Below are 256,601 nucleotides of genomic sequence, written 5' to 3'. Positions count from 1 at the left end.
AAGCAAATATTTCTTGTCAGAATTTTGCCCTGAGCTTTGTACTATCAGAGATCAGGTACTTTTACTATCTCTGTGCCCATTCAAAGAGTACCATGTGCAAGTTGATGTTCAGTAGCTGCAGAGAGACAATAAGCAATTTTAGCATGTGTTCTAAAAGCTCTTAAAATTGCCTGCATTGATTCACAATTTGGAAGAGAAGGAATTTGACTGAAAACATAACTAAAGCTGTGGTCCTGACTTGTATATTGGAGAATATCCATACAACTTACAGGAAGATTTAGTTGGTGTGGGATGGACTTGAAGTCCCATTTGAAGGCTGAAACACATACAGTTCTCTGGGTGTAGCCTGTGCATGTGTTGTGCGCTCAAACTTTTTCTCCTGATAAATCCGTAGTGCGGACCATCAGAGCCACAAGGCTCTTGAATGATTCTCCCTGGTAATAGTCATTCTTTGGGTCCCTGAGTGCAGAACTGTGGGAAAGGGTAGAAGGAGCATCGTGAAGGTACATTTCTGCAAGTAAGATTGAAGAGGACAGTAAGAGGAAGGAAATAATATTTCCTAAATTAATGCCTAAAAGAAAACTATTAGGAGATAAGATGTCTTAGCAGCTGCATATCTGATGTTTATCAATATTAAACATATTAGCAGACAATATTGCAGTATGTAGAAATTCAAAGATCACAAAAGAATAAACTATCATATCATAAAATATTTCTTACACATAACACAACTTTACGAAATGTATCTTGTTGCACCTTGCCTCTTTTGTTATGTGGTACGGTTTTGCTATGTGTTACCTCTCTTTGCAGGATGCCTCTTTGCATCTTGCTGTTGAGATGTACAGCAAAGGAAGGCTTTATGGTGGTGTGCAAAGATTAGGCATGGGACGTCCCAGCATCCTCAGCCACACATTTTGTATGTAAAGACTGCAACACACTGAGTAAACTACAGAGACAGCTCTGTGTTTCAAATGAAAGTTTAATCATGGCATTTCTAGAATTCTAAGCATAACTTTACAAATGTAATATTTTTTCAATCTGTTCTTTGCTAGGGAATTTCAAAAGAATAAGCATCAAAGCTAATTCTATTGTCATTTATATTCATAAAACATCAAACTCTGTTTGACTTTTAGGACATATACTTATGATTGTATGTACTTCTCTGTTTGTTTGCAAACCCTCAGAGCAAGGAGAGCGCTTTCGGACAGCTTTCGTATAAAGGTTTATATACTTTCGTAATAGTTGAGAGAGTAGTTAATGGAAAGACTACAAGATAGACGTTGAGGTCCTGGAACGTGTCCAGAGAAGGGCAGCGAAACTGGTGAGGGGTCTGGAGCACAAGTTTTATGAGGAGTGGCTGAGGGAGCTGGGATTGTTCAGTCTGGAGAAGAGGAGGCTCAGGGGAGACCTCATTGCACTCTACAACTTCCTGAAGGGAGGTTGTGGTGAAGAGGGATTTGGCCTCTTCTCTCAGGCAACAAGCAGGACATGGGATAATGGCCGCAAGTTGTATCAGAGGAAGTTTAGGTTGGACATAAGGAAGAACTTTTTCTCTCAGAGAGTGGTCAGGCACTGGAATGGCTGCCCAGAGAGGTGGTGGAGTCGCCGTCCCTGGCAGTGTTCAAGAGGTGTCTGGATGACGTGCTGCATGATATGGGTTAGTGCTTGTGGTGGCAATGGTGATGAGGAGATGGTTGGACTAGATCATCTTACAGGTCGTTTCCAACCTTGTGATTCTATGATTCTATGAAATATTTAGGTATAGGATTCTTGAACATAAGTACTGTAAAAAATACATGTTAATGTTGGTATGTGTTTTCTTAAAAATATAGTTTTGTGTTTACAGCAATAGAAACTTTACAAGTTTTCATAAAATGTTTTCATTGCAATTAGTTTGCATTTTTTCCCTTTCTCCCTTTTGGAGAGGTCTGTGTGTCAGTTCCTTAGAGATCTCAGGATTATTCCTCTTCAGCTACTTTCAGCTGAAAATAATTTTTTTTACATTTACTATTTTAATACATGATGCAAAATCACTGTTATTCTATTGGATTCTTCACTCAATTTATATTGCATTTTCCTTGTCAAGGTTCAAGTAGATTTAATAAAAATATAAAAAGTAATATCACTGGTGTTGGCCCTCTTGATTAAGTCTCCAGGCTTAGTTTACTTAGCACCATCATTAATTTCAAAGTATTATTTTTTCACTGCACACCAAATAAAATTTCACGTTATACTAATAATTACTGTACAACCCTACCTGAAAATTGACTATATAATATGATACCTTTTTTATTAGACAAGGACTCTATGTGTACAGACAATATAAAGATATGGGGTGAACTCTGGAAATCTCATAAGTGGTATGGAGATGGGGAAAGAACTAAATTAGATGTAAGGAAAAACTAGCCTTCACAGTTTTGTTTAAGCAGTGTAGAAGTTCTGGTTCTTTTACTAAAAGAAGAGCCTAGAAATTGCTTCTCCTAAAGATAAAAGAGTTTAAGGCAGAGTCTGAGGTTCTAGCGTTTGCTTGCTTCTTTTTCTGCTTCAGGAGGAAGCAAGTGCTTTGGGGCCAGAACAAGTGCAGTTGCCCATTATAGAAGGTAGCCTACCAGGCACTGAATTTCTCCAGTGCTCCCTGGCCTTATTGGCACATGTTTACACTTCCTTTGAAAATATTTTGACAAGGGCCACCAAAGCATGAGTGGTAGCAAGGCAGAGGCTGAGCAGCATTAAGAGCAATAATGAATAAATACAACCAGAGGAAAATGTCTGGAAGCTACTCTAGGGCTGGTCAGTTACATGGTCAGTGTGGGATCAGCTGTATACTAGTTTAGGGAAGGTACTGTTCTTTTAGCATCCTCCACTGCTCAACTAAATCTACCTTGCAGTGTCTAAGATCCAAGATGTACAGAAGTTTTGAATGCATAATATGTCAGCCTGAATATTCTAAGGTACATTTGTGTGAATAAATCTGTACAGAAGTGTCTGTACAGCTACCCAGCAGTCATATTCTAATTTCTAGTTGTTGAAACAATAAAGGGAGAACAATGGAGCCAGCTCAGAAGTGTCACAGAGCCTCCCCATGAGACTTCTAATAAAGCTGTTCTGACATTTACAAGTGGATCTTCAAATATGAGAAAACTGGATTTCTTATATCAGTCCAAAGCAAAATAAACATAAAATTGTCAAGCCTTCAGAATGAAACTTCCATAGCATGTACTGCTTTCACCAAGGAAAACAATCCCTAAGGACTAAGGAGGTCTGTCACCAGAAGCATAGAAGAAAAATATTCAATATCTGTTTTATATTGGACAAAATAATACTGCCACAGTATCCAGGATAAGCACCTGTCTGTCAAATATCAGAGTAGGGAACCCATTAAAGAAGTAAATTGATAGTGACTGTCAGCCTTGGAAATCTGATATACAGCTTCCATTCTTCTCCTCACCAAGATAAACTAGGAGAAACTGAGTCCTGCTCCTTTCTGTTTGGCAAGAGGCCAGTAGCCGTGACACTCCAGCTATGTTTGTGTAGCACACCAGACTTCTTTTTACCCTCGTAGCAGCATTCATGGGAGCCGATGTGAAAAAAAAAGAAAAGCACCAGTTTAGTAAAGTGAAAATAACTAGTGGCAGAGGGTATATGAGACTTCCAGAAACACAAGGTAGGAAACTTCATTACTCTTGGTGCTGCTAGAAAATCTTTATCCTTTTTTTACCTTTGAAAAGCTAATGTAGGAAGAAACAGTTAGCAACATGACAGTGCATCGTCATGTTTTTCTTGATACGTTAACCAGCCAGAATGTACCTGCAATAGGAGAATATTAATTTAGCATTAATATCTCCTCTTTCACATGAGTAGCAGAATGTCACAAACTGCAGAGAAGATGTGAGATGAAAGAAACAGATGACTTCTTTTGAACACTAGTTTTTATTATGATGGATTTCATAGAGTCAGAGAATCATTTAGGTTAGAAAATGCTTTCAAAACCAAGTCCAATTGCAGCACTGGTGCTGATTTCAACCAGCCTAGCCAAGTGAAAATAACTAGTCTGCTTCCACACAAAGGCTATGCTTGTGAAATTTCAGTGTACTTTTGCAGATATTGTCTGTGAGCCATATGATCCCAAAAGTAATGTAACTTTTAGAGGCCAAATTTCAGCATTTAAATACATGTAAAGTATTTCCTATTGTTATTCAAAGACAGTTGTATTAATTTCCAGTCATTTCAAGATAAGGCTCTGCTTTTGCATTCTCTTTAATGCCATTGGCCTTTTGCAACATTTTTGTGGTCTTGCCTCTTTTACTGTTCCAGTCTTTTTTGTGTTTCTGTATCCCACTTACACAACTTCTGCTTTTGAACTAGACTCACAGCGTACATTTTCCAGTGTCTCTTCTGTTCCTCACATTTTTTAACCTGTAAGAGTATTTGACAGTGTCCATGTTTATACCTCCTGTTTTTCCCCATAAATAGAATGACAGCCAGTACTGGTAATCTAGTGGGTGGCAATCCTAGCAGGGGGTTCTAAGTAAGTGATTATTAAGATCTCTTGCAACCCAAGCCATCCTATGAGGCTATAATTAATGTTGCTGAGCTAATGTTGTAACTGGAGTTGGGATAGTTTTAACTTGTCCATCCAATTGACTTCAATCCTACTGAGAGTAATGGGAGTGAGTGGACATTTGACAGAAAAACAAAAAACAAAAAACAAAAAAAAACAAAAAAAACCAAAAAAAAAAAAAAGAAAAAAACAATAATGTTGCCTGTGGCATTCTAAAATGAGCATACTAGTGTTTCTCAGTAGGGTTTAAACAAACTAACTAGCTAACAAATGGAGGCTAAAATCTAGAATGTAGTGGAAAAAGTCTAGGCGCAAACTTTGTGCATTATAATAATAATAAAATGACTTTAAATTCAAACCAAGGTGGAAATCAGAAAACATTTAGCTGTTTGTCTTTAGAGGATCATATAAATCGCTTGAGGCTAGTGGTAGCATTTATGTAGGCTTTAGGAATGCAGTGAGACAGTTCAGAACAGAAAAAAAACAAAGTTTTTTTTTTATATATACTGAAAGACCACATAAATTTAAGTTGGAGGAAGCCCTACTACAGCTTATTAGGATTTAAGTGATTATCTCAGCATCTGATTTATGTCATCCATTATCAGTTGTGATGTGTAATGGGAATGGGTCATCAGCTGAGCTAAACTTGTAGCCCAATAGGCTACTTTGCAGCCACTGCCTATTCCTAATCAGTTCAAATGCCAGTAGCTCTCACAAAATGAATCAGACTTTTTTGAGTCACTGGAAAAAAACCTGCTATGGTTATTGCTACTGAAGTAGCAGTGGATGCCTGTTCTTTCACAGGAGGCTTTTTTATGCCATATAAAATGCCAAATTATGACCAAAAGAGAGGTAGACAAAGCAAAATCAGGTAATATTAGGAATATTGTCATTTTAATATCCCTCAAATAAGGATATGATTTGTTTCCCATACATATTAGTTTTATTTATGAGTTGCTCTTTTTCTTTCTCATACAGTAAAGAAGAGATTGATTGGAACAACTGAAACAGTGAAGAAATGAGAAGAGAGGTAGGAGAAGTCTTAGTATGGCCAACAAAATCTCAGTGTGTCTGAATTAGGTAAACAATAGGGTTCACATGAGTCTTTCCATTTTTCATAGCATGGAAGAGTGGCAGAGGCCTCCGAGGCCAGGAAGAAGGAGGCTCATGAAGCTGTAATTTGCAGCCTGTGTGGTAAGTCTGCACTGGTCCTGGCTTCACAGAAGGAGCTGAGAACTTTCCAGGGTTCAACTAAATGCAGTATTTCAGCCTTCTCCTGCTGTTTCCCCTGCAACATGAATTTGATCTTTTTCCAATTACTCCTCCGTTACATTTTAATATTGTGTTTATTGTACCAGGAAACTGTTCGGCCACAGATGTGAAATCAGTAATAAAACAATTAGAAGAGGCATGCTTTCATTTCCTTCACAGTATTGAAGTGAATGGTAGTCTTGTATTTGAGGGTAAAGGCCATGATTTGATATTAAAATGAGGAGAGGCAAAGTAGTTAAATTAAGCACTAGCAGTCACCAGGGAGCCTGACCTCTGCAGTGTTAGATGGAGATCTGTGAGCTAGCTGGCATTACACTTGGTGGGCTCATGCCGCAGAAGAACGTCACAACAAAACTGTAATCAACCCTACTAAGACTGAGAAATGTGTATTTTAAAGCACAAGTGTAGTTCAGCATAGTAGAATAATTATTGTTTTTCAAGTGAAAATAAAATCACAGCTGCAGAACTAAGCCTTCAAATCTTTTTGATTGTACAAATTATTCTTTTTTTTTTTTTTTTTTTTTTTTTGGATGAAAATTGGAAAAATCCTTAGTTAAGACTGATCTAAAAATATTTGGCTTTCCTTCCACATTTAAATAAAGGAATTTATCCTTAAATCCTTTTCTAATGCTCTTTTTTTGGCCTGACAGCACTTTTGACTTCCCTCAGGCTTGTTACTTATTTGTAGCAGAGCAAAATCTATCCCTTCCATGTAAAAACATAACATTAGATTGTATTTTTATTGCAGTCAGGAAATACATCTAGTAAGAATGCTTTCATTTTTAAATGTCTGTAATTCTAGAATTATGCTTAAAGAATTTATAATGATCTTCAACTCTAAATGTATAGTATCACACTTATCAGAAGTGTTTATAGCACACTGCTGTTAGCCAGCCTTACACAATCATTCACAAACAAGGCTAAATATAGAAAAAAACTTCTGTTGTGAAGCCTGATAAAAGCAGAGGTAATAAATTAAGCTTCTATATGAATGCAGTTAACTTTGCCAATTAAAATTGAAACTTAGGGAACCATCACCCTTTGCTCATTCTGCTCATTCTAGCTGCTACAAAATATCTGTTACCGGCAAATCAGGTTGGCCTTGTGTGGAGCCAGATGTTGGACTCCGTAATCCTCGTGGGTTTCTTCCAACCTGGGATGTTCTGTAATTCTATAGTTAGATTTATCCAAATTTTTCAGGTATTACTATGTACTGATTTTGATCTGCTAGTATTTGTAAAACTCTGAAAAAAGGAAGGTGAATAAAACAGAATTTTAAGAGAATACTGCCCTAGTTTCGGATATTTATCATTATCACTCTGAATAATTTAATTTACAAATTTTAAATTGACTTTTTTCAAGACAGCAGTCCTACAAAGGAAACTTGGCTTTTGAACAATGATGAATAAAGGGCTCCACACATTTCCCCATCTGCTTTTGCAATTGTTGAAATAAAAATAACAAGAGAAAGAAAATGCTATTTTGTGTAACACTGGCCCTTATAACAAAGGTTTTTGGAGTTAATAAGTTTGATTTCCTTAAACAAAAATCTTCCTCATTGCTGATTACATTCTGCTAGGTCTCTGCTTTTGAGATTGGTCCTAAATAATTGAGAAGATACTTAACATATGCTTAAATAAGGCCTGTGCCTTTGTATTATGAGTGTTATAGAATTGGCTGGGCCACGTCCCCCAAAGTCAACTGCTGTCAGCTGGTGTCCTGTGGTGTCAGCCCTAGCATCTTGCTGGTTGAAGAAGAAATGGAGAGACGTGCAGAAAATGTTCTCTGTCTTTGTCCTGCCCCTGTTTGGATTAATAGCTATAAAGATATCAATGTAGGGTTTGTGATTCACAGGGATACATTTAACAAATAGCTACACAACTTCTGAAATAGAAGAGAAATCACATGCTGGCTGTGTAAGCTAAATAACCAGCTAAACAAACTGAACATGGTAAATCAGTGGCCTCAAAAGTGGCTTTGAGCTGTCATCTTGTCCTTCTGACGCTTTCAGTAATTGCTAGTTGGGTTGAGGTTAGATGATAAGTTTCTTCTCAGAAGTGAGCAACTCTTGGAGTGTACTCCAAAACAAAAATAAAGTTATGTCTTCTGGGCTGAAAGGAACCATCTGTGGTACAGCTAGTAATCTTTGTGATGTTTAGTGAAATTTGTTTTGGCTGGAAACTGCTGAAAGAAGCTGATGCCCCTGGTTCTGAAGGATTCATAAGAAGATGATTCATGATGGCCCTGGTTCATAAGGATTCATAACTCCAAAACTTATTATGATTGAAAGAGATGGCAAAGAAACAGTGTTCACTGGCTGCGATAGAGCTGTTGCTCTGGAGTGTCATTTTTCCTTTTAAAGAAGATAGCTATAAGAAAAATAATAGCAAAGCTATGTAGTTCTCATTGCTTGTGATCTCAGCTGGGTTAGGCCTTGGATAAGTGATATTGTATTGCTCTTACAGTCATTTATTGGTCTTACAGTCATGCATAGGTACCTTATAAACCCTGTCCTGTGCGGAATGCTGCACGTTAGCATTCAGCAAAACAAATAGGAGTCTTACCATGTTTCCCACGCCTAAGCAGATGAATAACACTCTGAAGTTGGTATGGTCAATCCTGCACCTTTGCAGTCTTCTGAGTGCTGATCTAACTGCTCAAAGCTGCTTTCAAGCACCATCTGTTGTCACATGATTCTGCATGCCAGATGCTCATAAAAATGTCTTTCTTGGTTGTTTTAGAAACTAAAGAGAGAAAAAGGTATTAGAAGATTTCAAACCAAAAGAACTGAGCATGTAACAAGCACAATGAAATAAAGAAGCATCCTATGCATATTTCTGCTTTTCATAGCCATAGATTGAACACTCCTCTGCATTAAAGTAAGAATTTTTCTCTTTCCATGGAACAATAAAGAAATCTTCAATGACTGATTGATTGGCTTTTAAAATTTGTAATGTGTTGTGTTTTCCAGCAGTGCTTTCCAATGGTTTCTGCACTTGCAATCATGTAATGACTTGAAAGTTCTGGCTTTTGTTGAAATGATATGTTTTAAAGTTTGATTATGTGAAAGGCTGGAAGGTATAATTCTGCTTTACCTAAAGAAAAGGCACACACAAAAAAAATCTCAAGAATTTGGGCCCCTGAATGTCTGAGAAATTCAGTCGGCCATACAGCATGTAATCTATGAAAGATGAATGTATACGTGATAATCAGCCTCCCTGGGCTTTTTGATACATTGGAGAAAAACGTAGAAATTGGGTTGCTGGGAAAGGCATCAGGATATGGATAGTGTCAGAAGACAACTTATGTTCTGGTTGCCTACTAAACATTCAGCAGAGCTGATTTTACAGTGTTTGTCACTCATAGGGTCTGCTGAAACTGTTCACTTGAATATTAAAGGTTTGGTCTGGGGCCTACAATGTGGGAGAAATAAAGCAGAACTACAGTCACTCAGCCAGAGTCGAATGTTTTGGTGGCAAGTTAGAGAATCTTGAGAGAAGTTTCTTTGAAATACTTATTCAAAACACTAAGAAAAAAGAACAACACAGTAGTCATGACATAGCTCATAGGAAGTAAATTGCAGTTCAGGCATGTGTTGTAAATTCTTCTTGTAATAATTCTTCAACTTACATGAGTGGTTCTCACATTTATTTATAGCATGTGCACTCTTTTCTTTCATCATATTCATGAATTTCTTTTCTAAAATAATGAAGACAATAGATTGATCACAGCCTTCTTATATATCCTCTATAACTTCAAGTTGAGAGACAAAGCTTAAGTACTCTTTAGCACATCACTTAAATAGATAATCTGCATATTTATTTCACCAGAACAATGATGAAAGAAAAAAACTGTCAGCCTGATTGTCATCTGCAAAGATGTACTTCAGATATCTCAGCGCGGAAGATGATGGAAATAGACATATTTACATTAGCACCACCTTCAGTCCAAGCGTGAATAATAGGATGCTTTACTGTTGCATACACAATTCTCTGGAGCTAAGTGTATTACTTCAGAATGATACCATTCCTCACAACTGAAAGGAAAAAAAAAAAAGAAGAAACAAACAGCTTGTGCTGACAAACACTGTCAGTTCTGTGTTCTTTCTTCTTCTACCTTGAGCACTTTGGTACCATATAAAAGCCACATTCTTGCATGTTCATGTTTTGTGCAGGAACCATCTGCCAGGGACTCTTAAGAGCTGAGTGCCTACAAACACACCTTTCTGCAGAAAACCTTCTCTCTCAGCTGTGAAAAAGTCATCTCCACCTACTGACGTTTCTGTCTGTCTGCTCTTCAAAGACCTTTGAAGGAATTACTCAAAAGTGGCATCTTGCTCCACTTCCCAGTGGAAATGTGAATCCTAGAAACACTGAGAAGGTATTTCTAAGCTTAGAACTATAGATCAAATCATCCTGTAGGGTTTTTGTAGGGTTTGGGTTGGGGAAGGAGAGAGAGAAATGTATATTTTGTTTTTTAGGATTTCTCAGTCATTCTATAGATTCACAGTTCCTTAAAACAAGACTTACATCAGAAGGCCTGCCATCAGGAAGTCTACAATCAGAACGTCTACTAAAAATTTTACCTTTAATTACACTTAGAGTGAGTTATTAATTTGACTCTGGCCTTTCTCAGTTCTAAAGTCTTGTGTCTGTTCACTTCTTATCATCGTGTTTTCTATGTTGCAGATACTCAAATATTTTGATATGTCATGTAGAGTGTAAATTGTTTTCCAAACCATTTTTCGAGAAATGTCACAAAATTTGTAAAGTTACTTCACAACACAACATTAAAGTACTTCTTTCTGATTCAATACCTGATGTGTGCTCAACCTCATTCAAGTGGTGCACTTGACTTGGATAGAATCAAGGTTTGTGAATGATTCTCAAATTCTGAGCAAAACTTGATTTGCAACCTCACAAGAATTGCTTCTGGTTGCTGTAAAGCAAGTCAATTTTTGAACAGTTTCATAGAAGCAAAGCTGATGTTCAGAATAATTTCAGCATGGGTGAAGTCAAGAAACAAGGGATTAAGTGCAAGTGGAAGATAGAGCTAGATGACAGGCAGATTTTGCAAAAAGATAAATTAATAGAGCTATTTTAAAAAAGAAATGTTACTTGTCCATATGTAGGATTCATCTGTGTTAAGTCCACTATTACCACTGATCAACAAAATAGGATTTTTGCATATCTTAATGCTTTTCATGAATGTGTACAAAATTCTGTATCTGGCTTCTGATCAAACCAGAAAACTCACCTATGGATCTCTGAAGATTTCTTCTTACATGAATAAAGCATATAGACCTTAACAAATGCTTTCTAAGCTGCAGTGATTTTGGAAAAATTAGTAATTAATGTCCACATAATTCTGTTAGCCTATATATTTTACAGTTTTTTACCCCATTCCTCTGTTGTTGAATATTACAATCTCCTGTCATCTGAGTGAGAACATTAACAATTCGAATTTTGTTATTTATATTCTGCTATTATTAAATCACAGCACTGAATAAGTTACTGTAGGTACACTGATCCACAGAAGATAGTGCTTCAGAAGAAGATACCGCTGCAGAAGGTTCTGCTCCTTTGCAGTGCAGACTGTGGTAAAAATGGACAGCAGTCTATTCTCCACATAAATGTATTTCAGCAGCTTCAGAAAGTTTCAGAAAGCACAGCATTATATCACTAACTGAAGAAGAATTGAAGTTGGGGGGAATTTGGGGAAGAAAAATAATGAAGACTTAAACTCTGAGTACATTTATCTTTTACATGTCAGAAACAGAGTGGGCAAAAATCATTTCTGCATAAGCTTGTACAAATCTTTTCCTGTTCTCTCTTCCTTTCACCCCCCCCCTTCCCCCCCCCCCCCAAAAAAAAAAAAAAAAACCATACATTTAATTAGTTAAATATTTATTCTGTAATTCTGCTTTGCCAGGTCTCTGTTTCTTGAGCATCTTCAAACTACAAACATGAAAATATTTTGAAGTGCATGACAAAGAATAACTCTCCAAAGTTTGTATTTAATCATTATTTAAAATCTCATTTGATTTTCAATTTTGTTTCCATGGTTTTTTTTTTTTTTCCATTTTTTGCACAGAAGATTGTTGGTGGTTGCCATGGAAATTCTAATTGATTCCTTTCTACAGTTTTTCCAGCCTTTGAGAGGGAAACCCTTCTTTATACCATTTTAATTACAGTTGAGTAAATGATGATACTGCTTTTCAGCACTGTAATGTGGCATCATCTTCAACTCAGTCTTTTTCTTTAAATGACCAAATTTTTGTTAGGACTAATTCTTACATGTTCCTCCTGACTAACATCTGTGAGGTATGGCCTGTCTTAGCTGTTCACACAGGTAAAGATTGTTTGTTGGTATCTGAGATATCATCATTTTCATCTGTATGTCAACAGTTTCTTCTCCCTGAGCAAAGCAAATATTACTTCTGTTAATCTCTCTTCAGTGTGCTGATGCAAATCAACTTTTACTAACTTGTAGTGTTAATCACCTACCTGTGATGTGCAGCCCTCTGGAAACTCCTGTCTCTCTCAAGACAGCTCTGCAAACTCAAAACTAAACCAGTGCAAGTGTGCATTGTCACTTCAGATATTTCCTGCCCTGTTCTTGCACCACCATTTGAGGGCCCTTTCCTTCCTTGGTCCCTAAGAAATTGGTATCTGACTCTCCACTGACCAGCTGTCCATGTCTTGACTAAGTTACACATGCTTTGATTGCCTCTAAACTATCAATTCAAATCTATGTTTACTTTTCTTCATCTCCCCATCACACTGTGCAGTTCCATTTCACAGAACTGTATGCTCAACTTGCATGTTCTCAATGCTTGAGTCAAATTAGTGTTACTGTTCTAGTGCTACAGCAGCAAAATGGTAGTTTGTGAGCAGACTGTGCAAGGAATCGCATGCATGTTAACTGATGAAGAAAAATTAGGAGTGCATTGTCACTTTCCACGTTGAAAGCAGAAAGCATGAAAAATCTATTATTGTTGTGTACTGAGATTTTGTTGAACTGTCACTCCTTTAGTCTCCTTTTTGTGCTGCTGAAATACATCATGGCCATCAATTTTATGGACTGTTTTATAACAGGGTCTGTTGAAATTTTACCATCATTAGTCACATTATCAATATGTGAAGATAAATCTTTTTAGATTCACAAAAGTTACCAAAGAGCTTTTCCAAATAGAACTTGAACATCTTAAAAATAAATGCTCTGTAATTATCTTGTCTGCTAACTCATCTGTTTTATTTGTAATGTTTTCTCTTGAACTTTTAACAATATGGGGAGGTTGCTGTTTGTTTAAAAACATATTTCTTCAGTGAAATTCTGAGTGGTTTTGAAGGCTTTTTTCCTCTTCTGAATATTCACTTGGAGTACGTTCATTTTGAATAGCCAGAGAGCACTGGCTATTTTAAACTTGAAAGCAGTTCTTAGTTGTGTTATTGCATAACAGTTCACGAATTAAGGAAAAAAGTATTTTTCAGCTTCTCTAAAAAACAAAATGACAATTGTGTTACTTTTCTGTATTAAAATTGTATGCATAATTTTTTTTTGCCAAGGTATAGCACTGACTCAGAAATTTACCCTTCTGGAAGTGACTTTCTGAAGAGGGAAGTTATGAAGTTGCACTGGATCCTACAAAATTTGGTGCACTGGTCCAGCAGCATAGTCTTAGAGGCAGTGCATCATCCAAGAAATGTCATTTGACTTCACTCTAGGTTTTAGTGCATTTACCAATAGATCTTATAATCAGCAATCTGTAATCAAGAATCATTTCATCGAGACTTCTTTTCAGGGTGTGTCTCATTTGTTTGTTTCTAGCTTTTCTTCATGGAGTAAGTCTCATTCTTTGTACTTAATGAGGTGGTAGAAGAAGATTACATTTCTTAATCACACTGAAGGACAAAAATATGAATGATTGTATAGACAGTTTATTCTGCTTGTTCACAGTCTAATAAGAGAAGTGACAGGGTGTAGCAGGCAAATATGGTGAAATCACAGAACCACAGATGTGCTGAGCTTTCTTGTTACTTCTGGAGAGCACCCATCATCACACCAATCCTTATAGAGTGAGCTACAAAAGCTTCCATGAAGCTGTGTCAAGTCAAGTTTGAACATATCAAACATATCAGTCAAGTTTGAACATATCCCACTGAGAGGAGTCCAGATCTCTCATTTTTATTCACTCCATCTTTTACTTATAATGCATAGTCTGAAATCTCCCTGAGTCGTGATGGACAGTCCTAAACTCTCTTTTTATATGGATAAATTTGATATGGAGCAAAGTTTTGTGCTAGTTTGAAAAATAGATTTAGACATGTACTAACTCTTCTAGTACATGTTTTGATATTTAAGCTTCATGAAAGCAAACTGGAATGATAGCAAATGAGAGATAAAGAAATGAGACTTTTAAAAGTATTTTAAATGCATTGGAATATTTATGCAGGCTTGCAGCTGAAGCCAGATCCTTTACTAAATAGTAAAATTGTGTCTGAAAAAGTTATCTGCATCTCTAGAATGCTCTTGTTTCAGAAAAAAATCCCTTCAAAATTCAAAGTTGATTTTTGAAAAGGAGTTAGATAATCTGGAATCTTGTCTTAGAATTTTACATGCAACACATAAAAACATTTGTTTGATTATCTCTCTGTGAGGATGTATTGCAACGAGGCAAGAACCAACAAGCAGAGAGAGAACCAGCATGGCTTCACCAGTGGTAAATTCTGGTTGGCCTTTTATGATCAACAGACAAGGGAAGAGCTCCTGACATTATCTATCTGAATTTCAGCAAGGCCTTTTATATGGTACCCCACAACATCTTTTTCTCTAAATTGGAAAGATATGGATTTGGGGGGTGGAATGTTCAGTGGCTGGAGAACTGGCTGCAGGGTCAAGTCCAGAGAGTGGTGGTCAGAGGCTCAATGTCTGGATGAAGATTAGTGATGAATGTTAGTGCTGGGACCAATACTCTTCAATGTCTTCAACAGTGATATTGACAGTGGGGTTGAGTGCACCCTCAGCAAGTTTGCTGATGACACCAAGCTGTGGGATGCGGTCAACACACCAGAGGGGTGGGATGCCATCAAGAGGATCTAGACCAGATTGAGCAGTGGACTCAGGTGAACATCATGAAGTTCAGCGAAGTTAAGTGCAAAGTCTTGCACCTTGGTCGAGGCAACATCCACTACCAATACAAGCTGGGGAATTAAAGTATTGAGTTCAACCCTACCAAAAAGGACCTGGGGGAACTGATGGATCAGAAGATGGATGAACCAGCAATGTGTCCTTGCAGCCCAGAAAGCCACGTGTATCTTGGGCTGCATCAAAATAAGTATACCTAGCTGGTTGAGGGAGTGATCCTGACCCTCTATTCTGCACTGGTGAGACCTCACTTGGAAGTATTGTGTCCAGATACAGAGTCCTCAGTACAGGAGAGACACGGACCTGTTGGAGCACGTCCAGAGGAGGCCACAGTAATGATCCAAAGAATGGAGCATCTCTCCTATGAGGACAGGCTGAAAGAGCTGAAGCTGTTAAATCTGGAGAAGAGTTGACCATAGGAGCTATTCAATATCTAAAGGGGAGCTACAGGAAAGAATGGTACAGACTCTTTATCAGAGTCTGTTCTAATAGAACAAGGCAAAATGGTTTCAAATTTAAAAAGAGTAGGTTTAGATTAGGTATAACGAAAAAGTCTTTGACTGTGAGAGTGGTGAGGCACTGGAACAGGTTGCCCAGAGAGGTGGTGAATATTCTGTCTTTGGAGACTCTCAAGACAAGGCTGGATTGGGCCCTGGGCAACCTGATTTAGCATTGGCTGTCCTGTTCATTGCAGGGAAGTTGGACTTCTTCAGGTTTCTTTAGCTCTAAGGATTCTATGATTTTGTGGTGTTCCAGACTGTTACAAGACTCTGTATTAGCTGTATTCAAAGAACATTTTGTGTGAGTAATAGAGTTCCTTCTGTAAAAGTAATAGACTTGTAGTCATTACTTTCAACATGAAATGCATTCCATCACTTTCAAGTGACTTACAGATGACTTCTCATTTTGTCCTGGAACTGCAAGCAAAATGCAGCAGATGACAATAAAAATTTATCATCAATTTATCATAGTACCTCAAAATTGACTAAATTGCCTCAATTGTCTCACTTGTTAAAAATTTTCATCATTTCAGTGGTATGCAAAAATATTCTAAATATATTAGGAGATACATGGGAAAGAGCTTTAAGAAGAGAAAAGAGGGGAAAGGAAAATGAAGAAGTACTTAGCGTACTACAAGCAGTTACTGAGACACACTGCTAATTCTTGTAGCTCTGCAATGATGATTTTATGTCTTTTTACAATTCTTTTCTTCTCTGTACAATTTGAAATCAATAAAGAGGGAAAGAAGGTGAAAAAGTAGGATAAAATATCTCATACTAGTGAAAATGCTCTCTCACTTCATTAGTTAAAAGGCTTTTCAATGACACTTGCAACAAAAATGCATTAAAACTTGGAGAGAGGGAATTAATCTATACTTAGAGTTTAAGAATGTTTGAAAAACAGTTTGTAAAAGTGGAATATATTGAAAGTAAACATATTCCTGCAGGAGCTCACATGCCACAATATTGTATTACCATATGTGAGACCTCATGTTAAAATGAAAACACAATAAACTGAAGCTGCTTTTCAGCTTTTTTAGTGAAAATTAAAGAAAAAAAAAAGAGAACTTGTAAAAGTGATGCAATTATAAGGTATTTTGATTATTCAGGTATTAACAACAGCAACAACAACAACAACAACAAAGCCCAACAATTTTTAGTCCAACAATGTTCTTTTCAGTTTGTGAAATCAGGCAAAGAAACTTTCACACCTACACATCCTTGTATCAGCATAAATTGCACTGTCCTGAAGAATGGTAAACCAGATAATAAGTAGACTTCCATTTGCATCAGGAATTGTGGTTGTTTTTTTTTTTCTCCACTTTTGATGCTGTAGAACCTTCTGAGAGGGAGATTGCCTATATGACTGAAATATTATGTTTTACTTTTCTTCACTAAGTAGAGCCTACTATAAAATAATTGAATAAAAACCATTGTTCTTTTCGCAGTGAACTATAAAGACCAAAACTGGAAAAAAACTGATCTACAAAAGTCATATGAAAGTAATACAAAAAGTTTGCATTTTACCTATTAGGAGTGTGTCCAGAGGGGGGCCACAAAAATGGTCCAAGGGATGGAACGCCTCTACTACAAGGACAGGCTGAGAGAGCTGGGGCTGTTCAGCCTGGAAAAGAAGAGGTACCGTGGTGACCTGGTAGCGGCCTTCCAGTACCTAAAGGGGAGCTACAGGAAAGAGGGGGACAGACTCTTTAGTAGGTTCTGTGGTGATAGTACAAGAGAAATGATTTCAAACTTAAAGAGGGTTAAATTTGGTTTGGGCGTAAGAAAAATGTCTATTACAGTGAGGGTGATGAGGCACTGGAAAAAGTTGCCCAGAGAAATGGTGGATGTCCCATCCCCAGAGACATTCAAATCCAGGCTGTACAGGGCTCTGAGCAATCTGATCTAGCTGTTGATATCTCTGTTCATTGCAGTGGAGCTGGCCTTTAAAATCTCTTTCAACTCTGAGGATCCTATGCTTCTATTCTAATTCAGTGTTATGCCTAATTCAACAAATCTTCTATCAAATTAGAATAACAAAAAAAACCAAAAAAAACAAAAAAAAAACCAACCACTTTCTAGCCTAGCATCTATTAGGGAATGGCTGCCTCATATAGCAAAAAGACTGCATTAATTCCTGTTGCTAGAGGCCTCAAATTGTTTCTCAAATTGAAAACATGGAGTGTTTGATAAACATGGAATGTTCATAAACATCAAACAGTGTGTATAATTAAAAAATTATAGTGATTTTAATACATTAAAGAATGTGTGTGGGTAGATAAAATAAAATAAAAAATGTTGTTGAACATTAGCCAGTCCTTGGGGCCTTATTTCAAGGGTTCTACCATGATGCTTTGCTACTTTGAGTGTCTCTTTGAGGCCATCAGCTCCACTGCAGGTGCATTCTGTAGCAGAGCAGGAGAGCATAATGTGCCAGAGAGGAGTCCTGAAATCCAGGAGTGCCTTGGGTGAGGAGCCCTTGTGAAAGCAGGTGAAGAGGTAAGCAGATGAAGAGGGGCCCTCCCCAAAAGCTCCAGAGAACTCAAGCATCCAGGAAGAGAGTGGGCAAAAAGGACATGATGAGGCAGCTGCCATGGCAGTTGGCACAGGAGAATCGTCAGGGAAGGTGGAAGGTGTCCAGCTTTCACCTCACCTGGGATCAGAAGTGATCAGGCTATGGTGACCACCTACTGAAATGGCCTGGCTGAGGTAGAAACCCAGATTGGTGGATTCACAATGTTTCTAGCCAGGTAAGTGTGCCCAAAGACTTCTATAGAGGAGAAAAAGAGCCACCAGACCTTTGATTGTGGATAATTCCAGAATATGGAAGTCCCTCTAGGTTCTGAGGGCAAAGGTGGGTATCACAGCTGCAAATGTGTTATGTTCATTGAACTTTCTGAGCAAGAAGCAAGGTTGTGTGAGGAAATCACCAAGCAGCATACTGTCTGGGAATCTGAGTGAGAAACTGTAGTGTGATATTGTGAACTGACATGAGTTGTCCAACAGCTCTGTCTTAAGTCCTTGTAAGGGGAAGAAGCTAAGCTAGCTTTCAACTCTGAAGAGACAGACTACAAGATAACACCTGTCTCCCTTGCCCCCAAATTGCCCCTAAGCAACTGCAAAGAGGGTCAGGTTGGAAAAGGAGAGGGTGTGAATAACAGTCAAGATCCCAGAAGGGACAACTGCATCCCTTTAGTACTCATACTAAAAGCATTGCCACCAATTAAAGATGGAGAGTGTTAGTAATTGGGGACCTCTCACTGAGAGTCACTGAAGGACTCATTTTGTGCCCAGGCAGTCTCTCTAGAGGGGTTTGCTACCTACTTGCTACCCACATTTGTGACATCACCAAGTGTCTGGTAAAGCTGGAAGAATACTATCTACATCTGTTCTTTAAAATCAGATGACAGGAGGCTGCAATGAAGAGACTACAAAATATAAAACAAAATTTTACATCTTGGAAAGATGTTGATGAAACCAGGAACACAGGTAGTGCACTCTACTGTCCTCTTGTTTGGAGACTGAGATCTGGGAAGGAGTGAACAGATCAGGGGAATGAATGGATGATGTCACACAGGATTTAGGTTCTGTAATCTCAGTTGTGCCTTTCAGAAGCCATGTATGTTTATGTCACATGAGATGCAATCATCCTGAAGGAGCGAGAGTGTTCTGGGCAGCAAGCAGACTGTACTGAATAGCAGTTTTAAATAAGATTCTGAAGGGGAAAGGTACGTACTTCTGAGTGACAGAGAAGAGGTAAGGAACACTTCAGGAAGCAGCAGGGAAAATCCTCAGATGTGTTACAAGGAAATGAGGAAGGGCTACAGCAATAAGGTAATGCAGTTGATAGCCCAGCTGAAGTGCCTCTACACCAGTGCATGCACCACTGAATAGAAGCAGAAGCTCGAAACCACACTGCAATTAGAAAACTACAATCTAATTGCTATCATGGAAACGTGGTAGAAAAAATTTTACAACCAGAATGCTGCACTAAAGGGTTAGACATTTTTTATAGTCAGGATAGGCAGGGAAGGAAGAGTAGGGATGTTACCTTCTGTGTTAAAAATACGAGAACCTGACCAGATCTCTTTCCTTACTCCATTAAAATTTCTCATAGAATCGAAGAATAGCTGGAAAAGATGATAAAGATCATTTCTGTCCAACTGCCTGACATGGGATCAAGAATGAGATCTGCTTCAGATCCCTTTGTTTTCTCTTATTTATATACCTGGCAGCAGTACTTTCCATGCTTTTCATAGTGTTACCTGGAGCTGCCATTGAACTCTCCCCTTTCCTATTCCCTGCCTTCCTGATCAGATTAATTAATGCCATAGATTGTTGCTTAGATCTCTTCCAGATTTCTGAAAGACGTAGATCTAGCCAGAACTGCATTTACCTGAGTTGGATATTCAAGATTTTTGACTGGAGTCTAAAAGAAAGAAGATAGAGAGGGGGAATTTAAAACTATATGTAAAATTCACATTGTCTGGAAAGATACTACTGAGACATTAAAAAGCGCCTCAGTTCCTGTACTGATTTTAATGTTTAATTATGCGACTGGTGAATAGAATCTTTATGACTAAACTCTAGTGATTCAGTGCTCCTCCATTCATTCTGGTGCAAAAATAGTCCTTCACATCAGCTTAAAGTCAGCAGTAAATCTCGTGTCTTCTACGTATGAGCTTCATGGTTGGAAAATCTCTATGACCAGCCTGTATTGTGCATTAGAGAATTGAATTTGGGATTTTTCAGAAGTCAGATATATTGCTTCAATCTAACAAATTAGTAAACTTAGATACAAGGCAGAAATAATTTTGACTTTTATAGGTTGATCAAAGTTCAATGCTTTCAATGTTTTGTGCATTTAAAAATGTGATAAAATTATGGTTGTGCATGACTAATCTTCACATCTTCTTTCTGAAGAAGAGAGATTCGTTGAACTTTTCTTTCATGGTGTAAAAAAAGTCCAGAGGGGTGTGCCTTAGTTTTCCACAGCCAATGCAGTATGGTTTGTGAGTCAAGAACCTCTGTGAAATCACAGCATCATAGAATCACAGAATATTTTAGGTTGGAAGGGATCTTAAAAACTTGTTAGTTGCAACTTACCTGCCTTCAGAGGAAAAGACATACAAGTCTGCAGAATTCCATTGGAAGCTAAATCAAGTTTGTGACAGAGAATGGCACCATTATGTTCTCAATGTTGAATTTCTTGCGGTAACACTTTAAGTAGATAGTGTTTCATGTGATTCATTCCCAGTGAATGGAGATTATCCGCTTCATCCTTCAAAAATAGAAACTCAGGTAGTAGTTGGAGCATGCTGGCAAGGTGATGAACTCCACATGGCTCAGTTCTTCCAAGGCAATCTGGCAGGTTTGATTATTTATTCTGGTAAACTGGAAAACAAGAAAGTGATAGATTGCCTGTATACCTGCAAGGAGGGACTGGATTTGCAAATTGCTGATGGCTTTGGCAAAGGTGTGATTATCCACATGAACCCTAATCAGTCAGCAGTGAGCATAGAAGGGGATGATTTTGACAGAGTTGATAAGTCCATGCAGCACATACCCTATAACTGAATTCTTGCCAATTCCCCACACCTGGAGGCTTAAAATCACCAGTACTGTCAAGTGTTTCAATGAAGAGGCCTGTGTCTCTATTCCTTCTGTGGAGGGATATGTAATGGTCTTGTAACCAGAGGAACCGAAAATCAGCCTGAGTGGCATCAACCATTTTGCCTGGTTTGCTTCAGAGTTTGAGAGTTCTGAGGGCATTTCCCTCTTCCTTGAGCTTTGCATATTAAGCACCATTACACAGGAGGTGGAGCCAGATGGAGAGAGGGATGAAGATCCTGCAGTACAAGAGTCTTTGATTTCTGAAGAAATCATGCATAACCTGGATACGTGTGAGGTGACGGTGGTGGGAGAAGAACTAAATCAAGATCCCTGAATCAGGGGCCCCTTCCACTAGATCAGGTAGCCCAAAGCCCCAAAGTATTTGGCCTTGAACACTTCTAGGGATGGAGAAACATTTGTAAGGATGGGGCATCTACACCCTCTTTGAGCAATCAGTTCCAGTCTCTAACCATGCTTGTTGTAAAATAATTATTTCTAGCATCTAATATAACTTCTTTAAGTCTGAAACCACTTCCCCTTATTCTATCACTACATGCTTTGGAGAATAGCCTTACACCATGTTTTGAATAAATTTCGTTTAAGAACTGAAAGGCTGCAGCAAGGTCTTCCTGTACCCAGCTCTTCTCTTGGCTATGCAAGTCCATCTCTCTCAGCCTCTTTTCAGTGCTCCACAACTCAGACCATTTTCCTGGCTCTGCCCTGGATACACTCTAGTAAGTCGATGTCTTTATTGTACCTGGAGCCCCAGAGCTGCATTAAGTACTTCATATGGGGCCCCATGAAAGTGGAGGACAGGGGAATAACCATCTGCTTTCACTGCCTCTGGAGTTTCTTCTTTTTCATTTCATCATAGAGATAGTTAAAGAATCTTGGTGGTTTCCTGAGTTCATTGACTGGTTTCTTGCTGCTGATGTCCCCCAGCAGAACCAGGGTCCATAAGTGTCATGCTTGCTGTAGTTGATGAAGAAAGAGATACTCATCATCAGCATTCTCATCTTGACCTGTACTACAGGAGGCCTGTAGTGGACACTTACCCATACATAAGCTCTCAATCTTCCCATTTTTATTTTTCAGTGACAGCACAATGCAAGGCATATTCACCACTTCTCTTTCCTCACGTATCCTTTCTGAACAGTTTATAGCCATCCACTGCAGTACTCAAGCACTCTGAGCCATCCCACAATTTCTGCATAACAGCAATTATATCACAGTTTTCCAGTTCCACAACAATATTCTGCATGATGCTTTTCTTTTAAAAGAAGAGTATATTCTGTGTTATTTTAGTCACTGGTTTATTTAAGAAGTTGGAAGTAAATAATCAGGTCTATTATTGCATTCCACTTAGATGCAAAGATACTCTTCTGTAAACCACTACACAGTTTTATTTACAGTCATGGAGTCTAGTGAGAGTTTTTGACTAGTGATGACTAGTCAAAAAGGAATAATTTAAGACAAAATGTATACAGAAGAATGTTTACACAAATGGGGAGGGACAGTGGGAGATACAAGAAGCATCTGTATTCGCAATGCTCCTTGTGACTGCCATATGATTTAAAGCTTACCATTCTGTGGGCAATAAATAAAACATAGTATTTTCAGTGTAAGATCATACTCTATATGATACGTTGACCCTTTTTTTTTTAAAAAAAAGGTACAGAAATGTAAAAGTTCGTTACCGTCAGATCTGCATAAAACAGCCTAAAATCCTGCGCTGCTCTTAGGTTTGGTGATATTCCTCCTGCAGTAAAACTGTTTTCCTTGTCATTACATAAAAGAGCTTTGTCTTTTTTTCTCCTGCGTTTTGCAGGAATTGCTGTTCTTTTTTAGGTATTTATATTTTATTATGGTGAGAATCGACTGGGCTGTTCTTCCAAGCACATCTTTGGTTACCATTTCAATGCAGTGCTTAGTTTATTCACCAGGGGTCATCAAAGGTCTGGATTTTCTTTGCTCAGTGAGAGGTACTGAATGATGAAATTTCAGTTTTCTTCAGGATGGCATTTGGAAATGTTCCTGTACCCCTCCTACAGCCCTATTACTCAGCTTCAGAATACAAAGCTCTCTAAAGGCTTACTTCAAACATTTAACGCCATTCTGAAATTGTTTCAGCTGTCAGCATAGGAAGAGAATTGCTTTTTTTATGCGCTATTCTTTTCCTGAATTTAAACATCCTTTTTATTCTATTTAAAAAAATCTCTCAGCAAATACAGGGGCAGCCAGAGCTATTTGTTTCCTGCAGACTTTTGTAAAAGCACACATGGGGCTAAATAGCAAAACTTGTATGCATTCCAAATCTGGATTTCCTTTGCATTCTGGAGTTTAAAGCAGAAATCAGAATTTTTGGCCCTGTCTACATTGCAGCCTTTGGAAAGGCCAGAACAATGAAGAATACATCCTTACGAAGCACTTCCAGTACCTATATTTCAGTGCTGGTTAACAATAAAATACAATAAAATAAAATACAATACAATAAAATTGCTGCTGCAGATAAAATACAATACAATAAAATTTGAACGCATCTTGCTGTCTCTAGACTTAGGTCACTGGTAGTGTGTCAAACATACAGTGTTGACAGACTTGTCGACACCGAAATATCAAGTAAATAGTACTCTCCTCTTATCTTCAAAGACTTTTGGATGTGAACTGAAAATCATTTTCTTCTCGATGCCATGCACCTCAGCATCAACTTCCCTAAACCTTGAACCTGCTTGTAGTATATTACAAGTTCATTTAGTGACCACCACTCTTCTATTAGACAGAACACTAAACCTGTGTCACATAGATTAACCTCTTCCCACATAACCTCTAAATTATCTGTAAATTATACCTTCATAACAAGACATCAGCCACTTCCAAGATTGTCTCATTTCTAGAGCATCCAGTTGCATGAGTAGCAAGTAATCATTTTCTGTGGCTATTTATGTTATTACGTATCTAAAGAGGTGCACTTATATTAAAACTTTTCCTGTAAGGAGAATTTATATATCTTTTGGTGTCTGAAGACAAATTGAGTTCATGATGCGATGTGTCACTGGGTCATGGGAAAACTGATTCATTCTCCCCCTTGCCATATTTTCAGACCAAACATTTGTACATATATAATAATCATTTGAAATTGCCCAGTAGAGCTCAAAAATGTCTCAGGGGAGACCTGACCAACACATTTACAGACATCTAAGTCAGAAAAGTAAAATTGTGTTGCCATTACTGGAAGCTTCCAAAACGAGACAACTGGTGCACTTCAAAACTGCATCTAGGAAAAAAAATCCAGTAGTTTCTTACTTGATTTTGTCTCACAATTCTGAGAATATTTACTTGGTAACACTAGGGAGAAAGCTTCAAGTGGTGTTGATACTCCTCTACTTGTGAAGTTATTTACTCTCTTCAAGACTAATAGTCTTGAGATTAGTCTCTGCAAGTATCAATTTTGCAAGCAGGCCTTGCTCTCAGATCAGATAAAAAGCCACTACATACAAATCTTAATTTTTTTTCAATTTTGACTTTTCTGTGAGTGGTGCGATCATCTCATGCCACGATGTCTGTGCTTTTCTGTGTTAAAACAAATATATCACAACAAGCCTTGTAGACACAAATTTATTGTGGATGGTGATGGGGTAGGAAAGAAGTAACAAGCTATTGGCTGTTTTACACTAAGCTCAGATCTTAACTCTCCTCTGTATACAAGAAGTTCTTCTAAAGATAGCAAAGAGGTTATAGTTGCCCCACCTGCTGAAGTCTTCAGGGCCAAGTTGAAGAGGTGCTTTGCATAACATTATCTAATGGAAGGTGTTCCTGCCCATCACAGAGGGATTAGAACTAAATGATCTCTAAGGGCCCTTGCAACCCAAGCCAATCTGTGACTCTATGATTCTAAGTAGACTAAATCAAGATTTGGAGGGTTTTCTTTGGACAAATGTTAAAGAGAGTTTGATTGTAAGGATAAATATAATATTTTTTAAAATAACAAATTCAGTAGACAATTATTCCTGTAAATTGATGGATTATATGGGGAACAGTAGACAACATGGCTAAACAATTGAAGTTTCTCAAAGAACAAGTGAGGTTAAAAAAAGAAAAAAGAAAAAAGAAAAAAAACACTATAGAAAGTAAAATCGTACAGTGCAGTGAGTAGTCAAAACGCAACTTCCAATTCACGATCCCTACTGATTCTCATAGAAAAACCCTCTAATGTTTTTATTTCTCTGTTTGTTTGTTTTTTAAATTTGTCTGTGTCTTACATGCTTGCTATATGTTTCTCTGTTTCAAATTGCGTTTATTTCTAAACAAGTTGAAACGGTGACATCCATTCACATAACTTCTAACTAAGTTGAAAAATTGATGTCTACTCATGTTATGCAATGAGGATCCTTAACTTTGGGTTGAATGTTTCTTCTTGCTTATTAAAGGAAGAAGAATACTTTTTGTGTACATTTTTCACATCCTTTACTTAACTTGCTATGTATTTCCCCTCAGTAAATACTACACAGTATTGGAATTCTTTCAGCTGGTTGTCAATACCTTACAAACATGGAACAACGTGTTTTCATAGGCATCATATGTCTTCTTCCTTTCCAGGCAACTTTGGATGTAAGATAGTGTTGAATCTTGACAAATCTTGGGTTTTCCTAATGTGTTTAAAAAGCATCTTCTCTGAAAACCAAAAAACATCTAGGCACCTGTCCACTGCTTGAGTTTACTTCCAAGATCTGTCTTGGAATGCATATAGAATTAAAGATCAACTTATTATTTTTTTTAATAAGCTGGAATTTAAGATGGCCAATGTACCTTGTACCTGATTTTGTGCCATTCTCTCCCAAATCTCCTCTGCTATTTATAGTGTACTGCAAAGACATGCAAGTAGTATTTCCTTGCTCCTAAATAGTGCTTCTGTTAGAATCTACTGGAGTTTCCATTAGATAATTTTTTAAATAAACGATTAACTCTGCTGTCTGCAGCATTCCAATGTCTTTTCTTATTTGCATGATAGATGATTGAGTCTAAATTTAAAAAAAAAAAAAACTGCTCATTGGGAAATTCAAAATATCTTTCCTAATATGCTGATGTTACACTATATACTGTCTGTATTAATTCAGTGAATCCAGCTACAAATCTGAGAAAATAAAATCTGGAAGTTCAATACAAACTCACATGTAAGCTCATTCTGTTTATATTTAAAGAGAACCTGCTGGATCTGAATGTGAAGTCTTGACTTTTTTTGAAATGTGATAACATTTCAAAATGTTCTGGGGTAGGACTTTTAGAAATGTGATAGAGTCTCTCAAATGCTTTCTTCAAATCCAAATGTCAAGGGTGAATGATATTTTGCTTACCACTTCACATTCTGTTATCAGTATTGCCAGAATGAAGATCTGGATCAAAAATCAAGATTTCTCTTCATGTCAGCAGCTACCTTTGCTCTGCTGTAAAAAGTTTTCAAGGCCCTACACTTGTGAGAAATTAATGATATTCACGTTCTTCTTGTTGAGCAAGTCTCTTAACTCTTCACTATTCTTAATCTTCACTGTTAGATTTCCTATTTTTTTAACATTTTATTTCTAAGTTTAATTCCTTGTTAATTCAGATAATGAAATAATATACTCCAGTGTCAAAGTTCTTTTATGAGGAAACCACTGGTAGATTTTTTTGTTTGTTTATTTGACATTGGACATATGTAGTTTATACATGTTCATTCTTTTCTTGATTAAGGTCTGTCAAGATTTCCCTGCTATGGTTATGAGAGTACGAGCTCACTAATTAAAATTTTCCTGACCAGTATTTTACGACTTCACAGTCAAAACTTCAGGCTTCCAGAAATATCAGTGATTTGTCACCGATACACAAACATGCTCAGTGTTTGGATTTGGCTTTGAGTTCTATGATCTCAGTCGCACCTTTGAGAAACCAGGCATGTTGATGTCAGCTGAGATGCAACTGACAGGCGGAACAAGAATGTTCTGTGCAGCAAACTGACTGGAGTGAACAGCAGAGCTTTAAGTCAGATTCTACAGGGGGACGGGGTATACTTCTAAGTGAAGAAAATGCAGGGAACACCAACACAGCAGCAAGGAAATTTTTCAGAAGTTTCTCAGAGGGATAGGGAGGGCTCTCCCGAGGAGGTAACTCAGTCAATAGCCCAGCTGAATTGCCTCTACATCACTGCATGCACCATGGGATATAAACAGCAGGAGATGAAAACCACAGGGCAATTATAAACCCTTGACCTACAAATTGTACAACTGGAACACTGTACTCAAGGGCATGGGCACTTTTTGCAGCCAAGAAGACCAAGGGTATCCTGGGGTGCTCTAAAGAGAGTTTGGCCGGTAGGTTGTAGGTGATCCTGCCCCTCTACTCCGTATTGAAGAGGCCACATTTAGAATACTGTGTCCAGTTCAGGACTCCCCAGTGCAAAAAAGGACAGGGACCTCCCAGAAGGAGTCTAGCAGAGGACCACGAGGATGATAAAGGAACTAGAACTGAGGAAGGCACTAGTATGAGAAAAGGCTGAGCAACTTGGATCTGTTCAGCCTGTGGGAAAGAAAACTGAGAGGGGATCTGATTTAAGTTTATAAACATCCAAAGGGAAGTAAGAGGCCAATGGATGAGGCCAGGCTCTTCTCAGTGGTGCATAGCAATAGGACAAGGAGTACTGGTCTAAAACTTGAACATAGGAAGTTTCACACAAAAATGCAGAAGAACTTTTTTACAGTAAGAGAGGTAAAGCATGGAAACAAGGTGCCCAAAGAGGCTGTGGAGTTTTCTTCTCTGGAGATATTCAAGGCCCATCTGCAAGCCTACCCATGTGATTGTAGGGTACCTGCTTTAGCAATTGGGGTTGAACTTGATATCTCTTGATGTCTCTTCCAACCACCACAATTCTGTGATTCTATGATTCTATAAGGGCTATAAGCTTTTTAGAAGGAATAGGAAGGGAATGAGTTGTTGCCCTCTATTTTAAGAAATGTATAGACAGCAAAGAGCTGCCTCTGAGAAACAGACACAATCAAGTTAAGAGATTGTGGATAAAACTTTAGGACCAGAACAATAAAGGACATCTGGTGACTAGAGTCAATTACAAGATACCTGGTCAAGGGGTGGCTATTAACAATGCTGATGATGTCTGGCATGAACTGCAAGAAGTGTCACACTTGCAGGCAATCATCCTAAACTGATGAGGGATTTCAACCATCCAGATGTCTGATGGAAAACAACACATCAGGCTTCAAGCAATCCAAGTGACTCCTGGAGCACACAGGGGAGAACTTCCTGGTCCAGGTATTAGACAAACCAATAAGAGGAGACATGCTACTGGACTGCACCAATGCAGAGAGATCATTAAAAAGGTTAAGACTGTAGTGATGGCCTGGTTGAGTTTGTGATCGTAAGGAATATGGGCCTCGCGAAGACCAAAGTCAGGTCTCAGAACTTCAGAAGAGTGAACTTTAGTCACTTCAGGGAATAAATCATTGGATGAGAACCATTTGGAAGTTGTTCTTGGGAACAAAGGAACAGAACAGAGCTGGCAGCTCTTGAAGGACACCTTTCAGGGGCACAATAGCTTTCAATCTGTCAATATAGGAGATCACGCAGAGGAGGCAGGAAACTAACATGGATGAGCCTGATGGTCAAGCTGAGGGATAAAAAGTAAATGCACAGGTACTGGAAGCAAGGGCATGTGGCCTGGTAAGAATACTGGGGTGCCGTCTGGACAGGCAGTGATGGAATCAGGAAAGCCAAGGCACTGATGGAGCTCAACATGGCAAGAGATGTAAAAAATGACAAGGAAGGATTCTACAGATTCAGTGGCAGGGGAAGGGTGTACCCACTCTGATAAATGAGATGGGAGAAATGGTTGCAATACACATGGAGAAGGCTAAGGTACTTAATGAGGCCCCTGCCCATGTCAGAGAGGTTGGAAATCTTTAAAATCTCATCCACTCCCAGCCATTCTATGATTCTATTTTGATGGGATCCGAACAAGATCTGATTTTACGTATCAGAAAACCTACCTTCTTCCTAGAGATATAGAGAAACTGCAAAGACATTTTATTTTCGCCTCACAATTTAGCTGTCATCTTCAGGTTAGACAATGTCTATCTCTGTAAATGTGGAAAACATCTTGTCAGTGTGGATTGATACCTGAATCCACTGACTGAATCAGAGTGCAGTTCTACTGTTTTAACTGTAAAGACTCTTTCCTAAGGCCCTTATTCTTGCATTCTGATTATGTCAGTGTGTAATGGATCAATAAAAAATATCTTCTAACTTTCCAATCACTCCTTCCCTCCACAGTGCCATAGTTGGTAGGTCAGCACTTTAAGTCACATGATATAACAAGTTAAAGTTCTAGTAATATCATTAAATATAACAATAATACTTTCCTTTATAACCTGTATAATATTACTTACCTGTTTTCAGAACATGGACAGGAATTTCTTGCAAACTTTTTACCAATATGATTGATCATGTTTATTTATATTCTAAAATGCCAGTGCTGGTGTTGAATTATGAGTACATAGTGTCACATATTGTCTTTGAATTGTTCCTTAGAGCTGAACATTCAATGGTTTATCAAAACTGAATAGATTCAGAAGATGAAAGAAGACTTTCTGTGTGCTTCAGGTTGGCTTCATTCTTAGATTTAAGTCAGGATTTTCTGAATCTGAAGACCTTTGCAAATAGATGGATACAGAAATAATGTGCTTGAGTGAAGTTTTGAAGGAAATACAAAATATTTTTGTGTTCCCTAGAGTTGTGCTCCTTGAATTGGTGCTCACCTAACAGAAAGATCCAAGTCAGATCTAGATTTTTTTACAGATGTGTGAAACTCATCTCCTGACACTCCTCACAGTTCAGCAGATTTGGAAGGGAGTACGCTTTTGAGCTACTGTTTTGTGGACGCAGTCCTGGAAGTAAGAAATATTTTCCATGCTTTTCATAGTGTTACCTGGAGCTGCCATTGAACTCTCCCCTTTCCTATTCCCTGCCTTCCTGATCAGATTAATTAATGCCATAGATTGTTGCTTAGATCTCTTCCAGATTTCTGAAAGACGTAGATCTAGCCAGAACTGCATTTACCTGAGTTGGATATTCAAGATTTTTGACTGGAGTCTAAAAGAAAGAAGATAGAGAGGGGGAATTTAAAACTATATGTAAAATTCACATTGTCTGGAAAGATACTACTGAGACATTAAAAAGCGCCTCAGTTCCTGTACTGATTTTAATGTTTAATTATGCGACTGGTGAATAGAATCTTTATGACTAAACTCTAGTGATTCAGTGCTCCTCCATTCATTCTGGTGCAAAAATAGTCCTTCACATCAGCTTAAAGTCAGCAGCAAATCTCGTGTCTTCTACGTATGAGCTTCATGGTTGGAAAATCTCTATGACCAGCCTGTATTGTGCATTAGAGAATTGAATTTGGGATTTTTCAGAAGTCAGATATATTGCTTCAATCTAACAAATTAGTAAACTTAGATACAAGGCAGATTCCCTCCATGTATACTGCTCTTCTTAAATCTCTCTTAAGGAGAATTTTGCACAATGAGAAACCCTTATATTTTACAGCTGCATCTTGAAAACTTTTTATCTTATAGTTGGTGAATGGTAGAAAGATGAAAGATGCCTAGTGCAACTAGTTTTTCTCAGCATTGCTGAAAGACTTACTTAGCATTACTGTCATACAACGAGCTTAAAAATGGGACTGATTATTAGCTATGAGCTATGTAATTCAGAAAACTTTCTTCTGATGTTTACTTTAGAGGCCTTTTCCAGTGGTCATCATTAGAGAAGAAATAAAAGATAAAGGAAATCAATTTAAGATTTTTTTTTTTTTAATTTATATATGTATATATATACCAAATATATATATAATACATATATATACATATACATACACATATACATACATACATACATATACATGCATATATATATAGAACCAGTAAAAGGTGACTGCATCTGTGAAGATACTGCTGTTTATCAGAATTTCTGTGGGGTCTCTCTCTCTCAGTCCAGGCTCTACTGTATTTTCACTGAAGAAACATGAAACTGTGGAATCCTTTTTATCCTCAAGTAATCAACCTTTATAATACAATCATGCAATCAATTCCTCAATTATTCACATTTGAGGTCACCTTATGCTGCCACATGTACTTGCAGCAGGTTTGGTTTCAAAAGTTAAGAATATGGCCTTGGTGTCAGATTTCTAAGCATCTGTAGCATTCTTAGCATCTGTAGTTGGTTCATTTCCTCTGTGTTGCTCTCCATAGTGTCCTTGAGAAGATTCTCAAAGAAAATTAGTTACATCTTAAGATCTTAAATTTGATCTTAAAGATCAAATTTCATCCAAATATTTTCACGCTAGAATGAGTATTTAAAATCTTGAAATCTCTTCTCCAAAGGAGCAAATCTGTACACACTTTCCAACAGTCACCCTCTGAGTTTGTATGCCTGACTGTGACTTGCTAATACTGTTTGACAAGAAAAAAAAAAAAAAAAAAAAAGGCTAACTTTAAAAGGTCTTTTAAATCTGAACTATGCTTTTTCTTGCATTGCTCCAATTTATTCCCAAAGAAGAAAACTGATATTTCAATCAACCAATTCACAACCTTTTGAACGCAAATAAAGAACGTAACACAGTTATGTTAAACACAATAAGTTCATGTCTTTTCCATGTAAGCAGAGAAAAAATTCCAAGGGAAAAAAAAAGAAAAAAAGAAAAAAAAAGAAAAGAGTAAGCTAGTTCAAAACCAAGGCTATTAAATATTAAGAGCGGAAGCCAGCAAACAAAATTAGTATTGTTGAGCAGTGCACAAGACTGAGAGGGTCAGCAAATGCAGAAAAGACCACACCAATTAGACACATAAACAGTTTCAGGAATTGTGGCACTGTTTCTTGCACTCGCATGAGTCAGCAAGGTTATTTGGGCTGGCATAATATTGAATTTTTGAAGAATTTGTATGTTGTCACATCTTGCACAGCTCACATATTATTATGACTGTTGCTCAGTTATGGCCCTCGTCCACTATTTATTTTTGTTCAAAGAAAAAAAATCCCTTGAATGAGAGAACAAGCAAATGCTTTAAATTCTACTAAAATCATGCTGGTTGCTAATTTCACTTTTCACTTTCAAGATGCTATTGAAGTAACTCAGTGGCCAGTGTTGGTTCAGAGGAACCTTCTGTTCTCATTGTTGTGAGTTTGTGAAGTTGTTTTGTGGAACAAAGATTAACCCTTGAGTTCAAAATGGCATGAACAGGCCTTTGCTGGCTTTCCCAAGAATATTTTAAAAGCTCCACAGTAATGGGCAGCTGCTATCCTATTGTAATATAAATGTGATTTTTTTTTTTTTAGTTTTGGTACCCAATCCTGTGTAATTGCTCAGAAAGATTGTGGAGTCTCCTTCTCTGCAGATACCCAGACCTGTCTGGATGCCTACCTGTGTGACCTGCTATAGGGAACCTGCTTTAGCAGGTGGTTGGAATAGATGATCCCTTTCATTGTGTGATTCTATGATTCCCAAAGTTTACTGTCCTATAGGTGTCAATGAGAATTGCTCACACAGCTGTGAATTGCATTGATGTTACTTCGTAGAAGATAAAATATCATGTATACAAATCAAAGGAAGTGACAAAGTATTCAGTACATTCTTGCTACACCCTTTCTCTTATTACTGCAGCACGCATAACAGTTGCTGCCTTTCTGGTTAGGCTGTAACTTAAAGTCTCTAGAGTGGTTTAACACCATCTGACACCATCTTTGGATGGAACCTCTTTTTCTCCTTGGTTACTTCTATCATTTCTAAAGGGAGGTAACAGCACTGTTTCTCTCTTCGTCCCACAGCTAGGAGGTTGGAATCAAATGATCTTTATGGTCCCTTGCAATTCAAACCTTTCTGTGGTTCCCTGTTCAAAAGCCATCTGGACACTGTCTTAGAATCATAGAATCTTAGAATTGTTCACGTTGGAAAAGAACTTAAAAATCATCAAGTCCAACCACAACCTAACCATACTACCTTGATTCTAGCAACCCACCAGTAAATCATGTCCCTGAGCAACACATCCAAGTGGTTTTTAAACACATCCAGGGATGGTGACTCAACCACCTCCCTGGGGAGCCTATTCCAGTGCTTAACAACCCTTTCTGTAAAAAACTTTTTCCTGATATCCAACCTAAACTTACCCTGGTGCAACTTGAGGCCATTTCCCCTCATCCTGTCACCTGTCACCAGTGAGAAGAGACCAACCCTGCTCTCGCTGTGAGCACATTTCAGGTATTTGAAGAGAACAAAAAGGTCTTCCCTCAGCCTCCTCTTCCCCAGACTAAACAGCCTCAGTTCCTTCAGTCTCTTCTCATATGGCACATTCTCCAAGCCCTTCACAAGCCTTGTTGACCTTCTTTGGACCTGCTCCAGCACCTCAATATCCTTTCTGTACTGAGGTGCCCATGTCCAGGACACCACTTCTCTAGAAGTCCTTCTTTGAGCATGAGTTGGAACAAATGACCTCCAGATGTTCCTAAATCATTCTGTGATTCTGTGATTCTGTTTCTTCATGTAAGCTCATTTACTTTCACTGAAGCTTTACTGATATGTCCACCAGCACCACAGTTTCCTTCAGCTTCTAAACTTGTACTAGTGTGAGTTGCTAGTGAAATATGACATCATTATTTTTAGAGCTGCTTGATACTGACTGACCTTGTGTAAAGACAATCTAGAACATAATTGGACAATGTGTCTTGAAAATTTGTCCCAATATACTAAGTGTAGAATCACAAATGGAAATCAACTTTGCTTTTACTCAGACATGGTGCATAACTTGATTCTGCTTCTCAAGCATTTTTCAAGCTACGGTATGAATATATTTTGGGAGGACATCACTTCTAAGCTATGCAGAGAATTCACTTAGAATGTGTCCTCTTGGAGAGGTGTGGTCTGGCATCATTTTTTATCCTGCTGTTTCTGGAATGCCCTTGCACTGTGTTACATTTTGTCATCATACAAAGATGCACATTTGGAATTCCTAGGTACATTTTCCAGAATTAATTACTGGAGGCTCTAAGGAGATTCACTGAAGCAAAGAACCTCCTGACTCTTGCATTTTAAAATACAATCCTGCAGCAATAGGGCATCACACAGTTACACAGATTAAATGATGTACAAACATTGATACACTTCTAATGCAGTTATTAGTTGCCACTTTTCATCAACTGCTTCGTCTCTTTTCCTGAAGTAATAATAGCTTATTATGGGAGATCATGAAATGCAGTTGCAGAGAAATCTTATGTTATCCTAGATGTCTGGGTGGATTATTAACATGGCAACATGTCAGGTGCTCTTTTTCTCTCACTCACTTCAGATAATTAGTTGAAACTCGGCACTCAGTAATACTGCCTTTGTTAAATGCCTGCAGCATGAGGTAAGGCTATAGGATTAAGTCCAACATTTTGTAGTCTCACATGTAGAGTAGCAGGGAGCAGCATTCAGAGGGAAAAGACTAGATTACTCACTTTTTCTCTTCTTTTCACCCAAGCACAAGTATATTAAGTTTAGATGAGCTTTTACTGTAACACTTATTAGGATTGACATGATATTCATGCTTGTGCCAGACTCTTTCCATACAGATCTTAGCATAATCACTTCTGGCCCATTTCAAGTACAAATAGGCTTGAATTAAGTTTTATGCTATGCTTTTATAGATTTCCATTACCCTGCACTCCAGCAAAAATCTAGAAAAGAGAATGATATTCTTCCTGATTTTGGGGTGAGGTTTTCCCTGTTTCCCATGGAGAGTGAGTTTCACAGAGGATCTCAGTGTATTAAATAACTGTCACAATGCACCAAGGAAGGCTGTGTACCTGGCACTGGCTCTCCAGAAATGTGAGACAAAGAATAAGGAGGAATGAAGGAATTGGGACCACAGAATGCAAAGCTCTCCTTTGTAATAAAATTTGTTAAGTCAGTTCAGTCACAGAAGAGAAGATATACAACTCTGCCTTGACAAAACAATAGTGTCCATGGTAACTTGCTGCAAATGGGTACATATGGTACAGCGCAATTGAGAATCTATTAAGGGCTTAGATCAAGTTGGAACAAGGCTCCCAGGCATTGTGAGCTAATCACTGTGACTAAGACAAAATGAGAAGGAAACAAACAACCACTGGAGGACCCTTCAGATTAGAAGCACTCTATATCTTCCAATAAGTACTAATAGTTTGTGTCTTAGACGATGCTTGCAATGGATTGATTGTTGCAAAAACTATATAATTTTCTTAAAGATATTGCAGGGAACTACAACTCCAAAGTGTAACTTTGCATTCTCCTCTTGTTTTAGGAAAGAACCTTGAGAGTTTTGAAAAGAAAAAGCTTTAATCAACTGCTGTGTGTCCTTTGTGTGTGTCTATACATACATATCTATACATACATACTACATAGGTATTGTAGGCATACATGTTGGTATATTGTACTAAGAATGTTTATATTCTCAGCCATTGTCCTGAAGAAGTCATTCTCATGAGACTTCGAATTAACATTTAAAGCTAATTTCAGTTGTTTATAATCAATTACTTTTTCTGCTAGCTTGGAATAATTACAATTCTGCTTCCAACTGAAACCTAGTTATTAGAACTCCTTAGTTCCAGGCTGAATGTTTATGACTCTTTTCAAGTGGTGAACTAGGCTCTAGATCTGTTTCCTCCTTTCTTTCCCTTTGATTTTTTAAAGGAGTGTATGATTATAACACAGTTGTCCTTATAAGAACAGTGATGCCTCTACATAGCATAGCAAGCCACAGTTTTTACTTTCCACTTACCGTGTTGCAATCTCTCCATGGATTTTAGGAAGAGCAGTCTAACCCTAACCATTATGCTTTGGATTTCAAACTACACTCCAGTGTTAATACTACAATTGGATTAAGCTGGATACAGATTTCATGCCTGCCTTCAGCTGATTCAATTATAGCATCTTTTGAGCAAAGTACACGAAATGTGATTTTTATTTCTTTTAGGTTAAACACAAACCTCAGTGTAAATTCTGATGCATTGTTTTTAGTCTGGGCATACATACTAGGACATCTTCAGTTATCCTATTTATCCCTTCCTCCCCCCCCCCCCCCCTTCCTCCTCTCCCCCCCTTCCTCATCCCTCCCCTTATCCCCCACTCCTCCTTCTCCCCCTCCCTTCCTCCTCCTCCTTTCCTTCCCCTTCCAGCAGAAAGGAGGTAAGTTTACCCTCACTCACAACCAGCAAGCCTAACACTGGCAAGCCCTTTGTCCAAAGAAATATAAAAATAATATTTAGTCATAATTTCAATCAAGGATCTTTTTTTTCCTCAGCTAACAGACTTCACCATGCATATTGACTTGAGCAACAGAACAATAGCCTTGCATGCAGTTATACTTCATTTAGTGAAAGACTTCACAGCTCCATCAGTAAAGCTTGGGAAAGGGATTAGGCCAATCAGTCTTGTCTCAACTTACTCCTGTATGTCCCTTAGTTTAATTGAGGATTTGAAAATAAAATGAAGAATTACGGAATTTAACTAAAATCATCCAATCTCACCTCCTTCATCCAAGACATGTTTACTCAGGAATATGTATAACATGTATAAGTTGGTTTCTATGAGGAAGTCTTACCAAGCTGTAAAGCCCAACTTCCAGTGCAAATTCTGCACCTAAGAGCTTCTGCAGAGAATCTAAAACCAACTGTAAATTACAGAAGAAGTGTAAAAACAATTAAGAGTAACACCAGATTACAGCACTACCCTTTTCCTTCTTGTACCTACTTCAAACAGCATTTACCTTTCTGAGGTAATCTGACTTTATTGCAAGTGGTGGTTCAGGTTTGGTTAGAGTAATTAAAGTCGAAATTACTGATATTTTTCAGATGATATTTCAGCAGCTTCTCTAAAATTAATTTACTAGTATGGTTTTAATGTGGTTTCTATTAAATATGTACCAAGACCAAAAGATCATCATTATATGTAATGCTTTTCTTGATTGCGTTAATGTAGCAACAAAAAAGAAATCTGAAATTCAAGCTTGACATTCTTTCCTCATCCTCTGGAGAAGGACTGAAAAATATGGGTCTGGCAGAACACAGTTTCAAAAGATTTGAAATTGCTAGGGTAAAAATCCCCACCTGAAAGGATTTTCTTGACTCCTCACTGAATAAAAATCAAACCAACCATGAGTAAAAGTTTAGTGATATCATAGTACCATCCAACAGTATTCCCTGAAAAATAAGCCATTCCACTGTTACTACTTTAACTAACTTTTTCCAAGGATCATCACTCAGGCAACATTAATTTAATTTGCCTTAAAGTACAATGTCCCCTCCCTGCAACAGCAGATACCTATGGCAGAACTGTACCTGTGCACTACACAGAGTGGAGGGCTAGCGGGTGAAATAACAGTGCTTTCAGTCTTGTCATGATTATAGATATGTCAATCATATTCTAGCAGGTTTTTTTAATGTATTTTTGAGTGTTTGGGTGTTTTGTTTTTGTTTGTTTATTCTTCATTCTTCCCTTTTCTCTTTCTCCTTACTCTTTTCTATTTATTCTTTTTTAAATTATTTTTTATTATTATTTTTTTTTTCTCCAATGGATTTATGCTGATATTTTCAGAGGCTGTTAAGGGAAATGAGAAGGCCAGGTCACCTCTATTTCCCCCAGTTTAATTAATCTCGCTGGTCCCATAGCTGAAATAGCTGAAGTTGGGTGATTTACTTGCGTCGTCAAGCCTGCAGGGGCCCACTGATGGGCAGGTTCAAGTACATTTTCTGGAGGAAAGAAAAAATGTATGATACTGAGGAAATAGTTACATTTCCATCTATCTACAGGTAATGCTTTATTCTGTGTATCTAGTTGCAACCAAGCATGAGGTTTGTATTTTCTAGTTATAACAAAGGTATGTAGGAACTTTTATCTAGACACAGAAAGGCATTCTTTGTTACAGTTCACTGAACTAGTCCATCTCATTTGTGAATCATTAATGATACTGACTGCTGGGTAAATTTACTTTGGCTGTAAATCCATTAACAGCATGGGAAGATGTGGTAGAATGATTTTTCATACCTTCCTTCTAAATGAAAGCATTATATTTCCAGGAAAGAGAGACACAGAGTATAAATTAACCTTTTGGAAGAAGACACAGCAATCTTAAAAATCGAGCATTTTTCATTCTATAGGACTATTACCATTCTCTTTCCTCTAGCTTTAAATTTCAGTGAGTATATAAAGTCATATATAAACTGCCCACTTTAAGATTGCTGATTATGTGAGAAACTTTTTTATGCTGCTTCTCGAGCAGGCTTATTTACAGTGGTTAACAGATAGGGCTTTAAAATGCTTTTATACAGCAGGTACTTCAAAATGCATTTGATGATATTTTGAGCGATTAAGTGATCAGTGCAGGAAACAGCAAGATCCTCACGGAGTCAGAATATGAACAAGTATCACAGCATTTTCCTGATTTGCTTGAGGATGATAGTGTAGGAAAATGAATACTGTGTTTTCATATGGAAGTAGTCACTTTAACTTCAGACACAAGACATATTTTAATTAGGTGTAATAAGTAAAAAGAAGCTTAGAATATTGTGTTTTTTGCTTGATTTTTTTTCTTAAGATCTAGTTGTATAGCAAATGGAGCTTTATTAAACTACTTTTAATCAGGGTGCTTTAGTTATGAATACAGGAATAGACTCCAGATCTGGCATATGTGCATGGAAGAACTGTAACTAAGTATGAACAATTTCTGTCTCATGACAAATTCTGATGTTTCAAACAGGGTTTTCATTAAAAAGATGGGACTGAAAAAACAAACACCAACACTTCATAGAATAAAAAATACAGCCTACTTGCATTCAGAAATGATGTGCTCTGCAGGAAGTTAGTTGTCATCTAGTTTCTGTACTATTTTGCCATAGGAGAAGCTGCAGGGCATCATAAAAAAATGATCCAGCAAAGGCAATCAATCCGAGAAAAGCACATGGCTTTCAGGTATTTGATGTTACAACACACTGTGTACAGAACTGGTATACCTCTCATTTTATGGGCTGTTTCTACCTAAGAGAAAAACTGAATGGTGAAACACAAATTCAGCAAAACACGGTTCTTCAGGGTAGCTCACAGTATTTTCCAAGCCATGGGACTAGTTTCTTATATTAAACTAAAATGCGCTGGGAGAATTCCCTGAACAGAGGTCATTTCCGGTAAACTACTCCTAAAATCACACACACACCTGTCAGTGAATGTGGACTTACTAGTTTGGTTCTGTTCGAATTACCTTGCTAGTAATTCTGTAATAGAATCAACTTTGATCATTACTTTCAAAGGGCTTCAAAAACATACTTTTCTCCCCATTCTTAGAAAAGTATTTTCTTTCACTGTCACTGCCACTTCAGTCTTCTTTAAAAATGTAAGTATATTTGCATCAGAATAATTTATGAGTTTTTATTTTCTTAGAATTCTAGTCTAATTTAAGGATGTGGTAAGCAAAAATCTCTTCTTCGTAAGCATGCTGGATTTTCAGAATGTGTTTTGGACAGTGTAGACATTAGCATACATTAACTTCAGTCTCTATCTTTTGTCAGCATTTTCTCTACTGCATAGTAAAAAAAAAAAAAAGAAAGCCTCTCCTCACATCAGATGCTTAGAAACAATTTCTCAATTGTTAGAGTATGTTAGAAACACTGCTGTAGCCAAACAGAAAAGCAGAATTGTGTTTGATAAAGTCAGAAAACTATGTTAAAAAAGAAAACAATAAAGAAAATATCATTGCACAAAAATGGAATTAAATGTTCCTATTTTATTTGTGCCTCCATAAGGGGTGTAAATGTAAAGAGGCATACACTTGTCTCTCTAAACCTCTAGCCCCACTGTAAATATAATTAAATCTAGTCTTAAAACTCTTGCCCAAATATTATTTAAAAGAAATCTCTGAGATACATATATTTTTCCATCTGCTCCTAATTATTCTAATGCACACAAATACTAGTAGTGAAGGACAATGACTAGAGAAGTCTTCTGCATGGCATTTCAAAATAAGTCATTCTAATAATCATGTCATTGAGATATATTTTCAGTTTTATTTTGTACCGTATCCATACATCCTTCTTCTTACCTTTTACATTAAAAAAAAAAAAAGGGAAAAGGATAAAAATAACTTATGATTACATGGAAAATAACAAATCAGAAATTTTACAGGTACTAACAGAGAAAGAAGCATAATCAATTCTTTTAAAATTTTATTTTTCATGGTATACGACAGATACGACTTTAGAACAAATATCACTTAGATACATAGTATGGCAAATGGACTTCATAGCTGTATATGTAAATATGTATAAATATATAGAAAAATTGATTCCCACTTTCTCTTCTCACCGAAGTGCCTTGTGTAAAAACTATTACACAAGATGCTGCTTTCTGTACAGAAGGACTTTTTTTCTTAAATAAAATCCCATCCAGCTAATTTTAAGTTGTTGACTTTAGCTTTACCTGATCCTAAAAAATGGAAAAACGTATAAAAATTTCACACAACAGACAACAGAAAGTGCTATTTGAAAAATTTTGCTATAAAATTACACAAGGAAAAGAGGATAAACAGTTAAAATGTAATTTTTATATTCACATATATTCATAGAAAGTTGAAAATACAATATAATTTGACAGATTTTGTCTGGAATGAAATACTTCAACATTCAGTAATAGTAAACAGCAACACCTATGTGTACGCATGTATAAATAAGTGTATATATATACATTGAGAAGGAGATTCAAATACATGCACTTCCATGCACTCAAACACTCACACAAATACCCGATATGCTATCTGAATTTTCAGATCCATTATAGACCCATTTCTAATGCAATGAGTCTGAAAACAAAGAAATGTATGAAAGAATTATTGTAAATAATTTCATTAGAATATTGTTTAATGTCCACAGTCTAAAATGACTTCATCATTTAGATATGAATCCCTTTTGAAAATTAACACTATCCAGCAACTAGAAAAATAACACAAAAATCACTGAGGCACAAGTATTTGCAGGTAAAGTAACTGGCACTACACTATGTATTTTCACAAGCACCATGTTTTTTTTTTAATAACATGATAAACACAATATCCTACTTCAGTATTCAAAATACGTGAGATAAAATATGGTTTTGTTGCTTTTTTTTTTTTTTTTTTTTTGTTTTTTGTTTTCTTTTTTAAAACAGTTGTGCTCTGTAATATACTAATCTTCCAAACTGAGTCTGGCTGGAAAAAGAATAATGAAATAATCATTAAGAATCCCCCTTGTCTATGACACATAAGTAAACATTTTATAGACCAGTAGGCCACAGTTATGTGCTTAATTAGACTGTATAGTTCCTTTTTAAGACTAAGGATCACAGAAAGCTGTGCACTTTATGTGCATATATACAAGTTACATATCCATGCGTATGAAAGAATGAATGAATGATTTACAAAACTTTCCTTTTTCAGATGTAACTGATTGTATGTGAAAATCACCTCCTTTTTGAATTCTGTTTTCCTGCTTTTCACCCATAACTTGAAAGCCCTCTCTACTGGACAGCTTGTGCAATCAGATACAAAAAGAAATATTTCAGAAGTGTTAATAATCAAGTTGGTGAGTAGCAATAGTTTATGGCACACAGCCATTGGCAAATTCTGGAAAACCATGTGGTTAGGAGAATCTTGAAGCATTCCTACATATACGAAAGTACAAATTTACATATATATACATCTGTATACACTGGGCCCAAATATGCTCCTACTGACTTAGAAAGAAACAAGTGTAGTCCTACAAGCTTGAAGTGTTCAGCAAGTCTAGTTATTCCTACTGAATCAAATTATGCATATGCAGAGATCACAGAGTAGGCTTTAAGAGAGCACACAATTAAAGATCTACTAAAAAAGTCTGATGATACACTAATGCAAATGAGCTGCCTTTTTTTTTTTTTTTTTCTATGTATCTTAGAATCATAGAATCATTAAGGTTGGAAAAGATTTCAAAGATCATCTATTCCAGCAGTCAACCCATCACTACTATGCCCACTAAATCTTTAACAGCCCATCCTCACTTTTCTTGAATACCTGCAGGGATTGTAACTCCACCATTGCCTTGGGCCGCCTGTTCCAATGCTTTCAGAGAAGAAACGTTACATGATATCCAGTCTGAACCTCTCCTGGTGAAATTTCAGGCCATTACCTCTAATTTTATCAGTGGTACTAGGAAGAAGAGATCGGCTCCCACCTCACCACAACCTTCTTTTAAAGAAATGAAAAGAGTAATAAAGTCCCGCTGAGCCTCCTCTTCTTCAGATTGAAGAATTCCAGTTCCCTCAGCTGCTCCTTGTAAAACCTCTGCTCCAAACACTTCACCAGCTTTGTTGCCCAACTTTGTATATGCTCCAGGGCCTCTTGTAGTGAGGGGCCCAAAAGTGAACACAGTATTTGAGCTGTGGCCTCACTGGTATACTAATACCCCCTGATCCTGTTCTAGTTTTCCAGCCTCTACAACACAAGCCTGTAGTGTTGCTTGGGGTTGTTGTAGCAATCCAGCCTGTCCAGATCCCTTTCTAGGTCATTCTACCCTCAGGCAGATCAATGTTTCCTCTCAACTTGGTGTCATCTGCAATATTAGTGAGGGTACATTCAAATTTGTCCAGATCATCAATAAAGATATTAGACAGGGTTGGCCACAATACTAACCCCTAGCGAACACTAATAATGACATGTCACCACCTGGATTTACTAAAGTCTAGGAAGATTACATCCACATCTTTTCCCTCATCCAGGAGGCAGGTCACTTGGTCATACAAGTTGATCAGGCTGGTTAAGCAAGATCTGCCTTTCATGAACCCATGCTGGCTGGGCCTCATTCCCTGATTGTCCCACACTTGCTGTGTGATGCACTCAAGATAATCTGCTCCATAACTTTCCCAGTACTGAAATTAGGCTGGGAAGCCTATTGTTCCCCATAATCCTGTACCTGTGTACAGAAGCCTGATGTTATTTAACCCAATGAAAACTACATATGGTAACAAGACGTACTAATGCAAGCTGAAGCAGAGTGACACATCTACTTGTGATATGAGAAACAGAATAAAAAAGGGAAGAATTTAGTAGGGAATTCTCTGTATTTAAGCCACAATTTTACTTGTTGGTTTAAATAATTTATCTACGTGGCTTGTTGATATCTACTTTGCATATATTGAATGAAAATCTCTTACTAAAATATGGAAGCACATACACTTGTATGTAAGAATATAATTTAGGAATACAATCTTTAGAGGATTACCAGTGTTTGTAAATGTCTGACATAAATTTGTCTATGCAATAGAATAGCAAATTAAATAAGGAATTTGACCGAAACTGCATTCAACAACTCCGAATAGCTTCTCAGGATAAAAAAATTTGTGCATAAATAAGTTTTTTTTGAACTGACGAGTAATTTCAGAAGCATAGTTAGATTCTTACACACCATCTAGTCAGTGTGTAAGAATCTCTGATTTTTTTTCCATCCTATTAAAACAGATTGTAAGAATATTATGATGCACACTTTGCAGAGAGTCCACAAAATAGATGAAATTGGATTAATAATCTTAAAAACTCAGTCTTACATGATATTACAGTTACTCTCAAGCTGTATATCACCACAGTGATGAGATATCTGTACTGCAAAATACTGGTTTTAACACATCTCTTGTGGCTTACACAGGTAATCTGATTTTATAGTACATTATACAAAATATGTGAAACAGAGCCAGCCGCTGAGTAGAAGACACATAACCAACAAGTCCAGTTTTACATTTCTAATAATCAGAGGGAACATAGCAGACTTAAGAGTAGCTCTTTTTTTCTTTTTTTTTTTTTTTTTTTTTTTCTCCCGGAAATGCTGTGGATTGCTTTCAAATCTATGAAATTTAAGGATTTAAGATTTAAGGTATTTTGAATTTTCCTATAGAGTACTATAGCACATACAGCAATAAAGCTCTACAACATAGTTAAAATCAAAGTTAGAACATAATATTCTTTTCTAGCTGTTGTGCTAATAAAGATTATGACTATGTGCCTTCTTACGTAGTGCATTTAAATATTCTTAAAACTGCAAAAAAGAACTAGGTCAGCAGAAATGTTGGAGAGATATCAATGGCCACATTGTATGGTTTAAATACAGAGGGATGGGAAAGTCATCTAAACAAGGCCTGTAAGGATCTAGAATCAATGCTCTTTGGCCTAAGAAAGAAGATACACACATGCCTCCAATGGGTAATACCAGCATGTACGTCTAATTCCTCTCCCTTTTTTTGTTGGTGTATTTTTAACTTCAGAAGCACCATATGCAAACACACTTCCAAAAGTTGTGTATCTTTGAAATGTCTGCATTTCTGGTTTTACTTTTTTTTTTTTTTTTTTTTTTTTAAAAAAGGAATTTTCTAAAGTGTTCTTCTCAAAGGTTACAGCTATTCAGATTAAGAGGATTATAGCCAACAAACAGTTTTCTTATTCAGTCTTTGAATTCCCTTTGAGAAGTTAAAAAACCCAAAAAAGTAGAGTTGCTGTGCCACAGAAGAAAAGAAAATAAACAATCCTAAGGTTTTGGCAAAATTTTCTTTCTCCAAATGCTTTCCTCAGACGGCTGCCTGATTACAGGATGAATGCTTGGTCCTCTCCAGTGTGTATGTTCATCCACCAATATTCATACACAGCATTTTTATGGAGAGAAAAATTTTGTAGAGAAATATCAAAAGGGCAATATGAAATGGGATCAGGTTCTCATTAGAGTTGGATGATTTTAGCCTTCAGTGTAGACAGAAGAAAGCTGAGTGGGACAACAATCCACTGAATTTATTGGTAGGAAACTGCTATCCTCTGGCATGCTGTGGGTCGAATCACCAAAGACACCTGTGGGCCCTGCTGGAAAATCATAAACTGAGAAAATACAGAAATAATTCATTAACTAGGACAACTATATCACAGAGAATACCCTAATACTTAGGCAGAGAACTGGACATTGTTTCTAACCAAATGGACAAACAAAAAAAGCAAGCCAATGTAGGTACAAAATTAATAGTTACATAATCTACTGCTTACCAAGGGAAGAATTTCAGTTCTATCAAATCTGAATTAAGCAGACTTTATCGCAGCTAACATTCGCCCACTTAATGGATGCTTCAATTGCTACACTTTTTAAAATAAACTTCATGCTTGGTTATTGAGTCTCACCACACTCAGTGAATGATATGTTTTGTCAAACTCAATTCTCATAAAGCAGCCCCTTAGTAAAGAAGTTACTAACTTCAGCATATGACAGATGTAAGCAAAGGAATAACTGCTTAAAATTTTTCATCTTCTTATACTGTGAGACTCTGCTCTGAAGTGACATGGCTGCATTGGCTGTTCACTGCACTACTTAAGGATAAGATGTAGAAGAGATTTCAAAGCACAATAACCATTAAGTGAAATCATCCTGTATGGAAAGACAAGAAAAAACAACAGCATCATTCTGATTTTCCACAGAGAGATAACTTTCTCTTCTCCAGAGCAGCACGTATGCCCATTCAGGCATTTTCAGTTAGGAAGAGACTAAATTATGAGTGAAAAGAAATTTGGAAGGAAATGTGACTAAGTGAATTACAAAACAGAAAGCAAAATTGAGGGTTTAAGTTATCTCAGGTCCCTGCTGCAACTCTTCTACCAGACCAGAGTGGCTGCACAAATATCACACAAGTCTCAAAGGACTGTATTTCAAAATGAATACACGAGCTAGTGACTCTCTGACTACTAAGGAAGATTATGCCCTTGAGAAACCCTCAGAAGCACAGTTTGCATGCAAGCTAGATGTTGGAGTGATCCATGGCGATTGTCCCAGTGTCCACCACCCCAGAATGGTCTGAAAACCACCTCCTCTTTGCAAAGAGTCAACTCTGTCACGGCTGTTCCCAGACACATTCACGGCTGAAGCAAATCTAAATACAGAAACTATACACAACCAATTCAGAAAGTCCCCAGCTGACATTTACCTGTAATACCAGAGTGAGCTGAAAAAGTTCGATGAAAGACACCAAGTCCTGCCTGACCCACTGATGCAGGAAATAAACAGTCTTCAAAGGGAGGAACCATACTGCAAGAAACATCGTGTTGTATGTTCTTCTGAGAGTCAGGATAATGTGGAGGGCAGAAAGTTTGAAGCTGTCCATAAAATCCTAGAAGAATGAAAAGAAAGTGATCAGTAAAATACCTGGATAGAGATAATAAATGATAGTACATGTAATGTTGACCGTGAAAAATGAATGGAGAAATCCTCACTGCAGTAACACTAGGATTTCAGTTATTTTCTAATGGTAAAGCAGCTTTTATATAATGCTCCCCAAGACTTCCTCCAATTGCTATTAATTCCTAATGCATTTTGTTTCATAGACTTTCTTGTCTTGATTTCTGATAGCACTGACTGACTAGATGAGATTTTTCACAAGATTTCTTTAACTCTGCAGTTCTGTTGTCTAAACTGAGAACATCCAGAGCTTGCACTTGGCTACTCCCTGAAGAATCTAAGAAAAGAGTTAATTTAAATTAATAGAAGATTACTCAAGGAAAGCGTGAACAAAAAAAGAGATTCAGTCTTGATGAAAAATTGAAAAAATGAATCCAATCTTGAGGATCTCCCACTGATGTTCAGACAGCTGGCTGATAGTGGGGATACCTGCGACACTCTGAAAGGCTGCTTGTTAATGATCCATGGGGCCTGCTGTTTGTATGCACAGGATTAGAGTCTCTCTTGCTTTTCAGCAGAATATGACAAAAGGCCTTTGGGTTCTCTGTAAGAGTAGAGAAAACATCAGGGATCTATCCCAGAGGATAGATGACTGTAAGTAGAAAGCAGAGAAGATCCTTTTATGGAAGCTTGAATTTGGAATCACAACCTACTGATGATATTTAAGAGGAATATGTCTAAGTATCTCATGACACCATCAGCCCCTCTGTTCATTACTACTGATGAGAAATGGAGCATCAACTTTTTAAGAACAAAGACTTAAGAATAAAGTGTACTTTAAAAATCAACGTTTTGTGTTTGCGTACTTCCACACCCTTACACAAAAAAAATCTTCCAACTCATGTCCCTTTACAGAGGTATGCTTAGAGGTACGCTACTATGCTTAGAAACTCACAATGATCACAAAGCAGCTCACAAACTTCTGCTGGATTGGGGGCCATGACTGCTGTTTGCTAAAGCAGCACTGTGTCTATATACAGATAAGGTAAACCATAGAAAATATGGATGGGAAAGTAAAAAGGTTGCAATCTGAAACATGCTGTATCACTTTGTCACCTGAAATCTGGGAAGAAAACCCTCTGGCTCCAATGTGGTGTTAAAAAGAGGCATTCCTTTGCTCTTCACAATGCACACCAGACAACTTGACCAGCAAGCACACACTCTCAGAGTTCAGGTTCTACATTTATACAGTTAAGACATATCTGCATATATATGTACTGCATACATATGCAGTACTTTAGCATAGATATTCACTCTTTTTCAAGGTCTCATAGATACGTGTGAATGTCCCTTTGGGTGTGCTCAGTGGTATTTAGGGTGGTTGAGTGCCCACTTACTTCTTCCCCTTTTTTCACCATCAGTTTCATCACTGAAACCTTTGACAAACTTTCATTCATTTGTCCTGAGTTTGGAATATTTCCATTGCTTATTAGGCCACAGTGAGCCACTTTTAAAAAACAGTGTACGAAGAACCCAAGGAAAAAGTCCTTGCATGTTTTGAGGCAAGAGACAAAAGTATTCTCTTGTGACTCCAGTACTTCTTGTGGGGCAAAATCATTGAGGCAGAAGGTAGAATATTCTGTTATGTTCCCAGTGCAAAATTATTGAGGAAAAACAAGACTAAGTTCACCCACTAAAGCTGAAATGTGAAGTCTTAGAACTATCACTTATTATATATCACTTATGGATTCCTTTTGCTAAACTAATATTCTTAGTTCTTAAACTAATGTACTAACCCCTGTTGCAAAGCAAACCAACCTATATCAGCTTTATATAATATTACTGATTTTGCCAAATGGGAGGAAGGATGCATGCTTTAGGAATCTTACTACTCAAATTATTTTTCCTTTGAGACTATATTTATGTGGTCTCCTGCAAGGAAGCATAAAAATATTGGCATGTATAACATATGCATGAACTGAGACAAAAAACTCACTATTTCAAGGCATGAGGACAGGACAGGATCATGGACAGGAATAGACAGCCTGAACGTATGCACAGGAACTCAGAACTTACAGAGAGGTTCAGGTAACAATGTTGAGTGAAATACAGTCCTTGTGTTTTAAGGTGTAGTCTTGAAAGACAGTTCTGGGTCCACAATGTGAGAAAAATGTCTAATTTGCACATACATAGCAAGGGTTTAGGCAGATCAGTTTCATGGAAAAACACAGAAACAATAATACTTCACCTTCACACAAAAGAGGAAAAGAAGAAAAAAAATGAAGAAATAGTAAGAAGAGGGGTTCATCTTCAAAAGCAACCTGCAAATGTGTACAGTAGGCTTGAGGTCACAGGTTCTGCTCACTTTAGAGAGGCTGAACGCTTGTAGCTTGTACACTGTCTTTTGCAGGGGCTGTAGGCACTTAGCAGCGATAGCTCTAAGATGACAGTTTCATTTTTTTTTCTTTTAAAGTTTAACTTGAACAAAACTGAGTCATACTTTGAAGCGTTAGGAATTTACAACCTTTTCAATTCTTAAATGTTCAATTCTGACATTTAAGAAGCATTTGAAGTAAAATAAAATAAAATTAAAGAAAAAAACACAATTGCCATCTAAAAATTGACTTAGAAATTACATAGCTATTGACAGCTTTTGCTTTTAAAATCAATCTTTTTCTCAACCAGCAAAAGGACACACTCTGAAAGTTTACTGTTGAGTCAGACAAGTAACCAGTAACAATTATTTCAATCTGATGGTCTGAGCCAGCTGGCAAGACCCCTCAAGACACATGCTGAAATGTCCTTTCATACTGCTCTGTACTCATTCTCTATTTGTGCCTTTCTCACAGCATCCTGTTCCCGATGCAGAACAATCTGGCAATAACTTTGGCAGAAAAATGACTTACCTTGGGGTTGAGCTATTGTGAGTCACATTCTCTAGGTCTGCACATTCTCTACTCCAGCAAAAGAATATTGTCTAGAAAAGTCTGAGAAGCTTTAACCCATTAGCAATTAACCACCACGGTGCAGAGAGAGCTAGGGAAGTGCATAAAACTCTTTCATTAACCGATAAACCAAGTCCCCATCTATTTTTCTTTAGAATGGAAGAGCACAGAAAAAATCATTTTCTTTTTGGAATTCAGCATCATAAATATCCGTCTTACATAATAGATAGTCATAAACAAGAAGAATCAGAAGAGGGGACATCATTTTCCATCAGTCAGTTACTTAGCACTTTTCCAAACGTCTTTCCCCATTTTCTGCAGTGCATCAGGTCACAGTGCAGAGCTCTTTGAACTGCAATCCAGACATGACACAGCAAAATCTAATGATCTTGGGACCTTTTGATTTGGTTCACATGGTACTAAGTCCAAATTAATTGCACCACTTGCATGATGCAAGATAACATGAAGCCATGAAAATTTCAGGCCCTAAACCCTAACCATACCTGACCCTTCTTCTGAAGTTACTTGTTAGAGAACTACCTGTAGCAAGAGTTTCCTAAATTTTTACACACTTGTTATAAAACAGAAAAGGGAGATGGACTGGGTGATAAACTTCCAGAAACTGAACATATCTTTTCAAGATTGCAACTCTGAATTGTATCAGTTATGCATTTCTAAACTAATTAAAATATACACATGGACAATGTACACACAAGGTTACATAAGTCACGTTTCTCTGAATGCATACACTATCTCCAACATCAAAGAAGCCATGACACAGAATAAATAATATTTTTTTACTGGTATGATAACATTATTTCCTGAGGGAAATTAAATACTTCTAAATTTAATGAAATCGCTGAATATTGCAAGAATCTCTTCTAAAAGCAAGAAGCTTTTGTTGTTTATCACATGCAGAGCCTTGTCCTGGATGATGCTGAGCATCTGAAAATCAACAGTATACAGCCCATCTTAAATTCACTGTTGAAATCCTGGTCCACATAAGTTTGTGATAGAGCACTGATCTCACTGAACTAAGAGGGACAAAGATTTAATTACAGATATGTCACAGGCCATGACTGCCGTGATTATCGTTTTCACACGGTTGGAAGTTTTTGACTGACATCTATTTCTGTCAACAGTCTGCTTGGCATCACAAAGCTCTCTCAGATAATATTTTCTTAAGGAAATAATTACAATTGCCATTGATAAATATACATTGTGAGTGAGTATTCTTTCCAGTTGTCTTTGCCTGAATTGCTTCAAAATGGTATTTCTTTGCAGCTCAATTCTATAGCATTTGCTAGGTTAATTACACAGACATCAAGTAATCATTTGGTAGCATTGGAATGTGAAGAACAAAAGGAAAAAGAATGACAGGGAAGAGCAATACAGACATATCACACATTGTACTGCCAGATGGACATGCAAATTTGGAACGCTAGAAATGTATCTATTTATTTAAATCTGATTATTGTTCATGAAAAAAAATAACTTACTAGTATGTCTGCCCATATAGTTATACTAGTATAGGTAACTCATATCAGCTAACAATTTTTCAAAGAAATGGCAGCCTCTATTGCATTGAATATTTTGCAAGAATTTTTTTTCTTTCTTTCATTATTTTGCCAGCACTGGTCATCCTCTTAATTCACAAACACATGTATGTAGTCTACTACAATAACAATAAAACAAGACTAGCACATTCCTTTTTCCCTTCACTCTCACTCATGAATTCTGCAAAGTACCTTGCGATCCTGCCTCATGGCTTCCCCTAGAGAGACTGCTTACATCATGGAAAGCAAATAAATGGAACAAGCCCTTTTTTTTTTTTTTTCCCCCAATATATATTTCTTATGATATCTACTGTGATAATTCTCAGGAAGCTTAATCAAAAGGCAGAATCCCAAAGACTATAAAAATGCAATATGAGGTGCTCCTTGTGTATGTTAAAATGACAAACATATATTTAAACAGTTGAGAGGCAACAGTGTTACTTCTGTCAACACATTTCTGAAATGCAAAGGTTAATTACCATTCAGGCTTCGTACCAGATTAAAAACAAATTGAAAAAACCTTATATTGATTTCAGCTGCTGTTAATTTTCTTCATGACTATATAAGTCTGTATTTGACTGATTAAACAGAAAGAAATAAGTTTTGTAGAAAATGTTTACATAGTGCAAGTGGGAACACAACTTTGCGAGACGTGTATGCTAATGAAAGAAATTTACACAATTGAAAGGGAAAAAAATATTCCACTGCTTGAAAATCTGGTAACACTTTGTGAGAAAAGTTAGGAGTGATAAGAAGCATAACAATATTAATAAAATTAGAGACAAACACATAATTACTTGCAGTTCTATTTCAATAGCAGCTTTGAAAATTAACCTCTAGCAAAACTCATCACTCCATAGAAAAATGCATAAACACTATTTAAAGTATGGATTTCAAGAAATCCTGAAAGCAAGGTCCCAGAAGGAAAGGGCCCTTGAAATGCCAGTGTCAGCACTTGCAACATTTTATTTGAAGCTAAGCAGCACTGACAAGCAACTGACATCAATGATGAAGCTTCTTCCTTACCTTGGATGTGGAGATTATTTGGCTGAAAAGGGTTTGATGCTGACTCATATGTCTTCAGATGCATTCCAGCAGGCTGCTGAAGATGAGGAGGCTGTGGAGTCTGTCTCTGCATCACGGAAGGAGGAACTGAAATTCTCTGGGGGCTAATGTGTTGAGGAGAAGAAGTAAGAGCAACAAACCTAGGAATTCAGAAACAGACAAACATATTAAATGCTGTAACTTTAAGGGAAGCATTGAAGATATTTTCTATTTTACTTAGATTACTATAATGCTTAGCAGTTTGCAGATGTAAAATCTTCTAAAAGAACTGTGTACAGCCCAAATATGGAGAAGATATATCCTCAAATCACAGAATCACAGAATAGTTGAGGTTGGAAGGGACATTAGGAGATCCTCTGGTCAATCCCCTCGCTCAAGCTGGGATACATAGAACAGGTTGCCCATGACCATGTCTGTGCCAGTGGTTGGTCTTCAGCACAGTATCAGATCCCTGATATTCAGACAGAACCTCACATATTAAATTTTGTGCCCATTTCCACTTGTCCCAGCTAGGTACCATTGAAATGAGCCTAGCTCCATCCATCTCTGCTGGAGACCGTTCAGCCTCATCTCCAGGCTGAATGGTCCCAGCTCTCTCAGGCTTGCCTCACAGGAAAGATGCTCTGGTTCCTTCATCCTCTTTACACCCATTGTTGGACTTACTCAAGTACATCTATGTCTCTCTTGTATTGAGGAGACCAGAACTGGATGCAAAACTAATGTGGCCTTTCTTGTGCTGAGCAGAGGGAAACAATCACCTCCTTCAAGGCAATGCTTTGCCTAATGAAGCTCAGGATAACATCTGCCTTCTTTGTGGCACAGACATATTGTTAGTTCATGTTCAACTTCGTCTACCAAGTCTCTCAGGTACTTTTCTGCCGAGCTTTCAGGTGATATATCATTAGCTTTGATAATTGTGAAATGAAAACACTGAATTTTTGCTTTGTGTGGAAATCTCATTTTAGCTACTGTAAGTAGGTTTTAAATCATAATAGTAGAAAAAACCTCATGGGGGAACCTTATTTCTGAGGCACTGCCTGCTGTGCCATAATAAGACTCTGTGCCAGCTCTCAATAAATAGTTGTCCTTCCTCCTGGGCAGGAAGTGGTCTGTTCTGGTGACAGGACACTGCGAGGAGATGAACAGCAGGTTCAAGTTTTGAGTTCCAGAAATCCCTGTTCTATGTATGTTGCCTGAAACAATTTGAAAATAATCTGGAGGCAGTATAAAGTCTATGAAGGCAAGTGTTAAAATGCTTCCAGTTGAGATGACATCAAAATGTTGATCTGGACTCAAAGTGCAAACTTACAAGCCTGGCAGTGGAAGAGAAAGGTTCAGAATGAGATTGATGGTGCAGCCACCACACAGGTTCATCATTTCATCTGCTTGGTATACACAGCTCTCTCACTACTGCACTACAAGGAGACACACTACTAAGCATGAGGATTTTATGGACATTGTGTATGTTGTTTTTTTTTTAAATCTATATGTCCTTTAAATTGCTTATTGAAAAGCATATTACAAATAGGTGACAGTCATTTTCGAAGAGGGAAGGATGTGGTTACAAGAACTGGGGTCTCTACCCCATGTGACCAAACTACCCACTAGACCAATGAGATCAAATCAGTAAACAAAAGCTCAGCCTGGGCTCAGGAATGGCTTGCTGTCACTTTCTCATTCATGAGGTAAAAGCTGGGAAGGCTAATAAAATATTCATGCAGGACGATGAATGAATACTGACGTGGCATTCCTACTACAGAACAACCACTCTGCTCCCAGAAGTAGGCTGCCAGCTACACTGAGCAAAAGCACTCACCTACTCTTCTCTGTGGCACGTAGGCTCAGTGGTTGCTGATATGAGAGACTGTTGCTTGCAGTTAACACAGCTCGAAAGGATCCTATAGTGTCAGTCTGATCCCTGTTCTTCTAAGACTAGACTTCAGTACACTACATAACATTCTCTTTCTTCTTGTAATAAAGAATTTTTCTCCTGTAGAGGTCTAAAGAGGCTGTACATTCATCCTGAGTACAACAGATGACGCAAGTCCAGTAGGAGCACTATGGAACAGCTTTGGAAAGGGTCATTGTGCAGATAATCACAACTAAATCCAAGACAATTGAAATATTTTAAGCTACAGCTCAGAATCAGTTTGTGTGATTTTGACCTTACCTGAAACCCATTTATTACATTTATTACATTTCTGGTAGATGCATAACTCACATTTGTAGTATAGCAAATGGTCAAAATTTTTGTATGATTTACTGCCTATCCAATTTTCTTAGACAACTGAACTTTTAAGTACATTAGTTGCACCTTGGATGGACTTTGTGCTGATTTGCTATTAGCTTTAAAGAATACATATAGTACTACTTAGTTGGAGGAAATGTGTCATCTGAGTCTTTAATGCACCAAATATTTCTTTATTCTACATTACTGATGCAGTGTACACCCAGTATGCACCAGGGAGGAAGAAAACAAAGAATGATGCGTTTCAAAACAATACTAGACAATAATTTTCAGAAAAAGATAACCAAATTTTTGTATTATGCTGAAAGTATCAGGAATATTTTCAAAGAGTGCCACAGCTAACTGGTCTTCACAAGAAAGGACTGGAGTGAGTATAGCAATCCCACAAAAAGAGTGTTAAATGCTGCCACAGATGAAGAACAATGTACAGTAAGTTTTTATTACTATGGTTATTTGAAAAATCACTGGATATGATCCTCGGTGTTTTCACAATTTGTTTGTGAAAACTGATTTCTTGAAAATGGTTTTAAGCAGCTGCCAACAACAGGCAAAATGTCCTTTTCAAAACTCAAAGTGATAAAGCACAATTTTAAAATTCTCACATTTGATTTAACACCTAAAAGACCCTCCCAATGACAGTACTCTACTTTGTACAGCAAGACAGGACTCTTTTTCAGTAGACTCTAGTGGTCTTTATAACGATTTACGAATCACTTCATGAATTCCTGGCTTACTCATATGGGTGACTATAGTTATCTACTTCTACTTTCCCTACGCCCAACAAAAGAGAAACTTGGACTTGTCTCAGTCCAGATTTGTTCCCAAACAAACCACAGCGTGTTGCTGAGGGAACTGCAAATTTAATTTTGCTTCTGGAACAATAAGGACTGGTTTGTAACCACTAGGAAATAGACATCAATAATTGTTGCCAAGTGCTGCAGTCCATGTGGTCAGGAACCAGCCAGGTTTGCAGAAGGGTAACCTCACTCATGCTTGCTGGATATCAAATCACAGGAGGACTGTTTTGGGAGCTATCAAGTAGCTTCTTCTTTTCCAGTACTTGCTAGGAAAAATGTGTCCTGCCAGGCAATGACCAGATCGGACAGTAAGCAAGATAAATAAAAAAGTTTCTAAATTGTACCTACTTAGATGAGACTAGTTAAAATGATGTATACGTAGCTCACTCCAAAAGTAATGCCTCCTATTTATTTCCATAGAAACTGCAACAGATACAAGAGCACAATAACACTATTTGATAGAGAAAACTTTCAGCTACAAAACAATTTTTCAGTGTAGTTACCACCGTTACCTATGCATTTTTGGCAGCGATGAACAAAAGCTTGCATGCTGCACTTTTAAAAATCTGCACCAGAGGAGGTGGCCCACACAGAATGTCTTCCCTGTGTTTTGTCCTCCTATAGAAATCATCCCTTCAGCCCTCTGATGCCCAGTTCAGCAGTGCTAGTTCTTTACTCAGTGAGTATCAAGACACTTGATGTTTCGGGTGAAGAATGCTGTGGTAAGATACAAAAGGTATCTCCCTGCCATATTAAACACTGAAAATAAACTTTCCGCTTCCCTTGCCTCTCCACAGCTTCCCCAGATTGTGTATGTAATTTACATTTACGCCAGCTCCAGTCAGTAAGTGCTAGAGTGAATTTTTTTTTCTGTTTATCCTTGAGCAGTACTGCTAAATAACAAAATCTGTATCTACAATGGCTGCTCCAAAAGTAATGCATCCTATTTTATTATGTTAGTGTTGGTGGTATGGCAGTAAAGGTTGAACCTTCCCACCAGTATCCTACTCCATTTTGTTGCTGTGTGACAGATAGCAGCAGAAGGCCAGTCTGACAGAATGGTGTGGATGAAGAAAAATTGTGCCACCGAATTCCTCCACATGGTGAAAATTGCACCTACAAACATTCACTGGCACTTGCTGAATGTTTCTGAAGACCAAACAGCAGATCTGAGCACAGTGAGGTGGTAAGAGATGCATTTCAGCTGCAGTGGCAGCAACAGCAGGTCACCTCCACTGGTGAAGATTTTTATGAGCGTGGCATGCAGGCTCTTTTTCACTGCTAGTGAAAATGCACAGCTAATGGTGGCAACTGTTGAAAAAGAGTGTTGTAGCTTTCTCTGTCAAACAGAACTGTGTTCTTTGCATCTGCCATTATTTCCATGGAAATAAGTAGAAGGCATTACTTTCAGAGCAACTTATAGGAATTGAAATACCAAACTATTCTTTGGGCCACAGGAACACAGCATTGTCAGTTTCATATCCCTAATTTGTGCACATTCCTGCTTTTTCTCTGTGTGCTGTTTCAGAGTTATAAAAGAAATGTGAATTTGTCTAAATTTGAGAAAATATTGTTATTCCGTATTACTTTAAATTCTGTATTTCTATTTTCCCACTCAGTAGTTTACAGGGAAAATGGTTAATTTCAATTATCTTGCAGTTTTGAATAAATTCAGCAGGAATTATGACAGCATATGAAACTGCTTAGGCAACAAATAATTTGCTAAAAATTACACTGAAAAAGAAAAAAGGTAATTGTATTTGTGTATGAATAAGGAAAGAGGAGAAGACAGTTTATCATTAATCTATATTTGACTATTGCACAGGGTCCTAGTAGTGGTATTATTTGAGGTAAGAACTATATAACTATGCAGCACGTTGCTCGATTTTAATTCTCTCTGTTACTTATTTTTCTTTTTTTGCCTGGATTTTACAATGAAAAATAAAGTGTATGGTATTTTTGCATATAATCAATTCTTATGATAGCTTTCAATATGCTTCCAAAATGGAAATTAAGTATTACAGCTGAAGACATTGGTCTTTTATTTCTTCAGATGTCCTTTTTTTTTTTTTTTTTAACATTTTTTAATTACACTTAATTGGGTTGCTGCTCTGGAAACTGGTTGATTATATACCTGTTCTTTATTTGTAATTCTCAGTAAGCCAACTAACTTTCAGTGACAGTCAAATAAGTATAACACAGGAACGCTTGTAAGGGAACAAGGTGCTCAAGGCCAGGTTGGATGGGACCCTGGGCAGTGGGAAGGTTGGTGGCCCAGCATGTGGTAGGGGGTTGGATCTTCCTGATCTGTGAGGTCTCTTTCAATCCAGGCCATTCTATGATTCCACGATTCTATGATTCTATGAAAGCTTTAAAGCACACTGTTAAAAAAACAGTAAGTTATGAATGGGTTCTCATAGCTTTGGGGAAATTATTGATTTTTTTAAAATCCTGATTTTTTTTTTACCTGCCTATGATAAAACATATTTATCTCCATTGACTTCAAGGTGCAACTGATCTTCTCCTTTTCTTTTTTTTAAAGATAATCTTTTCCTACAACAGAAATAAATGCATTTCGGCCAAAGCAAAGCAAAATTTTTTTCATATTTTTGTTCAGCATCCTGCATGGCAGCAACTCCAAAGGAAGTTTCTATCCCCAAGGTTTCTTAGGGATGTTGACTGCATTTACATCTTTCTTACCATTCATTAAGTGTCTAAAAATCCTTTTTATGCTGCAAGATCTCTAGCCTTAGGAACACAGAAATTGCTCTATCAGATCAATGGAGTGATCCATATAGTCAAAGGAGGGGCAGGAGAAAGAAAGAACTGGCCTCCAAAAAGCATCAGAAGTGTTTTGGTGAGAGGAGTGGAAGAAGATGGAGCTAAATAAGAACTTTACCATCTTTCTCATCATTTTCTGTGGCATCATTTTCTGTGGCCAAACTGTATTAGAAAACTGGGTTTCAAAAGGGAAAATAGTGCCTTCAGAACAGAGAGAAAGCATGGACAGAACGATTCCAAGCTTTGCTAGGTCTGCTCTGGCACAGGATCAGAATTAGACGTGTTGCCACCTCCACTCTTTTATTATCTACCATTTCTAATTGTAATTTGCTCACCAGCAAAAAAGTGATAATGTTTCAGCAGCTAAACTGCTCAAGTGTAGCAAACTTGAAAGAAATTACTGTGCTGATTTCAAAACCAACCTGTTTGCACCACTAACTAAAGACTATCTTCAAGTCAGACCCTTGTATGCCACATACAAAGGGCTTTGTAACATGATGTCCCAACTCCTTGGTTAGAAGCACTCAGAAACTTTTGCTTCTGGCATGGAGCTCCTTACCATATTACAGCAAAGGCATAAAAGGAATATGACCACACACTCAAATAATTAAAAAGAGGCGCTGCCACAGAACTTATAATAGCATTTCAGTAATGCATCACTGAACAGTTAAGCTCAAGTTCTTTTTCCCAGCTTCATGTAGTATCCAGGCATTCAGTCAAGCCAGGTTAAGTTGTGCTTCAGGGACATATCACTAGCCCTGATTTCCAAAAAACATCTGACATGCTCTCACTTCGGCTAATACAAAATATGTATGCAGCTTTTGTGTTTTTCTGTTGTTGTTGCTGTGTGTTTGTTTGTTTTTTTGTGACCATGGAAGTTACTATTCAAAATTATTAGAAATAATTTCAAGCATTCAGCATCATAAGTTTTGGGGCACTAAGTTGCATATTAAACATTATACATAAAAACAGAATTGGTTTTCTAGTTTTTCAATAGATTATTTTCTTCTTCAGCTTCACTGAATGCCCATGTTTTCTGTTATTACAAAAATCAGTAAAAACCCAAATATATATCTTTCATACATATGACTTAGGGTACTGTAACATTTTGCAATCTTCATTGAATAGCAGCAATATTTCAAACAAGGGAAGTACTAAAAATCAGAGCTAGCAAACTGCAACAAACAAATGTAAACTTGCATTTTTATTATGCATGTTCTCTCCTTTGGTGAATTAAACAGCTTTTTAGATCCATGCTCTCTAAGTTGCACTCAATACATAGAGCTTTGTACACGGAATAAAAACAGGAAAACAGCAGGACATGTGTCTCTTGTCCTGGTTTGGTTTGGTTTCTCAAATTAGCAAGGCTTAATTCAGTTCACATTCACACTCCCATCACCTCGTGGAGATGGGAAAGAAAAGAAGCCTTCCAATTATTTCTCTATCTTGCAGTCCATGAAGAGTAGAGAAAGTGCTTATTTCTTTCTGACTGTCACTCAAAAGCCTAAGCATGCTGTCCAGAATGGAAGGGGACATATGAATAGCCCCAGAGACACAGAAGTTACCAAACCAGCTTAGATAGGGTTCAGACTAGTGGATGCAAGCAATTGCAGGTAGTGTGTACATCTCAGTTCATCCTAATTCTGGAATGAGTACAGACACATGCAGCATGTCAGGAACTGCACAAGGGATTTGACAAGGGGGTCAAATCCCTTGTTCGGACACGTAAGCCCTGCAGTACTATCAGTGATAAGATGGACCATTAGAGCTCCCTTCTGACTCAAACCATTCTATGATTCCCTGGGGATTCACATGTTTCAAAGCCATTTATGTCATGCATTGTACACTGAAGTGTTTGTTTGTTCAGCTCACATTGTCACAGCTAGCATTACAACCAGAAAGTAGTGAAAGAGACAGATAACTGCAGGATCTTTATACATGTTAATTGTATTAGATTCAAAATACAGATTCTGTATTAAATTTTATTTTAAACACTCATCTTAATTTACATTATGTGTTCTGTAATGAAATGAAAACTGCTGTAATGAATTTTCCTTAATGAGTTTAGATTGCCATATGTCCTGTTTCTAAAATTGAGATACTGGAATTGTTTTTTTAATCCAAAGTAGCTCCACAGAATGAAAAAACTTAAACCGTTTAGAAGAGAGCATGCACAGCTAACCCATGATAAAGGACTATACAATGCAGGCTTTTTATTATTGTTGTTCTGTAGAGAGCAATAATATTCTGAGATCTGTAACCCATTCAAGACTTTTATGAGTTAAGTCATGGTGTAAATGTATCCATATCAACTGAAAATGGTGCCAGAAATAAAAATTAATGTTTTTTTTTTTTTTTTTCCAATCTTGAAACCTATTCTACCTATTCTCAAACTCCTGTATCAAAACAGAAAGCACAACCGTGTATTTCCTGCTGTTTAACCTATGTATTAAAATGCATACAATTATTTGCCATTGCTTGAGTCAGCACTGCACAGCACAGTTTCCTCCCTGAGCCTGGCCTTCAGTTGGCAAAGCATTAATAGTAGCACACTGATGTTCTGGTTATTGCTGAGCAATGCCTGGGGCCACTCTGTGAGTGGCAGCTAATGCCTTTATAGTGCAGGGCAGGCAGCATCCAGAATGCAAGCTGTGCCAGCCCACAGTAAGCCTGTGGGCCTTGGGTTAAGACATGCCTAGGCTAATTAGAAGATCACTGTATTTTATCACAGTGTAATGCTAGCTATTGATTAGTCCCTACCTGTCACCTTGTGCCCTGGTATTTGTCGAAGGAGGATAGCAGACAGAGAACTATATTAAGAAATAAAAGGAGCAAGAGAGCACGAGCACTTCCAGAGTTTGCACACAAAGCTGGATCAAGGGAAAAAGGTCAGTGCTGTGTGGCCAGGAGAGAGGAGGAAGGACTGAGTTACTAGCTGATAGTGAAATAGCAATCTCTGACTGATGCATCAACAACTTTCAGTGGCTCCAAAAATAACTAAATTCTGAAAATGAGAAGCACTTATGCCTGTTATCAGCTCCCTGAACCATTGTGCTCTTTCATCTTCCTGATATAAAGTGAAGTTACTAATGCTTTCCTCAAAAGAAGTATCAGTAATCAAAATCTAGATAATGCTCTGGGTTTATAATTGGACTCTTTGTGTTCTCCAAATTACTGCAATTTTTATCACACAAGGAAATTAAACACTTTGAAATATATTTGTAACATACAGTAATTAATCATCTAGAGCTGATCACTGAAAAATAGTGAGATTAAAAAAAATGGTTTTAAGTAATCATATAGTATAGGAAGAAGTCATTATTCTATTTGCACTGAAGTGTGATAATGCCACATGCTATACAAATAATTGGAGATACTGATGAAAATAATTTAGAAAATGTCTAAAACATTTTAAGCAATTTTCACATCACTGACATATCTAAAATTATTGAAGCAGCTAAGGGTTTGTACCTAGCCAGCATAAAGTAAGTGCTGACTATAAATCAAGCTCTCAAAAAAGTGAATTAAAAATAAAATCTATTCATTATCTGTTAGTCTTAATAACAGAAAGGATGATAAGTTCCTGCTGGAATAGTCTGTATTAAGAGAATACTGAGAGAAAAGAGAGAAATTTATTATGACTCTCCTACTGCAAGCAAACTGAAACATGAATCTCAGGATCTCTATTCCAATAGGTGTTACTGGGCTCCTCTGATATTTAAAGTGTTCCAGCCAGTTTGACTTGCTACAAGCAGTGGTGGAAATCGGAAGGAATTTGGAGAAAGACGCTGCAGTGGAGATGGACAGGAATTGCCTTGCATCACTACCAGGCTGGTATAATAATCTCTTTCGTCTCTCTTTCCCTGGGTAAACCCATGCCCAGAGCAACTGTTACCCCAGGGGCTACCATCAGCAACTTCCTGAACAGCAACAACTCAATTTCTGGCAGTTCAGAAGGTGGTCCTGACTCAGCCGTGGTGTGGGACAAGCAGAAGGTGGTCTTACCTCTCAGAGTCTGCAACTGAGAGAAGAGATAACTGGGAAGGAGGATGAAGAGAACTACTCTGTACGTTACATCCTGGTGAGGGGTGGCTGCTGAGCAGGGACAAGGACATTGCCCCAGCCGCTGTTCCACTTCCACTTGTCTGCATTCTGGGGAACATGGCCACTGAAACCAAAAGGAGAGAAATAACCTTTATCAGGCAGAGACACAAAAAATAGCTAAATAACCTCTGTTGCTACCAAACAATGCTCTCTCTCATGAAACCAGGAACAACATAGTTGTATACCTTGTCTTGGGAAATTTGCCTGAATGAGCTGCAATTCTTCTATACTTTAGTAGTGTAGAAGTAGCAAATATATACTAATAAATATTTTTCAGAGCTAGTGAGCAAACCGAAAGCACAGTTTTTAGGTAAATAATTTTCTATATTTTTCCATCTGTAAATACTCCAGATTTCTTGAAGACTTCAACCCAAACACAGATATTGCTGTTATTGATTATAGATTGCCTAATAAAATATGCAAAAATATGGAACTAACATTAACAATTTCATAATTTTCTATGAGGTTGCTTTTGCATGTATTTGGAATAAGGAAAGGCTCTAACTGATTAAACTAAAAGCATTATAGGACTCCCTCTAAATTCCCTAATGGGTTTACCACAAAAATACTGTAATCTCATTTTCAAAAGTTCTTTAAATTTGGAATTAAGACTCTGATTACCAAATCCTTCTGACAATCCAGTTACTCAATTATTTTCACTGACATTTGTGTCAGGCAGTTAATGTTGATATTGAGCAGCAGCCAAATACATGCTCTTTATATATATTTTTAATGAATTCTGAGAAAGGAATCAGATTTTTAAAAAAATTTAGGCTGTTCACAAGAGGAAAATGAGTCACCACTTGTTGTCATATCTTCCAGTCTTTTTATAAAAAAGCTTAGTTTACAATACTAAATTATATCTATAAAACTTTTATTATGCTACTGAGCACGTTGGAGTTGATTCAAATCTATTGATAAAATTCTAGAATTTAAACCAGTTCCCCAAAGGGTGCTATCACTGCTATCAAGGTCTTTCTATAGCTAAAACATTTCTATGGATGCTGCTGTCCTAGCAGAACAAGCATTCTTTTTAAGGATACAATCTTATCTTCAAAAAAAACCCTATTTCTGAGGTCACAATTCTGAATGTTGCTGCGCAAGATCAAAAGAGTGGAAGCCGACCTCCTTCCCCGACTCTTCAGCTTATTTCTGCAGAGTTAAGAAAAGGTTCAGGAGTATAATTATCCTGCATTTTGATCACAACAAACCTAAGCAACCCAACTGGCTTGGGGGGGAGTGGCTGAAAAGCTGCCTGGTGGAAAGGGACCTTGCTGTACTGATGGACAGTCAGCTGAATATGAGGCAGCAATGTGCCCAGGCAGCCAAGAAGGCCAGTGGCATCCTGGCTTGTATCAGAAATAGTGTGGTAAGCAGGACTAGGGTAGTAATGCTGCCCCTGTACTCTGCACTTGGTAAGGCCTCAGCTTGAGTACTGCATTCAGTTCTGGGCACCTCAATACAGAAAGGACATTGAGGTGTTGGAGCAGGTCCAAAGAAGGGCAACAAGGCTTGTGAAGGGCTTGGGGAATATGCCCAACAAGGAGAAAATGAAGGAACTGGGGTTGTTTAGTCTGGGGAAGAGGAGGCTGAGGGGAGACCTTTTGCTTTTTTTCAGTATTTGAAATGTGCTTACAGTGAGGGTGGGGCTGGTCTCTTCTCACTGGTGACAGGTGACAGGATGAGGGGAAATGGCCTCAAGTTGCATTAAGGTAAGTTTAGGTTGGATATCAGGAAAAAGTTCTTTACAGAAAGGTTGTTAAGCACTGGAATAGGCTCCCCAGGGAGTTGGTTGAGTCACCATCCCTGAATGTTTAAACTATTTAAAAACAGTTTGGATGTTGGTGCTCAGGGACATGATTTAGTGGAGGGTTGCTAGTGTTAGGGTAGTATGGTTAGGTTGTGGTTGAACTTGGGGATCTTTAAGGTCCTTTCCAACCTGATCAATGATAAAATTCTATGATTATGCTGTAACCTCCTCCAAGAGCAGACCTGAACATGTTTCAGGTGGTGAAGCTGGCAGTCAATGAAAGCCCAGACAGGAAACCACTGTGAATATAAATAACTGACATCGACACCATGGAGCTAATTTAAAGTGTAGAGAAAGTAGGCATGAGTCACATTGGTGGGCTCAGCTGGAGGAATGGAGACTGTTCTACAGTGTCTCGAAGATGATTAACAAAACCACCTATGACTGCCCTCTGCTCCATGCCCTACTCTTTGCTAATTCTTACATGGATCACAGCCTCCTAATGCTAACGCAAGTCATAGCTGACTTTCGACAGTTGAATATCTCCCAAGCCTTGGAAAGACGCAGAGGATGCAGACAACAAGGTGAAATTTAAAGCAACAAAGAATAATTTAATAAGAAAGGGATCTCTCTAAGATAAGAGCAAGGTAGCTTTAGTTGTGTTTTCACTATCCTCATGTACCCCCAAAAATCATTCTGTTCAATCTTCTCACTCAGATTAGTATCAACAGGAATGCAGAGGAGAAAAAAACAAATATCCTTTAGAATTTGCCATATTTTGCTCACATGTAGCACAGGAGGAAATACTGAAAAGTAAGCAAGCATTCTGACAGAACAAATAGAGAGAATACTTAATGTAAATCAGTAAATTGCTAAATAAATACTAACTTAGAGTCCCTGTTGTAAACAAAAGCTTTGATAATTTAAATTGCTCCTTGGAAATATAGAATAACTTGTATTTTTTTAAATGAGAAAATAATTGGCATCTGTAAGAAAATTCAATAGCTTGGTTTTCTAGTACTGTGATATTTTTCTTCAAAACAAATTATTTCAGGGCTGTAATAGAGGAAAAAAGTCTGGAGTGTGAATATTATTCCCTGTCTTAAACAAAGTCCTGAGGTGTGCTTGCACATTTTCAGCCAAGCTTGGCTGCAGTGGCAACATAGGTCCTACAGCTGTACAGGGGATCTGGAAAAAAATCACCCTGCCAGGCATGGGCAATCATCTGCCATCGGCAAAAGCTGTTTTCTCTGAACTTGAGCAGCCTAAAGCCCAATGCAGTGTTCACCACAGAATCAATAGTACATTTTTGCTGTATTTCCCGGCAATTTCTCTGTATTTGTGTCTGTTACTGACAGATGGACAGTACGTGGCATAAAATAAAAGCTAACTATGGCAGGGGCCAGAGGAGAAGGAACAATGTTTAGGGAAGAAAAAGCATAGATATTGTCTGCAAAAACATACTTTTGCACATGCTATGTTAAATGATCACAGCATGAGAAAGCAGCATTCCTGGGCTCCCACAGAGCCTTGTAATGAAGCCCCGAAGAGCAGCGGCATGAATGATGTTGTGGAAGACTACACAATGCTCACTGACTCTGGCAGGTAGCATACCAGTAACAACATCTCTGTGGGCATGCAGTGAAATGAAATTGCAATGCTGGCAGCTGCTTCCCAGAGGAAATATTACCATGAGACTTTCTAGCAAAGACATGGCATTAGCAGAAGCTACTACCTGAATGTGGAAAATGCCAGCAAAAAGGGAAAGACTGTCAGCCTTTGTCAGTTCACAGACTAATGGCAGTCAATAACCACTGTCAGTGACAGGTCATTTTCCCAGTAGAATAGTTCTTAACACACAGACAGAAAATTCTGGATGGTTTTTAAGAAAGTGCTACTTAACTTGATCACTTTTTGTTGGGAGGTGTGTGTATGGCATGCTTTTCCAGTGCTTCAACTATTAAATGTTTGTTGCTTCTGTGAACACATAGGTTCCCATTAAACATCTGATTTGAATGGTATGAAAATGAAGAAACATTCATGGTCACTACCATTCTCACTGACTCCAATCTTGCTGCTCCCTGAGGGAAAGACACTGAGGCCCTGGAGCGGGTTCAAAGAAGGGCAACAAGGCTGGTGAGGGGTCTGGAGCACAGGCCTTATGAGATGTGGCTGAAAGAGCTGGGATTGTTCAGTCTGGAGAAAAGGAGGCTCTTCTCCAGCAATAAGAGAAACATTACTGCTCTCTGTAACTACCTGAAGTGAGCTGGGAATCAGCCTCTTCTCTCATGTAACTGGTGATAGAAGCACAAGGAATGGCTTCAAGCTGCTCCAGGGGAGATTCAGGCTGGATGTTAGGAAATACTACTTCTCTGGAAGAGTAATCAGGCAGTGGAATGGGCTGCCCAGGGAGGTGGTGAAGTCACTGACCCTGGAAGTGTTCAAGGAACATTTGGATTTTGTGTTGAGGGGCATGGTTTATTGAGAACTATTGGTGATCATTGGATGGTTGGACTCTGGATGACCTTGTAGGTCTTCTCCAACCTTCATGTTTCTGTGATTCTGTGATTCTGTAACACCTTACTAGCTAGATCCACATAGAAAAATGCAAAATTAAGTGCATTACTTAACAAAAATGTTTTTTTCTCCTGAGAAATACAAGATAAAATAATCCAGAAAGAGCAAAAGATTCAGATTTAAAAAAAAAAAAAAATAAATAAATTGAAGTTTCAATAGAAATCTTTTTTTTTTAAGAATGTAGGAATTTTCCATGAGAATATCTTTGTAGAGACATTGTTTCTATGAGAAGCTAAGTTCATATGCATTAGTGCACAGGAACACAGGAGAGAAAAAGCTAATTGTGAATAAGGTTCCTTAAAAAACCTGACAGAAATGAAGCCTTTAAAAAGATACGGAACCCAAAGCATTTTTTTTTTTTAAATGAAGCCAGAAAACTATGATTTCAGGCAACATTTATAAAAAGAAGAGTAGTCATCCTATTTCTTTGCAAATTATCAACAATTATATTATTTATTATGTTGGGTTTATTATTGCAAAAACAGCACTTTGTTTACTTCTACCCCCAAAATATCTCTCCTCTTACCACTACCATGAATTTAGAGAACATATCTATATTGCTTTCTATAAAGACAATCTGTTTTACTGTTAGCCATACTTTCATTAACTTTTTGTTCATTTTAAGCAGATCTTGTACGTTACCTCACTGTATTAACAGGATTATACTCAGTTTAGATTTCTTCAATGAAGTCACAAAGCCACAAGAGCACACAAGCATTTCCTCAATCTAAATTTTAAGTAATACATATGTAATCAATAAGACTATTTCATATTTTCATCTAATATATCTGTGTCTTTAGATTCTGTATCTGCACAGAGAAACAGGAATCATTCTAGGCACTGTTGCACTTCAGTAAGTGGAAATAGACTGTTATCTAAATGCCTGTTTTTGTAATCTTATTTCTAATAGTTTGCTAATTTCTAATAGTTTGCTTCTAAACATGTAAATCTCTTAGGAAAGGAGAAAGCCTTCATTTGCTCTAAATATACATAAAGTATGAGAAACGCAGCCTTAAAGTGAGAGAAGTTTGAAGGCATTGGAAAATGGAAATTTATTTTGCTTCTATTTGAAAAGTGGCACAAACATATTTCAGCTAATGTGTGCTCTATCAGTTCCTTGTAGAAATGATATGCTTTATTTTTCAGAAAAGTCTCAGTGTTTCTCTTTATGCTTACAAAATAGACCATTGTTTTCAGAGAAGATGAAAGAGTAACTTCTCTGTGCAAGTACACGTAAGCTTTCAGGTGTTTTGCATTTCATGTTTGGGGCATTAATAATGTTGTAATTCCTACTCTATATGCCAGTCCCTTCCTGTTGGACATAACTGACTTTGCTATATAATATTTTATTATGTAGCAACTCTATTGAGTACTTAGTGAAACAATTAATTTCAACTAGATCATGCAGTTGTCACAATGAAGTGACATGGATTAATTTATGTCTGACACAATGCCCTAAGCCAGTTTAAGTGAAACAATACTAGTATTGCCTGAGTAGTAAGAGTATAAAACTACAAGACATTTGCCAAGTTATAGCTGAGAACACGTGTAAGGGAGGTAACAGGTGCCACACAGACTATAATCAGACAAAGGCATTTGAAGTTAACAGATTGCAGATAATATCAACTACTTTATAAATTAGGACTTCATAACTTTAAATCAGAGCTTTAAATTTCCTGATTTTTGTCATATAAGCCTACATAAAAATCAACTAATAAGTATGTTACGGCAACCTCGACAGAAACATATGATAGAACTGTTGTGTTTCCAAGGCTGTCAGTAAAATAAACCACTTACTGAGGTAACCACTTCATTTAATGTCATTTTCAGCACTTCATATATCATTCAGCCAATTCTTTCACATCCTACATCTGGTCCTCAAGTAGTAGTTGGACTGCTAGAAGATGTAATGCATTCTGTCTTAAAGTTAAAACCAGATGTCTTCACAATTACTAGAATACTGCATTAAAATGTTCACATCCTACCCACTGTTTTCTTGAGGTTTGAGGCGTATTTTCCCTCCTTACTTCCCAAATGTTTCAAATACAGCCAAAGCCTGAAAATCTACTGTACATTTAGCCAGTATGTCAGTTTGATGCATTAATATGCAAATCTCAAATATGTAATCCACACAATAAAAGTAGGACTACCACATTTATAGAACAAATACGCTTATTGTTGTACTTATATAATATTAGAGATCATAATGCAGCATTTAAGTTCACTGATGTAGATCTACTAGAAAGTGATGTATGACTCATGAATAATGAAAAGAAAAAAACACTTTTCTTAAATCCAGATGAATTCAGCAGTTCAAGCTGCCTACAAGAAGGCATTTGTAGAAGTGGGCAACCTGATCTTGTGAGTGGAAACTCTGACCACAGCAAAGTGGTTGGAAGTAGATTTCTTTTAGGACCCCTTTAGGACCTATAAAGGAAAAATGTTGTGATAAGTCTTTTCAGAGACAAAACTAGAATTTTTCCCCTTCTCAACAAAAAGAGAGATACGAAAATCTGTTTTGTATTGTTATTATTTTGCAGATTCTGTTCCTCTCATAAGATAGACATGAATTTTAGAGTACTCTGTAAAATAATTCTTAATCCCAAGCAAGCAGTAATATAGCTTTTTCTTGTCTTTTCCATACCTGGGTAAATGTCATGAGCAGGACCTGGGGAGTGTCCCAGTACATTATTCACAGCACTGTGTGGTGATGGTGCTGTCTGGAGAGGCTGGATTGTGAGGCAGTCATTCAGGATGTCCTGTCCAAACTCTGAGCTCAATCGCAACTGCAACACAAGAGATAAGAAACAACAAACCGATATAATACAGATAAATAGTAATGAGGAATAAGGAAATGTTGAGAGGTTAGATAAAGGAATTGAAACAAGGAGAATTCTTTTCTTTTAAATTCTCATAAATATCCTTCCATTACAGCACATATTTCTCAAATGGGAGGAAGGGAAATCTGCCTCATGCTTAACAAGACTGTACTCAGGACAAGGGCAACTTGTACAGATTGGACCTTGTACAGATGAACGTATGTGTAGCCTTTTGCAACGTGAAAGACAGATGAATGTCCCAGTTCATGGATAATGGAGACTTATCAAATGTCTGTGATCTCTTCTATCAGCAGAATGACACTATTCGAAATACTGACATTTTCCTGCTTGTTTAGCATCCTGTACCAGTTTCAGGAAATGAGGGCTGAGAGTGAACAGTGAGGCATAAAAGGTGAGTAGGTCTAGAATATAAGCCAGCACATACAGCAAAATCCTAAGAGATGGAAGAGAAATGACAGGAGTTTCTGTCCTATATTCAGATGTGAAGAAACAGTGGTAGAAAGGAAGGATTCTAAATGCATCTGAAAAAGACCCATTACTGTGCTACGAAGTGTTGGTACTCATTCAAATGATTCCTGATGACATGCTCCAGTAAAAAACTGTTTCAAGAGAGCAGAGAGTTGGTGTTACACACTCTAAGCACCACGAGTATGGTGACTATAACACAAAGGTTACATTTGCAGACTATGTATGCTGAAGTTTATCTCTTCTCTTCAAAATCCAGTGATTCATTATTAAACCTGAACATGAATTAACTTTTTGAGATATATTTATTATTCTAGAACATACCTAAATTGTAGAAAAGAAAGAGGAAACAAAAGGAGGTGAGAAAGATTCTGACAAATGCTTTTCATTCATTATCCATATTTACAAGCTGCAATAGGTCCAGATGTTTATTCCAGAGTAGCATGAATGGTTGTCTGATATTCACTGTTACTGTTTATTTTATTTTTAATGCTAATATGAGTAATGTGTTTTTTTTCATTAGAGGAGGTGAATATGAAATAAGTGACAAGTATCTCTAGAATCAAATTCTTATCAATTATATTTTTTGTATTATATAACTTTAAATTTATGTGGAATCTATGATAAAAATAAATACAAAAAAATCTGAATCAGGATTCTTTCATAAAAAATAAAATTTTATGGATGCTGTCTGAGTAAAGTTGCATGTTTGTGACTTTTTTTTTCTTGATGAGTAAGAAACTAATCAGTTTTGTGTAATTGGATGGCAGTCACTATGGATAAAACAGTGAGCAGAGTAAGGAAGTGTGAACAAAATACACACAAGTTACTAACATTACATAACACGAACAGTAAATGAGTGCAAGCCTATTTTGCATTATTAGGAAATTTTTTTTGGACTTGTAAGCTCTTTGACAGTGAGAATGAATCTATCATGTAAGGCTATACAAACATAGATTTTCTGGCTTGCCCAGTAGCCAATATTAATGCCTATGTAAGTCCACAAAAGATAAAGGATTGTCAACAAAAGCAAATAAAAACAGTGAAACAAACACTGGAAGACAGCTGTGATCTGACTTTTGAAGATATTTCTAAATCTCTAAAAAGCAGAGATTATTGTCATTTCATATTTACAACCACAAGAGTTGGAAATACAGATTTTATAAATTTACATGTACAAATATATACACACATGCATGTACTGCACATTAAAGCACACAATTTTTAGAAGGAAAATGCATGTACTTAACATACATGTAACGAAATTTCCTGAGCAAGAGATGAGTGCTACACTGATTTGTACAAGTACAGAGAAACTGGCACGAAATTACTAAGAAATTACTACTAAGTATCCCCACTGGATAACAATAGTTGCTGGGAATAATTTCACTCTTTTTCACTGCTCAGTATGTATGGGAGTCGCTATTTAGGAGTAACTACTGCTGCATCATCAGAAATGGTAGACCATCAAAAATGTTCTCAGCTTTTCTGCTTAGCAGACTGGCATCAGACATGGGTAAGCTTTGCTGCTTAGCAGGAGTCAGGAAATCACAACTGCTTCCCAAACTACACACAACTTCTGAAAAACTCCATTTCACACACCATGACTGTTTTCTCCAGACACATACAGTAGTCATGCTGTGCCTGCTGCAAAAGCACATCCACAGGACAGAACCTACTTGCAAGGTATGACTTGTTTACTAAGCTACAGAATCTGGGAAAACAGCTACAGCCACAGTAAGTTCTCCACTGTTTTCAAGGTCTGTATTTTGCAGTGACCATGCTAAAAAGAATTGGTCATTTGTGGTTTCCAAAGTTTTGCAATAAATTGTGTGGATAAATTCCTTAAACACCACTGCTCATTCCTAATCCCTTTTTTGCCAGCATCCCTTTCAGGAGAAACTGCTGCACTCCACGGTGCCTGATTTATATTTCATTTCGAAAACAGGAAGTAAAGGGATTAAAGTTGAGGATTAAAACACTTACTATTATCTGATTTCTTTTTTTTCTGTCTCATAGTTGCCACGGGCACTGCTCACTGAACCTTAGCCCCTGGATGCACTTCTTTTTGAATTAATGGCATCTTTTAAATTGCCTTTGTCTAAAACAAATAAGGGAAAATATCCTCATGTTTAACTGCTCTAAAAGCAAGAAAATAGATCTACTTCCTCTTCTCTACATTCTTTCCCCTTTGCACTTTTAGCAGTGAAATTTGAACTTAGAAATTGAAAAGTTCAATGAAATCTGAAAGATGCGGAAGCTTACTGGACTCATACTGTGCGACCTGGACAGAAGCTTTTTGCTCTCCAGAAGGCAGGTGTTCATAGACAGAGCAGTTTCTCCAGATTCATATAGTCACAGAATGAGCAATGTTGCGAGTAACTACATTAGTGCTGTAACAGCCTGCTGAGATTCCAATGATATAACGTTCTAACTCTCGTTCCTTATCAATTATTTAGAAAGAGAAAAGAAAAAAGACCTTATTTCCTGTAAGATTTGCATTAAGCATTGTCTTCCTTGGTTTAGAAAAGTTCAAACATTGAGAAATGATCGGAAATTGAATGAAATGAAATGTATCGCAAAATGAAATAAAAAATATTAGCAAAAGCCAGAAAATATCGATTTTGTTTTCTATTTACCATTACATTTAAATTCTGTCATAAAATGTTGTTCATTCCAAGAACTTACAACAAACTGGTAGCTACTACCTGTTCTAGTAGTACTACTAGTTGTAGTAAAGTGCCGTAAAATCAACACGTACTCACAATGAAAAAAGATGGCTTCTACTCTAAAACAGTGCAAACAATAAACATCATGAAGTAAGCAGAACTGCAAGAATCAAGAACTCTGTATTATTATGCTGGGAGATTGATGTATTTGCTAACTACATTATCTGACCATATCGTGCTATCTCATGAGGCACACCTGGGTCCACTGCTCAAGCCTGTCTAGGTCCCTCTGGATTTAATATTTCCTTTTATAAATATGGGTCCTGCACCCATGCACCCTGCACCAATGGCAGGAGAGCAACATCTGCAAGATCATTATTAGCTGTGCAAGGTCACCTCTGTAAAGCACCCCCTTTTTGGATGGCACTACTAGTTAGGCCACTTTGCAAGGCAATTCTGGCAATTGCTTTGGCCAGACGATCCAGGCACTTATTTCCTTACTTCTAATATGTTCCACATAAATGTAGTCTGCTCTACTCCACTAGCTTCTAACATGGACCAAAACTGAAGCAGACACAGCTGAGGTATAATAGTCTACTTCTTCATCCAAGCAGTACAGTGTAGAGTTTCTTCTTTATTGTAATAAGGAAGAGTATTATGAAGTTTTCCAGCCATTGATAGCTGGTCTGTTTTTCAAAGAGTTACAAATGAAAAATGCAAGAAATCATGCATGAAAAGCAGCAGGATTAGAGAAATCCTGTTTGCCTGTTCCCTTCCTCAGTGTGATAACATCTGAAAAGATTTTCTTCCAATCAGATGTCACAGGAGGAAATCTTGTAGAAAGTCTTCTTTGTTGGGAGAGTGCTGTGACAACTCTCCAAAACAAGCTAGCATTACATCACTGACCAATCTGTACAATAATGGCAGATTATTCATTAGAAATGGAGTAAGCTTGAAGTGCAAGTCTGCTCTGCATGGATGTCTGTCTCCTGAGTTGTCTTTCAGTGATGTGGTAGCTATACCAAATCCAGGACAATTCATAAAACATCTCCATTGAGGGCAGAAAACTTTCACAAATGTTATTTGGACTATGTTTCTCAAAGTTATTCCTTTGTGCTACTTACTTTCTGGCACAGGCAGCACAAAATTCTATCCTGGAAGAAGTCAGGAAAATATATACAAGAGAAACTGTTATGTTAGATCAATACTGAGTGAAAAACAAATACATAATTAAAGAGAAAAACTGTATAGTTAGGACTGACAGTGCATGCTTTAGCTGCCGTGCTCCTCTGTAATGGTACTGAAAAACCCAATAGAGACCTAGGATTAATTTACCATACTATGGATCTGCTGAAGTTTTAAGCTATCTGGTCAGCTGGACCCATGCATGCTTTCCCCAGGACCCACTGGAATGAGCTAAGCTGATGCAGGTTAAGTATTCACTATCTCACAGTTTGCCTAACATTATCCAATCTGTAAATAATTTAAGCACACAAACACAGTATGGACATTGTTAAAACTGTCACATACTCTAAGGCTGATCAGCTGAAGGGTGACAGCACTTGGTATAAGCTATCTTCAGTTGAAGGTCCAGACTGAGAAGCCCAGAGTGATTGTACATTCCCTTTAGCTGGTCTTGTTTATCTGCACTGCTCAAATTATCTTTTTTTTTCTATTCTTATCCACCCCTCCACTCCCCCACAAAGCTGCAGCTGAACAGTTGTGTTCTTACCTATTATCATTTCACTTAATTGAAAAAATCTCTTTTTCTGGAACTACATGCTGATTTAAAGTACTATCACGCATAACAACTGTTGTTCACTGGTATAATTACAGATAAAACAAAAAATTGTAACTAAAATCATAGACTTTGCACTGTTCAGATGGCAAGACAGATGCTTTCAAACTGATCTTGCTCTTGCCAAACAGGTGTAAGAAACCAAAGCAACTTTTTTTTCCATTTTTAAAAATTGTCTGTTTGAAAATGCAGTTATTTGAAGAGAATGGCTTTTAGAAGGCAGCAGACAGTCACAAATGGTCATGACACAATCTACATGAAGTCCACATAGGATCTTCACCTTCAACTGGGACACAAATTCAGTATTTGAAAGTGAATTAAACATTTAGTTTTTAAAATAAAGGGGTTTTTTTGTAAGATGCTGCAGAATAGCAAAGTGTTTTTCATGGCACACTTGTATGAAAAACATTATGTTAAGAACATTATGTTCCTAACCTTGTGCAAGTACAAGACTTCTGAGAGCCTTCACTCTCAAAACAAACATGCCTTCTTGAAGGGCAGGTATTTGCCTTTCACACTGGTTTTAAGTCACTGCATAGCTAATAGTACGGGCTCTGAATCTTGTTAATGATCATGCTGTATAATTTCACTAGTTTCAGTAAAAATTGTTACCGACTAAAAAAGCTATGGATTCATTTTTTTCAAATACAGCATAGTCAACTGACAGATTACTTTTTGTTAGCTGAAAACACAAAGTGAGATTTACTGAAAATAAGTTTACTTGTGATGTATTTTTCTAACTACTTAAAGATGTCACTGGATGACTCAAGAAACAAGATCGCTCAGAATTTGTTGTGATAGCAAAGCAGAGCTCTACGCTAAAGCATTACTTAATAAAGCTGTTCCACAAATAAGAACTGCAGCTTGTATCAGGAAAAAAAGATTAATCTCCAATTTAGTGTAGATGCTATTTTTACCAGAAACAGCGATTTTCAGTTATAATCAAAACAAAAAGTATCAATACATAAACAGTTCTCAGTTTTTATGAAGTGAGAAAAGTTTTTAGCATTTTGTAAGAACAAGAAATAATACAGAGATGAGCTGAAGCAAATACCGGCCTCGCTCATCCTTATATTTTCTTACCCTCTCCTGATTTTATGCATTCAACAAAGCCATCCAAATAACTGTACTATTTTTACTGTAGTTTTGAAAGTAGAAATTAATCAGTTATTCCAAAAGATTAATTTTTCTATTAAAAATACTACATATTTCCACAGGGTCCGAGAACAAGATATTGCAGCTTTTTCACTTTCAAGATTCTAATTCAAGAAAAGACTTAACTGAAAACTGTATCTCTCTCCTTTTTGGAAAGAATCTCCTGAAAAGACAAAAATCTTATGTCCTGATAGACCTGAAGATACATGAAAGACACATAAAAGCTGAACAGCTGTTAGGTAATTATTGATATGAAGGGAAAAGAAAAGGTAAACAGTTAATGAAATCCTTAATTAATATCATCTAGATAAAGATTAGCAAATATACGATGCATTTAAGTGAGCTTTGCTAATTTGTACCAAAATGCTTTCTCAATTAATAATTTAGTTGAACTAAGGAAAAAAAAGAAGGAAAGAAAGATGGTGACAGATGAGAAAATATAGCAGTAGTGGTCTACAAGAAAGTACTCTGATTGGTCTTACCACAGCATATGCACCTCAGCTGTCTATGATGTTTAGCTTGGGATGCATATCCTAAAGAATCAGAGATACAAAGTTGGGAGACAGAATAAGAAAGGAAATTTAAAAAGAAAAGGGTTACAAAAAATAGAATGAGAAACCTAAAAAGGCAGGAAAATACATTAATTGAGGAAGCCTGAAGGTTATTTTAAAATAGCAATTTAGAAGTATATATTTCTTTCAAATCAAACTTAAGATCCACTCAGACTGCTTTAAGTTATGTACAGTGCTCACTGGTGGGCTAGCATTCTAGAATAATGAAGACTGAATTAGCTGCACAAAATAATCAAGCTTTTCCCTAATTTATTTTGCTTGATGTTGACTTGAAGCATGATATCCCTTGCAAATCTTGTGTTTATTTTTTAAACCTGCCTTTAGAACCAGGGAGAATTTCCATCATTTACATGATACAGTGGGGAATGTGACCACTGAGGATATGGAGAAGGCTAAGGTCCTCAATGCCTTCTTTACATCTGCCTTTAGTAGGCAGATCAGTTATTCTCAGGGCACTTTATGCCCTGATCTGGAAGTCTGGGATGGAATGCAGAATACACCCCCGGTGATTCAGTTGGAGACAAACAGCTCCTCCTCCATCTGGACAGTCACAAGTCCATGGGACCAGATGGGCTTCATCCTAAGCCTCTGAGGGAGCTGGTGGGGGTGGTTGCTGAGCCGCTCATGCCATCTATCAGCGCTCCTGATTATCTGGGGAGGTCCCAGAGGATTGGAAGCTTGCCGATGTGACTGTCATCTACAAGAAGGGCCACAAAGAGCATCCAGAGAACTACAGGCCTGTCCGCCTGACCTTGGTACCAGGGAAAGTTATGAAGCAAATCATCTTGGGTGAGATCACACGGCATGTGCATGGTGTCCAGGAGATCAGGCCCAGCCAGCACAGGTTCATGAAAGGCAGGTCATGCTTGACCAACCTCATCTCCTTCTGTGATTGGTTGACCAGCCTGGTAGATGAGGGAAAGGCTGTTGTTGTTGTAGTCTATCTAAATTTCAGCAAAGCCTTTGACACGGTCTCTCACAGTATTCTTCTGGGAAAGCTGGCTGCCCACGGCTTGAACTACTCTTCTTTAGGTAAGGAACTGGCTGGAGGGCTGTGCCCTACGAGTAGTGGTTAATGGATCCAAGCCCAGCTGGTGACCTGTTACAAGAGGTGTCCCCCAGGGGTCGATACTGAGGCCCATCTTGTTTAATATCTTTATTGATGACCTAGATGAAGGGATTGAGTGTATCCTCAGTAAGTTTGCAGATGACATCAAGTTGGAAGGTAGTGTCGATCTGCCTAAGGGTAGGGAGGTCCTTCAGAGGGATCTAGATAAGCTGGATCGCTGGGCTGAGGTGAATGGGATGAGATTCAACAAGGCCAAGTGCTGGGTCCCGCACTTTGGCCACAATAATTCCATGCAGTGCTATAGGCTTGGGGATGAGTGGCTAGATGACTGCGAAGAGGAAAGGGACCTGGGGGTTTTGATGCTTGGCTGAACATGAGCCACAGTGTGCCCAGGTGGCCAAGAGGGCCAACAGCATCCTGGCCTGCATTAGAAATAGTGTGTCCAGTAGGAGCAGGGTGGTGATCATCCCCCTGCACTCAGCACTGGTGAGACTGTACCTTGTGTTGAACTGAACTGTGTTCAGTTTTGGGCACCTCACTACAAAAAGGACACAGTCCCTGGAATGTGTCCAGAGAAGGGAAATGAAACTGATGAGGGGTCTGGAGCACAAATCTTATGAGGAGTAGCTGAGGGAGCTGGGATTGTTTAGTCTGGAAAAAAGGAGGCTCAGGGGAGACCTCACTGCACTGTACAACTTCCTGAAGGGAGGCTGTGGTGAGGAGGGGTTTGGCCTCTTCTCCCAGGCAACAAACAGGACCTGAGGAAATGGCCCCAAGTTGTACCAGGGGAAGCTTAGGTTACACATAAGGAAGAACTTTTTCTCTTAGAGAGTGGTCAGGCACTGGAATGGCTGCCCAGGGAGGTGGTGGAGTCGCCGTCCTTGGCAGTGTTCAAGAGGCGTCTGGATGAGGAACTATGAGATACGGTTTAGAGACTTGTGGTAGCAATGGTAATGGGAGGATGGTTGGACTAGATGATCTTGCAGGTCGTTTCCAACCTTGTGAATCTATGACTGTGATTCTGTAATTCTATGAGCCACAGGTACTCTCATTATCTACAGAAATACCTTAATCCTTTTAAAACTCACATGGCCTTTGGCTTCCAGTATATTCTACTGATAACAAGATCTACATGGTAACTATTCAATTAAAAAAAAAAAAAATCTTTTAAGTTTCTTTTTCTTCCAAAGTTGAAAGCAGAAAATTACTAAGAGGACATGTTTTTAAATTGTTTGTAGTCCAGGGCCATGCTGTACTTTCACATTCGTAGCAGCATTCCTTTAGGTCTCATTCTGAGTGCTGTCTAGTTTTCTGCCACTGACTGACACTCTTTCACTCTGTTGTAAGAGCTTCTTTGGTCTTCTGCAAGAGAAGATGAACTCCAGACAAAGTCAGCATTTTTTACATTTTTAAAATAAGAAGTACTGCTTTTTAATTCAACAAAATATTTTTAGAGTAGGGACTGAGTATTGTGCACACAGATTACTGGGGTGGGTTGAGAACTGGCTGACAGGCGGAGCTCAGAAGATTGTGATCAGTAGCATAGTCTATTTGAAGGTCTGTAACTAGTGGTGATCCCCAGGGGTTGGTGCTGAGACCGTTCCTGTTCAAATCTTGATCAACAGCCTATATGAAGTGATAGAGAGCACCCTAGCAAGTTTGCTGATTATACAAAGCTGAGAAGAGTGGCTGACACACCAAAAGGCTGTGCTGCCCTTCAACAAGACCTGGATGACTGGAGATAAGGTGGAGACGAATCTGATGAGGTTCTACAAGGGCAAGTGTAGAGTCCTACATCTGGGGAGGAATAACCACGTGCATTAGTACTGGTTAGGAGATGATCTTCTGGAGAAAAGTTCTGTGGAGAAGGACCAGGGTGTCTTGATGGACAACATGCTGGTCATGAGTCAGCAGTGTGCCCTTGTGGCCAAAAAGGCCAATGGTATCCTGGGGTGTATTAAAAAGGGCATGTCCAGTAGGTTGAGGGAGGTGATCCTCCCACTCTACGCTGCTCTGGTGAGGCCACATCTGGAGTACTGTGTTTTTGGTTCTGGGCTCCTCAGTTCAAGAAAGCCAGGGATCTCTTAGAAGGAGTTCAGTGAAGGGCCACAAAGATGATTAGGGGCCTTCAGCATCTTCCTTGCTAGGAAAGGCTGAGAGAACAGTCTGTTTATTCTGGGGAAGACTGAAAGGGGATCTTATCAATGCTTATAAGTGTCTGAAGGACAAGTGTCAAGTAGATGGGGCCACAGTCTTTTCAGTGGTGCTGAAAAGAGTGCTGACAAAAGGTAACAAACCCAAACTGGAACAGATGGAAATTTTGTTCCTTTGAGGGTGATAGAGCACTGGGACAAACTATCCAGAGAGGTTATGAAGTCACCTTCTACGGAAATATCCAAAGCCTACTGGATTGCTTATCTGTTCAGCCTACTCTTGGAACCTGTTTCAGCAGGGGGGTAAGGACTTGATCTTGAAAGGTCCATATCAGTGACTACAATTCTGCAATTCTGTGATTATACTTAGAGTGCTTTCCCAGACATTTTAAGCATCTATTCCTGGTACTTACATATATGCATGTCCTCAGGTTTATAAATAATTTTACAAATTACACTCTTTTTTTTCTTAAGTAGAGATGATGTCTCCTTTCATTTAACTTATGTCCTTTAGTAAATGGAAGCTTACTGTACTATCTACTGAAATGCACAAGTTAAATGTATTTGTGCCGGAATCTTTTCAGGGTATATGATTTCATACCACTAGCGGGAGAAACTCACTGATGAATAAACTCAGTGCATGGCTAGAAATCACAGTTTGGGAAAAGAAGGGAAACAGCAGCTGCCTTACAAGAGTTGCAGAAAAGATATTTTTGCCTTACATGGAAAGTCATAAACATGTCCTGCTTAAAATAATGCAAAGATATATATTGATCTGTATCACACTGCATCATTGGTCAGGTCTTAATAACTTAAGAACAAGGAAAGGGTTGAAGCTTTGAAGACAGATTGAGAAAATCTGGGCTATAAACTACGTAACTGGAGTTTTGTACAGCAAGCAGCTGTCTCTTCTGTTGTGAACATACTTTATCCTGCTATTTTAAGACTATGCAACATCAAAGACACATTTTCACAGAGTCTTGGAGAGCCAACAACGTAAAACACCAAAATAATGTCACCTAGTGTGTTGGGGGAGGTTATAAGCAGGATTAAAAAGCACTCAGGCACAATATATTAAATGAATCCATGACTAACGAGGTGTGACAGCAAAGGGTTTCCTTCTTTTCAACAGAATAGATCCCAGGGTTGGAACTATTATTTCACAGTGCCTTTATCACGTTGGAATTTTTATGGTTATTTTTGATGAATTCACATTTTTTAAAGACTCTTCTGACACTAAGCCAATTTTCACTTTTAATTAAAATCATAAATAATCTTAATTCTGCCTAAAAAGGTTTATTGTTTCTTACTTTTTTATTATTATTACTGCCAGAAAATATTCTAAATGCCTAAGTATGATATGAGTTAGTAATTATAAATTCTCAATGGTCCAGTAACTGCACCTTGTAAACATTATACATGGCAAACTTTATTTACACTTCAAGTATCTGGCTTGATTGACGCCATGTAGTTTATTCTTTGGATTTTTTTGTTTTCTTTTTGTAGGTTTGGCTCATTTGCCTTTCCATATATTAATGTATCTCAGGTGACCAATGGCAGAGATAAACACTTATCAAAGAGGGCTGTAAAAATAAGCAATTTTAAGGCTAAAATGTGACCACAGAGATCGAAGCAAGGAGTAGAAAGGTCCACTTAAAACTTAAATCTTAAGTTATCTTTAAGTTAAATCTTAAGTAATCTTAATCTGTTTGGCACAAAAAGAGAATGGTAAATTAATAAAAACACATAGCGATTGAAACATTAGAAGGAAAATTCCACAAAATGTTGAAAACAGACACCATCAAAGACAGGAGATAACATACTATTTTACTTTCAGTTACAATAACAATATAATGAGGATTTGGGGATCCTGGTGGGTGAAAAGCTTGACGTGAACCAGAAGTGTGTGCTTGCAAATCAAAAGGCCAAATGTATCCTGGGATGCATCAGGAGTGATCAGCAAGGAGGGGGAGGAGATCCTCTCTCTTTATTCTCCCCTTGTAAGACCCTATCTGCAATACTGTGTCCAGGTCTGGGGTCCTCAGCTGTGGACTTGTTGGAAAGGGTCCAGAGAGGGCCACAGAGATAATCAGGGGGCTGGAACATCTCTCCTACAAAGGATGAGGGAGCTGGACTTGCTCAGTCTGAAGAAAAGAAGGCTCCAGAGAGACCTCACTGCAGCCTTCAAGTACTTAAAGAGAGCTTATAGAAAGTTGGAAAGTCCTTTATAAATTGTCTGATAGGACTAAAGGGAATGGTTTTAAACTAAAAGAGGGGAGATTTAGGTTAGATGTTAGGGTAGTTATGTGCTGGAAGAGGTTGCCCAGAGAAGCTGTGTATGTTCCATTCCTGGAATGGAATCAAGGAGATGATCAAGGCCAGGCTGGATGAGGCCCTGGGCAGCTTGATTTGATGGGTGCCAATCCTATCCACTAAAAAGTGATTGAAAGTAGATGATCTTTATGGTGTCTTCCAACTCAACCCATTCTAAGATCATTTGTATTCAGGCCCATTATGACAATTTTATTTCACACAAATTTCTTACAATGCAGTCTTGCTTGTCACTTACTTTATCTGCCTGTGAAATCTGTAACAGCCAGTGGCTGGACAGCTGTGCTGTCCTCCTGGGAAAGGCAGGGCAGTGCTCAAAGACCAGCTTCAGCAGTCCTGCCTGTAGTCAGCACACACATGAACAAGTGCATGGTTACCCAGTCTCCAATTTAAGAGTGGGCACTCCTAAGTTCAGAGGCCTCTATTTGTTAATACTACAGGACAGTTCCTCACAAGCTGATACTAAGATCTCTACTGCCAGATCTTGCTTTTGATCAGAACAAACAATTTAATCAAAATTTACTACTCAGATTTGCATGCTGCAGCTTTTAAGACTATCCTCTTCCTTTTCCTATGTTGTGCAAAATAACACATTTTGCTACTCACCATGAAAAGCTGTACATTAAGTTTAAAATTTTTAAATGAGAACTCCTTTTATATAGGGTAATATCTCAAAGAGATATCTATTTCTATACCAATTCACACAAGTTACATTGTTATCAGGATGACAGAATTATAGAACCATAGAATTACGGAATTATTAAGGTTGGAAAAGATCCCTAAGATGGGAGTCACTGTCACCCTCCTTATGGTAAGGGTGACAGAGTACTGAAACAGGTTGCACAGAGAGGTTATGGAGTCTCCTCCTACAAATACTTTGAAGACCCATCTGGACACCTACCTGTGTGACATATTATAGAGTAAATGCTTTAGGAGGGAGATTGGACTCGATTGTCTTTGATGTCCCTTCCAAACCCTGCAATTTAGTGATTCTGTGATCATCCAGTCCAGCCCAACTGTCCACCTATCACCAATATTGCCCATTAAGCCATGTCTCTAAGTACTATATCTACCCTCTCCCTGAACACATCCAGGGACAGTGACGTCTAACCACTGTTTCTGAGAAGAAATTCTTCCTAATATCCAATTACTTTCCTTTAAAATGAGAGCTTATGTTTCTTTTCTGCCGTGATCTAAACTAATGAAATAATGCCAGTGATTAATGTAACATTAAAAAAAAAAAAATGCTCAGAAAAAATCCACATCATTCCCTTAGGTCAGAGCTCAGCTCTTCAAAGACACATTTCTGCATACAAATAACTGTTGACTCAGAGCTGACATTCAAAGGGATCTAGTGTTGTGAAATGTCTTGTTATTTGGAGGTGTCTTTACAGCTTGAATCATACACTGCCCATCCATCCTGAAAATCCATCTTTCCATTTGAGATGGGCTTGGATTTCATAACATTATATAGTAATCAGATGTCACAACAATAACAACAAAAAATTCTCTTCTCAAAAATCACTTTAAATTTTGCTCATTATGTAGGTTTACTAATAAATCATCATATCAGCAAATAAAGAGTACTAAAGAAGACAGTCTCATAAAGTCAAACAAAAAATTACGATTTATATAAGAATGATAATTTTATTACCTTCCATTAATGGTTTTTCTCATCAACAGTGTGAAATCAGTGAAGGCACTTAATATGAATTACACATCTAATATTAGAATACTGACTTCTCCATATAATATTTGTACCTGCTAACACAATAGAAAATTTACCTTTTTCCTAACTTGCTGGTCTTTGGAAGAATGTGCTTTCACATGTTTTCTCAGGGAGCTTGGATCTGTGTATCGTTTAGTACATCCTGGAATCTGACATGCATAAGGTTTCTGAGTCATAAAAAAAAAAAAAAAAAAAAAAAAAAAGGTATAAACAAGCAGGCGTTAAATTGCGGATTATTTTAACTCATGACAATCCCTTTTGAGCCTGCAAATCACATTACTACAAAACAAAATGTTGCGCACTATTAGAAGCTCAAGGCTCAGAAATTTATTAGAAAGGGAAAGGAGGAAAGTAAGTTTAATATGGAAGAAAAACCAAAGGAAAAGCATTCACTATGGCATCTTTCATTATTACCTTTTTTTTTGTTTTGTTTTTTTGAATCAGTACAATGAATATTGTTAGGTATACTCACAATTCTTTCACCCTCAGAGCAATCTTTGACTTAATCAGTAATTACATTCTTTAGTGTATCAGGTAAAGAAATTGCAGTAAAGGCCCAGATAGACTGTTTAGGATTATAGAAGAATCCGCTTCAGAAAAAAAGAACAAGAAAAAGTGTTAGCTTACTATATTACATAGAGAGCAAGCAAAAACCAGTGTTTTTTTGCAGTGCAAACACTGAATAATAAAGTATTAAAAACACATGTTTTATTGTGAAGTATAAGACAAGGACCTTAGGCTCATTTTTTCTAATAACACTAGTTCAGATTGATGCCAGTTCTGTAATACCTTCACAGTTTTCTAAAAAGACATAAAGCCCAAATAATCTAAATCACTAGATTAACGAACATCTTAACAACTCCCTCCTTCTGCCTGTTTTAACCTGTCTTCTCTAAAGAATTGCTGGACCCACGAAAAAGAGTACTGGATGAGCAGAATATACTGAATGCTAAAACTAGCTATTTCACAATTCAGCCATTTTGTAAAGCATTTTTGAGAGCACGCTTGTGCAATTGATCAACACATCGACCATACTATCAAGTTTCCAAAAACTATCATTTAAGTTTTGTGACAGCCTGTTTATTTGAAATGGCATTGTTCTCATTCTTCTGGACTTCTGCCCATTGGAAACTGCTTGTCACTGACAAAACCTGATCTTCTTTTGTTGTGAAACAAAAGATTTATTAAACAAATCTTGGCTGTGAATCAAATTCACAAGCAACAATTTATGGTATGAAAATTTTGGATTCAGAAAATTCTTCCTCTGTTGTCTTTCTGGTGTGCTCCAGCCTCTAACATTCAATGGAGTTTTTGTCAGAGTTATTTATACCAGTTATTATCACAGATGGTGTCTTTCAATACTGACCTCAGGTTTCCTACATCTCACTTATGAGGGAGGAAGCCATTCCCTCTTCCTTCAATAAAGCCCATGGAGCTATGGCTTTTTTAATCAACTTGAAAAGCCCTAGCAGGACTTTCTCCTATCTCTATGGCTATTAGCTACCTGCTACCACCAAGCTAGCAGAAAAGAGCACAGAGTCTAATGCACAGGCAACTACAATGCTATTTCCACTTCCTTACAGTGTCCAGGTGTGTCCTCTGGTGCTTGGCACGGTCGCTGGAGTTGCTGAAGGCCTTCTGGCAGCTGGGGTGCTGACAAAGATATGGCTTTTCACCTGTATGACTCCTTAAGTGAATCTTGAGATTTTCTAGCCTGGAAAAGGCCTTCTTGCAGCCTTCAAACTAGAAAAGACAAAGACAAATGGTTGGAAGGAAAGGCAAACACAGCAAACTGTAACAGCAAACACTGAACAGAAAAGTGACTGGACTTGCAGGGATCTCTAGTCTGCTATGGCTGGACACCTCTGTGGAAGGGAGGAAAGCCTGGCATTGCAGCTGAGTTGGAACCACTGGGAACATAAGAGTGTATTTATCTCCCTAGCATATGGCTGAATTAGGAAACAACATTGTACTGCTAATTTACAAAGTGCCAACGAGGCCCAAAGTCACCAGTCAGCTCAGATCTCAACACCACCTAGCCTCTCTGGAAGGATCGTCACTGTGCCCAGAGCTAGCCACCATTATCTCAGCTCAGGCTTTGGCTGAACAGAGGCATCTGTCAGTATCACCTAACATACACATCAACAACAAAACCCAGAAAGGAAAATGTCAGTCTCCTCTGCCTTATTGATGCTGTTGAGAGAAGTGAAGAAAGAAGTCATAAATCTCTGTGTAATCACCTTACACCTATTTGCTTGAACAGAGATCATCAACCCCAGTGGTATTATAATGACTTCTGAAATATTTCTTTACGTTTCTGCTGTAAGTATTTGTATGAGGTATAAAAATAATGAGTTAATCACTAGAGCCCATAAAATTGGTATCTAATCCCTATGGGTAACCAATAATCATGTGGCAGTATTTCTACCCTTAATCAAGTTTCACATCTGCAGAGAAACCTAAGCTTATATGACCAAAAAAAAACCAAAACAGCTCTCCAGCTGTCATGCTCCCATAGTAAATTTCATCCTCAAGAATACTAAAAACCATCTGTTCTGTTTGAAATCAGTAATTTTGTGTAGACTTCATTTCAATTAGACTTAAATAGTTATGATTGTTACAAATTAAGTTTTTACAATTCTACTAGATAAGATCAATTAATTCCACCAGTTTCAACTGTTGCACATTCTACTGAGCAATATCTAAATCTAGTTTGAAGTTTTTGGATGCCTGTAAGAATAGTAATTCATTAATGCAAAATTTCTCCTGTTCCTTTTATTCATACTTGAAAAGAAACAGGCTATTTTTCACTTATTCTTTTCTAGAATAATGTATACATACCTTTTATTATGCTTTATTCAGTGCATGTGTTTTCAAAAGCACAGGTAGAAAAAGACTGCCATAATTCTGATCACAATTGCCATTACTGTTAATTACTGTTACTAATTTGTAAGACCCTCAAAAAAAGTCAATAAAACCCAAGATATATATTAATACTTTTATTTTGGGAAAAATACTCTTAGAAAATATTCTATAATCAGTACAGAAGAAACTACATAGCCATACTTTACAACTGCCAGTTAATCCATGGCTCACCCACATCTGCCCATGACTAATTGCACATAACCATATAGATGCATTTTCTTTTAAAAAAATGCAGTTTTGGGGTTTTTTCTTTTTGCACTGATAATTACTCTGGTCCCCTTTCAACTACCTCTGATTAACACTGGATATGAAGTAGAGAATCAGTATTTCAGTAAAGATACTTTTTCCAGTGCTAGACATTCAGGTAAGATCACTTTTCTACATCTAACCCTCATTTTTTTCTCACTTTTTCAGTCATTAGATTTTAAAGAGGGTTTTCATTACAGTTGGTAATATTAAATTCCCAATCAGACACACTGTCAGCCAGGCTGAATTTTATATTGTATAAATATAAGTTTCATGTTTTGTTCCTGCTTGTATTGCTTTTCATTTGTCTATTTTACAGTGCACCTTTTGTACTGCAATCATTCCGCAAAGTCCACCATGTCATCACGCTAGTTTTCTGCACTGTCTTTCTTCCATTCCAGACTGCAGAAGCAAAAGCTTGATAATGCTTGCTCCCTCTAAGTGATGCAGGAGAAAAAACAGAAAGTGTCCTTGTAACAGAAATGCAACTCTGTAAATGTGAAGAACTACCGCCTGCTCCTTGTGGTTCACTGAGTCTTTGGGAACAGACTGAGAAAATCTAACGTACCTGAAAGTGCTGAAAGATGCAAATGGTATGAGAATGCCTGCTTGAAGACAGTACAGAATGTTGTCTTGGCCTTGTGCAGATATTCTGGTTTCACTTGGATCCAATTTGCAGCAGCAAGTGTTTGAGTATGGTTTGACTAGCTGCTTGACTTACTTTCTAGAGTAATACTAATAAGCTGACCATATTCATGGCAAACAAAAAATTTAAATCCTAATCTTTGGAGAAAGTGATCTGAATGAAATGAATAAGCCCTTTCTGAATGCTGTCATATGAGGATACGTGCATGCAAATGGAGAGAATTGCATCCCTGAAAACTACAGAGGAACAAGTAATCTGCAACACAAGACCAGAAAACAAATCTTTGAATTGCTCCATAATCTTGCAGAGCTTTAAAATTACTTATCAGCAGAAAAAGGACAAAATGAAAATGAAAAATTACTAATGTTTTATGTAATTTTTTCAATTAATTTTGAATATTTTGATAAGCTGACCTGGAAGGTTCTGTGTCAGCACCAAGGCAGATGGTCTGACAAGGACAAAGTATCTTTCCCCAGATTTGTGTTCATTACAAGATCAAATGTAGAAGCTGTTCTTTATATGGCTTCCAAACAAGAACAATGCATTTCAAACATAAATAATAGTCTTTTAAAAAGCATTTCCCTTCCTCATCAGCATTAGCAGGGTGCTACTTTACAAGAGATGTGAGGGCTCTTAAAAAATTGAGAGTAAGACCTCACATAAAAACCTTTCGAATAGCTTTTTATTCACCAAGACTCTCCTGACCGGCAATCTGTGAATGACACATAATTAGTGTCAGACTTCATTCAAAATGATGACATCAGGTGCTCACCAACAAGGACATTGAAGGCTGCAGCTGAGATTTAAAAAGCTCAGGTTCATTTCATGCTTTCAACCCTTACGGTAGTTAAATGGGGAAGAACGCTGCATCCAGAGTAGCACTACATTATAATGCAACCATTTCTATCTGAATGGAATACATTTTGTGACATGGTGATTACCTAGCTGCATGTCCAAGTCTGTATTTTCCTCGAGACATGTGAAGGCTGGGATTAATTTCTACTTTAACAGTTAAGACTATGAAATGATAGTGTCTTGGAAATTTTTGTTCCAGTAAACAATGACAGACTATGTTTATATGTATTGCATAGATTATAAACACTATTATAACTTATTGCATAGTAAGTTGATTGCTAGTCAATTAGTATTTGGTCCAAAGCTTGCTGAAGTCAGTTGGTTCCACTGCAGTATCTTCTCTTTAGGTATTTCAGGCAAATTGCACTACAGTTTTAAGATCTTGCATGTTGTAAGCATAACAGTAAACAAAAATACAATTTCAGACCATGAGTAAGCCTGAAGTGTATTGTTTTTTTATCTTTGTGCTTACTTCAAGCTAAAAGGCTTACTATATTTAATAGATTACAAGGAAGTGTGTATTCTATATATTGCTCATATGTAAAGAGATTCTGTCTAAGGAACAGATCTTTTTTGAGTGTGTATGTGTGAATAGGCAAGTAATAAACTATATCTTCATCTGATTTCTGTTTTCTCATACATCTGTCGACTTAGGTATATTTTAAGGAAGAAAAGCTACATACTGCAGCTGTAAGTGAAAAATGCAATTAAATAAACAGAAAAAAAGAAGTAAACAAAAAGGAGTAACAATAAAAACCAATTTAAATATGCTTTTCAGGGAGGTCACTATTCACAGAGAACACCAGCATGTCAGTTCTGATGGGACAGAACTAGTGGATTAAAGATGTCACCAAACTTCAGTAAAGGTGGAAGAGGCAAACATGTAGCCCAGAGACAATACTCTCTTCTCAGAGAGCTCTCATTACAGATTGCTCTTTATGTGCTCTTGATCAATGTAGCATGCCAAATATTTCAGAGATCTTCACTCTTCAACTTAAATGAAGCAATGAACACTGAATATTCTTTATCCTCTGAAATAAAGGCGTCAGAGACTCATTTACCATGGAAATGTGTCTCTTTAGTATTTGCATTAGTTTTAGTGAACATGGACACTCCAGCATTAGAAGCTACTGTTACTGTACTCTACTGTTACTGTAGAGTAGGTAAATATTTTTATATGCCCCTTTAAAATGAACTATTACTGAACACATCAGTTGGTACAGACTCAAAAGCCACATGGAATAGAAAAAATTAGAGGAAGAACAAAAAATTTGGAAACTCTTCCACTGCTTTCTTTTGGAAGACAGCGATCTTGATGTTTTCTGGTCTTTCCACTTTCTTTCTCTTCTTCTCTATTCTTTTCTAAAATATCTTTTTTGATCTTCTAAAAACTGAGGTCACCATCTACACTCGAGGCTTTCTGAACACAAGATTGATATCATGCGAAAACTGTTCACTATTCAAGTGGCAACTAAATTATACTTGTTCTACTTGCTAAACCTTGTAGAATTCATCTGGAGCTGAATGCTTCTTTCTGCAGGTTAACTCAAAAACAACAACAACAACAACAACAACAACAAAAAACCCAAATATCCCTTAACCAAGCCACAAAAAAAAAAAAAAAAAGAAAAAAAGAAAAAAAGAAAAAAAAGCCCTGCAAGTATTTTAAGAAACATATGCCAAAATAATAGATTTTCAGATGCAGAGTTGAGTGAATATAAATCACATTCTCATGGGGAAGACTTATATAGGAGCATTTTGCTGTTGTGAATCTTACAAAGACCAACATTTTGATTTCTGTTTCACTAGAAGTAAAAAAGAAAGGAGTAAAAGATCAGGAATCCTTTGAAGCCATACCTAAGTGGAAAAGAAACAAGAGTCTAGGTGATATTTTTTCATCCAGTTCCCTGCCCAATTTCAGATTAGATTCATTCAATTTTAAATTAAAAAAAAAAAAAAAATTAACAGAAACAGCCATGCATAGGAATAGGAATATTCCTTTCAGCTCTATCCTATCCCACTGTATCCCATCCCTTTGCATCCACAAATGCACAAATTGGCAACTAAAGCTTCAAACAAGCAAGCATGCAAACTGTCTTACAAATACCATCAAAGTGTTATTTTTACAGTTGTTTAAAAACATATAGCTCAGTTGGTATTATTTACTGATAGGAAAATGTTAAAGACAGGAAAGCAATAAGATTATCTTTGATATACATGAGACTACTGGTAAATATGTAAGTGGTAAATATGTGGTACATAACTCACAGCTGACATTGTAAAAGCTCTTAGCACAGCTGTTTACATACCTATGAAAGGGGTTCCTTCTAGCCCAAACTACATGAGTAAAAGGCAGATGCCAGTTGGCATTTAGTCTATTAGTAAATTCCACTATTTACAGAGCCCAAATGTATTTTCCTATGGATTTTTTTAAATTTCAAAAAGCCATGTAGATCAGTGACAGAAGCAAAATAAGCACTGAGATGTCCATTTGACCTTTCACAGGTACAACATTTGGCTAAAGAAAAGACAGTAGAATACAGTAGAACATGTCTATAAACACAAGAAGTTATGGACTTAAGAGAAGTTGACCTGGAAACAAAAATGCTTGAATGACTCAGTTTTGACGAACTGACACTCACGTTAATTGAGGGTCCCAGTCAGAGAGTTTTTATTAAAGCAAAAGCATAAGGCATAATGTAATTGGTTGCTTGTTTATGTAAGGTGATGTTTCACTTAAAGTGCCTGAGATAGAAAGCATAATGAGACACCTCAAAGAGAAAAAAATACAATTGGCCAAGCCTTGACTTGAGTTTAGAAGTTCAAGGGTAGTTTGAAAAATACACTAAATAACATCTTGAAAAAGGCAAAACTCTTAAGTTTAAGTTCTGTCTTATAGAGATGCATGGCAACTTAATTTTTCATTTCAAGAACCAAGAAAAATTATTATGCAAAAACAATACAATTTTTCACGAATTTCATATGTTGGAATTCATTCAACACTCTTCTGTGGGAGGTAATATATTTTGAACTTCTTTTCAGATATTGGAATAGAAGTTCAAGCTGCTTAATCTATGTAGTTTTCATTACAATAAGTTCATAATGGCAAAAGGACAGAAGCAAGAAACATTCATGAAAGCAGGAAAACATTATTGAGTAATAACTGTAAATATTTTTGAAGTTAGTTTTACTTATTTCTTTACATTACAAGTAATTTACAAAAGCACATCTGTGAAACAATTGATCTCAATTGATCTCAAAAACAATTTGGAAAAAAAAAAAGCAAAACAGGAAGGCAAAACTAAGGATTTTTTTTTAATGTTTAACTGTATTTTGACAAAAAGAGTATGTTTTCATTAATAATTTAAGGAAATGCATTATCATAGCATTGAACCCAAGGAAGAGAATTCCCAATCTTCTTCAGCTCGTTTCTTTAGACCTATGAGAGAAAACCTAACCACATCCTTTACACTGGATGCAAGTCCTCTGTTTTTGTTAGAGGAATTTCTTCTTTTTGTCAGCTGACTTATGTAGGTATTTTATCAGGAAACAGGAAAAGGAACTGAGCTGCAGTCTCAGCCACATAGTATTAAGGAAAAGTATCACTATGCAGTTACAACATTTCATTACATACAAGACAGTACCATTGCATTACTAAAGCTGGGGTCTTGAGGGAAAAAGTTCTCCTTCAAACTATTTGTTCATACACACACAGAGAAAAATAAACAAATAAGATCCAAAAAGATTGATTGCTGAATAAAACGGAAGACATTACACTGATATTCTCAAAACCACTTCCTTTAGATTGAGAATATATCCAAACTACAGCACAGTAATCTCAGTTTTAATCAAATGAAAGGTACAGTTTGCTTTTTTCTTTCAAGACACTTAGCATTTTCCTTTTAATAACATTTTAAATGTCACAGTATCAGTGAAACCCTCCAATATATTTTATTATTTTTCCCATTGCTTTTTTTCTGAATTTGGAAAAGAAAATTTGCTGCCTGTGACAGGAATCTTTTTATTGTCAGAGACCTCTTAACTGCATTTCCTAATACATAAATAAAGTATTCACCAAAAATACAGGCTCATAAACAGCAGCAACATTTCTCACTGACTCCAAAATGGGATATCACAATGTCAAATTTTAAAGCAGATTAATTGATGCTCAATTGAAAGGTGTTTAGATTAATATATGCACGGCTACTGAAAAATTACAAAACAGAAAATTCAGTGTAAGTTGCTATTCAGCAAAAATGCAAGCAACTGATAATAAATTAAACAAAAGGTCTTAACCTTATATACGAGCATATTACTGTCAGCCCACAGTTCAGTCATACTAACCAGGCCTCAATTCTGCATGCTTCAAATATGCATCATTTTCACTCAAGTCAGTGGGTATTTGGGATATGAAAGGAATGAAGAATTAGTTTTCTAATCCTTAGGCCACAATCCATGATAATTATAGTGCCTCAACAAAGTATTGCTAGCTGAATAGCTTCGCAGCACCTTTCAGGGCATTAACAGTGGGATTGTGCAGATTTACTCTAAGTATCATGTAAAATCATAGCTTTCTCCTTTGCTGAGCAGAGGTGAAAAAGAGCACTTACATGGCAAAGCAAAGGAGAATATTCACCTCATGTATTGAGAGAGAGATACAAGAAAAGACTGATGGAATACAAGACAAAACTGCCTGCATTGTAATCAGTGGGAGTCCATCACAATTACAAACAGGCAGAGGATGTTTCTTTTCTACTCAAAAAGTAATCCGTATGCAAATTTCCAACATAAAAAATGCAATCCCTGCTCAGTAAATGTTTTCTATTCTTGGCTGCTTAGCACCCTCAGCTTTTTCCAATTAGGCCCTATTTTTTTTGTCAAAAAAAAAAAAAAAAAAAAAAAAAAAAAAAAAAGGAAGAAAAAAGAAAGACAAAAAAAGAAAGAAGTTCTAAAGAAAGGATTAAGCTCTGTATCTTATAAAGAAGAAAGAACATAAATTAGGAATTCTTTCTGGATCTGGACTGTGCATTCTTTAATCTTCCACCCTGCTGGGAAGTTTAATAAGAATAAGGACAGAAAGAAGCTTTTTTGCTTCCTTTGATTTGTTCAGTTGAAAACATGCTTTTGACTATCTGGAACTAAATCCCAAAATTCATGACAACTCAGACAATACTCCCACATGTTATAAGCCAAAGAGTTAAAAACAGAGCTGGGAAAGCTTACAGAGACCCACCTGGTGAGCAAGCTCTCCAGATTCAGGAGGGCAAGATACAGGGCCATACAGATGTAAGTCGGCCAAGACTGTGAGAAGATGGTGACAATAATTTAGGTGATGGCAATGCAGTTCATACTGTGGTGTGGCCTCAGAAGGGAAATAACTATTGAAATGACAAATAGGTCTGATTAATTGGAAAAATTAATTTGGAAAAGAGAGAAGGGAAAGAGAGTAAAATCTTCTCTTGGCTGGCACTGAACTCATTTATTTATGTCTAATAGAGTATAATTAAAGGATGGCAGAAGAATAAACAGTGAAAACTGGAAATATGAATTTGAAAAATATCTACACTAAGAAAGAGAAGGCAAAACTACCTTTGTGGGTATGCTGCAGGTTACTATGTTCAATCACTGAGCAAATCTGAGCTTCTGAGCTTCTCTGCTTATTTTGAGCTCTGAGGCTTTTAGTTTAGAGCTACTGCATCTAAATAAGATGAAACAGTTTCTTTCCCGACTGCTAAGCTGTATAATAGGAATGTGCCTGAGTTACATGAAAGAAGCATTTTCTGGTGTGAGTAATGAGATGGGTTGTTCACTCAGTTTCTCGCAGCACTGACAAATCTGTGTGCCATCTTGCAAATATGTAAATCAATTCGCCTCAGCCGAATACTTATATAATTTTGTTGGATGTTAGGAAATTGTGGTGAGGCACTGGAACAGGTGGCCCAGGAATGTAATGGAGTCACTGTTTCTGCAGGTGTTCAAGAATCATGAAGATATGTCTGTGAGGGGCATGGTTAATGGGCATGGTGGGGATGGGTTGGGATTGGACTTGATGATCTTAGAGGTCTTTTCCAACTTTAATGATTCTATGAGTTAGCAATCTATGAGGAAACCAATGGAAGAGAATAGATCAGAGGTTAAATACCACTTACCAAGAATGAGCTGAAGTCTAATGATTATGACTTGAATTGAAAGTGGAAATTAAGAAATCTTTTTGAAATAAAAGAAAATAGTAAAAGGAGAAAACTAGAAGCAAAACTAAGCACCTTCCTTTTAGGATAAAGAACCGCCCTGCCTCTAAGTGCCAAGTCAGTTTGTAACATATTTTGTAGTGATCCCACATCAGTGAAAAGGAAAATTCTAGAAGTTATTATCCTCTTTTCATGTACGTGCAAAGAACAAACAGATACTAATGGAAAAAAAAAAAAAAAAAAAAAAAAAAAGAGGGATTCAGTTCCTCCTATCCTTTCTCCACATTAACATCAGAAAAGACAGATGAGGGAATCAGCACGGCCTTCCATTCAATGGCAGCAAAGCTCACTTCCTAACTTAAGAACAGTTTGTTACTACATCATCATAAATTCCTAACTTAAGAACAGTTTGTTACTACATCATCATAAACAACTCAGTTTATGTGCTTGAGACTTATCTCTTACAGTCATTCCTCACAGCTGATGGAAAATTTTGGTGTCACCAGAAATCACACTGCAAAGACAAACAGGGCTCTATTTTAGGCTAGGCCTGGTCAGAGAGGGGCTGTGAGGTCAGGTTAGGCCATGGTGACAACCAGGCCAAATGATAGTAGTTGCACTCAGGGTGTCACCAGCAAGTTGGGACCAATGTCTGGGTTAACACCACCATCAAAAATCTGGTAGTATAAATATTACAGCTGGACATTAGATCAGACAAAGGCAGGACCAACCAAATCAACAAATGTGTCTGGATATCAGGAGAAGGATCAGGAGTTAATAGCAAAGGCTGACCATGCAGTACAGAATCCGAAGGACCATGGAAGGCATACATCAGGACAACACCCAGCAAAACTGCTGGCACACCTGGCTGTAAACCTATGGTTAGGTCACATCCTTTTTTTACTACAGAGCTTAGCAGCAAAAGACAATGGCCACCAACGTCTGCTCTGACTCACCACCAGGATTGTTATTCTTCCTGCCACAAGGACTGTGCTAAAAGATTTAAGTTCCCCTTTCAAAAAAGGTAATAGAACATAAAATCCATGTGGATCCTCCTGAAAAGCTGCACTTCTTTAAGTCACAGATAGGAACATTTAATCCCATTTAAGCAAATAATCTTTGTGACAAAAGGGCTACGATAGGACCCTGAGAGATTAATGCCAAAAAGCTCCCTTGTGGTGAGGCAAAAAATCTCTGCAAAAAATTAATAGAGGAAAAGTTGATGACTATGGCAACAGAGATGGTTTAGAGGTGTGCTGAACACTGTTCTTTCCCTTAGGCTCTAGAGAAGAGGCATGGCAGTGATGCAGAAACAGAATTATTAAGTTGTTTGGGTATAAATATCCATCACTGTGTCATGCAATGCACTTCTTCCACTTGAATATATAAGTAAATAAATCTCTTACACATCTTACATGAGTAGTTCTCACTATGCAAGCAGGGTTTAAACTAGGTTGAATCAAATGATCAATGGCAAGAAAAACTACGTAGAGAAATAAAGCAATAGGCGCAGAGTGTTAGTGGAGTTGACACAAGCCTTGATGAATATATGAATTTTTAACATATCAAGCATCAGATTGCAATTTTGGAGGAAAGCCTTGAAAGATCTACAGAATTTACAGGAGCAACATACTTTGGGGATGAAGTACAAGACTGAGAGGAGAGAAGCCAGTCTGGAGCATATAAGGCAGGGTGGAAGAAAGAGATGCATAAAGTAGGAACAGGAGATTGCTAGGCAGGACATATGATTAAAATTAAGGAAGTTTGTCCATTCCTCAAGGTAAGCATATGTTCAGTGAGTGAATTACAAGACATTTATTTATTTTTGTGTTGTGTCTGACACTACAATTGGTTGTGAGACACCTACAGAGTATTTTAGATAAGAACTGATTGATGATTGTACCAAATTTTTACTGCTCGTGGGCGTCACCAGAAAGAACAAATCCTCAAGTATCTGCAGTTTCAGATGCTCAAGCAGAGGATGAACTGTGCAAATTTATGATGGAAACAATGAGAAGCTTTGAATTTCACCAAAGCAGAATAAAGGATTACTTGGTAAGTAACTATCTTTAGAACATATCAACAGAACATGAAGGGGTTTCTTCAATTTCTCCTTAGTGGACACTGCACTCTTCCTAGTATGAATTCTCCCTTCGCAACTTAACATTTACCTAATCCATTTTATATTGTTAAAATATTCAATAGTCCTTGAAATGAATTCTTTCCCAGTGAAATAATTTTGTGAAGAAGATGCAACAGATATTAGAGCTATTTTTGCACTGCTAGCTAAAAGCATCGTGCTTTATTTTCTATTGTAATGGCCTATGCCATTGAAACAAAGTCAGATGATATAAATACAGATAATCACATGACACAGATGAACATCAGGTAAAGCTAATATGAGCTAGTAGAAACAGAAAACTAAATCTGATTTTAAATCTGGGTTTATGTCCACCTTCTAATCAAGTGCAGTGCTTAAAGTTAATGTAGATGTGCTACATCTACCATAATGTACCTATCTACTTCAAAATAACTGTTTACATTGTTATGGAACCATAGAATCACAGAATCACAAGGTTGGGAAGGAATTACAAGATCATCTAGTGCAATTGTCCTCCCATCACAGGGAATAGCTATAGCTACCACAAGCTACTAAACCATGCTTCATCCAGACACCTCTTGAACACTGCCAGGGACGGCGACTACAGCACCTCCCTGGGCAGGCCGTTCCAGTGCCTGACCACCATCTGAGAGAAAAAGTTATGAAAGAGATGAGCATCTGCTTGCACAGATGTCCCAGTACAAGGTAAGATGTGTATTATACTTCAAGGTATACTGATAAATCCCACATGCATTTATTAGTCATAGGCTTGTAAGCAGGCATAATTATCTTCATGTAATATTATCTTCTCTGTTAAGAGTGAGATGGAAGGGAGTCCTATGGAGGTGGTGGAGTTGCCATACCTGGAAGTGTTCAAGAAACATTTAGATGTTGCACCGAGGGGCAAGGTTTAGTGGGAAATACTAGTGATAGGTGGACGGTTCAACTGGATGATCTCAGAGGTCTTTTCCAACCTTGGTGATTCTGTGATTCTTAAAATGAAGAACAAGCTAGCACTGTTCCATAGAGCTGTACAACTCTAACTAATGTCAAGGGGTGATCTTCTCAGGATAGATCCTGCTGTACTCAACATTACTGACTCTGGCGACATCAGTAGCACCATGAGAAACATCAGTGATGTTTAGTTGTATTTTGTCCTTTGCTTCCTATGAAACAATAAACTATTAAAATAGAGTGGTTTTTCTTTGAAGATCACTTAGGTTTCAGTCTTTAGAAGTGACTGAAGGAGCACTCAGTTGCAGTTCTCAGTGTAGCAGATTAGCAAGTATTATTTCCCATAAAAAACTGACCAATTGCAGAAAAAAGATTTCTTTCTTTTAAAGTTAGTCATAACAGGAATCAGAACCCAGAAAGAATAAGTATGATGTTAATGATAATATTGCTTGTTAAGAAGACTGTGATATAGATTCTATTTTGTCAGTATTTGCTCAGAAGAAAGCCCCACATCTAATCATCTTTGCTGTCTCCACTAGTAGTGACCTTTTGTTGCTTCTTAACAACACATACGGTGCTTCCCAAACCATCATGTATTATGAGGAACTGAGGATGAGGGTACTTCTATAGTGATTACACTCTTTTATGAACACTACCAGACATTAAACACTCTCCATTAAGTGTATGACAACTGTTACTCTGTTAGTCACCTGATCTTTATTACATGCTTTTTCCTGTCATCTGAAAATCTGTGAAAAACCTGAGTAAGTCTTCTGCATTTAGCGAATTCAATATACATTCATGCACAGAGTTACCTGAAACATTACAAGCCACTGTTGTCCAGAGAGGCCCAAAGGACTCTTATGAAGATTCCTCTTTAATTTCTGCTTCAATTTACAGTATGAACATTGCTTGAAAGGCTTAATTATTTTCTTCAGTGTCCTGATGTCCCACCAAACCAAACTGAACTAATGGAAATACAGTTCATACAGTGCTTTTGTATCAATACAGAAGCTGATGGCAACATTCCACCCCTTTTGCTGAATGGTGTAATTGGCCTTCCAGAGAGGATTTGGGATTTTAACACATTCCCTGTTTGGCTGAGCTAACCAATTATTCTGCAGTTGCTATCAAGGCTGCAGACTTCTCCTCATCAGGGTCATTAAGCTTGTCAAAACCAATTTGTCACCACAACTGCTGACCCTCATTGCCTCTGACAGCAGCACAAGTGTCAAACTAAACAGGCCCTTGCATTACAAGAAAGCAAATGAGTGATCAGAACCCACCAAGCGTCTTGACAGTACGCCTCAGTTATGCCTTCTGACCCCATGAAAGGTGAAAGCAATACTAGCTAAACAACATGGGGTCACAAAATGATACTGCTAATCATTTTGCAAAATAAGTTAAAAGAGCTTCAAATAACTAAAGTGAATGAAGACTTGAAGGATGTATGTGGCTTGTGATGATGGGAATACAATTTAGCACTGTTTTCTTTTTTTCTTTTTAATTAAAAAGAGATAATGAAAATCACTTCTTATGATATTAAATTCTACGAAGAAATTATCAGTAGATCTAGACTGCATTTCTTGGAAAGTTGCTCAGAAACAGTAGTCAGCACTGAAGCATTCTGAACCCAATCCTGCAGATCAAGGCTACACAATCCTCTGCATAGTCTCAGCACCTAAGTGATATGTGAATCAGGCCTGTGTCAGGTTCTTCATCTGACATTATACCACCCACAAAGTATTTAGTATTCACCTGCAGTAGGGTAAAATCTGTCTCTAAAGCACCCATGCAGACATAGAATTTGCGTCACTGAAGGTATTAGTGATGCAAGGTGTCTCATAATTCTCTCATAATGCAGTAAATCCCTTCTAATTATATTTAGAACTTAATTATTATGACAATAAATTCTTCACAACCTAGTTTTAAATCACCCTTCCACTGTTGCAAGTACATTCAGTTCAATAGGGTAACTTTCAGGTCATACTGATGCAGAGCTAGCACCATGTCTTGAGTTGGCATAGGGAATTTTAAAGGAAAACAAAGTTGCAAAAATGGAAAGTTTTGCAGAGAACACTTTTTTCTCAGCACCTTCACAAACAATCAAGGCATCGTCTGAAGGGCCATGGAAAGGCCTTTGTCTTAAATCATCTGACAGTTCCAATTTGTTTGAATTACCATGACTTGCAGCTCAACATATTAAACAATTTTTGCAGCACATTCACTCTTGAATGCTGCCTTACATTACAAGGAAATTTCTGCAAATAGAGGGAACAAGAGGTACATGGTATCTCTGCCCAAAAGCCTTCAAATGCCATATTTTTTTCTCCTTAATTTCGGTAAAGTGGAATTTTTCTAAGCTTTTGCATAGACACACAGACTCACTGAATCACAGGGCTTGAAAAGGACATCTGAAAATCACCCTGTCTAAGATCCCTTCTAATGCACATTCCCTAGAGTTTAATATTTAATCAAATCAGGCAGATGCAATGGACCTCAGCAAAGAGGATCCAATTTAAAGAGAAAATTTATTTATTTATTTATTTATTTATCTATGTGAATTACATGTATTTAAACAAGACTTATAGTTTATCATCAATACAGTGGCTAGAGCATTAGAGTTAAATTTAAGGAATGTGAGCTAAAGAAGGAAAAGAAGCAAAGAAGAAAGAAATAGAAGGTAGTGCTGCATAGAATCTCAGGATTTTGTGGAGTTCTAATGATATCACTCAGTATTCAAAGTCTGGTGATAATGACATTCTTTCACCTCCTTTCAGCGAGATATACTGCTAAAATCCTGGTAAATTCAAAATTAAAGTTAACCCTTTATTTGCAACTAAGACTTGAATGTGAATCTTAAGTTGCTTTCTGGCCTTTATCATTCCTTCTCTGGGCACATAAGGAAGCAGCCACAATTAAGAAGAAAAAAATAAAGTTCAAAAAGCCACATTGTTACTTTGAGCTTGCTTTTAATTTACATTTGGGAAAGGGGCTTACAAAATGGCTATTCCATTCACTGGCAGTAAAAAAAAAATAATCGCAGTGTTGATTGTAGTATGAATAAGTGGGGAACAGCCGACTACTACAAATTGCCAAGCATCATGAACTTTAAAATCACTTTTAAAATCAAAGATTCTAAAACTATGCACATTCTCTGACTAGCATCTTTTGCTAAAAGTTTTTTTGTTAAAAATAGTCATGGTGAATCAACATTGATGGGGTAGATGGAAAGAAAGAGGAGAGAAAGAAATGAGTGTGGCAGTCTTCATATTCCCTAACATTAATCAGTTTTACAGGGAGACAGTCACTCATCATTTAGAACAGACTCAACCATTTCTTGTTATTTATCCATTTATTTCAGGGAGCAGAATTGACAATGAGAGTTGCTATATACAGAGAAAGGGGATGGATTTTTTTTTCTTTTGATTTGTTTAATGGTTAGCATCTGTAGGCAGATAGAAAAACCACTGCTCTTGCAATGTATAACAATATTTGTTAGAACTAATATGTTTGGATGATTCCTGTGAATATCCAAAACCAATATTTCTAATTTATATGAAGCTTGAATTCTGGATTTTTTAGAAGTGCCAACTGGTGACCAAAAGCAGATGAAACAAAAATGCAAAAATGAGCTTCTCTGCAAACATTGCAAGTCAGGAAAGCAGATACCTTAAGCTTCAGAAAGCATTATTTTTAAGGATTCACATAGAAATAAATACAAAAAGATAGCAATATATACTGTTCTTATTCTTTACAAAATAAAGACTATTCCCATTTTCCTACCATACTAATCTTGGCTTACTTTACTTCAACAACAGGTGTCAAGGTTTTAAAGCCACAAAAGAGAGAAAAGGATGTATATCATCATGCAAAATAAATAATATATGTATAAATCCCAAAACAAACAAAAAACCACATTTAGTTTCAATTAAGGTGATTACAGATGCACAATAGGCCATACTTATGCCAACAATCCTCAGAAATCTTAATATCTTAACTCCTCTAATGTGTTCTGTATATCTAACAGTTTCAGGATCCAACAGTAAAGAAACAGAGTCCTTCAGATTACTGTGGCAATTCTACACAGAAGTGGAGGACCCAGAACTCCTGGAGGCAAAGACAGATAAGGATAGCATCAAGGAAAATACTGTACCTTTTTGCTTTTCAAAATTATTGTTTTTTCCTATAACTAGACTTATAAAGACTCAAGGTCAAGTTATCATTATCTAATTAGCATTCTACAATGTAGAAACACTCCTGTTTTCTATTGGTGTAAGGATAAAGATCATTTTGAAGTTCTAGACAGACTCTTATAAATCCATGCCATTAATTGGTATATTGATCTGGCTACCACAGGAAATTCATGCTTTCTAAGTATCAAAATGGACAGAAGTTGACTAAAACTCTGGAGTTACAGAAAGCAGTGAAATACAGCTACACATAATGACTAGTAGTTAGGTGTTAAAATATTATTTCTGGTCAACCTGACATTGCTTTTATACATTCAGGTAATTCAACATATTTTAGAACTGAAACATATTTATAAAACACTTACTTCAAAGGGACATCACTACTCAGCAAAAACAAACTTTTATCTTGATAGTCCTGAATATTCATGCTGTGCATATGACAGCATAAATATCACTAAGTGATAAAATAGTTTGTGTACCCAGTGAGAACCATATCAAAAAAATTCAGAGAAAAAGACTCAAAGAGAGCTTAGAATCAGTGTGCTTATATCAACTAGGTTTTGAGTTACTGCTGTTCTCTTTCATGCAAAGAATCTTCCCAGTGGGAAACTAAGATATTAAAATTGACTTATAAAAGAAACATCGTTTTGTAATCATTGCATCAAAGTATAAATATCTACACAACTGCAGAAACAGAGAATAAAACCTTAAAAACATGTAAGATGTACTATGTGGTATTCTATTTTACAAAATACCTCTGAGACTGTAATGGGCTTTGGCATAGTGCTATTCTATGAGCAGAACAAAACAGATACATTTAGAAGCTATACTATACCTAGACTAGGTATATTAAAAAAAATGCATCCAGATCTGTGTGTGTTTTCTGAAATTATTAAATGAATTAATAGTGACCTGCACTGAATAAGGGTTTAAGAAATGCCATTAAAAAGACAGTTTGCACTTTCAAAAGTACAAGCACAAACAATTCACCTATAACTTGAATCAAACATTTATTCTGACAGCTAAATTTGTCTTGTGATTTTAGTGTTCAAATGTTCTGGTTTGATATGTAGATGAATTCAGCAGCACAAGGCTGCTGATGTGTACTGCTGCCAGACAATGGTATCCCCAACTTTAACTGTTCAGTGCTATCTAATGGCTGGCTAATTGCTCCTCCAACACAGTATGTCCCAGAGTTCGGATTAGCTCAGGGTTCTTTCCTAATTTGTTACTCCTTATACTATGTGCCAAGGAATACAAATTCCTTCTCCGGTATTCTGTAGCAGTATTTTTGTATAATTTGTCAGTTGACAACAATCTCAGTGGAGTTGTTTTAAGCAAACAACTTAGTCAGCGGAGCTATTCAGATGTTCACTGAATGGCTTGGGTTGAAGTGACCTAAAAGTCCATCTAGTTCCAACCTCTACTCTGGTCAGGGCAGAGCCATTAGATAGTGCTTTACAGCTGCAAATTTTGAGGACTTGACAGCAAATGTTTAAACGCCAATATTGCACATAGCAAAATGAGCTATTGCAGAGCATACTTATCAGTTGCTATATATAAACATATATATTGTTGCTATATATAAACATATATATTGTTGCTATATATAAAAAACTTGAAAACTCCCACCCAATTTCTTATAGATACTTAATGCCTGTTTCCCCTTAGACAGAAACATCCAGGAATTTTGGAAAGCAGGTTTTCAGCATTTAAGTTGAACACCAATAAGAGTGATTCTAAACTACAGTTTAGGAGATTGGTCTGCTGACAGGAGATACTAGTTTCAAGTTATACATCTACAAGGCAGTGGAAGAACTGACATGTTCGCTATCCAGACCATAGTGAAGCAGCATTATCTGTAGTGTTCAGGTTCAGTCTCAGGCCCAGTAACCACAGCCCACTGATCTTTGCTGTTTCAACACTGTTGTACCAATAATTCTACTGTCTTTCCAGTTGTGTCTAAGAGTATCCATATCTCATTGTTCCTTTCTGCTTTAATTGCAGGACATCTGAAAGTGTTCTTGATAGTGATTAAGATTTATCAGACCACTACTGCCCATGGAAACTATGTAATTTTTCCCACGTTTTGTTTTTGATAGTTTTAGCCCTACCTTCTCTTGCTGTCTTGTTCAGTGATTGAATTACCTCAATTTTGGTTTTCTTTAATTTTAAACTCAAAGAAAAGGCTGTTAAGGTAACATGAGAACCTTTGTAATTCTGGCTTCCAAAAAGAGGTTAAACACAACCATTGCTTTGGCACTTAATTTCAGAGTGGAAACAAACAAAGAAATATTATTGCCAAGTGGTTCATTGTAATAAGGTATGACAGAGAAGCAGATCTGCTACAGCAATTTGAATAAGAGTTAGGGCTTCCTGGTATCTGTTTTATCTACCTGTTACAGAAGACAAAACTATAGCTTTTAAAAGCTTTCAGTACATATATTAGAACAGTACATTTTTCTTCTCTTATTCAATTTTTTTTTTAATTTAAAATATTATGTAGTGACTTAAAGATTGCAGTGACATTAAATATTAACTGATAATCATGATTTAAATATCAAATCTGAGAACTGAAGCAAAATTTTTGTTTCTGTAGTCATTTATAGCTTAAGACATGGATGGCAGACTAAATCATTTGAGTTGGTACAATGAAAATAAGGTACACACCGCTCTAAACCCCCATTTTTGTCATTTGTTTTCTTACAAGTGGGCTATACTGCAAACTAATAATGAAAAATTACATTTTCATATTTTTGTTATCACCAAGTTGTTCTCCAACAAGCAACTCAAGTTGAAATTGTGATTCTAGGCAGTATGATTAATTCATTCTCTGTAAAGGTTGTTTTCCACATGCAACTTTAAAATACTTTTCGGTAAAAGAGTAAGATGCCTTTTGACAAGATTACAACATTAAAAAAAAAAAAAATTGAAGATCTTATTTTATAACTGTGATTGCCATTTCATTTGAAAATACATGCCCTAACCTCCTTGTTAGATTGTTTGAAAGCATAAAAATATTGAGTTTAATTACAAGTTATAAATAGGTCTGGAAAAAACAAAAAACAATTAGGAGTGTTTATGTAGTCTAGAATTATACTAGCTCTTTTTTGTTCTTGTTTGCTTGTTACTTATTATTTTTCAGAAATTCAGTCCTTCTCATTATATAAATAAAAACTACAACTAGAATACTCAAAAGACATTGTTGTCTTTCAAGGTTGTCTTTCACTGACCTTTTACCATTAACAAGGTCTTCCTTTGACACAGTGAGTTTCAAATGAATGCCACTCTACTGAAAACTCCTATTCACTAACTACTGTTAATGTAGCTGATGATCTTAGTGTAAAATGGTATTTCTTACATTAATAACATACAGATTGGATTTACGCTACTCTCATGAAGTCAAAGAGCGTTACCCAAATTTCTGTGAAAACTTTTTTTTTTCCCCAGCAGTGGAAAGATCAGAGAGATCACAGAGAATTTAGAGCAAAACTATTATGCGGCTTAAAAGAATAAGTCAGAATTTTTTTGCTATGCAAATCTAGAGTACAGACTACAGGTGATCTAGAACTTGGGACTTGTAAATATAATTTACAAGATTTGTAAACTATGTTTGCAATGTTGTAAACACAGTGTAAAAATTCCAATATATCTGAAGTAAAAAAAGAGAGAACAGCAAAAGAATATAATCTGTGGAAAGTTTCACCTTTCTTGGGGTAAATTATATGCAGAACTTTTCACTCTCATAAGTGAGAGAATACAGACTCTGAATAATTTCCTTATTATAGATAGACAGACCAAAAAGCTAATCAATATTGCTAATACTATTGCTAATCACTATTTTCTCCCTCTAATGAGAAAGTAATGATGCATTTCCTCGAATCTGGGCACTCACTAATAAGCAAGTGTTATGTCCTGTTGATCAGGTATATTTTAGATAGTAAAATCATTGCCTTAAGGATGAATCCATATGTTAAAAGTTTATCACTTGTAGACAAAACTGAGCTACACGTGATGCTAAAAGACATTTGCTAAGGTTGCTCTAAAAGTACTGCCTCCTCTTTTCTTATGTTGACCCACAACATCAAGGTGGTATGGCAATAGAGCTCAAATCTTCTCACAATATCCCATTCCATGTTGCTTCTGTGTGACAGATGGCACCAGAGGGGCAGTCTGACACAATGGTGTCTGACTTGGAAGTGTAGATGAAGCAGAGGTGAGCCACTGAATTCCTCCATACAGAAAAAATGGCACCCACTGATATTCATTGATGTTTGCTGAATGTTTATGGAGACCAAACAGTGGATGTGTGACCAGAGAGGAGATGGGTGGAGTGTTTCAGCAGTAACAATGGCATTGTGACGAAGAAGCCACATTCTGGACAGCCATGCAGATATTTTTATGAGTGCCCTATGCAGGCTCTTATTCACTGCTGGTGAAAATTCATAGCTAATGATGGTGACTATGGTGAAAAATAGTGTTTTGTAGCTGAGAATCTGCTCTATTAAACGGTGCTATTTGTCTCTTCATATCTGTAGCAGTTTCCATGGAAATAAATAAAAGGCATTGCTTTCAGAGTGATCTATGTAATCTTGTCTATCTAAGTAACATTCTGTTTATTTAGCTCACCACTATCTTGTTGATCTCCCATAAGAGTCTGTTAATGAAGAATGCTGTTTCTAAGATCTATTTCCATGGGTACTCTGGTTACAAATACATTGATGACTTTTGTAAAATCTGCCTCTTTGTTGAGCCTGATTTGGCTGGACAAATTCCCAAGAAAATAACACCTTTCTCTAAAAGTGAACTGGCAGTTCTCTCATTAAACTGATACAGTACTTCTGGGAGGAACAAACAAACAGGTTTTCTGTTGGTTGCTGCAAAATATCCCTTGTGAATAAAGTTATTTAGAAATAATTTAAAAAAAAAAAAGGGAACACTAATTTATAGTTTGTTCTTCAACCGATAAATATAATCAATCAAGTAGTAGGATAAATGCTGTGATGTCCTGTTAACCTGTTTGACTGAATGTAACACTACTACTTGCAGCCAAGGGCAAAAGTTCTCCTTTCTTGACCCCATTCAGAAGTCCATTTTAATATGGACAGTGATCTGTGCTGATAATAGTTCATATCAATACAAAATTTAGTTACCTTCCTAAATTTGCTCAGAAGCAACATATTCTCTTTTGTTTTCTTTTTTTTTTCTTTTTTTTTCCGTTCCCCTCCCCTCCCACTGGCATAGCTTACATTAGGATTTCAACTGAGTTGCTGCTTTTTTCCAAGCAGAGCTGTATTTCTGTTACTACTGCCAATTGTTAAGTGTTGGTGTATTTTTGAGAAAGGTAAAGCAAACATTTAAGAAACTTCTTCTCCAATTAACGCCAAAGCAAAGAAATTGTCAAAGAACAAGATAAGTTAGTTCCAAGGCCGTTTCAGATCACTCTTGATTTTAAAAACTCTCTTGGCTTATTAGATGTATGAACATATGCTTTGTATTCTGGTAAGATATACTAATTGTTAATCCTAAACTTGGATATTATAAACGGAACAATCCAAAAGCTTATTTCTGGTACTAAAACCTATTTAAAATATTAAGTTCTTTAGAAAAAAGTTGGAGAAAAATTTGACTTACTACTTATTTTTTCCTTTGCTATCAGCACATCATGTCCTTTCTTATGATAGGAAGAATTGGGATGAACGCTGGGAGCCTTCAAAGGGAAAAAGCAGATGCCCGTGAATAAGAGGGGACAACAGCTCATAAGCTGATAAAGAGGAAGACCGTGACTATAAACTGGAACTGCGGCTGGCTGATAACACGAGCATTTTCCCACCTTTGCAGACAGAGACCACCATAAGGCAGGAAATCTCCTCCCCAGGCTACTCTGGGTGCTTGCAGCCATATAAACAATATTTTAAGTGGGGAAAAAAAAAGGGAAAAAAAATAAGCTTTATAATTTAGACGCTTCACGTCTTCCACATGAGCGTGTACAGTCTTTATATTGCTGAAAACATTATACAGTGAGTCTCTCACATGACTGTTTACGGCATCCATTAAAGCTAAACCACTCTGGAAACAAATCCATCCACAATTCTCCATAGGTTTTAGGCATCCTTTTTTTGCGTGAGGAGAATGAAGAGCTGAAGGAGTTTCCCAGCATCATCACAAACTTTAACAGGGAAAAATAGAGCACATGAAGATGCCCATGATTAATCCCTATTTGTTTGACTACATGGTGATGCTGCTAAACATACACTGGCAGCTGAAGACATACTTCTTACTAGTTCCACTTTTGAACACACTAACAAAAAGAGAATGGAAGTACTAATACTCCTGCTCCTTGCTGTAAGTGCTGTATTCAGTTATTTAGCTGTTTTACTGCTTGGAGATATTTCTCACCACGGATGGGCAAAATGTTTTCCAAAACCAGAATCTGTTAAGGACTTAGTACAAGAACACAGGATATAAAGTCAGTGGAAGGGTACAGAAATGCAATGCAGGGCAGCTCAGCATGAGCCAAATAATGACAAGGAGTGAGGTTTTTTTGTTTGTTTGTTTTTTAAGCACATTAAGCATGCCATGAATTACTCTAGCATTACTTAAAATTACATCACTGCTTTTACTTTTTTTTTTTTCCCCCCCCATCTTTGCAGTGACTTATGTCAATAGCATTAGAACCACAGGACATAGAATTCTTGGTAAGTGCACACTAATAGTTCCTATTTTGAAACTACTGAAATGACAAGAAAAAAAGCTAATACTTCAACACAGTATCAGAATAATAGTTAAACACAGTCACAAAGAGAGAAATTCCCAGATAATTATTATTAGTTAGATGTAAAAGATACATGTGAGTAACTGAAGGTTCAAAATTATAAGTAGCATTATTCACAAAACACACACTAAGAACCCAGAGTGAAGGTGAAATCCTCAAATATTTTAGAACATTCAAGAATACAGAAAAACTGCAAGCTCATCTGCTGCTAGGGGTTCCTTAAAATGTTTAAGTTTCATGTTCAGCTAAACTGATTTTGGAATTCATACTAATTTTGTTTCTTCTTTTGCACACATATTCATCTATTATGTGCAGACAAATAACTCACAGCATCATAAAAAAAATGTCCTCTGTATTTTAAATGTTCAGCAAGCTATATTTCATCAAGTTGCAGTTTGCTGCGACCATCTTAGTTTACTTCCTTCACATTTTGAACACCAATTACCAGTAAAATAATTTGAATCAAATAGAAATAAAACCAAAAATAGTTAGCATAACAAAACATTTCAGAAATTTATTAAAAATACAGATATGCCGAGTGAGAGGCATACATTCCAATCAAATGGAAAAGAAATATTTAAGAAATCTATAGGATGACCCAGACTTCTCCAGACTATCTTTTCTTTTCTGGCATCTCCTAGGAACTTTGTAAATCTAAGACTATGCAAGCAAACCTCGATGCATGGAGCTGGTATGAAGTGCGGCTATCCTACTCCTCAAGAACACAGAATCATAGAACATTGCATTGGAAGGGACCTCTGAAGGTCATCTAGTCCAACTCCTCTGCAGTGAAAATGAATATTCACAGCTCGACTACATTGCTCAGAGCCGCATCCAGCCTTATCTTAACATCCACCTTCTCTGGGCAATCTGATCTAATATTTCACAATCCCTATCATTAAAAAAAACAACAAAACAAACATTACATCTAATCGAAATCTCCTCTCTTTAGGTTTGAAATAATTTCCCCTTGTTCTATCAAAACCGAAACTGTCCCCATCTTTCTTGTAGAGCCCCCTTTACTGAAAGGCTGCCATCAGGTCACCTTGAAGCCTCCTCTTCTCCAGATGAACAGCCCCAGCTCTTTCAGCTTGTTCTCATAGAGTAGGTGTTCCATCCCTTGGATCATCTTTGTTACCTCCTCTGGACACACTCCAAGAGGTCCATGTCTCTCCTGTACCGAGGACTGAACATCTTTATGCAGTACTCCAGATGAGCCCTCACCAGTGCAGAGCACAGGCGGGGGATCACCTCCCTCAACGTGCTGGCCATGCTTCTTTTGCTTGCAGCCCTATCCCAGGATATGATTGGCTTTCTAGGCTGCGAGGACACATTGCTGGCTCATGTCTAGCTTCCTATCCACCAGTACCCCCAAGTCCTTTTCAGCAGGGCTATGCTCAATCCTTTCATCCTCCAGCTTGTATTGGTAATGCAGTTGCCTCGACCCAGGTGCAAGATCTTCCATTTGAATTTGTTGAACTTCACGAGGTTCACCTGGGCCCATGGTTCAAGCCTGTCTAGGTTCCTCTGAACAGTATCCTATCCCTTGAGTATGTCAACTGCACTACACATCTTGGTGTCATACACAAATGTGCAGAGGTTGCAGAAGTCGTAACTTAGCAGTTTAAAACACAATACCTTTTTTACCTCTAGCATACATTGTGCACATATACATTGGGATACATATACAGAAATCTCATTCAAACAGTGGTTTAATTCTCATCTCAGCCATCAGTTAAAATTAGGATCAATTATTTTAAGAGCATGTGATATATGTTTTATTTTGACCAGAGATCATAACACAATTTGTATTTGATATTAAAAAAAAAAAAAAAAATAGAAGAGCTCTGTAAAAGACTTGTGTTTGTATTTCTTAGCTCAAGAAAAAATATTTCTTAATCCATGTTGTTAATTGAATCTATTGGAAATGGCCTCATGGAAAGTACCATTGACCATATCTCCTAAATCAGCACAGACTGTCTGGTTCTATTATTCTTCTGTTTCTTGCTTACGTTCCTGAAGAATTTTATTCTCACTTCTTCGTAACCACCTTCCAGCAAATTAGCTAATTAAATATCACAGTAGTGACAGTGAATTTCAATGAGTTTTAAGTGATTACTCTATGGAGTCTTGCCAGTCTTCTAACTCAGACAAAAGACAAGTTCTGTGATGTTCAGCTGAAGCAAGTTCATAGTGTTTCTGCATAAGTTGTTTATGACCAGCAAAAAATGAGTAAGTATCATACTTGGTGCTGTACAAACAGGGCAGCTAGCTGCCCCTGCAAGTACTTGCAAAAAGCAAATAAGCAATAAGAGGGAAAGGATGATATACTGAACAAAAAATGCCACTGTTGTAAAAATGTCAGTCTCACCATTTTCATTTTATGAAAAAGCTTCAATGAGGTAATAAGCTGAGAGAAACAAAAATAAAGGAATCAGGTGAAAATTGTAAAGGAACAACAAAAGAGGTAAGGAATAGAAGATAAAAAAAAATATTTGATTTGTACAGGGCACAGAAAACAGGAAAAATTCCCTGTGAAATTTTTCTCTTTTTAGCGGTTTCTTAAGACAGAAAGGGGGTAGGAGAAGAAAAACATCTCACTCTCAATTTTTTATGCCCCAGGAACAAACACCCCTGTGCATATTCATGAAGCTAAAAGAAAAACAAAACAAAAACAAAGCCAAAACCAAAAACTAACAACTAAGGAAAATTATTTAATTATTTAAGTTTCTAATAAATTGATAGTTTTCCAAAGAATCAGTGTTGAAGTTCTATTTATGTTATTATACTATAAAAGCATGACACCTATACATTCTACATAGCATTGGCATTGCAATATGTATGACTAGGGAATAATCATGACTTTTTGGTCAAAAAGTACGCATAAACCTTTCATGACGTCAAATTTTAACATTTTTGACTAAGAACTAGGTACAGGTAATTTTGAGCTGAACAAATGTGATATTAATTATTAATTTTTTTTTATTTGCAACACAACTAAACAATATGCCTTGCATGTTGTTTTTTCTTGGAAAGGAAATTCAACTTTGTATGGTTATGAGGAATAATACATGAGGAATTACAGGATGAATTTTGTTACATGCTTTGTTTATGAGCATTTTTTCATTCAGATTTTATTTCACAGCTGCAATTACCATTTAAAGAGAGTTCCCATGCTCCAGAACAGACCAAGTTAGTACTCTTAATAACATTCCTTACATAAAACATCCACTCTTCTTTACTGTGATATTCCTCCTTTTAAAGCCAGCTTGCTAAGTTGCAGTTTTTTTCTTCTATAATTTTGCACATCAAAGAAGTAAGTTTATTAACAGCGTGCTGTCCAAAATATACAAGTGCTAACAAAGGAAAAATCACACATGTTTTCACAATTCACAGTAATGTTTTCTCTGTAAATTTTCCAAAATTGTTTTTCAGGATGTTTTGGATAAACCTGATATAAAGGCAAGTGTTATTGTTTTATGTGAGTACTGAGTTCTTTTAGGAAAAAGAGATAGCCTTGCTTCTCATTAGTAGGGATAGATAGACTTCTTGAAAGGCTAAATATGTCCAGCTTCTGCAGCATTCTCAACCAAAAAAAAGGGAGAAACTTACAGTATATTTCCTATGTCATTAGTATGGTAATACAAGGTGCTTGTTCATCATGGATGCTACTTCATTTAACAATCGTCAGAGTGAAACTAAGAGAAAATGAAAGTCAGCATTTTTACCTTTGGCATATTTATAGAACTCAAGCAGAAAAAGAGAGGATCAATATAAATCTAACTTAGGGCGCATACAGCTGAATGGAGGAATGTCTTTCATGGATGGAAAAAAATCAGCAATACAGGTTCAGGTTTCGTACATGGACACTATGATCTTACAGAATTAGCCCTGGAATACTTACAAGAACAGACTCGGTATCTAATCATTCTCAAAATACCATGTGTGAGAACAGCTTTCCATTTGGTATCCAGCAAGGTTCAGCTTTTTAAACATTTCAGGAAGTTTGTTTCAGTGTCCTGCTGTTCTAAATCACTGATAGTGGGCTAATTAAAAAAAAAATAAAAAACATGAACCTTTATTTTAACTGCAATAGAACTGGCTTACAAAAAAAAACAAAGAAAAGTAAATAAAAGTTATTCTGAATTGTTCTCTGTGAGTTCATACTACTTTACAGAATAACACACTATAATTCCTCTGTTTTGTTGCAGAGCTATTACATTTAGTTGCTAATGCAGAGAAAGAAAAGAACATAACATTCCAAAATGCAATCTTTCCCATAATTTATTCTGACTCTAACAGCATGTGGTAAGATTACCCTGCATTTTAATACAGCTGTGTAAGTAACAAAGTAAAAGTGTCTGCTATTGCATATGGATGGATTTAAAAAAAAAAAAAAAAAAAAAGTGAAATGTTTAAACTCTTGCATGTTCACAGGTTCTTCAACACCAATGGGTCAGTTGCATTCTTCTGTTATGTCTCTGTGGACTTTCCACTGATTATATAAAACTGGTTCAGAAAATAATAATCAGCAATCACTGAATTTCAAGAAAGACTGGTAGATAGTATAGGTGTAAGTTTGAAGTACTGCATGCATGAGGTTTGGATTTGTAATACCTTTGATAAACCAAGAATCTCTTGAGTTGCCACCTAAGCAAAGCTAGGAAAGCCTAAATCCAAGTACTAGTGTACCTTAATGTCATTAGTCAAAATGAATGGCTTTTCATTCTCCCTCCTATACTGAGGATGCCCTTTGTTCCTTTGTTTGTGTTTTTACTGTCTATAAAGTTTAAAAAGATAGGCATAATTCAGCTTAATTTTGTTCATTCTACAAATGTACAAACCAGCATTTTGCTCATCATAAAAAAAGACAAGAGAAAAAGTGAGAGAAAAATTCCGAAAGGACACTGGAAAGGCTAGGTTTAAAATATTAAGTTGTTTTGAAATTTTAAGATTTATAAATAAGTCAGATTGTGCTGAAAAGAAGTATTTTAATTAAGAGTAAAGTATATAGTATAAAGGAAGAGAGCAATACAACAAATTTACATAGTCCATCTTTGTGATAAATATCAGCTACCATTTAGTTACCTAGAATTAGAATTTGTACAATTTTATGAACATAGAATCACAGAATGGCTAGGGCTGGAAGAGATATCAAAGATCATCTACTTCTAGATCCTTGTCATGAGCAAGGTTGCCACTCACCAGATCAGGCTGCCCATGGTCCCACCAGGATGGCCTTGGATGCCTCCAGGGATGGGGTATTCACAGCTTCTCTGGGCAGACTGTGCCAGGACCTCTCCACTCTGAGTCAATATTTCTCCATAACATCAAACCTGAATTTCTCCTCTTTGTCTTACCACTATCAGACAGCATAAGAAGTTGGTCTCCCTGCTGTTTATAAGCACCCTTCAAGTATCAGAAGGCTACAATGAGGTCTCCCCACAGAGGTCTCCCCACAAAGAGGTCTCCCCACAGCCTTCTCTTCTCTGAACTAAAGAAGTTTTTCTTCACAAGGTGTTTCCTTGATCATCCTTGTGACTCTCCATGAGAAAAAAGCTCAGCATTTTTCCTGCTCTGGAGGCCCCAGACCTAGACACAGTACTCCAGATGAGGCCTCATAAGAACAAAGAACAAAGGGAGACAATCACCTCTCTTTCTCTGCTGGCCACCCGTCTTTTGATGCAGCACAGGATGTTGCTGGCCTTCCAGCCTGCAGCTGCCAACTGTTGGCTCATGCCAAGTTTTTCATCCACCAGGACCCTCAGGTCCTTCTCCACAAGGCTACTTTCAATGAATTTTTCTCCCAGCTTGTACATACATATGAGATTGCCGTGACCTAAGTGCAACACCTTGCACTTGGACCTTGCTGAACCTCATGAAGAGCATCCAATCCCAAGATGAGCCCCTGAGGAACACCTTCATGACCGGTCTCATGACTTGGACATAAAAACATTGACCACAGTCCTCTGTCTGTGACTGTCCGAACAATTTTTTATCCATTGAATAGTCCACCATTAAAATTCTTATCTCTTCAAGGATGTGCTGTGGGACAATGTTAAAGACCTTGCACCAGTCCAAATAGGTGACACCAGTTCCCTTCCTTTGTCTACCAATACAATTACTCCATTGCAGAAAGTGATCTGACTGGTCAGGCATTATCCTCGGTGAAGCTGGCTGTCTCAGACTACTTCATCTCACATGTGCCTTAACATACCTTTCAGGATAATCTTCACAGGCACAGAATGGGGTTCACTGGCCTGCAGTTCCCTGGGTCATCCCTGTTCTCTTTCTTAAAAATGTGATGTTTCCCTTCTTCTGTTCATCAGGACTTCTCCTGAGAGCCATGACTTTTCAAATATGATGGAGAGTGCCTTGGCAATCACATCAGCCTGTTCTTTCAAGACATTGGGATGTATGTCGTCCATTGTCATAAACTTACATGCATTCAGTCTCATGAGGTAGTTTCTGACTTGCTCTTCTCTTACAGTGGGAGAGACTCTGCTCTCCCAGCCCCCAGCCACAGGTTCATGGATGTGAGAGACATGGAAAACCTGACTGCCAGCAAAGACTGAAACAAAGAATTTGTTGAGCACCACAGCATTTTCCATGTCTGTTGAAGTCTTCCTCCTCCCTCATAGAGAGGGTATACACCCCTTGATCTATTTATTCTAAAGAAAGTACCTGGAGAATCTCTTAATATTTTTCACATCCTTTGCCATACTCAGTTCCATCTGTGCTGTGGCTTTCCTGATCCCATTACAGCATGCCTGAACAGCATTCATGTACTCTTTCTAGGCCACATGTCCCTGCTTCCTCTGCCTGTAAATGTCCCTCTTTTCCCCTGGTCTGACCTGCCAGTCCTTCCTCATTCAGCCATACTCTTTCCTGCCTCTTCTCCTTGATTTCCCATGCTGGGAGAGAGAGAGTTCTTGTGTCCTTAGAACAGCCTAAAATTCGCTCTCCTGAAGTTCTGAGTCCTGCTCTTTGCCAGGCCCATATTCCTCAAGATCACAAACTCAATCAGGACATGGTTACTACATCCCAGACTGATACTGATACTGATGTATCAGTAGAATGCTTTTGTACACAATGGCCCTCATTCATCAATATGTTTCACGCAGATTATTATTTTTTACTTCATCTTAGCAGTTGAAGCATTGCTTCATTTGTTTATTGCGCCTGTCTCTCCTATATGCCCAGCACTTTCTTTGTCTCCTGCTCCTTTACAGGACCTATTCCTTTCCAGTGGTGGAGTAAATGTCAACCCATGCTATGACAAGGTTTCAATGAGGCAGATGTACTGGGTGGACAGGGCAGCTCCACTGAATGAGTATCCTAGAAATGCCTTCCCTTCACAGAAGCAAGAATTTGGGCTCCTCTTTTATACAGTCACTAACTTTCACATGAGCTACAGCAACTTTGGTACACTTCTGGACAGAAGCTGTCATCCCTGAATTTTCTCTGTCTGGATAGAAATTGCAATAGAGAAGCTTTTCTTCTACTGAAGAGGAAAAACAGAAATAATAAGTTGAGAAACAGTGATGATCAGAAGTTCAATCTACTCTCAGGTTTGTGAAAATTCTCTTTGTAAATATATACCAGACCTATCCTTTCTCCTATGTTTTGTCTGTAAATATCTTAAAATCATTTTCTTTGTGTACTGATGGACAGTTGGCTGAATACGAGCCAGCAGCGTGCCCAGGTGGCCAAGGAGGCCAATGGCATCCTGGCGTGTGTCAGGAATGGTGTGCACTAGGGTAGTAATCTTGCCTCTGTATTCTGCACTTGGTGACGCCTCACCTTGAGTACTGTGTTCAGTTTTGGGCACCTCAATACAGAAGGACATTGAGGTGCTAGAGCAGGTCCAAAGAAGGGCAACAAGGCTTGTGAAGGGCTTGGAGAATGTGCCCTATGAGGAGTGACTGAAGGAAGTGGGGCTGTTTAGTCTGGGAAAGAGGAGGCGGAAGGGAGACCTTATTGCTCTCTTCAAGGTGATTGCAGTGAGAGCAGTGTTGATCTTTTCTCTCTAGTGACATGTGACAGACAAGGGGAAATAACCTCAAGTTGCACTAGGAGAGGTTTAGGTTGGATATCAGGAAAAAGTTCTTTACAGAAAGGTTAAGCAATGAAATAGGCTCCCCAGGGAGATGAAGGAGTCACCATCCCTTGGTGTGATTAAAAACCAGATCCTCAGGGACATGATTTAGTGGGTTCTTCAGAATCAGGGTTCTTAAGAATTATGGTAGTATGGCTAGGTTGTGGTTGGACTTGATGTTCTTGAAAGTCTTTTCCAACCTGAGCAATTCTCTTATTCTATGAATTTGGTTATGTTTAGTCTATAGACCTTTACTGGTATAACAAGCCTGGACAATCATGAATTGAACTAGTCACTTCCTTTATGGAGCACTCCAATGATGTTTTAAGGTCTATGTATTTGTTGCAATCTACGAGTGTTCATTGGTAAAGTATTTCAAGGCATTTTTATCCTCATACAAACACTGTTGGCTCTTCTAAAGTTTGCTTCCCAAATGCAAATTTTAGCTTATGTAGATGAAGTTTTTACTTTGTCAGCTAAAATTTTGCTTCTTGAGTAATGCCAAATATTTGCTTGAATAAACAATTCCAAAATAGCATCTTGTAACATTTTTAAGTTCTTTCCAGGTCTGTTCTTTCAGTCTCCTTTCTCACTACAAAGAATTATCATGCTCTGACTTACAAAGAATATTTTCTCAAAGGCCTCTGTTGCTATAGCTTGTGCTATATTCATTGCAATACATTTCTTACTGACATTAGATTTTCTTAATAGTCCTCCTTCTGGAAAAGAAGGTTCGGTCTTCAGGAAGAGAAGAAAAATGTATTGACCCTTTTCAACAACATTTGATGTATTCAGAGAATTTGTTTCTGCTTTGCTCTCTTCTCTTCTTCACTGTGTTCCTTAGCTAAAACCAGCCCAGCTTTTAACATTGTCTAGGTCAAATTTTCTAAATCTGATCTTTTGTGCTGATCATCCTGGACTACAGATGTGAGCTTTTTCAATTAGTCCATATTTACTTGAATAGCAGTGCCAAACTGAAAACATTATCTCTAGTCCAAGAACAAGATAAGTATGGCAACTTCTGTCTTACACACAGTACTTCTACCTGTACATCCCTGAAATTCTCATTTGCATCAGAACAACACTCTTTAACAATATTCAGCTTGAAGATCATTACTGTACTTTAATTTTTTTCCCAACAAGATGTTATATGGCCAAATGTCAGCAGCCCCTTATAAGAGGCCTAAATACAACCCCCCCCACTATGTCTTACGGTTTAAAAGATATGCAAGATTTGTATTCTGACCCTTGTCCTTCAAGATGCAGATTCACCCACTTTTATCTGCAAACTGAATAATATGTGTCAGACAGCTACACTATCTGCTTGAATAGACATGATCTGTCTGAAACTCTACTCAAGATAGATCCCTCTGTCTGACATGAATCACTTGGGTTTGCTGACATGGTAACTGGCAGGATTACTCAGCTTGTTTGCCAGTCAGCCTTCATTAGTTCTATGATTACATTTCTCCGATGCTGATAGTATGCATCACATGCAGACATCAAAAGCTTTCATAAAGAACAGTCACAGCATCTATGAACTCATACATGCTCAAAAGTGGTAATGGGCTTGGAAAAAAAAACAATTGCTCTTTACAGCGAAGCTGTGCCTTTAATAATAGAGCAGACATATTCAAACAAGGATGATGTCATGCGTATGTCTTCGCTCATTTGAGAAAAAACAATTTCTTCAGTTGTCTGACTGCAGTCCGTATTTACACACACTGACTCACAGATTAAGGAATGTGTGGAGGGAGGAATCATTTGAATCATGCAGCTTAACTCGGCACCATACACACAGCTACTACTCCCTGTATTTTCCTGAAGTCTCAGCTCAGTTGTATTTACATGTTTGTAGTGATAACTTCTACTGCCCCCTTGTCTGTCTCGTCTACACACATTATTCATGCCAACAGGATTTTTTCCTACCTTAACATCTAACACCTGAGTAAATAAAGTGTGACCAAGTATGTGAGTCAAGTTCTCTAACCCTATTTCCACCTGGTGTCAAAGTACACATATCCAGTGCCAGATTACTAACATAGTTTTGGACCTAAAAAAATTTCTGGGAATGTTTTTTCAGTTTAAGAAAGCAGCTTTTAAATGAAAAACTCAAATGCTTAAGATCCTGGAAATATTAACACTATGTACTGAAGTTACTTACTAGAAAACAGCAAAAGGTAACTTGATTGGCCAATTAAGATTTGTATATTAAATATGTCCATATTTATTTTCTCTGACAGTGTCTTACGGTGGTATGCAAAACTGGAATGGATGTTTCTAGCCATGTCTCAAGCATAACAGAATATGATGAGGTACAGTTTTAAACCTGCCTTTATGCATGTAGAGTTTCTTTTTTCTGTTTGTATTTTAATTTACACTAAAGCTTCAAAAGCACATAGACTGTAAGTGCTCAAGTGAAATTTGAACACTCATCTTTCTCAGTTTTGTTTCTTGCTGGTCAAGTGCAGGTGCCACAAGCAATCTCTTCCTTACACAAAGAGTGTCTGCACCTCTGTCCAGTTGTGACACTGCAAGTGTCAGAATTGACTGCAAGGCCTTAATTCCCAGTTTATAGACTGCAATCCCTGTGTGAAGTAACATCTTGTCACTAACTACTTTATGATTTTGGTATTAAAAAATTTTGGTATTACACAATTGATCCTGCCACCTTTCACATATTATATTTTGTGAATCAAGCCATGAGAAGCAAAATAACATTAAACTTGTGGTTGATTGCTGAGGAGCTCCTCCTATCATTTATGGCAAACAGATTACCGTTGTAATGAGCATATAACGATTCAATGAGATAAGGGTCCATGTACTATGCAAACCCAAATAAGACCTTCTGCATCCACATGCATACAACTCAGGAGACAACTCATCTCCTATGTTAGCATGAGAATATATGTCTGTGAAGTGCAAATAAATGTTTACTTTTACATACATAAAGATCGAGAGACACATATATTAAGCAACAGAACCTCAAAAATATTACAAAGTTAATTGATCAAATAACCAGGCAGTAGACTTCTAAAAAAAATAATTAATTAATTAATTACAAAGAACAAAAGCCAGGCTCAAATATAAAATTTCTCAAAAGTGAACGAAAAGGCCCTGTGGAAATTAAAATCATAGTAGACCCCAAATTAAGAAACAGCAGTTGCAGAACTTCAGAAACTACAGAACTTCAAAATGATCTTATCGAGCTAGCCCACGTGTAAATGAATATATCAAATGCTAATCAAATCAGCTTAGAGAATGGATAGGATTTCAAGAAAATTCATTAAAAGATAAGTTAATATTTAATAACAAAAATAACGCCGCCCATAGGCCACACCAGCTGTCTTGCTGCTGCCTGTGCCTGAGCAAGTTGGCAGTGGCAGTGTTGCGGTGGATGTGCTGGGCTAAAAGGTCCCCAGGCACTGCCACATCCTCTGATTACAGTCTTACCACTTCTCTATGCAGCAGCCCTTCCAGCAACCCAGAGCAGCGCTGCCTTCCCTGAAGTAAATCCACTGTTCAAATTATCCAACTTCTATTTTGTTCCCCTCTCTGTTCCCCTGACTGTTAAGGACAAAGATATGTCCAAGTCTTTCTGAAACAGTGAAAAATTTCCAGAGCTACCTCACTAAGTACAGTGCATCCCTCTCATACTCCTCTTCAGACCACACCTTCCAGCAGGAGCCTGCACACAGCCTCCAAGTCTAAGAATGGCAAAATTTTGACTGATTGAGTAGCTGGATAAAGCTGTTCTTTATGTAGCAGGTACTAAAATACAGGCTCAGTATGTCAGATACATTTGGTTTAAAGCAAACTTTAAACAGGAGAGTAGGGTAGGCTATTTAAGCTGTCCCTTATGTTGTGTTTCAGCCTCGCATGCATGGCATCAGCCTGCACTGCAGGTTTTGGACACTGCTGCTGTAACTTATGTTTCAATCAAGGTGGTCAGGAACATCACAGAAAAAATGTCAATTTCCAACCAGCAAAACCCGTACTTTTCATTAGAATAGGCAGCTCTGAGTAAATGCTACCTTTTTTTTTTTTTCTGTGTGCAAACTGTTTTCATATCTTCATGTAGAATTTTTCCATTTTCAGTTTGAAACTATTTACAATTAAATTAATGAGTATATAAGAGGGAAGTCTAGAAGAAATGCTTAAAGGTTAGCGCAACATACATTTTGATTTACTGAATATGCAAAGTTCTGTCTAAGTTTTAGATGCAGCTATTTGGCATCTAATCCATCCATCCATCTAATCCACCGTGTTCTGATATAGATTATAATGGTTTTTGATCTGAATTGTGTTTATAATATATACTTTTGGTTTTTAAGCAACATTCCTGAATAATACATCATAATGGTTAAACCGTGTAAACTCTGCCATTTGAACCACAAAATGAGCAGAGTAATCATAGCTGCTGTGCTACTGTAGGCTGTGCCTGTCAGACATGACTAAGAAGCCAGCTGTGGCCTGGAATGTCAATAGGAGGGATCAAATAGTAGACAGCCAGCCCCCATCCTTGAGTTAAGTACAGGCCCTTGCCCTGACATAGGTGTGGACCAAAACACCAGCTTAACCACAGACTATATTTGGCAAAGACATGGATGTCAGAAATACACTCCAGCCAGATCTCTGTGCTCAAATCCAGTTTCCTTGTTCTGCTGCTTTTATGGTGCCCAGACTGGAAGTACTTTTTTTGCTTGTGAAAACTTCTGCTAAGGAAAAACAAATACAAGACTCTGCTAGCTTGGCAATATTGTAAAGACTTAATGGATTGCAAAACAGAATGAATAACAGATGTTATATAAATCAAAATAACTGAAAATGCAAGTGTGCAGCATGTTTGCAAGACACTGCCGTATACTACCTGAAAAGAACACCACCAAAATACACTTAGAAATACACTTATGGACTAATTCCACATAAAAAAAGAATGCACTTCAGCATGTCACCATTGTACCAGAGCTCTTTTCAATCTGTCAAATAAACTTGAACCTGCAAATTTCACTGCTGTTTGCCTTTATGTTGATACAGCCAGAATACAACTAAGAAACACAAATAAGAATATCTGCGGTTCTTTGCTATTGTTTGTAGGTTATGTTCTCACATGGTAACTACTCTGTGGATCTCTGGATAACTAGCTGCCAGACTTGACAAAGCAATTCCCTGATTAGCCTGTTATTTTACCTGTTGATAAAAAATGCATGAAATAAGATCTTTATTAGTACTTCATTTTCTTTGATTAAGGGGCTAAAATGAGGGAAATAGATTTAGTTGAAGGAGACGAAGTTTTCCAGCTCTAAGCAAAGAGATAACCAAGTTAAGCTTTACGAAAGAAATCAGCACTTAAGTATTCTTCAAAGGAACAGCAAAATACAGTCAGAACATTACAGTGTGAGCTTGCAGCATTATGGTGCAGCCCTCAGTTTAAGCACTGACTCTACTTACAATTATGAGGTTCTGTCCATACTTAAAAACTCCCACACAAAGCTGTGTTAAATCACTCTCTCCTCACTAAATGAAACATTGACGAATACTGCCATTCACAACTTGTCTTGTCTCTTGAGGTTTTTGATGACTACCCTATTGTTCAAAGTCATTACAATCTCATCACCAGACGGCAGATGGTCACATATTAACACCACCACATAGAGACACGGAAACACTGGATGAATTGATTGAGGTCTCAGTGGTGGACGACAAAGCTCATGAAAATTTGTGATACATCATTTACAGCTAAGATTTGCAGCAAGCAATACTTCTATTGTTGAAGAAATTGCTTTTATGGTCATGTTAGCTAGTCTTGAGTGCTGTTAGGGACATAGATCAGAGCCTTCTCTCTTCATGAAATACTGTGCCATTCAAACAATATTTCTTCAAGTATTTCGAAGTCACCTACAATTACTAAGGATATGAATACCTGAAAGAAATTAATTAGTCATAGCAAAAAACGAATTATTCACTCTTTGAATAATTTTTATCTTTAATCTATTTTACTTGCAATGACCATATGCCATAAAGATTGTATGATATATTATTGTATTTAATACATTAAAAAATAAAATTTCAAATCTTCTGTAGCACTTCTTTTCCTTAGAAGAAATAGCCATTATCTGAATCTGAACAGTTAGTCAGCAGCAACAAGGTCAAAATCCCTTCAATTCTAAATAAAATATTATTTGATGCTGAACAAATCTCTTAGTATTAAATCCAACCAAGGACATAAATACCTTAACAAAGAGTTTCAGCAGTTAGTTTTGGATCTTTCATGCTGAGTACAATGAACAGTGAGAAGAAGAGTGTCAAAGCAGCATCTGCCACTACATTCTCTGTCAGATCCTTCACAGAATCATAGAATCATTGAGGTTGGAAAAGATGCTAATGATCAAGTCCAACCATCAACCCAGCACTATCAAGTCCAGCACCAGACTGTCCCTAAATGACATCTCTTAAATACTGGTAAGGAGAGTGACTCCCACTATTTAGTTCCAGCCTTTCCAGTGTCTAATCACCCCTTCTGTGAAAAAATTCTTCCTTATGTCCAATCTAAATCTCTCTTGGTGCACCTTGAAGCTGTTTCCTCACATCCTATCACTTGTCACCTGAGTAGAGAGACCTACATCATCCTTGCTGCAATCTCTTTTCAGGTAGTTGTAGAGACAAGCAAGTTCTTCTGTCAGCATCCTCTTCATCAGACTCAACAACCCAGGTTCCATTAGCTACTTCTCCTATGTCTTTTTTTTTTAGTCTTTACACCAGCTTTGTAACTCTTTTCTGAATGCATTCCAGCAAGTCAAGATTCTTCTTGTACTAAAGAACCCTAAACAGAACACAGTTGTCAACAGTTTATGGGCTGGTTTGGCCTGGATCCATGACTGTGGGGGTGGGGGAACCAATGGACCCTGGGAAAGGGAAAAGGGGAAAAAGAGGAAAAGGGTAGAGAGTTGGGCCTGAAAACAAAACAGCAGCAACGATCTGAGGATAAACAAACTAATTTACTAAATAAGATATGCAAGATATCACAAGCAAGATATATTGTGCGAGATATCACAATATAATAGTATAATATAATTAGAATTGAAGCTAATGAATCAAATAAAATGAGAGTGTCCAAAAACTGAAGGCCTTGTTTTAATGTTGAGGCGAGATGATCTAGCCAGGCCAAGCAGAAAAGAAAGAAGGGAGGGTCAAGTGATCTGCAAATGGTTTTATCTTTCCCTCTGAATGGAAAACAGAAACAGAAATAATGCAAAGTCCTCTGGGGTATGTAGTTTCTATTCTTCCTCTCTTCTGAAATCCAGGTACCCGGAAATATCCATGATCCACAAAACTGAAACATTAACTCACTTCCCCAAAGCTGCTGGCTATACTGCTCATGATACAAGCCAGGGTATTATTGGCCTTCACAGCCATCTGAGCCCTGAGATATTACTGTTATTCTCTAAAAATGTGAGGTTGGTTGAGACCTCAAAAAACACAAACAGGAAAAAAATCTGTTTTCTGGACTTGACTAGGGGTTAAGAATGAAAACAGGCTGAGCTACTCAGTTTCTTCAATAACAAATATTTAACTAGAAATGCAGTTTCAAAGTGATGAAATCAAATGCTTATGGACCAGTTCAAAGAAAGGTAGTGGTTTACCAAAGGTTCTCAAGATTTTGATCCCAGATGGGGATAGGCTTTCTTTTAATAGGCCTGGGCCTATTAAATCTGAAATTCTTCCTGTAAAAGTCGATTATTTGCTTTCTGATAATGCTCTGTGTCACTAAATAAATGCTTCATGGCTGCATTGGTGGGAGACACATCATTTCTGACCCACAAGGTAAAGCAGATTTCCACCTTTTCCTCCAATTCCAGTGCCTAAAGTAAGGCTTAGGAGTTAACTCCACAGTTATTTAATACCAATTTAACAGGCTGAAGATAAACCCAATATTGTGAGGGCAGTATAATCACTGCATTATGGTTGAAGCTGAGCTATCAAAAATGTCAGATGACGCTAAAAAATATGTAAAGATGGAAGTCTTCTAAAGCTGTTCAAAATTATACTCATCTCCCCAAATGCAGAAAGGAAGCAGTAACTGATTGCAGCACCTATTTAGCTAAAAAGAACCACCTATTTAGCTAAAAAGAACCATCCTGTATAGGACGGAAAAACATATTCTTTACTTCAAAATTTTTATCCCAAGCATTCATGTTTCAGTTTGATCACTGTAGGTTTATTTCCCTTTTCAAACAAATGTTTCATCCAATCTCACTTCCAAATTTACATCTACTTTAACTTAATGAGTACTTAAAGACAGATTTTATTTTCCCCTGCATCTCAGACAGGAAAGATAATTTAAGTTGGAAAGGTTCTTGTACAACAAGCCAAAATAAGTCCTTTGTGACTCATTGCAGTTATTGATCCCTTTTGTGTACTAGAAAGGATATGGGACTGCCAAGCTCCTCCTTTGAGGAGATGGTTGTTTACCTAGTTCTGTAGAAACTCGTGCCTTTTAATGAGGCAAGCTCCCATTCAGTTGTCACTAGGATGTAAAAAAACAACTGGTCAGTATGGGTTGCATGTTCCCATTGTGTTCTACTCTACAGTGTGATTCTGAATTAAAGAACCAAGCTCTGTGACAAGCTGTAAAGACTATTATGTTACCGCATTCCCCAGATCAGCCCTTGTTGCAGCGCTCAGAAAAACACAAATGACAGCCCAAGCCTCCCAGTGCTTTAAATCTTTTGATCTAATTAGTATGAAACAACTTTTATGCATTGGCAGCTACAGCAAATTAACCATGGTTACATCACACTGGATGTAAACAAGAAACAAGAAAAGATACAGAGAAAATCTGTGCCTGCGTATCTTTATTCCAGCTTGGATTGGAACTTTGTTGGAAGACAAAGGGTCTAGAATTCAAAAGCACATGTAAAGGGCTCCTTTCCTTTTAGTTATTCAGGCTCTCTATGCAAACACTGAAACTTCAGTAGCAAGATTAAACAGTCACAAAAGTCTGAATACCTCTATTGGCAGTGTAAAAGCAGCATCTCACAGACTGTTATTTTTGTACTGGGCTCACAGAAAGATACATCAATAGGTGACCTTGAAAAGCTACAAGTTTGTGGCTGCCAGCATCCCTCTCAACCCACATTTGTCAGAAAATGTTAGCAAGGCATTGCAGGAAGCTTAGAGTGTCTTGACCAATGACTGTTTAAGGATCAGATGAATCGTCCCTTTGAAAATGTCTGTATCTGTCTGAGTATCTCCCTTCAGCAAATTTGGAGAGCCTGGACAACTCACTCGAGACAGATAAATATTACCCTGCAGTGCCAGAATTACAACAGTGCAAGAACAAATGCAAATACCTTTATGACACAGTTCACATCCTCACAGTATCTTCCTTAAGCATTCCTGTAAGACAAGAGCCCTGGGTACTAACAACTACAGATCTCATATTATGCAGTTCTTATTCAGAACACCTTTTGAGGAGGACTATTATTGTAAGTGTATTTGGAGTTTGTCTAATACAATACAAATATATTCAAATTTGAAATGGTCTACAAAATTAAACAAAGTAATAGAAAAGTCTAATGTGGTAGAAGAACCTGTGTATTAATTTCAAATCACAATGAGAAAAAATATTATACTCCACTGAAGTTTAGCACCTGCTGAACCTCTCTCTCACTCTTAAAAATGTAATATGATTTTGGTAATCTAAACTTTAAGAAAAGAAAAAAAACATGACCTTGGTTTTTGTTTTTTTTTTTTCTTTTCTTTTCTTTTTTTTTTTTTTTTCCCAGTTGGTTTAAATGCACTGTAGGCAGATGAAGATACACAGATAAATGTATCTTTTGTAACAGCTGAGTGGCCCCTCTGAGAAACTGAAACTAGAATAGATGCAGCTCACTTCCAAGAAAACGGAATAGAAATCAGGCTTCCAGGATTTTACAACCCAACCATTGTTCACAAATGCTGTCATTTCAGTTATTCACAGACTGGTGCATTTCTGCATGCACTTGGGAAAAGAGTAAGTTCTGCCCCACTTTACAGTGAAATACTTGTCTTTCTTTTAAGATCATCTCATCAGGAGTTTGATAGAACAACACCAGACATCTGAGCCTCACAGCTTACTAGTTGACTGTGAAACCTGGTCTGCATTTCAGTGGTGCTGACCATGCTGTGCTGAGCCTGGTGGCGTGGAAGCCTTGTTGATGCTCAGTTCCCTGACTACAGCAGCACAGCAACTGGAGGGCTGTGATACTCAAGAGCTTCAAGAAGTGCTCTAGAGTTTCTAAATCCAAAAGTGAGGCTTAATAAATTCTGGAGATAAAACCATAGATCTGAATGTAATTATGACAGAGATTGTTTTCTTTTGAGGTGATCAACAGATAGTCATCTTCCAATTTTGACATTCCAAAAACATTATTCCCTGACTGACTGGCTCTCTCAAAGTTCAAAAGGGAATTGCACAGCTCATTACCAAGCAGCAACGACTACATTCAATGACAGTCATGGAAACCCCTAATTTCATGAGTCAGTGGAAGTTTGTAACTGAGTAAACAGTAACAAAACTGGAAAAAAAATGTTACAGAAGAGATAGCTTCTGATGAAAAATGCAGTGTCCAGTCATTCACTCATGTCTCATATGAACCATGTATTTACAGAAGAAATAATTACAGAAGGTAAAACCAATGAGACCGTATTAAAATGTGTTTTTGGGTAACTTCATCAGTTAAGAGCCTAGTACTGAATAGTCTTAAAAAAAATATATATATATATATGGCTTTTATATATAAAATTTATATATGGTTTATATATAATTTATGGCATATAATTTATGGCTTTTATATTTTATATATATATAAAATTATATATATATATTATATTATATTATATTATATATATATAATATTATTATTATATATTATATATATATATTTATATATATATTTTTTTATATATATATATATAATATAAAAGCCATAAATTGCATAAAATTAAAGGGCACATTTTTATTGGAAAGCAAGCCTCCTTTTGTTTGAAATAGCGCATTTTCCTATTCTGTGAGCTAATGCTTTTACTGTTATGATGAACCACTGTTTTTCTGTACCTTCAGTCTTGGCTTTGAGGAGCAGATACTGCATTTAGCTTCAGAAAGAAAAGAAAAGAAAAAAAAATAAAGATTCATTTTAATGGTTGGTATAACTCAGGAAAATTTCCTGACAAGTACTGTTGTCGGTAAGAACTAACCTTTGTATGTGTATCCTTAGATACAGCACAGTAAAAGATACAGTACTTTTTTCTAGGGCGGGATGACCATTCCTGAAACTGCTGAAGTGATTAAGAAGAGGACATCTTAATCACAGTGTGACAATTAAAGTTGTCTGTGAAGATAGGAGCATCTGGAAAAAGCATATCATTAATATAGCATGCCTAGCGAGCCTGCAGATAGGGAGACGAGACTTTAAATGATCAACTGCAGGCTAGAGACTGTATCAGGGTAATGGCCAAGTGGGAAAAAAATATATGTAAAATGTCATGAAAATCCTAGAGTGTGCTAGTATTGTGGAAGTCCACCTAGCACCCAAACTCACATAAATTAATTAATATAAATTAAATTAAATATAAATAAATTAAATATTAATTAAATTAAATAAATGTAATAAATTAATCTCATCAAAGTGTGTCAGCTTCGCTTACTGCATACTGGGTAACTAATCCATCTTTCAGACAACACTATCTGTTGTTATGTTGTGAAATATTAGGATCTTTTTCCTCACTAAGTGAAGAAATTCAAAGGCAGAAATTGAGAGTCTAAAATACTATGTTTTTTAGAAGATTGCTTATATTCTGATCACTGGTAGTTTTTATTGTTTTTCTTATACCGACTCCTTATGCTCAAATTAGCTTCCTTTAAGAGGAAATGCCAAGAGGGCCATAACTTCCTGACACTTCTATCAGTTTGTGAAACTCCTCCATCTGATCAAGTAAAGACCACATTGGTTTCCCACGAAGGCTTGAAGGAAACTTCAGTTTCTTTCAAAAGGTCCTGCCTTGTTACTGATCAAGACACATTCATTTTTTCCTTTCAACTCCGCTTAAAATTTCGTCTAAATTTAGTAGAAAGTTTTAAATTCCCCAATAGAAAACATACTAAAGAACTGAATGCTGCTTATCAGTATTTTCTACAGCCACACACTACAGCCTAGCTTGAACAGTTGCCATAGTTTTTTTTCCTGGTGATCAGAGGGAAAGAGCTCCAGAGGAGGTCCTAACTAGCCTCAAACGAGATGTGGAATGAGGTGAAGAGCAGAAGTGAACTAAGATCTGTTGAGATAGGCTTCAGCAGAAGACAGAGCATAAAAAACAGAAGTTTAGACAGTTTAGACAAAAGTTTACACAATATGCTAGATTACTACAATGATAGTTTTTACTGCCAGAAGAAAGGTACTTTGTGCAGAAATTCATGCATAGCCTCAAAAATCACTGTTGATTTCTGGTGCCCAGCTTGAGCAATCTCAAATGATCCTCATTTCTAGGAATCAAGAGAACAATCCTGTGATACTCAAGCTTCTCAAAGAGCCCCTACTGTAAAGTCAAGAGAGCTCAAGCCACTAGGCATTGTCTTTCCCACTCCACTGACAGAAGACTAGAACAACAGCACAGCATACTGCTGTGTCTGCTCAAGCATACACCAACAAAATGCAGCTCCCCGGTCAGTCAGCCACCTAGATTAGGAGCTACGAAGTGTCCTAAGACACAACCTTTCCAGCCTGAAATCCTGGGAAATAAAGTGCTGGAGAATAGCATGACAGGCTGAGTCCATCAGTCTTAATGTCATACCACTGTTTCTTGGTATGAAGAATGGTATTAACTCTTCAAACTCTGGCATTCGTACGTTTATCATAAGATGATTAATTACCTTTTTTCTTTTTCTTTTTTCTTTATTTTTTCCCCCAGCCAGAAGTGCTGCTATTCAAGCATTCATGGTATTAATGACACTGCAACTGCTCTCATAATCACTAGTGAATATGTTTGGAGAATGCCTTTTGTGAATAATTTTGGATTAAGTTGTTCCACCCCACACAGATATATATAACAAGTTTGATGACGATTTTTAACACATTCATCTGGCTTCCACCAGTTTTTTTAAATTTCTATTCTAGCTGTCATTATTTACTTAGCAAAAGAAAATCCTACAGACTAGATAGCTTTCTTTTTTTTTTTTTTCTTGTCAGAAAGTTTTTAAAATGGCATGAATAATTACAAGCATTCCTCTCATTATTGATTTCATTGCCCATAGAAGTGCTGAGGAACACATGAACTGTCTTCCCAAAGAACAAGGATTACCTGCTGCTTACCTCATTTCTGGGCACTGCCAAAGGGATATGACTCAATTAACCACTTGTAACCACTTTAACTCTTAAGGATTTCGCTTCCTGACCTCACTGTGTACATCTCATCTTTTCAAATAAAACCACTCCAGGTTTATGATGACTTTTGGTAATGGTAACGGGATTTTAAGCTTTTGCTGAAAGTTTCAATTTCACAATTAATTATCTTTTTTTCCCTCTCACTTTGGATTGGCTACTACAACAGAATAACATTCGACTCTGTAAGAGGGCAGCCTGGAAGACTCTTTTATACTGTTAGAGATTTCTGTCTGTTTTTACATAGACAGTCCAGGCTTACTCCTATAAGTGAAGAATAGTAGTGTGGGAACGATATCGCCCCAGAATCCCGTTTATGTCTTGAAACAAAATTGTTCTGAAGTAAAAATTAGGCAAAAACAGTTATAAAACAGCACAGTAATAACAACTTTTCAAGAATTATTCCTTAGCAGCTAAGCATAATAGACACTGGAATGACTGAGAAATCAATCTAACAAAGATGGACACCATGTTGTGTCTGTACTCCTGCACCCTAGCATAGCTGAAGACAGGGTCATTTGAGTCAGAAGCTCCTATAGTAGTTTCCAAGCCAATGAGCATTCAGGGCCTGTACCAAGCGGGGACAGTGGTACAATAGAAGAAAAGTAAGATAAAATGTGGTTGAATGGCTAAATATTTATCAGTAATATTGGTGTCTGCTCCAATAGCTATTTGAAGTAAAACTTTTGGAAGACAAACACAACTGTGCTGAGTGTTGAGGATGAATGCACCAAGATGCAAGAATACAGCTGCACTTGTGGCTTCCAGCCAGAAGACAAGCCAGAACGAGACTAATGTCATCCTATCTCCAGAACAGAAAGGAAAACAAAATAGAGAAAACAACACAGACCAAGTAGAAAAGATGACATTAGGCTAGAACAGACTGCTCTTCTTGAGCCTGAACAAATTCTTCAATGCCACAGGGCTGCAGATGTACAAATAACTTGAAAACAATTGTTTTTCCTTCACAGCTTATTGACACTGACTCAACAAACACTTTAGCATTAAGCATTAAGCATAGTGCTTAACTCATGTGCCTCATTCAGTGCTGTCTCCCTGAATCTGAAGCACTGAAACATACTCAACTATCTGCACGGAAGTGAGCACGTAATTATTTCCATGGCTTTCTTTCTGATTTTCTGTAGGCCAACAAAAAGCCAACAGTGCAATGGAAACACCTTCATTCCCTTATGGACTCTCCTGATGAGCAGTAGTTATACTTTGTCTCTCTGCTAAACACAGAAAAGACATTCCTTAGTATTTCCCTAAGATATATGAATGAAATACAGCAGAAAAGTTTTATTTCCTTAGAGAAGAGAATATCTAGGGTAAATTTGGGTGTTTTGATATATATAATTATATAGAAAAGTGAAAAGGAGTAATACGTAGTAAGATTAAGTAAGATACATTAACAGTAATTAACTGTCCTTCTAAGCAGTGAGAAACGTAAATGATTAGTGGCAGTGTTTCTTTCAAGTTTAGGCTCCAGTCTGCCCCTTCTCGCATTATATTTATCATCTTTTTTATGGAGTGATGGAGAGGAAGTATCAAGCAAGTGGTTACTCTGCAGTGTAGAATATTAAATAGATTAGTTACAGAGATCATCTTACTCTTTATTTTTTTTAAATTCTTTTGGGTTCAAGTATATAATTAATTTTAATCTCTGTCTCCTCACAGCTTTTGATGTCTCAAGCAATGAATCCTCGGAATTTACCCTCTCAAACATGTATCAAGATCTAATAGTTTACAAGAAAGCATTCAGTTATCTTCAAGAATAAGCTTGAAAGTCTTAAATGTTAAATCACTTGCTCATTAGTAAGAGATTGGGATACTTTAAAGAGAAATGCCTTCATTACCGTGAAGAGTTACCTTAATTTCTTCTTTGCAAAATTAAAAAAATATAAAGGATCTATTTTTGTGCTGCACAATATTTATAAAAAAGTAAATTTGGATAGACAAAGTTCTAACAGAAGGCCTGGAGCAACTGAGTCAGGAGATAATCTGCTTGCTCAGCAACTGATATCAACAGCTATGTTTCTGTGCTTACCAATAGCTGAAGTGCACTTGTGCAGCAATGTGCAAATTATGAACATTTTCTTTTTTTAATCAAAACGTTCCCTCTGTAAATAATAGTGAAAGTTATAATTTAAGCCTACACACAAGTAGAGTATCAATGATTTGTGCAATACTATTGACTGGACTAAACATGAGTTACATAAAAGAAGTAAAAGTAGTTTTATTACTAGTGTCTTATATATTATCAGGTAAGTCTGGAAAATATCCAACAGGGAGATGGTTTTCTAATTCTGTGATTGTGTAAAGAAAAAATATGGTTTGCATATGATACATTGCAAATCATTTTTGTATATATAGAATCATAGAATCATAGAATTGCTCATGTTGGAAAAGACTTTAAAGATCATCAAGTCCAACTGAAAGCTAACCATACTACCCTAACTCTAATAACCCTCTGTTAAATCGTGTCCCTGAGCTCCACATTCAAATGGTTTTCAAACACATCCAGGGATGGTGACTCAACCATTTCCCTGGGGAGACTATTCCAGTGCTTAACAACCTTTCTGTAAAGAACTTTTTCCTGATATCCAATCTGAACTTATCTTAATGAAAGTTGAGGGCATTTCCCCTCGTCCTTTCACCTGTCACCAGTGAGAAGAGACCAGCACCACTCTCACTGCAAGCACATTTCAGATATTGAAAGAGAGCAATATGGTCTCCCCTTAGCCTCCTTTTCCTTAGACTAAATAGCCCCAGTTCCTTCATTTTCTCCTTGTTGGGCATATTCACCAAGCCCTTCACAAGCCTTTTTGCTCTTCTTTGGACCTGCTCCAGCACCTCAATGTCCTTTCTGTATTGAGGTGCCCAGAACTGAACACAGTACTCAAGATGAGGCCTCACCACTGCAGAGTACAGGGGCAGCATTACTACCCTAGTCCTGCTCACCATACCATTCCTCATACAAGCCAGGATGCCACTGGCCTTCTTGGCCACCTGGGCATTCTTCCCAGGTGATATGATATTGGTAAACTATTCAAAGACCATTCTAAAAGTAACTGATGGCCCCACCATAGGGGAATGGAATACTGAACATGTTGCTCACCAATGTAAATGAACTGATTGGTGACATCAGGATTGGAGGCTGTCTAGGCTTTAGTGACCATGCTATGATTGAGCTCATGCTCTGAAGGGATATGAGAGAGGTAACGTGTTAGGAAGCTGCAGCTTAGGAAATCTAAATTCCAGCTCTCTGGGGAGTTAGTCAACAAAACACACTGGGAAACTGTCCTCATGGGTAAGGCTGCAGAGCAGAGCTGGCAGATCTTTAAAGAGGCTTTCCACAGGCTAGAAGGGCTCTCCATTCCCAAGTGTATCAAGTTGAGAAAGGAAGGCAAGAGACCAGCATGGCTGAACTGGGACCTGCTGCTCAAACTGAAGAGCAAGAATAAAATGGACAGACAGTGGAAACAGGGGACAGGTACTGTGGAATGAGCATAAGGAAGCTGCTAGGCAGTGTAGGGGTGGGGTCAGGAAAGCCAAGGCCCAGCTTGAACTGAACCTGGCAAGACATGCCAGAAAAAACAAGAAAGGTACAGGAGAACAAGAAAGGTACAAGAACAACAAGGCTTCTACAGGTACCTCAACCAGAAAAGGAAATCAAGTCAAGGAGGGTGTATCCCCCTAGTGAGTCACAAATGCAGGCTATTAGTAACAGACAATGAGAAGGATGAGCTACTTAACAACTTTTTTGCTTGGTCTTCCCTGATAACTGCTCACCATAAAGCCCTCAAACTTTTCATTTGGTAGGAGGGCATCAGGGAGGCAGTATCCCTTCCACTGTAAGTAGAAATCACATTTGTGACCACCTGAGGAACCTGAATATCTACATGTCTATTGGGCCTCATGAGATGCATCCCAGAGCCCCAAGGGAATTGGCTAATGTAGCTACAAAGCCACTCTCTAAGGTATCTGAAAAATCATGGCAATCAATCACAGTCATAGCTATCAAGTGAAGTCCCTGGTGACTGGAAAAAAGGAAACATCATACCCATTTTTAAAAATGGTAAAAAGGATGCCCCCAGGAACTCCTGACCTGTCACTCTCATCTCTGTGCCAGGAAAGATCAGGGAACAGATCCTCCTGGAAGCTATGCTAAGGCACATGGAAGGCAGGGAGGTGATATGGGAGAACCAGCATGGCTTCATCAAGGGCAAATCCTGCTTGACCAACCTTGTGACTTTTTATGATGGCATCCCTGCATCTCTGGACAAGGGAAGAGCCACTGATGTCATCTATCTCAACTTCAGTAAGGCCTTTGACACGGTATCCCACAACACCTTTTTTCCAAATTGGAAAGATACAGACCTGATGGATGGACTGTTTGATGGATGAAGAACTGGCTGCTCTCTGAACAGCCAGAGAACACTCTCTGATTGAATCCAGAGAGTGGTGGTCAATGGCTCTGTCTGGATGGAGACTGGTGATGAGTGGTGCTCCCCAGGGTCGGTTCTGGGGCTGACTTATACAATATCTTCATCAATGACACAGACAGTGGGGTTGAGTGCACCCTCATCACGTTTACCAATGGCACCAAGCTGTGGGGTGCAGAGGGATGGGATGCCATCTAGAGGGACCTAGACAGGCTTGAGTAGTGGGCCCAGGAGAATCCCATGAAGTTCAACAAATTCAAATGAAAGATCTTGCACCTGGGTTGAGGCAACTGCGTTACCAATACAAGCTGGGGGATGAAAGGATTGAGCATAGCCCTGCTGGTGGATAGGAAGCTGGATATCAGCCAGCAATGTGTCCTTGCAGCCCAGAAAGTCAACCATATCTTGGGCTAGGGCTGCAGCAAAAGAAGCATGGCCAGCACGTTGAGGGAGGTGATCCTGCCCCTTTGCACTGGTGAGGGCTCATCTGTACTGCAGCCCTAGTACTGTATCCAGATATGAAGTCATCAATACAGGGGAGACATGGACTTGTTAGAGAGCATCCAGAGGAGGTCCACAGAAATGATCCAAGGGTTGGAACAACTCTCCTACAAGGATAGGCTAAGAGAACTGGAGCTGTTCAGCCTGGAGAAGAGAAGGCTGCAATGTGACCTGGTCTTTCAGTATCTAAAATGGAGCTACGGGGAAGAAAGGGATGCACTCTTCAGCAGAGTCTGTAGTGATAGAATGAGGGGAAATGGTTTCAAGCTCAAAGAGAGCAGATTTAGGTTAGATATAAGGAAAAAATATTTTACTGTGAGGGTGATGAGGCACTGTATTTTTGTCTAGTGATGTGGTGGATGCCCCATTCCTGGAGATTTTCAAGGTGAGGCTGGATAAGGCCCTGAGCAATTTGATTGAGCTGTGGATGGCCTGTCCATTGAAGGAGAGCTGGATTAGATAGCCTTCAGATGTCCCTTCCAACTCTAAGATTTCTATGATTCCATGACTATGGTTCTTTGGTTCTATGATTCTGTAAATGAAAAGTTAATTTTAAGCATCAGCCGTTACTACTTTTTTGTTCTAGGAAAATATTCTGGGTAAATAAATGAACAGAAGTTGTTTTGAATATATATTTATAGCTCAGAAATGATACAAATTAAGCCTAAATGTCCGCAGATCTAAACAAATAACACCATCTGAATCCTGCTCTCTTCCTGTACCAGCCAGAAGGAACTGGTAACTGTTTTGCAAGCTATAAGCAGCTCTGGATGGGAGATGTAGCTTGGAGGACTTTGAGGGGAGATCCAGCTTTCAGAGCATCCTGTCTTCTTTCCAAGTTTTAAAGGAGAAAGGGAATAGAACTGTTGCTCTTACCTTTAAATATTTGTTTTGCATTCACTATGCCTATTTTTTTTTTCTGAGATTACAGTTATGCTGGCCCTTTAAACAAAGCAGACACTAAAAGAGGAAAGTTATGCTCTTCCCATACAGAAGCACACCCTACGTAGAGGTCAGGGACAAACTAGCCTGAAGACTTATTCACCTTTTTCGGGATGACTGTACTAATAATATTTAATTAAAAAGTATATGTATATATACTTCAACTGCAAGCAGACCTTTGACATATTGATTAGTTATTAACATGACTTTCTCATTCAATGATGTAATGCTTTTAGCAGCAAGATACTTTTACACAAACAAAATAGTGACTTCAGTTGAGAAGAGTCTGGAAAGACTGGAAATTTCAGCACAGAGTCCGAAGACTGCAAAGGAAGTTCATCATCCATGCAGGGTTAGTGTCACAAAGATAAAAAAAAAAAAAAACAGTCTCTGGAATATATATTGGCATTATCTTTTTGCAGGATTGATGTGGCAGAAATCTGTACAGGTAGTCCAAGCCAGAATCTCACCTCTATGGAATGAATGCTTAAATGCTGATTTGTAAGATTGAGTTGCTCTGCACAATTATCAGCTACCTTCTGATCTTCTGCTGGTATATTGTCAGATAGTTGTATTCTTACTTATATTTAATGAATACTTTAGTATGTAATAATGTTAAGGCTCTCCTTTCTTACGCTGCAAGTACTTGCTATCACACACAAGCAAAGAAACTGAAGATAAGCAATTACAGAACACTTTGGCATTCAGTTTAAATACTTATAAGTATCCAAAATATTGCTAAGGTTTATATATTATATATGAATCCTTTAATAATGCATATGTCAATAAATTTGTAAATATCAGGTATCTGAACTTTAACTTCTTTCAGGTGTGTTTGAATAGACAGAAGTGAAGACTACAGTAAGACTTACACAGAATAATAGGCAACTCCTAGATTTTAAGGAGTAATGTGATCATCATCTGCCTCTTGTCTGACATCCTGAAAAATGCATTCTACAACCAGTAATTTCTTGGGTGTAGGAAATTAAGACTTCTTTCTATGTAAATTGTGTGTAGTCTGCTAATTTATGATTTAACTAACAAGGTTGTTTGAAAAGGGCATCATATTTCATTGTTGATATTGGAAATTAAAGGAGAAAGTTAATATAAATAATCATTTACATAGAACATTTCCAAATTAATTTGTTTTAGAAAATAAATGATAAATTCAACTTAAAATAAACAAACAAAAAAGTAGAATTTCTCATGACATATATTCTGTAATGTATTTGCTATCTAATATTGACTTACAGCATTGGATGCGTGCCACAACAAAGATGTGAAAGTGTCAAAGCTCACTTTCTCACAGCATTGCATGTTGATGTAACTTCTGCCATCAGTGAAGGTTGGCACTAAAAAACATAGCTGGCCTTGCATAAGGTACACAAATAAGGTAGTTTTGGGTTCTGCTTTTACAATCAAGGAGAACAAAAAAAGGAAGAGATCTGTACGCCTAGACTCTGCTCAGAGATACCCACTGTACAGAATAAGCTTGAAATGCACCAGTACAAGTCAACTTACTGGGACAAATGTATTCCTGGTGCTTGCAGATGTAAACATTATAGAAACTCTGTGTAAATCGGTTGGCAAGAAACAGCATTACAAGATGAATACTTAAACACATTTCAGGGAAGGTGCTTAATATACATTACATACATCCCTGGGAAAAGAAGAGGACTGACACAGTGAATAGTGAAACCATAAAGCCAAGTAAAGAGAATTACCAACTGCATTGATTCAACAATTCAACAGTATAGGCAGGTCACAGTGGCAAGACCTCTACAGAAACTGAATGGATGTGACTTAAGAGGATGATAAGGCAAAGAAAAACATGACTCCCTGTTCCCTTTGAGCTAAATCCCATTTTCTCTCACAGTACAGCACCAGTGCGATACAAGAAGAATGAACATCAAAGTAGAGTTATGACTATGAGAATCATTTTTAGCCCTTCAGTTCAGAAATTTGTAATCATAGATCATAGAATGGCTTTGGTTGCAAGCGACTTTGAAGCTCATGAGTTCCAACTGCCTACCATGGGCTGGTTGCCACTAGATCAGGCTGCCCTTCCAACCTGGCCTTAAACACCTCCTGGGACAGGGTAATTGCTTGCTTCTGAGTTAGTGACGAGTCTTACTATATGTCCCACACACCTGTTTTGCTAAGAATCTTTCTCCAGGAAATACAAAAACAATACATGATCTTCCATTTTCTGCCAACAAGCCAAATAAATAGGCAAAACATCCATCAATGAATTATATTTACTCAATATATGTGACTTTGCAACACAGGCAGTTAAAATGTGTAGAAGAATAATACATTATTACAGTATTACAGTTTTAGTTGGAAATAGAATGATTACTTAAAAAAGGTTTGATATTAAAATATTTTGTCCAATTCATCGGTAAATAAGGAAGGCCACTGTGTATACATAAAGATCTATCAAGTGACAACACAGTACACATGACTTAAAGATTTGTATACCTTTCTGCATTGACATCATACATACTAAACACAAACCATGTGATTAAATGAACTGAGTGTAATCTATTACAAAGGAAGCACGGAAACAACTGGAAAAAATACCTGATGTTACACTGCACATAATTTGAATTAATTTGCATGGTAAGCACTGAGCCAAATTTTTCCATTGAAATGTTGTTTACCATAAATGATTTAAATAGTGTGGTACCCTTAATGTAAATTTAACTACTCAAGCCAACAACATCATATCAGAGCCATGTATCAATCCAACATTGTCTAGCCATAAAAGAAGTCAATGCGTTTATTGGAAGCTTTTAAAGTCTGGTTCCACAAAAACATCAAAAAACTGAAGAGTAAATTACATGACCTAAAGAAAAAGTCCCGTGTAGCCCTTAGCAACAGTACCTTGGCTTCTTTGTCACTCACTTAACCAGGGCTTGGTAGAGGTGAAGAATACTATAATCAAACATTACAGGAAGGTTTTTTTTATGTGCTTGTTTTATTACAGTTGTCAGTTTGACACTGTTCAAGATCCCTCTTAGAGTGGGAAATCTTCAGCTATGGCAACAGGTCGATCTTTTCATGTAGTTCATGAAATGAAAAAGGTGGTTGTGAAGTTAGTTCATCAGTTGGTTGTTTTATTATCATGACAGTAAACATTTTCACATACATAAGTGAAAAAATAATTTTTAAAAATTGCGTAACCTGGGAAATAGGTTACATGAAATGTCACCAGATGGCACTGTAACATAGTCTTCAATTTTTTCTTTTATGTTTATGATAATGCTTTTAGTCTAAAAGAATATATAACCAATTTTTATTGATCTTTTAATTGTGAGGCTGTGTGCAGAGGAAGGCGTTGCAGACCGCAGTCTTGTTACTGTCTGGGTAACAAAGTCTCTCTCAGAGAATTAAGCAGCAGCAAAGAGACAGACTGTGTGACTCCTGAGTGCAGGCTTTCTTCTGCCTACAGATCATTCAATGTAGCTGTGGTTGTGAGAATTCCCTTAGCTTACTGAGGACCATAAACCTATTTCCAAGTCTTTCCAGAGGGAATACTACTGTTTTCCAGAGACGCAATCTTGACAAGGTTGAGGAAACACATCAATGCAACTGTAATATCATTGATTCTTATCTATACAAATACTTCAAAATACGCACACATAGCCTATCCTTCCAGCTGTCTCTCTGGAGAAGCAGTATTCCTTTCATTCTGAATACAAAATTCTAAGTGACAGAGAAGTTATGTGCTGGAAATTAATTTACTTTTACTCAATGTTTGTAGCAGTGTATGAAGGTATACAGTAAACCTTACTATAAGTTTACTATAAGTCATGAAGTGGTGCTGCCATTCAATGCATGAGCAATAATGTACTTGAAATTTTTAAAATGGATTCTGAAAATACTTTATCCAGTTCCTTGCATCACTTGCAGACTTTGTCCTAAATTATTCTGTGTATACGTATGGATAATTACAAACTAAATATGTTCAGTCAGATGGTACAGTATTTCTGAAAATTCAGAATTTTTGTTAAGCAACGTTCATTCCTGTTTTAACATCTCATAACCCTGAATCAGAAGCACTGAAGAGGAAAATATCAGTGAAATCCTACTCAAGTACAGTCAGCTACTTGTGCCTTGCATTTCAACATCTTTGCATTGTGGACTTCTCAGATCTGCAGATCACATTTGGAAAACTATTTAAATCCAAACAACTGTATGCAGCAACGAAGATACTGTCCCTATGTGCAAGAGAAAAGAGGAATACACCTAAACCAGTAATCATATTGGCTGGATTTGTGTTCTTTTGTAGTCCTGCAAAGACTGTATGCTCTCATTTTGTTAGCAAGTATCACAATTGACACCTTGTGAAATTGCAGCAAAGTAATTATTTTCTTGTGTAGTTGGCTGCCAGGTGCAAACTGCAATTTAAAAATTGAATTAGTTGTCAGCACCAAATGATTAACATACTATACAGAGTTTTCAGTGTTTTCCACAACACATTATATAATAAATAAAATTAAGATGCCGCACAGTCTGTTCTTCAAGTAAAAAGAACAAGAAGATTAAAAAATGAAATACTAAATAAGTAGAAAGTTGTAATTTCTGATAAATCTGGCCTCTACAAAGACAAGCCTTCAATCACTAGTCTCCTGAAAAGCATCACATAAAACAGTAGGTTATCCCTCTGATGGAAGGTTATTCTACATGCTCCAGATTTATTATAGAAATTCTAAATCTCCTGACAATCATAGAATCATAGAATCACAAGGTTGGAAACGACCTATAAGATCATCCAGTCCAACCGTCTCCTCATCACCATTGCTACCACAAGCACTAAACCATATCACACATCACGTTGTCCAGACACCTCTTGAACACTACCAGGGACGGCGACTCAACCGCCCCCCTGGGCAGCCATTCCAGTGCCTGACCACTCTCTGAGACAAGAAGTTCTTCCTTATGTCTAATCTAAACCTTCTCTGATTCAACTTGCGGCCATTGCCCCGTGTCCTGCTCATTGCCTGGGAGAAGAGGCCAAATCCCTCTTCACCACAACCTCCCTTCAGGAAGTTGTAGAGTGCAATGAGGTCTCCCCTGAGCCTCCTCTTCTCCAGACTGAACAATCCCAGCTCCCTCAACCGCTCCTCATAAGACTTGTGCTCCAGACCCCTCACCAGCTCTGTTGCCCTTCTCTGGACACGCTCCAGGACCTCAATGTCTTTCCTGTAGTGAGGGGCCCAAAACTGAGCACAGTACTCGAGGTGTGGCTTCACCAGTGCTGAGTAGAGGGGGATGATCACCTCCCTGCTCCTGCTGGCCACACTATTTCTAATGCAGGCCAGGATGCCGTTGGCCCTCTTGGCCACCTGAGCATTTGGTCTTGTACCCACAACATGTTGGTGTATACAGCACACTGAGAATGCACAAACCTACACAAACAGTCTGGGGAAATGTCTAATGCATACATCCATTGAAGTCCCATCTCTACCCTTTAACTAGGCACTTAGGAGATTGCAAACCACTGTAGTAAAGCATGATTCTTAAACATCCCAACAACTTGAGGACAATATGAAGTTAGACAGAAAACTTAGAATGTATTAAGAAGATCTTTTATCTATCCCAGCCAGGCAATCAATTACAAAATGTCACATGGCAAAGTCCCTTTTTAAATTAAGAACAGACCAGCCTCAATGACATGACCAATATATAGCTGGCCACAGCTGTGCTATGATAAATTAATATTCCAGGATGTGAAAAGAAAGGCTATGTAGCCAAAAGAGTATCCTGGAACAAAAGGATACAGGCCCTAGGATACAGCACTGAGGATACAGCTTCTTGTTACCACTCAGTCCTGATCCTTTTTCAGCCAGCACCAGTATCCATCTTCCCTTGGACAGCAATCAGTAGCTCAGACTGTTCTGCTCAAGTTATTATTTTTTAAACATTTGCTTATGGCCTGTATAGGTATCCATTCCAACACAGATCCAAATTTATAGCACAGTTAACTCTGATTGGTGGTCTCAGCCACAGGGCACTGAATGTTCTTGATACAAATTTTGAAACACTGCATTTCTTGGCCTTTTTTGATCTTGGTAGTGATTAATTCTGATCATGCCTTTGACTTCTACCTGGAAAGACTTTTGACACTAAACTGTCTGTCTGCTGCCTCTGGGAACTTTCCAGACATTTCAAGTATTTTAATTTTAGTGACAATATTATAATTGAATCTTATTTCTTATTGAAAAAAAAAATGCAGTTTTCTATCAGCTCCTCTGAATTTAAGAGCACCTAAGTTAATTCTGCTTAAATCTAAATAATCTGCAAGACTACAAGAAAAAATAATAAAGTTTGCTGATGTATCTACTCAGCAGTGCATGAAAAAATATTGTTTCTTGCTGAATTCTACTTTCCTTTGTATTCTGACATCCTTTATTAGAGCCACCAGATGTTTGTGTAGATAAGTACTCCTGCAAAAAGTCTTTGAAGTGCAAAATAAAGTCAGTTATTATAGTATAGAAGCACACTGCAGTCTGATCTATGAGATACGCAGATGTCACTTTGGTAAAACACAGAAGTTTAAAAGGAAGCAGAGATCACTAGAACAGGGAACTGCCTCTCACTGGAAACGGAATTCATATATGAAACACATCATCCAGCTGCAGAAAGATCTAAGACTTTGAAGCAATGATGCATTGAATTATACGTGTCCTGACATAGTTATAGTATGGTTGTTTTCAACCGATGGTACCCTGGAGAGAAGAGCATCACCTGCTTATGCCTTTCATTAAGAAGCAAACTTTAACCTGATGGGTAGACATTATGACCATTCTCTATAGTGCTTGGAACTATTTCTGATACTTCACTGTTCCTAATGGGCAAGCAACTGTCACTAACAAGTGCTTTTGAGGGTACACATCTTGCTATCCTTACACAACTTTTCAGGAGGGGTAGAAACACAGAATCACGAAGACTGGAAAAAGCATTTGAGATAAAGTCCAGTCATCAACCTGACCTACACATTCCCATCACTCCTTTTCATTTCCAAAGTGTTTAAAATAGCTTAAAATCTCCAAATGCTTAAATTGCCATGTCTTGCCTGGGCTAAAAATCATCCCTTATGGCCCATCCTTCAAGCTGCTCTATCCTGTTGCATATCACAAGCAGCAGCTGACTGGAGCTGAGGGGGACCATCTTCCCACAGCACCTTGCTGCAAAGAACTGAGCATTTCTCAGTGTGCATCTCTAACTTATCTAACTAGATTCCTGTTTGTGAGTCAGAGCAGTTCAGTTTGAGAGCCACCATAATTAAGCTGACATGCCATTCAGTGATCTTTTTCACAGACAACAATTACTGAAAGATCAGAAGTATGATTCAAACAAAGGAAAAGGTACAAAAGTTTTCCTTGAGCAAGATGAATGCACTTTACACCAGAGTAATGTAATAAATTGCTTCATCGGCTATGTCTCTTTAATCACAAAAAAAAAGTAGTTTGTACATGGACAGAACATCTGGCAACAGAATCAAGCAAGCAAATTTCCCTCAAAGAGAGCAATTAAGTCAGTTAACTGATTGCAAATACCTCCCTTTACATTTCTTTCCACAAACATAATAAAATACAGACATACCTTTGGAAAACGTCAGCAATCACTACTGCCTCAGCATCAGCTGTGTTTCACAGTTACTGTTGGTGAGGAAAAGCCACTTAACTTGTGCTGCATTCATTCCTAGTAATGGTCTCCTGCCCAATGTGAGAAGTCAGTTTTGTTGTCTGTTTGAGAGGTCATCAGTCTTTGATACACAGAGGTATCTCTTTCTACTTACAATTCAACACAGAGTGCATTTTAAAAGATTACCATATAATGGATTTGTACAGCAATACTAGGAAAGCTTTCACAGTTAAGAAATGATGTTTTGTATTATTGATAGTATGTTTAAGAAAAAATAAAAAATAAGAGAATTTGGTTTAATTTCTTAATAAATTATTAAGAAGTATTTATTATGAAAAAAGAAAGATTTTGTCAAGCAGAACAATCATTTTTATTAGAAAAGTCAAACTAGAGGAAAGCATTTTCTGTTCTGTTATTTTGGCATTATTTAAAATGTATAGCTGCAGTTGCCAACTGGAATTTCAATGCAAGTTTAGCAAGTGAGATTCTTGTTCACAGTTCTAGTACAATCAGCTTTGGTTATTCATACAGGATATGGAGATACTTGAGACTTGGTTTCTGTTCTAATATTTATTAATTATCCAACTTTCTCAAAAGAAATCTGTTATTTCTGTGAAACAATTAGTGTCTGAAAACTGTATTACTTTTCAGTACACCTCTAGCAATCTAATTAATGTTCTGTCATCCATATGATAGGTGATACAATTATTAAAACTCAGAAAAGTCTGCTTTTCTCCAAATGGGGATATTCTGAAATATCACCACTTAAACCAAATGGCATCCACACTAAGGCTGTTGTATTTTTATTACCACAAACCAAGAAGAGCATATATTTGTCCAGTAGCCAAGTCTGAGGAAGAAGATATAACTAGCTTGCTTTACAAAACAGTTATTTCATAGCAAAGAAATTTGAGCTTTCCTAAAAGTTAATTCTCAAATTTCAGTACATCCATCTATACACATCTTGTGAAGCAAATCAAAACAGAACAGATTTTAAACAACTTTTAAACTAAGAATGTGATTTGCAATTTTCTCATGAGTCTAACGCAAGCATTTGTATGGAAAGACAAGGAGAACAAGCTTCATATTTCTTTGGAGGGATCCTCCATGATATAGGTATTGTGCTATATATTACATACCCTTTCATTGTTCTTAGCATGCATCTCATTATTTTTTTTTTTGGGGGGGGGGGAGGGGGGTAATAAAATACATCTGACCTCTTGAATACTGTTCATAAGTTGTTCCAAATGCTAGTGACATTTCCTCAGGAAGTCATATTACAAGGATGTCAAGTATTCCACTGTGAACTCAAAATATTCAAAGCAAATATGTAAATAAATACTACATGCTGTGTCTGGCCCTTACCAGGGACAGATGTGCTACAACTTTTCCAAAACCTGTGTGTCTTTTCTACACAGGTTGAAAACTTCATGACTTTAAATGCGCAACTTTAAGTAGCACATTTAAATAATGCTCTTCATACACACTGTTTTTTTAAGTGGAGACTGGGATGAGGGTGTCATGGCTGTGACTCAATGTTTTGTCAGGTCATGACCTTGATAAACTTAATTTACTACACATTTATAAAATAGACAACTAATTTTCTGGGAGTCAACTCAAAACATTGTTCTTTGTAAAGATTTTAATCAACTTAAAAAGCGTGTTAATAAATTAGACCCATAATTCATTAAATGAAATTACATTTGTTTTCAGCTTTTAACTTTAAAAGGAAAGCATCCAATTTCTGGAAAGCCCATTGAAAAGGCAAGCCAGAATCCTGAGTGAGTTAATACAAGGAACCACAAGAGTATCTCAAAAGCCGGAAGACATTGAGCTATTTACTTCAATGTACTTTAACCATCCAGAGAGATTTTTAGTAAGTAATTTTTTCTTTTTTTAGAAAAAAAGTTTTTTCAATAATAGTGAAAACTCTCGGAATACATAGTACCATATGTTAAATATATATCCAAACTAGTCAGATTCTAAACCATCAAAAAACATTTATTGTGTCTTTCCCAGTAGTTATTCTACTTGTAAAATGGAGTAATTAAATTCATGATTTTTTTTGAAAACCTAGTATAGATGACCGTGGTTGTTGATATGGCTCATTCCACTAGTTCATTTAAGCTTGATCACTTACTCTATCTGTATAGTCTTACACAGAAAGAGGTAAGCTGATTCTGCCTAAAATCTGATGTTGCTGATGCAACCTTGGATAGATCCAAATGCCACAAATCCATAGTTGGTGTTGTGGACTGCTCCCACCTCTGCTCCCACCTCACAGAATTTTGCAAGGATCACAGTGAGATATCTTTAGTGTAAGCAAATAATGCTAGTTGACTTAATCCTAATTTTAAAGGTTGAAAATTGTAAACTAATTGGAAAACAATTCCAAATTCGAAGTAAGGTAAGCATACAGCAAAAACTGCCAAAACTGGTATATTATCATAATCAAGAATGACATAATGCCTGCCAGCTTGATTTTCTTCTGTACCCATTTCCTTTCTCCTCTTTCCCAGAAAAACACTGCAGCAGCAAGAAACTCCTCATCCAGATGCCTAAGACACACCACAGCATCTGTTTCCAGTCTCTGCCACCAGCATTTTCTGTAACAGAAATATTCTCTCTCTGTGCTCTGCCAGACACCTTCCCTATACTCACATTTAACCCTTAGTTCCCCCACTACATCTAAAAGAGAACATGCATCTGCCTCACCCTACTGCAACCCTGCTCTGTATGCTCTAAGACATTACAAGTTGCATGTTATCTGTTATATTGAAGAATCTTGAATGAAGAAGCAGTATATCAAGATCAGGATGGAGAGAAGTCTAAGAATCTGTCATGCAGTGTCCCTTTCTGCTAGCCTCTAAATCTTGCAAAAACTACCTTCAACATATGACCACTATGTATCTGGCACACATGAACATAAAACAAATGAAAAAATGAACTCTGAAGCTTTCCACCGGTTCAGGTATGAAGGGTGAAGATGCAGTTCCAAAGAGGTCTTAATCAAGAATCAATTTTTCAAGACGTGTGATGATACAGTCTCAGGACTTGAGATTACTGTTGCATTCATTGGCCTTTCTGTAGATCTTAGCAACCAGAATCAGAAACAGCAGGCTTCTGCCATCAGAGGAAACATTACCTCTCACAAAAACAAAACAGATAAAATTTTAAAAACCTAAGTACAATTATAACACATTGACAATCTTGCAGGTAGTTCACTCTTAATTGGAACCAAGCTCTCTATTGACTCACTGAAATGCCATGTGCTCAGTGCATGCTCCACAAATACTGATCTGAGTTTAACATTCTAAGTTTAAATGATAACATGCTTGTAGATTTTCAATCACTGCTTAGACTATTATTTCAATTACAATGATTTTTATAGCACTCGCTTAATCTATATGTCTCTTTCTTTGACAAGTTATTCCAAAATGGGCCTGTTCCACTGCTGAAGAAGGAAAACCAGTGCCACAGCTTAGCAGCTTATACCCTTAACAAGTACCATGGATTCAGATCATGTTTGCCCAGACAGTCAAAAGGCAGGGGTCTTGGCCAGTCAGTCAGAGATCAGCAGCCTTGTTTTACAACAGTGGCTTGTTTCAAAAAAGTACTCTCAATAATCTCAGCAGCTTCAACAAAAATATTTCTTAATTCAGTGTATATTCAGTGTGTATATAAGCCCACTTCTCTAAACAAAGCAGACTTCTTCTACTAACTTCTCTAACAGATTACCATCAACTCCTCTAAACAAGGTTCGACAAGTGTGTCTGATCACTTGAAACTGTAAGATCACAGAAGTGAGACTCTGTCATACCAATTATGTAAAGCCATTGGAAAGAAATCCATGCATTTTTGCAAGCAGGCAAAGCAGGCTTTTCACAGAACAAAAGGAGCCTTTTTCCATTATGTGATAAATCCTAATTAGAATCAATGATTTTTTACTGTTGGCCCAGATATGCTTGTTTACATAACTGTAACTTCTTAAAACAGAAATCAAAACACTACTAGTAAAATACATCCACCAATATGACAGACCTTGAAGAAAAATACTGTCATTGCATGATGCTTACCTCTGATCGTTCTTGGAGGCAACTCTGCAAATATTGAACAGTAAACAATATAGAAAAGAGTGAAAAGAATTTAGTTTTGTTTGAATATGTTTATAGAAATAAACAAAGAGCACCCATAAAGGCATATTGTCATCTCTTTCTTGAGCTTGTTCGGCTCATGACCAATAGAAAGCATTCAAAGAGGGGAAAAAGACCGGGCAAGTAATTATTTATTACCACTCTTCATATCAGGCACTCATAACATTTCAACATTTCTTGCAGAAACAGCTTTTGAAAAGGAATTTTTATTACGGTTACATCTCTTGAAATGATTTACTTGTGATGTTGAACTTTGTAATGATGCTTGTTAGTTCTCCACAGCTGAATGCTCATGGAGTAAAGTCGCTATATATCTTAAAAGAGTGGTAGGAAAGTACCAAATGTAACTCAAAACTGTCTTCAAGAGACAAGAGAAACAAGCATTCGGAGAAGATAAAGATGATATAAAAAACAACTGCCATATGGCTCTTCCAATATTTAGCAATCTCAGATGTACTTAGCAGAGCTGACTGAGTGCCTTGGCAGCTCTAGACAAAATAGTCATGGAACTTCACCAGCTCCTCTTCCCAAATTTCCCTCTCAGTTCACTCAGTAACCTGCAGACTCAGTTTATTCCCTTACAATAACTACCTGCAGAAAGACTTTCCAGTTTCAAAGCAGGACTGCTCAGAAAAATATCTTCAGCAACTATTTAAGCACTGTAAACACAAGATCAACAGCAATTACGGAACTGTAAAAAAGGACTCCACTGCACTGGCTGAATTGATAAAGCACTTGTCCAAGAAGCTTCCCTGTATGGAGAGTCCACTATGACTACACTCCAGACAGTGCTTAATCCTTACATCATCCAAGTCCTTTGGAAATCTACCCTGCAATTTATCTGTACCTTCAAAAACACACAAGCTTTCAGTATCTCCACAATGCCACTTCAGCTAATCAAGACAAATGCAATGAAAGAGAATTCGAGCTGATTCTTGTATTCCTTGCATTCTTTGGGCTATTCTGGCTGAAGATTTAGATGTACGTATAAAAAATGCATTCAAGATTTGTCAGTGAAATTAATGGTATCACTGAGGGATCATTCCTGGCTGCTAGATTCTGCTTGAAAGAACCTCACTGAAGTCTGGAAGACAACTGCTATGCAATTGAAAGGCTGGGTGACCTGGGTCTGTTCAACTTTGAGAAAAAAAGACTAAGAGGGGATCTAATTAATGTTTATAAATATTTTACATATGTGAGTCAAAGAGACATGGCCAACCTCTTTTCAGTGGTCTGTGGGGACAGAACAAGGGGAAACGGTCATAAACTAGAGCATAGGAAGTTCCACACCAATATGCGAAGGGACTTCTTCACAGTGAGTGTGACGGAGCACTGGAACAGGTTACCCAGGTAGGTTATGGATTCTCCTTCTCTGGAGATATTCAAGACCCACCTGGATGCCTGCCTATGCAGCCTGCTGTACGAGGCATGCTTTGCAGGGGTTTGGAGTCTCTGGAGGCCCCTTCCAAACCTTACAGTTCTGTGATTCTGTAATTTGGTGTAATTCACTCTATAAAAACTCACAGGACCAAACCTTCTGCTTGATCTCTTTACATATTGTCACTTACATCCTCCTAAGTAGGAGTAAAAACATATTAAACAAAACATGAGTGTTACTATAAATCAAGAATACCTTAGTACCTCTAAACACTTCAGCATATATCTGCATTTTTCTCACAAGGTATTTAAAAAGTGCAAACAGATGCACAAACAAGTATGAGGCATTTTACCATCTCCAACTTATTCACTACAAATAATCCAACAACTATTCTATAATGCACGATTCTCAACATTCAAAAGCCCATATTGTCACGTAAGCTATTAGACTTGGATGCCTGGAAAGTTCTCCATAGCATGTTAGAAGTATTAATTAAACCTATAATCCTCAGGAAATCAGTGTCAAGCACCTGAAGAAAAACTGTTAGTGTGTTTACCACTGCTTTAAATCCACACTTCCTTTTTAAAGTAGTAATGCAGTAATGCACAACACAATCATTATAACTGGTTGTCTTGTCTGTTCTCACTTCCTTTCCTCTATATACATTTTTTTAATAGAATCACGTTTTCCATGAATAGCTTCTGTTTGTTTCTGTTGTGACTATATAACAACTTGTGTTTCCTGTTTTCCCATCAGATACCATTAGGTCTTTCTATCAGCAAATGGAAAACTTCACAATTTATTTACTCTGTTTCTGACAAGTTCCGCCACCAACCAACCAGAGATGTCTGAAAATGTAGAATAGAAGTTATGCAAAAGAATGTTATGGCTTTGTAAGTCACCCAATTTCTTCATTACTTCACACAAACCTGCTCTAAAACCACATCCCTAGCATTGTCAGTCAGTTTTAATTTGAGATAATTTTCTCTTTCTTCAGTGTTCTTTCACCATTTCAGCTCTCATTCTTCATATTGCTGTTTCTTCTCACTCATCTGCTGATGTCTTTCTCTGAGGTTTTTTCCTATGTGCTACTGCCTTAAAAAACTGTTTTATGGTTTTCTGATAAGTACTTTTTCTCCCTGTCTCTCTTCTCATAAATCTGACAAGGATCACCTGAGGAAGAATTGAAGTTAATGGTCCATTACATCCTGTATGGGAACTGCTGAGTCACGGCCTGAACCTCTGATTAATCACCTGAGGCGAGCCATGAGCCAGCCAGAGGAGCACAGGTGAAGGCAATTCAGCTGTGCTGCCGGAAGGGGTGGAGCCTGGCTGCATCTCTCCTAGACCTATTTAAGAGCTGGCTACCAGAGGGGAAGGATCTCTTCTGGAGATCACCTCTCTTGGTGTTTTCTGGTGAGCTCAGCTGAGTAGCTGGATACCAGAGAGCTGGGTAAGCTCTTCCACTTATTCTCTTTTGTGATTGTTGTCTACTTTGCCTAATTCTCTTGATTATATTGTGATTATAACATCTTGATATCTATTGATTATACACAATTATATTGTGATTATAACATCATGATTATACACATCCCAAGAAAAAAAGAAGCAATATATTGGATATTTTTTTTAAAAATTCTGAGAGTAGAGAACCTGAATTCAAGCTCTCATGTACGACATTTCCTCTGCCTCACCCTTTAAATTTAAGAGTTAAGTCTGAGATGATAGCTCCTCTCTAAAGACTGGCACTTTAAAATTTAAAAAATTAAAGAAAAAAATTCCTCTAAGTTTAAAAGCAAACCTTTAGAATAAGTCAGAAATCGTAAGAATGGAATTGTCAGTGAGAAAAACACAAAATCAGACTCTTTGCACCAACTTACATTTCAGAACTTTACAACACTTCATAGCGACTACTTTTTTTTTTTTTTTCCAAGTAAGTTACGATCAGCAATTATTCCTAGAAAAAATACATTCATTGTTTCCTTAGGTTGTGCTAAGGACTGGGAACAGCACTGCTGAGAGCACTTCCTGTTGGCACCAAATGTGCTCTTAGTGAGGTAAGTTAATTGTCATCTAAAATGCAGCCTCTGTGTAAAGCCAGCAAGGAATCTGAATTAGCGAGTTAACTGATGATTCACTGGAGTCCAAACATCAGCTGATGGTAGAGTTTCCTGGCTATGTTATCACCTTCCATTATGTATGCAGGAAACTAGCTTGTAGCATCTCTAAGTAAAGCAGACAGAATAGCAGATCTTTGGGGGTTAAATGCTCAGTACTAGAAGATCTGAGCAGAGAACTTATCCTATGTCATTTTTCCTACTGTATTCAGCACAACAGAGCTTAGAGTCTGTTTTGTTGTTTTTTTTTTTTGTTAGTAATGACACAAGCTATTGCCCTAAAAAATACACAAAATACACAGGTTAAGGAGGAATAACATGATGCAATAGTATTTGGGACAAATTATATCACTTATTCTGCACTACTTTTTTCCTGTGTGTGATCCATGCAGTTCCAGAGACTGACAATAATTTAAGCTTCAAATTTTGAAGTTTACCATCTCATTTCTGCAGTCCACAAGGTTTTTAAATTAAGAAAAACAAAAAAAAGTCAAACATTATCTGTCAGTACACATCAATTTAAAGAATACCTTCCTTTTCTAGATGGAAAGATGGAGCAGACCTTTATTCATAGACATTAACTAAAAAAAACCCACATTAGCATTACCTATGAGAAGCAGAATTACAACTTCTGAACGTTCTTGTAAGTAATAGTCTTTTAAGGGTAAGAGAGGCAGAATTCAGACTTACTGTGCATTTGTTCGGCTTCTCTCCTGAGTGAACTCTCATGTGAATCAGCAGTTTATACCTTGCATTGAATGGCTTGAGCCTTCTTGGACAGCCTGCCCAGAAGCACGTGAAGTCTTCTCCCTTCCTCTGGTCTATATGAATCTTCTCAATGTGTCGCACAAGTTCTTCTTGCTGATCATATAGCATGTTGCAATCAATCCAACGACAAGCATGTTTGCCATTAAAATTATTCAGGTCTCCATCTTCTTCGAGCTGTGGGTCTGAAGCAGAAGGAGGCATTTGCAGAGGGTGCACATGACCAGGGAGACTTTGAGGAAGCTGGTGCTGGTGAGCATGGTATGGTGGTGGTGGCCCTTGTGGAGTAGGTGGCAGCAGTGGGGGTGGAGGAGGCATATCAATAGTGTGACCTGAGAAGTCATCCAATTGTTCATTTTTCAGGGCATCCAATGCTTGGCTGTCCATGGGAAACATGCCCTGTTGGATCACCATGTTAGTCATCATGTCTGTCTGCAGGCTAACTTGCTCGAGCTGCTGCATTCGCTGGTACTCACCAGCTCCATTCTCAACAAACTCTGGGAAGGCAATGTTGCAATTAGCCATGAGAAGTCCTTTCTGGTAAGCTGGGACAGAGCAGTTTTGGGGTATACAGCTGCCTCTCACTCCCAGAAAATGCCCATAGACCTCAGGCTGTGGGGAAACATTAGCTGGTGAAGTCCTGGAGCTGTTGATATAGGCCACTAAAGAAGTAGGGGATGTACGAATGATTGTATTGAAGTCAATCCCAATGCCATCAGACAGAGGAGACAGAGAGAGTGCTTTCTTTTTGGAGCGGGCAGCTTGAGACTGGGAGAAGGAATGACAAGCACTAAGATTAGGGGAGTGGCTATTTTCCATGCCAAGTAGGTTGGATGGTAATGGGCTAGATATGCAGTTACTGGATACAGATGGTGCAGGTTGAATATTTAGTAAGTCCCCCAGCACACTGCCATTTTGTAAACTTTGATCAAGTAGAAGAGAATGAAGTATCCCATACACATGTGACCACTCTTGCTTAACAGTCAAAGTCAAGTGACTTTCTGACAAGCTTGATGTTGTAGAGTCCAGAGACTTGTGTGACAACTGTGACCTGCAACAAAGGCATAATAAACTAAGTAAGCAGTTAGACACTTAAACAGTACAAATTTAATGTGTATGTACTGCTGTGGAGTAGTTCTTCCATCTTCATACACACTTAAAACTAAAGAAAAGCAATGTATAAGTTCTTCCTAACTTCTGTTACTCATTTTTTTGCATTCTCCATTAATGTACAAGCAGGTATACACAGTCAGTGTATACGTAAAAAGACACTTAATAATTGAACTTTAATTAAATTTTTTTAAAACCTTCATATAACTGTAAATGGGTTTTAGCTTCCGAAGCCAAAGCATTGTGCTCCTGCCTTGTATGAAGCTCACTGATTTGACATGACTGTCTATTATTTTTGCTAGCAAAGAAAGGGAAGAATACTGAATAAAGAATAAATGTTTAACCTTTATGACTTTGCCAACTGTAACTCACAGAAATATTATTCAATACAGAAATAGCTCAGGATTGTACAGATTATATCTAAATATAGAAAACAAACAAAATACATCAATAACGTAGAAGAACTAGCTGAAGGGGTTTATTTAATTTTATTTTGTGATGTGTTTCCTTTCAAGTCAGTAGTCAGTTTTTTTCTCACAAAAGTGTGATCTTACTGTTATTGTTGGCCTGCCACAGAAAGACTACAAAATTCGCTTATGCTGCAACTCTCCAACAGGTTTAAAAAAAAATAAAAAAAAATGCAGTACTTTCTCCTATCATACATAGATTTCAGGTCAAACTCTCAAATGACAGCTAGTAAGTTGTAATGGGTACTGTAAATACCAGATATTAAAAATATTTCTTAAATTTCTAAGTAAACAGTATATTGAATATTTACATGCAGAAATCCAAAGACAGTCACGCAGACAAGGAATAATGTATTCTTATTTACAAAGGTAAGATACTACAGTCAGTTACTTATAACGTTTTTTACATAATTTTTATTACCACAGATTTGCAATTTATAGAACAAAAACTATGAACCATGAAGAAAACAATCAGAAACAGATCTCAATTCTTTCTTTATAAGTAGAAATAAGTCCCATCTCTTTCTTTCTACATACAGAGTTACAATTTACAGAAAAATTCTACATACTTCACTATCTTCGTACTAGGTAAGCAAATTTTGAGTTCACTCAGGATAAGTAATATTGCTGTTGCTTCTGAGTTCTACACAATTTTCTTACAGACTCTGCTTCAGGGGATAAGGCTCCACAAGACAAGAATCCATGAGACACTTCTGTTAAGGGTCATAGTTGCATATTATGTCTGCACCACAACTCTGTCTGAATTAACTGCAGTTTTAGTGGAGATATGTGAAACCACCTAACTTTAGAATTACTGGTAGGTGAAGCCAGGGATCAACATCAGTCAACACAACAGATCACAAACAGAGGAGTTACCTCCTCCAGCCAACTCTCCTTATAATTTTAGTTTGCTATAACATCATATGGTATAGAATATTCCTTTGGGCCCACTGAGCTAGAAACAGTTCATCCTCATTTTGCCAGCCCAAATCTCCCAGCCACTTGTATTCTAGCAGCCCAATCCATCTGCTGGTTATTCTGATGTTCTTCAGTAGCATTCTTGGGTATATGCGCATCTAGTGACATACCTTCACAACCACGTTCTCCATCGGGGCAGCAGTATCTTTCTGCAATGCCGCAGGCCAGATGGGTTTAGCTCTGTACTGCCAGTTGTTCTACTTCCATTGCTATAAACATCACTGCAGGCCATCTCCCACTATACGTGAGTCAGTGTGGAGGTAGAACATTGTCCGCTTTTCTCATTCAGCAATATCTAAATCCAGCTGGATGGCCTTCACTTCAGCAAATTGGCTCAATTCACCTTCTCTGTCAGCATTTTCTGCTGTTTGTCACATAGGACATCAGATAGCAGCCTTCCACCTCCAGTGTTTTCTTATGATATGGCAGGCTCATCAGTGAACAAGGCATATTGCTTCTCACTCTGGCAATTCACACACTACACACAATGGGGCCTCTTCAGCATGCATTATCTCCTCCTCTAAAGATATTCTGAAATCTTTGCCTTTTGGTTATTCCATGATTACTTCTGAGATTCCTGGGTGACTGGGGTTTCCTACTAAAACTTGAGTTGTCAGATCAGCGTGGCTCATTTACTCCACAAAGCATCAGCTGCATGATGTGTGGAGGGGACCCTCCCTTTGAACATCCAATGCAGCACAAGCAGTAAGAGTACCAAGAGCAGTTATGCTTCAGCATATGCTTCCAAGCACTTCCAAAGCAGATCAGAACCCTTCAGATGCTGCCAGTATTTCAGTTGACTGTAGAGGACTTCAGATCCTTTATATACCCAACCCCAAAACACTAGAGGATGACCCTGAGGGATGACCCTGAGCTTCCACTGCTGCTTTCTACAGGAGCTCTAAGAGGGGCATTCTCTCTAACTGTAGTGTAGATCACTTTTTTCTTTTTCACATCTTGGCTGCCCAGACTGGCCCATGGGCTGCTGCATGAACTATCTCCTGTTTAATTTGTTTAAAGGCTTGCTGTTGCTCAGGTGTTCATGTAAAATTCTTCCACACCACTTAATAGAAAGGGCTTACAATCAGACTGTAATCTGGAATATGATTTCTCCAAAAATCCACAATCCGTAAGAAAGGTTGTGCTTCATTTTTTCTAGATGGGAGAGACATATCTGCTATCTTATAGATCACATCCATAGAGATCTGATGACATTCAACATAACTGACTCCTCTGAAAAGGTGTGTCAGAAACTCAAAAAAGATGAAGATTTTATCACTTCTGGTGTATATACAAAAATCTGATTAATTGTAGTTAACAATAGTTTAGCAAATTTTCCCTTCTTGTGCCTATCAGGAAAAATCAAGGCAAGTCATTTTGTCTTGAGTAAATTCAATCCACAATCTGTTTTGGATTGAATTACCAGAGCACAGGTCATGATGCATCCTGAAAAGCACAATGCAGAGAAGGCTCTCAGCCTGTAACACATTATGAAGTTAGTTTAAACAACCAGCTTAGGCAAATGCAGTTTAATGCTAAAACAATTTTTTTTAAGTGTTTACACAATCTGTAAATTAAAATCTAACTTAAAAACTTGTTTTGCCCCAAATTGAGGGGAAAATTGCTGAAATAGACATTCTTTGTATGACAAACTGATTTTATAAAGTCTTCATTGATAAATCATTAAAAGAGACTCTAGAAACACTAGAACCCGAATTCTGCCAGAGTTTCAACTTCAGTTCACCCTTAGTAAATGTTTCTTTAAAATAAAAACGTATAACTCAGTGTTGACATAGTACACACAGCCATACATTCATGTAAATATAACAAACTCTACAGGCACACTGAGAACTTCTGAGTATTAAGTAAGTAATATACTCTAATGATATTTACATTCTATTATTTCTATTCTGACATAGAGGCATGTTTCTGGAGCTGTCATTTTTTATTAACTTAGCAGTGAGTGGTTTTCCCTAACATGTTTATAAAGGAAGCACAATTCATTTTCTAAATTGTCCCAGAGGACTCAGTTTTCACTACTAAAGAGACAGAAGTAGAGCAGATCAGAATATCTCAAACTAGAAGAGACCCGCAAGAATCATCCAGTCCGACATGTCCCAGAATATTACAGATTGTAGCAAGATTTTCTTCCATTATATAATAACAGTTTTAATTATTTCAAGATCATTCCTTAGCTTTCAATAAAGTGATATAGTAAAATGTAAATATATATATATATATAGGGTATATATATATATAGGGTTTAGAGAATAAGAGATCTTTTGTGAACAAGAACTGTTATATTTTAGGCTCAGGAGGCAACTATTGCTCAAGTCACATCTACAGAACTGGCTGTGTAGTTTCTGACATAACACTCGGGATTATTTTTTCACTGTATTTTTAACTAAAGTATAGGGACAAGCTTACTGTACCTGTATGGAAGCCAACTAAACAATGAGTGTTTTCCCTTCACTCATGTTTGCCTGTTGTATCCATAGCTATAATCTCAAAATTTATTGGAGTATATGGAACATATGCTGTCAACTGCTCGTGCAGTGCAGATAGGGAACTGATACAGTTAAGTTAATGATTGAAACTATTTGAAAGCAAGTGTGGTTGATGAGAGAAGAAAAATGTTATTGGGGTATTAAAAGTCATTTTATCAGACATTATTGCCACTTGGTCAGCATCAGCGTAACACTCTTAATGTTATGGTAAGCTTAAAATATGTAACTGCCCATAAGATGTACTTCTACTTTCTCCTTAATATTTTCAGTCTCCAGCTTTTTTTTTTTTTTTTTTTTTTTTTTTTTCTGTACAAAAATATGCTTAGGTGATTATAAAAGTCTTCATCTAAGAAAAAAGCCCTATCAAGCACAGAATAGTTCTAGCCACGTTTCCTCCTTGACATGAATTATCCAAGCCACTGTGATTATGGATTTACTTAGTTTAATTAAACTTGCCATGGCATAACAGAGCTACATTTAGGTCATTGTATCAGAAAGGCTACCATTTAAATGATAGGAAAATTAAAAAAAAAAATAAAAAAGCAACTCTTCTTTAAGTACTGAAAAGAAAAAAGTTAACTCAGGACCTTGTATCTGATGGAGGAATACTCAGGCTGGAAACATCCATAGACCCCTGTAAGCGAGGGCTGATCTGGTTGCATGCTGTTGAAACTCGACTAGTAGGAGGCAAAACAGGTCCCAGCTGCTGAACTGTCATGGGACTGCTGTTGATTACTAGATTGCTGCAGCTGCTTTTTCCAATGGACTTGCATTGGGATCCATAACAAAGACCTCCTAAAAGCAAAAAAGGCATGTTAATAGTCATCTACCATGAGCACATGATGAAGTCACAGAACTCAAAGTGTCTGTACAACAGGAATAATGTCTGGAACTGAGTATCTTCAGAGGAGAATGAAACAGATGATCAACACAAGGATTTTGCAAAATTCTCCAAACACAAAAAGCAATCCTCCCAATAAGATTTGATGAATGATGCATATTTAAAACATGTATATGAACAAAAAATTAGATATCATTGATACCTACCAGAAAAAACCACCACAGAAACACTCTAGGAGCAAGATCTGCTCTCAACTGAGGGACTGCCAAATCGTAACAGACCTTTCTCCATGGAATGAGAACAAAAGGAGGTTGCAGGAAAACAACCTTGTATTGTGCAGAACCTCACAGCTCCAAGAAACTGAAAATCATTCCATCACTCCTACCACTATCTATCAAAAAAGGAAGGGGACTATGGGCATGCATGCAAATTGCTACCCCTGTGGTAAGTCTGGCGTGGCAAAACGCACATACTGCATAGTGTTCCTGGCAGAAGAGAGCTACAGCTGCAACCCCACATTCCACAGAGGCATGGAGATAGGACTTAGAGCTGAATCAGAAAGGTATCCTGCATTTCCATTAGAAGACCACAATCTGCTCTCAGACACTGCTGCCATGACTCAAAATTGGTGGCTACACATTAGCATGGGATGATTATATAGGAGTAGCTGGCAAGTGGGACACAACTGCTAAACGCTCTGTGTACTATGTGATCTGACTTAATTCCCCTGAATTAAAACACATAAAATGGGAAAGTTAAAATTTAGGACATGATATGAGACTGGATAGATATTGGAAATAAATTGAAATTAGATAATTATTTCCATCATATTTGAAATATTTGGAAGTTAATAATTAGATAATTCTCATTTCTAGAAGCTTCTCTGTGTTCAGACTACTACCTAGAGCAGGATAGCTGTACAACTCACTCATTTTTCACAAGTGTTTTCAGATTGCTTGAGAACTCCATGAAGTTGTGCATTAAGACATTCATAGCCCTCCTCCATCATCCAAGGAGATGGGTTTATCTTAAAATTCTATTATTCACCATAACAATTTCAGGTGATGGTTTCTATTTTTAAAAAGGAAAACAAGACCTGTTTTGGAGGTCTTCATTTTCTCATTTTCTTCTTCTCTTTGACAAACCACTGATTTCTCACAAGTGTGTAAGGAGTACATACATGATCCTCAGACCAAACTGTCCATTAAAGATGTTAGAAGTTGATCACATTATATATACACATATATCACATTATATACTGCCCAAATGTACTTCTTGGGATGACATATGTCAGCACCTTTTAATAAACACAACTTGCTCACTGCTACTACTCAGAAACATAAGTTAAGAATGTTGCATCTAGGTGAAAAATTAAGCATAAGGAATGACAGCAACATTTAGGAACCTAAATTGAAATTTAATTAGAAGGACTGGATGCTTGCAAGGGAAAACATTCACGCAGAATTCCTTGTGCTGTGTTTAACTTCAATTGGGGTATCAGAAAAGCAGCTTTTAATCTCTGTGGAATTATTCTGTGTTTTCGACAAAGATGTTCAATTAAATCAAAAGAATAAGAGAAGGCAGTTTATTTTCTTTTCTGTGCAGTAATTTGCATTTTGAACTCATTACAGCTGAATCAGTGCTACACAGTAATAGTTTCCACAATGTTAGAGGGTGCTAAAAGGAAATCAGCTGCAAAATTATGAAAAAAAGCATAAGCTGACCCTAGTAATAATATGAATGCTTCCTCATATTATTTTAGCATGACATGTTCACATCACAAAATACGCAATGCTGTACACCTATGTATGTGTGCACATTATGTAGTTATTATGAGTTAGCTGTTTTTAAGAAAGGTATTGTCACTGTCTAGAGACAAAGATCTCCTGCATCAAAGCATATGTAAGGCAGTGAAACTTGCTAGAATAATATAGAAAACTGCACCTGCAGCTCAAAAGGCCAACCGTAGCCTGGGTTGCATCAAGAGAAGCATAACTGGGAGGTTGAAGGAGGCAATTCCGCTCCTCTGCTCTCATGAGACCCTACCTGAGGTACTGCATCCAGTTCAGGGGTCCCCAAAACAATGACATGGAGTTGTTGGAGAATGTCCAGAGGAGGGCTGCAAAGATGATGGAGGGCTGGAGCACCTCCCCTACAAGGACAGGCTAAAAGAGATGGGGCAGACTGGAAAAGAAAAGGCTCCAGGGGAAACTTTATAGCAGCCTTTCAGTACTTGAAATGAGGCCTTCAGGAAAGCTGGGGAGGGACATATCATAAGAGAATGCAGCAACAGGATGAGGGGAATTGGCTTTAAGCTGCAAGAAGAATTTCTTAGGAAGAAATACCTTACTGTGAGGGTGGTGAGACACTGGGACAAGTTGCCCAGTGACACTGGGAATGCCTCTTCCCTGAAAGCATTCAAGGCCAGGCTGGATGGGGTTTTGAGCAACCTGGTCTAGTGGAAGGCAGAGGGGTTGGAACTAGATGATCTTAAAGGTCTGTTCCAATGCTATTCTATGACTATGAAAATTTAATTGTTTTTGACACTGAAACACAGTTGGGAAGCTTATAAGGTTTACTGCTTAGGTAAGATAGCAAACTACTATTTAACTTGAGTAAAGATGTTCTGATTCTTCCCTAGATGACCACCTAATGCCCTTCACACAAAAGCCACTTTCTACAGGATTTTATAGTAACTACAACACCCAGTTTATCATATTCAGGAAATGAAAAGTCTATGGTCTATGTACTTGTCTGATTTTCATTTGGGGACTGGTTACTTAGTCCATCCAAATGACAATCTGCAACCACAAAATTAGGTCATTTATTATACATGATTAAACATGAGTTTCTTGGAATGTAAATATTAGAAAAAAAAAACCCTCCAAAAAAAAAAAAAAAAAAAAAAAATCAGAAAAGGCAGTAATGCCAATCCAGTACTGTTATAATTGTATCCTCTATACATCCCAGTTTTCCTTGCAGTTTTGCTCTTATTATCGGTGTATAACCAGCCCTTTCAGTGATGCTCAGGATGAAAGCCAAAGATAGTCTGCTTAGCTGTCACTGAAATGGAAAAAATGAGAAACAGAGTACTTTAGATTTTATTTCTGGATGATAGACAGAACTAATATAGAACTCTGGTCCTAATAAACATTTGCCAAAGCATTTTTCTGGTCCAGAAGCACAATGAAAAGTCTTCATTTTTTATGTCATTGATAAACATTTGTTTTTATGGGGGAAAAAAGTGACCATTCATAAAATTAAAGGGAAAAAAAAGAGGGAGAATCAAGAAAGATCCTATTATCAGTTCCCACCATTCAGATACCGTAAAGTGAAAGATTACTGCTAACAAAGTCATAACATTTTATCAACAATTTTAGAGGTGTATATGTGCTACAAGATCACCATCAATATCTCATCTGTGCCCCGTAGGTCATCAAGCAATACTAATTTGATGAGACAAGCAGACAATCACAGGTGTGTTGAGTTAAGCCAGGGCACAAGACACGAAGCTTATGCTGGCTTTGATCCAGCTGCAGGAGTACAGATCACATCTGAATCAGCACAAAGTTCAATGGGAGCAGTGTGACCACTTAAAATGGTCAGTATAAGGTAAGCTGTCATAAAATGTGCTCAAAAGTTTTGAATAGTTTTGACTAGGAAGAATGATTAGGTCCTGGATCATCATTTGGCATTACATACACATAATGCTAGAGGATCCCCCAGACCTGAAGCCTGAAAAGTCTGGGTCAGTGGAAGGACAACTAGGAATTCCTTAATGTTTTGAATTCACATAAGTGGAGATGAATGGGAAAATCTCCAGAGGACACTGGAAAGTTTCGAGTGACACTGGAGATTCCGAGAAAAACACATGAAAAGAGTATTGCAAAAATGAGCAAAATAACTAGTTTCTTTTCTTATACACAAAGATTTAAATCAGGAGGTTGCTTAATAAAGGCAACACTATTATAAAACAGAATAGGAGGAGGAATCAAGCCCAGGCTGTATGACAGAAAGAACTGCAGATGATTAGCACATCATATATTCCAAAAAAACCATATTACACATAAATAAAAAACACTGTTTATCAATAACTAACAGTAATAGGTAACAAGTACAAACAGTAAAAATATTTTATGGAAATAGTTTAATCAATTCATTTCCTCATTCCTTGGTTTGCCTGTTTTCCTTATTTATTCTCTATAGTTGGTTAATAGGTAAGCTTCACTCATCCTTGACATGCAAAAATATTTCCCCACAAAACTTCTGAAGAATGTTCAAGGAATGCAGAAAAATATGATTAGTTTAATTTGGGTACACTGATTTTCATCTTAATTCATGTTGCTGTCATACTTTTTGGAGACGGAGTCCAAAATGAAGTTTCCGTGTAAACACACAATAATATTGATTGAAAAACAGCTTCTCTGCCTACTTTTCCAAGCCAAGAGTAGCAACTCACTAATTCTGTCAAGTAAGTCATGTTGTATGATGAAACTGCTTCATCTAACCTTTGTAATTGTAAACTATGCTTCCTGTCTATAAATGATAATACAATAAAAACATTCATCAGCAAAAAAGGCACAGCCAGCAGTCAAATGGAGGCGATTCTCCCCCTCTCATCTGCTCTCAGAGTCAATCTGGAGTACAGCATACTGTTTTACGTCCCCAGCACAACAAACAAACAAACAAACAAACAAACAAAACCTGTTAGAGTGGGTCCAGAGGAGCCATAACGATCATAATAGGGCTGAGGTGCCTCTCCTGCCAGGATATGCTGAGGGAGTTGGGGAGAAGAGCAGGAAGGCTCTTGGAAGACATTACTGTGGTCTTTCATATATATATAAATGATTCATATAATATATATATATATATATGAAAAGAGTCTTATAGGAAAGATGGAAAAGACTTTTTGCCAGGACCCATAGTGACAGGACAAGGAGCAATAGTTTTTATTTGAGAAAGAGAGTACATTTAGACTGCATATAAGGAATGAAGGTAGCAAGACACTGACATAAGTTGCCCAGAAATGTTGCAGAAGCTCCATATCTGGATGTATTCAAAGCTGTATTGCAGGAGGCTTTGAACAGCCTGATCTAGTGACAGATCACCCTGTCCATTGCAGGGAAGCTGGAACAGGATAATCTTTAAGAATCCCTTGAGCCTTGTAGGTGAGCCACATAAAATTCCATCAAAATTATGTTGAGTTTGAACAACTTTTATGTGGAAAACAATCTGCAAATCATCACAGTACAAGGAAATTACTAAAGCCTTCTTAAAAAACAAACAAACAAAGAACATCTCTATGTTTTTAAGCTAACCCCCTGGATTTGATGTTAGCTGACAACTCACTCAGAACTAGCAATGCTTTGTTAATAAGAAATTTCATCTAAAACTTCAGGTAGTGGACACTCTGAACAGTGAGGTAGAAAGACCATTATTCTGACTGGTATTGGCAATTCCCAGGTGTGTAACTGTTTGCAGATGCTTAATCTTCACAATCAAGAAAAATAATCTGGAGGAAATACACTGAACAGAATTATATGGTTACACTGTATTATGAGAAAATAATACGCATGCACTGTGAAAGCTTTCCATGCTTTGAACCTTGTAGTTTCTTTACTATCACAGCATGCTTTGTAAGTTAGCTTGTATTCATTTCCAATGTTATTTGCCATTCATTGTATGAAGTAATCAACCGTGTACTTTCATAAACTCTATTGTGAGACAAAAAGAGACTGACAAAGCACAATTAAAAACAATGTCTCCCTTCAAGTGGAACCAGGGTAAAAAATTATCCAGAACTGACCAGTGAAAACAATACCTTGCAGGTAATTAACTCAGCTGGTTTAAAGCAGACAGCAATGAGATCACCTATGGAACAATTTAACCATGGAATTTAATCGAATGAAAACATTGGTCTCTTAATAGCTAAACTGAGAATATATTATGAAACAGTTACCTTCAGGAAAGTTTCAGGTGAAAATGCATACTATAAAAAAGATTTTTCAAATAAAGACTTCTATAAAATCACATAATAAGTGGAATCAGTTTTATTTATAAAGAGGAAAGCCTCCCATTTATTAAAAAAAGCTATCTTGAAAGCTGTTTTGTTTTCCTCTTTTGCATAAAATGTAGGAAGTTATCATTTAACTACTACATAAACCAGTAAATGTTTAACTGGATTAAAATATAAATGTTCTAGTTGTAAAGGGTAACTCCTTACTTGTTTTAAGTAGATTATTCTTTCCTATCTGTTTTCCTTAAAGTATTCCCTATTTTCATATGGTCCTGCTTTTGTCAGTGTTAAGACTGCATATGCTCTTCTACAAAAGAAAACATACTACTCTACACCTTTGGTCTGTGATACTATTTCTGTGTGGTGTACATTACTCATATTAACTTTAGTAAGTTTCTACCTACTAAACTTAGTCTGATCTTAATTTAATCTGCCTTTCTGAAAAAAAAAAAAATACATAGTGAATTGCAATGGAATCAGAGATAGCGACATTTATTTTCAGTCCCACTGGGAAAATGCTCTTTGGATCTAACCTAAAAGAGCACAGATCATAAGTCTACATCTGTATATGCATGAAAGCACATACTGTTGGCTTCTTTCTCAAACGAATTGTAAGTGGCACTATTGAAGGGGCAAAAAAAAAATACTATTGTTAAAACTTCCTGATACATTACGTATGGTATGACTCCAGATAAAATCTGTAGATAAATACTTTGCGCATTAGGCAGTATTGCACTTAACTGAAAAATAAAGCTGACTGATTTCAACAGTGGTTTTGGAAAACTTCATTGCTGTCAGGTGATATCAGTGAAGAATTATCATGTACTAATGAATCACCACGAAGACACTACAAAGCAGGATTAGGCAATCATTACCTGGATGAAACGCTTTTGGAAAGAATTAATTTACTTTCAACTTCTGTAAAATCTGCACTAAATTAGAAGGGAAATATGTCTCCCTATTGAAGATCAGTCAACTAAGAAAACACCTCAGGAAAACAATTCTCCAGATCCTGTAACAGTTTATCTCCCACAAAAACTTCCTTCTTATACTTCATCCTTCAGTAAAATGTTATGCATTATTTATTCCTATCAGAAATACATACTTACAATTTTTTTTTCATTACATTCCTGAAATTCTTCCCCTAATTTTAACTAAATTATTCTCAAATGAGATATTTTCTATTATCTCCACATCCTTAGTGTTTTAGAACATGGTAGGTATGAGCTGTGCTGTCAGTAACCATGGCATGCACAGAACACTACTGAAAAGACTTCTGAAGGAATGCATCATAGCAACAATCCCCTATCTTTGACATGTCTTTTGACTTCTTGCCACTATGTTCATCAGGCTATGCTTAGCATCCAAACATTGCCTCGCAAAGAAACAACCTTGTATGGATCATGGATAAAGTCAGGAACAGAGTTAGCATCCATCCTTCCTCTAGGTCCCAGGAGTAGAGATGATCTTTCCTCTCTTCTGCCACTGAGACACTGAGATGCTAGCTCCATCCGGCACAGCACCAAGGGTAAGGGGAAACACTCTGCTGATTAAGATTTCCTTAACTCCAGTGAATTATCATAGTCTAGCTCTAGGAAAACCTGCTACCAGCTGCACAGAAGTCCTTACCAGAGGATGGCCCTTCCTGACTCTATCATGGGCCAGTTCTCACTCTTGGAACCATGACACGTAAGTGCCATTTCATCCCATGATCCAACATATCTTTTCAGGAAAAAAAGAAAAACAACCAACCATGCAATAAAGGCTCTGTCAAAAATTAAAGTGCAATCTTTAATTTTTCTAATTCTTTCTAGATCTTTACAGATGGCCTAAGTTATTTAACCACTGCTTCTCAGGAAAGCAAGAGAGAATTCTCTTCAAGAGAATGAAGCACACAAGCAGGAGGGAAAAAAAAAAAAAAAGTACCAACCAGCTGAACAGTGATTCTAAATAAGAACAGGTGGCAAATGTTAGCACAGAAAGCAAGAACTGCAGAAACAGGCTCTTTGAGTACCCAAGTAGGAATGCAAGTGACTTGCAATAACATTCAATTTGCTTTTGTTTCCTAGATTAAGTCAATTGTTCAAGGATAACTAACCCATACTTTTAAAAATTGCCTTGTCCCTGAGTTTCTGAGCAGTAAAAAGAAGCAATTTTCTATCTTTTCTTGTATTAAAAACAAGATACTGTTTAATGTTGTTTCTCTTAAACAATAATGAGACAACTTTATCCTAGTTGTCAGTTTAACTAGGCAGAAATAACAAGCCCACATAACGTATGTATTCTAAGAAGCTTTGTACTCAGCTAATTAGTTTAACTATTGCTTTCACGGTTCATTTAAAAGTTTCACGCTTCATTAAGTAACAATGCATTTTACCACCTCAGAAAAACCTATAAGTAAAAATACAATTGTCTTTTCAAGGAATAATCTTATTAACTGATATATGCATTTCAAGCATGTCTATCAGACATCATTAAAATCTAAATTTCTGCAATCGCAGTAAAAGCATTATGAGAATCTCCACACAAAACAGGAAACTTTTCTGGCTCAAAAAAAAAAAAAAAAAAAAAAAAAAAAAAAAAAAAAAAAAAAAACACTTGGAAAGAAAAAAATACAATCTTTTTGATACATGTTAATTGAATCATTTTAAAACTTAATACACTGACCTCTGGTTGTTCCAACTTCATGACAATCAATTCAAACACAAAATGGTTGTTGTAATTTTTATTTTTTAAAGTCTGCAAGTTAGAAATTCAGAAAGACATGTAAATAAAGCATAAAGAGATTATTCTCTATTATAAAGGTGTGCCTATGTATGTGGAATACGCATTTTCTCAATTCAGAATATATGAAATTATAGTAAATTATTCCTTTAGAATCCACTTGCATGATTTCCATGACTTCTCTGGAAATTTCCTCTACTGTCTTGTTCTATGAAATGGATGACCAATAAAGGCATACAGCAATAATGAAATGACAGCAGTTGTGACATTTTAGATTTCTTAAAAGCTGAAATGTTATTAGATCATGACACAAACAAAGCCTTTCACTTGTCCTTCTACACTTCCCCCTTCGAGTCAATGAGAGCAAGCCCTGGGAAAAATTACGCCAACAGCCACAAATACTTAAAATTGGTGTTGTCACTACATGTTTCCACTCTTCTCAAAGCCTTCAATATTCTTCTTCTAATTTTATTATTTAATTAACACAAGTGGTAATTAATTGAAGTTTCCCAGGTCCTTTGTTTTTGTGTCCAAAAATAAAAGATTAAAAAAATAATTCATTCTTCCTAGTCAAAGTAAGTCCATCTACCTTTCATAAAGCCAGGGCAGTAACAGGGAGGATTAAAGTCACTTTAATGGCTCAGGTTCTGTAAAGACAACTCCATCCCATGCCTTGAGCTGTCATTTTTGTCAGAACTGATTTCCAGAGAATTATATCTTAATCACAGGTTTGTAAAAAGGATGCTGCTGTGTTAGGATGGTTTGGCATCCCAAGCTGGCTACTGAATAAGGTCTGATGTGAAGACACAGGAAACCATACTGGCAAACCAACACACTGGTGAGTAGATGGGCTTGTAAGCACTGGAAAGAATTGTTCACAGACAAAGGGATATAAAAAAAGAAAATGTGCCTTTTGCACTGAGTGCCTTTGTTATAGGGCAGAAAAACACACAAATATCTTGATGGAGACTGAACTCTTTTTTATAAGCTCACAATCCCAGCTGTACATCTCTCCTCCACACTTCTACAAAATGAAGTGATACTTATATTCACATAAGCTTGATGGAGAGAATGTGCTGTACAGGTAAGAGTAAAAATGCTCTCGAAAATGATGTAATTTTTTTGAAGACTTAATCCTGTTGACTTTCACTGAAATTAAATTCCCAAGTACAAAAGTCTTTATTTATAAACAAAACCTCACTATATAAGCTGCTTCAATAATTTTTCAAACTCCCATCACACAGAACTTCAGTTATTTTTCTTCATAGAATTTGATGCCTGTTTCCCTAGTATTCTGGTGTGGTTTTCACTGAAAAAAGATTTGAAGTGCTTTGTGTTAATGTGAATAATATATAAATACACATATATAGTTATAAATCACACCTCTTACAGGCAGCTGTAGTTTTTCACCATTCTTGGTACACACACTCAGCTTTACTCTTTGTTGAGCTTCATTTAACAACAACAAATACATTCGCTTTTAAGTAGTTGTGAGATAGATTGCAAGCTGAAGACACAAAATAAAGCCACTTCCATAACACTGCAGAAAAGTAAACTATGCCAATGGAAAAGAGTCAATAACTAGAGAAATAGCTATAACATTTTTTTCTGATATGACTGATTCTCAAGCAACATTAAATAACCAAGTCTGCAAGCAGATATGAATGAATTTTGGCAGCCTGTGATAGCAGAATTTTCAGTGCCTAGATGTGGATGGCAGATGTCTACCCTCTCACTCCCCTTCCTTAACAGCACAGGGCCAGAAAGCAGCATGGAAAAGAGATAACAGTTTAAAAAAGAAAGGAAAAGATATGCACAGAAACAAAACAAAAAAAAGTGGATTTATTCAATACTGTCCATCAGAAGGCAGATATCCAGCCACTTCCTGGCAAGGAAAGCCTCAATACCCGTAGCAGTCACTCAGTAAGACAAATGCCATCAACATGAACGCTCCTGCATCCTCCCTCATTTTCTCAGGTTTTACTGTTGAGAATGACAATATGTGGCATGAATACCCCTCTCATCAGTTTGAGCTGGTTGTCTGGCTGTGTCTCCTCTCAGCTTCTTGTCCATGCTCACACCATTTTTGGGGGGCAAGAAATTGGAGAAGTAGCCTTGACATTGCAAGCACTAATCAGAAAGAGTCAAAACATTGGTATGTTATCAACACAGTCTAGCTACACATACAAAATACAGCACTGTATGAGAATGCTATGAGGAAAATTAAATCCATCCTGGCCAAGTCCTATACACTTGAATAAACCAAAGAGATGTCAGAGGACTACTATGGGAGGGGCAAAATCATGGGAAACCAGAGGAACAGGCTGGGGAGAGAAAGCATTGCCAAGAGAGTGTCTGGAGTTCAGATATCACTCCAGACTTCAAATTTACTTGTGAATAAATCACTTAAGTCAATGTTAAAAAAGGAATGCTTTCCCTTAGTGATTTTATTTTAAAATGTGTGAGGAAAAAAAGGAACATTAAACACTGGACGGGTATTAAAAATCCAATTATCTAACCAAATAACAGTCACAACATTTCTTAGGTTTTTCATATTGCATTTTAAGAAATGCAAGTCATTAGTTTAGAAAGAAGGGATGCTGTACAGTTTTCAGGAAACAGCAAGAACAACAAATGGAAGTACTTGAAAATAGTGATAGCACAAGGTGTAATGATTTTAAAGTCAAAGAGGGAAGACTTAGATTTGACATTAGGAATAAATTCCTTACTCAGAGGGTAGTGAGGAACTCGAACAAGTTGCCAAAAGAAACTTTGGATGCCCCATTTCTGTAGGCTCCTATGGCCAGGTAGGATAGGACCCTGGTCAGCCTGATCTGAACCGTGTCCATGACAGGGGGTTGGAACTGAATGGTCTACAATATCCCATCCAATCCAAGACATTCTCTGGTTCCATGATTCTGTATTTTTCTTTCTCTCTGAATAATCACAGAGTCACAGAATCGCAAGGTTGGAAATGACCTGCAAGATCATCCAGTCCAATCACCCTCCCATTCCTATTAGCACCACAAGCCACTAAACCATATCTCATAGCTCCTCATCCAGGCGCCTCTTGAATAATACTTTAAAAGTAAATGTCTTTTAAAGCACCATTACTGAAAGGTTTTTGGTTTATTTTTTTTAAAAACCAGCAGGTGCTTTAAAAAGGATATTTCTCCCTGATAAACCCTAGCAAGGTGGAATCCTTAGGCTTAATCAACTGCAAACTGATATAAGGGTTGCAGGCAGTTCACAGGAGATTCTATTTCTTATGCATTCCCTTTCCAGATATTATATTGACTAAATTGCTACTTCTTTCCCTTCCTTCATCAGGTGAATGTATAGGAAGAGTTTCTTGCCCTAGATGCTTTGAAACAGAGTGACAGGAGTGACTCTCTGCATGAAGAGAAACATAGGGTGGGATGAAAATGCGTGAGATAAATTTCTCATTCCCCAGGAATGAGTAGGGCCTCTACGACATCCTGTTGCTCTCTGGGCTGTTCCAGGAGCACTTCACCTCCACTCCAAGGACATGGAGATAAGCAGTAAGGCAACAATCTGTCCTAACCAATTTTCAAAGAGCCAAAAGCTAGGACAGTAACCATCTCACAGATACACAGTGAATCTTCCAAGAGAAGAGCAAGCCAGCAAGCAAAAAAACCTTCAAACAGCTGCTCAAAGACCCTGCAATGAATCATGGAATCATTAAGATTGCAAGAGACCTCTGAGATCATTAAATTCAACCATCATCACCATGCCCACTAACCATGTCTCTCAGTGCCACATCTTCACTGTTCTCGAAGACCTCAAGGGATGGTGACTCTCCCACCTCTCTGAGCAGCTTATTTGAGAGCCTCATCACTCTGAGTGGAAGAATTTCCTAACATCCAACTTGAATCTCCCACAGTGCAACTCAAATACTCCCTGTTTCCTGAGCTGCTCCTTATAAGACTTGCATTTCAGATCCTTTTCAGCTTCACTATCCTTCTCTGGGCATGCTCCAAGGCTTCAGTATCTTTCCCGTAGCGAGGAGCCTGAATATCATATTTTAGTCCTTGCTTTTGGTTTTGTGGTGGCCAAACTGATGCAGCAATATCTTAGGCTTCCTATTATTTTTCTAAATGCAACACAAGTCTCATAAAACTATATGCAAGTTTAAGTTGTTTTGATGTTCTGTTATGCTTTCCCCAAAACAGCATGCATAAAAACACCTTTGCCATCCATCTTTGTACAATTAAGAAATGTACAGTTAGAACAGTAGCATGGTTAGGATGGTATTTTACAAGTTTATAGAAAGGTTATCATAGTGGACAGAGACAGTCAAAAATGAAGTACTCAGACATGTCCTAGGCTCACAGTAGAAAACTCCAAAAGGAGAGATCTCCAGAAAGAGACCCTTCTCCAGTGGCGGTCAACCCTTAAATGGGGACTAGGAGAGGTGCAGCCAGGCTCCACCATTTTCAGTCACCCAGGTGAATTGCCTTCACCTGTGCTCCCATGGCTGACTCAGTCCTTGCCTCAGGTGATCAATTAGTGGTTCACGCTCAGTGACTCAACAGTTCTCATACAAGCTTGTAGCAGAATTCTGCCAGGTACGTATGCCAACTAGATATTTTTCCTTTTGGTAGCTCCTCCTGATTGTCCTTGGGATCAGAAAAGAAATCTAATCACTGAGACTGTCCTGTCTAACCTGCAATATAACTCCTTAGTCTCCCAGGTGAACAGGCAGAAAGCACATATCCTGAGACTGTGACTCTCAGCTTCAAATGGCTTAGCAACAATTAGAGATATTCCAAAGTCAACAAACATTGAAAAAAAAAAAGTCAACAATGTCAACAAACAAAAGGTGGTTAGATCCTTTTACAATTTCTCCTATCATGAGAAGATAGGAGATGTTGAAACAAAGAAATCCTCACATAGGACTCAGGCATCCAATTTAAAAGAATTATTTTAATGACCTGAGGGTAAAGATCTATTCAGATAGCTGAATTTGACAACTAACGAACATATAGTTCAGTATGAGATTAAGGAATTCATGACAAAAGGAATCATGTGGAAAGAATCTCATGATTTCTTTTCGTGTTTTGCAATATTTATTTATTTTTTTTTTTAATCCAAAAGCCTATTGGTTCTTTCTGGTTTAACAGTGTTACACATTCTCTTAATCTCCCCAGAAATCAAGAGTTCATTTTTCTCAGGCTTGAACCACCCAAAACGATAAAAGAAGAATTGTAGAAGGAAAATTTTAAAGTGATTTTTTGTTCATTTTCAGTGTTTCCACATCCAATACCTTATGTACAGCATTACAAAAGCAGGCTAACTCAAAGAGTATTTCTAATCGAGAATTTGAATGAACTTTTTCTTGTACTGTCAGAGATCTCTCAATTCTATTTATAAATCAACACTGTGAAATAAAATATAATTGCTGAAAACATTTGTTGAAAAAAATTCATATCACATTTAATATACTGTTTACTGTAGTAAAACATTAGGTTATAAAATACCCTCTTCCTAAAAATGTGTACACATTTTCATATACAACTTTTTCTCCATGTTTCTGCTGAGTTACTCACCATACATGGAAGATAGTAGAGCAAAGCTCTCTGTGCATACAGTGGCACTTGATATTTATCAACATTTCAAACCATAGAACCATCTATAAAAAGTCCCTGTGTATACTTTCTTCTCACTGTCAAACTCAGAGTGACTGGTGATGGTACCAGGAAGACCCTGCTTGTCCTCTCCCCAAAACATCAGCCATGCTGTCTGAAACACTAGAATCACTTGGTATTTCTCTTCCCTTACCTGCCAACAGCAGGTGTAAGAAAGGTAACTTAAGAAGGAACTTGACATGGAGAGCCACATGTGTGAGCTGATGAGTCTGGACTCACTAAGGACATATAGCCATGCAGCACACTACATGCCTGTAAGGACTGACTCACTGTGGACAAGACACCTGTGGACCAAATGGGCTCCTTAGCAATCCTATGCTTCCAAAAGAGTTTTTTTACGTGGTTCTAGTTCTTGCAGGCAAACATTAGCATTGTTCTGGCAATTCTCTAGAGTGACAAAGTATTCGCAGCAAACCATCTACAGACAATGGACAAAAAAAAGAACTCTGAAAAAAAAAAAAAGAAAAGAAAAAAAAAAAGCACAAAAAAAACCACACAAAAAAACCTTAGAGATGCAGATCTGCTCATGGTGAGCTCATTCCTAATTTATTTATGTGAAAACTCAAAAGTTGGTATTCACAAAACCTTTGTATGGTAGTTAACAATCAACTTATCAATACACATTTAAAAACCACAAATAGCTTTACACAGCTTTATATGGTGCCAGCAATAGCAAAGCAGTCTACAGTATTTGTATATTTAACTACATATGAACAAATTATGCAACCAGGTAATCTTTGTACAGTGCTCTAGCGTATAAAAATATTTCTTATTACAAGGGTTGCTCATGTTCCTCAACATTAGAAGAATGAAATCTAAGTGTTTTAGCTGCTCCCTCTACTGCAGATCTGCAAGAACCTAGCTCAAGGTGATCACTGGAGTCTATAATTTTGTACCTAGAAAAACTAGATCAATCTAGCACCTACTTAGAGCAGTTCTCAGTGGCACCTGAGAACAAACTTATTTCACATCTATACTGCTGTCCCTGCCCTTGTGTGTAAAGTGAAATTTCCAAAAGTGATAAAGTTTCATTTCATTTCCTTACCCTACTCCCAGACCTCAGGATCATTCTGAGTGATAGAACTGCTGAGTGTCTCTGGAAATGCCATTTAAAAAATGGGTCTAAGCAGCAAATTCAAACTCACTGTCATGTGTTTTTAAGTTTCACTTTCCTGAGGAGCTTTTGTGAGAACACCAGAAACAACAGAAATTCAATGATTTCTAGATGCATTACAATCCCTTCCACTGTAAGTGGTAAATAATTTCTTCTAACGCTGAATTGGTCGTGCTTTTTACAAACAATATTTACAAGGAATAAACCAAGTAAACGTTGCTGTCTTTTCTTTTTTTCTCTCTTAAGGTAAAGGTTCTACACTGAGTTCTATTGCCTTTTTGCCTTCTAAGATAGTATCATCCTTGTCTTCTGATAGCTACAGATGCTTTAGAGTGTAGTAAGCTGGGTCTGTGCATTTTGTTTCCACTGGTCTGCCTTGCCCTTTAATGTACAAAGCTGTAAGACTGTAAAACTTTGTATATCAAAGCAACAACAATAAGATGCAACATATAGTACTAAACTAACACATCTATATAGTTTTCAGTGTCAAACCGATGAAAAACGAACAGTGCAGCAAAACTGGTCATGTGGTGTTTGGTCTAGAGAAAGCCAGAGAAGTACAGGCAGTACAGAAAACAAAGTAATAAAAACTGCATCTTCCTGGTGCAATCTGTGAGCCCTGAGATACAATCCCTCACAGGTCTCTCCCTGAGGAAGACCATTTCTGCAAAACTGCTATAGTAATCCAAATGTCATTTACACAGACTTGGTCCCTAGTAATTCCCCTTGCTGGTAGCAGGGCAATCAGCAGCATATTCTCTTTGTCCAGTTGGTAGAATTATTTTGCAGATGAGTAAACTCAGGGCACAAATACCTCATTCTCCCTCCCTCTACATGAGCCCCTCCATACACCACTAGCTCTGATATTCAAATGAATTTCAACCAGTTTTGGTCTCATTAGAAGTAAACAGTAAAGTAATAAAAGACACTGCATGGAAAAAAACAAACAAACAAACAAACAAGCAAACATTAGCTTCTTGTGCAAGAAAAGGACTTTAATTAGACAACACACATGTTGTTACATCTGCAATGTATCTGTGTCTTTCTGTAGTCTTTGGTATTACTAGAAGTAAATGGTAAAGTAGTAAAAGACACTGCATAGAAAAACAAACAAACAAACATTATCTTCTTGTGCAAGAAAAGCACTTCAATTAGACAACACATGTTGTTACATCTGCACTGTATCTGTGTCTTTCTGTAGCTATATGTAAACTTTGTATTTTTAACTTCAGAACAATGCTGCTTTTTGTGAGTGCTGTCACAGTAGTCCTTCATCACCCATCTAAAGAAACTGCAGACTGAGGGAGAATTTGAACAATGGTTTTGAAAGTCCAAAAAACAAAGGTAGCAATGACAGAGAAATACCAGAGTACAGTGAGGACAGAAGATAGACTGGAAGGGAAAAATAAAAACAAAACAACAACAACAAAAAAAACAACTATGAATGGGAGATTAAAAACTGCCCTCTGTCTCATTTGATTTCACTACATCTGTTAAGGGCCACTTCCCCAGAAAAGCTTATGACTTATACAGCCAGTTTGTGGGAAGCAATGAGCACTAGTCTGTGTCTTTACAGAGTCACTCTGCCTGCCACAGGCACTGACTCTGAGGTGACACACCTCACTCTCGCCTGGAATTCACCCTGCACACATAACAACAAACAAAGAATCATGTTCTCAGAGTTAGAATGGGACTCAGCAGCATCTGGAAAATGTTTATTAACACACACAGTCCAGGTATATTTCAGACGAAAAGAAATAAAGTGAAGGTATTAGGCAGATGATTGAGAGGTATGGCCATAGGCACAGTACAACTATTACAGAACTTCTGTAATTTTCAGCTAACAGCAGCAGATTGAAGAAGATAAAGTATTAACAATGACAATGAGTCTCTTGGAGAGGAATAGATACTAAGAAAAAAGTTGGACTGTGAAACCAGTCATGGCATAATGTGGTACTGCAATGCAAACAAGACAAAACAAACAAACAACAACAACAAAACAATAAAATAGCTGTGTGTTTTTAACTTCTTCAATTTTATCACTCAAACAGCGGGAATCAGTGGATTCTATTTTTCCAGCCACAAGTTAGATAGCTACACTGTTTGATTCACTTGTACTTACGAACGAAGTAGGTTTGTGTCTTGTGTTTTGAATTTGTGTTGAGTAACTGTGTCCACATACATTTAAGATCTGTGCATACATGGCACATAATAATAATATGTCCTCTGCGCAGAAGAGGCATAGCTCTGTTGAAGAGTTACCAAAGGGGCACCACAAAAATGTTCTAAGGGATGGAACACCTCTCCTATGAGGAAAGAGCTGGGGCTGTTCAGACTGAAGAAGAGAAGGCCCCAGGTTGAACTGATAGCAGCCTTTCACTATCTAAAGGGGAATATGGGAGCTGCAGAAAAAAATAGGGTAAGATTCTTCAGCAGGGACCCTGTGGTGATAGGACACAGGGAAATAGTTTCAAGCTTAAAGAGTATTGATTTATGTTAGGTATAAGGAAGAAACATTTCTTCCTTATATTGTGTTGAAGCACTGGAACAGGTTGCTCAGACATGTGGTGGATACTTCATCACTGAAGACTTTCAAGGTCAGGCTGGACAAAGCTCTGAGGAGCCTAATTGAGTTGTGGATTCACTCCCCTGTGTTCATTGCAGGGGAGCTGGACTAGAAGACCTGTAAAGGTCCCTTCCAACTCTGTGGACTCTATGATTCTATGATAATACTATAAACATAAGAATATTGATCAGAAAAGTGGATGTGAAAGGTTATTAGGAAAATATAACTCTAAATCCTACCATAGTGTATTAGGAGAGCAATTCAATTTCCTTAATGAAGTGACTGGAATACTGGATTGCATCGTTTGCAAAAAATCATTTAAGTACAATTGACTGAAAAAATCAATGCTGATTTTTTTTTTCAACAACTCAAAATAATATTTATGAAACGTTTGCAGTTGCCAGTCTTCAACACCTCAATATTTCACTTTTGAAGAGATTGTTTTTCCTGTTCTAAAGCAATCAGGGGCTTTCTAGAACTTTAGAGAGAAGACATGAAAAAAAAAAATTCTGTAAGCTCTTTTTCTCTTATCCTTTAAAGCTACTCTTATTCTTTAGTAAGTGATTCCTCTTTGGCAGCTTATACACAGACTTAATTAACTTTCTTTCAACATTATATACACTACAGTAATTTAAAAAAAAAAAATTATCCTAAGAAGAATATCATGTTATGAAATATAACAGGAATCAAAGAATAGTAAAACTCTAAAATTTCTAACAAAAATTTCTCCTATGCTCACTACACTTCACAGAAATACTCTGCGCAGATGTATTTTTCCAGATTCTATGGAAGTTTAGCATTTTCTAATAAAACTTCTGTGACTTCTCTCCAAAGGTAAAACAATCTGTTACAACAACCTTGAATTCTAAACTTCAGCTTCACTTTTTGACAGAAGGAAGTTGTTACCATCTAGTGGAAATGTCCTTCTGGCTGCACAGACCCTTTCACCTTTTTATAGAAGTTAATTGAGGAGCTCTCTGGAATAGAGAAGAATCCAAGGCTGGAGTCAGAGATCATTTACAGAATATTTTCTGTTAAAAGAAGATACAACCTCTCACTGGTAGACACAAACATGTAAAAAGATCTTCCCAGTTCATATTTTTGGGTATCTCTCAGCTAGTGCTGGAGCTGATCTTTCCACTTGCAAGGTTTTGTGCAGATTCACCAGCACCAAACGGCTACTCTCTTCTGTGCAATACAATTTCTTAGTAATGTAGTTATCTGCAACTGCAGCCATCTTCTGCAGAATGCACACAGGATTATTTATTTCCTTTTTCTGAGAGGAAGACCTGTGCATTATGCTTTGAGCTTGATGGCTGAGAATAAAAGTCTATTTTTACCCTCACAGATGTCAGCATACAACTGGAAAATTTACAAGTCAAAAGATATTCTTCCTAATTTACAGAATATTAAAATTAAAATCTATAAAAACAGCTTCAGTACACATGCAGGTTCATAAATCTGAATGCATACTTACAGCCAGTACAATTGAACAAGGACTTGGTAAAAGCTATAATCAAGAGCCATGTTTGTAACCGACATACATCTATAGATGAATTACTACTGAATTAAAATTCAGTTCTAGTTTCTTTTAATATACTGATAATTTCATCTTTTGTGGTCCATGCTACGATCCTTTTCTTTCATTAGCACTTCAATTTACAGAGATTTCCACAGTACAGTATTTTGCAAGTAAGAGGGACCTGAATCTGTCACTACGATACTTTCCATATCAACTAACAGTTATTTCTGTCAGAGGCAAAATTTAAAAACAAGAACTATTTAACATTTTATCATACTCAACTCATCATTGGAATTGGTGTGTTTCACTTGTTTATCTTCCCACAAGTGAAATAGAGAAAGTTCTTTCAAGCCCCAGGCTTTAGTTTCTCCACCTCAGAGAATTACAACTTACTATAATTCTTCTTCACATGTGGCAGTTTTCCATCAGCGGTGTTTGACATAACTTGCAAGGGTTGAGCGGCAGGAAGGTATGACAATTGCAGAGGAGATTTAAGAGGACAAGACAGGGTTATCTGAGGCTCAGGATGAAGCTCCAAAACATGGCGTGCACAAGCATGCTGGTTTTTAGAATGGCTTTGTGGCAGAGTAGACATGAAGAGAAACAGACAGAACTAGGGACATGCTAGGGACAATAGGACTTCTCCACTCTCCTGGTGGGGAAAGGTAGCCCTTGTTCATAAGTAGAGAGGGAGCTGTGTGATATGGGCATGGGTAGAATGTTTTCAAATTGCTGATTAAGCCCATAATCTGTTTTATTTGTTTTTCAGGTATTTACTGGAGCAGATGAAAAGCTGTTCCACCTTTCAAACTACTGGTAAGCTTAGCATTCCAGTAAGGCATCTTAATTAATTTCTGCACAGAACTTGCCATGTGATCACTGAAAGTTTCAAAGCCCTCATCCACTTCCATGTTTAGCAAGAAAATTATTTTTCTTTTGTGAGAAAAGAATTCAAAACAACCATAGGAAAAAATGGAAAAGAAAAAAAAAAAAGATACTGGTCCTAAACAGAATTCCAGACAAAGTCAGCAGTTTGACTATTAACTGCAAGGAACAATTTTATAAAACAAATGCTGCCCATCATCATTCAAGATAACAGTTCAAAAACTGAGTGTTTCACAGAGCTATGAATACCATCTAGTTAGTGTGATCACAGATGAAAGAACAGATATGAGTAGGCACATTTGTGGAAACGCGGTTTCTTTATTCTCATTACCTCTCCTGCATTTCTAAAATGTATCCTGTGATAAAAAAAAGTCTTTCATATTGACTACTTTGCTCCTTATCTCACATTCAGATCCAAACAAATGTGGTTATATATCAACTAATTTCACTGGAACCAATCAGGATGCAAGAAACAATATTCCCATCACATGAATACCATTATTTTCTATGAGAGCCACTCATGGCTCAGGGTGGAAATTGTCACATTCCCTTATGAGCACAAATGATGCGTTCAAAAGCAAATAGTTTTCATATGGAAATTGGAAGAGTAACCAGATTTGGCAGCAACAAGAAAATCAGATGAGAAAGTATCTGCAAGATGCAAAAGCTCCCAGTGCCTTAAGAAGCCAAAACTGAAATGTATTTTAGATTATGGAGGACAACAACAAGTCTTGGTACAGATAGGTAGACAAAAACACCTCACAGCTCCAGGACAGGTGAAGAAGCAGGCAGCAGCACTAATCTTCCCACTACTCAAGAGTCAGCTAGGAGGTATGCACAGGATAACAAAAGTAGTCTTCCAGCAGGCCTTCAGGTCCTAACATTAACAGCAATTCTTTTAAATTACAAAAGATATTTCAGACATTCTTCCTTCTTCAAAAGCCAACAGCTTTTCAAAAGCCTTACAGCTAAAACCTTAAACAACCGTATAAGCAGTCTTCTCTTATTGTCACAAGTATCACAACAGTAAGAAAAAACAGTATGGACTGTTTAGAAGATACACTTCACTGATTAAACGACAGCAACGTTGGGTCAGTAGATTAAAAAAACCCAAACATTTAATTTGAGAGTACTGATAAATGACAGACCAACTACATAATAAGAGTTAGCTGGAATTTGAAAGCCAAATGCAGACTTATAAACAGATGTTCAAATAGCAGTATGTAATAAATGTAAGTTTAATCTAGATCAAATATCGCTGCTGCTGAACTCTTGACTTATCCTTTGAAATAAGCCATTGAAAACACTTGAGAAGGATTGAATGAGAATACTACAATGTGTTTTATATAATTAAGCTATACTTAGTTGCCAAAGTAAACTTCACATTGATAATGTCTGCAAAGTTGATGACCATCTGTCATGTTATACTGGTGTTTGAATAAAGCATGAGTCATAAATCCAGGCAAATATTAAAAGCTATTGTGGGTTTTCTCAAGTGCCTGATAGTATTTTCTTTCCATGTTTAAGTAAAAATGACTAAATGATACACAGAGATCTGTGTATCTGTGATTTTTTTTATTTTTTTATTTTTCCAAACCCATCAGTGGTTCAGCCACTTGGTTTTGGATATTTCCAAGCCATGATAAATGGCTTCATGATAAATTTCTTTTCATTCCAGAGCCTTTCCAGTCAAGACCAAGTTGCAAAGGACTGAAAAGGACTGGGCAGTGGACACACAAGCTCCTGTATTTGTTGCAAGCAAGGAGTCCATGTGAGACCCTGTGGGAGTTATGCACACACGTTTTGATTGCTCTTTTTACTCTCACTTTCCTCTTTTTAATAAGTTAACTCCAGTTGTTGCCTAATTTTTTAAATGGCTTTATTTAAGAAACTTACCTTAAGTTTTGGCATATCTATGTTATAATGGCCAGCCAGCATTCTCCATCAATTGATATTAACAGTTGTTACCTGTTAACAACCAGGGAAGTGAATCAGACATTGCATGGAGATGACAGTTCTGAAACCTTGTTGGGACTATTCAGAAGAGCTATATACCACAAAGGTACAACAGACTCGGAAAATTCTGTCAAATTCAATCAGTTACTTTGTTACTATTATCTTGAACTAGTTAAAAAGTGCTGAAGAACATTTGGGAAGAAAAGTGAATTTAAAGCCTGCCATTTACAATTTGCAAGCTTGTCAGTGTTCTTTTGTCACACTGCTGGTTTTTATCTACTGTTAAATATTTCAGGGAGGAAGTTTTAGTATTGCATATCTGCTCAACTAGATTCTGTATAGGACTGTTCCCAAATACAATACAGCAATCATCCTTTTTATTTTTTTATTTTTTTATTTTTTTCCTAAAAGCAGAAAAGACTTTTCTTCAGATGAAACAATACCGGTTACATTGCACTATTGCAACTACACTCTAGAAATAGCACTATCCCACTACTGTGTATTGGAGATCCTAAAACAGTTTCATCTGCCTGGAGTAAGGTTTGGTATCTCTTTAATGATCTAAATCCACAGAATCATAAAATTATAGAATAGCTTGGGTTGGAAAGGATCTCGAAGACCATCTAGTTCCAACTCTAAGGATTCTATGATTCTAAAACCAAAAAACAAAAATGGCTTCTATATATAAGCAGTGTATTTGTGTTGGAAAACTACACTATATTATAAAAATACACACATGCCATTGCTCAAGTTTTGCCAACATGTGAAATTTTGAGCAATCGTGCTGGTACACATGCAGCTTGAATGTCATTTGCATGCAAACAGCAGTACATTTGCAGAGCAACATTTTAATCTGAGACCTAGCTCATTTCAGAAAATTTCTTTGCAATGGTTTAGGGATACTTCTGGACAGAGGATGACAAAATGCTCAAAAAAACAGGACTACATCAATGAACCCTGTGGCAAGTTCAAGTGACCAATCAAAGAAGCAAGCAACTTTCATTATTTCAGAAGCTTTCAGTAACTGATTAATTGGTCTAATTTCTCCTGAAGGTCAGCCTCTAGAAATGTCATGTATAAAAACGTACAGCAGGCATGTCCAACCTGCAGCCCAGCACAGCTCATCCTGTGGCTGCCCTTTGCCTTGTGCCACCATGATGGTTGCTCCACACTACTGAGTGGCCCAGCCCACTCCAAGCATGCACTTGTCTCTCAGCAACAACATAACATTGGTGGGCTAAAAAGATTGTTTCAGCTGAAAACAGGACATAGAGAGGGTGCAGATGCATTGTTAACTCCACCCCTTGCACCTGCCACACATCCTCAGTCGCATTAAAACCTGCAAGTACTATACATTATGTGCAATTATGCTGAGTAAAGCGCAATGATTGCTGATAATACTATTTCAACTTACTTATGCTGTCTCACAAGAGAACAGAACTCAAAAAAAAAACAAAAATCTTGGAGGATTTTGAAGGAAGGGTGTTCAATGAAAGATGAACACATGAGTACTTTCTTTTGTGTTAAACAATATGGCTCTATGCTTAATTTGTAAGGAAATGGCATCAGTTTTCAAAGGTTGAAAAGACATCATATGGCAAAACATGCTGCCCAATTGGAAGAATTTCATGAAATGTTTTTTAAAGTCAAAATAGCGAAACCAGAAAAAGTCTGTCACCTCAAAAAATTTTTTTTAAACTCAAAAGAACTCATTTACAAATATGAGTAGTAAATTTGATTGCAAAAACACAATGCATTGTTACATTATTAAGCAATGCATGGGAAGTGTCGGAGATATTATTTGTTCTGATTAAGAAAAAAATAATGAATTTTTTGAAAACCAGTTTGATTCACCAGACTATAGCCAGACGAACTGAAGAAATGGGAAAAACTGTCAAAAGAAGTTTGGAGAGGAAAGCTGCTAATTTTGAATTTTGTGCTGTGGTGATAGATGAAAGTACTGATGCTACAGATGTGGCTCAACTAGTCACTTTTACTGGAGATACTGCTAACAAATATAGCATCACTGAAGAAATGGCTTTTCGGTGCCATTAAAAGACATAACTAAATCTCTTGATTTGTACGAAGCAGTAAAAACTACAATAAAGTGATTTTCTTTAACTTCTGTCAACATATCTGGTACAGCTATTGATGGCATTGTGGCAAGGGTTAGTAAGAAAGAATGACTTATAAAATTAATGGAAGATAATGCTATTGTTTCAGGCAGCTCACATTTGATTAAACATCACTGCATTGCGCATCATGAAATTTATGTGCAAAAGCTTTAAACACTGATAATGTCATGCAAATTGTCACCAAAGCTGTAAATTTCATAAAGTAAAATTAACAGAACCATTACGAATTCCAGGAGTTCCTTAAAAGTATAGATGTTGATTATAAGGACATAACTTGCTTTTCTGAAGTAAGGTGGCTAAGTTGGGGTAAAATGCTAAAAAGATTTTATGAATGAAATCAAGTAATTTATAGAATCAAAAGTAAAAATTGTGTCAGAACATAAAGATGAAAAGCACTTTTGGTGGATTTGACCAGTCATTTAAGAGTGAAACAAGTGTCTTCAAGATGAAAATCAACTTATGTATGCTATGTTTCAGACCATAACAGTGTTCAAAATCAAACTTAAATTATAGCAGGCTCAAGTTATGACAAATAATTTTATGCATCCTGATACACTGTCTAAACACAGTCCTGTGAACACCAAAGATACGCAGCTTCTCTTTCCAGTTTCAAGATTGTAAGAAAAAATCTTTTTTTTGCTATATTTGCAACTCCATTTTTAGTCAGCATAAATACATAAACTGCAAATTTTCAAATGAAATGTGAAGAATTGCAATCATATCATGTCTCTTTACTAGACTTTTATAAAACCTATCTCACAGAGAAAAATATCCTTCGCTTCACAATCACGCCTTATTTGTGTCATGGCGTTTTTGGTTTTTTTTTGGCACTACATACATTCATGAACAAGTACTTTCAAGGATGAAGCACGAGAAGAGTAAAATTTCATCAAAAATCTATAAGAACACCTTGAAAACTCACTAAGAAATGCAATCCCTTCTATTGAACCAGATTGATACATAAGTTTCACAAATACAAGTTGAAATATCACACTTTTTTTTGTTTGTTTGCTTTTGATCTTTTCTTATATTCTACTAAGAATATATTTTAAAATCAGATCAGTTTTGTTACTTATACACATTAACACTATTATATATTTTATATGCAACCTGACACAATTCCTTTTCACTTGATGCAGACTGGACAAGTCAAAAGGTTGGACATTCATGATGTACAGCCTTGTTATACTGCAAGTAGGATAATCAACTGCAACAATGTACACTACGTAAAATATGCCTTTGGAAGGAACTTACTGCAGTGCTGTCATTCGTTCCTTTAAATCTGAATGATGCACATCCACAACAGAAAAATAGTCAGTAAATTAGACCAGATTAGAGCCCTGTGTGGATGAGCAAGAAACTCATGGATAAACTAAAAGGAAAGGAGGTCCACAAAATGTGGAAAATGGGCCTGTCTGCCTGGGAAGAATACAGGAATATTGCCAAGGTCTGCATGAATGCAGTGAGGAAGGCTAAGGCCCTCTTCGGCAAAGGAGGTAAAGGATAACAAAAAAGGCTTTTTTAAGTATGTCAACAGTAGATGACTAGGGAAAATATGGGTCCCCTACTAAATGACATGTGCCTTGGTAACAGGGCATGCTGAGAAGGTGGAGATTCTGAATTCCTTCTTTTCTTTATTCTTTAATGCTAACACTAGCCCTCAGGAATGACAGATCCTGGAGGTAAGAGAGAGTCTGAGGAAAGAAAGATTTCCCATTGGTCAAAGATCTGGTAAGAGAGTGTCTAGCTAAAATCAATTCACACAAATCCATGGGCCCCAATGGAATATACACATAAGCGCTGAGAGAACTGGCAGAGGTGATTGGTGAACCACTCTCTACTATCTTTGAAAGGTTTTGGTGAACAGGAGAGGTGCCTAAAGACTGGAAGATAGCCAATGTCAATCTAGTCATCAAAGAGAGCAAGAAGTAGGATCCAGAAAACTACAAGCCAGTCTCACCTCCGTTCCTGGAAAGGTGATGGAACAACTTGTTCTGGGTACTCTCTCCAAGCAATTGGAAGAGAAAAAATTTTATCAGGAATAGCCAACATGGATTCACCAAGGGGAAATCATGCTTGACCAACCTGGTAGCCTTCTACGATGTCATCACGAGCTGTGTAGATGAGGGGGAGCAGTGAATATTGTCTACTTCAGAGAAGCATTTGATACCATCTCCCACAACATCCTTGTTATGAAACTTAGAAAGTGTGGGATAGATAAATAGATAGTGAAGTGGATTGAGAACTGGCTGACTGGCAGAGCTTAGAGGGTTGTTCAGCCTGGGGAAAAGAAGACTGAGGAGGGCTCTAATTAATGTTTTCAAATATCTAATGGGAGGTGAGAGGAAAATGGATGAGATCTGGCTCTTCTTGGTGGTGCACAGCAATAGGACAAGGAAGAATGGCCTAAAAATTGAACATAGGAAATTTTGTTACTAAGAAGTGGAAGAACTTCCTTATGGTAAGGGGGATAGAGCACCAGAAGAGGTTGCCCAGAAAGGCTGTGAAGTCTTCTTCTATGGAGATATTCAGTCTCCTTCCATGGAGATACTCAAGATCTGTCTGGATGCCTGCCTGCGTGCCCTCTTGTGGGGTACCTGCTTTAGAAGGGGTGCTAGACTCAATCTCTTGAGGTCCATTCCAACATCTGCGTACCCTCTGTGTGATGATTAGTGAAATTAACAAAGCACTAACTAATGCCTTAACTGTTCATTGCTGCTTCTACTTGAATAAACAATAAAATTTATGATAGTGATTGAATGGAAAAAATATTCACCACAAAACAAGGTGCTTTCTACAAAAATTTCTCCTTTTCATCATCTTGTAATAAAGGCTTTTTTTTTTTTTTTTTTTTTTTTTTAAATCAAAATAGAGCAATAGCAAAAATGTATCATGTTCTTTTTTAGCTTATTAATATAGGTCACTCTGAAAGTAACACCTCCTATTCATTTCCAGGGAAATTAAAATAGATACAAAGATTATTTCATAGAGAAAGTACTCAGCTACAAAACATGTTTTTCCACACAATCACCACCATTAGCATCACATCTGCACCAGCAGAGGTGATGCAGTGTTTCACCCCCCAACACTTCCCTGTGCTCACATTCACTATTGGACTCCATGAACTGATGAATGCCACTGGGTGCAATTTTTTTTTCGACATGGAGGAATCAATTACACACCTTTGCTTCATATGCATTTCCAAGTCAGATGTCGTTCTGTCACACTACCCCTCTGCTGCCATCTGTCACAAGGCAGTAAAATGTAACCAAACGTTGGTGGGAAGGTTCAATCTCTACTGCCATAGCACCCATGTTTGCCTCTGACATTATGGGCCAACATAATCGCCTTTATTCCACTGTCTGAGGAAAGCAGCTTGAAACATTAAAAAAATAAAAATAAAATAAAGAAAACTTTATCAACTGTACTACATCTGAAGAACTGACCATAAACAACACCATCAAACTGAGATTTTTATTACAAGAGCAAGTTCTATTTCAACTGCTTACGGCTGCAAATGGAGAATACTGTTTGAATGCATGTCTCAGCTGGATCCTGTCTGTCACTGAGCAACCACACCCTCCACCATGAATCCAAACAGAGAAGAAAGACAAGGGGGGAGAGTGAGAACGGGGATAAGGGGGGGCAGGGCATGGAGCTGAAATGGCATACCAAAGACCAAGAAGGTTCAGCAGAAGAGACCAGAATAAAATTCTGGCATTCTGATGTGAATGCGAAGTTTTCACTGAATCGCAGAATCATACAGTCATGAAAGTTGGAAAAGACCTCCAAGATCATCCAGTCCAACTGTCCACCCTGCACACCTCCAGTGACAGTGACTCTACCAGCTCCTTGGACAGCCTGTTTCAGCACCTGACCACTCTTTCAGAGAATAAATTTTTTCCTAAAATCCAACCTGAATCTCCCCTGGTGCAACTTGAGGCCACTCCCTCTAGCCCTATTGCTAGTTACAGAGGCCAATACCCACCTCACCACAATCCTTTCAGACAAGGTCTCTCTTGAGCCTCCTCTTCTTAAGTGTAAACAATCCTATTTGCTCCAAGGCTGTAGCGTTTCCTGGAGTTGTTGAGGCCAAAGTGCAGGACTTGGCACTTTGTCTTATTAAACTTCATCCTACTGACCTTAGCTCATCTATCCAGCCTGTCCAGATTCCTAGGTTACATTCAGATTCATTTAGATAATCAATAAAGATATAAAATATGGCTAGCCTCAGTACTGACCCCTGGGAAACACGAGGCTCATGACGAACGGCTGAGTGAACTGGAATTGTTTAGTCTTGGAGAAGAGGACACTCATGTCAGACCTTACAGCTCATTACAACTACATGAAAGAACGATCTATCTGAAAGAAGATTGTAGCAAGGTGGGCATTGGCTTCTCTCAAGTAACTACTGATGAGAGGCAATGGCCTTAATTTGCACCAGGCAAGTTCAGGTTACATATTACAAAAAAATTAATCTCAGAAAGGGTGGTATAGGAATGGGCTACCTAGAGAGATGGGTATTGCATTTTGGTCACAACAACCCCAGGCAATCCTACAGACTTGGGGAGGAGTGGCTAGAAAGCTGCCTGATGGAAAGGGACCTTGATGTACTGATGAACAGTCGGCTGAATATGGGCCAGCAGCGTGCTCAAGAAAGCTAGTGGCATCCTGGCTTGTATCAGGAATGGTGTGGTGAGCAGGACTAGGGAAGTAATCCTGCCCCTGTGCTTGGCACTGCTGAGGCCTCACCTTGAGTATGGTGTTCGGCTTTGGGCACCTCAGTATAAAGAGGACAGTGAGGTGCTGGAGCAGGTCCGAAGAAGGGCAACTAGGCTTGTGAAGGGCTTAGAGAATATGCTCTACAAGCAGAGACTGAAGGAACTGGGGCTGAGGGGAGACCTTATTGCCCTCTTTCAATATCTGAAAGTTGCTTACAGTGAGAGCAGGTTGGTCTCTTCTCACTGGTGACAGGTGATAGGATGAGGGCAAATGGCCTCAACTTGCATTAAGGTGAGTTTAGGTTGGATATCAGGAAAAACGTCTTTACAGAAAGGGTTGTTAAGTACTGGAAAAAGCTCCCCAGGGAGGTGGTTGAGTCACCATCCATTGCTGTGTTTGAAAACCGTTTGGATGTGATGCTCAGGGACATGATTTAGTGGAGGGTTGTTAGAGCTGGTAGTATGGTTAGGCTGTGGTTGGATTTGATGATCTTTAAGGTCTTTTCCAACCTGAGCTATTCTATGATTCTATGACTCTCTGGTGGAGTAACTATCCCTGGCAGTTTTCAAGAAGAGGGTAGATGTAGCTCTGAGAGGTATTGTTTAGTAGTATAGTGGTGATGAATCAATAGTTGGACAATATGATTTAGTAGTCTAACCTTAATGATTTTGTGATTCTGTGAAAAGATGATCAACTCTCTTACAATTTACAATGCAGGCCATGCTCCATTAATTCAAGTACAAGGTTAAATACAATGCTTGTAAATATCTCAGTGGCCTGAAATGAAATTTGCCTTGGAAGTGTAGGTGGCAGAGAAATGCAGACACAGAAATAACATGCTAATGCCATTTATAATCCAGGTAGAAACAGATCAGATACATCTCAATCTAGTCTACTGTGCAAGCTAAGTTCAAACTTATAAAAAAATTTAAGCATACACCTTAAAAAAAATCATTCTAGTTTCCCAACCTCCACTGAACCTCAAGGCAGAAATTGTTACCAAAGTCAGTTGTAGAAACCTCATTCATAAGTATGCCATCTCACAGATACTCATAGAAAAATTACATCATTACAATTTTTACATCTGCGTGAGAATCCATGTTTATCATGTACAGAATAGATCAGAATATCATCTTCTAATTGTATTCTGGGAGCAAGGGGGTAGGAAAAAATAGCTAAAACAAAGCAAGTAGTCTGTATATATACGCTTCCTGTTCACTGGCATCAAAGAGGCCTGCAGCAATAGGAACCAAATGAAGGAACACATTACCATGGTGAAGATCACATTATATCACTGCTAAAGAAGCTTCTTGTTCAAGAGAATATTATGGAAATATGGAATAAAAACCACCAAATCCCTCTGAAAAAGTCAGTATTTGCACACATCTATGGCTAACTATACACTGAACTACCATTTGAACCCCTGCTTTTCCACATAAAGACACAAATATCCTGTTTTCTTTCTCTGTAGTTACACATGCAGCCCTGAAATGAATTTTGTATTTGACGCCTCAAATGCAAATCTCACTGTGTAAATGTAAAGCAATTTACAAAATATTTGCTGCTGATTAAAAACAGAGGCATAACAATACTCATAATCCCACAAAAATATTCAGACCTTACTTTATGCTGGGGGAGAGGTGGGCTTAATGCATCTTTCAAGAATTTTCAGTTACAAAACTTCTGGGATGTTTGTATTTCAACTGGATTTTGATTCTAAATTTTCCCTATAAAACATGGCTGAAATATGTAACTCTCTATACAGACATTTTTAGTGCCATCTCCTGGTTGTAAGAAAAAACTGAAAAATCATATATTAAATCATACATAAAGCTTGCCCGTGCTTTCCTTGCTGCATGTGGCAAAACTCTTCGGATGCTATTGACAAGAGTAAGATGTCATGGTGAAAACAGATGTCATAAAGTTGTTGATAAATACAGCTCATCACCTTGTGCTGGCTTTCCCCAATCTGCAAGAGTAATATTTTGTCTATGGAAATTATAATATATGAGCTACATTTGAGTGTACTCTTTCAATATATTGCTGTATTTTAGATAGCTTGTATCAATTTTAAAACATAATGTCCAAGCACACAAAGCACAGAATAAAAATTAAAAGCTGAGTATAAAGTGACCTCTTAATGCAGATTTGTTAAGTGTTGGCAAAATGCCTAATACTCTTGAGGGATTTTACCATTTCTGGGTATATCAGATCTTTCTGGTGTCAAGCCTAATACTCTCCAGGGAATTTTTGTAAGTTGCCTTGGGCCTTTATAACAGCCCCAATATACATGTTGGTATCACTAGTTATTTACATTTTGTTGAATATTTTGTCATCAGAACAAAGTTTTGAACACTTATAATAAAAACTCTAAAAGTACACAGTCAGTTCACTGTAAATTACTGCCTTCTATTCTTAATTTTCAAGAGTTTTCTGAACATCATTTATTTTCAGGAGTTGACACATGACTGAAACGTTAGATGGAAAAATAAAATAAATTAAGCTGAAACAACCACTCCAAAGGAATGTCTTGCAACAGGCATCCACCAATTTTTACATTAAATAGACCTTTTGTTTGGGTTTTGTCACGCCTTTTATAGCATATACAAGGCCTAGATTACAATCTCTTCATCCAATGCTTAGAACTAATTCTAGAATTAAGCTCAGAGAGTCCCATGTTCTCATCTACCCCATTGGAAAGTCTTGAACAGGACAGAGAAATCCATCAAGACCCTTCTCTGTTTGATCAAGAACGAATGTTATCAACAGTTGTCAGAGCTGTAATTAATGACTTCTTTGCCTTGATGGGTTGTATGCTCCTTTTCAAACATGTCAAGTCCACTGAAGTGTATGCAGGCCGGAAAATCTGTCAAATTGGATATAATTAAGATCATTATCACTTAATCACTTTGCTGTACCTAAACATTGTCAATAAGTAGGCTTAAAAACTGCTGAAAATTGATTTTTTAAATACAAGTTAAAAAGAAAATAAGACCTGAATCAAGCTTTCTTTGTAAGGAACTGCACAGAATGCTGATGAACAACTTGTTTTCAGGCTGTGCCAAGTGACACATAAAAACAACAGTACTACAGAGCAAAATAAGTGTGTAAAAAAGATTTAAAATGAGACTCAAGCTGCTTACTGATTAACACTTCTGCACATAACAGACTTCACAGACCTGGGTAGTTATTGTCCAGAAGTGAAACAAGGCTCTCTTAGACAATGGAGACAAATGATCCTTTCTAATCAGGTTTAACAGTTCTCACACAGCCTACCAGCATTAGAGGTGCTGTTCCTTCCATTGCCTATGAAAAAAGATAAAAAGACCCTCCCTCTCCATCCCCCTACTCCCCTCAAAAAATCTTCCTAGTTATAATACAGCCTCAAACACGTACTCACATGTTGAGCAGTTTTAATAGAGCAACCAGAATGGAACAAAAGGTGAGCTTAGTTTCCAAGTCTTGGACTCCCTTCATATGCTGTATCATCTGCTGCTAGAGACAACAGGGTAAGCAAGAAGATGGCTACAGCTCTCTTGACTAAGAGCTGCTCACAATTTCTAGAAAGTCTTGCAAAATATACTAGCTCAAACCACAAACAGATAAGTAAAGAAGACCAAAAGCCTTCCCCCTTCCTGTGTCCATCTGGTGCATCTCTGCTGTGTTACAAGCACAATGGCTGGAAGTGCAGCAGCTACACCACCTCCACAAACAGCACCTCAATAGCAATCACTGCAGAAACTTTCCATTGGACAAATTTGAGCTGCTTGAAGACTATAATATATTATCTAACATTACAGGAAAATCTGCTTTAAGCTTCAAATGAACTTCCATAAATACATAAATATGATCGCAGTGATTCAGACCAAGTCCCCAACTCCCCCAGCAGGACCCTACCCTCCACTGTCCCCAACTAGACAATGATGAGGGAAACAGCCCAGGTGTCCTCCACTACCTAAACTACCAGAATTATGTTTATTTTTAATACCTCTTGATGGACTTCAGGAAAATATGTTTGCATTCATATAGTAAGAGAGGGATACAGGTGTTGAACATGTTGGCCATCTGGAAAACACATGATGTCTTCTGAAATATTAGGGATGTTTATTACCATGTTAGTCACAATAGTCCTCAGGATGTGTCTGAACATCATCCAGCTCACATTCAAAAAAATATTGTCTGTACAAATGAGTGAATAAGAAAAGCAGTAAAGCTTATTTAGAGAAGATAAGCTAAGCAGTACATCTTCAAATACATAATGTGGCCTGGGTATCGCTACAGTTGTAATTTGAACCATTCTAAGATTAGAACTTCTTTTAAAATTTACCATAGTAATAGAACATTCTGTAGAAAGCTGGATTTCTTAAATTACATTATTTTTCAGTACAAGACATTTATCAAAAGATCTTCTGCACTGAAAAAGAGAAGCTGAAGACCAGTGTTATCACCTACTGGACTTCTATCTTCCTCTGCTGTTCTCACCTCTTTCTGCTTATTTTTCCCTGATGTCTTTACCAACTCTGTCACCAAGCAGCTTCTGTCAATAAAGATTTGCTTTGAAAGTCTGAGCAAATCTAATAAGTGTGAAACTGAATATTCACAAAAAGTGAATACACATATCAAATGAAATTAGAGACTGTAGATTTCCAGGGTCAATTATGTTTAATGTTATGCCTGAATTTTGCACCAAATTTCTGTGTCAAAATATCCCCTTTGGGAACATACACCAGTGTCTATTAAGACTTGCTTTTTTTCTTCATATAATAAAAATGTACAGTATGCTTTAGGTTCTCATCATGCAAAAAAGTGTAACATTTTCTCCTAATGTGATTTGAGGTGGCGCCCTTTCTAAAAATCATTGTCTGTCAAAGCTTTCAATCACTATAAAAGATAGTTCTCATGCAAATAAAAAATTCTCAGCCTCTTGCTGAGGGCATGTTGTGTTTACTGTAGATTATTATTGTCCTCTTAGTGCATACAATACCATCTCCTGTCCCAATAAACAAATAAATATATAAATAAATATCCACAGAAAACAAGGCACACGGTTGGACTGCTCTAAAATATTCTGTTCTTTCCTTCTTCTCTGTTGTGGTGCTGTTTATCCATTACTGAAAGAGAATAGGGAAGCTTAGAATTTTCTAAAACCACTAAGTCAGTCTGTTATGTATCTTGCTGCTTTTACTATCCCATTTGTTTAAAAAAAAAAGAGAGAAAAAATAATTAAAAAAACCCTCACACTTCTGAATTGTGCAAGCTTCTTTAAATCATCTTGAGACAATTGTAAGAGGAAAATCACTGACTTCTTCAGAAAAAGCTTTATTTTTTGTTTAAATAAAATGCCTATTGGAAGACATTCCCTCTATGTAACAGCCACTAGAAAGTGACAAAATATGAAAGAACTGCACAGGCACTTGTTAGAGAAACAGTTTTACAAGATTGATGGACTAATTTACAAGGTTGAAACAGCATATCAGGGATCAAAGACTTAAAAATTAACTGGATGTGGCTACGTGGATGAATCTTTTTTCTTCCATAGTGGATATACTTCTTCAACATTGTAAACAGTATTGTTAATAATTATGATTAATCCCAATCAATAGAAACATAGAATCTTAAGTCCACGGTATCTGAAGCTCATAGTATCTTCTTCCATGGTAACTATTTACATTTTATAGAATTTCTGCTATTCTACAAATTCTCAAAAATAAAATCACAACATATTCTCTCATTTACAAGTGTAATATTTTAACATCCATTTGATGAAGGGGAACAGGGTACATTTAAGGTCTATGCAGATCTCCTGTGTCGTCTGACTACAGAAGAAAAATACAGAATATGCTTTTGGAAGACAAGTATATCATCAGTCATTCTCTTTGTCTCCTTATCTCTTTTCCAGTGTGCCTCTCTTGCATTACAATTGTCACTACCTCTTGTCTTTTCAGTCACATATTTATTACAAGCAAACAGTGTTTACGTAGCAGTGTTAATTACAAACTTCCCCAGTGCCAGGCCTTCTGCTGGAATCTCTCTATTCAATATCCCACAAAACAGCAGACTGAATTAAATGTGTGACAGGAGAGTGGGCCAAGGAAGAAGGGTGGAAATGACAACTGTCAGGAACACCGTCGTTACACATAGTAGACCGAAATTCCCAAATACCAAAGACAGTAAACTAGGTGATACACTCTTTGCCATGTGATGATCTCTGCAAAGTATACAGCTGGTGGAGTAACTGTTACATTAGGCTATTTTAGAAATACAAGACAGAGATCCATGCTGTGATAAGTTTAAAAAATCACCTTGAACTGAGCTAGAATTAGGCTCTATCTGCAGACTGAGAGAAGTTCCTCTAAAGCTCATAGAGTAAAGAATCCACTTCCTCTCACTGCCAACAGCAGAAGCTTGAAGCCAAATGCTGTGAGGAATAGAGGAATACCCACCACCACCACCACCACAGCAAGCACCAGTCAGAGGTCCTCCAAGGAATGTATATATACACATTACGATTGGTCCGACTCAGCAGAACACTCAAGCGGGCAGTTAACTTTCAAGCCATTCTAAAATACTAATGGTTTCAAGTTTGTATGCCGTGCTGAAGTGGATGGACTTAATGAATTTTAATGCAAACAAAGTGAAGAAGGAAAATATGAGCTTTTTTTTAAGCAATCCACTTGGAATAAAAGAAGAAATCTGTCTCCTTTTCTGCATTTGCACTCAAATGAAAATCAAAACTTCTTTTGGTGTTTCAAAATATTTAATTATTTTCCATCCATGAAATCCTAATGTCTAATTACATTAAGTTCTCAAAGTAAGATATTCTAATTCCTCAAAAGTAGCAATTTCCAGCAAAGCCAGAATCAATAATTTCTGAAACCTTAAAGTTCTCTTTAATCTTTACTGACCCAGGAGCAGACAGGAAAGTAATTCCAGATAGACATGTAATTCTCTGATGTAAAAGCACTTACCCACTGAGGACCAGGCTACAAATCTTGTGAGAGATATGTTTCATTATTTTCTATAGCATACACAGTGGTTCCAAAAGACAAACTGCAAATGTGTGGTTAAGACATGCTCCAAAATGCTTTACAGCTTGCCTTGTCTAAGTACACGAAAGAACTATGACTACACTGCTGCTATCATGAGTAAGCAGTTGTTAGTCATGGAAGGAAAGCTGTGTTCATGTATCCAAGACAGAATATTTCTGACAGTACTCACAAAATTCTGTCTCTATAGAGCACAAAGTGACTATTTGGATCTGTTGAGTTACATTAGAAAAGCAAAGACTATGCTGTTTATAAGGAAACATAGGACAGCTTAGGGTGTATGAGCAACTGCTGTCAATTACAATGTTCCTAGCCATAATCAAGTGATGAATTACCTTAGTGAAAAATAGTGGAACATTCTGCTTCAATATCTCTTCTGTTGCAGTAAAAGAATGCTAAAGAAGAGACAGGATTTCATCAATTAAAATCAGTATAATCTAGATACATATAGTACTGCAGAAGAAATGTTATTACCTGTGCATAGGGAAAATATGTTTCCAAATTCCTGTTGTTTTGTCAGCAAAAACTGTGGGCCTGGACTTCCCATTTGTAACCACTTGTCTCCTGGGACTTAAAGCAGGAAGGTGAATTGTACTATTAATGATGAGGCTCTGAGGACCTACCCCTCCTGAAAGAGGTTCTCTTTGAATGTACATCGGCGAACATGTTTCCAATATCTGGGCTTGGGCTGCTGCTACCTGAAGATGGGTAGGGCATTTCTGCATGAACTTGGATAAGTGGGATCTCCTGCCACTGAGCAACACAGGTACATGAGGAATAACCTTGGTCAGTTGGCTCATACTGCATGACCTCCTGTTCATTTATAAGCAGTTAATGTAAACAAAGAGTATTTTTACAGACCCATAGCTATGACTGATATCAATCCAGAGTTAGTAAGTAATCCCTCATAAATGTCTGCATTAAAAAAAAAAAAAAAAGATGTAGTAAATTTCACCAAATAAAAGAGAGGTCTGCTAGGAGCTCATAACTCTGTGACGTCACTGGCTACAAGCAACAAAGTACAAGTGTTACAGGGCCAGTTAAGGAGAAAGAACAAAGCTAAGCAAAGGCTCACAACTTCAACACAAAGAGAACCTGCCTCTTCAAAAGCTGAAGACTGCAATAAGGTCAGCTACCTTCACATTAGCTAAACCAGCCATGAAATGAAGTGAATGCTAAGCAAGTGAAAGAATGCAGCCAGCACTGAAAAGACTCCCTTACAGACTGTGGTCACTATGATGAACAGGCTATCTCCTCTTTTCCTGTCACCTCTTTGGTCTGTTAATTAAAATAGTGTTGCAAAGCAAACACAGCAGGGCAGCATTATGTAGATGTAGACAAAAAAGGAAAGAGATGCCAGTTCACATTTTAAAGAATGTACACACAAGAAAATTGAGAGGGAAAAGCAAAACCACAGAAATGTCCCTGGCCCTTCCAGCTCTGGTGGGTATTCAAAAACATAACTACTGTTCCTGCAAAAGCGGATTTCCATTGTAAATCTGCAGATATGCTCTAACTTAGATGCCATCATTCAGCTGCAAATTTTCAAGAATATCTTCCAATTTATGCCAGTAATTTTGCAACTCTGACTTTCCACTAAGACGCTTTTCTTTATTTTACTTTTCCCATTACTTCATTCTTAGAAGACAAAACCATAAAGGGTTTAAGTGATCTTCTCAGCCATGAATTAACAAACGGCAGCATTAAAGAATCATAGAATCAGCAAGGTTGGAAAAGACCTCCAAGATCTAGTCCAACCATCCACCTACCACCAATATTTCCCTATAATCCATGTCTTTTAGTACAACATCTGAGCATTTCTTGAACACCTCAACTAGATCTAAACATTTCCTGGCCTAAAAAAGATCTGTAGAAAAAAAAGCTGCATCAGTGAAATCACTAGGCTAATATGTCACATAGATTGGGTAATATCACCCTAATTCAGATGAATAGTACATGCCCAACTTTAGTCACTGGGTTCATATGTTTAACATTAATGTACATGTTCTAGTAGTTTGTTGAATCATGGATACAGTGCCTAGTTAACTTGGGTAGATACACAAATTAAGTTGATAGGAATAAAACTGAGGTTCATCTTCAATTATGGTTTTCATTCACGTATACATTATGGTTTGAACTCAGCGTTACAACTTCTGTGCAGCAAATAATTGATCTGTAACTTTTATCTTCAGCACATGAGATTTTCAGCATTGAAGCTAGAAAAGTTATGACCAGTTATTCATGACTGAAGTTTGTGTGAAGTTTCATATTAAACTCTTCCCATGCACTGCCAAAAAAAAAAAAAAAAAAAAAAAAAAAAAAAAAAAAAAAAAAAGCATAACACCAAACATGCCTTTTGCAAAACAGCATTCATAGCACATCTCCAGAATAGAGTAGAAGTCATCTAAGCAACTGTAGAGGTACATACACATGGACAGATACTCACACACACATACACTACAGGTTAAACTCATCAGCAATGAAAGACCTATGTATATTACACTCAAAGGCAAAAGCACCACCCTGACTGACATTTTTTAAGAAGAGATACCCTATTGACACTGAAATGGTCATAAAATATGTATTCTATATATTATCTTACTTCGTTATATTTGTTTGTCCATAATAAAACTCATGTAGTGCACAAATTATATGCAGTATTATTAATTTTCATGCCTAGCTGAAGCACATATCACTCTTTTCAATTCAACTAAGGACAGGCAGAGCTGGATGTTCTGAAATTCTCAGTTTGTTTTAAAGGCAGAATGTACCATGCCCTAACACAGGTGAGTAGCTCCTTAGAAAAGGACACACAAAGGCAGCAGTTTCACTGGCAAAGCAATATGGCATGGCACTACAAATGGGGCTACAAAAAATGAACATTCTTGTCAATAATCCCTGCCTGCAAAAAGTACTAATATAATCAAAGAAATACATGACAAATGCATCAGCTTTATTAGGTAGAAGTGCCTTTGGTTTAATCAACAGAAGTACACACAGTTTACACAGACCTGCCAGCTCAGGTAAAATCCAGGTCAAAGCTGGTTGATCTCCCTGCTATTCTCCTCTGTACTCTATTTTACAGTGATGAAGACAGTTCTGTCTTTGCCTCACTTTTATCATTGTCTACTGCTGTTTTTCTACATTTGGAGAAAAGATTTCTGGGCCTCTAATTTCTTTCCTCAAGCCGCTAAGATATATTTTGAACCAAATGTTCTGCAAGTACACACAACTGCATTCAGTTTGTTCCTTTGGATGAAAGCAGAAACAAGTTATTTCTCCAGAATTCATTTTCATTTTCCTGATTCTATAATGAAGAAGTATAACATTATTTTAATGTGCAAACAAAGTATTAAAACATCTTGAAGAGAGTTACCTCCCCCATCTTTTCAAATGAGTACTTCACAGTAATGACAGTATTATTTGGTCACAAATGCCCTTTCATTGATTTCATTTGTTTCATACCAGCTTCCATTAAAATGCCATTCTCATATCAAAGCCAGCGGGGCCCAACTGATTCTAACCAAAACATTGGATATATCTGGAGGCGCATTAAAGCATATGTAACAAACTAAAACCAGTAGTTATGCTAGTTATGTTCTAAAAGTCTATCTGACCCTCACACCATAAATAGCTCCTGATTATAGCGACTTACATGACAATTTGAAATGCTGAATAAGACTGAAACTTACAATACAAGAATACCAAAGAATATTACAGTTGTGCGAGATGAATTATTTTGCTGTACCAAAGAAACACAAGCACTTGCTACCTTTCAGTGAGATATTTCCCTCCATCCGTGAGACAGTGCAGTGCTCTGTCTAACTCACAGTAATGTCAAAGGAAATATAATTAGGTTGATTGCTTCTGAGGTCTCCTTTTTTTAAGCTGACATTACTCAATGCTTTATTAATGTACCTCTATCAATAACAACATGACAACAAAGTTACACAACAATGATTTATAAATTCACTTTCAGAAAATCATGCAGTAAAATTTAAAGTCAGACTGAACCTCTGGAAAATGTGATCAGTAATCCTTCAAAAAGCAAAACAAAGAATTCACAAACCTGTGCCAGCAGCACGGTATGCCACACTGTCTGCTGCTTCAGTGCAATTTAGAAAGAGTTGACTTACCACTTCACCCACTGAAGTAGGAGGCAAACACCCTTCAGCTCCAGTAAGACCTGAGTCAGACTGCTCCAGAGGCCAGTTGAAGGACATGTAATGAATCTAGCTCAGGATACATGCAGTTATGTGACATTTATCAGGGCACTTTGCGCATTAGGTAGCAAGCACCATCCCTAAACAAAGAAGGCTGAAGGACCCTAACTTCAGCTCCACAGCAGCTGCCATGCACTGTGGGAGCAGACGCGGTCACCTCTCTTTGTACTCCTGGACTGTGTGCTGCAGGACTGTGCACACATCCTCAGCCCATCATGAACAAAGACAGCCTCTTCCCCACCCACCTGCCCCATCTCAGCACCAGTCCAGGGGAAAGCATCAGTGCCTCACTAACAGTCCTACAGAAACAGAGCCCTGGAGGCTCCCGTTGTTGCTGTGCCCTGCAGCTGTGTGCAACAAGCATGCACCCAGGTAGAGGTACCAGCCCCTGGCTTAATAACTAATTTTTGGAAAAGTGCGTGCACACCAAATGAAGTACTGGTATGATGACTGCTGCACAGGTGCTGCATAGGCACCTGGCTATAGCTCACAATCAAAACAACTGCAGTGATGGGTTTTCCTTTTCCTTCCCAAGGGAAGGAGTTTCAGCTGGAAAAAAAAAAAAAAAAGAATTGAACAGAGTTCTGGAAATTAAGGTTGGGACAACATGCAGATTAGGAATAACAGCTGCAGTAAAGGAAGATAATGTAGCTTCAAAACTTAAACTACAAATAAGCCTTCCACTCAATTTACACAGAATCTTTCTGACCCTCTATGCTACCTGCCATCTCAGAAAACATGCACGGCTATAGTAGGTGCCTCACAGAGTATCTACCGTTTTGGCAGCTCATGTTCTTTTCACAACACCCGTACTTTTGGACTACCACGAGGGGCTGATTTCCAAACCACAGTACCCTGATGATACTTCACTTTTGTTAAATGCGGGTGGTCAGCCAAGGAAAGCAAGGGGAGGGATGAACAGCCTGAGGGTTTTCTGGTTCTCTAAGATTAGCAGGAAGCCTTCTTGATAGAGCATCAATGAGCCAGGCATAAAAAAGCCAGAGGAAGTTCTCTACAGCACAGTAAGATGACCAGCCTCCAAACATGACTGAATTTCTCAGCGCTAGCATAATAAAATATACTAATTACTTATTGCTTGCATCACTGTAATTCCTGGGAAGATTAGTCACAGTAAGGAATGCCTTTGTGCAAGGAGCTGTACAAACACAGCACATAACGTAGCCACCGCTAGTTGCTGTGACTATCACCAGGAGGGCAGTCGCTATCAGGATGATGTATGTCCTCGTACAAGTGGGACCCAGCACTTTTACCACTCCACTAGAAAAACTTTCTCAGGTCTTTACGATGGTGATTAGAATCTCCTCAACTTTTTCTCCTTTAGAACTGAGGGCAGCAAGGCAGAACTATTGCAAGTGGCTGCTGCAGCACAACAGCATGAACTTCCCAAGGAGTGGCGTTACTCTCATTAGGATGAGCTACAGAGTTCAGGGAGCTGGTGGAGAAACCCAACACAACCTGACGGCAGCGAGCACCCGTCCGAGGCATGCTTTGCGAAGTGCCGCTGACAGCTGCAGCACCCTCACACATTGCGGTTTCTGTGAAACCCGACTCTTGCGCCTTGTACTCACGCCGCTGCCCCGCTCGCGTTGCCCATCATGACTTTGGACCCTCCAGGAGCGCGGCCGCAAATGCTGACACTGCAGCATCAGCAGCAGAGAAGGTGCGACTGCAAGCAGGACCCGGCACGGCACCGGCAGCGTCCCTGTGGGAGGCAGAGCCACAGGGCCAGAGCCACCTGCCCCGGTGTCCCGCTGCCACCACCACGCGCTTCTGCGGGCAGATGTCCCAGGAGACGGCCACCACCACCCGTACAACTCCCACACACCTCGCAGCTGAAACTTCAGCAGCTTCAAGCCGGGCGAAAAGCTGCCCCCGCGGACTCGGGAGAGGAGAGCACAGCTGAAAGCCGTGAGTGTCGTGGCTGTGATACCGGGGAGGCTGAGCTGCCCGGCCGCAGTGCTGCCCCTTGCTGTGCCGTGCCAGGCTGACGGCCGGCCCAGGGCCAGCTACCGCGGGGACCGGGCACCGGGGCCACGCCTCGCCCCCCGCCTCGCCTCGCCCCGCCCCGCCCCGCTGCGCCGCTCACGCCGCTGCCGCCGCTCCGCGCAGCCGGTGGCAGTCGCGCCGTCCTCCGGTGGTTACCTATCTCCGCTTATTCACTCGCGGCGCGACCCGCCTGCAGGGAGGGTGTGTGTCCCGTCCTGCCAGACGACGCTGCGCCCTCCTCTCGCGGCTGCAAGCTGGCCAGCGTGGTGAGTAACGGCCAGCTAACCTCACCACAGGCTCGTTTGTTTGGCGTTTTCTCCCCCGCAACTCCTCTCTCCCCCCTCCCCGCTGTGACGCGGGGGACCGGAGCTGCCGACTCACCCTCTCCCGACGTCGGAGGAGCCGAGCTCCCCCTACCCTTCCCCGGGGACTGAAGGCAGACGGGACCGGACGGAAAAGGGCGCGGAGCGCTCGCGCACTCCTCGCCACGCTCACCTCTCGCCTCCCCGCCGGCAGCGCGGAACCCGTCCGGGCCATGCCGTCATGTGCCCGCCGGCCCCGCCGTTAACCCTTACCGCGGCTGCGTGGCGGTGGCACTTCTAGGGCTGAAGGGGCACTGCAGGGGATGAGAGCATTGGAGGGTGGCACGGGGAGATCCGTGGGACTGCATGGGGATTTAAAGGACTACACGGGACTATATGGATCTTTAAGGGGCGGGGGGAGGCTGCTGGGAAGCTGTTGTGGGGTGCAGGAGTGGCCAGTGTAGCGAGGGGGAGGTGAGGAGAGGGGACAGCGCCTCTGGAGTGGGGAAGAGGATCAGGGGGTTAGATGCTTGATGATGCTTTCCTGGGCGATTTTTAGAAATGTGGTGTGAAGGCCAGAGGTCGGATTAGCAACAGAATAAGGAAAAACTGATTGGAAGATACTGAGTCAGATCTGCTGCCTCGGTCTGCTCTCTCAGGAAGACCTCGCTCATGCAGACCCTGGTACTGGCCCCAGGAAGCATCTTTCACAGGTGGAGAGAGTAGGTCACAAATCAGAACTTCTGGTGTTGTCATGGATCATTTTTCTTTAATTGCTGTAAGTGGGTAACTGGGATTGTAAGTGGAGATAAGCAGCTGGAGAGCCAGGCTCAGAGATTACCAGATGACTCCCATGTCCAGGCTTTGTGGATGGGATGCTCACTAGCACAGGTGTCCCAGAGCAAGATACCTCCTGCATGTGTGGCACCAAGAGAGTGTAGCAGCCTTACACCTTCTAAGCAAAGCAAGCCCAGAACCTAGGCTAGGTATTAACCCACTTCTCTAAATCCCAGCAAGTGGAACTGTGGCTGCCCTGATCACATCTTCCAATGAGAAGGGGAATCTGCTCTTCTGCCAGCTTGTCTGCCCAAGGCCAGCCTTAAGATCATTAGCTCTTCTGAGTTAAATATCTTGCTGTTTACTCACATTACATCAAATCCACATGACTCCAGTTGGTAAGAAGACCACAGCATATGTTTTTTACAAAACCAGAATACGAGGAAATGTTGAGGCTTCAGGTTTTTTTTTCATATGGTGATACTGTTTTGCAGTCTCTTTGCTTCTAAGTGCACAGATGCTTAGGCAGCGATAGAGTTATGTCTAAATAAAATAAATACATGTAACATATACAGATTATCATAAAAGAAAAGTATTTGTAAGTAGTGCCTGACTTTTAAGAGCATATTAAAAGCACTAATAAATGAGGAAGGGGTCTTTATCAAGTGAAAATGGCTGATTTATTTGTGAGCCAAGTAAATTAAAACATCCCATTTTGTTCTCACAGTACTCTGGAGCCCAGAACTTGTCATGCAATTACATTCTAGCTGGATCCCATCACTGAAAATCTCAGGGGTTAGCCCTGAACTGGTATTGAACTGACTGTAATGATACTAGTAGACTCACATTGCAAATGATCAACATAGGTTTATCCAACAACAACAACAAAAATAGTAATTATTAAAAGATGTCTGCAAAATGTGTATTTCAGTTCAAAATTACTAAAACAGCTAAATTGCTCTATTTCAAACTCTGAGGACATTGTTAGAAAGCAAACTCAACACCCATAAAAAATCTTTATCCATTTTTGAGTCATTTTTATCTGTAGGAGGTAAATTGTCAATTCTTCAGTGAAAAAATTTGATGGATCCTAGCTGCATACTACTTTTTGAAACACATATTCTAAAATACAAGGAGTATGCAGCCATTACATGCAGAAAGAGGGAGTTTTTGCTGTTGTCATTGAAGACCACTGAGAAGTATGCTGAGCAGGGAGCAAGAATGGCAGTGAAGATCTCACAATACCAAAACTAACACTGGACACTGCGGTTCAAATCTTCCTTAGTTTTTATAGAGTTGAAGATGTTTTCATATGCACCCATATTCATTCCATACAGGAAATGTCCTTCTTGAAGATTGAAAGGTTAGTGCATTATTCTGTCAGAAAACTTCTGCGTTTTATTACATCAAATGAACTTATTTCCATTTTTTCTCTCCTCTAGCTCAATCCCTGTATCCAATGGAGATAATGAATTCAGAAGGTGAATTCAGAATTCAGATACTTGAGAGTTCACATCAGTATTCCCTGAAAACTCATGCTATCACCCAGCCAAGACCAAACTGGTTTTTACTGAGGTAATGAAAATTGTTCTTTTGTCACTTTAGTCCCAAGTGTAATTTTCATAGTTCAGTAAAATCTTTGAGATACTCCTTGAGGAAATGTAAAGTTGCATGCTATACAAAATCATACCGAACCTATAATTTAAGACTTCAGTTTACAAACTGCTAAATGCAGAAGCATTTTTACAAAGATTTTTTGTGAAAAGGATGTGCTCTCTTCTAATTTTTATCTGACTCCTGCTCTGCTTCCATAGGCTAGCAGACACAGTCACCAGCTGCTCCAATACTCTCACTTTAGATCCTGATTCTGGTTGCATAATGCCATTGGGTTTGTAGTCCAAAAAGAGTGTTATCATCAGGCATCGTGGAAAAAGACAGCTGTTCATACAAATCTCTCTTTTTTTCCTCAGAAAAGACCATCTTGCTGGGTGAGCCCTGAAGAGATTTAAAAGAATGAGAAGGGCTTGTTTCCTTTTCGTGCCTCAGACATACTGACTAGAGTGGACACAAGGTTGAGCATACAATTTTTCAGACACAGCAGATATGAAGAAACTTTTTCAAGGTGTTTTGCAGCAACTGTTAGGTCATTACCAAATTGTTTCTTGAATTATACATGTGTCACATACATCTGGGATGAACATTGAACATATTCCAATATCATGCAATTGTGTTTCCCTTATTTATCTGTAAAAGCAAGTGTTGTATGTTCTCCACCTCAGCTTAGGATGGCTCCCTGGAGAAAGGAGAGACAACTGTCTGCCATCTTTTCTGCTTCAGCATTTTTGGGGCTGTGTTACACATCACACGTCTTGTGGAGATGCTCAGCGGATCTCCTTTGCCCAGGGAGGTGGTGGAGTCTCCTTCTCTGGAGATGTTCAAAACCAGCTTGGACACCTACCTGTGCAACCTGGTGTAGGGAACCTGCTTTGGCAGGGGGGTTGAACTCGATGATCTCTGGAGGTCCCTTCCAACCCCTATGATCCTGTGATTCTGTGATTCTGTGACAGGAAGATCAGGGTTTGTGGGAGTGGGCCCTGTGGCCTGGTCTTTTTTCTTCATCTTGCTAATGATGAGTTAACAATACAAGGTCACATTTATCCAAGCCTTCTGAGAGGAGGGCTGTCTAATGCTGTCATGACAAAAGAGAGCTACTGAGCTTTTTTTACTATGTAATTCTGATTCCTATTTTTATATCCTGATTTCATTAATACTTTTGTGATGGGTTCTACCTGTTATAAAGTAGACAAGGCAACGTATTTATCCTCCTCTTGGCTATACATTTAACACTATGCGGAACACATGGCTAACATTTCCAAAGTCACTAGCAGCATCTGGAGATCCTTACATTCATTTCCTCCATTGCAACTCCAGCATCTGACACTACCCTGCAATGTGAAATGATGTACAGAGTCAATCAATCATTAGACTGGCATTTAAAAATTCCCTAGCGTGGTAAATAGAGTAAAAGGGAATAAGTATTAAAAAATACATGCATTCTGTTTACATCCTTGGAGAATCAGAGTTTGACAAATTCTGCAAGACTAATACAGGCTAAACTTGAGCTGGTAAATAGAATTCATTTAAGTAAAATGTAGATCAATTAAATATAATATAAACCTACACAGAACTGTTTCAGAAGAATGCAGCCACTTTGTATAATAGCATGAGATACAGTGTAACTGTTTAAGGTCTGAAATAAAGATGAACTGCAGGTGAACTCCAAGTTCCACAGTGCCCCTCAAGAAGCTGGAAATGAGACTAATGACTGGAATACATTTCCAAAGACATAAAAATTTGGTCAAGGAGAAATCTTAGCATCTCTGTGCCAAAACAGAATTGGAAATCAAATTGAATTTGATGTAGAACAATGAAATATACAGGTAATTATAAAATATCAAGCATACTTAATTTCCATTCATAGACTATAAGGGATCAGGAGTTGGCATGACGTCCATTCCTTTCGCTACTCTCTGTTGATGACGGTCACTGGTATAAATAGTATTACAGGTAAGACATTAATTGAGGGTGAAGTAAGATGCAAAGATGGAAATTTCCACAGTCCACTCAGAAACCTTAGAAGAAATGGAACTTCTGTTTATCTACAGTAAGATCTTCTGATATTAATAATGACTTCTTCCGTAGGCCTCAGCAATTTCAGATTGAACAAATGACAAATGCAGCATTGAAACTCGCTTTTCTTGTTTGTGAAACTAAGCATTTTATTAATCACTTCTGTGGCATGTACATACCTCTGCAGTGTTTATTCTACTCATTTCTGTGCCTCCACATTTCAGCACTGATTTTTAATGTTAAATTGTATTTTCTAAGTCAGAACAGAAGCCTGTATCAATGCAGTTATTTTACATCGTGGTAGTTAGCTTTCATCATCGTATTTCCACTCAAGAAGTGATGTAGTTCAGAAAATACTGTGATCAATCTTTTGTACTCACCACTGGTGAGTACACAAAGACTTTTGGCAACCTTTTCTAGTGCATCACCACCCTCTGTGTGAAAAACTTCCTCCTAACATCTAACCTAAGCCTTCCCCTAGTTTAAAACCATTTCCCCTTGTCTTATCACTATCGACCCTCGTAAACAGATGTCCCCCCTCCTGTTTATATGCTCCTTTCAAATACTGGAAGGCCACAGTGAAGTCTCCCTGAAGCCTTCTCTTTTCCAAGCTAAACAAGCCCAGTTCCCTCAACCTTTCCTCATAGGAGAGGTGCTCCAGCACTCTGATCATCTTAGTGGCCCTCCTCCGGACCCGTTCCAAGAGTGCTATGTCCTTCTTGTGCTGGAGACCTCAGGCCTGGATGCAGCACTGCAGATGGGGCCTCACAAGAGCTGAGTAGAAGGGGACAATCACCTCCCTCTCCCTGCTGGCCACCCCTTTTCTAATGCAGCCCAGATATAGTTGGCCTTCCAGTCAGCAAGCGCACACTGCTGGCTCATGTCCAGCTTCTCATTTACTTGGACCCCCAAGTCCTTCTCCACAGGGCTGCTCTCAAGGAGATCTTTCCTCAGTCTGTATAAATATCTGGGATTGCCCTGACCAAGTGCAGCACCCTGCACATCCAGGTCCCTCTGGATGGCTTCCCTTCCCTCCAGTGTATCGACTGCACCACTCAGTTTGGTGTCATCTGCAACTTGCTGAGGGTGCACTTGACGCACATCGTCTGTGTCACTGATAAAGATGTTGAAGAGCATCAGTTCTAAGACCAACTCCCGAGGGACACCACTTGTGGCCAGCCTCCATCCTGTCATAGAACCATTGATAACAACCCACTACCTCAACAATTCTGTATTTTTTCCAGTCCCAGACACCCGTGACTTGACCATGGTTCAGATAACTTGCAATACAGCAAATATTGCAGATAAGATCATACTGCATTAGTTTGATATTTCTACATTGATGTTTTGGCTATAGGCCTAAAAGGCCATGGTGGGAAGTACTTCATAAAACTGCAGGTAACAGCACTGCACCAAAAGTTCATGCAGTGTATATGAAAATGTATCTGTCACTTCAGCTTTTGAATGTTCCCTGTTTTGTTTTACTTATTATTTTTTATACTGCATCAAATCCTGCACTCTGATAGGCACATCACATACTTCCGTGATCCTGATAACACCAACCCATAAGCATAACTGGTTTAGACACATTTCTGTGCATTTTCTCTAAATTGCTAAAAATACATTATTATCTTTGTGCTACACTGATTTTTTCTGTCCTTAATTTATTCTCCTAAGGACTCTTAGAACTCCCTTTTAAAATATGCTCATTAAAAGCATAAGTTGCTAATTTGCAGTGTTCTCTTAGCTGGAGGTGTCTGCCCTTCTACAAAAACCTCTGGCATTCATGGTTTAAGATGGAACTCAGCTTGGAAAAATGACACTGTCAGAAACATTGTAAATAATATAAGCATTAGAAAAACAAGTTCTGCAAACTTGAGCTTTAGGAAAAAAAATCTTCCAATGTTTTCCAGAAAAATGCTGTGATATTTAGTTACATTTCACAAACAAATTCAAAGTTCTTTCTTGTACAGCTGAAGCTAGATACTTACTGATGGGCTTTGTGCAAAATGTAATATGTGCGAGAACAGTTGTTTTGTTTTGTTTTGTTTTTTTCTGCCAGCTCTGATAACACATTATGTTACATAGCACAGAGATGCATAATTTTTGGGGGGAAAAACTAGTCTATAGGGTAACAGTGAAATTAAATGCTAACACTTTTTAGTAATCACTAAGTGTCGTCTGCTTCTCACCCATCAGCATTCAAGAGCTTTGGCACAAGCTCTATTTTAATTTCAAGAAAAGCTGCCATATTTCTTCTCATATATATCCAGCTATACACACAAGTAATCACACCAACGTAACATGGGCCTACATCTACTAAAGTAAAACACTATTGCATTTGTTTGCAGTTTGCAACAACTGGCAGTACTTACAAACATCTCTGTTGCATTGCTCTTATGCTTTTTTTTCCCAAGAATTTTCATTGCATAGCATGTTACTGTTACAAGAAAACCTTTCTGAGGCCTGCAGAAGTAATTGAAGTAGGCTGGATTTCAGTAGAAATATTTTAAATTATTTGAAACTAAGGAAATGCTAAATGTTTAGCTAAATTAGATCTATGATTTTCTGTGTCTCACAAGATAGAAATGCTAGGAAAGAATGCAAATACAAAGAGAGGCAACTTAGCTGGAAAACAGTGAATTGAAGGGCCTTCCTTAAGCTTATGACTTTTCAGAGAATGTGCATTTGTGCATGTGCACAAGTCGAAATCTGGCCTCTCTGATATATGCTCATTAACTTTCTTTTCAATGATTACATTCATAGGTATTTTTGAAAGTTATAGCGGCTTGAAGAGGGAAAGCTGCTATATCCCTCCTCAGTTTACTCTCACTTTTGTCAGGTTAGATTTGAGATGCATTGGTAGAATATGTCTGCTCAGTTATTACTGACCTACAGGCACTGGTATTGTTGAGAAGGAAGGGAAGTTAAAAAAAAAAAAAAAAAAAAAAGGGCACCCAGACATGAGAATTTGAGGGGCTCCTCCTTCCTTTCTTTCATTGCTCTCCCATGGAACAACTCTGATTCATTTCCTAATACTGAGTATCTGGGGAATGGATTGCAAAGAGATAAAATGTGGTCAGGATAGAGAGGAGGAATCTAAGCTTCCTCCACTTTGCAGACAACCTTGATACATGCTGACACAGGTCCAATTCACTGGAAGTATGGTGTTGCATCTTTTAACTCAGGTCTTACTGGAACTTCTGAAAACACGTACTTTCAAAGGCCATACCATTTCAGGGCTTAACGGAATGAAATTTTACTCTGATTTAGATGAGATATTTTGGAGGTCAATCAACTATCAAAGTTCAGTGGGAAATCTCATAAAATTACAGGTTAGACTAATAAATTAATACGAAAAGAAACAACCTTCTCTGTCTTTGGTTTTCATGTTGAAGTCACATACCCAAAAACCATTTTTGTCACCCGACATAACACTATGTTATATCTTATGTTTCTGTGATTAGCCAGCTTGGGACAGAACAGCTCTTGTAACATAGATTCACTCTGAGATTAACCTGCTTCTATACACCCATTGTGGACAATGGAATCAGAATCATCAAGGTTGGAAAAGACCTCCAATTGAAGAGAGTGGTAAGGTCACCCTGAGTCTCCTCTTCTAGAGACTAAGCAATCCCAGTTCTCTCAGCTGCTCCTAATAAGGCTTGTGCTTCAGACACCTCACCAGATTTGTTGCCCTTCTCTAGACATGCTCCAGGGCCTCAGTGTCCTTCTTAGGGGCCCAAAACTGAACATAGTACTTGAGGTGTGAGCTCACCAGTGCTGAATACAAAGGGATGAGCACTTTCCTGTTCCTGCTGGACACTATTTCTGATACAAGCCAGTTCACTACTGGCCTTCTTGGCCACCAGGACACACTGCTGGGTTATGCTCAGCTGAGCATCAATTGCCTCAGGTCCATTTCTTCCATACAGTCTTCCAGCCACTCTGCTTCAAGGCTGTATTATTTCCTGGAGGTTGCTGTTGCCAAAGCACAGGACCTGACACCTGGTTTTGTTGAACTTCATCAAACTGTCTTCAGCACAGCAATCCAGCCTGCCTAGTTCCCCCTGTAGGACCTTCCTATCCCCAGGCAGATTGATGCTTCCTCCCAACTTGGTGTCATCTGCAAGCTTACTGAGGGTGCACTTAGTGCTCTTGTCCAAGTCATCAATAAAGATATTGAACAGGACAAGCTCCACTACTGGCCTCTGGGGAACACCACTTGTGACAAGTCCCCAGGTGGATTTAACTCCATTCACCACCACAATCTGGTCCCAGACGTCCAGCCAGTTCTTCACCTTGCAAAGACAATATATATCCAAGCCATGGGCTGCTAGCTTCTCTAGAAGAATACTGTGAGAGACAGTGACAAAAACTTTGCTGAAGTCTAGGCAAACTACATGAACAGCCTTTCCCACATTTACCTGGCAAGTCACTTGATCATAGGAGGAGAAGAGGTTGGTGAAACACGACCTCCTTTCATAGAATCAGAATCACACAGAATGGCCAGGATTGGAAGGGACATCAAGGATCATGAATCTCCAACCCCCTGCCACATGAAGGGCCACCAACCTCCACATTTAATACTAGACCAGGCTGCCCAGGGCCCCGTCCAATCTGGCCTTGAACACTTCCAGGGACAGGGCATCCACAACCTCTCTGGGCAGCCTGTTCCAGCACCTCACCACTCTCATAGTAAAGAACTTCCCCTGACATCCAACCTAAATCTTCCCTCCCTCAACTTAAAACCAATTCCCCTTATCCTGCTGAAAGGACATCCTTTCAAAGATATGACTCCCCTCCTGTTTGTAGGCTCCATTTAGGTACTGAAAGGCTGCAAGGAGGTCACCCCACAGCCTTCTTCAGGCTGAACAAGCCCGGCTCCCTCAGCCTTTCTTTGAAGGGGAGGTACTCCAGTCCCCTGATCATCTTTGTGGCTCTCTTCTGGATCCTCTTCAACAGCTCCCTGTCTTTCTTGTACTGAAAGAAGGTACTCCGATTGTCGCAGAATCATAGAATCATAGAGTTGCTCAGGTTGGAAAAGACCTTTAAGATCATCAAGCCTGATCCCCCAGTTGTCCCACAGCTAATCTCCGTCACATGTAATCTCCATCAAGGTGATCTGCTCCATAACTTTACCTGACACTAAGGTCAGGCAGACAGGCACGTAGTTCCTTGGATCCTCCTTTCGACTCTACTTTTTGTTGGGGTCACATTGGCAAGCCTCCAATCCTCTGGGACCTCTGCAGTTGACCAAGAATGATGACAGATGGTAGAAAGTGGCTTGGCAATTACCTCTGCCAACTCCTTCAGCACTCTTGGGTGGATCTCTTCTGGCCCTATGGCCTTGTGATAGCCCAGGTGGAGTAGTAGGTCTCAAACTGTTTCCATTTGAATCATAGGGGATTTATTCTGTTCCCTCTCCAAGACGTCTAAGTCAGGGGTTAGAATATCCCAAGGATAACTGGTCTGGCTTTTAATGACAGATGTAAAGAAGAAATTGGGAACCTCCATCTTTTCCTTACCCTCAGTGGTCACATTCCCTACCACATTCAGTAAAGGATGGAGATTCTCCTTAGCTTTGCTCTTAATATATTTGTGAAAAAGTTTTTTGTTCTCTTTTACCCTGATGACCACCTTGACTTCAAGCTGGCTTTTGACTTTCTAATTTTCTCCCTGCACATCCTAACAACCTCTGTACTCACCTTCAGTTGCCCACCCCTTCTTTCACAGGAGGTAGATTTGCATTTTCTCCTACAGTCTCAGGAAAAGCTTCCTGTTTATCCACGCCAGTCTTCTTCACTGCCTGCTGTCTCATCTTACATCACAGGACAACCTGCTCCTGTGTCTTTAAGACTTCCTTTTAGAGGAGAAGCCAGCCTTTCTGGACCCGTTTACTCATCAGGACTGAATCGCAAGGGACCCCCCTGATCAGTACCAGAACAATTCAAAGTCTGCCCTTGGGAAGTCTAAGATAGCAGTTTTGCTGGCCCCTTTTCTAACTTCACCAGGAATGGAGAACTCATTCATGGTCACTCTTTGCATGGTCTTTCATTGCACACAGCTGTGCAAGACAGCTCTCAACTTCCTCATCTCCCACCAGTCCTTCTTTGTTTGTGAACAGCAGGTCTAGCGAGGCACCTCCCTGGTAGGCTCTCTTATCAGGTGTGTGAGGAAGTTAGCTTCTACACACTCAAGAAAACTCTCAGACTGATTCTTCTACTACGTATTTTATTTCCAACGTGTGTCAGGGAAATTGAAGTCCTCCATGAGAGCAAGGGCTGGTAATTGCTCAATTTCTGCCAGCTGCTTGTAGAACACCTCATCTGTCTCTTCATCCTGGGTAAGCCAGGATGTAAGCCTTGTTGGCACTCCCCTGATCCTTCCCATAGAGATTCAACCTTTCCAGCCCCAAGCTCAACATCAAAACAGTCTCTAACATAGAGAGCCATGCCCTTTCTTCCCTTCTGAAGAATTTATAGCCATTCATTGCAGCACTCCAGTCATGGGAGTTATTCCACTATGTTTCTATAATAGCAACTAAGTCATAGTTTGCCTACTGCATGATGGCTTCCAGCTCCTACTGTTTGTTGCCTGCACTGTGTGCGTTGGTGTAGATGCATTTCAATCCCTTGCCTCCATGAGGCCATAAGCAAGCTGTGAGCCTGTTTTGCATCATTTAGTACAAATTTTAAAAAGAGTGATACAGAATACAGAAACAGGCCAGAACTGCACTTTTTTCTTAAACCTTACTTCGTTAGAATAGAAACACTATTAAAAAAAAATGGCATAAGAAGCACCAGAATTCTCTTCATCTATTGCACTCCAACACTGCTCCAGATAAACACTTCAACAACCACCTCAAAAATAATTTATTAGATATTATCACATTTCTGCTAAGTGTAGGCTAATTTTTCATTTATCTGTTTGTGAAAATTCAGGCTTATGTTCAATCTCAACATTGAAATCGTTTATTCAAAGGTAATATTTACAGTTTTCCAACCTCTTTATCACCAAAAAATAAAAAATCTTAAAAAAAAAAAAAAATGTTGCTAGGTTCATAGAAAATGTCATCTTTGAAACTGCTGAACAGCTTAAGGTAGGAGAAAATAAAATTTTCAAGATTCTGTGAGTTTTATTCTAACTTACAGAGCAGGATATATTTTTCAAAAAGAATAACCACTGTTTTTTGTGTTTGTTTGTATGGTTGTTTTTTTTTTTTTTTTTGTTTTTGTTTCCAGACTCAGAGAAACTAAGTCAAAACACAATATTTGTTAATGTCGTGCTTTCACATTTACATGGAGTCTGTCTATGAAAAATAGACATTATTTGTCAATGAGCAAGAAGGAATGAAGTATAAATTCTGCTTATAGATGAAGAACCTCTAGCCTGTGCTCTGCACCAGTGCGGTGCTCTTGCGTAACAGCTGTGCAGTTGTCTCAGAAGCAGGTTTGCAGTGACCTCTGGAGGACAGACTTGAGACAGGGTCTTTTCACATTCCAGACTTCTGGGAATTCATAATTGTATTGAACTCAGATGTAGGTTCTCCAGCTTAATCATGGTGCAGGTCCTCTGCCTACCCATACCAGGGTAAGAAACTTCTGACCTTCAGTCTTTGATGCCCCAAGGGCTACAATAGCAATGTGGCAGACCTCCCCCTGATTCCTGGAGCCTTTGGAAATTCAGCTTTTACTACACTAGGAATTCTGAAGAATATTTTCTATGAAATGTTTGTTTTGATTTGCTTTTTGCTAGCTTTCAAGTTTCACAGAATGCAGAGATGCCCTGGTAACCAGGTTCTGGAAGAGCCAGCAGTTTGAAAAGAGCGGAAAAAGGATTGGTCCCAGGGGAACAGTTGTTACTGAGAGAAATAGTACCACACAACATTCAATTCAATATGTCTATTGGGAGTATTTCACTAGCAGCTGTGTTGCAAAATAGAGACATTTTGCGCAGGATGAAGAGCACTTTGAACTCTGGCCTCTTGAGAGCTATTATCAGTGTGACAGTGATACCTATTCCTTCACATTAAAGTCAGTGGTGTAAATGCAAAAATGAAAGTATTTTGTTAGATAATTACAGGCCCAGTTTCTAAACCAAAGAGAAAATAATTAAAGAATATATATATATTATTAGGAAAATCTTGGCTAGTTGAGAATTTGTGATCCGAATTGATCCAGAAAAGCTGCAATAAATTATTATTATTCTGTGTTGCAGTACAGTCTTGGCTGAGTACGGACTTCTCCCTGATGTCACTGTGAGACATCCCTCAATTATTTTCCAGTGGTGTTGGAAGTCTGGAAATGTCCTAGTCGTCTGGAAGCTGGCTAACATCATTCCAGTTTTGAAGAAGGACAAGAAGGAAGACCCATGTAATTACAGGCCACTGAGTCTCGCTTCTGATAAAAGTATGGAGCAAACTGTGCTGGGAGATACTGAAAAACAACTGAAAGACAGTGCACTTTTAGTCACAGCCAACATGGAATCATGAGAAAAAGGCTTTATTTAACTAAGGTAATTTCCTTTTATGACAAGGTCACCCATCTAGTTGACCAAAATTGATGTTGCCTTTTTGGATTTCAGTAAAGTTTTGATAATTTTTCTCAGATACCCTGCTGGGCAAAATGTCCAGTATGCAGCTAGATAAAAATATCATGTGATTGGTGAGCAATTGGCTCATGGGTCAGGCCCAAGGGATTACAATAAATGGTAACTAGAGGTGTTCAGCAGGGCTCCATTCTGCAGCAGCACGGACTCAGAAGTGAATGATCCAAATTGCTTATGACAGGTTCTATCATCTCTTATATACATTTGTAAGTTTTCTCCTTTAACATTGCCACCCACCTTTACATGTCAACAAAACATTCCACAAGCACTCCTTAACCACACATACAGGTGCATATCCAGTCAGAGTCATGAGTTGTTTCTAGCCCCATGCTCTTCCGCCAATCAGGATCATTATCACAGGGCATCATCATGCAGCTTACTTGACTTAGTTTTTCTCTTCTTCTGAAGGTGTCCTTGGTTCTCAGCCTTGTTTTCTCATGCTGTTTCATCTTGCTCCACAGCTTCTCCTCTAAATAGTTTTGTATTCCCACGCCATTCTAGGGCCAGTTCTCTTTAATGTTTTCATAAATGACTTGGGTGTAGGACTACAAGGTGTTTTGAGTAAGTTTGCAAACCATACTAAACTGGGAGGAGCTGCTGATTCTGTTGAATATGGAGCAGCCTTGCAGAGAGATCCAGACAAATCAGAGAGCTAGGCAATCACCAATTCCATGAAGTCTAACAACAGTGAGTGCTGGATTCTGCATCTGGCAAGGGGTGGTGCTGGCTATACATACAAACTGGGTGATGAGACACTGGAGACTTTGCTGAAAGGAGGCTGTGGATCATGGTCAAAAGCAAGTTGAACATGAGGCAGCAGGGTGCCTGTGCTGTCAGGGAAGCCAACCATTTCCAGGAGTGCATCAAGCATGGGGTTGCCAGCTGGTTGAGGAAAGTGGTTGTCCTACTGTACATTTTTACTGTGTGCAGAAGATTCTGCTTTGAACGAGAGGCATGTGCAGAAGCTCTTGAGTGTTGGAGGCCTATCCAGTTCTATTGGCTTGAGCAATAACAGAATAATACAATCATAGAATAACCAGAGTGGGAACAACCTTCAAGATCACCTAGTGCAACTGTCCACCTACCACCGATACAACCCCACTAAACTATGTCCCTTAGCACAGCATCTGAATATTCCTTTTATGCTTCCAGAAATGCTGACACCACGACTTCCCTGGGCAGTCCATTCCAGCATCTGACTAGCCTTTCAGATCAGAATTTTTTCCTAATATCCAACCTGAACCCCCCCTGGCAAAACATGAGGCCATTCCCTCTAGTCCTATTACCAGTTACATAGGAGAAGAGGCTGATCCTCACTTTGCCATAATCTCCTTTCAGGTAGTTGTGAAGAGCAGTAATGTCTCCCCTGAACCTTCACTTCTCCCAGCTAAACAATTGCAGTTCCCCTAGCTGCACTTCATAAGGCTTGTGCTCCAGACACCTCATCAGCTTCATTGCTCTTTGCTGGAAATACTTCAGGGCCTTATTGTCTTTCATGTAGTGAGGAGTACAAGACTGAACACAATACACCAGAGCTGAGTACAGAGGACTGATCGCTTTCCTGCTACAACACTATTTCTCTATTTTCACTATTTTCACTAAAATAGCACTATTTTCCTGCTGGCAACACTATATCTGATACAAGCCAGGATGCCATTGGCATTCTTGGCTATGTAGGCATACAGCTGGCTTATGCTTAGTTGGGTGTCAGTCAACAGTCTCACATCTGTTTCTTCCACACAATCTTCCAGCCATTCTGCCCCAAACCTGTAGCGCTGCCTGGGGTTTTTGTGGCCCAAAGCGCAAGACCCAGCACTTGGTCTTGTTGAACTTCGTATTGTTGGCTTCAGTCCAGCAAGTCAGCCTGTCCAGTTTCATCTGTAGGGCCTTTCCACAGCCAGGCAGATGGACATTTCCTCCCAACACGGTATCACTTGCAAGCTTACTGAGTGCTCAGCATATACCTTATCCACTGTGCCAGCAGACGAGCTGCCCAGTGATTTCCTTGCACCCTCTGCTCCCACAGAGGGACTCACCTTGTCTGTCACAATGATTTTTGGTGTTTTTTGTCACATAAGCAGATATTGCTCCCCTCATATCACTGAATTGTAGGGGTTGGAAGGGACCTCCAGAGATCATTGAGTCCAACACCCCTGCCAAAGCAGTTTTCCTACATCAGGTCACACAAGTAGGTGTCCAGGTGGGTCTTGAATATCCCCAGAGGAGACTCCACCACCTCCCTGGGCAGCCTGTTCCAGTGCTCCGTCACCTCACTGTAAAGAAGTTCTTGCGCACATTTGTATGGAACTTCCTATGCTGCAGTTTCTGGCTGTTTCCCCTTGTCCTGTCTCCACACACTGCTGAAAAGAGTCTGGCCTTACCACTCTTTTTAATGCACCGCAGAATGCCATTGGCCTTTTTGGCCACAAGGGCACACTGCTGGCTCATGGCCAACCTGTCGTCAACCAGAACACCCAGATCCCTCTCTGCAGAGCTCCTCTCTAGCAGGTTATCTGTCAACCTGTATCTGTGCATGCAATTATTCCTCCCTAGATGCAAGACTTTACACTTGGTTTTGTTAAACCTCATCTGGTTTCTTACTGCCCAGCTCTCCAGCCTGTCCAGGTCTCTCTGAATGGCAACACAACTTTCAGGTGTATCAGCCAATCCTCCCAGTATCCTGCAGAAGTGCTCAGTGCAGTGTTTACAGCTCTGGTAGAGACTAAGCAATCAGATCCTCACTTCTAGGACAACAATTATCTCTTTTGATGCAGAGCAGGCAACTGAGAGCAGGGCAGAGTGGTTAACTTTCCCCGCAAAGTCAGATGAGGCATCATGCATGGGGATGGATGAAGAGGGCTCTTTCCCAGTCCACAGAGCATGCTTTTGGACCTCACCACAGCAGGTAGCTGACCAGAGGAGAATTAATTACTGGTGCCTCCAGAACTGGTTACCTCAGAATACTTCTATCTGGGCAGCCTTTATACCACTTTTCCTTGGGGACACTTTATTGTTTTGTTGGGAAAGTTTTGCTCAAATGAGTTTGTTCAATTATCTTTAGCCCCAAAACAGAGGAGAGTCTTCAGCTTTTTTTGTTCAAATAAAGGCAGACCCTACTGTGGACATTTTCCCAGTAGGATCTCTCACAGTATCAGACTTCGCAGTGCCCTTTTATCCTAACTTCCTACTGTTATTGTCCCTCTTTCTTTTGTCACTGGCAGAAGTTCTTGGAGGTTACAGAGTTCCACATCTGCCTAATACACATTCCCCCTTGTATGCCACCTATTAAGCCTGCACAGGAGCCCGCCCACCAAAGGTGAAGCGGGGAAATCCAAGCTCAGCCCTCCAGCCTGCCAGTGGCAACTGTGTGCAAGTAGTTCCTGCTATCTTCATGTGGTGTGGAATGGATATAGTGTACATTTGGTCTCCATACTTTATCTCCCATAGGTCCTGACTTTAACCTTGAGCCAACTTGCTTGCCGGCTTTTCCCACAGGTGCTAGACACTTGGACATATGATATGGAAGAGACACTCTAGTCTACCCTACTTGCACTGTGGATTGTACTGAGAAATAAAGCAAGCTTTTCTAGAATTAGTATTCAGGTGAATCTACCTACCAGAAGGTTATCAACACTGTAGCTAAAGTATTGGAAGGTTATCAGCACCGTCTAGACAGAAGCAGAAAGAACATCACCATCAAAAAGAGATACTACCAAGAAGGTGAACTACTTGGTTGGGTCACACTAAGTAAGGTCAGCACTGGCTGCACAAAGTTCTTTTTTGTCTATTTCTCTGGCCTATTAATGTCCCTCAGCATAGCAGCCCAACCTATTTTTTATCAGCCAAACCCCTTTGTTTTGTGTTATCGATTTTGTATTACTAATGGAGATGTTAAACAGGACTGCGTCATCTAGCCTGTTCTTGAACACCTCCACAGATGGGACGTTCAGACTTCTCTGGGCAATCTGTTCCAGCACTTCACCACCCTGTGAATGAAAAAATTTCTTCTAATATCCAATCTTAATCTCTCCTCTTTTAATTTAAAACTTTCCCCCTTGTCCTATAACCGTCTTTCTATGTATAAAGTCGGTCTTTCTCCTGTTTATAAGATCCCTTAAGGTACTGGAAAGCTACAATGAGGTCATCCTGGAGCCTTCTTTTTAGCAGACAGAAGAAGCCCAGCTCCCTCAGTGTTTCACCATAGGAGAGATTCTCCTGCCCTCTCATCACTGTTGTGGCCTCCTCTGGGCCCACTCCAACAGCTCTGTCTTTTCAGTGCTGCAGGTTTCAGGTCTGGATGCAGGTTGGAGCCATCTAGATGAACTTAATTCAGATTATTCACAACCTTCTTTAATCATTTTCATTCACTCTAGATTTTCAAAGATGTTGAAATAACATCGTAGTCAAATTATCTGAAATTTGTATTTGCTTACCTTTTAAAAAAACATCTACAGCACAGCAACCAAACACTTTGCAAGAATATTGCTTTAAAAATTGGATTTAAAGGACAGCAAATATAATTCTCTATTTGTAAAATCTTCATGCACATATCTAGTCTTTGTTTAACCTAAGTGACAAAATAGACTAGTTCTGCCACTGAAACGCAAAAAACCTTGCATCAAAAGGATTGTAAGATGTAAATCTCAAGCAGTCAGGAAATGCCCTAATTGTAGTTACATGAGTGGCCTGATTCCATTTGCTGGGAGTGTCCACAGAATAAGGAAAAGCAGCACATCTTCAGTGTGATGGAAAGCATAAACATACCAGGCCCTCACCCCCTGCCTATAGACCTCTTTCAAGCCCTGCACACTCCAGCAGGAGAGTTAGTGTGGAAGCAGCCCAGCATGACAAATCTATTGTGTTTTTCCGTGCACTGTGTGAAGTGATCCACAATAAAGAACTTTGATAAATACGCAAACCTTGACACTGTCAGCTTCCCAGTCCTGTCTTTTCACAAGCTTTGTAGATATTCTGAGAATTGACACAAAAGTGTACTATCATTTACTCAGTGTTTAAAGTCACAGCATACCTCTGGCTTTTCAGTTCCATTAAATGTGCCACCTCTAAAGATAAACAGATTGTAGTTTTGGATAAACTTCATAAATTCACTTTTTTACTGTCTACTTTCAAAATTGACAGTGTGCAAAACAACACAGTTATAAAAAGTTGCTGTTTCCAGACCTATGCATAACTTCAGTGCAGTGGTTTGTAATAATAATCTGCCCCCCATGCTACTTCCTGTTCCCAGAACTGAGAGTCTAGCATGGGTGAACCCTTCCAGTTTTCTTCAGTTCTCATGCCTTTTCCTATTTGCATAGCTTGTTTGCATGCCAGTGCAGAAGAGCAGAATTAGCCAAAACTGAGTAATATTGGAAATATCAGCTTCATGTGAGTTCCATTCTCAGCCATTTCAGAAGAATTTTAAAACCATCTTATTTGCTCCTTGTATTGCCAAACAGTAATGGAGGACTACTTTTCAATGCCAGCAGGAGGCAATGACAAAGCTATATAAAAAAAGCATATAACATCACTGGACTGTCTGCTGCAGAACGAACCAGGGAGAGCTGGGCAGTATTCCTTATGTTACGCTGTTTTCTAGTCTGGAGGTGTGACAAAGACCCCATGGCTGACAGGAGGTTGTGTAGTTTCCCTCCTGCCCAAAGCCAAGACCAGCATGTTATTTCTCCCTCCACTTTGGTGGAAGCAGTCACAATTCTTTTGGAACAATTTCACTGATGCGGGAGAAAGAGGAGGCAGACAGAAATATGGCAAAAATTGTCAAAAACAAAAACAAACAAACAAAAAAAAACAAAAAAAAAAAAAGGAGAAGAAAAGAAGGGCAGATCTTTTTCCAGCATACTCAATCTTGCTGTCTTTTCTAACATCAAAATTTCTGTCTCTTTTTAGTTATAGTACACAGCATCAAACTGTTTGGTGGTACAGCTGGCAAAAGTTACAAAGGAGAAAAATGAAACATTATTTACTGCAGAGTAGAGTAGAGCTGAGATCAACTTATCTTTCCCTAGGCACTTCTGTATTTATCTGCTCCCAGACTGTTTCAACGCAAGCACATTTCAGGGTCCCTACTAAGTGAACTTTACTAGGTGAATACATCACACAAACACTCTTGGATTGTTTTAAGATACTGTAATGTATTGAAGCACAGACTTATCATATGACTGCCCCAGGACAGTTCCTTCATGGTCAGAGGTCTTAAGTACAAGCACTTGCCCAAAGACGTCCTGCAAAGAGGGCAACTCTGATTGATTCTCAGTCTGTCTTCCTTAAGGACTTGCAGAGCAAGGCGCAGGCCGCTCTGGTAGAGCAGAAGAGATGAAGGCATGAAGCCACAATAGGAATGATCTTTGCTAGCCCTGCAATGCAAAAACAAAACATCTTTACAAAGGCCAGTGAGTTAGGGTCATTCTTTCTTCCAAAAAGCATGCATAACACACACTAAACAAATACAAAAAGGGCCTATTTGAATATGTGACAGAGAGTACAGTCTAGTTAACTAGGTACCAGGAGAGGCATCAGAATGTATTGTCATTGTGGCAGCAGGGTCTTATTGAGAAGGAGAACTGCTCTGGTGAGCGAAAAATGCTTCTATTTCTACTGGATATTCAGTAAACAACTAATCATCATTTTAGAAATGATGGTAGATGTCTTTCTTAGATCACCATTCTGCTCGGTTATTATCTGTCCATTATGAAAAGGACTGAAGCTCATCATATGCAGTCAGTGCTTACATGTTCTTAATACTCTGCTTTTAATTCATAGTGCGTATGCAGTCATTGCTAATAGAAAATCTAAAATCCAGTGTCTGGACATTAAAGCTAGACAATTTGCTTTATTCTCTCTACTTGACATTGTTTTTTTCCCTGAGATATTGTCATGATGTCCATCTCCTTATGCTGTACATCATCTTTATTTATATTTTTTTTTCCTCTGCAGTCTTACTGCCACACCTTTTTACTTCATCAGATAATGCCACAGAACCCAGTTTGCACATAAACAGAAATGTTTCCCTTACTTAACAGCAAATAATTCCTTTTCAGTCGTTACACTGAACGTTACGCTGACACCATCTCTCCAATTCAGAATAAATCTGAGTTTCCTCCCTTCTGCTCATAATTCCTCTGATGCGCACCCAAATAATTACACTCTGCATATGCAGAGGTCCAGTTATTCTATTTGTACTTAGGCAAAAATCTCCATCTAAACAACTCTGAGGAGGATTGAGATGCTGTTTCTTGCCTCTCTGTCTTGCATTTCACCATGTTGTGCTGACGTCCACCTTTAGGTATTTAGGTCCTGGTGCCTTTAGTTCCTCATGGATGAAAAACTTAACATGAGCCAGCAGAGCTCTTACAGCTCAAAAAGCAAATGGTATCCAGGACTTTATCAGAAGAGGAGTGGCCAGCACAGAGAGGGGAGCTATTGTCCCTCTCTACTCTGCCCTTGTGAGGCCCATCTGGAGTACTGTGTCCAGGTCTGGAGCCCCAAGTACAAGAAAGACAGAAAGCAGAGAAAGAAAGTTGGAGAGGGTCCAGGTCCAGAGGAGAGCCACAAAAATGATCAGTGGGCTGGAGCACCTCCCCTTCAAAGACAGGCTGAGGGAGCTGGGCTTGTTCAGCCTGGAGAAAAGAAGGCAGCAAGGTGACCTCATTGCAGTACCTAAAGGAAGCCTACAAACAGGAGGGGAATCAACTCTTTGAAAGGGTAGATAACAGCAGGACAAGGGGAATTGGTTTTAAGTTGAGGGAGAGAAGATTTAGGTTGGATGTCAGAGAGAAAGTCTTTACAGAGTGAGTGGTGAGGAACAGGCAGCCCAGAGAAGTTGTGGATGCCCTGTCCCTGGAGGTGTTCAAGGCCAGATTGGATGGGGCCCTGGGCAGCCTGGTCTAGTTATTAAATGCTGAGGTTGGCAGCTCTGCATGTGGCAAGGAAGGCTTGGAGATTGTGATCCTTGAGGTCCCTGCCAACCTGAGCCATTCTGTGATTTTGTGATTCTATCTTGCTCTTCTGTGGGACTCCACAGGTTAATGCCATTGACCATCTGATGTCTCAGTGCTGCCCAGACCAGAAAGACTCTAGATGAGTGAGGGCATTGTTGCATTGCCTCCTACGGTACTGACCTAAAACCAGGCCAGGACCAAATGACTGCACGCACACACCAATATGATGAACAGCAAAATGGCGTTTATTACACGTGAACTCTAGCTTATATAACCTATGTGCTTCATCTACGCCCCTAAGGGCACGTGCCACACATCAATCATAGAGCAGGGAGAGGGCCTATCACGTCACATCCCGTGGGGGGGTCTTGCAGTTGCTGACAACAGGGCATAATGCATAAGAGATCTGCATTAAGACAAACCCCATCATAAGATTCAGTGCCAAGATGTAGCCTAGCTCCAAGACACAAACTCAGGCACCAGTCTTATCATACTACTCTGCATAATTGGCATCAAGTAGTTGTGATCTTGTATCAGCGCTTGCTGTGTGAGCCAGCAATGGGTGGTAGTTCCTCCACTCAGCAACTACTACAGACAGCACTGAAACTTTCTAAGCATAAAGGATAAGCTCAACTTTTTTGGAGAAAAAAAGTCATTGTTGATATTTGATTGGTAACAGTCTCAAAAAATGAAGAGTTGATATTCTTAGTGGCACTCAGATAGCAGGAGCAGCTCCTACTTATGAGCTTATTAGAAAGAAAGATATTTATGCAACCTCAACTGCAAGTATATATATATATATATATATATATACTTATAATACTTATAATATATATATAATACTTATATATATATATATATATATATTTTTTTTTTTTTTTTCCATGTAGCTGATAAACATTGATGAGTTAATCTTATTCAAATAGTAATAGCATGTGAATTGTAAAGAACATTACTTACACAAAAAAATTTGTGAAACAAAATGTCTTGCAAGGTAGGGTAGAGGCCAACACAGATGAAGCAAAACTCTGCAGATGATTTTTTTTTTTTTTTTTTTTTTTTTTTTTTTTTTTTACAGCTACCCAAAGAACTCTGCTTCACTGATATATTTCCTAAAGATGGAAGTTACTACAAATTAGAGTCCAGCATGTTTATGGTGAAAAATGACTTTCGCTGTTGGAATGGTTTCACTTGAGAGTCACCGGCAAGAATGTAGGACCAGATAAGCCTCATCCTACATGTATAATCAATGAATATTAAGACGCTCTAATTACAAAATAAATAGGAGAGTTAGGCAAAGCAGATTATAATAACCAAAAAGAGAATAGACAGAAAGCTTACCCATGTCCTGGGCTCACTTATGAAACTCCAGCAGAGTGGATCTCCAGAAGAGATCCTTCCCCACTAGTAGCCAGCTCTTAAGTGGGTCTAGGAGAGGTGGAGCCAGGCTCCACCCCTTCCAGCAGCGCAGGTGAATTGCCTTCACCTGTGCTCCCATGGCTGACTCATTGTTCACTTCAGGTGATCAGTCAGAGGTTCAGGCCATGATTCGGCAGTTCCCATACACTACGGGAAACAGAACAACAAATATGATCATAGAATAATATAATCATCTCGGTTGGAAAGATCTTTTAAGGATAAACTTGTACAAGTCCTTGTGATGAACAGGGATATCTACAACTTGATCACATTACTCAGAGCCCCATACAGCCTGATCTTGAACGTGTCCAGGGATGGGTCATCTACCTCCTCTCTCAACTACTTGTTACAGTGCCCTCCCGTCTGCACCCCTAACCAGCACAGGGACACGAGAGATGCACGCCATAGGGTGTAGCTCAAGTGCCAATTTGTTGCTTCGCAACAACTGTCTATACCGTGACACGCGACCGCCCCATGAACCTGTGACTCGCTAAACACCACCTGGAACCTCCCTCTGCAACTACCACCCACCTTAGCCCAAGTACCACCCACAATGAGTACCGCCCACACCTGTCCCTTCTTCCGTAGGAGGTAGATTTGCTTTTTCTCTTGGAGCACCCTGTTTATCCACGCCAGTCTTCTTCCTCACCGGCTCATCTTGTGGCACAGAGGGACAGCCTGCTCCTATGTTTTTAAGACTTCCTTTTAGAGGAGCAACCAGCCTTCCTGGACCCCTTTACTCATCAGGACTGAATCGCAAGGGACCCTCCTGATCAATACCTGAACAATTCAAAATCTGCCCTTGAGAAGTCCAAGGTAGCAGTTTTGCTGGCCCCTTTTCTAACTTCACCAAGAATGGAGAACTCATTCATGTCATTCTCATGTCTTCATGAGTCTTCATGTCTCATTCATCTGTGCAAGACAGCTCTCAACCTCCACGTCTCCCACCAGTCCTTCTTTGCTTGTGAACAGCATGTCTAGTGGGACACCTCCCTGGTAGGCTCTCTTACCACCAGTTTTTGCTTACAACTGTACATTCAGGATCACTGGAGATTTTTTAAGCAATGATTTAGATAGTAACAGTGTCAGTAATAGAGACAGCAATAACCAGAAAAGGGAAGTGGACAAAATGATTTAATAAGCTCCTTTCTACCACTGTTTTCTCTTATGCTGTGAACTTCCTGTTTCCACCTTGCACTTTGCCTTCTTGAATCTCATAAGGTTCCAATGGGCTTACTCCTCAAGACTGTCCATGTTCCTCTGGATGGCATCCCTTTCTTCTATTGTAACAATGGCACAACTGAGCATAGTGTTATCTGCAATCTTGCTGAGGGTGCATTTGATAACATTGCCTGTGTCACTGATAAAGATCTTAGAGGCCTGGTCCCAATGCAGATGCCTGAGAGACATCGGTCATGACAACCTCCACTTAGAGCTGTTGATTACAACTCTCTGTCTAAGACCATCCATCCAATTCTTTAACCAACAAATAGTCCACCCCTCAAATACTTATCTCTCCTACCAAGAGATAAGGATGTGGCATGGGATCATGTCAAAGGCCTTGCACAAGTCTGGGTAGATTATACCAGTTGCCCTTCCTTCATCCACAGGTGCTGACATTCTTTTGTAGAGGGCCACCAGGTTGATGAGGCACACTCTGCCCTGGCAAAACTATGCTGGCTGTCTTGTTTCACCTCCTCTTCTATTAAGTGCCTTTACATAGCATCAAGGAGGGTCTGTTCTCAGGCACAGACATGAAGCTCACTGCCCTGTAGTTCCCCAGATATTCCTTTCTCCCTTTCTTCAAAGTGGAAGTAATGTTTTCCTTCTTCCATTCACTGGGGACTTTGCCTGAAAGCCACGACTTTCTCAATATGATGGAGGGTGTCCTGAAAACCACATAACTCAGCTCATTCAGGACCTTGGTATTTACACTAAAACTTATATACATTCAGTCTCAAATATTAATTTCATTTGGACAAGCTGTTAAAAATTGTATTCTGCTTTTGTGTTAAATGAACATATTTTAATTCTGGGTGTGCAGGGAATTTGTGATAACCTACATAAACAGATTAATGAACACTATTTACTACCTCAGTTTTTACTCTTATTCAGTGAGTAGAAGCCAGATTTTGGTTTCACGTATGTGTATTCATTACACTCAAAACACTGAGATTGTAGCTAGTATCAGGATGAATCTCCAGAAAAACAAACACACAAAAAAACTGGTCGTCTAATGAAGAATATGGAGAAAGATGAGGTGCTCAATGACTTCTTTAACTCAGTCTTCATTGGAAAGAGCTCTACCTGCAGAAAACAATGGAGGAGGTAAATCCACCCGCTACAAGTGAAGATCGGGTTTGAGATGAGTTTAAGAACCTGAAGGTGCACAAGTCCACGGGACCCAACAAGATCCATCCCCAAGTTCTGAGGGAAGGGGCAGATGAAGTTGCCAAGTGGCTATCTATCATATTTGAAAGATCATGGCAGTCTGCTGAAGTTCTCACTGGCTGGAAAAGGGGAAACATAACCCCCCTTTTCAAGAAGGGAAAAAAGATCCATGTTGCCTACATCTTTGTAGGCAATATGGACAGTGGCATCAAGTGTACCTTCACACAACACCAAGCTGAGTGGTACAGTTGATATGTCAGATGGAAGGGATGCTATCCAAAGAAACATAGACAGTCTTGAGAGGTGAGCCCATGCCAACCTCATGAAGTTTAACATGGCCACATGCAAGGTCCTGCACCTGTGTTGGGGCAACCCCAAGCACAGATACATTCCCCCAGCCCTGTCCTCAGTCATTACTTGTCCATCCCAACAACAATACAAGCTACATATTTCCCTGCAATATTGCAGATCACTTTCCCTGCCAGGAAATTATATTATCATTCCCTTAAGATATCCAACAATCTGCTTTGGTCACGGAAAACTGTCATCTTAAAAAACCTTACATCTCCTGCCATGAATGGTCAACCAAAATTTCAGTTAAGTATCACCTACAAGATCATTGCAGGACATGGTGTTTCTTATCCTCTCCTTCAATTCTGTATGCTAGTAATATTGAATACGCTGTGTTAAGGGCATAGAAGCCACTGCAGATGGCTTTCACCATACCATTTAGAGATTGCACTAATGATAATGAAAACAATGATAACAACAATAACAATATCAATAACAACAATATGCACTATCAGTAATTATATTGATGATAATGACTATTATTATTTTGATAGTGTATAGGATTTGAGACTGTCCTAGATCTCAGTTGCAAGACTCTTAGTATAACCTACACATAACAACAAATAGAAGTGATGTCTCTATCACAATGAGTTTAAAGTCTGCAAAATCATACTGTAATTGAATAACTGAAGTTCCCCAGATATGAAGATCAGTTTTGAGACAACCTTAGGAACCTGAAGGTACACAAGTTCATGGGACTCAACAAGATCCATCCCCAGGTTCTGAGAGAACTGGCAGATGAAGTTGCCAAGTGGCTATCTATCATATTTGAAAAGTCATGGCAGTCTGGTGAAGTTCCCACTGGCTGAAAAAGGGGAAACATAACCCCCTATTTCAAGAAGGAAAAAAAGATCCAGGTAACTACAGGTCAGTCAGTCCCACCTCTGTGCCTGTCAAGATTATGGAGCAGATCCTCCTGAAGGCCCTACTAAGGCACATGGAAAATGAAGATGAGGTGATTGGTGATAATACATTGGTGATGGCTTCTCCAAGGGCAAGTCATGCCTGAAAAGCATGGAGGCCTTTCATAATGGACTTACAGCACCAGTGGATAAAGGAAGAGCAACTGACATTATTTACCTGGAATTGTGCAAAGCATCTGACACTGTTCCACATGACACCGTGGTTGCCAGATTGGATAAAAATGCATTTGATGGATAGACTACCCACTGGATAAGGAATTGACTGGATAGTCACACTCAGAGAATTGCAGTCCACGGCTCAGTGTCCACGTGGAGACTGGAGATGAGTGGCATTCCTGAGGGATTGGTGCTGGGACCAGTGCTATTTAACATCTTTGTAGGCAATATGGACAGTGGCATCAAGTATACCCTCAACAGGTGTGCAGACAACACCAAGCTGAGTGGTACAGTTGATATGCCAGATGGAAGGGATGCTATCCAAAGAAACATAGACAGTCTTGAGAGGTGGGCCCATGCCAACCTCATGAAGTTTAACATGGCCACATGCAAGGTCCTGCACCTGTGTTGGGGCAATCCATGCCCAATCCAACAAAAATGTTGGGTGGAGAATGGGTGGAGAGTAACCCTTAGGAGAAGGATTTGGGAGTGTCGATTGACGAAACATTCAACATCATCTGGCAATGTGAGCTTGCAGCCCAGAAAGCCAACCATATCCTGGGTTGCATTAAGAGAAGTGTGACCAGCAGGTTGAGGAAGATGGTTCTACCCCTCTCCTCTGCTCTAGTGAGGCCCCACCTGGAGTACTGCGTCCAGTCCTGGAGCACCCAAGGCAGTAAGGACATGGAGCTGTTGGAGGAGGTCCAGAGGAGGGTCACAAAGATGATCAGAGGGCTGGAGCACATGCCCTACCAGGACAGGCTGAGAGAGATGGGCTCTTTAGCCTGAAGGAGAGGAGGCTCCGAGGAGACCTTTCAGCGGCCTTACAGTACTGGAAGGGAGCCTACAGGAGAGCTGGGGAGAGACTTTTGATAAGAGCATGTAGTGACAGGACAAGGCAAAATGGTTTTAAACTGGAAGAGCGTCAATTTAGACTAGACACCAGGAAGGAATTCTTGACGATGAGGTGGTGAGACACTTGGACGGGTTGCCCAGTGAGGTTGTGGCTGCCTTCTCCCTGGAAGCATTCAAGGCCAGGCTGGATGGGGCTTTGAGCAACCTGATTTAGAGTGAGTTGTCCCTGCCTATAGCAGGGGTATTGGAATTAGGTGATCTTAATGGTCTCTTCCATTCCAAACTATTCTATGATTCCATGATTCCATGACAGCTGTTGAACATGCACCCTTGAACTTTTTTGAAGTTCTGTATCTATAAAAAAGGAACAGTACTATGAAGCAAATCACAGTACCATATGTAATTTGCTCTGAAAGTAAGATCTCCTATTTATTTTCACAGAATCACACAGAATCACAGAATCACACAGAATCACAAGGTTGCAAATGACCTGCAAGATCATCCAGTCCAACCACCCTTCCATTCCTATCAGTGCCACAAGCTACTAGACCATCTCTCGTAGCTCCTCATCCAGGCGCCTCTTGAACACTACCAGGGACGGCGACTCCACCACCTCCCTGGGCAGGCCATTCCAGTGCCTGACCACCCTTTGAGAGAAAAAGTTTCTCCTAATATCCAACCTAAACCTCCTCTGGTATAACTTCTTGCCATTTCCTCGGGTCCTACTATTTGCCTGGGAGAAGAGGCCAGACCCTTTTGCACCACAACCTCCCTTCAGGAAGTTGTAGAGTGCAGTGAGGTCTCCCCTGAGCCTCCTCTTCTCCAGACTGAACAATCCCAGCTCCCTCAGCCGCTCCTCATAAGACTTGTGCTCCAGACCCCTCACCAGTTTTGTCGCCCTTCTCTGGACACGCTCCAGGGCCTCAATGTTTTTCTTGTAGTGAGGGGCCCAAAACTGAACACAATACTCGAGGTGCGGCCTCACCAGTGCTGAGTAGAGGGGGATGATCACCTCCCTGCTCCTGCTGTCCACACTATTTCTAATGCAGGCCAGGATGCCGTTGGCCCTCTTGGCCACCTGGGCACACTGTCGGCTCATGTTCAGCCGAGCATCAACCAACACCCCCAGGTCCCTTTCCTCTTCACAATCATCCAACCACTCATCCTCAAGCCTGTAACGCTGTGTGGGGTTGTTGTGGCCAAAGTGCAGAACCCGACAATTGGCCTTGTTAAAACTCATCCCATTCATCTCAGCCCAGCGATCCGGCTTATCTAGATCCCTCTGCAGGGCCTCCCTGCCCTCAGGCAGATCGACACAACCTCCCAACTTGTTGTCATCTGCAAACTTACTCAGGGTACACTCAATCCCTTCATCTAAGTCGTCAATGAAGACATTAAACAGGATGGGCCCCAGTACCGACCCCTGGGGGACACCACTTGTAACAGGTCTCCAGCTGGACTTCACTCCATTGACCACCACCCGTTGAGCACGGCCCTCCAGCCAGTTCCTTATCCAATGGAGGGTAAAACTGTCCAAGCCATGGGCAGCCAGTTTCCGCAGAAGGATACTGTGTGAGACCATGTCAAAGGCTTTGCTGAAGTCTAGGTAGACTACATCAACTGCCTTTCCCTCATCTACCAGTTTGGTCACCCAGTCATAGAAGGAGATGAGGTTGGTCAAACACGACCTGCCTTTCATGAACCCGTGCTGGCTGGGCCTGATCCCGTGGACAAGCTGTGTGATCTCTCCCAGGAGGATTTGTTCCATGACCTTCCCTGGCACTGATGTCAGGCTCACAGGCTTGTAGTTCCCCGGATCCTCCTTATGGCCCTTCTTGTAGATGGGAGTCATATCAGCAAGCCTCCAATCCTCTGGAACCTCTCCAGTCAACCAGGAGCGCTGGTAGATAGCCGAGAGCGGCTTAGCGATCACCCCCGCCAACTCCCTCAGCACCCTAGGATGAAGCCCATCCGGTCCCATGGACCTGTGACTGTCCAGATGGAGGAGGAGCTCTCTAACTGCCTCCACCTCGATCTCCGGGGAGATAAGCTGCATGTCAGCCCAGATATCCAGATCAGGGCACAAAGTGCCCTGAAGATAGCTGGTCTGACTATTAAAGGCAGATATAAAGAAGGCATTGAGGACCTCAGCCTTCTCCTTGTCATCTGTGGTCACATTCCCCACCGCATCAATTAAAGGAGAGAGATTATCCTTGGGTTTTCTCTTGTCATTGATATATTTGTAAAAGGATTTCTTACTCTGCTTTACTGCAGTGGCCAATCTAAGTTCAAGATGGGCTTTCGCCTTCCGGACTTCCTCCCTGCATACCTTTGAAACTTCCTTGTAATCTCCCCTAGTAGCCTGTCCCTTCTTCCACAGGGCATAGACTCTCTTTTTCTTCCTGAGTCTTGACAGTAATTCCCAGCTCATCCACACCGGTCTTCTCCCCCTACGGCTCGCCTTACGGTATTCAGGGACAGCCTGTTTTTGCGCCTTTAAGATTTCCACATTGAGGAGCGTTCAGGCTTCCTGGACCCCTTTACCCTTGAGGAGCAACTCCCAAGGGACCCGCGCTACAAGCATCCTGAGCAGGTCAAAGTCTGCCCTCTTGAAGTTCAAGATAGTAGTTTTGGTAGTCACCCTTCTGACATCTCCAAGAATAGAGAACTCTACAATTTCATGGTCGCTCTGCCCTAGACAGTCTCCAACCTTCACATCACCTACCAGACCTTCTTTGTTAGCAAAGAGCAGGTCGAGCAGGGCACCACCCCTGGTAGGCTCTTGTACCAGCTGTGTAAGGAAGCTATCTTCCACACACTCTAGAAACCTCTTGGACTGTTTTCTTTGCGCCATGTTATATTTTCAACATATATCAGGGAAGTTGAAATCCCCCACAAGAACAAGTGCTGGCGATTGCACGACTTCCGCAAGCTGCTTGTAAAACGCTTCGTCCATCTCCTCATCCTGATTTGGTGGTCTATAACAGACTCCAATTACGATGTCTCCCCCACAGGCCTTCCCCCTGATCCTCACCCATAGACACTCCACTTTATCATTTGCAATCTCAAGCTCTTCAACATCAAAACAGTCCTTAATATAAAGGGCCACACCACCGCCCTTCCTTCCTTGTCTATCCCTTCTGAAGAGCTTATAGCCATCTATCTCAACATTCCAGTCATGGGAGCAGTCCCACCATGTTTCAGTAACAGCAGCTAGATCATAGTTAGCCTGGCGCACAATCGTTTCCAGTTCCTCCTGCTCATTGCTCATGCTGCGTGCATTGGTATAGATGCACTTGAGCCGAGTCATTTGCCTCACTCCCAGCTCTACAATTGTTCCCCTAGGCTCTTCTCCTGTGAGGCCTGTACTGTCCCCTTCCCCCGTCATAATTAGTTTAAAGCTCTATCGATGAGCCCCGCTAGCTCCTGAGCGAAGATTCGTTGCCCCCTTTGAGATAGGTGAGCTCCATGGTTGGAGAGCAAGCCAGGGGCAGAGTAAACTACTCCAAGATCAAAGAATCCAAAGTTTCTGGCTCAGCACCAGCCTCTGAGCCAGTTATTCATTGCTTGGACCTTCCGTGCAAGCTCTGAATCCCAGACCGCCCCTGATAGTACAGAACAAAAGACTACTTGTGCTCCTGCACCTTGAACTAAGCACCCTAAACCCTTGAAATCTCTTTTCATTGCCCGTAGGCTTGTCTGAGCAATTTCTTCACTGCCCACCTGAACTATGAGCAATGGAAAGTAATCAGTGGGCCTCACCAGCTTTGGTATTTTCCTGCTTATGTCCCTGACCCGGGCCCCAGGAAGGCAGCACACTTCTCGGTGGCTTGGGTCTGGTCTGCATACGGGGCCCTCCGTTCCCCTGAGAAGGGAGTCACCCACCACGACCACCCTTCTTTCTTTCCTGACAGAGGCAGTCTGGAGGCATGGGGGTGTCCGCCTCACCCTAGACTCCCTCCTTGCCTTAGGCTCCCTCCTCGGCAGATCTTCCATCACCTCATTGCTCACCTCACCTTCCATTTCCAGCATGTGAAACCTGTTTCTAAGGGGGATCTGGGGAAGCGGGGTAGGCAGGCAGGGGGGGTTCCCATGACGTCTGGCAGGGACTCTCGTCCAACCCTCTTCATCAGTCAGGTCTGTCCTACTCTGATGGGGCTGGGGGTCCACCACTTTTGTGAGGGTGTCTCCCTGGCACCCATTCCTCTGACATGCCAGCCAGTCACCCCACCAGTCTATCTCCCGCTCACATTCTCTGATGGTTCTAAGTTTCTGTACCTCTTCCTTAAGTTCAGTCACCAGCTGGAGTAACTCATCCACTTGCTCACACCTCACACAGGTGTAATCCCTGCCATCCTCCTCAGGTAGCAGCAGGCTCGAGCAGTCCCTGCAGCCAGTGACTTGAACAGCCACATTTCTGAGCAGCCCCTCCGTCTGGGTTGCCACAGTTTTCTTAGAATAAACTCGTTGCCTGGTGGAAACCATGTTAGCACCCAGTTCTCAATAGGCTGAAACAGTAGTTCACGCTCACTCTGCTGTCTGATATCTTCCGCCCTCTCTGACGCTATTTATGGATTATTAGAAGGTGTGAACTGCTTATTAGCAGGTGCGAACGTTAAGGGCGGAGGTTTAAACTGAGCGGCGGACAAGCCGGCACCACCCCCGCCGAGTCAAGATCCCGCCCACAAGCTGCTAGATCCCCACTAGCAGCACGGCACCACTGCTAGCTTCAAACTAGCCCTAAGAAGAGCTTTTTTGGTCAGTCTTTTACTTGAGATCCCTTGCCCAGCGCAGTCTTACCTGCTCTGATGCACGTCACCACAGCAAAATGGGAGCTACATTATATTATCATATATATATCATGGGAGCTACATTAGATTCAATTAGTATTTTATGCTACTTATAGTAAATTATGTGCTGCAGAATGTCTTTTTGTCATGATCAGCATCATTAGCTATGCATTTTTTGCCAGCAGAGATCCAGAGCCTACAAGCTGCTTGTGTAAAAATCTGTACCAGTTGAGGTGACTCACTGTTGCTGTTGTCCCCACTGAAATGCACTACCTCACTGTGCTCGCATTCACTGTTTGGTCTCCATAAATTTTCAGTAAGTGTCAATTGTTGTCAGTGAACGCTGTGTTTTACACACAGACAAATTCAATTCCCATCTTTACTTCATATGCGCTTCCATGTCAGACAGCAATCTGTCAGACTGCCCCTCTGCTGCCATCTGTCACATGGCAACAAAATGTAAGGGAATATTGGTGGGCAGGTTCCTCTTATGTTGCCATACCAACCACGACCTTTGTGACTGTGGGCCAGCATAATAAAATAGGGGGCATTAGTTTCAGATAAGCCTCTGTAAAGTCATTTAGGTTGGAAAAATACCTTTGAGATCCTCACGTTCAACGTTCAGCCTGACCTTATGAGTCCCATCACTTCATTACAAACAGCCAGAATTGCAGCCCTGGAACAAGGAGAAGATAAACATCATTTTTACTTGCTTTCTGGTCCCTCTATTCAAGGAGTAGTAACAGACATTGAGCACTAAGTCACTGGCCAGCTACGTGAACAGCAATGCTTTTCTTCCCTCAAACCAGCTGTAATTGGGCAGAGCTGTCCCCTCATCCTCCCAGTGATCTAGACCAGACCTTTGCAACATGATCAAAAACAGGATGCACTTGCTTCTCCTCAGCATTTACATCTCAGGAATTTAAACTTATGAGGCAATCACTTCTGCATTAGAGAATGGTCATTTTTTTATTATATGGAAAGCATTTCATGATTTTCATCTGGCATTTATAATTGCTGAAATAATTTGTATTTAAAGGAAGGGCTAAATATTTGCAAAGTAGTTTCTTCCAAAACAGGTAATCGCCTTAAAATAATGAGATGGACTTTAAAGAGCCCTTGCTGGTCTTATATTCACCATGCTAGAATTTTATCTTAATGGAAACATCAGAAGAATCTGCATGGGATTTCTGATATTTTTTTATATGGCAAGTCAGCTAAAACTCCTTCCTGCATGATAAGTGAAAGAAGCAGTAAAGATCCAGATAAACATATTCTAGAAGAGGATCCATAAGGAGAAAACTTATTCTCCAAAATTTGTTGTTTCCGTGCTGAAAATACCAGCACTTAAGGCCTGCAGCTAGTGTTGTTCTCCAGAAGTCAGTACTATTACCATTCTTGTTCAACATCTTTGTCAGTGATCTGAATGAGGAGATAAAATGCACTCATAGCAAGTTTGTTGATTATATTAAGCTGGAAAGAGTGACTGACACAACAGAAAGCTGTACCACTGGTTAGTGAGACTTGGATAGGCTGGAGAGTTGGGTGCAGAGGAACCTTTTGAGGTTTAACAAGGGCAAGTGGAGAACCCTACAGCTGAGGAGGAATAACTGCACACATCAGTACAGGCTAGAGGCTGACCTGCTGGAAAGGAACACTGCCGATAAGAACCATGGTGTCTCGGTGGACAACATGTTGTGGAGGCCAAGGCCAGTGGTATCCTGGACTGTATTAAAAAGAGTGTGTCCAGCAGACTGAGGGAGGTAATTCTCCTCTTCTACTCTACCCTGGTAAGTCCACATCTAGGGTACTGTGTCTTATTCTGGGCTCCCCATTTCAAGAAACTTGAAGTCCCATTGTGGTCCACAGAGATACTTAGGGGTCATGAACCTCTCTCTTCTAAGGAAAGACTGAGAGATCTGCGACTATTAGCCTTGAGAAGAGGAGACTGAGAGGAAATCATTTCAGGGCTTACAAATACCTAAAGGATGAGTGGCACGGTTTTCCGTATGGTATTCTATGTCAAAACTATGCTGGAAGCTATGAATGACAGAACATTCAAGCATTCTGATAAATATTTATCAGAAGCCACCTGGTTAGTCAACACTCAGGGATCAGCCAATCAAGATGGCCCTGCCCAATCCAGCCTGTTATGTGCTATGATGTCAACAGTTCACAGGCTGGTTTGTCCTGGTCCTGTCACTAGTGGGGCAAAGGGACCCACAGACTCATGCCCCAGGGAAAAGGGGATAAAGGGAAAAGGGGGAAAGGGTACGGAGACAGGACTAAAAATGAAACAGCGACAATGATCTGAGGAGAAACAAGCTGATTTACTAAATAAGATATCGGAATGCAAGATAGCACAATATAATACAGTATTATACAGTTGAAGCTAATTAATCAAATAAAATGAGAGTGTCCAAAAACTGAAGGCCTTACTCTAATGCTGAAGGTGAGACGTCTAGCTGGGATGAGCAGAAAGACAAAAGAGAGGAACGTCTTGTGATCTGCAAATAGTTTTATCTTTCCCTCTGAACAGGAAATGGAAACAGAACAACTCAAAGTCCTCAGAGGTATGTAGTATGTAGTTCTTCTCTTCGGAGACCAGGTACCTGGAACTACTGATAATCCATGGACCCGAAGAATTAATTATTTAACTCCCAGTGCAATACATAATGTTTTGATGTGGAATACTGATAACAAAAAATCATAAAACCATGATGTATAGAAGGGGATAAAGTCCCTGTAGAACATATGAAGAATGCACTAGGGAAAACAGTTTGGGTTATCCTGGTCTTGAGCAAAGGCAAGCCCACCCATGGGATTGCTTTGGTCAAGGATCTGGATTTACTTGGTGGGTAATGCAAAAAATTTGACACATTATGTGTGCACCTCAAGGGGGCTCAATGCTGGGAGAGATCAGTCAGAAGTATACATGTATGTATATATATATGTATATATATATATATATACATATATATATATATATACAGTATATTTATGTATATAATGCTGATTGTTATTTAGTATCTATATGTGTATATATACATATATTGATATATATATACACACATGTATATCTGTGTTGTACAGTTTAGGTATGATGTAATGATATGGAATAAAGGGTGGATCCTGTCACATTTTTCTATAGGTATTCCATTTCATAACATCATGCAGGGGACAGTCAGAGCTGGGATGGATGCTGTAAAGCTGCTATTCTTGGTGTTTCTCCTTGGGAGCTGCAGATCCCAGCAGCCATTTGTTCCCACATGGTTCTCAGGAAGAAATGAGATGATGTATCTATGGCTTTCCTTCCATCTGCACCACCATTCTGCAGCACAGTTAGAAAGAAAACTCCCTCTCTCATTAATTTGATTTATTACCCTTGATTCCTTTTATATTGAAAAGTGAGAAGGGCCCCATAGGTGAAAGTAAAAAGGCAAGAAGGCTTCACAGTGACTGAGAATAAGGGGGGTGAAGGGGGATAGTTAGAGATAGTTTATAGAAGTAAGAATATAGAGGTTGTTAGAAAGATAAGGGATGGCAGACACTGCATTTGGGATAGTGAAGTGTATGAAGGCCATGCCGATAAGGTTTGAGAACAACCCAGGGACATCTGGAAGGGAAGTGATTAGATGTCCACAGGGCTAGAAGAAACTGTTTTGGGAGGATGTCCCCCCAAAAGGTCAGAAGTTTACGGTGAGAAAGGTTAGAAGCCTTTGTGAGGAAGATGAAAAATCTTCATTCCACAACTATGCACAAGCAAGAGATGAGGGTCTGCATGCTAACGAACTCTCAAGGGTATAATGAATAAGTATCCAAGTTCTGGGAAACTATTCGTAATGTATTAGTTTGGCCTAGTAGCATGATTTTTCCAGATGGTGAGCAAGTTAGGTGGATCTATCCCCCTTGCATCCAGTGTACTGCTGAATAAACCATACCTGCTTTGTAATCTTACTTGGTTTATGGACTTTGATTCTGCACATCAATTTCATTTTATCTCATATTCTTTGACCACTTCTAGTAAATTATTTTCTCTTTATTTCAATTGAGTTCCTCCTTCTCATTCTCTATTGGCTTCCAATGGGGATGGAGGAGTGGGAGGAGACCCTTGACTATGCTGTGGGGACAAAAGACCTTCAAGCTGTGACAATGGGTGTCAAATCGGGTTCTTTTTGGTGGTGTTCTGTGACAGAACAAGGGGTGTTGGGCACAAACAGAGACAAAGGAAGTTCCATATGAACATCAGGAAAAAATTCATTATTTTGAGGGTGACACAGCACTGGAACAAGCTGCCCAGAGATATTCAAACCCTGCCTGGATGCTTTCCTGTGTAATCTACTCTAGAGAACCTGCTGATGATTTCCAGAGGTCCCTTCCAACTCCTGCAATTAAGTAATTCAATCCAGTTGATTCTCAGAGCACCTGTGCCAGTGATGGGCAGGAGAATATACTATTTACTCCTGGATTCAGCTCTTCTTCCCTTTGCTTCTTTTCTCCTCCTACTAAAAAATATGAGATATTTACAATGCAGAACCTCACCCTGCAGTTCCTATTTAGCTGATTTGGTAAAAGAGGCCACAGGATGCACTGCAGGAGGCAGCAGACAAAAATATGTGTGCAAGTCAGTTTTTCCATAGAACGGTAAGCTTTCTTGGCCATTTTTTATTTTCTCCTCTGTCAATTGTTTGCTGGCCAGAAAACTGGTAGTCCATGGAACTGGAGCATTAACTCTTTAAGTCCCAGTACTCTACTTGGTGTTATGAATACCATAACAAAAAATCATAAAACCATGACATCCTCTTGCTCTTTCCTCTTCTACATCATCTTGAAGAGATTTTGTGTACAAACAAGAGACAGAAGATCCTTTCTTCTCCATAAGCTATAATTCAGCAAATCAGAATCCCAGACAGGGCATTATTATCTCTTTCCTCACAAAAATTAAATGATAGCGCTCAGAGAAAACAGTGTGTTGCAAGGCTTCACAAAATTCTAAATGCTCTAGCACACAGTGTAAGCTTGTCTGCCAATTCTAAATTTGAATTCTAATTCAAATTCAATTCTAAATTTGAATTCTAATTCATTACGAACAGCAGGTGACACCTGAATATCCTTGCAGTATTGTCCACTACTGTCGTACAAGTAAACGAATTGCAGTTCTGCCTTAGCCAGTTGAGAATCACACAAAAATGCCTGAAGTTGCAAAACGGATGCTGTGGACCTTCTTTCCCATACTACATGCCTATCTATGCAAACTGATTAGAAGCTTATCAATTGATAAACTGATCAGAAAACTGATCAGAAATTTATCAATAATTAGTTCTCTTTTGCACTGGTCTGTCTCTGAAAAGCCACACATCTTCTTCTGCTTTTTCATCCGGGGAATTTTTATTGGTGTCTATAAATACAAAGAAAATTTACCTGAAATAACTGTCTCTATGTCTGCAAAAGCAGTATTAATTTATATCTGAGCTTGAGCCAAGGTCAGTCAAGCACACCAATCTCTGGTACAATGTTTTCTTAGTAAATTAAGAGTGATTTGAATACCGATGTGAGCACAAGTAACTGCTATGCAAGGGAAAAAATGGATGGGCATTCTGCAACCTTCAAAGAATGACCTAAAGTCCAACACATCTGTCTCCAAGATACCTTTGCAGAAGCTTTGGCCCAGTGTTACTTTCTGCCTCAAATCATCAGCTAGTTTAAACAGGTCTCACATGCTACTCCTTGCACTTAATAGCATTTCACAGCTAAGCTTGTAAGCTCATTCTTACTATGAGCTTGCTCCATAAAATTAACTTAAATTTGCTGTAGTGGCATTACACTTGATATATTAACTAACTAACTAATTAATTAATTAACTATATTAATTAATATTTATTCAGCAATATAAAAGCTGGACCCTCTTGTAGCTGAGACCTCACCTACAAATGGACATACTGTGTAGGACCTCCCAGTTGCTGGGAAGGACAGTCTAAATCCTCACTGCAACTGAGGCTCCCCAGCAATTCTGGATCTGAATGATGATAAAGTATGAGGGCAATTGGTGATACATTTGCCTTAATCACTACTACAGTCCTCTTGTAGTAACAGTTACATGCATTGCCTTGTTCTGTATTATTCTTGCTGTATCATTATTTAATTGTTTTAAACTTAGATAAGCACACTGCTTCAATTTGATATCTGTAACCTTTGCACTAACCCCATCCACCAGCAAAACAGCAGCTGAGCTGAAAATCATCTATATCTATCTGTATATACATATGTATCTATTTATATGTATTTATCTCTCTCTATATACCAAGTGTCTGCCAAGATTGTTAATTTCCCTTAAATTTAATGACAACTAATGTATTTAAGGCCATTCTTAGATCAGTGCTTCCATTGTACTCTTTCTGCTTTTTAAGAATCATAAATGCAAATTCAGAAAAAAGCAAAAAGTGACTGTTGGTTTGCAGCAGACCAGTGCTTGTAACGCAAACCTGAGTTCTTTACTGTTAGTGCTGTGCTGAGAAAGCACCACTTTGTTACCTGTGCCTTTTTGGGACTGTTTATTTCAGTGAAATCAATACTTTGATCCTCTGTAAGAAATACTGTAATTAAAACACTGTAATTAAAACACTGTAATTAAAACTACTTAACACTACATATGAAGAAAAGAAAGGAATCAAAGCCCACTGGAAATGAATCCTGGAAGGTACTGGCTTCTGAAGATTCATTACACAATCTTTATAAAAGTTTTGTAGGTTTTGTGTGATTATGTAGCTGTGATAATTCTCACTACATTTGAATATACATTTCTGTGTGTGTATAATGTATATACTATGTACACATGCATAGACAAATGTATACCACTCTGTTTTACTAATCAAATCTTTTTCCTGTTAGTGACAAACACAAACGTATTTATTTTATTAGCTCACTCAACACTTGAGAAACAAAATGGAACAGATCCTTTAACTCAGATCCATCCTTGCAACTTACATGCTTTGTAACATAATAGTGTTTCAATTAATTCTCATTCTCTTGCCTCATCTAATCAGAGCCTGAATTCATCCCTGGATAACCTTTTTGCACTAAACCTTGTTGTGAGGAATCTGTTCTGTCACAGCTAGCTACTTAATGATGTCCTTGCAAGAGGATCTGGATCCATGAATTCCTGACTGCATCCTGATTATGTGGTAATTACTGCCTATCCTTACAACTTTACTTCCATAGCACAACAGTAGATGCATCTATATGAAGGCAATTCCTCAATAGTTCACAGCATTTGTAAGAAGGTTAGATTGTAATTTATTCATGCATAATTATAAATTTATATGTTTTGATGCCTCCAATTACATTTGCTTAACACTATGTTTTGGTAACATTTAATTACCAATTTACTGTATTTTTGTGTCTTTATTTTAAAAACCCTCACTTTTTTTTTTCCATTAGGAAGCAAAACTTTGCTATGATAATAGAGAAAAAAAGAATGATTACTACTTGTTTTCAGCATCAAAAAAACTCTTTAATGCATTTATAATATTGTTTTCTAGCAAACAGTACCTTCTCCTTCCTGGTAAGCATTGCATTTTGTTAGAAAAAGATTTAGATTACAATTCGTTTATATCAGAGAGTACAAAGAAAACTCTGCCAAAAGCTTTTTTAATGACTGTCTTGTTCTCTTTCCTCTCCCACTACACCATCCAGTTACTTTAACATATGTCAGTGTGGTCCTCCGCACAATGACTAGGAGAAAACGATACACACTGAACAGACAACTCTCTCAATCATAATTATAGCTCGTCTACTTCATTTTGAGAGCATCTGTTGATTTCTGTAAACAATAGTTAGCAAGTATTTGGTATTTATATAAATAAATGTTATCAGCTAGTGAAAATATACTCAAAAAGTTGTAAATTTTTTTCTGTCCGCCTGAATCTCAACAGAGAGCAGTAGGAAAGGATGGCTAGTTGAGTGTTTAGGCTATTCCACAGGAGGGGGCTGGTGAGTAACCCGATCAAAAGAGGCCTTGCAACTGCTTTTGCAATGTTGTTCTACATGTTGTTTGCACATAAACAAAACAATCACTCTTCTTTTTGAAAAAATTGCCTAGAACTTCATGGGAGGCTGACAGTAATTGTCTACCAGCTCACAATCTCTACCTTACTCTGAGCATATGCACAAAGAGACCTATTTCTGAAATCTTGCAACATTCCTATATGTGGAAAATATTGAATATTTTTCTTATGGATGGTGTAGGGAAGATGCGCAATGAACATAACTGTATTATATACATATTGCAGATACAGCAATGACTTAACAGTTATTGTCAGCCGGATTGCCAACATCTTTTAAGAAAAAATGTCAGTTTGTGTATCTGACAACAGCAGCATGACTTTTGCACTAGTGACAACATTATTTCTTCCCACTGGTCTTTCTTCTTGAAGTCTGTAGTAAATTTAAAGTATACTTCTACCAAATTCAGAGGCCATTTTCAATTACTTTGTAGCTGAACTGACAGGTCATTCACAGTCAGATTCTTCTCTCTCCTTCCAAAACAGCAGGGAAATTAAATGAACAAAAAGAGGCAAGAAAGCATCCCTCTGAGAAAATGAATTCCAACAAAACTCTTTTTCCCTATAATGTTTCTATCTTGTCAAGTGCAAGTTGCCCCATATCACCTTAAATAATATTAGACATGGTTCATAATACAGAGAAGGTCCTTCTTCAGTCTCCTCATAAAACGGAAGAATTTTACACCTGCTGTGGATTGAAACTCTATTCATAAGAGAGAAACATCAATATATTTACTGTTGTAATATACTGTAATATAGTGATTTAACAAAGCTTAGTTGTAAATAAGACAACAACAAGATTTAAGATAACAAGGTAGACCTGATTACTTACTTCCTTGAATATAATCACTATTGTGCTCATTATCTGCCTGAGCAACAGCCAGGCCAAGGGAGGAGGTTGGAGTGGGAAGAGCACACATCATCATAACAATTTAAGCACTGAAGACTCTCCAGAAAAATAAATATCTCAGTGAGATATATAAGGGTATCAGAACAATAGTAATATTCAAGCATAATCCAGCTTGCTGAAGCTAGAGACTTCAAAAGGTGAATAGCAGAGAGCAGAACAACCTTGCCGCAAAGACGCTCAGAAGAAATTATCTCTTTCTTACTGTTTTGTTCTTCTTGTGTTTTTTGGGGGAAGAATGCCTCTGCAACTTTTTCTTAGGACATTCATATTTTTATTGCTTATGTGAGCTCTGTTGTGATGTAGTGAGATGAGACAAGTGCTTAACAGTACAAGGACACCTTCACTCTGCACAAAGATAGAGTGCGACAGAAAAATCCATCATGCTTAGATTGCAGATCCAAGTGCACAAAGCAAAGGACTTTGAAAATCTATGCAAAACAAATCAACCGAGTAAACATCTCACCTTACCACCCACAAATAAAAGCAAAAAATAGAATGAAAATTTATATAGGTGGTGGGATAAAGCAGGGAAATTACATACAGCATTAAAGATAATCATTACAGTTCTTAAGAAGAAATTAAGACATAATGATCTGACTAGCTCTTTCAAGTGAAGATGTGATATTGAACATCCACTTGAAGATATTTGAAGTCCAGCTTTCCAAGTGCTGAAGGTGAGCAAGTCTAAGGCAGGCACAGCATGAGCAAATAAAATCCAAAGTGTCTGCAGCTGGGAACACAGAACTGAGGCAATTTTTAACTATTTTATGTCGAATCTCTACTTTCCATCTACTTAGATTTTGAAGGAATTGAATTATTAGAGTCCTATTACTAGAGTCCTATTATTTTGTTTCATAAAATACATCTTTTAAATTATATGAAGTAGCTTAAAGAATCAGAAGCAGTTGCCTTATTTTAACATGATTCTGAGTAAAATGTTAATACAAATCTCATTCTTGCAGAAAAGCATTTTAATAATTTTACTAGTTATTATTTTGATAATGATTACAGTTATTATAGTATGATTTCAGCAGAAAAATTAAACAAAACAGTGCTATATCAATAATACAAAATGAATTAGCAGGGAAAAAACTACAGTTTGAAGTTGTTATTGGAATCTTTTGCTGTGCAGACTTAAACCTGAATTAAAACATATTGAGACTAATATAGAGCATGCAAAAGTTTCTCTAGTGCAATTCCAGTAATCCTACTAACAGCAATTAGATTAAACAGGGGAAATCAGATGAATAGGATTGGTCCTTTTGTACTGAGAGATAAAATCTAAGAAAATAAAATTAAACTATAACGAAATATTATACTGATATTATATATATATACATTATATACATATTGTAATCACACATTATAGCAATGCAAATGTTGTTGATCTTAGTAAGAGTTCATATGTTCAAGTAAGTATTTAACAACAAAGGAACTTGCAGTTCCTTCATTACCTGCAGTGAAGGAACTGAGGGAATATATTTTCCTGCCTTTTAATCTTCTTATTTAAGCTTTATGTTCCTTAAATTGACTCTTTGTAAGTTCTTAATGATACCTTGTTAGGGACCATGGCATTGCTCTGCTGAAATCTGTTGGATGCATAGAAAGGGGCAAATACGGAAAAGGCATTGAGGTCTCAAGATATGTAATGGCAGAAAGCCAGCTGAGTCCATAGCTTAGAGGAATAGAAAGGCTACCACCTCATGGACACCATTCTGATAGCTTCAGAAATTGACTTGCCAGTTTGCAGCAGACCTGCAAAGCTTATAAAGCATTTACCGATAAGGTATCATGCAGGCAGCCAAGCTAAGGAATCATCATAATGACAGCACTATTACTATTACCTGGAAGGCATCTTTGGAGAAAACATTTTTATTTAATTATGCACAACAGTTTCACAAGAAAAAGAATGACACTGGCATATTTTTGAATTTCAGATTTGCTGTAATGGGTGATTCAAAGCATTCTCCAATTCCACTAGTAGATAATACCTAATTTCAAGGAAAAGAAAAATCATTCTTTACGTGTAGGTGCCATGAAAAACCTATGTCATTTGTGAAGGTTTTCCAATATGTAAGTAATGAACAGGTCAGGCTGAAGAAAGCTCTAGTTTTTCTAAGTAATTTAGAGGAGGATGTCCTGCAGGATTATAACAAGCCAGTCTACTAAAGATATCTTCATAGTAAGCCTCCTGGCATTGTTAAGTGTATGCAAAAGTGATTCCCTGGTCATCACATGTGATTTTCGCAAGATTTTGAAGAACTTAGGACCAAGTCCAATTCCAAACTGAGTTCATTAGAACTTAAATTGTTCTCTGATCGTTTCACCTACTTCTAGGTGAAAATTATGGCAAGCATTTGTAGAAACTTGCACTGTGTCTATAGCTGTAGAGAAAGTTTATTATCTAATTATTATCTAATACCAGAGAAGATCCAATTGCTTGTCTTTTTCTGCTGACTTATTCTCACCCAAAATTTTTATCTTGCTTTCCAAATGTATTGAATGAACGCTCTGATTGAGAAGGTCCTAATTGAAAGCCTAATTGAAAAGCCTAATTGAAAGGCTGCTATTCACTAGTCATCTTGTGTCTGGGATGGTACACTCACACTGCGTGCTTCCAAGACCAGGACTCTTGGATCATGGTTCTTTGATTCACAGGAATGCATTGGTTTGCCCCAGCTCTCCATGTATGTCCAGGCCCTATTGCTTCCAGAAATCAGAAAAAGTGCAATAATAAACTTTCATCATACTTACAGCTAAAGTGGCATGCAGTAATAAAACACTTTAAATATTGATTACAAACCTCCTTGCCAAACAAGTGCCATCAACTGGATACTTTCTTCTTTTTTTTTTCCCAAAGCAAGAGAAAATTAAGCAGTGAGAAGCAAAACAAAACAAAACAAAACAAAGTTGGCATACAGATCTTCAGAACTGAATGTATTCTTTTAGCCCAGTGTTTCTAATTTTTCTCCAATTACATACATTCAGAAACTACATGTTCTGACATTTTCTGCTTTGTTTTGTCTAGATTGAATTCTTTGCTGTTTGTTGCAGTTTGTGATCACTCACAGTATAACTGCTTCTAAAAACAAATTGACCAACACATCAATAAAAGAAACCTCTTCTAGTACATATCAGAATTTCCTCTTTAACTTTCCTGTAAAAGGTGACATTACAAACCAATAAGGTTTATGAACCCCAAGTTATATACATACTCATTCATAACAAAATACTTCTTCAAAACAAGCTTAATTGATCTTACAGTAGAGCTCTATTTCAGCATCCTACTGCTGACTTTTACATTCACAAATGCTCAGACTAGACAATTCAGTGACTATACAACTGTCACTATTTCAGTACTAAATTTTCATTTACAACAGACTGTATTTTATTTTCAGTAAACCACATGGTCTTAATATGGAAGTAACAATCTTCAAAGTTATATTCACAGTTTCTTTAGACTGATGCAGCTGGACTATCCCACAGACACAGATAAGGAGGACTTTCCCCACATCAGCTTATCTTATGAGGAATATACACAGTGTTGTGATTCTTGTGATGTGACCCCTTCTTTGACAAATAACATGTTCTAACACTCTGTGCTTGACTGCATGATAATATCAGAGGCTACTGCCATGGTTGTATCTTTGTACAGTCATGAGATTCAGAGAACCAAGGTCTGAGAGCAGGAGACATCGGTGTAAAAATTCTGAAGCAAAACTACAGTTCAATCTATAACCTTGAAATATAATATTCTGCTAGACACTCGGTCCCAGGTTTTTTCTACTCTTTAGCAAGTGAAAAGAGGACAAAGTGGAAAAGCACTGGCGTAGAGGTTTTCTCACAAATTGGGTTGATGTGCAGAGCCAGATGTTCAGTGCAGACTATATATGTGAATGCTTTTATGTAGACAAAAAGGAAAGCTAGGAGAAAGCTGGAAGCCCAGCAGCAAAGGCCTTCTTGATCATTTCATTTCTGCTGCCATGGGAAGGGCTGCATTCTGCTGGTTTCTGAACTGACTACACTGACCTCAGGCAGTGATGTGGAATCACTTTCATGCTGTTTCTTTGCTAGCGCAGGACAAAATCAGCTCCTCACTTGTTAAAATGTTTTTGTAATTCAGTCAGTTGAAAATCTTACTGTGCAAATTTGCTGCACTGTCATAAGTCTGATGCATGGAGGAACTTTGTCTTCTTGGATGACAATGGGCCTCCACTGCTCTGCCTCTAAAAAGACATTTTCAGAATGATTTGTCTTTTCTCACTGGACATCTCTGTCAGAACTGTGAAAATGTTCTTAGCCTGCTGTGAATACACTTGATTATAAACCTTGCTGGAAGCATTGGTGGAAATCCTACTTCCTGCCAGACTACAAGTTTCTTTCTGTTTGGAAAAGTCTGTTGTTTCAAATCCAGCAGCTTTTCCATGACAACAATGTGTTATAAAACTTGCATATTAACTCTCTAACGAATAAAAAGATCATTTCTTATGTTCTTCTTTCTATTTCCTACTTTGTATTTTAGTTATCTCTAGCTACAGAATTTCTAACATGCTAATTGCCAGGTAGACTTAGGGACCAAGACAAAGCCTCAAGACTTCTCTTTTGGCCAGTGTAACTAAAAAAATAAACTAGAAATATTCAACTCCTATACAGTACTCTGTTCAGTTCTCTTATCAGTTACCTCTGGTGAGGAACAAACATCATCATCCTCGTTTCACAGGTCTGAGAACTGAAGCAGAAATAAACAAGACTGAAATATTTAAAAGGTAGAAAAGAAGATGGTAAGAATGATAGTAAATCTTGCATGTCTTGTGACCCAATATCAACGATGATGTTTATGTGTTACATTAAAACAGTGCTCACATGACAGCACAAACTGCTTGCAAAATTTGAACTTAAATGCAGTCTCTTACTTAAAAGAAGTTGTGTGCAGATTAACTTATCAAATTGACTGGCTCTTCGGTGCTGCACTGTATTCATCACTTTGTTTTTTTTCAGTATTTTTTTCCAGCAACTAAGAAAATGAAACATATCATTGGTCATTTCAGGCTTAGCTACACCCACAGAAACTTGGCCCTTTTCTTCCACTGCCACTGAATGAAGTCCTAAACTTCAAGTCTCAAATTCTGCCTCCACAACAAAAAAAAATCAAATATCATCCAATTTCTTACATATAGACTTCCTGGTATTCATTTTTTTTCCCCATTCAAGGCAGGCTGTGACTTGCCAGCCATCCCTTCACTGAAATTTGAGCAGATATGATGGCACAAAATGCTCACCATGTTTCTCTTGTGCTTTCATCCCCTGGCTCTTGAAGAAATTCTGTCTTTCCCAGAAGACATTTAAAAGTATGGAGAAAGGATACACAGAATGAAAGCTGTAAGGGTAAGGTTCATCATCCATCAGAAATGCTTCATGACTTTAGGATCATGGGTAAAAATACCCCTTTTGTGCTTCAGAAGACATAAGGGGTTCTTCTGCTCTTATCTTAAGACCACTTAGCTTTTCATAAGATATAAAAGCTTGTCTAAAGTTTCTTCTCATCAATTTGCCTTATTTCTGCCAAACATGGCCTCTGATATAACTATATCAGTCATCAGATGTGGTCATAAAGAATGAGGAAATGCCGAAGACAAATCTACTTCAGATTTCCCACTGTAACCAACTTCTGTGTTTCACAATCACATAGACCTATTACATAAGGAGGTTGTTATTAATTCCTGTCTGACCTGAACTGCCAGATAATGCTTTAAACTTTTGCACTATTCTACTAATCCTTGTAGACATACTTTGTTTCCCAGTACATCTTGAAAAAAGATGGACAAGTATGACTCAGAGGCATAGTTTCAGTGTAACATTATATATCACCTATGTTTACCTTTAGTTTTGAATGTGAATATCAAGAATAGAATCTAGTATATTGAATTAGCAAAAGCAAACTGTCAGAACATAGCTATTCAGAATTTTCCCCAAATCTCCTACTTATCTGCTAGTTGCATTTGAGCCATTAAAATATCTATACTACAAGACAACAAAAGTAAATCTGTATATTGAACTGAAATATGATATTGTAGTGCAAGCTAGAATGCCAGAACTCCTGGAAGAAATCAATATCATTCCTCTTCTGCTGCTCCCTATTTTTTTTTTCCAGAATGGAATGGAATAGTATAGAACAGAATAGAACATCATTCAGTTGGTAGGGTTCTATGAATGTCCAACTGTCTAACCTCTTATGGGCTAGCCAAAAAGTTACAACATATTAAGGATGAAATTGTTGGATATTATTCATATATATATGTCTATGTAATGAGGGCTCTTGAACACTTACATGGGGCATGTGGCATCAGGCACTTCTCTGGGAGGCCTGTTCCAGTGTTTGACAACCCTCACAGTGAATAATTTTTCCTGATGCTTAGTCAGAACCTCCTCTGGCACAGGTTAGTGCTGCTCCTGTTCATCCTGTCATTGGTGACAAGGAACAGAGCCTGGAATATCCCTCTGCACTATCCGTCCTCAAGAAGCTGCAGAGACAAATGAGGTCACCACTCTAGCCTCCCTTTTTTTCCAGACTGGACAACTCAAGTTGTCCAGTCCTCAACTTCCCTCCTCACAGGACATGCCCACCAGCCCTTTTGCTAGCTTTTGTTACCCTCCACTCAGTGCTTTCAAGAATCACAGCAACCTTTTTATACAATGGATCCACCTTCAAGTTCTGATTCCCCCAGCCCTGTCCTCAGTCATTACTTGTCCATCCCAACAACAATACAAGCTACATATTTCCCTGCAATATTGCAGATCACTTTCCCTGCCAGGAAATTATATTATCATTCCCTTAAGATATCCAACAATCTGCTTTGGTCACGGAAAACTGTCATCTTAAAAAACCTTACATCTCCTGCCATGAATGGTCAACCAAAATTTCAGTTAAGTATCACCTACAAGATCATTGCAGGACATGGTGTTTCTTATCCTCTCCTTCAATTCTGTATGCTAGTAATATTGAATACGCTGTGTTAAGGGCATAGAAGCCACTGCAGATGGCTTTCACCATACCATTTAGAGATTGCACTAATGATAATGAAAACAATGATAACAACAATAACAATATCAATAACAACAATATGCACTATCAGTAATTATATTGATGATAATGACTATTATTATTTTGATAGTGTATAGGATTTGAGACTGTCCTAGATCTCAGTTGCAAGACTCTTAGTATAACCTACACATAACAACAAATAGAAGTGATGTCTCTATCACAATGAGTTTAAAGTCTGCAAAATCATACTGTAATTGAATAACTGAAGTTCCCCAGATATGAAGATCAGTTTTGAGACAACCTTAGGAACCTGAAGGTACACAAGTTCATGGGACTCAACAAGATCCATCCCCAGGTTCTGAGAGAACTGGCAGATGAAGTTGCCAAGTGGCTATCTATCATATTTGAAAAGTCATGGCAGTCTGGTGAAGTTCCCACTGGCTGAAAAAGGGGAAACATAACCCCCTATTTCAAGAAGGAAAAAAAGATCCAGGTAACTACAGGTCAGTCAGTCCCACCTCTGTGCCTGTCAAGATTATGGAGCAGATCCTCCTGAAGGCCCTACTAAGGCACATGGAAAATGAAGATGAGGTGATTGGTGATAATACATTGGTGATGGCTTCTCCAAGGGCAAGTCATGCCTGAAAAGCATGGAGGCCTTTCATAATGGACTTACAGCACCAGTGGATAAAGGAAGAGCAACTGACATTATTTACCTGGAATTGTGCAAAGCATCTGACACTGTTCCACATGACACCGTGGTTGCCAGATTGGATAAAAATGCATTTGATGGATAGACTACCCACTGGATAAGGAATTGACTGGATAGTCACACTCAGAGAATTGCAGTCCACGGCTCAGTGTCCACGTGGAGACTGGAGATGAGTGGCATTCCTGAGGGATTGGTGCTGGGACCAGTGCTATTTAACATCTTTGTAGGCAATATGGACAGTGGCATCAAGTATACCCTCAACAGGTGTGCAGACAACACCAAGCTGAGTGGTACAGTTGATATGCCAGATGGAAGGGATGCTATCCAAAGAAACATAGACAGTCTTGAGAGGTGGGCCCATGCCAACCTCATGAAGTTTAACATGGCCACATGCAAGGTCCTGCACCTGTGTTGGGGCAATCCATGCCCAATCCAACAAAAATGTTGGGTGGAGAATGGGTGGAGAGTAACCCTTAGGAGAAGGATTTGGGAGTGTCGATTGACGAAACATTCAACATCATCTGGCAATGTGAGCTTGCAGCCCAGAAAGCCAACCATATCCTGGGTTGCATTAAGAGAAGTGTGACCAGCAGGTTGAGGAAGATGGTTCTACCCCTCTCCTCTGCTCTAGTGAGGCCCCACCTGGAGTACTGCGTCCAGTCCTGGAGCACCCAAGGCAGTAAGGACATGGAGCTGTTGGAGGAGGTCCAGAGGAGGGTCACAAAGATGATCAGAGGGCTGGAGCACATGCCCTACCAGGACAGGCTGAGAGAGATGGGCTCTTTAGCCTGAAGGAGAGGAGGCTCCGAGGAGACCTTTCAGCGGCCTTACAGTACTGGAAGGGAGCCTACAGGAGAGCTGGGGAGAGACTTTTGATAAGAGCATGTAGTGACAGGACAAGGCAAAATGGTTTTAAACTGGAAGAGCGTCAATTTAGACTAGACACCAGGAAGGAATTCTTGACGATGAGGTGGTGAGACACTTGGACGGGTTGCCCAGTGAGGTTGTGGCTGCCTTCTCCCTGGAAGCATTCAAGGCCAGGCTGGATGGGGCTTTGAGCAACCTGATTTAGAGTGAGTTGTCCCTGCCTATAGCAGGGGTATTGGAATTAGGTGATCTTAATGATCTCTTCCAACCGATAGCATTGCATGATGATTTTATGATGATTCTGTGACAAAAGCCTGAGAGACCTGGGACTATTATCCTGGAGACAGTTGAGAGGGAACCTCCTTAATGCTTGTATATGTCTGCTGGAAAAGTGTCAAATCAGTTGGGCCAGTCTCCTTTTCTTGGTTAGAGAGGAAGGGGTGATGGGTAAAAAACAGTGACACAGGAAGTTCTATATGAACATGAGGAAAAAATTGCTTTGGGGGAGATGTAGCACTGGAACAATTTGCCCAGAGAGGTTTGGAAAGTCCTTCTTTGGAGATATTCAAAACCCTACTGGATGCTTCCCAGTGTAATCTAGTCTAGAAAACCTGTTTCAGCAGGGGGCTTGTATTAGATGATCTGCAGAGGTCCTTTCCTACTCCAAGTATGTGATTCTGTGATTCCATGTGCTTAGGCAACTAAAAAAATGAGGTTTAGACACAGCCCACTAATACTCTGAGTCTTGGTGACAACTTGGCAATACAATGTTTATCTCTGTCTGGAACTCATTTCAAGGGCACTGAGCATTTCCAAGTTCTTGAAAAAATCAGAAGGTCAGATCATGTGTCTGTAACTCATTTTGGAGAGTTGCATAGCCAATAATTCTGAATGCCTTTCTCCACTTCACCTTCCAGATCTTTTAGTCTATAAATTAACCTGTTTCTTCAAACTTGCTCAACATTCTTCAAATTTGTCTTCACTCATTCAGCCATTTCAATGTGTGTCAAGAGACTTAAGGATTAAAATAATTTTGTCATTTGCTATTATTACCTTCTATCAAAAAAGTGTTCTGCTTCATTATGTCTTCATTAAAGTAAGACTTCAAATGGTGTGTGCATGAACAAAGCCCTCAAATTCTATGTATGCAATTTGTGAAGAGTGGTAAAGAGCAACTGTCTCGAATAATCAATAATTTTGTAATTACATATGTATTGGAGTAGAAACACATATGATATATCACATAATGAGTTATTCTTCAGAGTCACTGGAGCAGCAGCAGAATATTTTCCTGTACTTAACCCTTTGTTCACAGTCACTGTATATTAGTGAACGCACACTTTTCACACTATGGAGATAAAAACAATGCTATTTCAACGCAGGGAGGTAATTCATCTTTGTTTGGGGAACAATTTATTACTCTTCTAACAAAATGGTATTTAACATACCTTTACTTTCTCATTTTTCTAGAATATAAGAGTTGAGTGCCAGGACAGTCAGGTGGTCCTGTATGTTGGACACAGGTCCTGTTGTAAAGGAACCCTTGTGCTGATCTTGTAGGTACTGGAGTCCCAAAGAATAACGTTGAATATAATTCTTTCCCTTTAGGAGAGCCAATAGCATATAATGTTTTCAAACATGACTGTTCCACTGCTCAAAGATCTTGGAAACATGTACAAATCCCAGTTCAAATTCCTTGCTAGTAATTTGCTATGAGTAGTAAGTACATTTGTTTCTGAGATGGTGAGAATCTATTGCAGAAATCTAAAGGTAAGCCTGCACCTCATTTCACAGAATCACAGAATCATAGAATTGTAGGGTTTGGAAGGGACCTTCAGAGATCATCAAATCCAGTCCCCCTGCAAAGCATGCCCCCTGCAGTAGGCTGCACAGGTTGGCATCCAAGTGGGTCTTGAATATCTCCAGAGAAGATTTGGGCAGCCTGTTCCAGTACTCCGTCACCCTTGCTGTGAAGAAGTTCCCTCGCATATTGGCGTGGAATTTCCTATGCTCCAGTTTATGGCCATTTCCCATTGTTCTGTCCCCAGAGACTGCTAAAAAGGGGTTGGCCACGTCTCCCTGACTACCACACTTAAGATACTTATTAATTAAATGATTAATCAGATGATCAATCAGATGATCATTTGCTGATTTGTCTTCTCTATCTGATCTAATGTTAGCCTACATTTGGACCTGTCCAGTTTCTATAAACATTTAAAAATTGATTTCTGAACCAGTTTGTCCATGATGGGATCTCTTGCACACAAATCTCATTTCTACTAAAATTATCTGCCAGGCATTTTTAAATGCTTTGGAGGAACTCTTGTTGGTATGTAGGGATAGGACAAGGAGTAATGGCATAAAAATTAAACAGGAAGTTCCATACAAGCATGCAGAAGAACTTCTACACAAGGGTGATAGAGCACTGGGACAGGTTGAAAAAGCTGTTATTGAGCCTCCCTATATGGAAATAATCAAGATCCAGCTGGACATGTAACTTTGCAAACTATTATAGGGTACCTGCTTTAGCAGAGGTGATTGGACGTGATCTCTTGAGGTCCCTCCCAATGCCTGTGGTTCTGTGATTCTGTAACTGAAGTTTTTAATCAGCATGCATAATGAATTCATTTCTTATTACTAACAAACATGGAAACATAACAAAGATTCTTCTCATACGAGGCTAGTGCAGAGTGCAGTGGGAAGTGTATGTTATTTAAACTCATTCTTTTATGTATTTAGGAAGGAAAACTGCAGTCATGTTGGTCTAGCTCTTTTCTAGCTCTTTTCACGCACGTCACAAATTAAATTATTAACAAAAAAGAAGGACTATTTTTAAAAGCAATTACAAAACATGCACATGGATTCTTACAGCTGCTCGTTCATGCTCACTTCACAGCTATTTCATAATACTTTCTAGCAGGTGAAAACTGCTGGACTTTGGAAAACTTCTGTGTTTGCAGATTATGGTTTTTCCATATATCCATCAGAATCTTTATTTGCAAAACACTTTTTATGCCACCTTCTCACTCTGCAACCCCATCCTCTTACAACATACAAGGTGTGCAGACAGGCAAACTTACAAGTACCTTATGAATTGCTTGCATTTATTAAAATGAGAAAGAAAACAATAAAAACATTTTTCATTGATACAAATTCCTAAGATTATCATGATTTTGTTCCAGTTTCCATCAAATTCTGTGGTAATATTCACATAAAATGTGAACAAAAAAAAATGAAAGTGATCTAGGACATAGTGGTTTTAAGGATTTAAAAATGTAGCAAGCAGGTGCACCACTATCAAGAACTTTAATAGCATTTTATCATTACCCATTTATGCTAGTTGGGCATGGGTGAATTCTTCTAAAGTCACAGTGTAAAGTGACTAATAAAACTAATATTTAGCTAATAGAACCAAATTTGGTTTTGGTAGGGAAAATGTATTCATTATGAAGTGGCTTTACATTGGTAATTAGAAATTCCAGCTTCAGATGTCATCTTCCTCCTAGCTGTGACTGTTGTTTCTGATAAAAAATCTCGTAGATTTAGCACAGGGCTTTATTTAACAAAATTTTATTTTAGGCCAAATCTATTCTATTTAACCTACACAGAATGTGTTTTGATCATTAAATGAGCAATAATGGAAAAAAAAAAAAAAAAAAAAAAAAAAGTAAGAAATCCCAAGCCCTCAATTGTAGAAAATAGAATGACTAATTTTGTAAGGGTTAGAGCGTGTTTGGTACCACAGCAGAAAAGCCTACGCAAAAGGAAGATAAAGCAGCTACTGGAAATCTTACTGCAAGTTAGAAGTAGATAAAAGGACTCCTCTGTGTTTCAGAAACAGCTACTGTAATAGAAATAAGTGAGTTTTTAAAGTTTTCTAAAAAGTGGATCAGATTAGTTACACATACTTGGAGAGTATGCACCTATATATCTTCAGCACCTTTAATCTAACTTGCATTGAATTAAAAAAGTTTTTTGCAAACAAATACATTATTGCCCTGAAAACTGAACCTCCAAACATAAATAAAAAGCAGCACCCTGTCAGCTCTGCCCCAGGGGACAGCCAGAGCATGTCAAAATCAAGTCTCATTTCTTTACTTATTTTAATGTCCAGAATTTTTTGGCCTGTCCAGCTATTTTATATAGCAGATGAGGCATGTAAGCTTAGAAATCAGATGTCAAGAAGTGCAGGTTCCAGGAAGGAACCTGCAATTTTGGGTGCTTAGTAACAGTAGAGTATTCTTAAACATGTAATGAACAGCTTTGTCCACTTCCTTGAGTCTTGGCTCTTGAACTGAATAGTGATCCAGGATCACTGTTTTCATTTCCACCTCTAATTTCAGCCTTCACATTTGGCAAGAAAGATGAAAAATACAACCAAAGTTAGGTGACTTTGCTAATGACCTAATTCTGGAATTTGGAGATAAAAGCACTGCATTTGGTGACTTATGCTTAGTTAACTACATAAAGATTATTGTCTTCAGCTCACTGTATTCCAAAAACCAAAAGAGTTGTAGTTGCATTAATAGTAAAAGAAAGCAGAGAAGCAATATGGTACAGTGGCAAAGGATGACAACTGGGAATGTTTACAGTACTTACAAACATAATCCTTTTTACTGTATTATTTTCTCATTAAGGATTATATGTATTAGACAGAAACCAATTACTTTATGTTTTGAAATTTCCTATGTGGTCTCTGGCTTCATAGAATGAAAAAAAATAGTTGCAAACTTCCCATCTTGTGGACTGGTTTCAAATAATAAAAAAAACCTCAGTTATTCTGTCTGCATTCTAGGTAGAATATTAGATTTTTTTTATTTTTTTTTTTTTGAATCTGTGCTAAATATTTCTGATATATCAGTGTAATTTCAAAGATGCAATACGAACAGTTAAAAAGCCCCCTTAAATTCAGCTTTTCCCTGTGATGCAATTTAGTATCCATAGCTCCTAAGGAGTATGAAGAACTCTTCACTTGCTAGGCTGTGCATTATACTGTGCTGTATATGCTTCTGTAGGATATCCCTGCTTCCCCTAGTTGAAACATTCAGATGCCTCAAAAAGGCATTTCACACCTGGGAAATATTTCCAGCAGTGAAATTACTTACGTTCTTAAGTAATTCACTTAAAACGCTGTTAAGATATTTCTACATATTGTAAATGAATATTGAGACCCAGAGCTAAACATCAGGCCAATAAGTGGTAAAAACTTATCAAATAGCTATTTATGAATTTATGTATAAGCTCAGATCTACAACAAAGCAATGCAGAGAGACTTCAAGAAAAGAATCAGGCATGTAAATGCATTTCACATTTCTCCATGCAAAGGCCATAATTTTCACAGTTCATTCACCTATGCCTTTCATTAGCATTTAACACAGATTTAGACCACAAAACTCCAAACCATATTGTCATTCATACAGATTTATCTGTAATATATTCTGAGAACTTTTTAATAGCAATGTGGCTGAAAAGTGTATTCCTGAAAGTGCATTGACATCTTTTCATACACACATCCGATCTACTTCATAGTTAATGCAGGATTCTTGATATCGCATGCTAGAAACTGTTTACATTAAATTTGTATTTCTGTTGCTCAGCAAGTGTGCTTGATAGCTTCACAAGCAGCTAGTCTCCAAAAATATTAGTTCTTTCTGTCTTCTATAGCTGTGTTCCTTTTTTTTTTTCTTTTTCTTTTTTCTTTTAATTAACTTCAGTGTTTCAAGAGTGATCCATGAGCTTCAATTCTTTTGCATTTTATTGGGACATTTTTATTACAGTTTTTTTTTTTAGCTCCCCATACCGAAACTGCCAGCTTGACTCTATATCCAGGACCAAAGCCAGCATCTGTCATTTTGTAATAGGAAGATCAAATTAAAAACAGCTTGCTCATGAGAATATTTAAAACAGTTCTATTTCACCTGCCTAAGCCTTTCAAAAATGTTTCTTTAGGTTTCTACATGAGTTATAATTTCCTTTTCTTCAAGGTCATGTTGAAAAAGAAAAAAAAAAATACTCTCTGTTCTCGTAGGCCTGCTCCTTACCATCCTGAAACTCCTGAAACATGCCCATTTTCTTTTTACACTTTTTCCATGACAGTAGTATATTGATACCCTTCTTTACTAAACTCTGAATGTAAGCATGCCATTCCTTGCTGTTTCTTTGCATTAGTTATTTTTGTTTAGCTTTTTCTTTGGCTTTTTAACATGGCAGTATGCCAGCTTTCCTTTCAAGCACTCTTTTTTAATTTATTTATTGATTTAATTATTTAATTAAACTAAAATGAAAATCATACTTCCTTTCTACCACTAGGCTTCCTTTTTTTTATTTTTATTTTTTTTTATTTTTACTTTTAATTACATCTGCCTGATGGTGATAGAAGTAGACAAATTACTGCAAGTGTTCAAGACACTGGAAAAATAAGGCAATAAGATTAGGGTCAGTAGTGTCAGTGTAATGATATAAACTAATCTTTTGTTCTGTACTCTCTTTCTACCTGTTGGTACTCTTGTCATTATTATTTTTTTTTTTTTTTCTTTCTCATTTAATTTACTGATTAATCTTCATGTTTGAAAATCAGAATCATCACTTTTATGAACAGATATTGAAGACCCTACTATAAAGTTCCCCACAGGGAACTGAGTCCCAATACAGTACGGACCAGTCATGCTTACGAGCTGCAGGGTGCAGAAGACCATCGCATAGAAATGAACGCTTCTGGTATAAATCCCAGTGCCAAATCTTGAGAACCTTGAAGAATCTTGAGAAATCTATATTCCCCAGCCTCCATTTTCTCACCAGGAATACATGGCAGAACATTTCACCTGGCTATTTAACTAGAAGCTATCCCCAGTGACAGCGATGCCGGCTTTCCACCGGCCACAGCACAACACCCTCAGCCACTTTTGCACGGAGACGCAGAGACTCCTCCGTCCGGGACGGTTCCAGGCACAGTGCTCCTCCTGCGGGACAAGCTCTCCTCTGCCGCGGGGGCCGGCTTGCCCGCCTCTTTGCCCTTCTCGCTGGGACGGAGGCTTCACTCTGCGCTGCGGGGTCAGAGAGGGACA

At 38.4% G+C, this 256,601-nt stretch overlaps 1 protein-coding gene across 1 annotated transcript; it reads right to left on the bottom strand.

The window, feature by feature from the left end:
- Positions 1 to 44,919: 44,919 nt before the first annotated feature.
- Positions 44,920 to 194,186, bottom strand: GLIS3 (GLIS family zinc finger 3; the record flags this gene model as incomplete). Its single annotated transcript, XM_079548837.1, has 10 exons — positions 194,029 to 194,186; positions 156,946 to 157,153; positions 151,222 to 152,347; positions 84,524 to 84,685; positions 82,999 to 83,109; positions 68,806 to 68,947; positions 61,736 to 61,898; positions 51,866 to 52,044; positions 46,148 to 46,330; positions 44,920 to 45,056 (listed from the first exon to the last, which is right to left on the bottom strand). The coding sequence occupies exons 1-10, from the start codon at positions 194,099 to 194,101 to the stop codon at positions 44,920 to 44,922; spliced, it is 2,484 nt and encodes an 827-aa protein (XP_079404963.1). The 5' UTR covers positions 194,102 to 194,186.
- Between the last annotated feature and the right edge of the window lie 62,415 nt (positions 194,187 to 256,601).

The sequence above is a fragment of the Tetrao urogallus genome, assembly GCF_951394365.1.
Source record: "Tetrao urogallus genome assembly, chromosome: Z".
Lineage (NCBI taxonomy): Eukaryota > Metazoa > Chordata > Aves > Galliformes > Phasianidae > Tetrao > Tetrao urogallus.
The sequence above is the reverse complement of the archived record's forward strand: the minus strand, read 5'-3'. Positions and strand labels throughout refer to the sequence as shown.